General features: G+C 47.4%; 1 protein-coding gene across 1 annotated transcript; it reads right to left on the bottom strand.

Moving 5' to 3' along the window:
- Window positions 1-30,681: 30,681 nt before the first annotated feature.
- On the bottom strand, window positions 30,682-219,487 carry GALNT2 (polypeptide N-acetylgalactosaminyltransferase 2). Its single transcript, XM_070782258.1, has 16 exons — window positions 219,280-219,487; window positions 119,113-119,206; window positions 101,208-101,361; window positions 72,560-72,658; window positions 72,237-72,304; window positions 71,920-71,985; window positions 63,508-63,629; window positions 62,434-62,521; window positions 59,209-59,296; window positions 58,067-58,170; window positions 53,671-53,797; window positions 43,556-43,648; window positions 43,156-43,239; window positions 41,180-41,306; window positions 37,397-37,516; window positions 30,682-33,190 (listed from the first exon to the last, which is right to left on the bottom strand). Exons 1-16 carry the CDS (start codon window positions 219,403-219,405, stop codon window positions 33,035-33,037), a joined length of 1,716 nt encoding a protein of 571 aa, XP_070638359.1. The 5' UTR covers window positions 219,406-219,487; the 3' UTR covers window positions 30,682-33,034.
- Between the last annotated feature and the right edge of the window lie 49,854 nt (window positions 219,488-269,341).

The raw sequence follows: 269,341 nt of genomic DNA, 5'->3' as shown, positions 1-269,341 counted from the left end.
AGGAAAGCCTGCAGGGACCCGACTGCACCCATGGATGGGGTGTGGGGTGACTGGTCAAAAGTCACCCGACTCCATACCTCCCTGGGCCTGAAGGCTGGCAGATCCACACTGGACAGGCTCACTGGGAAGCTGGCCATTGTTCTTGACCAGGAAGGGGCCCAGCTAGAGGTTCTCAGGGGAGAGGCTGCCAGCAGGGCCCTGGCAGAAGCTGGGAGGTAGGTGGCCCCCTTCATTCTGTGGCAAACCAGTCCTGTAGGAGGTCTTTGCTGCAGGGTCTAGAAAGGAAGGGCGGACAGTGAGCTCCCAACCCTGTTGGGAAAGCACCAGCAGGACTTCTAAGCTTCTCCAGAGAACATCTCATAGCTGAATGCAAGGTAAACTGTTGGGTTCCACACAGTTTCTGATGTGTCACATGACCTCAGCTGTCTTTGGAAGTAGGTAACGTAATTCTTGGGCTTCCCTGATGGCTCAGAGGTAAAAAATCCGCTTGCAATGCAGGAGACTGCCTGCAGTGCAGGAGACTCAGGTTTGATCCCTGAATTGGGAAGATCCCCTGGAGGAGGCAATGGCAACCCACTCTAATATTCTTGCCTGTAGAATCCCAAGGACAGAGGAGCCTGACAGGCTATAGTCCATGGGGTCACAAGAGTCGGACACTACCAAGCAACTGAACCACAAACACCACCAGGCAAATTCTTAGGAGAATCTAATTAGGATGATTTTCTGTTTGGATTTGGTACCTTCTTTGGCAGGGTCTGTATTTGTCTTTTCTCCCCACACTCTGCTTCCTTCCCAAAGCCTCAATTTTGAACAATATTTTACTTTGGTCACTGGAACATTACATGAGTATTTCAAAACTCAGGTGAGTGACATAGAAACTTGGCATCTGGACCATTCTGGGCAAAGATGTCCAGTTTATTGACTGCATTAGACAAGACCTGGCTGCCAAAACGGATTAACTCTGAAGCTGTGGCCAAGATAAGATCGCAGATAGACGGGGAGGACCTGGATGCACGGCGGGTGCCACCGCCACCCTGAGGAACCCTGCCTCAGCATCTGCATTGAGAGGGCCCCTAACCAGGGGGTGAGGCAGGCTCGCCACCACCAGTGAGAGATGTCCCCTCCAGCCTGTGGCAAAGGGAAAAGGCACCCCCCACAGCAGGCCCTGAGGTGGAGGAGGACAACTCAGTGACAGGCTGATGGGAGCGGGGAGGAAGGGTTCACTGACCTGTGCCACGGGCAACCACGCACAGACAGACAGGGCCTCGTCCATGGGCCCAGAGAGCTCCCTGTGCCCCAGTTCTCCACCCAGGTGCCCCACAAGGTGGGCCTGGACACCTGCGTCCCCAGCTTGCAGGAAGGCATTGGCAAAGGGGGCGTTTTACTGTTTACCCAGGTGAGCCGGTGGACCTGATGCCGAGACCATGGTCTAAACCGCTGCACAGACTGCTCCCCAGAGTCATCAGTAGGGCTGGCGGCCTTAGCCCCAGTTGATGTAGTGCCTTTATAGGGATTTCCTCCTGTCTGAGGCTTTACAGACACGTGAGACCAAACCTCTCTTCTGATCTGAAATATTGCAGGTGCTCAAGGTGCACACCCTCCCTGCACCATTTTCTCAGGTGCATTCTTTTCTTGCCCTGGATCCAGGTGGGAGTTTTTGAACTCCCACCTGGAGTTCAAAGGCCTGATGCAGCCCAGGTTGACCTGGTGGTAAGCTGAGGTCTGGGCAGTGGTTGGCCGGAAAAGGGCCCTCGGCTGCAGCCAGCCCTGTGCTGAGCCAGCTGACCTCTCACCAGGCGGCACAAGGGGAGCTGAAGGGGAAAGGGTGCCCCTGGAACCTCTCCCCAGGTGCCTGCCAGCTGTCCTGTGGACCAGGGGCTAGAGGCAGAAGCCAGGTCTCCAGAGCGTCATGATCCCTCTCCTCAGGTACTGGCTGCCCACTCACCAGCTAGTGTCTGTGTCTCGTTCTGTCCCCACGATGGGCAAAGGCTCATCAGCAGTCTTGGGTGTAGAAAGCCAAGGGCTCCAAAGGAAAGGGAACCCAGGAAACCGAACACAGTTCCCAGGAAGTGCCTCGGCCCCGCCCAAGGGCTCCTCAGCCCGCTCTGGAAGAGAGCTCTGCGGACGGTCCTGTGGTTCTGTGCCCTTACTGTCACCCTAAACGCCTTCTGTCTTCATTAGGAAGAGTGCTGAGACTCCGTCACCTAAGCCTTTATTCCATGTGGCTTCTCTGCGTGGCTCATTTTTAAAAGGATTTTTAAAGCTCCTTTCTGGGTATGTCCTCTCCCGTTAAAAGTACAAGAGGGTATCAGCACCAGGGGGCACGTGGAGCGTCGCTCGAGGATGTGAGCAGCGAGTGAAGATGTGCCACGTGTGTTGGGGCTGGGTCTTTCCCCCTGCCCAGAGCACGCCCCTTTTCTCCACCGTCCAGGCCCTCCCAGCTGTGGCCACTGCTGGAGACGCTGCCCTTGGGAGTGCACAGCCACGACTGGGTCTCCTTAAAGGAGAGGAGACACTTGGCTGTGTCCCTTCTTCATCAGCTGCTGTGCTGCAGGTGTAGGGCTTTTTCCGACGTTACTTGGAAGCGTGCCCTTCTGTGTCCGTATTTGGAGATGAAGGCTGAGGTGCAGGAGAGGCCCCTGAATTCTGTGGGGACTATGCGGGGAAGGAGGAGGTGGGAGTGGGTGCTGGGCTCATGCGCAGGTGTGAGGGCTCGGGTGTCCGTCAGGTGGGATGGCCTGCGGCAGAGGGTGACAGGTGACACCCGAGACACCGCATCTCCCAGCTGGAGGACCGCAAGGGTAGAGCACCTCCCTGCTCGATCTCTGTCTTTAATCTGTGGCTCATTCTTTTACACATTCCTCAGACAAGGCTATATCAAAGCCAAACTGTGACCCACAGTACTGAGTGTTTATTACACCCAGGCCTGGCTCTCCGCTCTGCCTGAGAGCCAGGACCGTCACTGCCCCTCCTCCTTGAGTGGGGAAAGTGATGCTTCACGCCCGTGGTGGCTCCAGGGGGTGGACCTCAGTCACTCCCACCACCGCCCCCACTGTTGGCGGCTCACTCTTCCGGCAGGGATGGTGCCAAGAGCCAGGCACCCAGCTAGCAAACGGCATGGTCTGTGCCTCGAGGGTGCTGGGCGCACATGTGTGGGCTCCACCCAAAGAAGGTCTCCATAAGGGGCAAGCCCCGTGTGGTGGGGTTGCTGTCGGTACTGCTGCCAGGGCACAGTACACCCCCTCCAAATCGTGGGGCGCTTCACCTGGGCAGGCAGCAGATGCGCCTGCCTGCACACCCCCAGAAAGACGGGATCTGAGCCTCAGGAGGCTGGGACGGGACTGCCTCTGGCCAGGACCAGCTGGTTTATATGTAACTGTCTTTGGAGAGCATGGCAGCATATAGAGCAACAGAGCAAGAAGTGGTCTCAGCTACTCAAGAGGCACAGAGAAAGCTTCTCATCACATCCATACTCATATTAAGTTGTGACACTTCCTTTCACTCCCTCTGAAGCTTGTAGCTGGTTCTGTTTTCCCCTGGGAAGTGAGCCCACCTCTTTCCCCACCTTCCTCCACTAAGAAAGGGCTGCAGTTCAGGCAACAGTGAGTGGTGGAAAAAATAATTAATTGGACAGATGATATTTTAGCTTTGTAATTAGCTCTCCCCCTAGACTTTGCTGTTTAAAAAACATACATCTAGCTTCACAGTTGGGAACTTCTGTAAGTAGTACACAGAGGAGGGAATGGTGCTTCTGTGACTTTAGTAGGTTTAAAAAGGTGGACTCAAAGCAGTTGTACACATTTTTAGGTGTAAATTTTAAAACTGGAGTTGTGGGATTTTTGATTGAGGTATTTTGGGGTAACTTTCATCCATTTCAACGTAAGGGCCCAGTATGATGTGATCCTTCTTGATACTTATCACTGCTTGTCAATAGAAGTACAGTGTCCAAAGTGGGGTGGATGTTCTGCCAGCTCCAGTACCAGTGAAGCCACGTGTCCAGTCCTGGCCCCTCCCTACAGCAGGAGGCATTGACCAGTCGGGGGTCTAGGAGGCAAGGACAGTGGGTCCACATGGAAAGCGAATGATAGAAGGGGCAGCTGGGGAGACGGGTAGTGAGTGTGGCGCCGTGCTGGCCCGGGGCAGGGGCGTGGCAGTGGTCTCTGGTCCTCCTCCCCGCTGCTGGGCACGGTGCAGGTCACCCTCAGGTGCCTCACCTCAGGGGAGGGGATTTCCAGCACCAGAGAGAGCTGCTCAGAGTGGGCACAGGACACCTTCAAAAGCAGGGGACACTGCCTACTGCTAACCGTCTTGGTGGGCAGGGGGCAGCATTGGGCAGGACAGTCTTCGTGCAGCTCTGATCTTGACTAAGGAAGAGCAGAAAATGGCCAGGGATCAAGGCCCTGGTCCCAGGGCCTGGCCCCTGGCAGGTGCTGTAACCAGAATGAAGATGCTGTGTCCAGAGGAGGGCTTACCCTCCCCCCAGCCCCTTCCTCGTGTGCCCGCTTCCACGGAGTTTGTGACAGGGACATCTGTGTCAAAGAATCTGGAAAGATCGCTGTTTGACATTTTGTTGTTGTTGCCACCATTAACATTATCTTGTGTTTTTTCAGTTAAGAATCTTTAGGAGAAAAATCTTTAATCTTCCTGGAAACTGCATCCATAGCCCTTGGTTAACATCACACTTCTTCTCCATCCCTTTTGTGACAGTAAAGCAGATCTTTTTGGTTACTTTAAAAATCAAGATTTTGTTTTACACAAAGCATGCTTGAAACGCCTTTTTTACAAATGAAATGAGCTAATTCTGAGTTCTAAAATATTAAGTATGACCCCCCAAATTATTATTCAATCCAGATATCTAATCATGTGTTTTTTTATTTCTTCAACAAAGTGACTACACTCAGCAGCTTTGAAATATAGTAAGATGCACTGCATTTGCTTCTCTCTGGTGCTTTCTTTGCGGGGGAGGGCTGGTGCAGGAGGGGATGGTAGAACAAAGGAAACCAGGGACTGCGTGTGGGATCTGTTGCCAGAAGTAAATAAGAGCAGAGGTTAGGCAGAGCCTGGGAACCGCCCCAGGGATTCTCCTGAAAGTGAAGAGGGATGGCAGGTAAGGGGACCCCAGGGGCCACAAGCACATTCTACAACCTGAGCCTTCTCAACCGCTGCTGTTCCTGGGGGAGTCAGAGGCTCCTGGGGTCCTCCTTTCTCTCACCTTCCATCTTTTGCCTGTGGGGGCACAGGAGCCCCACTATCAGAGGTTGAACTGTGCAGCCTGCAGGGTCTACTGCTGCCATCGGCACTGCCCTGTCCTCCCCTTCCTCAGAAGGTTCTGGAATCAGGCATACAACTGGGATGAGCATTTACTGCCAGAAGGCAGGTCCCTGGGAGCAAAGTGAGAGATGGGAGGAAAAGTGCCCACAGGTGGAGCAGGCATGTGTGGGGCATCAGCAGGGCGAACGTGGGCTTGAGTGGTACTCTAGGAGGCCAAGGAGTGGGAATTGTTTTCATTAACATAGAAAATCTTTATATTATGAGGTGTTGGATGCCACTTTCCAGGGTTCTTTTTATACTTCATTAGAGGAGGATAAAAGATTTTGAGGAGCATGTGTTTAACCTCAATAACCTAAAATAAGAATGAAAACTTTTTACAGCACATCGTGGTAATGTTTTAAGTTCTTTCATAAGCCAAAACTAACTTTTAAACACAATTTTAAAGTTTCCATGATATCTTTGCTTGCCACATCTTTCATTAAGTGTTGGAATTACCTTTGCTAAATTGTTTTGTTGACCTCTCATGATCATTTTTTATTATCAGTGACTTTCCTCCCCCATCAACTGTATATCTTCCTTCCGATTTTCCTTTCTACATCACGGCCTCTTACTCCTCCCTCTGTATGCATCTCCTCTCCTTTTTCTTCCCCTCCTTTTATCTCCCCACCTCCCTCTCCACTTTCCTTTGGTGAGCCCTGGACTCGCTCCCTGACTGTCCTCTCCAGATTCAGAGGGGCCGGTCTTGTCCCCTGCCTCTTGTGACTATCATCACCACACCGTGGGAATCATTGGGATTCAATAGTAGAAGGGGTGGGAGATGTGAACATTTGTATCGAAGACATCGTGAGGGTAGAGACACCCCAGAAAGAGGTTTGGCTTCAACACAGATGAAACAAAAACCCCTTTATAGTTGAGAATGGATATCAGAATTTAATTGACTAATCCTAGGGGCCCCACCTTCCATGCCGTGTCCCCTGGTGGTGTGGCTTTCTTTGAGGTTCACAGTAATACTTGGAAAGTCAAACAGCCACTCTCTGATTTGAGAGATAGGACAGCAGAGGAAAGTGGACTAAAAGCCATTCATTAAATAAACTTTTATGAACTCTTCTGAACCATTAGACACGGGATGTAAGCAAGGACAGCCTTTCCCATCAGGGACTGTCAAGCTGTGGGAGAGACACACAGAGATCTCGTGTGACCAGAGTAATAGTATGTAAAAAAAGAAAAAAGGAACAGTAAGCATATTTTCTCACTCACAAATAGGCAGAATGTTTTTGAAGGAATGTTAATGGGGGATCAGAGAGAGGTCAGGTGTGGATACTGCTTCACAAAATGAACCGGCTTCCTGCTTGAAACAAACCTGTGTCACACGGGCCCACCTTGGGCCAAAGGCTCTGGGATTTGCCCCTGGGAGAGTCTTGGGGTCAACAGGCAAACGTCCGACAGTTCTGCCTCTGTTTAACCGCCCTGACACTACGGGGCAGGTGAAATGCATCCATGTTCAAGTTTGTGCTCCAAGGAGAGACAGTCCATCTGGAGGAAGTAGCTGCTTCTGAGGAAGCCAGGCAGCTGGACACCGGTCTCCTCCGCACAGATCCTGTCTGGGGGCAGCAGCTGACCCACGAACCCGGGCCCCCTCCCTCCCCATCCCAGGAACTGGAAAAAGGTTGGGTGAGATCTGATCTCTCTCAAGCCAGATGGTAGCAGTGGCTTTCTATCCAGTCACCATCCACGAAGTCAGAATGTCTACAGACCACGAGTAAACAACCCCACAAATGGAGACTCACTGCCAGCCAGATAAGTGTATTCATGAGGATAACAGAATGAAATATTTAAAAACCCAGAAAGATTGTTGTCCTGCTGTAGACTGTGTAAGCGCTGGGAAGGGTAGGCGGCTTTGTCTGTTTCCAAGAGTGTTAGAATGAAAAATTACGACGCGGCCCTCCCACAATCTGCCCACCTCTCTTGAGCCTCTCCGTGTCCGACCAGCAGAGGGCAGCAGAGGACGCCGCGTGCGCTTCTGCCGTCTCAGCACACACAGCACTGGTTCCCCCGCGGTGCAGAGTTAGGGTCGCACAGGGTTCCAGGCCCAGTGGATGCCGCAGCAAGAGAGACACACAAGGTCTCTACTGATACAAGCTAGGAGAGAGAGCAATAAGCAAGTCACACCCACAGATGACTTCCTGGGGGCAGGGATGGAAAAGGAACTCGGGACAGAATTCCACACGTTGCCCCTGCAAACGTGTGCCAGGTGCTTACCAGGCCCAGGCCCTTGGGGCAGGTGACAAGATAAAGACTCCTGCCGTCCTGAAGTCGGGGGAGAGGGTTGGACCCAGTAAACCAAAAAGTGCTTGTACAGTGTTTGTACAGATACTTAGTTCTACAGACAACAGGACAGTTCGGGTTTGATGGGTGCTGAGGCTAGGCTGAGGGGGTTCTGTTTGGAGTAGGTTCCAGGGAAGGGTCGGCGCAGCAGTTCCAGGGGCCCAGCCAGCCCCACCCTCTGCCAGACTGTGCTGAGGTCACGGGGGGCAGCTGCGCCTGGGCCTTTTGGGAAGAGTAGGGGTCTTGGGCGGAACAGGCTGTGGCGGAGGGGACGGGGGCCCAGAGAGGAGGCCAGCCCCGCAGGACAGGGAAGGTGCCCTCTGGGAAAGCTGAGGGTGTTGGAGCAGAACCAGCGGAGTCGTTGTCGGAGTGCTACCAGGCCCCGGAGGGCGGCAAGTGGTTCCCGGCTGTGGGGAAAGGGAGGGGCTAAGACGGAAGGTGGGGCGGGAGAGGGAAGCCGCGCTGTGGGGCCCTCGCAAACAAGCTGCCGTGGTCCCGTAGGTGGTCTCAGCTTCCTCTGGGATTCCCCCAGGGACCAAGGCAAGGCTTGACTTCTGACTGGGACTTCTGAGGATGTGAAAATGAGACTCCTTCTGCTTTCATCTTGGCCACAGCCCCAAGAGGCCAAGGACAGCGAAGCATCCTGACCCTGCGGAGTTGTTGGGCTCAGCAGGGGACCCCAACACCCTGTGGAAGTTTCCAGAGGGTTGCCCAGAGTTCTCAGCGTGTCCCCTATGTGTCCCTGCAGCCTCGGCTGGGCAGCCTGCAGCATCTCAGGAAGCTTCTCCCCACCGCAGTGACCATGGTGGAGCAGGAACAAAAGACAGGATGCTGCAGGGCCTGGCTGTCCAGGCCAGAGACCCGACCACAGGGTGGCCCTGAGGAAGTGAGAAGGAAGGTGTTTCCTGTGAACCCTGGATCCTGCCGGGGGGTCCTGGGGGTCCTGTGCAGAGTGATCCATTGTGACAGCCTCTGCAGGGGGATGTGCTCTGAGGCTGTGGGGCTGCAGGCTGGGCACAGGCTCCACCCTGAATGTGCCTGATCCCTCTGTGGGCCTTGGTTTCTGGGAATAAAGGACCTGCCTGACTTTACAGAGATCACCACGAAGACATCGGGGTGTGACATGCGGGCACTGCTGCCCCTGTTAATGACCCTGGGCTCGGTAGGCGGAGGGACGATTCCAGTAACAGTGGAGGTCAGCCGTCCCAGGCCTCCTGCTCTCAGGCCTGTGGCCTGGTATGCGCCAACCTCCCTGGAAGCAGAAGGCCAGGTAAAGGATGGAACATGCAGGGCGTGTTCCAGGAAGAGGCCAATCTTTCTAGTGTGAAAAGTGAGACCCCTAAAAGATGAGATCCCAGCCATGGGGGATTCCATGTTCCCTCTTTTTGCAAGTCATGCACCCCACCTCCAAGCAGCAGCAGGACCCAGTGGAGACAGAGTCCAGCTCCAAGTGGGGTGAAGGGAACCAAGGGATTACAGGTCCAAGGGATGTGGGGAGGGGGATGACCTCCAGGGGATCCCTATCTTAGGAGCAGAACAGGTGTAGGAAACCAGTCCGGAGCGCCCCACCCCCAGCTCTGCAGGAGCTCCTTTCTTCTAAATCTGTATATTTCACCAGACACCCCTGCTTGTGGGGTACCCCCTTCCTTTTAGTAACAGGGAACACTTGCTGCTAAAAGATTCACTTGTGTGCACATCTCAGGGCACAAGAGAAGGTGCTCAAAACATGGAGATGGATAGAGGATGCCCAGGCGGCTTAAAGCCGACTGTGGATGTGCGGGTGCTTTCAGAAGAGGGACTGCTTCCAAAAGGCTTTCACTCAGTATTAGCACAGTTCTACTCACCAGCTACCACCAGAAGCCACAGTAGAAAACAGGAGGCTCCAGGGTGCGTCCCGGCAGCTGCACCGTTGTGCATCTCACAGAAGATGCCCGAGGGCTCCGGTGTCTCCACATCTTTGACAACACGTGCTGTCTTTGTCTTTTTGATAGTAATTATTCTAACAGGTATGAGGTCTCGTGGTTTTAATTTGCATTTTGCTGATGATTGCAATGTTAGCTTCCTCCCCTTACCCCCATGAATGAATGAAAGAAAGATGCTCAGTCGGTCTGACTCTGCAACCCCATGGTCTGTCCATGGAATTCTCCAGGCAAGAATACTGGAGTGGGTTGCTATTCCCTTCTCCAGAGGATCTTCCCGATCCAGGGATCAAACCTGAGTATCCTGCATTGCAAGCAGATTCTTTACCATCTGAGCTACAGTCGCCTCATACCTGTTGGCTATTTGTATGTCTTCTTTGGAGAAATTAAAAATAGAACTACCACATGATCCAGCAATTTTACTTCTGGGTATTTATCCAAAAAAGTTGAAATTAAGATCTTGAAATGACATTAACACTCCCATGATGACTGTAGCATTGTTTACAACTGCCAAGATGTGGAAACAACCTAATGTCCACTGACAGATGATTGGATAAAGACAATGTGGACTATACATTGTTGATGAAAAATGAATCGATGGTTAATCTAAGAAAGAAATGGAGATTTTTATTCAAACCAACATGAGGATTATAACCCAGGAGACAGTCTTTCAGAGAGCTCTGAGGAGTGTTCCCCCTGTTAGAGGGAAACACAGTTGCACACATTGTTGAGACAAAGGATCACATGTCATGGTAACATATGGACAGTTGACATAGTCCAACCAGGTGAGCGCAGGTCATCGTGACTCCTTACAGGATTGATGTTATCTCCTGAAGACTGACCCTGATGGTGCCAGGAGGAAACTGCTTTTTCTTGGCAAGCAGGCTTCTAAAGGATGTGGTTAATGAATAATGCAGATACACCATGCACGCTAAAGAGGGTAAGGGCCCAGTCTGGAAGAATGAGAATTTTATGTTTAAATTTTTTCTTGTTCTTCTTTCAAAATAATTTTTGTTTCATCAACATAAGATGCAATGTTAGTGTTTGAAAAGAAGGATATTCCGCAACAGTGCAATTGTGGCTGAACTTTGAGGACCTTATGCTTAGTGGAAAAGGTCAGTTTTTATTCCAGTCCCAAAGAAGGGCAATGCCAAAGAATGTTCAAACTACCGTACAACTGGGCTCATCTCATATGCTAGCAAGGTAATGCTCAAAATCCTTCAAGCTAGGCTTCAACAGTACATGAACTGAGAACTTCCAGATGTACAAGCTGGGTTTAGAAAAGGCAGAGGAACCAGAGATCAAATTGCCAACAACCACTAGATCATAGAAAAAGCAAGGGAATTCCAGAAAAACATCTACTTCTACTTCACTGACTATGCTAAAGCCCTTTGAATGTGTGGGTCACAACAAACTATGGAAAATTCTTAAAGAGATGGGAATATCAGACCACCTTACCTGCCTCCAGAGAAATCTGTATTCAGGTCAAGAAGCAACAGTTAGAACTGAACATGGAACGATGGACTGGTTCAAAGTTGGGAAAGTAGTATGACAAGGCTGTGTATTCTCACCCTGCTTATTTAACTTCTATGCAGAGTACATCATGAGAAACGCTGGGCTGGATGAAGCACAAGCTGGAATCATGATTGCCGGGAGAAATATCAATAACCTCAGATATGCAGATGACACCACCCTTATGGCAGAAAGTGAAGAAGAACTAAAGAGCCTCTTAATGAAAGTGAAAGAGGAACGTGAAAAAGTTGGCTTAAAACTCAACATTCAGAAAACTAAGATCATGGCATCTGGTCCCATCACTTCATGGCAAATAGAAGGGGAAAAGTGGAAGCAGTGACAGATTTTCTTTTCTTGGGCTCCAAAATCACTGCAGATGGTGACTGTAGCCATGAAATTAAAAGATGCTTGCTCCTTGGAAGAAAAGCTATGAGCAACCTAGACAGTGTATTAAAAAGCAGAGACATTACTTTGCCAACAAAGGTCCATCTGGTCAAAGCTATGGCTTTTCCAGTAGTCATGTACAGATGTGACAGCTGGACTATAAAGAAGGCTGGGCCCCACAGAATTGATGCTTTTTTAATTTTTTTTATTTTTTTATTTTTATTTTTTTTTAGAATTGATGCTTTTGAATCATGGTGCTGGAGAAGACTCTTGAGAGTTCAGACCAGTCAATCCTAAAGGAAATCAACCCTGAATATTCATTGGAAGGGACTGATGCTGAAGTTGAAGCTCCAGTACTTTAGCCACCTGATGGAAAGAGCCAACTCATTGGAAAAGACCCCGATGCTAGGAAAGATTGAGGAGCAGTAGGAGAAGGGGATGACGGAGGATGAGATGGCTGAATGGCATCACCAACATAATGGACATGAGTTTGAACAAACTCTGGGAGATGGTGAGGAACAGGGAAGCCTGGCATGCTGCAGTCCATGGGGTCACAAAGAGTTGGACATGACTTAGTGACTGAACAATAACAAAAATGCTTAGTGACATAAGTCACACATAGAAAGGCAGACTCCACTTATAGGAGAGCAGTTCCCCACCCTGGGGCAGGGTGGAAGGGTTCAGGGCCAACATGGCAGGGCCCCTAGTACCCTCGTTCCTGATGCCCTGGGACCTGTACACGAGGTTTCTTCACAACATGTGATGCTCTAGCCTGATGCTGAGAAAAAACCCTGCATTTTACTTTTTTTTCTGATTGAAGTTCAGAGGGTGGAAGGGGGGTTTCAATCCCTGAGTCTCCCAGGAGCTCAGCCATGAGGCAGTGGTCCCCCAGCACCTCCCTCTCCCCAGGCTTTCCCCCCACCTCATAGGAAGGAGGGGAGGAGGTTGGCGGGACTTCCCGACCCAGGGAGTGGGGTCTGTTAATACAGACTCAGTTGGCTGGAACTGATGCTTTATTGCGTAGAACAACTAATTTGAGAACATCCTCACCTGCACCCTTTTCAGGCATCTCTTGAACAGGGGGCCCTTGGATCCTCCCTGACCCCAACTTCCCTTACATGGACTGCAAACCTCTCCAAGCCCAGAGGCTGTTCATTTCTCTTTCTAAAGTTGCATTCACTCACTAGCAGCAAGGAGCCCCCTTTCCTGCTGGATCCTTTCAAGACCACATGGATCCTTTCAAGACCACATGGATCCTTTCAAGACAACAATCGAACTGTGGCCAGCACCCCTCTGGGGACCAATGGACTAGCGGGTGTTGTTGGGTCACCCTCCCAGGGAACACCCTCACTTAGTAACAGCCTATTAGACTGGGTCCTCATGGAAGGGGCAGCAGGGAGACTCAGGACCACCCCCCTCAAGGATTTCCTGGAACTTCTGTGTATGTCACCTTTCATGGCAGATAGAAAGTGCAGTGGCAGGTAGAGTTAAGGCTGCTGGTCAGCTGACCTTGAGATGGCAAGACTGTCCTGGGTCATCTGGGTGGGGGGGTGTAATCACAGGAGTCTTTCCCAAGTGCATTCACAGAGGAGTATGTGACTATGGAAGACTGTGATAGGAACCACTGCCGGCTTTGAAGATGGAAGTGACCAAAAGCCATGGAATATAGACAAGCTCCAGGAAGAAGCTGGGGAAGGCATGAAAATGGAATCTTCCCCCAGAGCCTCCAGAAAGGAAACACCCCCCACAGACACCTTGGTTTTAGCTCAGTGAGACCTGTATCAGACTTCTGCACCAGGTCAGGAAGACAGCATGTCTGTATCGTCTAGGCCACCTAGCTGGAGGGAATTTGTTACAGCAACAACAGGAAACTACCAGAGTGGGGACTTGAGGCCCGAGAGTGCTTATGAGGGCAGTTGGGACATTTGGGGTTTTCTCAATAAATATGGGGGGCTTCCCAGGTAGTACTAGTGGTAAAGAGCCTCCTGTCAATGCAGGAGACCTAAGAGACCTGGGTCTGGTTCCTGTGTTGGGAAGATCCCCTGGAGGAGGGCACAGCAACCCACTCTAGTATTCTTGCCTGGAGAATCACATGGACAGAGGAGCCTGTTGGGCTACAGTCCATAGGATCACAAAGAGTCAACCGTGACTGAAGTGACTTAGCATGCATGCATGCAATAAATATGGCTTTGACAGGTGTTCAGCACATTATTTCTGTGGCCTCCCGGAAGAACAGAATGAGCAGGTTTTAATGGAAGAAGCTGGAATCGGGGGATGGGTCACACGAGGGCATCTGGCTTTGTGGTCTCCAAATACACAGAGGTCAGCATGGGTACTGCCTTCTGTGCTTCCAGCTCAGCAACGCGAGCTCCAACTTCTCCTTGTGGTTGGGAGGAGAGTGAGCAAAGTGACGGTTAAACAGAACTGTGCACGTGGTAAAGCTACATGACATGGATATTGTCTCAGGTGAAGCCTTTGGACTTAGCCCATCTGAGTTTATCTGTCACCTAAACAAAGGATGGTGGTACAGGACAGGTGACCTGTGATTTGGTACAGGAAGAGCCCTGACCTTAAAATGCAGCCTGCTGGGACAGAGGCGCATGCCAGGCTGGAGGCACGGATGGCAGTTTGGAAGAGCCTGGAAGACGGATCTCTCTCCAGGTTTTGAACCACCTGGCCCAGGGCCCCTCCAGTCTTTCCAACCCCGCACCATTTTCCCTAGGCTGACCCTGCATTTAGGGAGGTGGAGGCAGGGCCTGGCATTGTGTTGACTGGCCACATGCCTGCAAGACGAAGTGGTTCTCATGGGATAAGAAAAAACTGGGCCTTGGAACCAGGACCTTTGAACTGAAGCCAAGCTCTGTTGTTCACTGAGTTTGCAAATAAATTATGGATTCTCCTTGACCCCTCAGTTCATCGTCTTTTATGGAATGATGAAGAACTACCTCACAGTGTGACTGTAAGGGTCTTGTCACAACACCCAATGGGTAGCTGAGTGTTTCCCAGATGCTAGCACCTGCCAGGCTCTTGATCTGCATTATCAAACAGGAAAGGGTCTAGGGAAATGCTCTGGAAAGTACTGTGTTCTTCTGGGGCTGCTGTAGCGAATTACTAAAATATGGGTGGCTTAAGATGACAGAAATGTATTCAGTCACAATTCTGGAGGCCACTGGTCTGAAGTCAAGATGTTGGCAGAGCCACACTCCCTCCAGGGACTCTGAGGAGAGTCTGTTCTTTGCCCTCTTCTAACTGCAGTTGGTGGCTGGCAGCCCTTGGCCGGCGGTCACAACACTCAGTTTCTGCCTCTGCCTTCATTTTACCTTTTCTTCCATGTGTGGCAACACTCCCCCGCCTCTCTCATATTTAAAAACAATTGTTGACAAAGTCTTTTATATATATGTATATGGGCTTTCCTCATAGCTCAGTTGGTAAAGAATCTGCCTGCAGTGCAGGAGACCGGGGTTCAATTCTTGGGTTGGGAAGATCCCCTGGAGAAGGAAATGGCAATCCACTCCAGTACTCTTGCCTGGAGAATCCCATGGACAAAGGAGCCTGGCAGGCTACAGTCCATGGGGTCGCAAGAGTTGGACACGACTTAGTGACTAAACTACTACTATTTATTTATTTATTTTTGACTGCACTGGGTCTTCATTGCTGTGTGCAGGCTTGCAGCGAGCAGGGGTTACTCTCCGGTTGCAGGGAGTGGCTCCAGAGTACATGCACAGCAGTTGTGGCACACAGGCTTTGTTGCTCTGCAGCATGTGCGATCTACCCAGACCAGGGATCGAACCCGTGTACCCTGCATTGGCAGGTGGATTCTTTACTACTAGGTCACAAGGGAATCAATCTCCTGCTTCTCTTTTATAAGGACATTTGTTATTGGATTTAGGGCCCTCTTGGACAATCTAGGGCCATCTTTCCCTATCATGATCCTTAAGTTAATCACAACTGCAGAGACCACTTTTCTTAATGAGGTAACATTTACAGGCTCCAGAAATTAGGAATTGGGACCTAATATCTTTGGGTGGCCACTATTCAGCCAGCCTATGACAGTCTATCCTCTGGTCCCTAAAGATTCATGTCCATCCCAACTGAAAAATATAGTCACCTTGTTCCAACATCCTCCAAAGTCTCAACCCATTCAGTATCAATTCAAGTTGAAAATCTCAATTAAATCTCATCAGCTCAAAAGTCTTCAATTAAAACATCTAAATCAGATATTGGTAAGACTATGGATGTGAACCATCCTGGGGGAAAATACCTCTCCTCCTCTGGACCTGTGAAACTAGAAAATAAATTATTGATTCTGGCACAGAATAATAGTTATAGAAATTCTCATTCCAAAAGGTGGAAAAGGGGGCCACTGATCCAAAGTCCTTTGGAAACTCAGCAGAGCAGCTTCCATCAGGGTCAAGGTCTGGGAGTAGTCCTCTGGGGCTTGAGGTTCCATCCTCTGGTCCATGGCTCAGACACCAGGGATTAGGATCTATTATCTTTGAAAGAAAGTGAAAGTGTTAGTCGCTCATTCGTGCCCCACTCTTTGCGACCCCATAGACTCTAGCCTGCCAGGCTGCTCTGTCTGTGGGATTCTCCAGGCGAAGAATACTGGAATGGATTGCCATTCCCTTCTCCAGGGGATCTTCCTGACTCAGAGATTGAACCAAAGTCTCCTGCATTGTAGGCAGATTCTTTACTGTCTGAGCCACCAGGGAAGTCTAAAAGCCTACAACACCCAGTATTCCCAGGCAGTCTCCCATCCAAGTACTGACCAGGCTTGGACCCTGCTTAGCTTCTGCGATCAGCTGAGTTTGGGCACGTCCTGGGTGGTTTGGCTGTAGTGGTTATTATTGACTCTGCTGCTAGTACCATGCTGGTGTCAGTTGTCCAAAGTGTATTTTTTATAAGAGTGTGTTAGAACATACTTTAGCACAATTGTATCTTACTAGTAGACAATCCTAGTCTACTAGTCAGATCATCATGCAGGCTGCCTGGGCCTCATTGAACTAAACTTCTTCCTTTTTCCTTTCTGGCCTGGAGGTCAGCTTGGGGACAGTCATTCACGCTGGGTATTTTTTTTTTTTTTTTTCCATCCTGTGCAAAGGCCTCAGCAAATGCAACCACCCCAGCCCTCCTCAGGTCCCCTTGGATTCTGAGGAGCAGGGTGGGGAGGAGGTACTGTCTTCTCAAGCGGCCACCTGTTGGTTCATAGCAACCTGTAAGGCAAATTGGTTTGCACAGGGAAGTGACCGCTGAGCTGGGTGTCCAGCCATGCCGAGCCACCCAGTCTGAGCTCTTTCATCACCTTGGCCCCCAGAGAGGGGGCTATCCCAGGAGGAGTCCCACAGATCCCTCTTGGGAAGTCCTGTCCACAACGTCCCCCTCACCCCCATGGTGCCTTGGAGAGACCGAGATGTTACGTGTTCTGAAGGAGCCACCCAAGTCCCTGCAGAGCAGGAAAGGGGCCTCGTGGTGTGAGCATTCCTGGGAACAGTGGGCCCTCCTCCCAGTCACAGATGCATCTCCTTCTGTTCAGCTACTGGGACACCAGATGTCCAGAGTCCACAGGTGTGACTGGAGCTCTGCCCCACATTAGTGTTCCCCGTCCCCTCTGCTCACCTTCCCTCCTCTCTAGATTTCTCTCCAGGTATCTTTGTGCTACCCAGTGACCCCTTAGCCTCTTCTGGGTGACTCCTCAGAACCCATCTGTCTGTGTCCTCAGAGCCCAGGGCCTAATCTGGATTCAAGCATGGTGTCTGGCTTAGCCCATGTGCAGCATGGTGTCTGGCTTAGCCCATGTGCAATGAAAATCATGTGTTTTCCTAACGGGAAGATGCCTCAATAACAATTGTCTTAGGAAGAAGCCTTCACTAGCCTCCTGGAGGTAAGGGCTCTTCATTTCCACAGTGACGGGTGACTCACAGAAAGAGCCCTGGGCCAGGCGTTGGGGCATAGGCAGAGTCTCTAGGGACTCCCACGGCCCCATCTTGTGATTGAATAGAGGTCTGGCTCCTCTGCAGGAGTCCGCCCACTCTGGCTGCCTATGAGGCTGTCATCTGGTTTTCAAGGGAGCTTGGTGAGTGAGTAGTTGATGCTCAAGTTAAAAAACACTGTGGTCTTCCCTTCTGTAAGATTCTTATATCCATCGAGAGACGGATTTTCATGCTAATACTGCAGGTGGTGTGACAGACTGCTGGGCAGTGATAGTCTGAGGTGAAGGGATCTTTTGAAATCTCAGTCCCATCAGCAGGCAACCTCTCATGTAAGAGCGGACTTTGGACCCTGGCCACCGGAATGCAGACAGACCTTGCCACCTGGTCCTTCATCTACGGTGTGATCACAGGCATATTGGAGACCCTCCCTGCCACCACTGGCTTCTAAATGTAGAGAAGGCCCTCACCATCTGGATCCTCTGTCTCTGGGGCTAACTTAGTTAAAATAAAAGGAAGCAGTGGTGAAAGACCATGTTAGGGAAGAAAAGTCTGAGTTTTATTGAGAGAGATGCAGCTAATAAATTTCAGGTCAGGTATGTGAGACTCAAGCTGCAGGTCTGAGCAGCTCTTTCCCTGTAACTATCATTATGAAAAGTGACTTAACAGACAAGAGCATTTCTCACTGGCAGCTCTGCCCCTTGCCCTCCCTGGATGGGAGCCATCACCCTCTCAGGAGCCCTGCTGTCCCAGGAAGAGGGGGGCAAGGTGGGTGTTTCCTGGAGTGGGGGTCAGGCTGACCAACAAGCCCAGGGCCTCAGCAACCCTCCTCCTCCGCTTCCCCACACACTCCTTGCAGCCTGGAGCACAGGGGTAAAGACGGCCTGTATACAGGGAAAGAGGGACATGTGGGGAGTTCCAGCTGCAGGGCTTGTCAGAGCAGCAAGCATTCCAGTTGTATCCTCTGCTTCACCTAAAGAACTGGCCCGAAACCCATACAGTTCCTTAAGGTGCTGATACCAAAAACCAATTCAGCGATCAGCAGAGACCAAAGGAAGAATCTGCACTCAAGTGCTTTCTTTAAACACATCTCTCAGTTCTAGCCCATCCTCCTTCCAGGAAGGTGGTGGAAGTTAGTTTATTTATCACCGAACTCCCTGATCCAGGAGAGAAAGAGCAAGGCTGGTTAGAGGGTTAGAGTCACATACAGACCTTCTCCCACAGTCCAGGAACCAGTGTTAGCCTCAAGCCAGAGTCCAGGAGCCACCTGGGACTCTATTCTTCAGTCCCTGCTTGGATCAAGCCATTTTCTGCCCCAAAGAAGCTAGCCATTTGAATACTACATGTTTGAATACTTTTTGCAAGTCTTATTCAATTTATCACCTACTTTGATCTTTAGTGTAAGTTCTGTCACTCAAAGCCTCTGACCCTAAGGATTCCAAATTGAAATCACAAAACACAGACCTATGATATGAGTCCCAGATGAGGAAACTGGTTTCCTATGAAGCAGGCTGGAGTAAAGGCACAGCAGTAGAATCACACTGTCCTATCCTCTCCCCATTTTCCTGATGAGAAAACAGAGCAGAGAGACTGAAACACCAAGGTCATATAATCAGTGCTCAAGCTGGAGCCCATGAAGCTGGCCATACAGCAGTCTGGCTCCAGAATGCACAATCTAACCACCACCCTCAACTGCTCCACAAGGCCACCAGAGGATGCAGCGCCAGCATTTACATGAAGTGTGGGACATTCTGCCATCTGACAAGGGCTGCAAGCTAGTCATGGTCTGAACCAAGGGGTGTACTCCTCACAGTGTGGTCCTGAGAACCACTGGGGAGTTTGTTGGAAATGCAGATTCTCACTGAATTAGCAGTTTGGGGCATGGGGGCCCAGGAGATTCCAATGCCCTGAGGTTTGAAAAGCTGGTCTAGTTCACAAGCCAGCCACAATGATCCTTCCTTAGGAAACTCTGCAGACAGAGCAATGCTTGCCCCACTGGTCTTGGACTGGTGTGACATGCATTTTTTGTTTGTTTGTTTTTCAGCTCCCAAAGGAATTGAAATATGCAGCAGGATTTGAGAATTATACATGTTATACAAAGGGCAGGATTTTGAAGTCTGAGAACTGGGCTCAAATGATTGCTCAGCTGATCACTACATGACTCAACTCTTAAACATTCAGTGTTCCACTTTGCTCATCTGCTGTGGGGTGGGTAGAAGTGAGGATTGAAGGGGATCACTCATAAGGCAGTGAGCACGGTTTCCAGCTACCCACAGGCCCCATCTGCCAATCAAGCAGCCTCCCCATGTTCCCCAACGGGTGTCTGAGCACACTGAGAGTGTTGGAAGGAGAGCTGGGATGCTGGGGGTTCATCATGGGTTATGACTTTAAAGAAGTTGTCCAGTGCTGAGGGTTGACCCTGCAGACGTGTGTACTCTAGGACATCTGGTTTGGAACTGGCAGGAGGCCAGTCTGAGCTGTGCACATGGGTTTGGGAATTCATGAGGGCAAAAGCCTGTATTAGTCTTCCAGCGCTGCTATAACAAAGAAGAGTGGTGGGGAAGGCACAGGATAGACATTCCCTTTCCAAAAGGGAGAAACTGGAAAGAAGAAAGGGTAACAGTCCAAAGGAAGTCTGAAACCTTCCATTAGAAAGTCAAATTCCATTAGATTATAAGGGTTAAGAACAATCCTCTTTGATACTACAAAGAAAGAAAATTATAGGCCAATATCTTTGATAAATATAGATGCAAAAATCCTCAACAAAATATTAACAAGTTCAACAATATATAAAAGAGATCATACACAATGATCAAGTGGAATTTATCCTAGAGATGCAAGGATGCTTCAATATATCCTCAGATTAATCACTGTGATACATATACCACATTAATAAAAGCAAGGATAAAAATCACATGATTATCTCAATAGACAGAAAAAACATTTGACAAAATTCAATATCCATTCAAGATAAAAACTCTCATCATAGTTGGTGTAGAGGGAATATCTTGTTGTTTAGTCACTGAGTTGTGTTTGACTCTTTTGCAACCTCATGGACTCCTCTGTCCATGGATTTCCCAGGAAAGAATACTGGAGAGGGGGTTCCCATTCCCTTTTCTGGGGGATCTTTCTGATCCAGGATTGAACCTGGATTTTCTGCATTGGTGGGAGGATTCTTTAGCACTAAGCCACCAGGAGGGCCCCAGAAGGAATACATCTCAACATCATAAAAGTCACCTGTGACAAACCCATAGTTAACATTATACTCAACAGTGAAAAGCTGAAAGCCTTTCCTCTAAAATTAGAAATAAGATAGGATGCCCACTCTTGTCACTTCTTTGATGCATAGCATCAAAAGTCCTAGGCACAGTAACGAGAAAAGACAGAAAAAAAAAAAGGTATCCAAATTGGAAAGGAAGAAGTAAATATGTCACTATTTGCAGATGATCATATCAGATCAGTCGCTCAGTCATGTCCGACTCTTTGCGAACCCATGAACCGCAGCACGCCAGGCCTCCCTGTCCATCACCAACTCCCAGAGTTCACTCAGACTCACGTCCATCGAGTCAGTGATGCCATCCAGCCATCTCATCCTCTGTCATCCCCTTCTCCTCTTGTCCCCAATCCCTCCAGGTATCAGAGTCTTTTCCAATGAGTCAACTCTTCGCATGAGGTGGCCAAAGTACTGGAGTTTCAGCTTTAGCATCATTCCTTCCAAAGAAATCCCAGGGCTGATCTCCTTCAGAATGGACTGGTTGGATTTCCTTGCAGTCCAAGGGACTCTCAAGAGTCTTCTCCAACACCACAGTTCAAAAGCATCAGTTCTTCGGCGCTCAGCCTTCTTCATAGTCCAATTCTCACATTCATACATGACCAACGGAAAAACCACAGCCTTGACTAGACGGACCTTTGTTGGCAAAGTAATATCTCTGCTTTTTAATATGCTATTTAGGTTGGTCATAACTTTCCTTCCAAGGAGTAAGCATCTTTTAATTTCATGGCTGCAATCGCCATTTGCAGTGATTTGGGAGCCCAAAAAAGTAAAGCCTGACACTGTTTCCACTGTTTCCCCATCTATTTCCCATGAAGTGATGGGACCAGATGCCATGATCTTCGTTTTCTGAATGCTGAGCTTTAAGCCAACTTTTTCACTCTTGACTTTCACCTTCATCAAGAGGCTTTTTAGTTCCTCTTCACTTTCTGCCATAGGGTGGTGTCATCTGCATATCTGAGGTTATTGATATTTCTCCCGGCAATCTTGATTCCAGTTTGTGTTTGTTGCAGTCCAGCATTGGAATTCATGATGTACTCTGAATATAAGTTAAAAAAACAGGGTGAGAATATACAGCCTTGACGTACTCCTTTTCCTATTTGGAACCAGTGTGTTGTTCCATGTCCAGTTCTAACTGTTGCTTCCTGACCTGCATACAAATTTCTCAAGAGGCAGATCAGGTGGTCTGGTACTCCCATCTCTTTCAGAATTTTCCACAGTTTATTGTGATCCACACAGTCAAAGGCTTTGGCATAGTCAATAAAGCAGAAATAGATGTTTTTCTGGAACTCTCTTGCTTTTTCCATGATCCAGCGGATGTTGGCAATTTGATCTCTGGTTCCTCTGTCTTTTCTAAAACCACCTTGAACATCAGGAAGTTCACGGTTCACATATTGCTGAAGCCTGGCTTGGAGAATTTTAAGCATTACTTTACTAGCGTGTGAGATGAGTGCAATTGTGCGGTAGTTTGAGCATTCTTTGGTATTGCCTTTCTTTGCGACTGTAATGAAAACTGACCTTTTCCAGTCTTGTGGCCACTGCTGAGTTTTCCAAATTTGCTGGCATATTGAGTGCAGCACTTTCACAGCATCATCTTTCAGGATTTGAAATAGCTCAACTGGAATTCTATCATCTCCACTAGCTTTGTTCATAGTCATGCTTTCTAAGGCCCACTGGACTTCACATTCCAGGATGTCTGGCTCTAGGTGAGTGATCACACCATCGTGATTATCTGGGTCATGAAGATCTTTTTTGTACAGTTCTTCTGTGTATTCTTGCCATCTCTTCTTAATATCTTCTGCTTCTGTTAGGTCCATACCATTTCTGTTCTTTATTGAGCCCATCTTTGCATGAAATGTTCCCTTGGTATCTCTAATTTTCTTGAAGAGATCTCTAGTCTTTCCCATTCTGTTGTTTTCCTCTATTTCTTTGCACTGATCGCTGAAGAAGGCTTTCCTATCTCTTCTTGCTATTCTTTGGAACTCTGCATTCAGATGCTTATATCTTTCCTTTTCTCCTGTGCTTTTCACTTCTCTTCTTTTCACAGCTATTTGTAAGGCCTCCCCAGACAGCCATTTTGCTTTTTTGCATTTCTTTTCCATGGGGATGGTCTTGATCCCTGTCTCCTGTACAATGTCATGAACCTCATTCCATAGCTCATGAGGCACTCTATCAGATCTAGGCCCCTAAATCTATTTCTCACTTCCACTGTATAATCATAATGGGATTTGATTTAGGTCATACCTGAATGGTCTAGTGGTTTTCCCTACTTTCTTCAATTTAAGTCTGAATTTGGCAATAAGAATTTCATGGTCTGAGCCGCAGTCAGCTCCTGGTCTTGTTTTTGCTGACTGTATAGAGCTTCTCCATCCTTGGCTGCAAAGAATATAATCAATCTGATTTTAGTGTTGATCATCTGGTGATGTTCATGTATAGAGTCTTCTCTTGTGTTGTTGGAAGAGGGTGTTTGTTATGACCAGTGCATCTTCTTGGCAAAACTCTATTAGTCTTTGCCCTGCTTCATTCTGTATTCCAAGGCCAAATTTGCCTGTTACTCCAGGTGTTTCTTGACTTCCTACTTTTGCATTCCAGTCCCCTATAATGAAAAGGACATCTTTTTTGGGTGTTAGTTCTAAAAGGTCTTGTAGGTCTTCATAGAACCGTTCAACCTCAGCTTCTTCAGCGTTACTGGTTGGGGCATAGACTTGGATTACTGTGATATTGAATGGTTTGCCTTGGAAACGAACAGAGATCATTCTGTCATTTTTGAGATTGCATCCAAGTACTGCATTTCGGACTCTTCTGTTGACCATGATGGCTACTCCATTTCTTCTGAGGGATTCCTGCCCGCAGTAGTAGATATAATGGTCATCGGAGTTAAATTCACCCATTCCAGTCCATTTCAGTTCGCTGATTCCTAGAATGTCGACATTCACTTTTGCCATCTCTTGTTTGACCACTTCCAATTTGCCTTGATTCATGGACTGGACATTCCAGGTTCCTATGCAATATTGCTCTTTACAGCATCGGACCTTGCTTCTATCACAAGTCACATCCACAGCTGGGTATTGTTTTTGCTTTGGCTCCATCCCTTCATTCTTTCTGAAGTTATTTCTCCACTGATCTCCAGTAGCATATTGGGCACCTACTGACCTGGGGAGTTTCTCTTTCAGTATCCTATCATTTTGCCTTTTCATACTGTTCATGGGGTTCTCAAGGCAAGAATACTGAAGTGGTTTGCCATTCCCTTCTTCAGTGGACTACATTCTGTCAGATCTCTCCACCATGACCCGCCCATCTTGGGTTGTCCTACGGGCATGGCTTAGTTTCATTGAGTTAGACAAGGCTGTGGTCCTAGTGTGATTAGATTGACTAGTTTTCTGTGAGTATGGTTTCAGTGTGTCTGCCCTCTGATGCCCTCTTGCAACACATACCGTCTTACTTGGGTTTCTCTTAGCTTGGGCATGGGTATCTCTTCATGGCTGCTCCAGCAAAGTGCAGCCAATGCTCCTTACCTTGGACGAGGGGTATCTCCTCACCACCGCCCTTCCTGACCTTCAACATGGGATAGCTCCTCTAGGCCCTCCTGTGCCCACACAGCCACGGTGTTGGGTTGGTCCTCCCTGCCGCCGCCCCTGGCCTCCGGCGTGGGGGCGTGGGGTAGCTCCTCCCGCCCGCTGCCCCTGGTCTCAGGCTTAAGGGCGTGGGGTATCTCCTCCCGGCTGCCGCCCCTGACCTCGGACAGGGGGTAACTCCTCTCATCGCCGCCCCTGACCTCGGACGCTGGGGATCTCCTCTCGGCCACCCCCTGGCCTCGGCTGTGGGGTTGCTCCGATATGATACTATATATCAGGTCAGATCAGATTAGTCGCTCAGTCGTGTCCGACTCTTTGCGAACCCATGAATCGCAGCACACTAGGCTTCCCTATCCATTACCAACTCCCGGAGTTCACTCAGATTCACATCCATCGAGTCAGTGATGCCATCCAGCCATCTCATCCTCTGCCATCCCCTTCTCCTTTTGCCCCCAATCCCTCCCAGCATTAGAGTCTTTTCCAATGAGTCAACTCTTCCCATGAGGTGGCCAAAGTACTGGAGTTTCAGCTTTAGCATCATTCCTTCCAAAGAAATCCCAGGGCTGATCTCCTTCAGAATGGACTGGTTGGATCTCCTTGCAGTCCAAGGGACTCTCAAGAGTCTTCTCCAACACCACAGTTCAAAAGCATCAATTCTTCGGTGCTCAGCCTTCTTCACAGTCCAACTCTCACATCCATACATGACCACAGGAAAAACCATAGCCTTGACTAGACGAACCTTTGTTGGCAAAGTAATGTCTCTGGTTTTGAATATGCTATCTAGGTTGGTCATAACTTTCCTTCCAAGGAGTAAGCGTCTTTTAATTTCATGGCTGCAGTCACCATCTGCAGTGATACTATATATAGAAAACACTAAAGCCTTCAACAAAAAAATTTTTGAGCTAATAAATCAACTTAGTAAAGTTGCAGTATACAAGGATTAATATATAGAAATCTGTTGCTTTCCTATACATTAATAATGAACTATCAGAAAAGGAATTCAAGAAAACAATCCCACTTACAATTGCAGCAAAAAGAATAGAATACAAAGGGATAAACTTAACCAAGGAAGTGAAAGACCTACACTCTGAAAAGTATAAAATATTGATGAATGAAATTGACTGATACAAAGAAATGGCAAAAGTATCCTATATTCTTGGATTGGAAGAATTAATATTGTTGAAATGTCCATTGTACCCAAAGCAATCCACAGATGTAATGCAATCAATATCAAAGTACCCATTACATTTTTTACATAAATAGAATGAATAATTCTACAATTTATATGGAAATTTTAAAACCCTGAATAACCAAAGCAAACTTGAGGAAAAAAACAAAGCTGGACTTATCACACGCCCTGACTTCAGACTATACTACAAAGCTACAGCAATCAAAACAGTATGCTGCCAGTGCAAACACAGACACGATCAGTGGAATAGAACAGAGAGCCAGAAACAAACCCATGCACTTACGGCCAGCTAACCTATGACAAAGAAGGCAAGAATATACAATCAAGAAAATAACAGTCTCTTCAATACATGGTGTTGAAAAAACTGGACAGCTACATCTAAAAGAATAAAATTAGAAAAATATTCTCACACCATATACAAAAATAAACTGAAAATGTGCTAAAGACCTATATGTAAGACTGGAAACTATAAAACTCCTAGAAGAAAACATATGCAGAACACTCTTTGACAGAAATTGTGACAATGTTTTTAAGAATCTGTCTCCTTAGGCAAAGGAAACAAAAGCAAAAATAAACAAATGTGACCTAATTAAACTTAAAAATTTTTGCCCAGAAAAGGAAACCATTGACAAAATGAAAAGACAACCTACCAAATGGGAGAAAATATTTGCAAATGATATGATCGACAAGAAATTAATATCCAAAATATAAAAATAGCTCATACAACTCAGTATCAAAAACAAAACAAAACTAACTTGATTAAGCAAATGAGAAAAGGGAACTTTAGTACACTGTTGGTGGGAGTGTAAATTGATGCAATCACTATGGCAAAATAGAATGGAGTTTCCTCAAAAAACAAAAATAGAACTACCGTATAATCTAGCGATCTAGCTCCTGGGTATATGTCTGAAAAAAACAAAAACACTAATTCAAAAAGATACAAGTACCCAGTGTTCATAGCAGAATTATTTATAATTACCAACATATGAACTTGGAGAAGGAAGTGGCAACCAACTAGAGTATTCTTGCCTAGAAAATCCCGTGGACAGAGGAGCCTGGTGGACTACAGTCCATGCGGTCACAAAAATTGGACACGACTTAGCAAATGAGCACACACACACCAAGATATGGAATCAACCTAAGTGTCCATTAACATAAGAATGGACAAAGAAAATGTGGTGTTCTATACAGAATACTACTCAGCCATAAAAAAGAATGAACTTTTACTTCTGCTTCATTGACTATGCTAAAGCCTTTGACTGTGTGGATTACAAAGACCTGTGGAAAATTCTTAAAGAGGTAGGAGTACCAGACTACTTTATCTGTCTCTGAGAAACCTGTATGCAGGTCAAGAAGCAACAGTTAGAACTGGACATAAATCAACGAACTGATTCAAAATTGAGAGGGGAGTTCATCAAAGTTGCTTATTTAACTTATATGTGGAGTACATCATGTGAAATGCTGGGTGAATCACAAGCTGGAATCAAGATTTCCAGGAGAAATATCAACAACCTCAGATATGCAGATGATATCACTTTAATGGCAGAAAGTGAAAAGGAACTAAACAGCTTCTTGATGAGAATGAAAGAGGAGAGTGAAAAAGCTGGCTTAAAACTCAACATTCAAAAAACTTGAATTAAGATCATGACATCCAGTCCCCATCATGGCAAATAGATGGGGAAAAAATGGAAACAGTGAAAGATTTTATTTTCTTGGGTTCCAAAATCACTGTGGATGGCAACTGCAGCCATGACATTAAAAGACATTTGCTCCTCGGAAGAAAAGTGAAAAGTGGAAGTATTCGTAGCTTCAGTCATGTCCAATTCTTTGTGACCCTATGGACTATAGCCCGCGAGGCTCCTCTGTCTATGGACTTTTCCAGGCAAGAATACTGGAGTGGGTTGCCATTTCCCCAACCCAGGGATTGAACCTGGGTTGGGAAGCCCTGCTGGCCTCCTCCCCTCCTTCCTCTGAGGTGGGGGGAAAGCCTGGGGAGAGGGAGGTGCTGGGGGGCCACTGACTGGTGGCTGAGCTCCTGGGAGACTCAGGGATTGAAGCCCCCCTTCCACCCTCTGAATTTCAATCAGAAAAAAAAGTAAAAAGCAGGGTTTTTTTCTCAGCATCAAGCTTTAGCATCACGTGTTGTGAACCTGCTCACTGAAAACTCAGCACCTGTAACAAGCCTTTCCCCAGGCCCTGTTCCAGGTCCCTCCCTGCATGCTCACAAATGCCACTGCCTGCGTGAGGACACCCGGCCAGGGATGTTGTCACATCTCACCTCTCATCATGACCATGACCTTGGGAGGCGAGCAGATTGCCCCGTCTCTCAGACCCGACTTTCCTAAGGTGAGACAGGGCTGGGAGGCAGGAGCCTGCGGCGAGGGCCTATCTGAACTTGCTCTGCGTCCCAGGCCTCCCTCCAGTTTTCTGGGAGTGATTCCCAGCCTGCCTGCCTCTCCCTGCCTCACTCTGTCCGGGGCTCCTTGCCCTCCTGCTGGACGAGAAGGAGGACAGTCTGAGTGTGGGTACACTGGGCAAGAGGTCTGTCCCACTGGACCCTCAGAATCAAGGCTGGAGCCAAGGTCAGGGTCAAGGTTGCTGGGGGTCCTGTGGGGCTCCTGACAGCCCTGAGGTTCTCTGCTTCCTGCTGCCCTGTCTCCAACTGTCCTACAGTGAGAAGACATGGCCGCTGAGGCACAGAGCTGCTTCCAGAGCACAGCTGTGGGTCACAGGTGGCATCTATTCTGAGATGTTTAGCATTTAGGAGGCCCAGAAACTTTGATGGGAAAAAAACGACAACTATTATTTACCCCTAACTGAATGAAGCCAATTAACTGGGTACTTCGTCACACATACACAAACAAATCAGATGTCTTCACATCACATTCATTGTAGATTTTTCACACTACTGTTTATGCTCATCACTACTTTGAATTTACAGCAATTATCAGACATGAGCATGCACTATTTAAGAAATACGTACTATAAAAATATTTTGATAATCGCCTTAGTATCAACAGCTGTCTTGGTGATCTCAAGATATGAGCCTCACTCACTTGGAAACAAAGGGGCCCCACATTGCCAGCAGACACCAGAGGACCAGGGTGAAGCCTCCTCTCATGAAGGATGCAGGAACCTGTGACCATGTGGCCACCCTGCCCATCCAGCTGCTTCCAGAATTCTTTTAGGAATGACAAGTGTGGTGGGCGCTGTGCTTGCCTGGTGACTGCCCCTCCCTGTCCTGGCCAGCAGATCTGCCCAGGAGTGAGGATGGTCGTGCTGGGAGGTGACCGCTGCCCATGGCCCAGGCACCTGAGCACCCAGTTCTGGGTAATGGGGCCTGAGAGGTCTACGCAGGGATTGGGGCGGTCACTGGGAAAGGTGTTTCTGCCCTAGGAGGAGGCGGAAAGGAGAAAGATGCACGGGGGCAGCAGGAAACACTTCCTTTTCACTGAGTGTCTTTCTGCATCTAGATGGGAGCAGGCAGGGGTGGTCAGGCAGGAAGCAGTTTGTTCACAATGAAGTCAAGTCCCAGGATCAAGTTGGGACTCTGTCACCCTTGGCCTTCTTGTTTTACGAGATAATAAATGATTCCTTAATTTACATTGCATTTAGTTAGGATTTCTGACATTCTTAATGGAAAGTGCTTCAATACAGAATTCTGTACAGTTCAAGAGCATCACGGACAGTTAATTTCTGGAAGTTCTTCAGCAACCCTGCACCACTCTGAGTCTCCATGTCTTGGCCCTTGACGGAGGACCCTCCCCCTAAACCACCCCAAAGATTCTCTTCATTACCTTCAGGAGGCCAGGGCCTCCTAAGACTCAATCTGTTTCCCTAACTGTGTTCAGTGTGGTTCAAAATCTGACTGCCCTGGATGTAACCTGGGGCAGGGACCAGTCTTTTCCACAGCCTCCGCCCAGCATCCAGGCTGGGCCCACAAGCGCTCAGGCAGGAGCTGCCGGGCGAGTATTTCTGACTACTTCTTTGGGACCCCACAGATGCAATGACATTTGTAAATAGGATGTTTTTCATATCCAAGTACACATAATACATAAATCAAATACATATATATTGTGTCATCAGTAAGTTGCTCAGGAGTATATAAGAACATCTATGAAGAGAATTTTCTTCTTTTAGGAGAGTCCATGGACAGAAGAGGGCATGTGAACATTTTATTTTTCTGGCTGAATGTTTTTCAGAATGTGAAATATATTACAGAATCTAATTGCTGAGTTGGCATAAGTATTTTTCTCTATTTTTGCAAATCTGATCCTCCCTGCTCCAGTCCATGGCTCATATAGCTCCCCTCTCCACAGAAATGGCCTCCACCACGGACCAGACCTACCCAATCTTGTCTCTAAATACCCTACCTGGAGCCTGCTGGACACTCTGCTCATTCTCTTTTTCTGGCATTTAATGTTTCCGCCCCTCCTAGGTCTTCAGGGTATTAGTGCAATATAGTTTCTCAGAAAATATTTACCGGATGAATGAACTTTTCCCTGCAGCCAAAGCAGGAAACACGTGTACACACACACACACACATACATGATTCCTAAAGGCCCCTAATGTATACTGCATAATTATGCTAAGAGCTCTTTTTGTTTCTCAGATGGCAGGGGAGCAAATTTTGGTTGCCTCAATTAATGGACAAAGATGATGCAGGGCCTTCAGAAAGTTCAAAACACTCACTGGTGAATCTTTTCAGCCTCCCCAATCTCACTGCAAATTGCTAAAGAACTGGCAGTGTTGTGTTTCCCTGACACACCTGTGGGGCTGTTCAAAGGCTGAGGATGAGAGGGAAGAACTCAGCCAGCCTGGGATGGAAGTGGAGAGCCCAGATAACTGGTGAATAGTAGAAGGATTTAAAATCTCTAAAAGCTGTGATGACATCAGCCCCTTACCCCTCCCCTGCCCTAGAGGGCAGGCTCTGGGTCTCAGTGCCCGAGGCTGACCGGTGAGTACTTAGTGGTGTGACCTTGAGCCCATTAGCCTGTGACCTTGAGCAGGCTAACAGCTTCAAGAATCAGCTTCCCAAACCAACTGTAAAATGCAGCCCATAATGCTGTCCCCCAGGTGACTGAAGAGACAATGAGGATGTATTTAAGTGCTCCGCATGGGGCCTGGCTCACAAATGGTAATGGTTATTATTACAAATCAGAATAAATGTCAAAGGTGCAGCAGTAAAAGGTGAATGCATTTTAAGTGTGATAAGAAACGGTAATTGAGCAGCCCCCCATAATCACAGTCCCCAAACATCAGTCACATCCATCCGATAAAGAGAGTGACTACAGACGCCAGCAGGGCGTATCTATAAAGTATCTTCTCTTTATTTAAGTTAAACAATTTTCAAGGATGGTTTCCATCTATAAAATGGACAAAGTACAAGCTCTGTACAGCAGTTCTTTTTAAAAATCAACTGGAAAAAAAATTACCAAACTATATTTTGAATCTGCAAAACATACTCACAGATACCATCATTTTAGCTTTTATGAAGACATAACAAAGACCAGCACAGAGAAGACAACTAATTTTGCCACGCTTTGCTCAAAGGGCTCCTAGGAAAGAAACTTGACTTGTAAAAACAGGAGTGAGAGGGTGGGGCAGTCCCAATGACAAAAAGCAACGCAGCCGCAGTAAGTCACTTTGGCACACTGTGTCATGTAAACATAGCTCACCCAGAGAGCCCTCCAGCCCACCTCTGCTCACAACGCCCACACCACCCAAGGCTACCACCCCCACCAGCTCAGGGATGGGGAGTTGCCCCCCAGGGCCCAGGGGGACCCATCTTGATTTAACCAAGGTTGGTAAGACTTCTGGGTGGGGCGGAGGTGTGTGGGCGAAAGATTTGTCAAGAATCTGATGACAATTTGCTTCACTTGAAAGCCAAATTTAATTTCCACCCATGGGATTTTTTTTTTTTTTTCCCTAACAGTAGTAGTAGCATGACCATGGATCCCAAGGGTTGGGTGACTGCTTCCTGGCCCACCTGCATTCAGCAGCCTTGTACAGGTATCCAGGACTCAACCCAAGAGCTTACTGGTGGTCAAGATCAGCCTCTGAAGATAGAGAGGTGTGCAGAGTTAATCCAACCATGGCCTCCCTGTCTGCTGAAAATACACCTGGCTGGTTGGCAGGGGGCAAAAACGCACAGGACAAAGTCACCCAGCCAGGCCTCCAGGCCTGAGCACACTGTCATGAAGCAAACCCACGTGGGGCTTTTGCAGTGGAGGAAGAAAGACCAACGTCCCCTTTCCTGGAAGAAACAGGCAGGAAAGAGCTGCTCTTGGCAGACTGTCTACCTGGCAGAACGCTTTGGGGCCACTTCTCTGTGACCACCCAGTCCCTCCAGAGGGGCCAGAACATGTGCCCATGTGACACCTCATCAGGTCTGGGCACCTGTGCGCTAAAGCGTTGGGCCAGGGGGCGCAGGAAGACAGGAGGGCAGTAATCCTGGGAGTGACTGGGGCACCCTCCTGTGGGTGCTGCAAGCTGGGCCACCACTGCATGTGAGCCCCTCAGAGGCCAGGAGGGCTCTGCAGGGCCAGGCCAGGGGTCAGGGAGGTGCTCAGGCCTCTTCCTGCTTGATTTTAGTTTACAATTGGCTCGTGTTTTATGCTGACACAAGCCTCCTTCCTAAGCCGCAAAGCTCCTGTTTGTACCTTGAATGCTCAGTGTCAGTGAGCAGGTGTTCACTTTCCCTAATTCTTGACCCAAAGCCCCTGAGGCAGGAGGGTCAGGGCCCAGCACGCCCAGGCCCTCCCACGGCGCCCCATGCTGCCTGTGACAGCTTCCCACCATCACTGGGAGCTGGTAGATTGTTTTTTACTCACTTTATCCTTAGAGAAAAGAAATTTAATTTACAAAGACCCAAAGCAATATCTGTCTAAAGAAGTAACCCATCCAGGGTTTACAGACACCAAGGGCACAAAAAGTGGATTTCAACACACAGCATGACTCCCAGCTGAAGCCAAACCGAGATGCTGGGGTTGGGGCCTCCGAGCAGCGCTAGCCTCCGGGGGGGTGGAGGGGGGACCGCACAGTGGGTACAGCGGCACCCCCTCACCTATAAGGCTCCGGGGGCTATGGGAGCCCCTTCCTCCCGCCGGCCCCTCCTCCTCACGGCTATGATGAGCTTTGTGGAGAATTTACAAGATGAGGACGATTTACAGAAACCATAGGAACTGACCGTACATTCTCTCCTCATATATATCTGGGTTTAGTGTCCCACCGTAGAAAAGTCCATATCCAAAGAGAGCAGGTACACCACGCGGAAGGGGTCTGCGCTGGTAAGACAGTTGGGAGGCAGGGCGGGGAAACGCTGTGGCCGTGACCGGGGTGGACCCTGCACAGGATGTCTGGATCCGCGTGGAGGCTGGAGAGGCCCCCTCGCTGTGCGCAGGGCGCCCTTTCTCTCCCGGTCCGCCCTCCGGGGCGCGGTGCTCCGCAGGGGTGCTGGGCGGCCCAGGCGCAGGGCCGAGGAGGGCGCAGCAGCTCCATCTCCTCGCGGCTCTGGTGCCGCCCTCACCGCGCTGAGGTCTCCCGACCTGCAGACCATGATGGAATACTGAGGTATATAGTTTCTCGGAAAGTTTAAGAAACAGACTTGATGACGTGCTCGTCGCTGGGTGGCCGGGCGCGGGCAGACGCGGGAGGCTCCCCTACGGCTGCAGGTTGAGCGAGAACTTCCACTGCTGCGACAGCGCCGGGCCGCACACCTCCACGCTCAGGCCGCCCGTCTTGGCTGCGCGGCTGTCCAGGCACAGGTTGCTGCCCACATGCCGCAGCTTGGAATTGCCCTCGATCTGCTCCCATTTCTGCAAAAGACAGGAGGACACCTTACAACAGGGGTGCCGACCGGGGAGGACGCAGCGGGTCTGCTCTCCGGGTCTTCTGGCTCCGCTCAAGACAAGGTCCCTGACTACAAGGGACAGGAGGTTACAGCAGCACTGGGACAAAACAGATGTCTCTGAGGGCCAAGAAGAGACCAGCGCTCTCTACTGGGTTTGCAGCTCAAAACCTCTTCTCTGGAGACCACTTTCCTGCCCCATCCTTCCCCCTCTTTGGGAGTCTCCTCATCCAAGCCCTGGGCTCGGGGTCCTTGTTCCTCCTCAGTCTTAACAAGGACCTGACACACAGGAGGATTTCCAGGAGGGACTTTGTGCCCATTCACAAGAAGGGCCTCATCTGAGGGTATTTCCCCCACAGAAGGAGCCACAGGAACCGGGCTGGCTCCAGGAGGGCCCGGGCTGGCTCCAGGAGGGCCCAGGCTGCCCCGGCTGTTGAAGGCAGCTCTGCCCAGCCCAGGGTCAGTCACCTCCGAGTGCCCACTTACACGCAGGGCCTTGTGCTGTACCAGAGGGCTGGGGAGCAGCCAAATGCAAGGGAAGTGGATGCCGGTATGGACGGAACGCTGTGCTGGGGAGCCCACTTCTCCACCATCTGTGGTCTCACCCTTTCCACCTTGGTGGGTGTGAGAAGCCCATCTCAGCCACCCTGAGTCCCCAGGTACAGCCTGTCGAGTTCTGCATGTACTGTCCAGGCTGTAACACCATGCTCCTGTGTGTACCCACCTGTGCCCTACTAAGCCCAGACCAGCCCACCAGGTAAACCAGAAAACAGCTCACAGCCCAGCTGTGGGAAACCCAAGGGCCTCTCACCCTGTTGTTCATCCCCATGTAAAAATCTCTAATGTTTGTTCTTAAAAAAAAAGTAACATGCTTTTTCTTTCAAAAGCTCTCCCTTCATTAATGCAGGCTGTGATTCTAATTAATTCTTTACACGGTGTGCACTGAGGCTCCATTCTGTAGGTAGTTTTGCAAATCCTTTGGACACCATGGAATTCAATTTTCTTACTCTTGCTTTCCTTTCTCCTTCATAACACAAACACACAGATGTGCCTGGAAGCCAAATGTTTCAACTGGCAAGACAGTGCAGCTTCGAGACAAAACTCTCTGAGGAGCCTCCTCTCAAAGGGCAAGTGACTATGGTGGGAAGGAGGCAAAGCACAGTGAGGAGGAGCTCTCCACTGGGACTGGCTACACAGGGCCCTGCATGGATGTGCTTGTGGGGACCTGAGATGCCTGCTGATCCAGCCTGCTGGCCAGGAGTTTTGCCAACAATGAAATGCAGTGCAATCTGATGAGCAGGGGGAAGCGACCGCTACCTGCCCGTCACCTCCCCCTTCACTCCTCTCCCCTTCGCTGTCACTCCTCCTGCTATTTTCCTACTGTCACGTGAAGTGTGTTTGTACTGCCAACATCCGTGTGTCACTCTGAGTGGCCAGGACCCGTTTGACAAAGAATGTGGGATGGATGGACCGTGACTATTCCCTCGGTGAGCTCTGCCTGTGTCACAGCGTCAGCCAGATGGAGGGCTTAAAAAATGCTGAAACCCCAGCTCCATCAGCAGAAGGCGGCCTCAAGCCCTGGACCCAGAGGGCTGTGGTGGGGCGGGCAGACTTCTCAGATGCTGAGGGTCCACTGAAGGGCCACACCTTCTCTAACAGGCAAGCTCTCACTGTAGAAGACTCCTCCAGAGATGGAGCATCTGTATGTAACAGAGGCTTGGAGTTCGGATAAGGTCATCACTTTATCCCTCCTCTATGCACAGACGCCCCTGCCCTGACACCCAGGCAGCACGCCTGGCCTGACTCGTGTTTTCCTAATGCCGACCGGCAGGTCCCAGGAGGTCGGGGCAGGAACAGGGACCTCCTTGTTTAACAGTCCCTCCTTCTCACTTGGGTGCCACAGACATCAAAAAGACAGGCTTTAAGGACCTGAAGGGGTTCCTCAGAGCAGGGCGGGGGCACCCAGAACCAGGCGGGAGGGACAGAGGAGAGACTTTGAGAGTGTTTCCGGACACCTGGGATCCAAGCAAGGGGCCTGGTCTGGGCTGCGGTGTCCCGGGAACGCTTCTATGAAGTGAGTGGTGGGTAGGAAACCCGCGTGGGGTCCTGGCTCCAGCAGGCCCCAGGCCTCAGTTTCCCTAGACCTGCCTGTCTCGTGAGGAGGGACAGAAGAGAATAAGCCCAGGCTCCCTGTGGGCACATGGGAAAGTCATTTAGGGGCAGCACCAGCCACTTCCCCTGGGCTCAAAAAAGGCTTTGCCCCCAAGGCAGCACCAGGGCGCAGATCAGAGAACACCAGCTAAAAAATGTATGTACATTCTGAACGGTTTGAAAAAGGTAACTTGAGTGTGTATGTGTAACATATCTATTTGCACCTTAATCGTTTACAATTTATAAATTTAAAAAAGAAAAATATTTAATGAATAAACAAAAACGTGGAATTTCTCTTCAAAATGTCCAGTGGTGGGGGCCTTCCCCGGTGGTCCAGTGGTTAGGACTGTGCTTCCGCTGCGGGGGGCACGAGTCCATCCCCAGTCGGGGAAGTAAGATCCCGCCTGCAGCCAAGCCAGTGCACCCCACCTGCAATGAGGCCGACTGAACCAGTGGAAGTTCAGCTTTGCTTTAAAAATGAGTTTATGACTTTACTCACGAGTAGTTAGTGAAATACTGACCTACAAACCAGCCTAGAAAAGACAGCAAGGTTTATGATAATGTCTCCAAAGGAGGTGTGTGTGTTTAAATTCAATTTTTATTCCAAAGACTGTAATGGGTAGAAAGAAAATAGCCAAAACTAAAAACAACTGCCTTAACTGGAAATTAGAAGTAGTTGATTTGCAGGTGAGCAAACAGTAGGTGACAGTCTTGGCACTCTGGTAACAGCTATAACCAAGAAGGCATAAAAATAACCAATGTCCTGATACATAATATGGATATACAGCATTTACAGTAAATGACAAGAAGAAAGGAAAAAAGAAAGGAAAGGGAAAAAAAAAACCCCGCCAAGCTCAGAAATTAACAGTAATTTAAGAACATACCATAGTGAAGACTTTTGGTATCAAAATTTTCACAATTCTTAAAATGGGAGTCTTCAAAAGTACTTGAGTTCAAAAGCTAAAAACACTGAAGAGGGAATAGTTATACTGGCTTAGAAGAGCTGCCACCTGTCACAAGGATGACAATCAGCCCTAGTTCCAAACACAGTGATAACTGGTGCAGCCGAAAGCACAACGTCCAGGGCTGTGGGGAGGAGAATAAGCCACATCAGGCCTCTGGCCTCAGAAATAAAGGGCTCTTTATAGATACTGTTTTATGAAATGCAGGTCTTTCCTTTCAGGGTTGGGGGTTCATCAGCAAGGAAGTGAAACACCTCCTCTGAGGTGACGTTATCATGAACTTCACTATCTTTTCTAGGCTGGTTCGTAAGTCACTGTCTCACTAACTTCTCACGAGTGAAGTCACGAACTCTCATCTTTAAAGCAAAACTGAACTCCATTGGTTTGGCCAGCCTGGTTCCTGGCAGGTGCCCTGGGCCGCTCCGGTGCTGCAGAGAAGCCAGCGCCCAGGACTCTGCCAGGTCACTCCCGGCTCTGGGGCCTGGGGTCCATGCCTCCAGGCAGGGTCAGCGGCAGGGAGCTGCAATCCATGCACCCCGGCCACCAGCACCCCCATGCGTCAGGTGCTCCCAGGCACCGCCAGACACAGTCTTCCCTGGCGCAGGAGGCCTGTCTCAGGGAGGGCCCAGCCTGGCTCATCTGGCCCCCAGGGGGAGGGGGAACCACCTCTGGTGCGGGACTCCCACCCCAGTGCCCAGCCCTCGTTGACCCGCACAGGAGTTGAACACGTAGCTGCAAAGCATAGCCCTGCCTCTGCAGCCTATTAAAGGGGACGCTCAACATAAAGAGACGAATCCAGAGGTGACAGGAGAAATAGCTAGGATGGTGAACTCTGGCAGAAGCGGCCCCATAGCAGATGGACTAGCCTGTGTGACACCCATCCCATGCTCCTCACAGTGATCCCAGTGCAGGATTTGCTGGGTGTTCACAGTGTGTCAGGGGCTCCACGTGGGGACACAAGATGGCACAAGTCACAGGTGCCCCCAGTGAACACCCAGCCCCTGGGACCCCAGCACTGGGGCGGGGGGTGCTGGCTCGGGCTCGTCCCTACTGGCACCTACCTGCCTGCTGTCGTTCTCCCGGCAGCCCTGCAGCTTTATGAGGGAGCCAGGTGCCCGGTCCACCACGGTCAGGCACAAGTCCATATGCTTCACCGACTTTTCCTTGGTAAGGGCCCATTCCTGCAATACAAACCCGAGGTCAGGGCTCGGCTCATGGGGCTACGGGGTGAGGAGGCAGCGAGGAAGGGCCCAAGAAGGGAGGTATGCAGGGAACAGGCTTCAGGAGCCCCAACCAGCTCAGGGCCAGCAAGGGACTTTGTGCCCAAGAGCAAGTGTCCAGCAGGAGTGCCAGGAGCTTCGCCTCTGAGCACGAGGCCAATGCCAGTAAGTACTTCAGCCCAAACACAGGCTAGCGCTCCACACCCCATCTTCCATCATTGACTGAGCTGTGAACACTGCAGCCCCAGCTTGTCACCCACGGGTGGACAGTTAGGGCCAACGTTTCCTTGGAATGACTCTGACCTGACACAGGTACAGTTTGGAAACAGCATTTGTGACTGTGGCTGTCCTGTGTGAAATTATAAACCACATACAGCACATTTAGCCTCACCACCAACCACTAAGCCAGGCTACTGATGCTTATGAAGCTCTGTGAGCTCCCTATGAATGGATCTAGGTCTTTGCCCTCACATGGCACAGCCAGCCCTGGGTGCCTAGAATGTGCCTGGCACTGTTCTAAGCCCTTTATACAATAGTCCCACGAGAGGCTATTATTAACTCCATTTTACAGATGAGAAAACTGAGCCAGGAAGTGCTGAAATAACTTGCCTATGATCTTAAAGAATAGACATACATGTGAGCACGCGCACACACACACACACACACACACACCCCCCTTTAAGAGCGGAGAGCAGAACTCTTTATTCTGAACACTAAACAAGAGCATGAGAAAGGGTAGGAGCTGAGAAGGGGACGCGATGGCTGAGTATGACCAGGCAGGAGAGGAGGTAGGAAGCCTGCTCTGGGCGGGGCCACAGTGGAGGCAGGAGGACAAGGCTTCTGACCTTCACTCTAGGACTTGATGCTTGCAAAAGGATAAAACCCACATGAGCCCCCAGGATCTGGAGCCCCTTCTAAGTCAGAATCCCTCAGGAGGGGCCCTTTCTGCTTCTTCTGTACCCCTAGGAAAGCTGCTGTAAGTCAATCTGTCTATTCATCTGTCTACTCATCTACCTAGTGACTGTCCGCTGAGTGCCGCACATTTAGGGCATTCTCTGAGGTCTGGACGCATGGCAGGGAACGCAGAGGCCAGGTCTTGCTCCCCAGAGGCTCTGTCCCTTGCGGGGAGAGTAGGTATCACCCTGGTGCTTGTGTTGTGTAACATGAGGCACAATTAGGCACTATGCAGAGATTGTTTTCCTCTTCTCTGCTCTCAGGGGACAGAGTTAAGGGGAGGATGCAGAATCTTTTAAAGAAGCCTCATTGTTCCTCACCTAAATCACCTCGGAGCAGATGGTCTGTTATCAGGACAGTGTTAACATCTGGGGGCCACACATGCATCCCCAACCCACTCAGCAGTGAGATATGAGTCCAGCTCAGGGGGTGGGTGTGGGGCAGAGGCTTGGGCCACATCCAGGAAAGGGAGGGAGAGCCCCTGGGCCATGGGGGAGCTTCCTTGTCCCCTGACAGGGGTTCAGACTAGGCAGCCCCCTCGAATCCCTCAGCTTCAACTTTCTCACCTCTGATTAGTGTTTCTAAAAGCGAACTCCAGTAGGAATTCTACGAAAAGTTGCTTCCAGGTCAAGTAAATTTAGGAAACACTGAATTTGGACCGTTTGTCACTCTTGCAAATTTACCAGTAGCCTATGAGAGGCTCTGAAAAGTCCCAGAGGAGAAGAACCTGCGTGGCCTGTCTTCCATGGAAGCCCAGAGCCCTGTGCCCACCCGTGCCCACCCAGCCCCGGGGCCCTTGGTTCCAAGCATGCAGCACGTTCTCAGAAGGGCTGCATGCTGGGCTGTGAGGGTGGCTCCAGTCTTACAGGAGGCTGTCCTTCCCAGGAAGGCGGGAGGAGTAGGGAGCCTCAAAGCAGAGCCCAGTGCCACGGAGGCGCCAGGAGGGGCAGGGCCTGCACCGTCCGTTCTTCTAGGTGTGTCCGTGTGCAACAGGGACACGGAGCTCTGCCTCTCCGTTTAGTGAGAGGACTGAGGCGGGAGCCCTCTGTATGCGGAAGGCTTTTCAATTGTTCTTGGAAGCTGCTGGGGGCTTTGCTGATCTCCATGGAAAGCTCACATCTGAATGTTTCTGCAATCTTCCTGCCACCGTATACTTCATCATTTTAAAACAGACTTTACACTGAATCCCAGAAAAACTAATTCAGCTACGCAAACAGCAGAGATAGCTGCCATTTCCTTTTTCTGTTGCATGTTAGTGATCTGAATTTGCAAATAAAGTTCATGAATATTTAAGAAGTACTTTTTCAAGCTGCCACTCTTAAATTTTCCCATTTCCTGTGTGTCTGCTGAAGCCCAGTCAGAAACCAGATGACACATCTTACCCTTTCAAAGCTGGGTCCAATTTTCCATAAGGACGTGCTATTTAATTCACGCATGGCTAGGTGAGTTACAGTGAAATAAAGTGAGAACTTTACACCCTGTTACCCTCACCACATTTCCAGTGCTGGGCATCCACATGTGGCCAGTGGCTGCTGTGCTGTGTGGTGCAGATCTAGAATCTTCTCTTCAGCACACAGAGGACTACAGGGTGGTCTGATCTGGAAAGGGGCTCACTGGGTCCAGGTTGGCCCACGGAGGACGGTGCTCCCTGACTGGGGGTGGAAGTGTCGTGCCGCTTTGCTGTTACCTGCCCTTTTGCATCCTTCCTGCTGGGAAACCCTCCCTGCCCAGCACTCACGGAGGGTCACCCAGCCTGGAGGGCTTCCAAATACCCTGATGCTCTAATCCCAGATTCATGAAATCAGGCTTTCTGTGCGTGGGACCCGGGATCCATGCTTCCCCGTTTCTGGGCTCTTCTGCTGAGAGCTAGGGAGGTAGCCCGCCTTGGGATATGAGCTGGAGCCGGCTGGAGGCTGTCTGCTCCCCACGTCCCGCCTGTCACAGGTCTGGACAACCACAGAGATGATACCACCCGGAGCAGACAGGAGGCCAGGAACCAGAGGCTGCCATCTGTCTAGACATTTTCAAGAGGCTGGGGCACAGCCAACTTCACACAAAGGCAGGCACCCTCTTTTGAAAATGGTTCCATTTAAAGAAGACTCTGGGATACACTGAGCTCAAGTGACTTTTTTTTCCAATGGCAGGCCCCCTAAGAGTAGATGACAGCACCCAGTACTGCCCAGCCATTTTTGTGTCCAAAGCCCTCATTTTACCACATACCTGTTATCAACTCACAGGAAAACCACTTTCCAGAACACTGTCCTCTGGGAGACAGGCCACAGCTGGGCCTGTCAAGTCCTCACTCACCTCCCTCCTTTCCCACGAGGTCAGAGCTGTGAGTGTTCACATCTAAGCTTATCATCTAACGGGCAGCCCTAGCAGCCATGGGTAAGCACCTGCACGCAGAGACCTGGGCAGGCGTAGATGCAGACAGGTGCCCGGGGATGAGCACACGGCCCGGGGCATCAGTGCAGAGAGGAGGACGGGGGGAGGGGAGACCCAGGTCGCCCGCCCTGTGCACCAGAGCCTGCCCAAGGCTGACCACAGCTCCAGGAGAACGTCCCCTCTGACCCCGAGGCCAGCTGTGAGTGGTGGCCATCTCAGGAGGAAGGCGGTGAAAGGAGGTGCGGCCTCAGGCCCCTCACTTCCCCGGCGCCCCCACGCACGTACCTGGTTGCCCCCAGCGTTGTGACACTCGTAAACGCCGACAACACCATCGGCGAAGTGGCCCAATGTGTCCAGGCAGTTGGTCCCCTGCTGCAAGGCCCCAAAAGCTATATCCTGATGGTCAGGAACCCTGGAATCAAGGAGACAGTCACTCACTGCACTCGGGGCTGCTGGCTCCCTGTCTGCGCCGCCCCCAACCTGTGCTCAGAGCCCTCAGAAGGGAGCCAGGCAGTGCGACAGCGAGGGCACCCTCAGGTCAGGCGCCCCCACACAGGCCCAGCTGCACCCTGAGACGGCATGGCTTCGAGATTCTCCATCCCTGACCCTCCAGGGAGAATTTTAGGTTGAAGTAGTCTTTTTGTTTTGTACCAGAGAAATTTTTCTGGAAAGAAAATGCTCCTTTTCTCTTTAGTGTTACTTGTTGAAAGTCACTTAGAAAAGCAATTAATGTGGTCAGATCCTGCTGCTTGGAACTTTCCAGTAGACTGAGGACTAACCTTTTTACCTAAGAGAGGGGAGAACACAGGTGGGTCAGCCACGTGTCCTGGTACAAACACAGCAAGAGAGCACAGTGGCAGGGCGGCCGGCTGCAGGGTCAGAGCTGGCCCCAGGCCTGCCTTGGCTGCGCACCAGCCTTGCACCCTCCTCCTCAGTGGGGTTGCTTCAGGGGCCACAGAGCAGCCCTCAGCATGGCTGGGCCCACAGGCTCATGCAGGGAAGGCAGAGAGTGTCGCTGATGTGGCACAGATATCAGGCTGGTGTCCCCCTTGCTGGGCACGGTCGGGGCAGCCGATCTATCCATGGCTATGGTGTGAATGCTTCACACATGTGATCCCAAGTGGTGCAGTGCCCATTGTTGCCCCAAATCACCGGGGATCTCAGGTCAAAACTACTGTAATGTCACTGCATCTGGTCACCAGGCACAGGCCACAGTGACACAAAAGCACCAGGAGAGGCTGTGGTCCACTGCTGGGAGCCCCTGTTCTGCTGAGGGAGAGGCAATGACCGGGACATTACACTGCCGACGGCCTTCCCAGAGCAGGCAGGGAGAGGACTTCTTCCCCTTTCCATGGGGTGTGGGAGACACGGCAGAGGGACCTCAAGAGTGAGGTAAGTGAACAGCAGCAGAGAGGCCGTGTGGCTTCAGATGAAGCTCTGTGGCCAGGACTCTGAGAGCCCCTCAGCACAGAAGGGGATGGTGGTGGCTCCTCAGTCACAGCCTCTGTGTGGAGACACATTGCTATGCTATGCTATGCTAAGTCACTTCAGTCGTGTCCGACTCTGCGTGACCCCATAGACGGCGGTCCACCAGGCTCCCCCGTCCCTGGGATTCTCCAGGCAAGAACACTGGAGTGGGTTGCCATTTCCTTCTCAAAAGCGTGAAAGTGAAAAGTGAAAGTGAAGTCGCTCAGTCGTGTCCAACTCTTAGTGACCCCATGGACTGCAGCCTACCAGGCTCCTCCATCCATGGGATTTTCCAGGCAAGAGTACTGGAGTGGGGTGCCATTGCCTTCTCCCGCAGAGACACATTACCTGCTGTGAAATGCACTGGGAAAAGTCAGAAAAAGGAATGTGCTCCACTGAGGCAAGACCTGTCTGCTGACTCCTCTAAGAAGATAAAGTCTAAAAGCAGCCTGAAGCCCACAGACCCACAGGTCTCCTGCTGTGCCTCAGAATGCGAGTGGGCAGGCATTAAAACAACAGGCCAGTGTGGTTATTTGAGCCTCTGCTGGGCGCTCTCCCCTGTTGGCCAAGCCTTGGGTCTCAGGGGCAAAGGAGCCTCAAGGGGGAGTCCCAGGCAGGGGGAGCCTGCAGGCTGGGGGCAAGAGCGCCCCCTTGGGGAGCCTGAGGACAGCAGCGGTGCACAGCTCCCGGCCTCTCGCCCTAACACGACCTTCCTTCCACCTCCAGGCCTGCACCTGGTGGGCGCTGGCTGCCTCTGAGTCCTTCTGAAGCAGAACCCGGCCCAGGGACCTCACCTTAGCTCTGGGTAGACATTTTCCAGGTACCATTTGAAAGGCTTGCAGTTAAGTTTCTTCCTGAGCTCCAGTCGGCTCTGAATACTGGAGAAGGAGACAAGATTCTTTAAGATAAATTTAAAAACAGATGGGCTCTACCTCAAACTTGGAAATCTGCCAATGAGAAAAGAGTTGGGGCAGGCAGCGGGGACTGGATCGTCCACACTGCTGTTTGGATTCCTCTGTCCCCTCACGCCTCCCGAGAGGGCCCTCGCTACCCTTGAGCAGAGTCCCCTCTTTGACACCTGATCTGCTTACGGTGTGGGCTGCCCCTGCCCTTGTTGCGCACGCACGCGCGCGCGCACACACACACACAGGATCCCAAGAAGCAAAACAGCAAGAGGCCGTGGGTCACACTTACTTTCCATAAGGGACATTTCTGGCAGAAGGCACTGCTGCATAGTAGAAGTTCTTGTACTCGTCCATCCAGACCTCTGCTGCCCGGCGGGTGTTACTAGAAGCAAAACAAGTCTCCTTGAGCTGTGAGCTGCCTTCTTTCCATTGCTGGTGCTCTGTCTGCACTGAGCAAGTGCTGTGGAGGCTTCAGGGTCAGGCTCCTGGGGCCTGGCAGCCTGATAGGTGCCCACATGGAGCAGAGAGCAGTCTGTCCCCCACCCCTAGGTGTCTGCAGGTGGCTGGCATTCAGCAGCTATCACTGAACAACAAAAACAACCTCCTCATCTTTCTTTGAACACAGATTGTCAAAGCAAAAGTCAAAGTTAGAATCACAGCACAGGGAGGTATTTTAAAACAGGGACTGTGGCTGTACCACCGAGGACCAAAGAGAATCACTCTCAGTAACTCTTACTGTGTAGCCCAGAAGGCTGGTGTCAGGGAGCAAAACCAAGAATCCTTGACCTCTTCTCTCTGGCCTTTCTCATCATGCCTGTGATGCAGAGCTATGACTAAACAGCTCTGGGAAAGTTGACAGCAAATCACGGTTACTATTAATTTGGGCAGAGCTGAGCTGAGAGCATCCTCTTTGGACCAGGAATAGTGAGGGATAGTAGTACACGCCCCACATTTGGGGCTCCTACCACCCTGTGCTGGACGGGTCCAGGCAGAACAGGCTTCTCTAGAAGGCCAGAAGACCCCACATTTACATCTCACAATCATGGGGAGAAATGACCTACGATCAGTAAGGCCAGTGCGACAAGCTACCTTGGAATGTATGAAATGTACTAAAGGCTGCCACACGCACAGCACCAGCATCTTCTCCTGCCAGCATTCTCCTTAGAGCATGTGTGGAGCAGCGCTAAGGCAGTGAACGTCTCTCCTCCAGTATCCCTGGACAAAGGAGACTCACATTTTGGGCCGAGAGCCAGTTCTCTTTAAGAACCCATATAAAGGCATTCCATGATTCGAAGATAAATACATTCAGTCAGTCAGTTCAGTTGCTCACTCATGTCCGACTCTTTGCGACCCCATGAATCGCAGCATGCCCGGCCTCCTTGTCCATTACCAACTTCCCGAGTTCACTCAAATTCACGTCCATCTAGTCAGTGATGCCATCCAGCCATCTATTCCTCTGTCATCCCATTTTCCTCCTGCCCACAATCCCTCCCAGCATCAGAGTCTTTTCCAATGAGTCAACTCTTTGCATGAGATGCCCAAAGTACTGGAGTTTCAGCTTCAGCATCATTCCTTCCAAAGAACACCCAGGACTGATCTCCTTTAGAATGGACTGGTTGGATCTCCTTGTAGTCCAAGGGACACTCAAGAGTCTTCTTCAATACCACAGTTCAAAAGCATCAATTCTTCAGCACTCAGCTTTCTTCACAGTCCAACTCTCACATGACCACTGGAAAGCTATATAACCTTGACTAGACGGACCTTTGTTGGCAAAGTAACGTCTCTGCTTTTGAATATGCTATCTAGGTTGGTCATAACTTTTCTTCCAAGGAGTAAGCGTCTTTTAATTTCATGGCTGCAATCACAATCTGCAGTGATTTTGAAGCCCCCCAAAATAAAGTCTGACACTGTTTCCACTGTTTCCCTATCTATTTGCTATGAAGTGATGGGACCAGATGCCATGATATTAGTTTTCTGAATGTTGAGCTTTAAGCCAACTTTTTCACTCTCCTCTTTCACATTCATCAAGAGGCTTTATAGTTCCTCTTCACTTTCTGCCATAAGGGTGGTATTATCTGCATATCTGAGGTTATTGATATTTCCCTCGGCAATCTTTATTCCAGCTTGTGCTTCTTCCAGCGTTTCTCATGATGTACTCTGCATATACGTTAAATAAGAAGGGTGACAATATGCAGCCTTGACGAACTCCTTTTCCTATTTGGAACCAGTCTGTTCCATGTCCAGTTCCAACTGTTGCTTCCTGACCTGCAAACAGGTTTCTCAAGAGGCAGGTCAGGTGGTCTGGTATGCCCATCTCTTTCAGAATTTTCCACAGTTTATTGTGATCCACACTGTCAAAGGCTTTGGCATAGTCAATAAAGCAGAAATAGATGTTTTTCTGGAACTCTTCCTTTTTCCATGATCCAGTGGATGTTGGCAATATGATCTCTGGTTCCTCTGTCTTTTCTAAAATCAGCTTGAACATCTGGAATTTCACAGTTCACGTATTGCTGAAGCCTGGCTTGGAGAATTTTGAGCATTAATTTACTAGCGTGTGAGATGAGTGCAATTGTGCAGTAGTTTGAGCATTCTTTGAGATTGTCTTTCTTTGGGATTGGAATGAAAACTGACCTTTTCCAGTCCTGTGGCCCCTGCTGAGTTTTCCAAATTTGCTGGCATATTGAGTGTACCACTTTCACAGCATCATCTTTCAGGATTTGAAATAGCTCAACTGGATTTCCATTACCTCCACTAGCTTTGTTCATAGTGATGCTTTCTAAGGCCCACTGGACTTCACATTCCAGGATGTCTGGCTCTAAGTGAGTGATCACACCATTATGATTCACTGGATCATGAAGATCTTTTTTGTACAGTTCTTCTGTGTATTCTTGCCACCTTTTCTTAATATCTTCTGCTTCTGTTAGGTCCATACCATTTCTGTCCTTTATCGAGCCCATCTTTGCATGAAATGTTCCCTTGGTATCTCTAATTTTCTTGAAGAGATCTCTAGCCTTTCACATTCTGTTGTTTTCCTCTATTTCTTTGCATTGATTATGGAGGAAGGCTTTCTTCTCTCTCCTTGCTATTCTTTGGAACTCTGCATTCAGATGCTTATATCTTCCCTTTTCTCCTTTGCTTTTTGCTTCTCTTCTTTTCACAGCTATTTGTAAGGCCTCCCCAGACAGCCATTTTGCTTTTTTGCATTTCTTTTCCATGGGGATGGTCTTGATCCCTGTCTCCTGTACAATGTCATGAACCTCCGTCCATAGTTTATCAGGCACTTTATCTATCAGATCTAGGCCCTTAAATCTATTTCTCACTTCCACTGTATAATCATAAGGGATGTGATTTAGGTCATACCTGAATGGTCTAGTGGTTTTCCCTACTTTCTTCAATTTAAGTCTGAATTTGGCAATAAGGAGTTCATGATCTGAGCCACAGTCAGCTCCCGGTCTTGTTTTTGCTGACTATATAGAGCTTCTCCATCTTTGGCTGCAAAGAATACAATCAATCTGACTTCGGGGTTGATCATCTGGTGATGTCCATGTGTAGAGTCTTCTCTTGTGTTGTTGGAAGAGGCTGTTTGCTATGACCAGTGTGTTCTCTTGGCAAAACTCTATTAGCCTTTGCCCTGCTTCATTCCATATTCCAAGGCCAAATTTGCCTGTTACTCCAGGTGTTTCTTGACTTCCTACTTTTGCATTCCAGTCTCCTATAATGAAAAGGACATCTTTTTTGGGTGTTAGTTCTAAAAGGTCTTGTAGGTCTTCATAGAACCATTCAACCTCAGCATCTTCAGCATTACTGGGTGGGGCATAGACTTGGATTACTTGTGATATTGAATGGTTTGCCTTGGAAACAAACAGAGATCATTCTGTCGTTTTTCAGACTGCATCCAAGTACTGCATTTTGGACTCTTTTGTTGACCATGATGGCTACTCCATTTCTTCTGAGGGATTCCTGCCCGCAGTAGTAGATATAATGGTCATCGGAGTTAAATTCACCCATTCCAGTCCATTCCTAGGATGTTGACGTTCACTCTTGCCATCTCCTGTTTGGCAAGAATACACAGAAGAACTGTACAAAAAAGATCTTCATGACCCAGTGAATCATGACGGTGTTATCACTCACCTAGAGCCAGATATCCTGGAATGTGAAGTCAAGGTGCCTTAGGAAGCATCACTATGAACAAAGCTAGTGGAGGTGAAATCCCAGTTGACCTATTTCAATTCCTAAAAGATGATGCTGTGAAAGTGCTGCACTCAATATGTCAGCAAATTTGGAAAACTCAGCAGGGGCCACAGGACTGGAAAAGGTCCGTTTTCATTCCAATCCCAAAGAAAGGCAATGCCAAAGAATGCTCAAACTAGCGCACAATTGCACTCATCTCACACGCTAGTAAAGTAATGCTCAAAATTCTCCAAGCCAGGCTTCAGCAATACGTGAACCACGAACTTCCAGATGTTCAAGCTGGTTTGAACATCTGGAACCAGAGATCAAATTGCCAATATCCGCTGGATCATCAAAAAAGCAAGAGAGTTCCAAAAAGCATCTATTTCTGCTTTATTGACTATGCCAAAGCCTTTGACTGTGTGGATCACAATAAACAGTGGAAAATTCTGAAAGAGATGGGAATACCAGACCACCTAACCTGCCCCTTGAGAAACCCATATGCAGATCAGAAAGCAACAGTTAGAACTGGACATGGAACAACAGACTGTTTTCAAATAGGAAAAGGAGTACGTCAAGGCTCTCTACTGTCACCCTCCTTATTTAACTTGTATGCAAAGTACATCATGAGAAACACTGGCTGGATGAAGCATAAGCTGGAATCAAGATTGCGGGGAGAAGTATCAATAATCTCAAATATGCATGCAGATGACACCACCCTTATGGCAGAAAGTGAAGAAGAACTAAAGAGCCTCTTGATGAAAGTGAAAGAGGAGAGTGAAAAAGTTGGCTTAAAGCTCAATATTCAGAAAGCTAAGATCATAGCATTCGGTCCCATCATTTCATGGCACATATGGGGAAACAGTGGAAACAGTGTCTGACTTTATTTTTTGGGGCTCCAAAGTCACTGCAGATGGTGACTGCAGCCATGAAATTAAAAGACACTTACTCCTTGGAAGGAAAGTTATAACCAACCTAGACAGCATATTCGAAAGCAGAGACATTACTTTGCCAACAAAAGTCCGTCTAGTGAAGGCTATGGTTTTTCCAGTGGTCATGTATAGATGTGAGAGTTGGACTGTGAAGAAAGCTGAGCACCAGATAATTGATGCTTTTGAAATGTGGTGTTGGAAAAGACTCCTGAGAGTCCCTTGGACTGCAAGGAGATCCAACCAGTCCATCCTAAAGGAGATCAGTCCTGAATAGTCACTGGAAGGACTGATGCTGAAGCTAAAAGTCCAATACGTTGGCCACCTGATGCGAAGACCTGACTCATTTGAAAAGACCCTGATGCTGGGAAAGACTGAGGGCAGGAGGAGAAGGGGACGACAGAGGATGAGATGGTGGGATGACATACTGACTCAATGGACATGAGTTTGGGCGGGCTCCGTGAGTTGGTGATGAACAGAGAGGCCTGGCGTGCTGCAGTTCACGGGGTCACAAAAGTTGGACACGACTAAGTGACTGAACTGAACTGATCCTTTATATCAAGTGATATATGTGTCTAGATGGATTGTTCTTTAGAAGACCCTGTAAGAGGCAGACAAGATAATTTGAATGTAGCTGTCCTCTGATCTAGCAGTTCCCACATCTAGAAATTTACCTCAAGAAAATAACCAACCAGGATGAAAACATGCTCCATTTAGCACTGCTCACAATGGCAGAAGAAAGAACCTATACAACCATCAGCAGTAAGTGGGCAAACACACGGGCTCCTGAGGCCATGAAAGACACAGGTGTACGCTTCACATGTTGCCATGGGAAGGTGTCCCTGTCTTCATGGATGGAAATACAGTAGTAGCAGAAGAGCACATGGTAGATACGTGTGTGGTGGGAGAAAGGAGTGGCGAGAAGGGGAATGGGGGAGAGGGAGATTGACAGATGTTTTCACCAAATTAAAAGGTTTTAGGAAGTGCAGTCACACAGCAGTTTTAAATCACCTAAAAGTCACTAAGTGATTAAGTCATTTCTCAACTCTTAAATGCGAAGCCCCCTTTTCTGCCTACTTAATAAAAAAAGATACATAAGTAGCCGCAAAGAATGAGCCTCATGTGCTGCTCAACACTCGTTTGAATTCCCTGTGCAAATATTTCTCAGGCGCCTCTATGGCAAGCAGTCTTCTAGGAGCTGTAGGTACAGGGCACCTTACCTTTGCTCCCCTCCCCACCCAGCCTTGGTGCAGGTCAAGTAGGGCTGCCAGGAAGCAGGCAGGAGACAGAGGCTGGGACTGGCCAGTCACACACACTAAACAGGAAAATGTTTGGTAAGAGAGTAAGTTTAAACTGCTGCTTTTTGCATTTAATTTAATAGTAGTTACCCTTACCATGAATAAGTCTCACCATTAACTACTAACAGTAAACCCAAATATCTTCTAAGGCACCTGCCCCCCTGTCCCATGGCTATTCTGGCTGGGAGCTCCCTTGGCCTTTTGGTAAAACTCTAATCCACATCCACATGCAAGCACATTAGCAACACTCTCCAGTCTAAAAGGCTTGTAAGAGGCTAACTGGAAACAAAGCTGTAAGAAAAAGAGAAGGAACTGCCAAAGGGTTCTCACTCAACGGGCATCCAGGGACGTGATATGATGTAAGAGCTTGCAGGTGTGGCATCACCATGCTCTCTCTAAAGCAACAGGGCACACATGTGGCAGAATAAGGCAGGAACCCAGGAGCCACTTCTCCATTCATCCCTCCCATCGTCCCTGCCTGTCTGCTTCCTTCCCTTCCTCACACAGTGACCTGCACAAATGAGATGGTTCTCTCCCTGCCACCCTAGACGCTACTTTAGAGTCTGTATCTCAATGCTGAAATCTAGCAGCCTCAACCACTAACTGTACTTAGAGATTTGGATAAAAAATAACATGGACTCCAGAGCCAAGTGGCCAAGATTGAATCCCACTTTCCAGATGCATGAACTTAGACAAAGGAATTGAACCTTTCTGTGCCTCAGTTTCTCTTACCCCTAAAGTTGAAATGGTGGTGATGGTTTAGGTTGCCAAGTTGTGTCTGACTCTTATGACCCCATAGACTGTAGCCCACCGGGCTCCCCTGTCCATAGGATTTTTCCATGGCAAGAATGGCAAGAATCCACGGCAAGAATATTGGAGTGGGTTGCCATTTCTTTCTTCAGGGGATCTTCCCGACCCAGGGATCAAATCTGTGTCTCCTGCATGGCAGGCAGTCTCCAACATGATAGGCAGATTCTTTACCACTGAAGCACCAGGGAAGCCCAGAAATAATAATACTTAATTTATAAGGCTTTATGAGGAGTATGGGATTGGAATAGTAAAGTAATGCTTAAAATTCTCCAAGCCAGGCTTCAACAATACATGAACCGTGAACTTCCAGATGTTCAAGCTGGTTTTAGAAAAGGCAGAGGAATCAGAGATCAAATTGCCAATATCCGCTGGATTATCAAAAAAGCAAGAGAGTTCCAGTTCAGTTCAGTTCAGTTCAGTTGCTCAGTCGTGTTCAACTCTTTGAGACCCCATGAATTGCAGCATGCCAGGCCTCCCTGTCCATCACCAACTCTCAGAGTTCATTCAAACTCATGTCCATCGAGTCGGTGATGCCATCCAGCCATCTCATCCTCTGCCGTGCCCTTCTCCTCCTGCCCTCAATCCCTCCCAGCATCAGAGTCTTTTCCAATGAGTCAGCTCTTCACATGAGGTGGCCAAAGTACTGGAGTTTCAGCTTTAGCTTCAGTCCTTCCAAAGAACACCCAGGACTGATCTCCTTTAGAATGGACTGGTTGGATCTCCTTGCAGTCCAAGGGACTCTCAAGAGTCTTCTCCAACACCACAGTTCAAAAGCATCCATTCTTTGGTGCTCAGCTTTCTTCACAGTCCAACTCTCACATCCAGAAAAACAATTTCTGCTTTATTGACTATGCCAAAGCCTTTGACTGTATGGATCACAATAAACTGTGGAAAATTCTGAAAGAGATGGGCATACCAGACCACCTGACTTGCCTCTTGAGAAACCTGTATGCAGGTCAGAAAGCAACAGTTAGAACTGGACATGGTACAACAAACTGACCCCAAATAGGAAAAGGAGTACGTCAAGCTGTCTATTGTCACCCTGCTTATTTAACTTATATTTAGAGTACATCATGAGAAACGCTGGGCTGGATGAAACATAAGCTGGAATCAAGATTGCCAGGAGAAATATCAATAATCTCAGATATATAGATGACACCACCCTTATGGCAGAAAGTGAAGAAGAACTAAAGAGCCTCTTGATGAAAGTAAAAGAGGAGAGTAAAAAAGTTGGCTTAAAGCTCAACATTCAGAAAACGAAGATCATGGCATCTGGTCCCATCACTTCATGGCAGATAGATGGGGAAACGGCGGATAGTGTCAGACTTTATTTTTCTGGGCTTCAAAATCACTGCAGATGGTGACTGCAGCCATGAAATTAAAAGACGCTTACTCCTTGGAAGTAAAGTTATGACCAACCTAGACAGCATATTCATAAGCAGAGACATTACTTTGCCAACAAAGGTCCGTCTAGTCAAGGCTATGGTTTTTCCAGTAGTCATGCATGGATGTGAGAGTTGGACTATAAAGAAAGCTGAGCGCCGAAGAATTGATGCTTTTGAACTGTGGTGCTGGAGAAGACTCTGGAGAGTCCCTTGGACTGCAAAGAAATCCAACCAGTCCATCCTAAAGGAAATCAGTCTTGGGTGTTCACTGGAAGGACTAATGCTGAAGCTGAAAGTCTAATACTTTTGCCACCTGATGCAAAGAGCTGACTCAGTGGAAAAGACCCTGATGCTGGGAAAGATTGAGGGCAGGAGGAGAAGGGGACGACAGACGATGAGATGGTTGGATGGCATCATTGACTCAAGGGACATGGGTTTGGGTGGACTCCAGAAGCTGGTGATGGACAGGGAGGTCTGGCATGCTGCGGTTCACGGGGTCGCAAAGAGTCGGACACGACTGAGCAACTGAACTGATGAGGAGTATGTACTCCTTATACTCATACACATGGAGAGGATGTGAATATTTATAAAGCATCCAACAGACTAGCACATATGAAACACTTGATAAATATTAGCTATTGTTGTCTAGTTCCAACTTTTAGATGGTAAAATACTTATACCCTGAATGTGACATAATTGAAGAAATTAAAGAGAACTGGACTTCAAAACTAACACATTCCACCTCCCTATCTTTTAGGTGAGTCCGCCAAGAGTGGGCAGCAAGGGCCTTGCTGAAGGCCTGATGATCCATGCGGCCCCCAGTTCTGAACCACGGTTGTTTCCTCCCCATATCTCCAGCGAAAGGACTCCCGGGCTGTAAAATACACTGGCAAAGCTTCCCTTCTAAAAAACAGTGGGGTTTTTCCCTTTAAAAAAGCATACAAAGCAATGTCTTGTGTATTTTAAAAGACTGTTTTCTGAAAGCCCAGGCTTTGCTGGTAGCTATCAGGCTTTGATTTGAAGTGTTTGATCTGTCTCTACAAGAGGTTTCTGAGAAGAGTCTTACAGTGCCCTAGAGGAAAATGTACATAATACTGTTTGATTTTGTAGAGGTTGTCATGTAAGAACATATTTTTGTTTCTAACAAAGAGAAATGAAGTTTAGACAACATCCGGGAAATGATATAGTTTTTGGGAGAAGGCAATTTGGTCAGAAGCATTATATGATATTTGGCTTCTGTTAAAGTTTCCCTGAACGTATATTCTCTATGCTAAGAAATCTAGTTTCTGTACGATACAGAACACTGTGCAATCTGTACTTAATATAGGTTTTAAAATGCCACGTGAAACATAAACTAGTCATCCCCCACCTTAAGCATGCCCACCCTACTCTGAGGCTTCCTGTGTCTGTAGGGGCACCGCGTCAGCCAAGTGTGTGATCGCCAGCGTGGGTGTCACCAAGGAGTCCCCGCTCACTCTCTCCTGTTCATCAGTAAACATGCCTGCCTGGCCCCCGCCCTCTGCCACCCGCACCATCATTTCCTCTTGGTGTCATCCTTGCCATCCTCTGGCCAAGGACCAGAAGAACCCTTCTAAAGTGCAAAACAAAGGAGTCTAGTAGCTGCTTAAAACCCACAGGAGCTCCCTGCTCCCGAATCAGACAGTGCGATGCGCTGTCCTCAGTCCCTACAGCTGCCCCGTCATCCCCGAGGGGCGGCCCCTTGCAGGACATGTTCCCACACAGCCCACAGTCAGGCCTGTGCGGGGCCGGTCAGCAGTGCTCAGGGCCTTGCCGGGCCTCTTGGCCACTTACCGGGCGAAGACAGTGCCGCTGCCTCCCGGGAAGGTGTAGGGGTGCTGCTTCCTGAACACGTGTCCCACGCGGCTGCAGGGGATGATCTCCAGGCTGCCGCCACACTGCCACACGCGGAACGAGATCTCTGAGGTGGGGAAGACATGGTGACCGAGGGCCTGGGCTGCCCACGGGTGCAGATGCCCACCCCACCTCCAGGGCCTGAGGCAATGCCAACAGGGAGGACCCTTTTCCCAGTGGGTCCTTGAATGTCCCCTGGGGGGACATCTGACACTAGTCTCTAGAGTCCAGGGCACAGTCAAGGACGTATGTGTGTGGGGATGCAGGTGCATATCACATCATCCTGCTGTATACCTTAAATATATACAATTTTAAATTGTCAGTGAAACCTCAATAAAGATGGAGAAAAAAGATTGAATGAAATATCCTGAAGATTCAATGAGGGTGTCTGCACAGCAGTGGTATTATACAGACAATATAAAGTAGTGTAGATAAAGTGAATAATTTATGCCCAACAAACTACCCATACTGGGACGTTTACTATCTTAGATTTTACCAATGGGCAGAATTACAGATGCCAGCTCTATCTGTGTCACCAAATTCCTTGTTTTCATGAAAGAAGTCTATTCCAAATTTTAAAGAAAGTAAGAGCACACTTGAAATATTTTTCAGATTCAGACTAGAAGCCCTAGGACAAGACTGATTCCCTGACCCACTGTGAACACAAGACTCCTGGCAGCAGAGCAGGCACCCCTGTAACATCAGCAACACTGTGGGTGAGACTCGGCCCAGAACTCCCCTCTGACTGGTTCTCCACAGTGGAGTACTACTATGCTTCCTAAGGATCCAAGTTAGAAAAGGCAACCAACTGTGCCCGAATGTCCACGATCAAAGGCATGAAATGCCCACATCAGCCCCAGTGTAGATGTAAGAGGCAACTGTGCTCACCACCTTCCTCTAAGACTTAAGTGCCCAGAGCGTCCGCATGCATCTGAACTTCCTCCATCCGGGACAAAAACAATGTCTCCCCTTAAATTGCAAAACTTATCTCATCCCTGTGCACCAGCAGGTGTCCAGCCAGCCGGCCAAGTCCAGTGACCAATGATGCCCGAACAACAACCAGACCGGGCAGCCACCAGGCCAGCAAGGCTGCTCTTCACCCGAGTCAACACGGAGCCTACCCGAGGACTCAGCACCTGGGCAAGCAGGCGCGGGTCATGACACGTGCACACACATGCAGCCCAGAGCACCACGCTTGGGAGCAGCCTGGACGCGGGGAGCCGGCCGGGCTCCCGTCCTGATCGCCACCCACTCTGAGCAGGGACGTGACTGAACTCGAGAAATAGGTTACACAGGAAAATCAAGATATGAAATGATGGAGGGTTAGACTTCGTTTTTCTGAAAGACTTCCTGAGGTTGGTATAAAAGGGTCTTTCCTCAGCATCACTCTGCACCCCTGACAACATGCAGGGGAGTGAGACAGAGCGGCACACGCAGTCACTGCTGCCAGCGCAGACGGCTCAGAGCCAGGTGGGTTCCTGCGGAACACAAGGCCTCGTGTGGCAGCAGGTGCCCAGGCTGTGGCCAAAGGCATGCGACACCCATGCGAGAGCAGGGCAGCAGGAATCTCTACTGGGACCAGTGAGTGGAAGCCCCAAACACCTCCCTGTGTAGCAGTTTGGGGAATTTAATGACCACTTCCCTCATCATATTAGAAATGTGTGGTCATAACCACCAAGCCTACACAGAGTGTTAAACAAAACTTGACTAGGAGGCTCTGTGTATCTAAGGAAATAAAATTCAAAGATATAGTTGCCTATCTGGAAAATACAAAACTCAGGGCCACGAAGACTCCCTGGCTCCTGTATGGGGAGCCTGTTAAACCAGTAAGGGAGCCATTCAGAGACCTGGTGGGAGAGTTTTAAGGCCACAAACAACTACAGTTATGTTCAACTGATTTCACTGGGCTCCGACGAGGGATGACTGATTACTCAGGAAAACATGGTGGTTATAATTAGGCAGTTTGTGTCTGTATCTTAGCTCTACTAACAATAAGCTCGAGACCTCAAGCAAGACCTCAGTCCCTTCCAGAAAGCATGAAACGAGATGATGCACTGGGGGTGGACAGCATCCTTCCTAAGGCTGTGGGGATGGGCTGAAAAGGACAAATAACATTCCTAAGGAGTCTAACCCCCACATCTCACAGGGGCCAGAGGTAGCATTCTTTGTCCTTTTTATTTATTAAAAAAAAATTTTTTTTTCCCCTTTTTGGCCACAATGGAAGGCTGTGCGATCTTAGCTCCCCAACCAGGGACTGAACCTGGTGCCACAGCAATGAAAGTGCTGAGTCCTAACCACCGGGGAATTCCCTCTGTTTTTTTTTAAGTGCTTTAATTAGATTTACACTGTAGGTGAGGAAATCTGGGAGCACTAGTAGATTTGGTGAGGCATCCCAAGAGGGGGTGTTTGGATTTGACTCGGGCATCCCCACTCCCTGACTCTCCTAATAGGTACCCACGTCAGCCCTCAGGCTGGACAACCACAGTGGGTGTGCACGCAGCACCCAGAAAATCAAGTGTGAGCAGTGCCAAGATGCGAGAAAGACTCATTGCAAGCTCCTCCTGCTGAAACCCTGTGCCTGTTTAATCCTGATGGGAGAAGACCCTCCAGAGTGGCCATGTCAGAGCCCGTCACGGGAGGAGGTGCCACAGTGCCAGCAGCACCCAGACCACATTACCCCTGACCTTCTTCCCCATCCACCATGTGTCACCCCACCTGAACCCCTCAAGCCCTTCTAGGGAACCTCGCACACGGCACAGGTACTTAAACATACAAACCAAACCAACAATAAACCAGGTAACGAGAAAGAATATCTCCCCTCCCACTGGTCTCCGAGTGCAAAGTCTCCTTTGACATTTGATTTGGGAGAATGGCATTGAAACATGTATAATATCTTATAAGAAATGAATCACCAGTCCAGGTTTGATGCAGGATACAGGATGCTTGGGGCTGGTGCACTGGGATGACCCAGAGGGATGGTATGGGGAGGGAGGTAGGAGGGGGTTCAGGATGGGGAGCACGTGTACACCTGTAGCAGATTCATGTTGATGTATGGCAAAACCAACACAATATTGTAAAGTAATGAGCCTACAAAAAAATTCAAATTAAAAAAAAAATACTCTTTCTACATTCTGATGCTTTAAAAGGCTGGCTGCCTCCGTCCACCGTAACCTAATGGCACACAGCAAACCCCGCTCTACTTTGCTACCAGGTGGTGATCCTGGCTGGCTGGGCTGCCCCAGGGGTGCCAGCAGGGCAAAGGTGACTCGGAATTCCCTTCGGGAGATTAACAATCCTTCTGAAGACTTCTGTGCTCAGAAGATTTCAATCAAGCCCTGCCTCGCTTGTAATGATACTCGTCAGTGTATCATTAAAAAAATCCAAAAGGCATCTGACTCAGGTCCTTTCTCCGGGTGTAGTCACTGAATCTAAGAAGCTTTCAAAATCTACCAAGGCGATAACCTCTCTCCACAAAGGAGACGCTATCACTCACATTAATATCATAAAATGAGAGAAAAATAACAGGCTTGTCTAACCTAGTCTTTTCTTTTAAACAAACAAAAAAATCAAAGTCTCTGTTATAAGTAAACATGACTGCAAGTGATAGCAGCATCCTTCTTCTCTCCTCCTCCCCAGGGGAGAAAGTAGCTCAGCAGCATTCAAAGGCGAGGACACTCAGCTCAGAAACTCCCAGTGAAACAAACAAAACCCCCTAAACAAAAAAATAACACGAAACAAGAGTCCTTCTATATTTATGCAGTAAATTCGATGCAACTGCCAATAAAGACCAAACTCTATACAATTTAATCGTCCCTAATCACTGGTAAAAATGATTTGCATGCACTACAAACAAAAACAAAACAGAACCGTCCCTGCCCCATGATTATAATTCAGCTAGTCTAACAGGCTTTGCTGGGACTCCTATGTGTCTAAAAATGAGTCTTAGAGCCTCAAGTGTTCCCCCAATTTTTGTCAGTCTGTTTTCCAAACTCCTGAATTAGGATGACATTAACAAGTATGCAATTTCCTTCAAAGACTCTGTATCTAGCATCCTACATTCTTAAGGAAACACATTCTAATGCCCAACCCAAGACACTTTTAAGATTAAAAAGGGTGCTATTTATACTTTATAAGGGGACTAATTACGTCTGTTACATGGTCACTTTAATGTCTCTATAAACCTTTTCCAACTGGCACCTCCATACTACAAACTCTCACTTAATAATTTCTCCAAAACTTCCATTTTTCATTTCTACCCCTTGGTTGGCAAGAAAAGACCATGGTTTCAGCAGAATGGAAACAGTTTGGTGTCCAAAGACACAAGGCTCATACGTACCCAGGTTTTCTCCTCCCCACACATCCATCATCATGTCATACTTCCCCAGCTCTTCAAAATAGAACTTATCCATCACGAACAACCCTCCAGCAATCATAGGGGTTCTACAGAGGCAGAGAGGGTAGGAGAAAAGAGAGGTCGAAGGTCATGGTTAGATCACCAGCATTCTAATGCCAAGGTCAAGCCTGAAAACAAGACTTGAAAACAACAGCACAGCCTGGTCCTTAGCTCAGAGCTCTAGGGGCCCCTCTCAGCTTGACCCCTGCTGGCTTCAGTGCCCTGCTCAGATGCTCCCAAGTGCGAGGGGCTGCACGGAGCCTCCCTACGTGAGAGCAGCTGCTGGGCTGGGACGCTTGCTAGTGTGCCCCAGGCTAGTACTCGGCTTTTCTGTGCCAGGTTCCTTGGAGGATTACAAACAATAACAGGCTTAAAGCACCCAGCGCACACGGGAAACGCTTGATGATACTAGCTACCCTTATTCTTATCCTCATCACTGGACAGCTTCTTCCTCTGTTGGAGGAACCATCATCTTCTCGTTTCCTCTCAGCCTGGGTACAGGTCAACAGCGGAGCCCCAGCCCTGTCTCCATGGAGTCACTGTGAGAAGTCCAGGCCCCATGCTGCTGGAGCTCCCTGCTGACGGGGGACAAACACCACAATGTAGACAGTGACGGTGTCCGCAGGGACCCCCTGAACTAGGTGTTCCCGGACAGGCATCCCCACCACACCTGGGGACCCCACCCAGCTGGCAGTGATACAGGTGCCCCCTCCACACAGAGGGCAGAATCCGGTGAATAAGGGCGCTGACCGGGGGCAGCGGTGGGGCTCACCCTGGCTGCCCACCTCTCTGCCCAGACCCTGAGGGCAGCCTGAGATCCCATCCTGTGTGGAAAATGCTCTACATTATCAGCACAAAGGATGTGGAACTGGCAGATCTGATGTATTTAAGTACAAGAAAATAAATCTCAAAGTACTTTATTCTACAAGCTGTTGGCAGAGACTCTCCCTTGAGTGAAGATGAGGGCAAGTGAGGGTGTGGCTGGAGACAAGAGCGCGACTAGGTCCCGAGGGAACATGAGGCTGGAGCCTGACGTCTCACCTGTGACCTCAGAGAAGGGAACCTGAAGGATGCCTGGCACTTACTTTATGGGAGCGACGGGGTTCCCTTGCCGGGACCGTCTCTGCTCAGGGGTCATGTAATCCCATTTGAACACCAAGTTCCAGTCAAAACCTGCAGGTCACAGAAGAGAAAAGAAACACAGGATGCTGTAAGCACGGGCTGCCTGCTGCTGGTACTTCCGTCCCGGGTATTTGGATGGATTCACTGAAAACCAAAGGAAAAACAGAGACGATGCAGGGGGAAGAGAGAGACTGTGCAGTAGACTGGGACACGGAGACCAGAGGGCTGGGCACACGTTGAAATCCTTCCCCAGGAAGCTTATCCAACACACAAACTGTGGGGCAGGTTTTCCTAAAACCAAAAAGTGTAAGTGTGAAATAAGGAAACTGGAGTCTGTGAGGTAATACCCAAGGGCTGTAAGGAGGTGAGAAAGAAGAGGGATGGATTAAAAAATCTGCCAGGCACCCCCTAACAAGGTCCCAGGGGAGGAGAGAGAGAGAGCAGAGAGGATAGGAGTACGGGTTCCTGGGCCGCAAATTGGGTCCCTTCAGTCTCTCCTGGTTGCAGCTGAGCCACATGGCGTGGGATTTCACCAAATCCTCTCGGAATGCACCTGGCCCAGCCCTGGGGCAGCATGGGGCTGCACCCATGCAGGTCACCTCACCATCCACATCTGCTCCACCACAAACAGCTGCTGCGGGAGGAGAGCCCAGCACAGCTCAGCTCCTGCAAATTCTTGAGGGGTAAGACAAACTGGACAGCCACACCAAGGGGGACAGTGACAGCCGAGGGCCTGAACTGGAAAGCCCCAAACACGCTTACCATTTACTAAGAACCTCCGCAATCTTGTCTCCCAACCTAAGTGCCTCCTCCCAGCATGACTGCCCCCAGGTGAGGCTTTGGGTGGGAGCCTCCCAATCACAGCCCTGGCCTCCTCCAGCCACCCCAAGTGGCTGCACGATGGTCACCCCTTTTCTCAGGCAGGGGTGCTGAGGGGCAGAGGGGACATGGCCTGCCCACGACAACACGGCCTGGAAGAGGCACCAGAGCCCCGGGCTCCCTGGCGGGGCCCAGTGTTCTGCTTTCTAAGGTTCCATCTGATGTCTCAGTTTTACTGTCTTCTTTTTTAACTGTCGCTTGACCCTCAGTTGTGTGTCTGTCTGGAACAGTCCATCTTCTAATCAGTTCAAAATGTTAGAGATGGAAAAGAAGCCCCTCAGCTTACATAAAGAAACTGGGGTGCCTGGCCGTTGGAAGAAGAGTTCACTCATCTGAGGTGTGAAGAATCAAGAGTGAATAAATCGCACACACGGAAGGCAAAGGTTCTGATGTCTCTCTTGTTTCTCTCTTTACAGTAGGCTTTGCTGAGTTCTTGGGTCTTAGCTGAGTTCTGAGAGGACAGGCTGCCAACCAGCTGAGTTTTAGAACTTGAAGCATTTACCACTGGGCCGTGCAGAAGCCTGCATGCCCCAGGTCACCCCACAGACAGTCCTGGGTCACAGGAGAGCCTGCGGGCCCCAGGTCACCCCCACAGACAGTCCTGGGGTCACAGGAGAGCCTGCGGGCCCCAGGTCACCCCCACAGACAGTCCTGGGGTCACAGGAGAGCCTGCGGGCCCCAGGTCACCCCCACAGACAGTCCTGGGGTCACAGGAGAGCCTGCAGGCCCCAGGTCACCCCCACAGACAGTCCTGGGGTCACAGGAGAGCCTGCGGGCCCCAGGTCACCCCCACAGACAGTCCTGGGTCACAGGAGAGCCTGCGGGCCCCAGGTCACCCCCACAGACAGTCCTGGGTCTCAGGAGAGCCTGCGGGTACCAGGTCACCCCCACAGACAGTCCTGGGTCTCAGGAGAGCCTGTGCGTACCAGGTCACCCCCACAGACAGTCCTGGGGTCACAGGAGAGCCTGCGGGCTCCAGGTCACCCCCACAGACAGTCCTGGGTCACAGGAGAGCCTGTGGGCCAGAGGTCACCCCCACAGACAGTCCTGGGTCTCAGGAGAGCCTGTGGGACCCAGGTCACCCCACAGACACACAGTCCTGGGTCACAGGGACAATAGGGCTGGCTCCTCAGGGCCAGCTAGCATGAGTCCTGTGTACCCATCAGCTTTGTGAAGCTCCTCATGAAAACAGCAGCTCTCCAGGTGGAGTCCAGGAGCCCCTGGGGTCCTCAGGTCCTTTCTGGAGGTCTGTGATACTGAAACTCCTTTCATATTTATATTAAGGCTTTACAGGCCCCTTTCGATCTCATTTTCCCAAAGTGCAGGAAGGAGTTTTCTGGAAGCTTCAGGACAGGAGGCGTCAGTGCACACGGGCAGCGCAGGTGTGCCTGCATCACTCCCTGTTCTCACCAGCAGCCTTACTTTCTAACACAGCAAATGCTCATCAGCACAGCCCACGTGAATGAAGTTCTTTGGGGCCTTCGATAGTTTTCAAGATGGTAAGGACTGCCAGTGCAGGAGCCACAGGAGACATGGGTTCGAGCCTTGGGTCGGGAATATCCTTCGGAGGAGGAAATGGCAACCCACTCCAGCATTCTTGCGAGGGTAATCCCACTGACAAAGGAACCTAGAAGGCTGCAGTCCACGGGGTCTTGAAGAGTCAGACATGACTGAGCACAATAAAGACAAGATCAGACACCTCACTATGGCGCTTTGTGGAGGGTGGCTTTTACCGTCACACTCAAGACATAAGGGCCCTTGCGAAACTAGTGGCATCATTCAGACAAAAGGGTCCCCAGAAGGAGGTGGGACGTGGTGGCTAGTGGGGAGGGGTGACAGTCAGGCCACAGGAGGGGTGGGCTGTGAAGGAGGCTGGACGTGGTGGCTAGTGGGGAGGGGCTGACAGTCAGGCCACAGGAGGGGTGGGCCGTGCAGGCCTGGGGGCCCAGAAATCAGGGCAGAGCCAGGTGGATGGGTTTCCAGCAGGAGATGGAGGCTATAAGGAGATGGTGGGGTATAGAGGACACACCCGTCAGCCTGGCATCTCTCCACCAGCTCCCATGGGGATGGCTGTGTACACCAAGCCACACGTCCCTGCAGCCATGTAAGTGCAGCAGATAAGGATGGGAATCGTGGAGGCAGTCTCAGGGAGGCCAGGCTGCTTCTGTCCCCTTACGAGCCCTGTGGCTTGAGCACAGGCGCGTTCTTGGTGGGGACCTGCAGGGCCGCATGCAGGTGTTATCGCTGCGCCTGACCTGAGATGGAGCAGCACTGAGCCGCACACAGGCTGGGCCCCAAGCAGCACCTACCGCCTTTTAAGTCCGCAGACGCGCCCACGTACTGAAAGTTGTCCATGTTGATGACATCAATGATCGGGGACACGACACGGGTCCTGTCCTGAAATGCAGGGGAGGCAAGAGCAGGTGTCAGGACCAACCAGGACCTGCACGGGGGAGGCCTGAGCGTCAGTGCCCAGAGGGAGATCCCTGCCCCCAACACCCGCCGCCCCACACCCTGGGGTTTGCCCCCTGGCTTGGTACCCACAGCCCTGCACTGTGCTGGGGGTCAGGAGCACAGAGCACGCGGCCCCAGAGGAGGTGCCAGGGGGTGGGGGTAGCCCCGTACATGTTCACTGGTGGAGAACAACTACCTCCTGGGACTGTTCTTGGCTTTGTTTTATTTCCCTAACAGCCAAGAACAAATGTCAATTTTTATTAACCCCAAAGAAGAAATTAAGAGTGGCTGATAGCATCTCAGCAAGCATTAGCATGAGACTATGTAGTGAGGATTACAACACGTCATTTGAGTTATTTCATTTGTTATTTCATGTTTCATGATTTGCTGCTTATCTGCATTCCTGACTATGGTACAAAAAGAATGACTTGTTCCTTTAATATTTCTCCAGCACTTTCATTACATTTGCTTTATTGTCCCAAAGAAGCTCTTTCTTAGTAGGAAGAAAAGAAAGTCAATAAAACAAGCAGATGGCAACAGAGATGTCACAAGAGGCCGAACGTAACACTAGAGATAGCATTTCTAGGAGGCAAAGATGAGCAGTCCCCGCTCACCTGCTGGCCTCATGCGTCCCTGTGTGGCTGGGGCTGCCCCTGCCCACGAGCCACAGCCCGGGTCTCAGGGCGGCAAGGCCAGGCTGGGGGCCCTGCGGCCTCTGTCCTCAGCACTCTACCTGCTTTGAGCTCAGAATGGGCGCAAAGCTCCGGGCAGGAAAGGAAGACCCTCCGAGGGGGCGGGCTGTCTTAGACGATCCAGACTCTCAGCAGCCTCTGCTCACCCTCCCCTGTACGTGCCAAGCGGTTTTCCCTACTGACAGATTCCCACAGTGGACGAAATCGCCCAGAGGCCCGTCCCGGCCGCACCCTCACCTCAGCCACCCTCTCCAGGAGGGGCTCCAGCCAGCGCTCGTTGCACTCGCAGTGGCTGTCCAGGAAGGTCAGCACCTTGGCCTGCGCTGCGTCGGCCCCCCGCACCCGCGACCTCATCAGGCCTGTGGAGTGACAGCACAAGCACGTCAGGGGAGAAGCTGAGGGAACCCAGCACCCGCACCCCTCACGCAGCCCTCTCTCTGGCACAGACTTTACCACCCACATTTGCGGAGGGATCAACACCGCCTTGAGGTCACCCAGATAAAGACTTTTTTTTTTAAAGCTCACTGGATGACTGAGAAAACAACTTGAAAAACCGCCTTCTGAGGAAGGCCTTTACATAATTGAAGTCTCTACCAAGCAACTGAAATGTGTAACTTCCGAAACTACTTTCATGGCAACAGAGTTTTCTAATTAACTAGGGTACGAAATGTGTTACCCAGACACTTCAAGTGCTAATGGAGCCAATTTTAATGGCAATAATTTAATGATAATAGTGTTGTGAATGTCTTTGTCTTCAAAGACTTATCACAAGCCAAATTAACATAAAAGATAAAGCCCAGTTGTTTGACTTTTACACAAAATTAGTTATACTATTTGGTCACATTAAAAAATTTATATACTTGTGATCTGCTGATTATATACACCTTTTATTATCACACAAAGTCTTCTCATACATAGTATATTCATCACTAGATGCTGGGAATAAATACATGGAGACGATGAGAATATTCCCAACCAGTGAGGACACTACAGTGTTGTATGTTCTTTACACAGTACAGTAGTCAAAAAGGGTTTTCAGTGATTCTTAAAGACCTGAATGTTAGAGCAGGAAGATCGGGCAAACAATTTCTGGGTTTGGTATTATGAAGTAGCAAACCATGTTCCAGAGAACAAGTATAAACTCTGAGCAAAATGGAAAATCCAATTTTGGAAAGGGCTCGAGTAGCCAAGGGCAGGCAGAAACTAGAGGGCTGCTGCTGCTGCTAAGTCACTTCAGTCGTGTCCGACTCTGTGCAACCCCATAGACGGCAGCCCACCAGGCTCTCCCGTCCCTGGGACTCTCCAGGCAAGAACACTGGAGTGGGTTGCCATTTCCTCCTCCAATGCATGAAAGTGAAAAGTGAAAGTGAAGTCGCTCAGTCGTGTCCGACTCTTAGCGACCCCATGGACTGCACCCTACCAGGCTCCTCCGTCCATGGGATTTGCCAGGCAAGAATACTGGAGTGGGGTACCATTGCCTTCTCCAACTAGAGGGCATTCAACCCCTAAATGAAGAGAATTAGGGATTTCCCTGGTGGTCTAATGGTTAAGAATCCACCTTCCAGGGCAGGGGATCTGGGTTTGATCCCTGGCTGGGGAAGTAAGATCCCACGTAGTGGGGACAACCAGGTCCATGTGCACAGCAGGAGAAGCGCGTGTGCTGAGACTAGAGAGAAGCCCCTGCGGGCCATGCCCAGAGACAGGCCGAGGACCGGAGTGAAGACCAGTGCAGCCAAACAATAATAGTAATAAAATCACATGGACCGAAAATTCTCTTTACATGGGATTTCCCCCTAGTGTTACTCTCCAATCCACTGCAATGCAGCTGTTTGGGGCTGAAGTATCAGAGGGTAGAGTCTGGGGTTTCTAGAGTGGCTGAAACAGAAGGAGGAGATCCTGGGAGGGATCTGGTGATCCCTGAAATCCTTGGCTGACTCCTGACCTGCAGGCACAGAGGAGACCCTAAAGAGTCCATGAAGATAAACAATTAGAAGACAGAAAGGACGGAGATTTCTGCTGGAATCAAGTTCTGGCACTCGAGTTCTGCCAAGCTAGAAGGGTTTGGTAAACACCGCAGTTCTACAGAAACTCCAGCAGGGAAACATTAGGAATACAGACTATGTCTCAGGAATAAGGGTTTCACCTAAGACACACTCATCCTAGTGAAGCATAACGACAAACCTACACAAGTTCAAGGTCATAAGCTGGTTATTTAATTAACCATATATAACAAAGATCTTTCTCTAGACAAAGATAACAGAATCTAGTGTCTCTACACGACGAAGGCAATGGCACCCCACTCCAGTACTCTTGCCTGGAAAACCCCATGGACGGAGGAGCCTGGTGGGCTGCAGTCCATGTGGTTGCTAAGGGTCAGACATGACTGAGCGAATTCACTTTTCACTTTCATGCATTGGAGAAGGAAATGGCAACCTACTCCAGTGTTCTTGCCTGGAGAATCCCAGGGACAGGGGAGCCTGGTGAGCTGCTGTCTATGGGGTCACACAGAGTCGGACACGACTGAAGTGACTTAGCAGCAGCAGCAGCAGTGTCTCTACAACATATCATTCACCATTTCCAACATAAAATAAAAAAAATTAGCAGACATGAGAAGAGAAAAATGTATTCCATATTCAAGAGAAAAAAAGTCAATAGAAACATCCTGAGATGATTCAGATGTTGAAATCAATAGATGAGGGTTTTAAAGATGCTATTATAATAACTTTATCCAAGAACTCCAAGGAAATGATGATTGGAATGAGCAAACATGGGGAATCTCAGCATAGAAATGGAAACTACAAGAATTAAATGGATATTCCTGAACTGAAAACTGCAATTGTCTGAAATAAAAAATTGACTGACTGGGCTGAATAGTAGATTAACCATATCAGTGAATTTGAAAATGGATCAATAAAGACTGATCTATCTGGTGAATAGAGAATAATACTGAAAGATAAAAAAAGCTGAAGCAACCTATGGATAATATCAAGTGGTATAACACATATGTACACCTAGAGGCCAAGAATGAGGCATGAAACAATATATAAAGAAATAGAAGCCCAAAGATTTCCCAAATTCAGTGAAAACTTCAACTTACAAATTCAAAGGGGTCAGCAAATCTGGAGCAGGATAAAGGCAAGGCAAATCAAATATAACCAGGTCACAGTCAAAATGCTAAAACCAAAGATAAAGAGACAGTCTGCAAATCAGCAAGAAGAAATACCCTGCAGCAGACAAGGAGCCAGCAACACGGACGCCTACACATGAGCAGAGAGACAGAGATCAGAGGCAGTGGGGCGGTGTGTTCACAGTGCTGGAAGACAGACGAACGGTCAGCTCAGACACCTACACGTGAACAGAGAGACATAGGCGAGAGACAGTGGGGCAGCATGTTCACAGTGCTGGAAGACAGACGAAGAGTCAGTTCAGACGCCTACACGTGAACAGAGAAACAGAGGCAAGAGACAGTGGGGTGGCGTGTTCACAGTGCTGGAAGACAGACTAACAGTCAGTTCAGACGCCTACACGTGAGACAGAGAGACAGAGATCGGAGACAGTGCGGTGGTGTGTTCACAGTGCTGGAAGACAGACGAGTGGTCAGCTCAGATGCCTGCATGTGGACAGAGAGACAGAGGCCAGAGACAGTGGGGTGGCGTGTTCAGTGCTGGAAGACAGATGAACGGTCAGCTCAGACGCCTGCACGTGGACAGAGAGACAGAGGCCAGAGACAGTGGGGTGGCATGTTCAGTGCTGGAAGACAGATGAACGGTCAGCTCAGACGCCTGCACGTGGACAGAGAGACAGAGGCCAGAGACAGTGGGGTGGCATGTTCAGTGCTGGAAGACAGATGAATGGTCAGCTCAGACGCCTGCACGTGGACAGAGAGACAGAGGCCAGAGACAGTGGGGTGGCATGTTCAGTGCTGGAAGACAGATGAATGGTCAGCTCAGACGCCTGCACGTGGACAGAGAGACAGAGGCCAGAGACAGTGGGGCAGCATGTTCAGTGCTGGAAGACAGATGAATGGTCAGTTCAGAAGCCTACACGTGAGCAGAGAGACAGAGGCCAGAGGCAGTGGGGCGGTGTGTTCACAGTGCTGGAAGACAGACGAATGCTCAGCTCAGACGCCTACACATGAGCAGAGAGACAGAGTCCAGAGGCAGTGGGGCGGCGTGTTCACAGTGCTGGAAGACAGATGAATGGTCAGCTCAGAATTCTACTCAGAGAACACACTCTTCACTAACAAAGGAAAAAGAAAGGCTTTTCAGACAAAGAGAAAGTGAGAGATTTTATTTCCTACAAGAAAAATGAAGTTTTAAAGGTTCTCTGGGCTGGAGGGAAATGACATTAGACAGAAAGCTGAATCTACGGAAAAAAACGAAGATACTAGAAACAAAAAATACAAGGATAAATTTTACAGTCCATTTATATATTCTAATTTCTTTATAAGATAACATTATTTAAATCAAGTGTTTTAACACTGTATTTTGGGGTTTAAACCATATCATAACAACAAATGAAGGAAATATATGACAACAATAATATACAGGACAAGAGATAGAAATGGAATTAATTGTTGCAAGGTTTTACATAAAGTTGTAATTGACTCTAAATAGACTGTTACAAGTTAAAAATGTATGTTGTAACACTCAGAGCAACCAGTATAAGAACTGCATAGCTAAAAAGCTACAAAAAATATGAAAATGGAACACTAAAATAAACAAAAATTACTTTAAACTACATTACCAAGCTATAGCAATCAAAACAGTATGTCCTTGGCATAAAAATAGGTATATAGGTCAATGAGACAGAATGGAGAGCCCAGAAATGAACACACCCACACATATGGCTATTAATTTACAACAAAGGAACTAAGAATACACACGGAGAAAGGATAATCTCTTTAATAAATGGTGTTGGGAAACTGGACAGCCACAAGCAAAAGAAAGAAACTGGACCCCTATCTTACGTTATACACAAAAACCAACTCAAAATGGATTAAGGGTCTGAAAATTAAGGCTTGAAACCATAAAACTTCTAGAAGAAAATATAGGTAAGCTTCTTAACATTCAGTTCAGTTCAGTTGCTCAGTCGTGTCCGACTCTTTGCGACCCCATGAATGGCAGCATGCAGGCCTCCCTGTCCATCACAACTCCCGGAGTTCACTCAGACTCATGCCCACCAAGTGGTGGTAATAATCTTTTTTAAAATTTGACACCAAAGCAAAGGCAGCAAAAGCAAAAACAATGGGAGTACATCAAACTAAAAAGCTTCTGCAGAGCACGCGCACACACACACACGCACACACAGAAACTATTCATAAAATGAGAAGGCAACCTATAGAACGAGAAAAAGTATTTGCAAATCACGCAACTGATAAGAGATTAGTGTCCAAAATATATAAAGAACTCATACAACTCAATAGCAAAAACAAAAACAAAATAATCTGATTAAAAATAGGCAGAGGAATTGAAAAGACGTTTTTCCAATGAAGACATATAAATGGACAACACGTACATGAAAAGGTGCTCAACATAAAGGGTATTATAATTATATAATTATAATCACATTTTATCATATAATTATATAACCATATAACTCATATCATATAATTATATGGTATGTATTTTATGATATCCGTATCATATAATCATAATTTTATTATATATAATCATAATTATAATCATAATCATCAGGGGATTCAAACCAAAACACCTCACACTTCACAGAATGTCTGTCATCAAAAAGACAAGAGATATCAAGTGCTGGTAAGGACGTGGAGAAAAGGGAACCCTTGTACACTGTTTGTAGGAATGTAAATATGTGTATTCACTATGGAAAACAGTATGGACAGTCTTCAAAAATTAAAAGTAGAACTACCGTACGATCTAGCAATTCCAAGGAAATAAAAATCACCAGCATTATTTACAATAGCCAAGACACTGAAGCAAACTAAATGTCCACTGATAGACAAATGGATAAAGAAAATGTCACACACACACACACACTCACACACACACACACTCACACACACACACTGCCATTTGCAGCAACAATATGGATGGATCTTGAGGGCATAATGCTACACGAAAAAAGTCAAACAGAGAAAAAGACAAATACTCAGTGAGCTCACTAATATGGGAATCTAAAAAAATTATCTCAACGATAAAGAGAACAGATTGATGGTTGCTAGAGGGAGGGAGCCCTCAAGAGTACTAGAGTACTCTTGCCTGGAAAATCCCATGGACAGAGGAGCCTGGTAGGCTTCAGTCCATGGGGTCGCTAAGAGTCGGACACGACTGAGCAACTTCAATTTCACTTTTCACTTTCATGCACTGGAGAAGGAAATGGCAACCCACTCTAGTGTTCTTGCCTGGAGAATCCCAGGGACGGCGGAGCCTGATGGGCTGTCGTCTATGGGGTCGCACAGAGTCGACCACGACTGAAGCGACTTAGCAGCAGCAGCAGCAGAAGGAGGGGGATGGGTGAATGTGGTCAAAAAGTACAAATTTCCAGTTAATGAGATAAAAGTTCTGGGATGTGATGTGCAGCGTGGTGACCGTAGTTAATAATACTGTTTTGTATATTTGAAAGTTGCTTTGAGAGTAGATCCTGAAAGTTCTCATCACAAGAAAAAGAACTTGGAGCTGTGTGAGGTGATGGGTGTTAACTAAGCTTACTGTGGTGATCACTTCACAATATATACATACATCAAATCACTATATTGTATACAGCAAATGAATACAATATTTTATGTCAATTATATATATCAATAACCTGGAAAAAATCAATTAACAGGCAGGACAGTAGGAACAAAGGAACAAAAAGCACATGGGACAAATTGAGAACTCGGCTTATGAACATGGTTTTGGCCCCACTACTGTCATTAAATAGCTGGATGATCTTGAAAACGCAACTTAACTTCTTTCAACCTTAATGTTTCCATCTGTACAACAACTAGGTTTTCAAACTTTCAAAGTACATCGGTATTATCAAAATGCAGATGCCCAGGCCCCACCCCTAGACATCTAAAAATTCTAATTCAGTTGTGGGTAGCATCCAGGAATGGTCTTCTTTTAGGTTCCCTAGGTGACTATAATCAAAAGCCAGGTAAGGAACGCTGGCACAATTAACTCCCAGCAGTAAACGACCCCAGGATTGCTCCTTCGCTGTAAGATTTCAAGCAGTTGGCTTGCTCTGTCATCTAGCAGCATTGTTGTGAGCACTTCTGTATATGTTTAACTATATGGGATACACACACACAGGCACACACACATTTGTGTGTGTATTTTTTGACTCAACTATCTCATTCCTCATGTGTTCCACATAGGTCTATCACAATCTGGCTTCCCACAGCTGTTCGTCTTCATTCTTTCCCAAAACAAGGTGGGTTCTCCTCCACATGAACAGCCTAACTTGAAGCAAATGGCAAGTTTCTTTTAGAAACACTGCTTTTGATTTCTAAGCAGGTTAAAGGCACTCTGATACGGCTAGCATGCAGTTTGCCAGTTACAACGGCCAACATGAAAGATAATTTTTCTTTTTTTTTCCTCTTCACCTTTTTTCCCCGTGCCAGACGACACTTTGGTTTTGATTTCAACAAGTTATTATGTAACTTCTTTGGGGGCAAGTACAGTGCAAGATTTTGGTTTAATCAAAGCTTGAGTCCAGCAAACAGTTTGCTTGGCGGCAAGGCTGACCCCATTGTTTATGCATCACGAACATCTGGATTGGTGATCTTTGTTGGTTAAAATATGATGTTGATGACATCGCCCTAACAGGCTCACCCACTTTATTGGCTGATGAGATTCTTGCTAAGAAAGACTGACTCCAGCTGGAGCACACAGGGGACCAGATGAAAGACAGTGTTCACTGATCACAGGCCACAGCCACCACTCCAGGATCAACAGTCATCCTCAAATAGCAAAAACAGCACATAGTTTAAAGCTCTGCCGTTTTCCCTACAGAAAGGTTCTCAGGACCCTGGAAGAGCCAAGAATCCAGCCATTAGCTCTCGACCAGCATGGATGCACTGGGTGTTAATTACACTGTGATTTCAGTTTCCTTTCCAGACACTTCAAAGTAATGCCCTCCCCTCTGGAGTCTCTCTTCCAACTGCCAATAAAGTGGACTGGATGAGCCCAGCTCCAGCAAAGACAAGACTGACAGCAGGTTTCAAGGCTGGCATTTGCAAATCCAGTAAGCATGTAATTACAGTGCTCTTTCCCCTTTTTGGATGGTTCACCTCGGGCAAGCTGTCAAACTTGAATCCCAGTTATTTTATCAGATGCCTGAAGCATGGAGTCATTAAAGTTCTCATTACTAAATCTCAGTTTTTCTTCTTAATTCTAGTACTCAAGGGACTTGATAAGATTTCCTAGGTTGTGGAAGAGAGAAGCCAGTTTTCTAAATACATAAATAACAATGTAATTTGAACTCTAGCCCTCGTGCACAATTTCAATTAGGTAAGCTTTTAATGTCCTTCCTATGTTTGCTGGGAGAGGCTCCCAAGAGGCTGTGCTGGAGGGAGGCAGACAAAAGACCAGACAGTTAATTGTTCCTGTAGCTGAAATGTTTCTTCACATTATTACTGGGTTCAGGAAAAGTCAGAATTCAACTGTTTTAGTATTGAATTAAGAGAAGTCTTACCTTCTCGCCGATCATTTCGAAGTACACGTACTTTCTCAATTTTCCCCAAAAGAGCTCCGTCTTCAGCTGGGAAAAAACAAGAAGCAAAGCTTTTGAACCTCAAGTTTACAAAGGGCTTGGGGGGCAGGGATGGTGATTCTCCATCACCTATGGGCTGATGAGCCCCTTGGGGTTTCAGAGAGGCCCTCTTTCTGCTGCTCCCACTTCTTGAGGCCTTTTCTTCAAACTTGTCCTTAGCATCCACAGCCCAGAAAGGCTGGGGCCCAGGAGAAGGGCCAGAAGGAGGGGGTGGGGGTGGGGGATCGGTCTCTACTTACGGTCATTGCTGTAGTCATCCACCAAGATGATTTCTTTTATCAGGTGGGGCGGGCTTTTCTTAAGGACACTGAGGAAAGGCAGAAAGATAAAGTTGCAGGCCTTTCAGGGGTGTGATGGGGGTGGGAAACTCTCATCCCCTGGCCCCAGTCCTGGATGGAGGAGCTGCCAGCCCCTCCTGTGCTGCACAGTCAGGGGACCTGTCTGCTCCCCCGGACAGCCCTTGCCTGGCTGTGCTGGGCACTTGGCTCTTGCTCTGCATCCCTGCCGGGGAGGCCCCTCTAAGCTTCAGTGGGTGGGAACGGGTGGCAGGTGTGGGCCTCACCTGACCACTGTCCTCAGCAAAGCTGACCTGGCTTCATTGTGAAATGTGATGACCACGCTGGTGGCTGGCAGATCTACCCGCCACTGCTTCCGCTGACACCTGCAGGAAAAGAAAGAGGGACCTGAACCATGAGCTGGGACAAACCCCAGCGAGCCCCGACAGCACGGGCAGCTGGCCCTGCAGGACAGCACTCGGGGTGAACCTGCTGTTTGTAGGAGGCACTGGCCTATTATGAGATGCAGTGACAAGGGTACATCAGGAAACAGGAAAACACAACCAAAGCAACAGTTTAAGAGATGAAAGATTTCAGCAAAAAGTAACATACTGAGAACATCTTTCTAATGTGTTAAAAAAAAAAAGTGTTTCGAAACAGTGAATTCCCATTCAGTCGCACATGCTGATACACCTATATAGATGTGCTTTTCACAATTCACAGCGGTTACTTCTGAGGTGTGGAATCAACTGTGTGATGCTGCTCTTTTCTTCTCTCCTACTTTGCCTGCAGCAAGCATGTGGGTTGCTGGGATTCTTAGCTGAGCTGTATTTGGTATCCGGCTCTACCCTGGTCCTGGATCGCAGGACACACACCCCTCCCCTTGCCAGACTGTGTCGTCCTAGGTGCCAGTCCTGCAGGCTGCTGTGGGAGAGGGGAGGATGGTTGGGCCTTTGAGCCCATCAGCTCCCCTTCTACTTCCAGCAGCACTGAAAGAACCTGGGACCAGGCTGAATAAAGTCCCTGCAAATTGTGGGCAGACTGCAACAGGCACTTCTCGAGTCTGCACTTCTCTGTCTGCATTTCCCTGCAGACAGACACAAGGCTGTGAGGGCCCAGAAAAGCTGTTTCAGAACACAGGACTCTACAGCCCTGGGCTGAAGATGCTGAGCCATCACCCACTAGGCAACAGCAAGGACCAGCAAAGGGAGGTCGGGCTCAGCAGGAACAACATCAGGGGCACTGCAAGTCCCTCGAAAGCTCCGTGACCTCGAAAAACACGCCAGCAGAGAGGTGATGCTCCAGAGACTCCTGAGAGAACAAGACCCCGGGCAGGCTTATAGCTCTTGAGGACTGCTGCGAACAAATTATGGCATGAGGGCATTCAGGAGTCATCAGGCTGGTGGTACTACTGATTCTAGCTGGGAAAAGGGGTGAGGACAGACAGCTAAAGCCTCTTTGGCCTCTGGAAGCAGCTCTTGGCCCGAGGTGGAGACAGCGATGATCTTGCCTGCAGTAGGGTGGGGACCATCAGTCAGCCACCAGGGACGCGGTCCCCTCCACACTGTGCTCACCATCTGGGATCCCTGCACTGGTATCAAAGAAGGTGGAACACTTTCCGTTGGGCCAATATATTTTCAAGAGTTTGTTTTACTCTCGGGACTTTCCTGGTGGTGCAGTGGCTAAGTGCTCTCAATGCAGGGAGTCTGGACTCAACCCCGGGTCAGGGCACTAGATCCCACATGCCACAACTAAGAGTTCTCATGCCACAACAAAGACCCCAGCGCAGTCAAACAAGTATTTTTTGAAGAACTTGTCTTACTCTTTAGCTCTTAATGTAATTGACCACAGCTGCAAATGATCTGCTCCCAGAATTAAAACTATTCATCTTAAAGATGAGAAATGAGTAGGAAAAGGAGAAAGATTAATATATTTGGAGCTCAGCAGTGCCTTAAAGGAAAATGGTTGACACATTATTTTCCCTCAGGATTGGGAAAACTATTTCAGAGACCAAATTTTGAAAATGAGCAAGAAAAGCAGTACAATTAAAAAGCAATTAGGTCAGATCACAAAATGGGCTTCTGTTTATTTTAGTTATATGGATAGCTGGATTTTAATTAACTATGAGAAAATGACATACCAGTCACTGTTGGGGAAAAGAATGCATTCTGGAATTAATGTCAAGTCTTTAATGACAAGTAGATTGATAGGCTAGGGTTTTTTTTTTTTTTTTTTTTTTTTTCAGTTTTAAGAATTTGTTGATTGTTAGATTAAGGAAGTAAGAATCTGCAAGGTTCAACTGTAAACAAATGACCAACAAATGTCATTCCCAAGAACCTAATCGGCAACGCTAATGAAATAAGAACCCCAGGATAGGAGCCAATACTCTCTGCAATCAGACCCCACTCCACACAGTTGAGGGGGGTGCTTTGCTGAGCTGAGCAAATTTACTGAACTCTGTCTGGTGCAGCCACGTGAAAAATCAAAAGGAGAGAAGGGAGCATTTTTCAGGCTCAAATCATAGTAAACTCAGCCGATGCAATCACGTCCTATTTCCTCGTTTTCTGTCTCTCTGCAGGAAGCCTCGTCTTCCACGAGCATTTGGCATTCTCAAGGGGCTTTGAACACATTTTTCAGAACACAGCATTCATACCATTTTATTAAAATTCCTCTCCAGTCATAAGGCACCAAGTTTTGCTAGGAATTGGCAATTAGGAAATTTAAGAGGTATATCCTATTTCTAAGGTAAAGAGGGATGACAAGTAAAAACTGGGAAATAACTCATACCTTGTGAGTTTAAGAGTGTTATATGTATGCATATGAATTCAGATCCTAAGTCTTCACACTGAGCCAAGAAAAAGGAGGGGTTGTTTGAAGAATTTCTTTAAAAAGAAACAGAATAAATCTTGCACGTAAAGAGCTCTGTCGCTGCCAAGCAGTCTTCTCTGCTTCAGAGCTGGTGAAAGAACGCCTGCCTGATATAGAAACCCACTAGGGCGGCTAGCTGTCAGGGGCACCTTCATCCTGGAGCTTCTCTGAGAACTGAGCAGAAGCCGGGGCTTATTTGGCAGCAGCAGCATGGAGAGTCTGCAGTCAGTTCTGTTCTCCCTCCCAGACGATGCAGCTGAGGCAGTGTGATGTGGAGGATAGCTTTGGGTCAAGTTCACTTAAGTTTCCATGGGTCATTCTGGTAATTTCCTGTCAAGTGGGGACTTTAAAAAACTGGACACACAATGATTTTTAAAAATATCTTATTGAGCTTTAAATTTCTGTGAGACCAGACGGCCATCGTATCTGATCTTTCAATCAGCTGATGTCTAGTGCCCTGAGCACCTGAGCCCTCAGGGTGCAGAAGGAACGTGTCTCTGGGGAGGCTTGTCTCTGATGCAAATGTTATACGTAGGTTTGGTCGAGACACTGATGAAATATTCAACCACCACACGTCCTCAGACTGGGAAGTTAGGGGCTCCGTTTAATAACATTGAAGGCTGCCCCATGTTGTGGAAAGGGGTACAGAAATATGCTGTTTACCCCATGCCTTCAACCTACCTCCCAGCCCCACTGATGGTCTGGCCTGTGGTAACCTTGGTAACTGAGTGATCTGAGGCACTGCATCCTTCTTCATCTGTGAAACTGGCCCTTACAATTTTGCATGGTTAATGGGACAATCAAGAAACAAAGAAGGACTCTGAATACTGGAAAGGTTGCTGTCATCCTAATAAGGGTTATCATATGCACTTGGCTGCTGTGTATCAACAGGCATCTACCCAGGCATCTTCTACCAAGCACCTGGGGCTCAATCCCTCTCTGACACCAGCAGGGTCCCCGGAGAGGGCTGTGAAGACCCCACTACCCTAAGCATTCAACACCAGCCCATGGTCTAATCATGCCCTGGGGTCCCACGTAGGGGTAAATTTCCGGCAAATGGGGACCCTGGATGTCAGTCTCCATGGCAGCAGAGTCTTGCTGTGTGTCCAAAGTGGGCCTTCTAGCTGGGTCTCAGCTTCCCATGAAACACCTGGAGGGGAAATACCAGGATCATTCACAGTATTTCAAGGTTCTGGTTGCTGTCATGTGTATTTCTCTTTAGAAATTATTGACCTAAATAAATTTTAGAAATAAATTTTGGATTTATTCTGTGATTTTAACTGGAGTCTGCCCCTGAGAGACAAATCTAGCTTTGATTTGCTGACAACAAAACAAAGCAAAGCATGGGGAGAAAAATAAACAAGCAAAAACAAATTCAGTTCAGTTCAGTCACTCAGTCATGTCCAACTCTTTGCAACCCCTTGGACTGCAGCATGCCAGGCCTCCCTGTCCATCACCAACTCCCGGAGCTTATTCAAACTCACATTCATTGAGTCGGTGATGCCATCCAACCATCTCATCCTCTGTCGTCCCCTTCTCCTCCTACCTTCAATCTTTCCCAGCATCAGGGTCTTTTCCAATGAGTCAGTTCTTTACATCAGGTGGCCAAAATATTGGAGTTTCAGCTTCAGCATCAGTCCTTCCAAAGACTATTCAGGACTGATTTCCTTCAGGATGGACTGGTTGGATCTCTTTGCAGTCCAAGGGACTCTCAAGAGTCTTCTCCAACACCACAGTTCAGAAGCATCAATTCTTCAGCGCTCAGCTTTCTTCATATTCCAATTCTCACATCCATACATGACTACTGGAAAAACCATAGCCTTGACTAGATGGACCTTTGTTGGCAAAGTAATGTCTCTGTTTTTTAATATGCTGTCTAGGTAGGTCATAGCTTTTCTTCCAAGGAGCAAGCATTTTTTAATTCCATGGCTGCAGTCACCATCTGCAGTGATTTGGAGCCCCCAAAAATAAAAGTCGGCCACTGTTTCCCCATCTATTTGCTATGAAGTGATGGAACCGGATGCCATAATCTTCGTTTTCTGAATGTTGAACTTTAAGCCAACTTTTTCACCCTCCTCTTTGACTTTCATCAAGAGGCTCTTTAGTTCTTCTTCACTTTCTGCCATAAAGGTGGTGTCATCTGCATATCTGAGGTTATTGAGATTTCTCCCAGCAATCTTGATTCCAGCTGTGCTTCATCCAACCCAGCATTTCACATGATGTACTCTGCATATAAGTTAAATAAGCAGGGTGACAATATACAGCCTTGACATACTCCTTTTCCTATTTGGAACCAGTCTGTTGTTCCATGTCCAGTTCTAACTGTTGCTTCTTGACCTGCATACAGATTTCTCAGGAGGCACATCAGGTGGTCTGGTATTCCCATCTCTTTAAGAATTTTTTAAAAAGAATTTTCCACAGTTTGTTGTGAAAAACAAATTAGCAAAGCTAAGGATCAAGTCTTGGACCATGATCAACTCAGGCGTGGTAATGAGTATCCTGTGGCCTACTGGGGAGAGAGGCAGCAGGCCTGCTTTTTCCCAGGTCGTCACCACCACCACCATCATGGTTACGTCTGTGAGATATCGTAAACATAAAATCTAGAAGATGTTATACAAGCACCTAAGCACCCTCCACTCCATTTTTTCAAATCTTAATACTCTGCAACACTGGTACCTGATTAAGATTTTTTAAATGAAATAAAACTCGACATGTAATAGTTAAAGACCTGGTACATCTTTCCTACCTCAAATCCCATCATCACCAATGGTAACACTACCCTAAGTTTGGTTCATCAGTATTCCTCAGTATATCTTCAACAAACCACGTGTGTGTGTGTGTGTGTGTGTGTGTGTGTGTGTGTGTGTGTGTGTTGCTCAGCTGTGTCTGACTCTTTGTGACTCCATGGACTGTAGCCCACCAGGCTCCTCTGTGCATGGGATTTTCCAGGCAGGAATACTGGAGTGGGTTGCCATTTCCTTCTCCAGGGGATCTTTCCGACCCAGGGATCAAACCCAGGTCTCCCACATTGCAGGCAGATTCTTTGCAGTCTGAGCCACTTCATAAATAGAATGGAGTACTGTGTTGTGCATGGCTGACACTGCACTGTGGCTTGCTTTCTCCACTTTTGGGAATGTACCTGCTTTGACACACGTGGCTCTGTTTCATTCACACCCACTGCCACACAGCTGTCTCTTGTAGGAACACACCACATCCAATCCCTTTCTGCTGACAGTCAATCTCTCTGTTAGGAATAACGCAGTCGTGAATACTGTCCTTTTGCATGTGTGAGAAAGTTTCTCTGCATCATTTGCCTGCAGACGACTCCTAGTCACAGATTTATGCTATTCAGCAAGCTGATCTTCGAAGGCTGTTCCCAGCTTTACCCCACCCACAAGGGCAGCATTCACAGTGCTCCAAATTCTCACCATCCCGATAGCATCAAATTTTGCCCACCAGATAGATATGAAATAGCTTCTTAGTATTCTAATTTTCTTTTCCCTGTTTACTAGACAGGGCATATATCTTTTCATATGTTTATGAGCTGATTATTAAAAACCCCCTTCTAAAATATTATCCCAGGGCCACAGTTTAAAAAATCAAAATTAAAAAGTATGTTTGATGGAATACATCTTAAACACAATAACAGGATCTGCCACAGACTTGGAGAAGATTTTTGTGGTACTTATGGCTGACAGAGGATATATCTGGAATATATAAATTCCTCTCATCGAATAATAATGAGGTAAAAACCTAACAAGTAATGGACAAAGAATATGAGCAACCATTTAACAGAAGAAACAATCTAATCAGTTCACAGGCCACTGCTGGCCATGGCTGGAGTCCGTGGACTGTGCACTCAGAAACCTAACTGAGCTCTCTTAGTCCTGAGAATCTGTATATTCTCTTGGATTTTCCACCCATTGATTCATCCACATTTTGTCCTTTTCTTTACACCACTTCTACATTTACAGTTCTTGTCTCAATAAGGCACTGTTTATGGCCTGCAATGCAATATGCAATAAAAAAAGGTAGTAGAGAACATCTCATCTTCAAAGTGAATGCAATTCAATTCTCATAAGGCATCATGTTTGCCACAGACATTTTACAGATACCTTTAATCTAGTAAAGTAACGCTCAAAATTCTCCAAGCCAGGCTTCAGCAATACATGAACTGTGAACTTCCAGATGTTCAAGCTGGATTTAGAAAAGGCAGAGGAACCAGATATCAAATTGCCAACATCTGCTGGATCATCAAAAAAACAAGACAGTTCCAGAAAAACATCTATTTATGCTTTATTGACTATGCCAAAGCCTTTGACTGTGTGGATCAGAATAAACTGCAGAAAATTCTGAAAGAGACAGGAATACCAGACCACCTGACCTGCCTCTTGAGAAATCTGTATGCAGGTCAGGAAGCAACAGTTAGAACAGACTGTTTCCAAATAGGAAAAGGAGTACATCAAGGCTGTATATTGTCACCCTGCTTATTTAACTTATATGCAGAGTACATCATGAGAAATGCTGGGCTGGAGAAAGCACAAGCTGGAATCAAGATTGCTGGGAGAAATATCAATAACTTCAGATATGCAGATGACACCACCCTTATGGCAGAAAGTGAAGAGGAACTGAAGAGCCTCTTGATGAAAGTAAAAGAGAAGAGTGAAAAAGTTGGCTTAAAGCTCAACATTCAGAAAACTAAGATCATGGCATCTGGTCCCATCACTTCATGGCAAATAGATGGGGAAACAGTGGAAACAGTGGCTGACTTTATTTTGGGGGCTCCAAAATCACTGCAGACATTGACTACAGCCACAAAATTAAAAGATGCTTACTTCTTAGAAGAAAAGTTATGATCAACCTAGATAGCATATTCAAAAGCAGAGACATTACTTTGCCAACAAAGGTCCGTCTAGTCAAAGGCTATGGTTTTTCCAGTAGTCATGTATGGATGTGAGAGTTGGACTGTGAAGAAAGCTGAGCACTGAAGAATTAAAGCTTTTGAACTGTGGTGTTGGAAAAGACTCCTAAGAGTCCCTTGGACTACAAGGAGATCCATCCTAAAGGAGATCAGTCCTGAGTGTTCATTGGAAGGACTGATGCTGAAGCTGAAACTCCAATACTTTGGGCACCTGATGCGAAGAACTGACTCATTGGAAAAGGCCCTGATGCTGGGAAAGACTGAAGATAGGAGAAGAAGGGGACAACAGAGGATGAGATGGTTGGATGACATCACCGACTCAATGGATGTAAGCTTGGGTTAACTCTGGGAGTTGGTGATGGACAGGGAGGTCTGGCGTGCTGCAGTCCATGGGGTTGCAAAGAGTCGGACATGACTGAGCAACTGAACTGCATTTAACCAGATTAAGGAAAGTCCAAGTGCCAAATAAAGTTTATGATTTTTTCCCTTGCATCTATTAAGAAGATCATATAGCTCTCCTCCTTTAATCCTTTGAGAAGGAATATTATATTAATATATCTCATGTTGTTCTATCATTTTTGTATTCATAAATGAAACTCCACTTGGCTATGATTTTTTTTAATAGAGCAATATTAGATACACTGGTACTTGGTTTCCAATTTTTTGACTCTATAATCATAATAGTAGCTGGTCTACAATGTTCTGTTCTTCTACTTTCTTTTTCCAGTTTCACAAGAAGGTATTCATGCCCTCAAGAAGCAAACAAGGCAGCTTTCCCTCTTTTTCTAGAAATTCTCTAAAATAGTTTGTGTTCTATGCAAACCCACTAGAGTGGGAAGAATTCAGGGAAGATAAACTTCTTACTGTTGAAAAGATCTTTCATGGCTTGTATTCATATTTTTCTATTTCTTGAATAACTCTGGTAATTTCCACATTCCTAGAAAACTAAGCATTCCATTAAATTTTCAAATTTGCATAAAAGTGTACCCACGGTTTTCTTATAATCTTCATAAACTCTACTCTGTCTATAGTTATGTCTGCTCTGCTCTTTTATTCCTAACATTATTTAATCATGGTTTTTACATTTATCAGTATTCTTCGAGATTTCTAATTTTTGAAAATCAAGCTTTATATAATCCTGTTTCTTATTTTTAGAGTTTATTAAATTTTTCTTTCTCCTTCATTATTTCCTTTCTTCTAATTTGAGGTTTACCCCATCATTTGTGTGTGTGTGTTTGCCTTTTTGAGTCACAGATCTGTCTTACAGTTTAAAAGTCCAACCAGACTATCACTGGAGAAGCAAAGGCAGTTCTGTACACAGCCGAGAGGAGGGTGGGGTGAAAGAGGAAGAGGTGCCTGGAGGTGTAATGACTAGCTCTAACGCTGCAAGAGTCATGTGGTGCCTGCCTTGGTCCTGTGCCAAGGTATACACGCAGGTGGTGCCTGGGGAGATGGACAGCAAAGATAGCACTGGGCTGCTCTGAGCGTCGTCTCTCCAGCAGGCAGAGCTCCTGGAAAGGTGCCAGTCTCCACGTGCACTCTTGGTCCAGGTGAGACAAGCCAAGACAGACTGTGTCGGGGTCAAGCCCAGGTGGCAGGGCCAGGGGTTTCAAAAAACAAAAGAACCGATCAAAATATATTGTCAGTTCCCAGGCCCTCTGCCTCTGCTTGTATGTGGAGGTGTGCGTGTGTAGGGTCCTACCACACAGAGCCTGGGATGCAGGCTGTGAATAGCAGGTGACCCAGCTGAGGCCCCGAAAGTATCTTTTGTCCTCTGCCCTCGCCCACAGGGAACACATTTTCTATTCAAAGGAAGGAAGAGGCAGGTCTGCTGTTTGAGTTGACTGCGTCCTGGCAGTGGGCACAGCTGTCCCCACGGGAGCTGGAACTTTCAGTACAAGCTGTGCAGCTGAAGCCACTCGCCCATCCCATCTGGAGCCAACCATGTGCTGGGCATGCTCCTCATCAGGACCTGCTGTGCTCTGGGGCCAGGTAGCTGTCCTGGCATGGTCTCACGGGCATCACTCACAGAAAGTGAGTGCCAGACTCTCCCAGAAGCAGGTCGTCAACATGCAGATGCCTTGGCTCTGCCCACATAAGTAGGTCTGGGTGATGCCTAGGAATCTGAGTTTTAGAAGCTCCCTCCTGGCCGTGAAGCAGTGCACCAAGAGAGCCAGGCCTAAGGCTTCATGGCCCTGGGCCCTGCAGAAGACGGTGGGAGCCACAGCTGGAACCTGGATTCACAGCAAGGCACCCTGAACTCAGACCGGCCCTCCCTCCAGCCCCAGGGCAGGGAGAGACCTTAGAGCCTCAATCCCAGGAATTTTGACTTAAACACATCCTGAACAAGGGGTCAGCTTCACACTGCCATCTCCACAGCGCATTTGCTCCAAGGGGCTAGGGAGGCCAGAGGGTAAAATGGGAGTTGGAAATGGGATTTACAAAAGCAGGAAGGTAAAAAAGAGGGCTAACAGCTGTTGCATAATGTTCATTTCATTAAAATACACTCTTAATAATCCTTCAAGCAGTGATAATGACATGATATTCCACCTAATCAACTAATTTCTGATCAGTCCTAATAGCTAGAGGGCTTATTCTATACAGGTCTTTTAAAATGGAAAAGAATCAAATCCAAAGATATTTTAAAACCTCTGCAGGACCCAGCTGAAATTAAGCTTCTTAAAAATCCAGTTGGCAGGGGATCTGAATTAGCCCTGGATCGTGGCAGGTCTGCCTCACTCTGAAGTTTTCAGTCCAAAGCACCCCAGTGCTTCACCTGAGTGTTCTCATACCTCGCGCTGCGTCTGACCACAGGAGTGTATTCTTATACCAAGAACGAGAAGGTGTCTGAAACCCTTCTCGAGACATCAGAAGCGAGTCTGTTGTGTTTACCACTCTCCCTTTGAAGTCCTCTGATCCCCTGGAAAAGCCAAGCATTCCAGAGGTGAAAGGGTAGCAGACGGTCCATGAGTACAGACTCCTCACTGAAGACGCTGCAGCAGAGCCACGGAGAACACACGCTGCCCAGAACACACAGGGTCCTCTCCCGGCCCCGAGGGAGTGCATGTCAGGCTTCTACTTGCTGCTTTCAGCCAGGGCCTTTAGGAGAAAGCAAACTATTTTCTCATTCAAAGAGTATCACCTGCCCTTTACTGCCTCCAGTTTTACAGATACTAAATTTTAACTGAGAACTTTTTCAAGGGTGAAGAGCTACTGAACGTTGAGAAAATAACAGCCCTGGATGAAGCCCTTTGAGGTTCTTATCCTTCCAAGTGCACTTCAGGCAGGACCTCCTGTTCATGGCTGGGGAAGTCAGAGCAGAGAGAAAGCAAGCTTGAACTTCTTACCCCTTCCGACGCAGGGAGCCACCCTCTCGGGATAAGGGTGCACACCGTTTATCAGAGAGTGAGAGCTGTGGGTCCCCACCTGTTCCACAGACACAGGTCACCTCCACCTTCCTCCCGGACTCAAGTTTCCAAGTTTCTCTTTGCACTGCTCTGTGAAAAGACCTGCTCCCTGCTGTCTTGGTGTTGATCATGTGAGCTCCTCCTGGCTTTAGTCAGACAACCGGCTTTCTTCTCTGTCCTGCATCCTTCTCTTTCAATTCTCCCCCCAAATTCGGGTCAAATAATCGCTGGGACTGGAGGGATGGCAGGTTCAAGTGCACAGACCTTGTTGTGGTTCTGACTTTTAAGGACACTGACGTTGTCACAGAAGATGCTTTTGGGTACTTTTCAAAGACAGTTAACTCTATGTTTTTGCTTGTTGTACAAAGATAATATTTTCACCCACTTCCTCACAAGGATGAAAGGCAAACAGAAGAGTTTTGTAACTGGAAGCAGAACCTTCCTTGCCCCAGCCCATCAGGGTTTCACACAAATAACCAAACGAATACCCAGCACTTGGCTTGAGATGACCTGTTCCCACCCTCTCCAACCAAAGCTAGGGTGGTATCTTGTTTCCTTAGACCTTGCTCATGTCAAGTGTAACAGCATCCTTTTGGAATCTTGGGGGAAAAAATTAATTTCTAATTAATGGCAGAATGATGGTATGTTACGGTAAAGGATGATGAAGTTATCTGATTCCTGCTTCCTGACACTGACAGTTACTGCGTCTATGCTCAGAACTTCTGACTGCAATGTCGTGGAGTCTCTCTTGTGCACACCTGAAAAAGGGCACAACCATCTTGGTAACACAAAAGTCACACCCCTCTTGCTCCCTTCTTATAGAGCTTGTTTTGGGCAAACTGCCAAGCCCTAGAGATGAGTTCTGCTTGGCCAAAGACACACCCCTTTCCCTAGCCTCCACCATGATCACCAATAACCATGACTTAGTTCTGGTTAACGAATAGTAACAGAAAGTCTGCTGGGGGGATTCCAGAAAAGATGTACTTTGCGGATAAAAGCAGACAGTCCCTAAAGAAAAGACTATTTTGGACCCCTTTGCTTCCTGCCTTGAAAGTAATTATGATGCATGGAGCTATGGCAGCTTTCCTGAAACTATACAAGGCAAAAAAGATGAGGCAGAAAAACAAAACAAAACAAAAAGGCAGAGAGACAAATCACTGGTGTTTCTAAACAAGAAAAAGGATTTAAGTGCATATGAATATGATATTATACCAATATACTTGAAAACCAAGTGGCATTTATAATAAGCTATAAGTTATCAAAATTAATTCAAGTGAAGCACAGGAAAATTTACCATGTGTCAATATCCATAAAGGAATTTTAAGTTATCCAAGGATTACACTGATTCAAACAAAAACAGGTCTAGGTTTAGACGACTTTTACAGGTGAATTTCAAGAAACTCCTTTTCCTTTATAAATAAGTTTTTCTTAAGCATCTTTTTTTTTTTTACACATATGTTCTAAATTCATTTTATAAAGTTAGCATAAGTGTAAAGCCAAAGCCAGATGAAGGGAGGAAGAGGGAAGGGAATGGAGGAGACCATGGATAATTTCAATCAGGAATCTTAATTCAAGACCCCAAATAAAATACCAACCAAATTCAGCAATTTACTGATAAAATTCTGGTAGATTCTCAGAACTAAATAATGTACTGACTTTTAAAAATATACTTCCTTTCAAATGAATGGGCAAAGAGGTTACAAAAAAAATACTCACCCCAATACCGTTAGCATTAAAGAAGTAAAGAAACAAACTCCACTCCCATCAGCAGAGAACTAGATAAACAGAAGAGCAAATATACAAAGCCATTTAATATGAACACTAGATTTAAAATGTTTTCTGTGTATCACTGAGTGAAAAAAGTAGACTGCCCAACAGCAACTGCAGTGTTGTGCAGTTTATACCAAATGGTATGCATCTAGCTACTGGAAGACACAGGAGACACGTCAGGAAGGATCCCTTAGCAGCTTTCAAATATCCCACCTGGCAGTGGTAACTATGGTCACCAGGCTGCACAGCACATCCCCAGAACTTATCTATCCTACAACTGGAAGTTTGTAACTTGTGATTACCTTTATCCAATTCCTCCACCTTCTACCTCTGCCTCTGGGAGCCAAATCTGATGAGGTTTTTAGTTCACATGTAAGTGAGATCATATAGTATTTATTTCTCTTCATCTGAATTATCTCACTTAGCAAAATGCCTTCAAGATCCATCCATGTAGTCACAAATGGCAGAATTCCCTTCTTTTTTATGGCTAGATAACTTTCCATTGTACATGCATGTGTGTGCAAGTAGGTAACATCCATTCATCCCTCAGTGGGCACTGAGGTTGCTTACATGTCTTAGAAAGAAAGTGTTAGTCACTCAGTTGTGTCCAATTCTTTGAGACGCCATGGACTGTAGTCCGCCAGGCTCCTCTGTCCGTGGAATCCTCTAGGTAAGAATACTGAAAGTGAAGTGAAGTGAAAAATACTGGAGTGGCTGCCATTTCCTTCTCCAGGGGATCCCCCCAATCCAGGGATCAAACCCGAGAGTCCTGCATTGCAGGCAGATTATTTACTGTCTGAGCCACCAGGGGGCTTTCCATGTCTTGGCTAATATAAACAATGCTGCAGTGAACACGGAAGTGCAGATTATCTCTGAGACAGTGATTTCATTTCCTTTGGAGATATACCCAGGAGTGAAATTGCTGGGTGGCATGGTATCAACAGTTTCATTTTTTATTTTTTGAGGAACCTCCACACATTTTCCACAGTGGCTACACCAATTTACTTTCCCACCAACAGTGCACAAGGGCTCCCTCTCCTCCACATCCTCACCAACACTTGTTATCTGTTATCTTTTTCATGATAGTCAATCTAACAGGTGTGAAGTGATTATCTCACTGTGGCTTGACCGGCATTTCCCTGACGATTACTGATGCTGAGCACATTTTCATGCACCCGTTGGCCATCTTACCAACGGAAACATGAAACAGGTATATTTACCTTCTTTGGAGAAATGTCTCTTCCTGTTGTGGTCCTTTGCTTACCTTTTGATAACCTTTGATTATTACTTTTGCTGTTTATATGAGTTCTTTAAATATGATGTGCTAACGTGTCCTCCCTCCCATTCTGTAGGCTGGCCTTGCACTTTACCAGTTGTTCCTTTTGCTGTATTAACCACCATTTATTACTGAACCCTTGACCTTGATCCCTACACATCTGATCCCCATATTTGTTTTCTCACTATCGCATTTAACACTGTCTTATTCCATATAATCTGATCATTTGTTTCACTCTCTTCTATTTTCACTCCCTTGACATAAGCTCTAAGAAGGCAAAAAAAAATTTTGTATCAGTTTTGTTCATTGCTCTTTCCCTGGCGACCTGTCACAAGGCAAGCACTCAAATCCTTACTGAATGAATGCAGAAATGCAAGAGTCAAAATAAATCAACAATGAATAGTATAAAAATTTGAATCTAAGTACAATATTCCTACTGGAATATCTTCTTCTTTTAATAGGCTTGAATTTTCACAGACATGAATTTTTCTCTTTCTTTCATCATTGTCAGATGGGGAAATCATGGTTGATCCAATGTACTTAAGATGAATATTATTCTAAGTCTGTACTTTTGATTTTATAGATTGGAAGGGAATCTGGGTTCTCACAGATTCCATCACTAGCACTTAACAGCCAGAGTATGTGTGGATGGGCCAGTTCCAAGGGCAAGCAGGCAGATGTTTGGGGGTAAGCGTGTGGGTACACCCGCGGACAACACTGCTGCTTTCAAGCTCATCAGAAAAGTTAAAAGAATCCCTGGAATCTGCAGCCTAAATGACAAACAAAGTTATAACACATTTTATAATATTGGGGTTATTTCCTAAAATATTCAAGACTTCCATTGAAAAGGATTTTTTTCCCCCAATTGTTTCATGGTTCCATGGTGATGGTGAAGCAACTCATTTAAAAGTGTGGCTGAAACAGGATGGGTTTTGTTCAGACCCACTGATTCATCTCATTTACAAAGCAACACTCTGCTGACTCCATTTTAATTGCCCTGATTTCTTCTGAAACAGGTGGGACTGCTGTTTCAAAGTGGTTTCTCCAACTGCTTTTGGTCAATAATGAAACACTCCAATGTTGTGCTACAGCGAGAAGACCCAGGTGCCCCTCAGTGTCACACGTGGGAAGCTGAGCAACTGCCCTCCATGCCACACTCACATCGGGAGCACTCGAAGCCAGCTGCACACACTCACACGCCACTAGGCGCAGACAACAACAACATCATATCCTGTGTTTGTACTGCTGTTTGCAGTTTATGAAATTCTTTCATAGACATCTGAGCCTAAGAAAAATTGTAGCTAAGAAATCCAGGGTTTAAAGAGATTATGTCAACCTTAGTCTGACAGTAACAGAAGCTACACCTCCCAACTTCAAGTCCACTCTATTTTTATGTACTCTCTTTTGGGACAGACATTGCTGCTTAAAACAAAATTTATGAACTGTGAACTTCCCACTGAATTTAGTTCCAAATAGAACACTCAGCTTTTTCTTGCTCTTGGTGATAGTAAAAAGTTGCTTGTTGTAGATCAACCTACCCACTGAAAGCAACTAGAAATTCTGGATGAAACACATCAAAAACATTGATTTGAAGGAACTGGAGATCGAAAAGGCATCTGGGTTCTCGATCTAGCCAGGTGCTGTAGGGCCAGGTTCTCAGAAGGAAGAGGAGTCCTGGGAGTAAGTCCAGCACTCTCTGATCCTCCTCCCCAAGGCAGTGCGGAGCCAAGAGGCTGAACAAGCCAGGAGGAGAGATGGAGCTGCAGGTGGCATGGGGCTGGGGGGCCAGACTGGAGTCAAGTCCATAAGGAAGAGGGCCTCTGACACACAGCCCGGACTCCCAGGGAGAATCCCAGTGGGCTGCTGCGCAGGAGCACAGAGATCTGGATGCTCGCCAGCTCTCTCACAAAAGACCGAACTCCAGCTCTGTTTTAGCTCAATTCCAGACTCAAGGCAATCTGCCCCATTCTAAGTGCCTGCCAGAGAGCAAAACTAGATCCTCTTCAGAGGAAGAAAACCTCAGCTACAGACTGTAAATATCTCCATATCTGTTCATACACAGCAAAATGTAATAACTGAAATTAAAATTAAATGGGTGGGTTTGAAAGCAGAATAGATTTCCAAAGCAGGGAAAAGAATTAGGGGGCTGGAAGGCAGGCCAAGAGAATTATGTCCAGACTGAAGCTCAAGGAATGAAAAAGAACTAAAACATATAGAAAGTAGCATAAGAGGGACACAGGACATGCAGAAATATCTAACAAAGATGTAGTTAGAGCCCAGAGGGAGTGGGGAGAGAAGATGGGGCACAAGAGAAACAGACACAGTACAAAGCTGGAAGATTCAGGGATGAGCAGAAACTCTGGCCATGTTCAACACAATGACAGGGTGGGGAGCAGTCTAATGAGACCGCTGAAGCCAAAGACAAATATCCTCAAGGCAGCTAGAGAACACAGTCAAGATGCCTTCAAAAAGCAACGATAAGACTAACAGCTGATATTCCACCAGGAAGAATGGAGGCCAGAAGACAAGTGAATGGTGAAGTAAAAGTTCAGAAAGTAACTGTCAACCTGGGCATCTCTATTCAGTGAAAACACTCTTCAAAAATGAAAATGAAATAAAGATTTTTTTCAGATAAAATGAAAGGACAGATTTCATTGCCAGCAAATTGGCACAGAAAGAAATACTCACAGAAGCTATGAGAACTGAGGAAACCGTACCAGGTGGGAAAATGAAAAGATAAAAAATGAGGGAAAATGGAAATATCAATATGCAGATAAATCCAAAGGATATTTGCTGTAAAAAACCAATATACGATATCCAGTAGGGTTTGCACGTAAATAAAGAATTAAACCAAATGACAATAATGCATCAAAGGGAGTGAAGAGGAAGTGGTCTGTGCCTTGTCCAGGAGGAAATGAGAGTATTCATTTACATTAGACTCTAATTGCCAAGTTAATGGTGCAGGAAATACTTAGTCCAAAGGAAGCATGAAAGGAGAGGAGAAGAAACACGAAATGGGTGGAAAGAATAGAACCCACCAGAAGAACAGAACCAGACGGTGAAACCATAGTGTTTTGTTTTTTTTTTTAAGTTATAGTTTTGTCCAGATATATGCCCATGAGTGGGATTGGTGGATCATATGGCAACTGTATTTTAGTTTTTTGAGAAAATTCTGTACTACTTTCCATAGGGGCCACACAAACCTACACTCCCACCAACAGTGTAGGAGGGTTCCCTTTTCTGCACACCCTCTCCAGCGTTTGTTATCTGTAGACTTTATATGATGGCAAATTTGACCAGTGTGAGGTGGTACTTCACTGTAGTTTTGATTTGCATTTCTCTAATAATTAGTGAGACTGAGTTTATTTTCATGTATCTGTTGGCCATCTGTATGTCTTTTCTGAAGAAATGGTCTATTCAGGTTTTCTGCCCATTTTTTGACTGGCTCCTTTGTTTTTTGCTGTTGAGTTGTATGAGCTGTTTGCATATTTTGGAAATTAAGCCTTTGTCGGTCACCTTATTTGCAAATATTTTTCTCCTACTCTTTGGTTGTCTTTTTGTTTATGGTTTCTTTTACGGTACAGAAGCTTCTAAGTTTGATTAGGTCCCATTTGTTTATTTTTGCTTTTGTTTCTATTGCCTTGGGAAACTGACCTAAGAAAACACTGGTACAATTTATGTCAGAGAATGTTTTCGCTGCGTCTTCATCCAGGAGTGTTACGGTGTCATGGCTTAAGACATTTTGAGTTTCTTCTTGTGTATGGTGTGAGGGTGTGTTAAAACTTCATTGATTTACATGTGGCTGTCCAGCTTTCCTAACACCACTTGCTGAAGAGACTGTATTTTCCCACTGTATATTCTTACCTCCTCTTGCCAAAGATTGACTGACTGCAGCTGTGTGGGTTTATTTCTGGGGTCTCTATTCTGTCCCACTGATCCACGTTTGTTTTTGTGCCAATACCACGTTGTTTTAATTCCTGTGGCTTTATAGTTATGCCTGAAGTCTGGGAGGTTTATGCCTCCTGCTTTGTTTTTTCTAGGATTGCTCTGGCAATTCTGGGTCTTTTATGGTTCCATACACATTTTAGAATTATTTGTTCTTGTTTTATGAAAAATGTCATAGGTAATTTGGTTTGGAGAACATTAAATCTGTAGATTGCTTTGTGTAGGAAAGTCATTTTATTAGTAACAATATTCTTTCAATCAAAGAGCATGGGATACCTTCCCATTTCTTTGAATCAGCTTCCATTTCCTTTAATAATGTTTTGCGGTTCTCAACATATGTCTTTTAGGTCCGGTTTATTGCTAGGTATTTTATTTTTTTGGATGTGATTTTAAAGGGGGTTTCTTTCTTTCTTTCTTTTTTTTACATTTCCTTTCTGATAGAACACTGTTAGTGTAAAGAAATGCAACTCACTTCCAAATGTTAACCTTGTATCCTGCTACTCTGTTGTGTTTCTCAGTTCCAGTAGTTTAATGTGGAGTCTTTAGGATTTCCTATATATAGTACCATGTTATCTGAATGTAAATGACAATTTTACCTCTTCCCTTCCAATGTGGATAGCTTTTATTTCTTTTTCTTGTCTGATTGCTGTGGCTAGGACTTCCAATACTATGTTGATTAGAAGTGATGAGAGTGGGCATCCTAGTCTTGTTCCAGATTTCAGCAAGAAGGCTTTCTCAGCTTTTCATAGGTGAATATTATATTGGTTGTGGCATGTTTGTCATAAATGGCTTTTATTATGTTGAGAAATGTTTCCTCAGGCCCAGAGTATTCTTTACTTGAGATACACATAAGGCCTGAAATGATCCTAAAGGAAGAACATATAAAGGGCAAAAGACAGTGGTCCTGGTGCTAAAAACTTGGAGTTAGTTTCATGAAAACACTAAAAATAAAAGCAAACGAACAGAAAGCAAAGGGACAGGTGAGGGGCAATGGTATGGCTTTGGTTTGAATATGGTGCTCAAGGTGCAAGTCAGGCCACATGAGGAGTTGGGGGTGGGGGTTGAAGCAAAGCACCTTGCAGCTGGCCTCCTCCGGCTGCCCGGCTGCTCGGCATCCGCACCTGCCTGCCTCCCATGCTGGGGCAGGGGGGTCACACTGACGGCACACAGGCAGCAGCCTCACCACCCCCAGTGTGCAAGAACATTTCAGGGGAACGGAAACAGTGCGTTCTGCAATTACACTGCCCTGAGAACCCGAAGCTGGATAAAGGGGACAAAAACCTTGGTTTTTCTCAATTTCTCAGGATTCTGTCAGTATGTGTCCAGCTAGGAAAACGATGTCTCAAGCTACCAACACCCAGCTCTTCCTGCATTCAGCCCTCATGCCTGAAAACTGGCAGCAGAAAAGACAGCTGTGCAGGGCAGATGGTGAGGCACCGAGTCTAGAACATGGGACTGTGTGCAGGAACCTGGGCACCCAGAGCTCTGTCCCTTCCCCTCACTGCCTGCCCCCTGCCCACCATGTATGATGCCAGGCAGGTGATCCTGCCCCACAGCAGTGGCCAGCTCTCCCACCTGCTGCATGGACTGGAATAAACCACACAACACAATAATTGTTAACATCTAGGACTTGTGGGGGAAGGGCTCTAGACAGGGGGGTGCCTGGACAGAGGTCTCAGGGACTTGCATATGATGTCACCTGGAGAAGGTGACATTTGCTGACTCAGACGAAGTAAGATGTAGCATGTAAAAGGCTGGGCACAGGCCAGGACGCCCTCACAATGCCCAAAAATGTGTTGTGGTTACTGTCGGACAGGCTTTTAAGTCCCACTGTCACACTACACCCAGCCCTGCCAGTCATAAATGCCAATGAGGCCGCTGAAACCCAGAGCATGCAATGGGCCCAACTCTGAGAAGCCAGCCCTATCCACTAAGACCCTGCCCACAGGGACCCACAGGGTCAGAGGGGTCCACTGGGCCCCTGGCTGACCCTTTGAATAGACAGCAGCTGGGGCAGCAGGCATGCCAGAGGCTTGGTTGTGTATGCTTATAAAATGCCACTTTTATAAGAAAAATGTGATATGAAAGAAAGCCTTGGGCCCCGGAAATGAGAGACCCTCCCATACCCACTGATGAGCAGAAATGCCCTTCGGAGCTGGGCTTCCTCTTGTTTCTCCAGATCTCTTGCCTCCTAAAAATAAGACTGAATCTCACAATAACTGCCTTCAGAGATTCATGCCAAGCTGCTGAGTTTACCCTGAGAACCCTTCCTTGGCTTCAGCAATGTTTACTCTTTCCAAGTAACAATGAGAAGTCTGGAGGGTATCCCTCCCACAGCCCTTAATCCTGATTAGCCACTCTCCTAAGACAACCGAATGCAACCCTGACATGCCACCAGAGCAATGAACACAGCCCATTACTGTAGTGCTAGCCTGCTGGTTGAAACTTACTTAAAAAAAAAGAAAAAATAGCCTCTCAGGAGCTCTGATCTCTGTTTGGGCTGCATTAAAGCCAGACATTTTAAGAGTGGTCAAAACAAAGTTCTTTAAAAACAGAAAAACCAAGTCCTTTAGTGATTCTTAAACAAAGCAAAAGCTTACAACTGTAATTTATAAACTGAGTCAACACACTTTGTCCTTGATGGAAAGGCTGCCAGAAAACCCATCAGGTGTGTGACGTGGATGAAATTCTCTCCCATAGAAGGACCCTCATGGGGTCATGGTTGGGCTGCTCTAGTCTCAGGAGCAATACTTCAGTTTTAAATTTTAAAAAATGCCTTAAAACCCTTCATTTTTAATTTAATGATAAAAGGGAAAGGTGTCAACACAGAAGGAAGTCTCTCATGATTTAAACTTTTGAAACCTGAAGGAATCTGCTCCTCAACTAAGTGGTTTTCCCTAGACCACTTTCTAACACCATACACAAAAATAAACTCAAAATGGATTAAAGATCTAAACGTAAGACCAGAAACTATAAAACTCCTAGAGGAGAACATAGGCAAAACACTCTCTGACATACATCACAGCAGGATCCTCTATGACCCACCTCCCAGAATATTGGAAATAAAAGCAAAAATAAACAAATGGGACCTAATTAACCTTAAAAGCTTCTGCACATCAAAGGAAACTATTAGCAAGGTGAAAAGACAGCCTTCAGAATGGGAGAAAATAATAGCAAATGAAGCAACCGACAAACAACTAATCTCAAAAATATACAAGCAACTCCTACAGCTCAACTCCAGAAAAATAAATGACCCAATCAAAAAATGGGCCAAAGAACTAAACAGACATTTCTCCAAAGAAGACATACAGATGGCTAACAAACACATGAAAAGATGCTCAACATCACTCATTATCAGAGAAATGCAAATCAAAACCACTATGAGGTACCATTTCATGCCAGTCAGAATGGCTGTGATCCAAAAGTCTACAAATAATAAATGCTGGAGAGGGTGTGGAGAAAAGGGACCCTTCTTACACTGTTGGTGGGAATTCAAACTAGTACAGCCACTATGGAGAACAGTGTGGAGATTCCTTAAAAAACTGGAAATAGAACTGCCTTATGATCCAGCAATCCCACTGCTGGGTATACACACTGAGAAAACCAGAAGGGAAAGAGACACGTGTACCCCAATGTTCATCGCAGCACTGTCTATAATAGCCAGGACATGGAAGCAACCTAGATGTCCATCAGCAGATGAATGGATAAGAAAGCTGTGGTACATATACACAATGGAGTATTACTCAGCCATTAAAAAGAAAACATTTGAATCAGTTCTAATGAGGTGGATGAAACTGGAGCCTATTATACAGAGTGAAGTAAGCCAGAAGGAAAAACATAAGTACAGTATACTAACGCATATATATGGAATTTAGAAAGATGGTAACAATAACCCGGTGTACGAGACAGCAAAAGAGACACTGATGTATAGAACAGTCTTATGGACTCTGTGGGAGAGGGAGAGGGTGGGAAGATTTGGGAGAATGACATTGAAACATGTAAAATATCATGTAAGAAACAAGTTGCCAGTCCAGGTTCGATGCACGATACTGGATGCTTGGGGCTAGTGCACTGGGACGACCCAGAGGGATGGTATGGGGAGGGAGGAGGGAGGAGGGTTTAGGATGGGGAACACATGTATACCTGTGGCGGATTCATTTTGATATTTTGCAAAACTAATACAATTATGTAAAGTTTAAAAATAAAATAAAAAAGAAAAAAGAGACTTACTGCTGCTGCTGCTGCTGCTAAGTCACTTCAGTCATGTCCTACATAAATAAATAAAAGGCACAGTACTGGCTGACGTGGGAGAGAAGAAAACAAAATAATGTTTCTCCCCAAAGGGTTTATTTGATTTCACTTATATAAACAATTTTAAAGTAAACCATCTAGAGCTCTCCCCAGCAGACAGAATGATGTTCCATACACGTCCCAGGCTCCAGTCCACTTGTATACCTCACTTCCCCATCATATGCAGCTCTGGACAAACACCAGAAAAGAGAACACAACACAAAGCCTTTCTGAGCCAGATTCTGGAAAGGCTTCCGCAGGGACAACCCTCTCCTCACAATAGCTCTGTTCTAAAGAAGGTAGCAGAGCATCTCTGCTGGGGTCCTGGCACTGCGTGAGGTTTGAGCCCCTACAGTGCTTGGACTGGACTCCGGTCAGCCTGGGTTTTAAATTTGCTCTCAGTGTTAGATCATCCAGAGAGGGCCCTGGGCCTCTCTCCTCCTTGTGCATGTTCACTGTCTGGGGGATGATGCCCCAGCTAATGGTTTAAAATATCACCTGTGCACTCAACATTCCCAAACCGACATTCCCGCTAAGACCTTTCTCCCACACATTTCCAAACACTAACAGAACAAGTCTGTCTGCCTTGGATGCCCAATGCATCTTGGACTTAACCTGTCTGAATTTTACCTGCTGACGTGTCCCCTAGACCTACCACTCACAGTTCTTCCATCTCATGAGGGGCTTCAGCCTGAGCCACCTTGCCTGGCCATCCTGTTGACCCTGTTGACCCTGCCTTCAGAATATGCCCGAATCTGACCGCCTCTCACCACCTTCAATGCTGCTTCCCATGATCTTTCGTCAAGAGAGGAAAAACAGCTTCCAAAGGTAAAGGGGGGGAGAAACAAGTCATCTGAAAAGGCATCTAAAAAATCCCCATTGGTTTAATTTGCTAAGTCTTCATAATTTATTTGAAATTTCAAATAACATTAATTGAGGTAGAAAATCTTTATTTTCAACTGAGAAACTGTTCAAGACTGGGATGGGCTACCACTTTTCTAATTTCTAAGTGACTCTAAGAGTTCCAGTATGTCATATCCAGTACTTCACTCAGAGCAGGCTTTTCTACACTTCTTCCTTCATATAAATATTTTTTCTTGGCACAGTATTTGTTACACACTTAAAAAGGTAAATAAAACCTAACCCCAAAGTACAGATTTTTGTTTGTTTGGAAGGTTCTGAACTTGATTTCTTGGCTCTGCCCCAGAAAACAGTGAGTAAGGGGTAGGTTATAAGTGCATCACTTTCCAGTCCTGTGAGAACCTACCACACAAGCATCATCAGCAGTTCAGCAGCTCTTACTTATTGTTTAAAAATCTCCCTTTCATCTACCTTTGTTCTTTTATAACTCTTCATATTAAATTTACTGGGTACTCACCATATGCCTGCCACTGAGCCAGGCAATTCACTCACTCAACAAATACTAAGTTTAACGAGTGCCATGAGATGTCTGAATAATAACCCCAGACACAGTCAAGTGGGCCTTAGGAAGCATCACTATGAACAAATCTAGTGGAGGTGATGGAATTCCAGTTCAGCTATTTCAAACCCTAAAAGATAATGCTGTTAAAGTGCTGCACTCAGTATGCCAGCAAATTTGGAAAACTCAGCAGTGGCCACAGGAATGGAAAAGGTCAGTTTTCATTCCAATCCCAAAGAACATCAATGCCAAAGAATATTCAAACTGTTGCACAATTGCCTCATCTCATACGCTTTATTTTTCTGGGCTCCAAAATCACTGCAGATGGTGACTGCAGCCATGAAATTAAAAGACGCTTACTCCTTGGAAGGAAAGTTATGACCAACCCAGATAGCATATTCAAAAGCAGAGACATTACTTTGCCAACAAAGGTCCGTCTAGTCAAGGTTGTGGTTTTTCCTGTGGTCTTGTGTGGATGGGACAGTTGGACTGTGAAGAAGGCTGAGCACCAAAGAATTGATGATTTTGAACTGTGGTGTTGGAGAAGACTCTTGAGAGTCCCTTGGACTGCAAGGAGATCCAACCAGTCCATTCTGAAGGAGATCAGCCCTGGGATTTCTTTGGAAGGAATGATGCTGAAGCTGAAACTCCAGTACTTTGGCCACCTCATGCGAAGAGTTGACTTATTGGAAAAGACTCTGATGCTGGGAGGGATTGGGGGCAGGAGGAGAAGGGGACGACAGAGGATGAGATGGCTAGATGGCATCACTGACTCGATGTACGTGAGTCTGAGTGAACTCCGGGAGTTGATGCTAGACAGGGAGGCCTGGCATGCTGCGATTCATGGGGTCACAAAGAGTCGGACATGACTGAGCGACTGATCTGATGATCTGATACGCTAGCAAAAGAATGCTCAAAATTCTACAAGCCAGGCTTTAAGAGTACATGAACTATGAACTTCCAGATGTTCAAGCTGGTTTTAGAAAAGACAGAGGAACCAGAGATCAAATTGCCAACATCTGTTGGATCATATAAAAAGCAAGAAAGTTCCAGAAAAACAGCTCCTTCTTCTTAAAGAGATGGGAATACCACATCACCTGATCTGCCTCCTGAGAAATCTGTGTGCAGGAAGAAGCAACAGTTAGAACAGGACATGAAACAATGGACTGGTTCCAAACAGGGAAAGGAGTATGTCAAAGTTGTATATTGTCACCCTGCTTATTTAACTTATATGAAAAGTATATCATGTGAAATGCCAGGCTGGATGGAGCACAAGCTGGAATCAAGATTGCTGGGAGAAATATCAATAACCTCAGATACACTGATGGCACCACCCTTATGGCAGAAAGCGAAGAAGAACTAAAGAGCCTCTTGATGAAAGTGAAAGAGGAGAGTGAAAAACTTGGCTTAAAGCTCAACATTCAGAAAACAAAGATCATGGCATCCGGTCCCATCACTCCATGGCAAATAGATGGGGAAACAACGGAAACTTTATTTTCTTGGGCTCCCAAATCATTGCAGATGGTGACTGCAGCCATGAAATTAAAAGATGCTTATTCCTTGGAAGAAAAGCTATGACAAACCTAGACAGCATATTAAAAAGCAGAGACATTACTTTGCCAACAAAGGTCCATCTAGTCAAAGCTATGTTTTTTCCAGTAGTCATGTATGGATGTGAGAGTTGGACTATAAATAAAGTTGAGTGCTGAAGAACTGATGCTTTTGAACTGTGGTGTTGGAGAAGACTCTTGAGAGCCCCTTGGACTGCAAGGAGATCCAACCAGTCAATCCTAAAGGAAATCAGTCCTGAATATTCACTAGAAGGACTGATGCTGAAACTCCAATATTTTGGCCACTTGATGTGAAGAACTGACTCATTGGAAAAGACCCTGATGCTGGGAAAGATTGAAGGCAGGAGGAGAAGGGGACAACAGAGGATGAGACGGTTGGATGGCATCACTGATTCAACGGACATGAGTTTGAGCAAACTCCGGGAGTTGGTGATGGATAGGGAAGCCTGGCGTGCTGCAGTTTATGGGGTCACAAAGAGTCAGACATGACTGAGTGACTGAACTGAATTAAACTGAATAGCCCACGACCTTAATGAGTACATTCAGATCAACATATAAATAGGTGAGACACATGGTGTGTAGGTGGTGATGAAGATCGTGGAGAAAAATCAACCAGAGAAGTGGGTGGGGATGCTGCAGGGAGAGGCTGGGACCTCACTCCCAGGGCAGGAGGTCAAAGGAGGCGGGTCTGGAACAGAATCTTAGGGGAGGAGGAGCCAGCCTTTGGGAGTATTTCCTTTAACCCTCACAGTAACCAGATCGTAACGTCATAATGTCACAGTATTTCATAAATGACAAAGGCCACAGGATTAGGAATTGGAGAAACGGGATTTCAAACAAGGTCTTTATGACTCCCAAACCTTTGTTCTTAACCTCTACCTGCACTGCTTACAGATTTATCATAAGTAAAGACTGAATTCCACAGGCAACCATTTCCATCAGTCTACACAAAGGGAGATGCTGCAGAGTCAAAAATGTGGTATTTATACAGGAATGTCAAATGCTTTAACAGCCCTCTATTAGATATGGGTTAGGGGTGGGATTCAAATCAGTAACTTAATCTCCTTAGCCTGACATTCAATAATACTGGCTGTTCTAAAGCTGAGTCTTTGCAGACAGGACGTTGGCTCAATTCCAGGCATCAAATTGACTTTGGGGAGATTTTAATTTAGCCCAAATCCAACAAACGTGGCAGGCATCCCAGCTGCTCCTTTCGCACATGCAGATGAACATGACACAGTAGCTGGAACTAAAATTAAAGCCACCTAAAACACAGCCCACTGCAGGATGAATATTCAAACATCTGTCTGGACAAACTCATATCTCAAAAACTGAAAAAATATATATAGTTTTGGGAATATTTAAGAGACTTGAGGTGGAGACAGAACTCCAGTCTGCACACTGCTGAGCATCAGAAAGAACATCATTTTCTCTCAGCTGTGAGGAAAGGTCACGCAGGAAAACAGCTCTTAAACCAAAAAGTAAAAGAAAACTCACACCATCTCATGGATATGTCATTCTAAGTGGTCTAAGTGGTGGATTCCAGTCACCAGGAACAATTTTTGAGCTAGATTCTGCTAGAACTTGAACCTGTCTCCTGAGCTTAGGCCAAATCCCAGACTGTCTCCTAAGTAGAAGCGATGCTAACTCCTTCTGGCCTCAGCCACTGCTCCCAGCACAGGGCACGTTATAAACATTGCTCTCTATACAGTGAGGACAAGCTTCATGTCCCGAGCCATGAGCTACGGGAGTGACTGGCACAGGACGGGTCCAGAGGGCTCAGTGAGCCGAGCAGTGAGAGTGGTGGGGGCGCAGGCCCCTGCGACCCTCCCCAGACATGCAGGCAGCACCACATACGGCTGTGTACCAGCTTCGGGGCCTCGCACCCAGAGGCCACGGGTCCTTGAAGCCTAGCTCAGGAACTTCTATTCTAGCCAGGGTGCTTACCAGTTACCCATACTGACTCCAACCAGCAGCCCATCACAGGGGCTTAGTAAAGCTGCCTTAAACATAAATTAATAGGTTATAACAAATACTAAGCAAAGACAATCTTCTAGGCTAAATTTAGAAAAATGATGAGATTCTTAGTATCATGTACAATATATATGTTTATATACTGATCATATGTTTCATATATTATCTCTCTCACACACACAAACACACACACAACTTCCTGAGCCTGAAAGAACTGTAACTGTACACACTTGTGAGCTGCTCTGGGTATACAGAGTTGACTACAACCCAAACCCCCCTGAAATCAGGAAAGAAGAGGAAAAGCGTTAACATGTGTTCATGTGGAGCCTGGTGGCTCTTGTTTCTCTCCAGCTCACTGGCCCTTCAGTACCCAGAACTGGCAGCCAGAGGCACGGAACCCCAGCTGGCACTCTGCAGGCCGAGAGCTGCCTGTCAGAGCTGGTCACTGGCCTCCTGCCTGGATGCCTACAGTTCAAGACTCTCCTAGATGTTCATTGCCTGAGTGTCCTAAATGCACTGGTCTGGAGCAGACTGTCCAAGGGCACACTGCCACGCACCTCCTCCTGCCGCCCACCTCCTGTCCTCTCCACCAGGCAGAGCAGGAGAGGTTTCTCTGCTGGGACCCCAGGATCCAAGCACGGTGTCTGCATCACAGTGGATGTGGCAGCCACGTACCTTTACATAATGGATGGACAACTCTAAAAGAAGCCTGGTGAGCAGGAAGGCCTAGCAGCATCCAGGGAAAACAGCTACCCTCCAAAAGCAGCTCCTTATTTTATAATAAAACCAGATTAACCATCTAAGGCCCCCAATGTGAACAGTGTTCCAATGAGAGACGGTTGCCAGCAAGGCTCAAAGGCACAGAGTAGCCATGAGGGTCATGTTACCACCTCCGTGGTCAGTGTGACAAACACATGTTCAGGGATCTGGAGGCCTCCCATGCTGTGCCTGAGAACCCCTCGTTCCCCGAGAATCAAGGGATGGATGCAGAGCACAGCCTGTGCCCCGAGCACTTGGAGTGGGGAGACAGCCCCAGGACCCTGTTCCAAGTTTATTCTCAATTTAACTTTAACCCTGAGGTGCTGTTTCGTTCTCTTTACTGGTCTCTAGAACATTCCCAACTTTAAACTTCCCAGTAAGCAAGACTCCTTTTTCCCAGTAAGGTTGTGAACAACAGAAAATTGTTTTGTGAATGGATTTTAAAAACGAGGGACCAGTGCACACGAGGGGAGTAACACATTTCTCCTGGTGACTCTCATGCTCTGACCAGGGGGGTCAGGAGGACTGGAACTTGACCTCAAGCAGCGCTTTCCCTCCTTGCAGGTGAAGTGTCACTGCAACATGCCTCAAACTTTTCCTAGTTTTCCGACCCTGTGAAGACAGGCACACACTGTTTTGAAGAGTTAACAGAAGAAACAAGCATCCCAACAGAAGTTACTCACTGTCAGACAGGAAGTGGTCAAGCTGGCGCCCAGCCGTGGACTGACACTTACTGGTCATGCCTAGTGTCGGGAACTGCTCTGTCCATCCGCAGCTTATCGCTCTCCACTTGGTTGAACTTGTTGCGGGCATAGGGGTCCTGCCCGGAGCGGACCATTGTCCCGCCAACGTAAGCCTCCTGGTTAAAGTCCCGCCATCGCACTTTCCCTGCAAGGAGCAGAGCAGAGAGTGTGGGATGTGGGCATGAGGGACCAAAGAGCTTGGCACATGGGCCGCGCATCAGCGTGACTTCAAGGAGCAGTGCCAGGGCTGCAGCTGATGGCAATTTGAACCAACAGGCTACCCGAGAATGGCCCGAACAAGCAGCAGTAACTGAAATGTTATAGTTTGCAATGTGAAAGTTAAAACCCAGATTTCAAGCATTTGTCCAGTGAACAGAATTCTATGCCCAAATATCCAGGAGAATGGCACCACTTACACTTCATACAAAAAGAAATACTATGCTTGTTCCACCTTCCCAGGGATTACGGTAACACCAAAAAGCACCTCAGACACGGTGACAAAGTTTCTGAACAAATGAAAGTAAGGTATCCCATCATGTGACAACACGTGTCCTCCAAACACCATCAAAAGAATGCCGTGTTCCTTTCTCTATTGCAGAGATGAGGAAACTGAGATGCAGTTATATGTGACTTGTTCCAGGTTGTAGAGTAAATTTTCTATATAAAAGCCCATCCGCTTCCTGTTACAATTGTCCTGCAAGGTCAAAAGCCCCATCTCATCTCAGCTGGTTGCCATGGAAATGATGCTGGGGGGTCACAAAGGTCTGGCCTCTCAAACGGGAAAGCAATTCTAAAACCCATGAGACCCCAGACCGTGAGCAATTCTCAGTCTCTGATAAACACTGGGTTACAGGAGCCAGCCCCCTGCCTGCATTCTCTTCAGCCTAAGCTAAGATGTTTCCAGCACACGTTTTCCATGCTGACAGCCCTAGAAGTACCTGTGGATCCTCCACTCTCCCCACTTTTGCCTTCACCCTGGGCTCCAGCACTCCAGCCCGTCCTCCTCACCACGTGAGCTCACCTCTCCCCGGCTACACGAATCAGAAGCCCTGCCAAAACCTACCCCAGCAGCACTGACCCAGAATGCAAATAGGCTGGTTCCCATTAAACTAACTTGTTTAATGGCCTGTAAACTCTTCACTGCAACAAGGAACTTGGAAGTATAGTGCCCCATCCCAAGCCAGAGAAAGGACCATCGCCCAGGAGATGCTGTCTCTAGCTCTGCTTCTTGCCTGGAGAACTAGGCTCAGCAGGAAGTGGCCTGGTTGGTGGGGGGTGGAAGGGGGTGTCCTGTGTATAGGGGTTGGGATCAAGGCCCCTGCTGAGTTCCTGGTCCTTCAATCCCCCTGTGCCATGAGACCCCCGAACCCCTTCTGCAATAAGGCAGCAGAGGGCTTTAGGGATGACTCACGTGGATCAGCTCTGGGGCTGGGGGTGTCCCTGTCTTGGCCTCACCAGATGTTGACTATGTGCTAGGGATTTCATTGGCTCCTGCAGGTACATCAACAAAAACAGAGCTGATGCCTGCCTGTGAAAGTCATGCTCTGGGAGACTGGTGGTGGGGTGGCGGGTACAAACAAGAATATAATGACCATGCTAGCAACTGTAGCATTGAAACCTGAGCTAAGTACTCAGATAGTGAGGACTGTGGTTCTATGGAGGCATCTAACAGAGGAGCCTGGTCTAGATGTGAAGAGGGGCCAGGAGAGGCCCCCTGGGGAAGGAGCATCTGAGCTGAGATCTGAGGGACCACGGAGCAGTGGAAGAGAAGCTGTCACAAGATCCTACTGTTCTTTAGCCTCCCAAGATGGTATGACACACTCAGGAGCTCTCCTCAGTGACCCCTGCCCTCTGACACGACAGCCTTTACAGCACTCCTGGGGGCCCTGCCTGGCCTGGTTTCCCAAGGCACACACCATTTTACTGGAGACAAGTGATAAATGACCTTTCTTTTATAAAAGCTTAGCAATATATCAGAGACTGCAGGGACTTTCAAATGTATTTGACTATGACACACAGCTCACATCGTGGCCTGGACATCATGCTGTAAACACACAGAGGTGAAATGAAGGTTTCCTTCCTCGCTACCTGTGAACACATACATTCTATTGTTTCATGTGGGTGTGACTCACAAAACTGCCTCCACACTCTATCTATTGTTGTTCAGTTGCTAAGTCATGTCTGACTCTTCACAACCCCATAGATTGCAGCATGCCAGGCTTCCCTGTCTTTCACTATCTTCCAGAATTTGCTCAGATTCATGTCCATTGAGTTGGTGATGCTATCTAATCATCTTATCCTCTGTCACCCTCTTCTCCTTTTGCATTCAACCTTTCCCAGCATCGGGGTTTTTCCCGATGAGTCAGTGGGTAAAGAATCCACCTGCAATGCAGGAGACACAGGAGATGTGGGTTTGATCCCAGAGTTGGGAAGATCCCGTGGACAAGAGAATGGCAACCCACTCCAGTATTCTTGCCTGGAGAATCCCACAGCAGAGAAGCCTGGTGGGCTACAGTCCCTGGGGTCGCAAAGCAACTCAGCACACATGGCTCCACCCTCTAAGAATGTGGGTTACAGGACCAGTGATTTCTGCACTACAGAGCTGCCAGGGCTGGAGCAGGAAAAGGCAGCCAAAGCAGCGTTCTCAGAGGGAACATGCGCCCGGGAGCAACCCCAGGCAGTAAGGCAAGAAGCAGACGTGGAGGTAACCTGGGACTGGGCAGCTAAGGCAGAGGCTGGAGAGAGTCGAAACTATAGACACCGTGTCTGAATATACTGACATAAAAAACTACACTTATAAATCACCTTGTATTTTTATCACATTTTAAAATCTTAGAGCTTTAGAATAAGAGTTTCAAAAAATTACATGAAAATTTAGTGAAATGGACCTGGCTAAGCAGAAGCAGTGGATGGAAAATACCCCACAGATATGAAACTTTTCATGAGAAAGCAGAAGACGCCAGCTTCAACACTGAGACAACAGGAAAACAGAAGAGGCACTGAAACAGCAGGAGGGGAGAAAAGGACCCTTACCCCGAGAAGGGCTGTGGAAACTGCTCGCTTGTTACAAGGGCTTCTAAAGATCTTGATGAGGAGATTCATTTCTAGCAGACAGACCTTCAAAGCTAAAGGAGGAACGGTGTGACCCCGAGCGTTGACACCTCTGGTTCCACACAAGGTGAGGCTTCCTGACGGTTCCACCAGGCTTCCCCCGCTCCCAGCCCTCGAGCAGCCCCCCAGCCCCCTTTTGTGGACGCACGCAGCCACTCAAGTCCTCCCCACTCTTCAAGGCCAAGCTCGTCTCCTGGGTCCCTGCTACACCATTTCTCCCAGGGTGAGGAACAGGCTCCTGGGGGGCATGGACAAGCCCTCTACCTTGACCCCAGCCCAGGATGGCAGTGGGGAGCGCCAAGCGAGACCTGAGTCACTCGGAAGAAGGCCTGGCCCCGCAGGCGGTCTCCCGCTGACCCCGGGCCTGAGGACTGCTCTCACACACACTGGACGCTGGCTTGAGACCTCCTTCCACTGGCTTGCAGCCATTTTCTAAACGGCGCCCTCTCAAGCCATTTTTCCATCCCCTCAACAAGGAGTCACAGAAGCCAGGCTTCAGGGGCAGCATCTCTGCCTCTGCCAACATTAATTACCATATCCCCACTCTGGTCAGCCTTGTTCCGAGGCCCTCCATGGTGACCTGTAAACTCTTACTGAACCACAGACCACCCCCCACTGGCCACAAAGAGCCCAAGCCGAATATGCTCACACACGAGAAAATGTGATACTAGAAGGCAGGGCTGTTCTAATTCATTTACTCCAGCCTGCCGGCTGCCTAGCTGCCTCCCAGGGTGGCCACCTCCTCCAGGAAGCCTCTCTGGAATCCTCAGCTGCAGTTCCTCCCCAGGGCCTTCCTCACTCACAGCTCCATCCTGAAAAGGGTTTTCTCACACACCTATTGTCAGAGGGCCTCACAGTTTTTACCACTCCTTCATCTAATAACTAACTCAAAATTGTGCCAAGGCACAGCTCAAGTCTGCCCACTCCTAACTGCTGTTTGCCCTGCTCTGCTGGCACCTTGCTGGCTCAGGGTCCCCAGGAACCCTGTGCCCTGTCTCCATATGGTCTGGACTCAGAGACACGCTCATTTAAAGCATTCAGTATCCTCCTAACAGCATCTTTGTACCTCTTTCCAGTCTGGTCATCAAGATCCAGGTGAAGACAGGAATAAGTGGTCCTAAGGTGAGGACCTCCTGCCTCTCCTACCACCGGGCCACTCTGCCAGACACACCATCCACTGTTGTTACACACACTGCTCCCTGGCCCAGCAATTCCTTCTCTTCTTCCTTTCCCATCTCTGACTTACTAGGCAAACCTGCCACTAACATTCTTCCTGTTACATCTGCTGTCCCTCACAAGGCTTTGCAGTTGATACATCCTGGAATCCAGAGTTTCTTCTCTCTTCTCCTTATCCACCCATCGGCCTTAAGTTACATTGTCTTTCCAGAATCTTTTTCTTCCTAGTTGAGTTTTGGGATTTACCCTCCTATCCATCTTATCTAGACTGGAGAACAGCACAGCATCTTTGGAGCAGAGGCTAGCTGGGGATTATAACATGCATGATCCAGTGCCTGCATGGGATGCGGAGGTCAGGGGGGTCCCAGGTCTGTGCCCTGTGGGGTCTGGGCAAGGCTGGTTCAGACACGGTCTCAAGTGCCTCTCAGGACACCACTGTCATAGGAATGCACATTCTAAGCTCCAAATAACCAATCCTCAAATTACCATTTAGAGAAGACGCTTTTATATTCAGGAAATCGCTTGCCTTTGGATGATGTGTTCGATTAACTTTTAAAATATTACTACACTTCCAAACACTGTCATTTTTTCTCAAAATTTTTATTTTTACTAAACCTCACATTTAAAGAAAACAATGATGTAAATCTATGAAAATGAGCGCTCAAAGGATTAATACCACAAAACATTTGGCAACACCAAAACATACACGGTCTTCAGCTGAGAGCCCTCTCAGGCGTTTCAGCCCTGTGGTAGATCAGGACCCTCTGACGCACACCCTGGGGCAGCCTCGCCGTCTGCATCAGCAGATTCAAGAGGGGAGGTGACAGGCCCTGCTGGCACAGCCCTGCCCGCCAGGGGGCGGGGGTGGCGCGAGATGTCTGGACTCTGCTCTGGCAACACAGCCACACAGCAAATCTTCACTCAATTCTCCCCGGGAAGGACAGCTTAAACAAACTGAAAGCCTGCCTGTGTGAAACAGCGAGCCTCTTCTGGGAAAGCAGCCAAGAAGGGAAATAGAATGAATTTTAAATCAAAGGACAAAGCTCTCCAATTTATTTTAACCTCTCACTTGATCTCAGATTGAATGTAATTTTACTATGCTTAAAAGGAAACAATTCCTCATATTCTTCCTCTAGAAGGTCATAATGTTGCGCCAGGAAAGAGAAGACCAGGGAAAGCCCAGAATGACAAACAAATGTGTCCATTTAAATGACAAAGATAAGTAAATGATACTATTATTTGTCTTTATTATTTGTGTGACAGGCTTTTCCACCTATGAGACACTGTCTCCTGAAATAAGGGATCCTACGCAATTCATTTTTAAGGATGAAAAAATAGAAAATTCCAAGAGTGATTAAAAGCTAGTTAGAAGACAATATAAGAAAAAAAATCAGATGCTATAGGGTAAATACTCTAAATTTATTTACAATTCTTTGGACTGCCAAAATAACTAAAACCCACTGTGAAACACTATGGTTTGCATTACGAGGTCTATACCTGGCTTGAAATCAAGGAATCTTCATATACATATTTCTTTTCCAAACGGTAAATAGAAATTCCTCCTCCTCCCTCTATGAGTAACAGTGTCTAAACACAATAAATTTAGTTCACTGTGTATGGTTTTTCATCCCGAATATTAGTAAAAGTATCAAAGCGAACCTCCTGCTCAGAATTGGGGCTGATACTTGAACGACAGGAGGAGAAAGAAGGGCCCACCCACCAGCGCCCCCAGGACAGCAGCCCCGCACGGCCCTGCCCAACGCACAGCACCCTGCAGAGCATGTGCCGCCACCACAGCCTGCGTGTTGTTTAGTCGCTCAGTCGTGTCCAGCTCTTGGCAATCCCATGAACTGTAGACCGCCAGGCTCCTCTGTCCATGGGGATTTCCAGGCAAGATTACTGGAGCAGGTTGCCATTTTCTCCTCCAGGGGATATTCTTAGTCCAGGGACTGAACTCTGTCTCCAGCAAGTCTCTTGCACTGCAGGCATATTCTTTATCCCTGAGCCACCAGGGACGTCACTACAGTTTCCACTGTGCTAACTGGGCAACTGAGATGCGGAAGTTAAACCACAAAATGGAACCACAACTCAAACCTGGGTCTCTCTCTTCTCAAAGTTGTGTTCCTTCCATTGTGGCTGACAACTCACTTTGAAGTGGGTGGAACTGTAACCAAGCACCAAAAAGCATCCCCGCAGTGCAGGCCCCATTCCTTCCTTCCAGAGGGCACCAGCCTCCCCCGCCCCATCCTGGCACACTGAGTGGAGGAGGTGGGGCCTCTCCTAAAGGCTGATGTCATGTGTTGAAGTCAGAAGGCACCAGGGATGTGGATGTGAAGAGCTCTTCGTTAAACCCCCAACATGCAGCCAGCCAGAGCTGCCAGCCTGCACTTCCTTCTACAATACTGCTTCCCTGCAACTTCCACTCTCTGGAGTCTCAAATAAAAAGAAAAAAAAAATAGCCTCAGCCTCTTCTCTGTGGCACCTTTTCAAATATTTGGGCATCATGATCCCATTTTGCCCTTCTCACCCCTCTGTAAAAACATCCATTTAAGTGCTCTTCATCAGATGTTGTTCCAGCCTCCTCCCCATCTGAGTCATCATCATCTGGACCTACTTGAATTTATAAGCACCTCTGAACACCCTGTGCCCAGACAGAATGAAATATGTGAGGGGTGGGCGACAGCACAGAGGACACTGGATGCTGTTGGAATTGTTCTGGGCGTTACGTTTCTACTAACACAGCTCAGAGTCATGTTGCTTTAGGAGCTCCACCCCTACTCTGGCTACTGACCTGAACTAAGTCCTTTGTTTTGCTTTCTTACTCATTGGAAGGGGGGACAACAGAAGATTTGTTTTTAATGTTGGCTAGGGGGCAAGGTATAGGTACCCTCTAGAAGACAACTTGGCCATTAATATTAAAAAAAAAAATCCTTAAACGCATGTGTTGCTACTGATCCTGCAATTTCACTTTAGGGAATTCATTTCAAGAAAATAGTTAGGTATACATGTGTTCCACATGTATACCTGTGGTGGATTCATTATGATATTTGGCAAAACTAATGCAATTATGTAAGGTTTAAAAATAAAATAAAATTTAAAAAAGTTAAAAAGAAAATGATTAGGGACACACAGATTTATAAGACTTACATATGAAGATACTGGCTGGAAACCTTGTGTGTCCTATAACATAGGAAAAACTCAATATAGCTTATAGTAAGTGATGCATGTTGTTATTTAACACGCAGGAGTTATTTAAGGACACAAGAAGGTATTTATGACATATTACCTTAGTAAGAAATAGGCAAGAACAGTGTAGTACCGTATCTGTAATAATCTGGATGTAAGCAGATAGTAGGGGCTGCCTGTCACTCATCCTGAGCTATTTCAGGAGGAAGGTGGAGGAGGGGGCCCCTCTCAGACACCTGGCGAGAACCTCAAGGTGCTGTTGCTGGGAGAGAGGCGTATGTGTGGGCAGACTGCCAAGTTAATCCTCAAGATCTTGGGCAGTGTTATCCATCTAGTAGATGACTTGGAACGTGGCACAGTGGCGATGTGTGGACAGAGGGGCCCAAAGGCCCAGGAGATAGTGTTGGACTCAAGAGATCGAGGTGTCTGGGCTCAGGCCTCCATGCTGGGCTTGGAGCACCTGAGAGGCTGCAGAGACCGCTCACCGCAGCCATGGGGGTGAGTGCGCCCAGGTGTCCGCCCAGTGGAAGACTGGGGAACACGCGGTGGGAGAGCCGCAGTCATTAAGAGGTGGTAGAATTATATGTCGGAGAAGGCAATGGCACCCCACGCCAGTACTCTTGCCTGGAGAATCCCATGGACGGAGGAGCCTGGTAGGCTGCAGTCCACGGTGTCGCTAAGAGTCGGACACGACTGAGCAACTTCACTTTCACTTTTCACTTTCATGCACTGGAGAAGGAAATGGCAACCCACTCCAGTGTTCTTGCCTGGAGAATCCCAGGGACGGGGGAGCCTGGTGGGCTGCCGTCTATGGGGTCACATAGAGTCAGACACGACTGAAGTGACTTAGCATAGCATAGCATAGCATAGAATTATATGTGAATACAATGCTCTTATTTTTGCTTGTCTGAATTTCTTAAATTTTCTCTGAATTTCTTAAAATTTCTAAGAGGAAACATCATTGTTGTTTAGTTGCTAAGTCATGTCCAACTAGCTCTGTGACCCCATGCTCCTGGCAGCCTGGCAGGCTCCTCTGTCCATGGAATTTTCCAGGCAAGAATATTGGAGTGGGGTGGCATTTCCATCTCCAGGGAATCTTCCTGACCCAGAGATCGAACTCACATCTCCTGCATTACAGGCAGATTATTTACCGTTGAGCCACTGAGGTTATTTGCTTTTAAAATGCTTCTCTAGGGATACTCAGAGCTGCTTCCTTTCCTGACGAGGACACTGGGCAGACCCCGGGGCCTCAGGCCTGGGTCGCAGGAGGCACGTGGTGTTAGCTGTCCCTTGGCTGCTGCACATGCTACCAGAGGACGTGGCTCGTGGCGTCCGGGTGCCGAGGGGCAGTGGAGGACTGTGCAGCCTTGAGAAGGAGGGAGACGCTGACACACGCTGTCTGCCACGGGGATGCTGCGGCAAGCGAAACAAACCTGTCACAGGAGAGAGAATACCACGTGACCCCACATGGGCGGGGCCTGGAAGAGAGGGGCGGCTGCAGGGGCTGGAGAGGGGATGGGGAGTCCGTGTTTAATGGGGGACAGAGTCTCCGTTTGAGAAGATGAGAAAGCTCTGGAGGTGGATGGAAATGGCCGTGGCAGACAAGGTGAATGTACTTAATTGCCACTGACCTCTGTACTTCAAAATGGTTAAAATGGTAAATTTTATGTTATATATATTTGAACATGATTTTTTTTAAAAAGCACAATGCTGGAACCCATGAAATCCCTCAGGAGGAGGAGAGGTCAGGGGAGCAGTCCTCCTGACCCTGAAACATAGCATTGGAAAAGCTGTTTGAGAAAATGTACACAAGACATTCCGGCCAATTCTATTCAAGGTCATCTAACCAATCTGAAAAATCCCAGTTCAAGTCGAGTTTATCGTATGTGCCAAGTACACACACAGCTGGTTTACCTCACTGCTCTTCCCTGGGAGGCAGAACCGCTAAACATGTGAGCATCAGTGGCAACTCAGACCCAGGATTTAAGGCCTGCTACACACTTCGCCATTCCCATTTCATTCATCTTTACATGAACGTAATTTCTGCTTTTTGACATCAAGTGTCTCCGGTGATGAACCAGCAGCGGGTGAGAGGGGTGGGGTGAAGATCCAGCCAAGGATGGGAAGGACCTCCTAGATTCCCCAAAACCTAACCAGGACTCTCCTTTCCACACTCTCTATACCCACTCTCCAAGGTTCACCCCCTCACACGAGGTTTCCAATGAACACAAGAGTAACACTGAGGTCTTGTAAAATCAAGAAGAAAATCTGCTCTCAGAGGGCATGTCTTCTAAGGATGGGAGCTCCTGGGCAAGAACCTCCACCAACAGCTATCCTCAAAGCCGATGCCGGCCGTTCAGATGCAACTGGCCTGTTCCTCCTGTGTCACCTGCTACCCTGCCAACCAGTCTCACCAATCAGATCAGAGATGCTGAGGAGACAAGAGAAGGAGATACAGGAGGGAGAATTACAAAGAGAAACTGATTTTTCAAACCCAAAAGCTTTTTCTGCACCCAGGGAAAAAAGATAAAACTTATCTCCATTAGACAGATTTTCAAAAAAACAAAAAACTGGTGAATAAATACTCTGTTTGAAACACTTTGGAAATCAGTATTTGAAAAAAAAGAAATCCAGTGCTTCCAGCTGGAAAACATGATGAAGTAGAAATGATGGGCACAGAATCTAAGGGCAAAAGTTCTCCATCCTGGACTTGAAATGCTTTTGCCTACAGGGTGTGTGGTTAAAGAACACTGGAGGCTGTTGCCTTGAGGCATCACTGCTATCTTACATCTGGCTCCTGCATCTCTCAGTGGGCCAGGCTGAGTCACCAGGTTGTGGGCCACCACCTTCTTCCCATCTGCCAGACATCCAACACCTAGAACACAGGAAGCCACGGCATTCCCAAACAACCTACTCAGAGTGCAAAGCGCTGTGACCAGTGGTTCCTTGCAGACCACAGAATTCTGTCCATGCCCATCATTCTCGGAGAAAATATACTTCTTAACCATAACAAAATAGTTTCTAAAGGAAAAAAATCACACATATGATGGATGAGTAAGAAAAAACATTTTAAACAAGAAAAGAAGATAAAGTCCTTTAAAGGCAAAATAAAAGGATTTGGTGCATTCATCAAAAGTTATTAGTAGTATTTCAAACAAGAGGAAAATCAGTACATTCCTATCTCTTTAAAGATAAAGAAATCAACTGTATAACAGTTAAGAACATGAAACCCGGGTCAGTGCCACATCGATTTTAACTACTGGGTCAGACTATAGCAAGTAGTTACATGTAGGACATGTCCTGAAGACAGCTTCTCCCTCTCTCTGCAATATGCCTGAAAGTCCAAGAGAACACTTGGTTTTATTAATATAAGACAACCCACCGAAAATCTCTCATTAATCCACATAGCAGAAGTACATCCTATTATTATAATAAAGAAACACTTATTAGCTAACTGTTCCATTCAGATGCTCCCCACTACACAGGTAAAGCCTGTCTCACGTAGGAAGGAGCTGTGTTTGGGGCTTCCGACTCAGTGGGGAGAGAGGGGGCAGATCTAATGCAGATGTCTAACACACACACACGCTCCCAAGTCGAGAGCAGCTGGAACCTGTGCTGGGTGTTACACAGGCCTGGACTCCCTGGACTGACAGTGTCCCAGAAAGAAACACTAATAATCAAACTCTCTGTCACTATTAAAGCAAAATTTCATGCACTAACTTCCTGTTTTCAGGAGTTTGTAAGTTATTACTCTAACCCAACAGATAAACAAGCTGAAAAGCCAACAAGTCCTCTCAGATTGCTCAGAGAAGTGAGGTTACAGGGCAAACTGCTGCTCCCAAAACTGGGGAGACCAGCTGGTGAATACAGAGAATCACAAACTTCCCAGAGCAGCAACCGGGGGGGAGGCAGAGCCTGAGGAGGAAACCTGAGCTGCAGGATGAACGACTGGAGGCTCGCTGTGGATGAGCCCGAGTGCTAAGGTCAGGGGCCCCCACACTCCCGTGAGTTTTACCTCCAGGAGCTTAACCAGGTTTCCCAGAGTGACTACTGGAGATAGAACCCCTCATGCCTCCAGTGGAGGAGGGGAAGGAGCTGTTCTGAAAGAGAAGGCGCACTCTGGTGGCTCAGCAGTAAAGAATCCACCGGCAATGCAGAAGATGTGGTTTCGTTCCCTTAGTCAGGAAGATCCCCTGGAGTGGGAAATGGCAACCCACTCCAGTATTCTTGCCAGGAAAATCCATGGACAGAGGAGCCAGATGGGCTTCAATCCATTTGGGCTGGAAGAGCGGGACATGACTTAACTAAACCACCATCTGTTGTTAGGAAGGCTTGCCCTCGAGAACCTGACCAACTGGGCTGTTATCAGAGCGTAATCAATCTGAAGGAAGGGAAATACCCAACTCCAGGGACTCTGACTATCCTGTCCCACCTGAGTGGGAGGAAAGCTGAGCTGCGTTTGTGAAGTAGATGCCAGGGGTGCAGGCTCACTAGGAGACTGAGCCCTGCCCACTATGGCACCAAAGGCTGGGTTATGGGAGCTCCTCTTACCCAGGACATCGTATCTGGCTTTTAAGAAAAAACTACAAGATACACTGAAAAGGAAAAGGAATGCTTGAAGAGAAGCACCCAGATCAGACTCACATACGGCAGGATGTCGGAATTATCAGGCCAGGAATTTAAAGCAGCTATAATCAATATGCTAAGAGTGCTAACAAAAAGAGTAGACGAAACGAAGGAAAAAATGAATACCATAGGCAAAAGAGATAAAAATTCTAAGGAAGAATTATAAAATAATGGTAGAGATCAAAACCACTAACAGAAATGAAGAATGACTTTGAGGGGACTGGACATGGCTGATGAGACGACCTCAGGGCTTGAGGATATGACAACAGAAACTTCCAAAATAAAAACTGAAGATAAAAAACAAGACTAGGGGAAAAAAAGAACTGTTGAATAACTACAAAAAGTGTAAGAGGTATAAGTGGTTCCACTTACAGAAAAAAGAGAGAAAGGAATATAAGAAATATTTGCAGCAATAATGACTGAAAATGTCCTCATGTTAACTACAACAGCAAACCACAGATTCAGCAAGCTCAGAGAACACCACACAGGATAAATACAAATAACTCCACCCAAGCATACTCAAACTGTAGAAATTAATCATAAAGAAAAAACCTTGAAAGAAGACACAGGGGGAAAAATAGCTTTACAGAAACAAAGATATGAATTACATCCAGCTTCTCCTCAGAAACCACGAAAGCAAGAAGAGAGTACAATGAACTATTTAAAGGGTTGAGAGAAAAAAAATCATCAACCTAGAATTCTGGACCCTGTGAAATCTCCAAAAGTGAAAGGGAAATAAAGACTTTCTCAAATTACAAAAACTGAGGGAATATGTTGCCAGTAGACCTGCCTCGCATGAACTGTTAGAAGAAGCTCTTCAGAGAGAAGGAAAATGATTTATGTCAGAAATGCAGATCACTATAAAGAAAGGAAGAGCATCAGAGAAGGGATAACTGAAGGTAAATTTACAACTTTAATGTTTCTTCTCTTCTTCTTAATTGATCTAATGGATACATTTGGTCAAAAATAATAATAGCCATCATATATTTGATTCTGTATGCTTATATATGCATTAATGTATATGACTGACATGTGTGAAATGAGTGACAGTAATGATACAAAGAATGGGGGGAGAGATTCATAACATTTTACTGTTAGATACCTGTGCTGTAAAGCAGGATATTGTTGTCTGAAATTAAACTTGGATTATCTGTAATAAAATGTAAAAAAGGGAGAAAGTGGGATCATGTAAAATGCTTAATTAAAACTACAAAAGGCAGACAAAGAGTGGAAGAGAAAAGGACACAGAACAAAGAACAAGAGCAAGGAACAGACAAGAATAACAAACACGGCAGACATTGGTACAATGTCTATAATAATTACTTTACATTGTCAGGATCTAAAAACACCAGTTAAAAGACAGACTGTCAGAATGATTAAAAAAAACAAGCCCCAACTACCTACATGTTGTGTACAAGAAATCTACTTTAAAGACACATATAGATGAAAAGTAAAGGGATGGAAAAAAATACTAGTCAAAAGATGGCAGGAGGAGCTGTATTAGCTCAAACAGAACAAACTTCACCCCAAGAAAAGTTACCAGGAATAAAGAAGGGAAATACATAAGATGACATAATAATCCTTAATGTGTGTGTGCCTAACAAGAGCATTAAAACACATGATACAGAAACTAAGAAACCTGCAAGGAGGAACAGAATACATAGGTCAAAGAACAAATCTTAGTGAAATTAAAAAATATTCCGAATCAAATAAGAATGAAAATACAAGTTACCAAAATTTGTGCAATGCAGTGAAATCAGTGCATGACAAGAAAATGACAGCACTGAATACAATCTGGAAAAGAAGAATGATTTGAAATTAATCATCTAAGCTTCTACCTCAGAAAACTAGAAAAGGAGAATAAATCCTAAGTAAACAAAAGAAAATAAATAATAAAAATTACAAAGCTAAGAAATGGGAAAGAATTCTAAAAACTGGTTCTTTGAAAAGAGCAATAAAATCTATAATCCTCTAGTCAGGCTACCTATGAACAAATGAGAAAAGACACAAATTAGAATGTCAGAAATGAAAGAGGGTACATCAGTATACAGATCCTGTGGACGTTAAAAGGAGAATAAAGGAATACTACGAACACCTCTATGCCTGCAAATTTGATAACCTAGATGAATGGACCAATTTCTTGAAAGACATAATCTCCAAAACTAAGACAAGAAAAAATAGGCAATTTCAACAGGCCTGTATCTATCTTAAAAATTGAATCAATAGTTACTAACCTCCTATAACAAATGGCACTAGACCCAGCTGCATTCATTGGTGAATTCTGCCAAACATTTAAGGAAGAAACTATACTAATTCTCTACAGTCTCTTCCAGAAGATAGAGGCAGAGTGAATACTTTATTTTACGAGGCCAGTGTTAACCCTAATAACAAAACCAGACAAACACATTACAAGAAAAAAAAAATCAAACCAATACTTCTTATGAATAAGTTGAATCCAACAATGTGTAAAAAAGAACTGTACACAATGACCAAATATGATTTATCCCAGGTATGCAAGTCTGGTTCAATATATGAAAATCAGTTAATGTAATCTACCACACTAAGAAGTTAAAGAAGGAAAATCCCATGATCATAGTTACAAATGCAGAAAAAGCATGTGATCAAATTCAACACTTGTTCATGATAAAACTTTTCAGCAAACTAAGAACAGAGGGGAAACTTCCTCAACTTGATAAAGAATATCTAAAAAAACCTTCATCTAACATCATATTTAATGGTGAGAAACAAAAAGCTTTCCTTCTAAGATCAGGAACAGGGCAGGAATGTCTTCTCTCATCACTCCCTTTTAATATCATACTAGAAGTCCCACCTAATGCAGTAAGACAAGAAAACAGAACAAAAGATATAATACAGATTGAGAAGGAAGAAATAAAACTGTCTTTGTTTGCAGGTGACATGATTGTCTATGTAGAAAAATCAAAAGAATCAACAACAAAAAAAATCCCTGGAACTGTTAAGTAATTGCAACAATCCTTGCTATAATTGCAGGATATACAATAAATACACAAAAGTCAATCACTTGCCTATAGTAAATGAACAAGCGGAATTTAAAATTAAAAGAACAATACCATTTACATTGGTGCTAAGTCGCGTCAGCTGTGTCTGATTCTGTGCGACCCCATAGATGGCAGCCCACCAGGCTCCCCCGTCCCTGGGATTCTCCAGGCAAGAACACTGGAGTGGGCTGCCATTTCCTTCTCCAATGCATGAAAGTGAAAAGTGAAAGTGAAGTCGCTCAGTCGTGTCCGACTCTTAGCGACCCCATGGACTGCAGCTACCAGGCTCCTCCGTCCATGGGATTCTCCAGGCAAGAGTACTGGAGTGGGGTGCCATTGCCTTCTCCCACCATTTACATTAGCACTCTCAAAATAGAGATACTTTGGTACAAGTTTAACAAAATAGACACAAAAATTTATATGACCACAACCAAAAAACTCTAATAAAAAAATTTAAAAAGAACTAAATAAATGGATAGCTACTCCATGTTCATGGATTGTCAAAATGTCAATTCTTACTAACTTGATCTGTAGACTCAACACAAACCAAATCAAAATCCCAGCAAGTTATTTTGTGAGTACCAACAAATTCTAAAGTTTATATGAAAAGGCAAAACAAAAAACCAGAAAGCCCAACACAAGATTAAAGGGAAAGAACAAAATCGGAAGACTAACATTATCCAACTTCAAGATTAAATCTAAAGGGAAAGTAGTATCGGAAAGAATAAACAGATAGATCTTTGGAACAGAGAAGACAGCCCAGAAACAGACCCACATAAATACAGTCAACTGATTTTTGACAAAGGAATAAAGGCCACAACAAAACAACGATGGCCTATTCAGTAACTAATACTGGAACTACTGGACATCCGTATGAAAGGAATAAAAATCTAGGCACAGACCCTACAACCGTAAACTCTTCTCAAAAATTAACTCAAAATGGATCACAGGCCTAAATATGGAACACAAAATAATAAAAATCCTAGAAGATAACACAGGAAAAAAAATCTAGGTAACCTTGAATATGGCAATGACTTTTTAGTTATATTGAAGGTATACTCTGTGAAGGAACTGATAAAGCTAAACCTCATTAACTTAAAACTTTCTGCTCTGAGAAAGACACTGTCAAGAGACTAAGAAGACAAGCCACAGACAGAGAAAGTGTTTGCATATTATATATCCAACAAAGGACAATTATCCAAAATACACAGAGAACTCTTAAAAGTTAACATTAAGAAAATGAACAACCCAGTTACAATGTGGGAAGAAGACCTAAACAGACATTTCCGCAATGAAATTGTACATGTGACAAATAAACATATCGTGGCTCTCGTGGCAAAGAACCCACCTGCCAATAAGCTATCACTTCCAACCTATTAGAAGGGCCAGACTAAAAACCGGGGACAATACCAATCGCTGGTGAGGGTGTGGAGTGACAGGAGCTCTCACCCACTGCTGGCGGGAGTGCAAAATGGTACAGACACTTTGGAAGACAGTTTGGTAGTTTCTTGTAAGTGTATTCCTGCCATATGATCCTTGTATTTACCCAAATGAATTGAAAACTTATGTCCACACAAAAAAAATTGAACACAGATGTTTACAGCAGCTTTATTCATAACTGCCAAACTTGGAAGCAACCACGATCTCCTTCTGAATGTCCTTCCTAGCTGAATGGATAAATAAATTGATACATCCAGACAACAGAATACTATTCACAATAAAAACAAAAGGGTTATCAAGCCATGAAAAGACATAGATAAACGCTCAGTGCATGTTACTAAGTGAAAGAAGTCAATGTGAAAAGGTTACATACTATTTGATTCCAAGTATGACATTCTGGAAAAGGCAAAAATCATGGAGACAGTAAAAGGACCAGTGGTTGCCAGGGCTTGGGGGAAGGAAGGATGACTAGGCAGAGCAGAGAGGATTGGTAGGGCAGTGAAACTACTCTATATGATCCTGTAGTGCTGCATGCATGGCGCTGAATATAGAACACCATGCTGCTGCTGCTGCTGCTGCTGCTGCTAAGTTGCTTCAGTCGTGTCTGACTCTGTGCGACCCCATAGACGGCAGCCCACCAGGCTCCCCCGTCCCTGGGATTCTCCAGGCAAGAACACTGGAGTGGGTTGCCATTTCCTTCTCCAATGCATGAAAGTGAAAAGGCAAAGTGAAGTCGCTCAGTCGTGTCTGACTCTTAGCGAGCCCATGGACTGCACCCTACCAGGCTCCTCCGTCCATGGGATTTTCCAGGCAAGAGTACTGGAAGTCCTAAAATAAACTACGGACTTTGGGTGATTCTGATGTATCAGTGTTGGTTCATTGATTTTAACAAATGTCCCATTGTCGGGGGGGCGGTGCCGATAGTGGGAGTGCCTGTGAATGGGGGCGAGGAGTATATGGAAACGTCTGTACATTCTGCTCAGTTTTGCTGAGAACCTAAAACTGCTCTAAAAAAAATAAAGTTTGTTTAAAAATAATCAGTGAACTGATACATACCATCGTTTCTTTTTTTTAATTCTATTTTTTTCTTTTAAGAAATTTTGGTCACCTCCCAGTAAAGTCATTTCACAAGGCACTTGGGGCTTGAAGGAAGGCAGGAGAGTGCTGCTCTAGGGTAGTGTCTCCACTGCCTTGCGAAATCCATTCTCTACCCGACAGGAGACTTGCTCCAAATGCCACCACATCCAGCTCATTCACTAGGGGCAAGACAGGTCCGCACCCCACCCCCCAGCCCCCACCAGCAGCCCAGGCTGGCCTGGCCCTGGAGGCAGCTGCAGTACCTGGAGGGAGGGTCTCCATGCTGTGTGCCTTCTCATCCCCGTTGCTGTGATGAAGGTCTTTCTTTTTAATTGGGTCAATGTCATTCCAGTCCTCCTGGGAGAGAAAAGATACCAAATGAGTTGACAGGTTCCTGGAGCACACTTCCATTCATCAGGTCAATAAACAGTGAATCTTTCTAGGCAAGTGGACGGTGGGGACACAGCAAGGTGACATCTCCCATCTACAGGATCGCACCCCAGACCTGCTCAGTGGTGGAGACCCAAGGACAGAAGTGTGGGACCTGCTTTTCTTTCTCCATTTGCTATGTATAACACTTATGTATTGAAAGAAATACTCTGGAGACTTCGGGAGGGTGGAGAAGGGAGACAGGGAAACTAGATTAAATAAGAGAATTCAATAGTGGCTAAATCAAAGCCATTAAAATCAGGGTAGCTCTCAGGATGCTTTCTACAGCTTAAGGGTACCATAGGATCAGAGTCTCCCTTGGGCAACTGAACCAGGCTCAGAGGTTATTAAATGATTTCTGTAATTCTACTGAATAATAGTGGAGGGAGGGGAAAGGATGGCCGGGCTTTCCTTTTGGCTAATAGGGCTACAAATTAAGGGCTTAATGTAAAACCAGATGATAGAAGCTCTGGCAGAATTTATTCAACTCATCTGCGCAAACAATTTACTCTAATCTATCAATATTAATCAAGCTAAATAACAACCTCATGACCACAGAGCTAAATTTATTTTTCAACCACTTGGGACCTGATTTCTGTGAATACCATAAGGTTTCTGTATACACCCCCAAATCAGCAATACCCCATGGCTCGTAATCCTCCCACACAGACAGACATCTGTGGGCCAAGCCATCATCAACTGGCCATTTCCCCAGCAGATGCTATGAGGATGCCGTCTCCCTCAGGGGAAACCCAGCCTGTCTTGCTTGGATTTGTTCAGCCAGCATTCCTCCAGCCAGCGAGGACTGTGTGACCGCTAGACACATTTTGGCTCTAAACAATGTAAAGTGAGATCTGCAGAAAGAGTAATTCTCAGGGGCTGGGCCAAATCAGACATGTTTCCCTAAATGCAACTGGCTCTGCCAGTAAGCTGCATTTTTACTCAAAAGGTAGAATAGAGTAATTGAGCCTAAGCCTCCTCCTCTAGAGGCCAGCTTGTCCTTCAGTTGCTTTTGAGGTTTAATGAAGCTGGTTTATCCCAGCAAAGGAGGGATCGTGGGGGAGGAACGTACCACCCACTTATCACAAGGCCTTCTCAGGCCTCCAAGTGCTATGACTTTTGAAGATCCTAGCTTCCCTTGTGGCTCAGCTGGTAAAGAATCTGCCGGCAATGAGGGAAACCTGGGTTCGATCCCTGGGTTGGGAAGATCTCCTGGAGAAGGGAAAGGCTAACCACTCCAGTATTCTGGCCTGGGGAGTTCCAAAGACTGTATAGTCCGTGGGGTCTCAAAGAGTCGGACACGACTGAGTGACTTTCACTTCACTTCACTTCAGCCCACTCTGTAACAAATGAATGAAAATGCATCCGGACCCCGTCTGAGCTTCCCAGGTGGCGCTAGTGGTAAAGAACGCGCCTGCCAACGCAGGAGACGTAAGAGACTAAGAGACGGAGGACTGATCCTTAGGTCAGGAAGATCCCCCGGAGGAGGGCATGGCAATCCACTCTAGTATTCTTGCCTGGGGAATCCCATGTGACAGAGGAGCCTGGCAGGCTACAGTCCATAGGGCTGCAAAGAGTTGGACACGACTGAAGCAATTTAGCACGCACAGCATGTACTCCATTTAAATACTTTTTGCTGCAAAAAAATTTTTGAAGGATATTTATATTTTGACTTTTGAGATTACTTGGTTATAAATAAACTTTCAATTTACTATTGGCAAAGATTTCAAGACAATCTTGGCAACTGCCAGGGAGAGAGAGAATCTGACCTCTCTCTGCCTTCACAATATAAAGAGACATGTGAATACCAAATCCATCAAGTAATGAAGCTACCAGAATCATACTGTGTAGACTTTTAATTAATTAAGCTTTATTAATTTTTGTTCTGTAGCTTGCTGGTAGCATTTTGTGGCTAATAACTTTTTCCACAGGCATCTGGCCTACTACACACACTGGCTAACCACTCACACCATTTAACCTTGCACTTGAATAAAATCAAACGTAAACAACAACAACAACTGAATTGCTGCTGGCGGGGCCCCCATGCTGTGATGTTCACCAAACCAACATCTGTAAGTCAACCATCGATGTTTTCTTAGAAAATAAACGTCATCTTCTTCACACTGACGAGATTGACTAGTCCGTATGTAAAACTCCCTGACCTGTATCTACTCTTCCCCGCTTCATCCCAGCCAGGTGGCAACGAACCAAGCCCACCGAAGAACTGAGGCCAAAGATGAGGGCCGACTATATAACGAGGGCACCGCAAATCCCAGCAGGTGACGGGATGCTGAGCACCACGGATGAGCACCTACGCGCCAGGCACTGCACGAGGATACTTTGTCATCCTGGCAACAAGTCTGCCGTTTCATTAGTCCTATCCAACAACAGGGCACAGAAGATCAGAGAGGTTAAGCACACTGTCCAGGTTACACAGCGGGCAAGCAGCTCAAGTCGGCCCTTCAGAAAGCGGGAGGGGACGGCCGGCCAGGGCCCAGTTGGAACCAAGTTACAAGAGCCCGATTCTCACAGTATCACAAAAATCCAAGAATACGTTTCTAGGGAGTCATCCACAAAGGACTGTTCAGTCCTGCTGCTGCTGCTGCTGCTAAGTCACTTCAGTCGTGTCCGACTCTGTGCGACCCCATAGACGGCGGCCCACCAGGCTCCCCCGTCCCTGGGATTCTCCAGGCAAGAACACTGGAGTGGGTTGCCATTTCCTTCTCCAGTGCATGAAAGTGAAAAGTGAAAGTGAAGTCGCTTAGTCATGACCAACTCTTCGCAACCCCATGAACTGCAGCCCACCAGGCTCCTCCGTCCATGGGATTTTCCAGGTAAGAGTACTGGAGTGGGGTGCCATCGCCTTCTCTGGTTTAGTCCTGCACTCAAAGTCAAAAAGTACAAATCACCACATTGACTACCTGCTCCTAGAGGAGGGTAGGGAGGGGGAGGAGGGGACAGAGAGGAGGGAGAGGGGAAGGGAAGAGGAGCACTTTGGCCGCTGACACTCACAGGGCACTTGCTGGGGGCTGAAGCCCATCCTAGACCCTGCCCACGTGTCCATCCTCAGTCTCAGTCTACTGATGAGAAAGAAGGCTGAGGCACCAATCATGGAGTCAGAGCACACTGCAAGGCTGGAGTCTAGCCCAGAGCTCAGTCTCAAACCTCTCCGTGCCCCACCCTTAGAGAAGACAGCTCCCCTCTACCACCACAACAGTCAAAACTAGAGAAAAACAGTGCATTTCCTATTCCCCTCAGGACATGACAGGGCACTGAAAATTCCTCTCGGTCGGGCTGGCCCATCAGAGCCACTGGCTGCGATGACGCCCACACGACCGTCTACCGCAGGGCTGCCCATTCACGGCCTGTCGCCACCCCGTGTTGTTGCTGGACATTTGGGAAGGGCTGAGGGCACCCCACTCCAGTACTCTTGCCTGGAGAATCCCACGGACAGAGAAGCCTGGTGGCCTACAGTCTATGGGCTCGCAGAGAGTTGGACACGACTGAAGCGACTTAGCGCACACAGCACGAGGGTGCAGGGACACCCACCCTGGGCCATCATGACCCGTGCCTGGGGCCGCTGCCCCTCAGCAGAGTCCAGACCAGACCCCACAAGAAAAACGAGGAAACAGAATGACAGGGAGGAGATTTGAGACTTATGTTGTGGAAATGTCACTCTGGCTGTGGTGAGGGAGGAACTGGAGGGGGTGGGAGACGGGCCCGGAGGCCAGAAGGTGAGGCGGCTGGGGTGGGGGCACTGCTGGGGGGCCGCAGGTGGGAGGGAAGTGGCACAGGGGACAGTCATCCACAAGACACGTGGGGAAGTCATTAGGGCAGGGCAGGGGTGGCACTAGGAAGGAAGAGGAGGCTGTCCTGGAGATGCTGGGTTACCCCAAGACACCACAAGCAGGAAACAAGATGGGAGGAAGGCGACCAGAGTGAGGACACAGTCCAGGGTGGCAGGAGAGGCTGGCATGCCAGGGACAGGCCAAGACACATGGCGTGCTGAGATGAGGCCTGGCCTGCGAGCCAGAGCCCCGGGTTCTGGCCACGGTTTTGCTTTGCTGCTGGTGGGGTCTGAGTAAGAAGCCTGCCTCCTCGAAGATGGGGATGTGGGGCTAAGGCACTGGAGGGCCCCTGGGAGTCCCAGGGAACAGACCCAGGTATGAGCACTTGATCACATGTCCTGCCTATAATCCACTAAGGGTCAATACCTAAAAGCAACACAGGCCCTTTCAAGGCAAAGGATGGAGGTGGTCTCCGGCACATTTCATTGTACCCATAGCACCCAGCATGGTGGTGGTCTTAGGGTAACTGCTCAATAATAAATGCAATCGAAAAAAACCCTCACTCTATTTACTCAGATTAATTTTACTGGCTTTGCTCACTTTCCAGAGGAAACCTTTCATTACAACCATCCCCCTCATACGTTTACACATATTGTAAGACATACACACATCAGTGGAGGCTCTATTTAAAAACAGAAACACACTGAATATAATCAGAGTGGCTCCTTCACCCAGGAGCTGCTGGTATCCAGGATGTGTCACCGGTGATCTCTTTTCTGTGTTAAGAGAAAATGACGCACGGACAGACAGATCCTCTTTGCAGTGACAAGCATAAACTGCTCAGGTTAGTGGAGTAATGATGTGGTTTGATGCTGGCTGGGTCAAAAGTTGCAGAGAATCCAAAGCCTGTGATCCGACCCATAAGTCTGCTTTTATTTCCCAGGATGCAGCTTCATCTCTACTGTGCTCCTCCTGCCTGAAGAGGGATGCTGACATTGACTATGTAATGACTCATCCACACACGGAAGATGCTGCAGATACATGCACACCAGGCGAGCTTGGTGGTTCTAAATGAAAGCGACATTCTGTCAGGAAATGTGACCCAAGGACCAGGATTCTCTGCTGACCCGACTGAGGGGATGCCACTGGCCCCGCATGACTTCATCGTTTGGATGAAGCCTTGGATACACTCACATGCAGCCCCAGAAAGATGCAGAAAGCATTGACCAGGGCACTGAGACTCTCTCCCTTTTCAGATGGCATTTGGCCAGATACTGCATACACTAACTCCTGCCCTCCTCACTGACTTACCTGGCAGGTAGTTATTACTATTAGATACTTGAATTTGGTTAGTTTTCAGTCCAAAAGCTCAAGGTATGCATTACCTTGAGAAGCAGTCTATTGCCTGAAACACAAGTGGAATTAAATCAGGCCAGGAGTGAGATCAAATGAAAATAAACAACTGAAAAATGTCTATTTATCTACCATAATTAAAGAGTATGGCAGCCAAAATCCATCCTATTTCTAAGTAGATAAAGGAGCAATGACTTTTAACAAAATGACATTAGTTTCAGAAACAGTAAATCCAATAGGTTGGTTTGTTGAATAGTTATGAAAATTAAGGATAAATAGGCTTAGCTATTAAAATAACTTTCTGCACTTTATTTCCAATGTGATCTGTCTCTGTTTCAAAATAAGAGGAAATAAATAAAACGTGGGCTTGGTGTTTGCCTGAGACAAAGTGTCAGTCTTGGTGGTGGGGGGCTGGGCCAAGGGGGAGCAGGGACGGGGGCTTGGACAGAGGTGGGAAGCAACCGTCGGTGTCGGGGCACAGCCAGAGTCAGGCGACCCCTGAGGCTCAGCAGACAGCCATCACCTTGCTAAGGGCCCTAGGCCAGCCCTCATGTTCCAGGTGAGGGGACAGCCAGAAGGGTGGGGTGACTTCTTGTTGTTACCAGCCACTGCCAAACAGATCCCCTCAAAACTTAGTAACTTAGGAAAAAAACACTTAATACCTCACACACCGTCAGAAGGCCAAGGATCTGTCTGCTTCTGGCCCACAGTCTCTAACGAACCAACACGGCAGCCGGGGCTGTGGCCATCTGAAGGTCAGACGGGGCCCAGCGCTGCATCCAGGGAGCGAGCTGGGCGGGGAGAGGGGCGGGACAGGGGACCCCGGCCCAGCCCGGGGAACCGCATGCGGTCACAGCTCCTGGTCGTCCAGGAGAGGTGAGTCAGCAGTTCAATCTGCACTCCAGAGGGGGGCCCAGACCCCTTCTGAGCAGAGGCAGGCACAGACGAGGCCACTTCCCACGGATGACAGCACACTGCAGCACCGCAGTGGCCATGCGCACGTGCAAGGCTGTGCCTCGAACTGTCACTCCACCGCACGCTGACCTCTTCACCACCACCCAACACACAGACTATTCCCCCATGGTAACACATGTGAATTATGAACCGCCACCAAAACAAACACGCCTATACATACAAGACCAGATAACAAAGAATAAACGTATATGGCTAAACCATCAAAGGCTGCCTTCGTAAAGTTTAAATGCCTAATGCAATATTTGTTACAAACGTAAAAGTATCACTGGGGAGGAAAAAGAGAAAATAAACAGGTTGTTTTCACTCCCTCCTTACTGAAATACATTTTGTCACCATTAAATTCCTTCAGCTGCCTAGACCGTATGCTCAGAGGCAGATCAAGTTACCAAAAATACCACCTGAAGGACTTCTTGAGCCTTTTCTCATCAAATGTCTACTTTTCACTGTTATTTAATGACTGTTCAGTAATTGCCACTACCAGGAACACCATTCTAGTTTGGGGGGAAAAAAAGCTAGGTTACCAGATGTGTTAAAAAGATGTTCTATTTCCACAGCCCATTTCTTTCTTTCTTTTTTTTTAAATTTTATTTTTAAACTTTACAATATTGTATTGGTTTTGCCAAATATTGAAATGAATCTGCCACAGGTATGCATGTGTTTCCCATCCTGAACCCTCCTCCCTCCTCCCTCCCCATACCCTCCCTCTGGGTCGTCCCACTGCACCAGCCCCAAGCATCCAGTATCGTGCATCGAACCTGGACTGGTGACTCATTTCATACATGATATTATACATGTTTCAATGTCACTCTCCCAAATCCTCCCACCCTCTCCCTCTCCCACAGAGTCCAAAAGACTGTTCTATACATCAGTGTCTCTTTTGCTGTCTCGTATACAGGGTTATTGTTACCATCTTTCTAAATTCCATATATATGCGTTAGTATACTGTATTGGTGTTTTTCTTTCTGGCTTACTTCACTCTATATAATAGGCTCCAGTTTCATCCACCTCATTAGAACTGATTCAAATATATTCTTTTTAATGGCTGAGTAATACTCCATTGTGTATATGTACCACAGCTTTCTTATCCATTCATCTGCTGATGGACATCTAGATTGCTTCCATGTCCTGGGTATTATAGATAGTGCTGCGATGAACATTGGGGTACACGTGTCTCTTTCCCTTCTGGTTTCCTCAGTGTGTATGCCCAGCAGTGGGATTGCTGGATCATAAGGCAGTTCTATTTCCAGTTTTTTAAGGAATATCCACACTGTTCTCCATAGTGGCTGTACTAGTTTGCATTCCCACCAACAGTGTAAGAGAGTTCCCTTTTCTCCACACCCTCTCCAGCATTTATTATTTGTAGACTTTTGGATCACAGCCATTCTGACTGGTGTGAAATGGCACCTCATAGTGGTTTTGATTTGCATTTCTCTGATGAGTGATGTTGAGCATCTTTTCATGTGTTTGTTAGCCATCTGTATGTCTTCTTTGGAGAAATGTCTATTTAGTTCTTTGGCCCATTTTTTGATTGGGTCATTTATTTTTCTGGAGTTGAGCTGTAGGAGTTGCTTGTATATTTTTGAGATTAGTTGTTTGTCGGTTGCTTCATTTGCTATTATTTTCTCCCATTCTGAAGGCTGTCTTTTCACCTTGCTAATAGTTTCCTTTGATGTGCAGAAGCTTTTAAGTTTAATTAGGTCCCATTTGTTTATTTTTGCTTTTATTTCCAATATTCTGGGAGGTGGGTCATAGAGGATCCTGCTGTGATGTATGTTGGAGAGGGTTTTGCCTATGTTCTCCTCTAGGAGTTTTATAGTTTCTGGTCTTACGTTGAGATCTTTAATCCATTTTGAGTTTATTTTTGTATATGGTGTTAGAAAGTGTTCTAGTTTCATTCTTTTACAAGTGGTTGACCAGTTTTCCCAGCACCACTTGTTAAAGAGATTGTCTTTAATCCATTGTATATTCTTGCCTCCTTTGTCAAAGATAAGGTGTCTATAAGTGTGTGGGTTTATCTCTGGGCTTTCTATTTTGTTCCATTGATCTATATTTCTGTCTTTGTGCCAGTACCATGTCTTGATGACTTGTGGCTTTGTAGTAGAGCCTGAAGTCAGGCAGGTTGATTCCTCCAGTTCCATTCTTCTTTCTCAAGAAAGCTTTCACAGCCCATTTCTTAAGAGCACACTGCCAAGCTAAGAACAGAAAACTGCTAAGCAGTTTGCTTGAAAGCAAATTTTAAAGAGTGGATGTAGTTTTCTGTTGAAGACCTAGATCCCTACCCCCAGAACTCTCCCTCCAAAGTGATCACAGCATAACTGCAGAGTCCTTTAACTCTTCAGGTGGTAGCCCACCAGGTGGTGCAGGGAGCAGCCAGGCCTTCTCACTAGAGGATGAGGAAGCCGCTGATACAAGGAAATGTATCTATACCTTCTACCTCAGACCCAACATGCAACATGGAAACACCTCTATCCAAGCCCCTGAAAGGACATAACTGGCAGGGCCCCCGCGAATTGTTACATCATCTAAACTCTGAGTCCATGTTCACTGACAACATTTAACCTCCTTCTCCCACTATGAAGACCCAGTCTTTACTCCTCTTTTAATTATCCTACTCCAACCACTAAACTTCCTCCTTTCTGCCCATAACGAGCTCATTCTTGGACTTGGCAAAATATATTCATATGTTATTCATATGTTATCTCGTATGTTATACTCCCAAACCTGTGGTTGATGTTTAGTCTCTAAGTCATGTCTGACTCTTTTGCGACCCCACGAACTATACAGCCCACCAGGCTCCTCTATCTCATGGGATTTCCCAGGCAAGAACACTGGAGTGGGTTGCCATTTCCTCCTCCAGGGGAATCTTCCTGACCCAGGGATTGAACCCTCGTTTCCTGCATTGGCAGGTGAATTCTTTACCACTGAGCCACCAGGGAACCCGCCTTAAACATGTAACTTCAGCTTAATCATGAGAAAAACATCAGACAAACCCCAAATGAGGGATAGTCTACAAAATCTCTGACCAGGCCTCCTCAGAACTATCAAAGTCATCAAAACAAGGAAGGCAGGAAACCATTACAGCCCAGAAGAGCCTAAGGAGATACAATGACTAAGTGAAATTGGTACCCAGACAGGCTGTTGGAAGAGAAAGAGGACATTAAGGAGAAACTCAGGAAATCTGAGTAAAGTAGTTAATAACAACATTATCAATACTGGTTCTTTAATAATAAGGGAAACTGGTTATAGTTGGCATGGGAATTCTGTACTATGTTCCCATTTTTTCTGTAAATCTAAAATTGCTCTATAAGTGTGCACATAGATCTTACACCTACATAAAAGGAAAATAATCACATTAAACACTCCTGTATTTATCAGTCATGTATTTCTAGGGTATCTGTCCATTTTAAATGGCTATGTTAAGCCCTCTCCACATCCTTCAGGGAACTAAGGTGTGAGTCAGCACTTCCTGATTTTAAAGCCAATTTTGTAACAAGACACACACCTAGGAGCAATCTATTTCACACCACAATCCTCTTCCAAATCCTCACACCACTCCCCTCCCCCAACCAAAGCACCAGGTGGCCCAGGGCAGAGGAAGCACAAGTAGGACTATTAACATTCCTTATTCCTCGAAGGAGTTTATGATGCAGGACAGCTCCTGGGCCAGGTCCTAAACATCCACGGAGTGGATGATGGAGCAGAGCCTACAGGTGAGCTGAGTGCCTGCCATTTACGGCCTCATTCTCTATCACGTGGGCTGAGCCCACCTCTTTCTTCTGTAAGCAGAGAGACAAACGGCTTCTCCTGTTAGGAGTCTGCACACAGCCCCTTCTTAACTGCTGCTTCTCTTCCTGTTCTTAACATTAGCTGAAGCAGAAAACTTGACTCAAAAATGTCTTTTTACAAAAAAAAAAAAAACAATGAGTTTTAAAAAGATTTTCCCCCATGACTTATGTATAAGTCAAATTTTTTTTTAATGTTAAAAATAATTCCCAACAGATGAGGAAAAAAGTGGCAGGAGAGAAGTTACAGAAGCAACTGCCTGGCCAGCACCGAGCGGCACTGCAGTGAGCAGGGACACCCTCACAGGCCTCAGATCACTGCGCGCTCCCCTCCACCTCCAGGAGCCACACCATGCCACCACCCTTCTGTATGCTCACCTCCCGCACTGCGGCACCCAACCTCAGGGTCAATGCTCTAGAGGCAAAGGGGCTTCCCCACTTGTTTGGGCTCCCAGCTGGATGAGGGCGCATAGAACTGGCTGCAATACCACCTTGTAACCAGTAGGTGTCACCAGCCCGCACTTCATCCCCACCACTGGTCCTCACCCCAGGGGTCCCGGTCCGCTCAGTTCCAGGGAACCACCTGAGTCAGAACTGGCTCCAGGGAGGGATGACGGAGACCCTCCATGGACTCAAAATCTCGGGTCTGTTTTGAAGAGCGTCTGCAGGGGAAAATGTTATGTGAAGGACTCCAAAGGAACCCAGGGTTAGAAACTTAAATGGAAATTTTGTAATTAATTTTTCCCCCTTCTATAATCACAAATCATCGCGGAGTCAGAAATTCCTGGCAGTGAGCATGCGGGCACCGACTCTCTGGGTATCATTCATGGACGACCACCCCACAGGAACACGCAAATGCCCGCCAAGGTGGATACGGGGACTTGGGGGAGAGTCCTAGTTCAAGGACAATGTGCATGCTGACCCACTTCTCTTCTGTGATAATGAGAGTCAGAGACCTAGATGTGGAGAAAAGGGCAAGTGTGGGACAGTCAGGGGAGGGGAGGGAGCCTTCCCAGAGCTGCCCTGGGAGAGGAGAGGGAGGGGCGCCCAACACACGCCCACGGCCAGGCCAGGGCCAGCAACCTGAAGGCGGGAGGAGTAGGTGTTTGAAGAATATTTGAAAATTCATATCAAGGTCGGCAGGTAAAATGAAGGTGACCACATGGATTTAAAAAAAAATAAAACTAGTGGATGTGGCTAGAGGACCAGAAATACCATGTAGGATGCACATCTCAAAAGATGTATGTCAAATGCAACCAAGAAATAAACTCGTGAGCATCTCAGTGAGATGTGGGGAGACACTTGCTAAAGTTTCTAGCAAATGAGCAACAGTAAATGGAAACTGTATAGCATTTTTATTAATTTAAAATTTACATGTTCTCATTAACCTTCTCTCAATTTATAGTTCAATGGCTAACTGCCATGTGAGTATCACCCAAAGAGTTGGACACAACTGAGCGACTGAACTGATTACCCAAAACCTCCAGAAGGGCTGTGTCCTGTATCTATTTTTCTCAAAAGGTCTTTATTCATTTCAAATTCCTCTTTCAGAATGAATTTGTGCCAACAGCACACTCATGCCCCGTTAGCCCACTTCACAGACAAGTGACCCCTGGGAAAGGGGGTTCATGTGGTACTCTGGAGTCTGGATTCCATTTGAACCCGTTGTAAAATGTTGGTTTTGCCACAGCTCCAAGTTTTTTTCTACAAGAAGATTGAGACCACATTACAGAATCCAGATGGAGCACCCCTAATGTGAACAAGCTGTGGCAGGACTCTGCACAGAGAGACCCACCCCCAAGAGAAGCAGGGAAGCCAGCCTACTGGGCAGCTTCCAGGGGTGCTTGCTGTGTGCCTCTCCCGCTTATGTTCTGCATGGGGCAAGGTGCACAGCCCCTGCCAGGGACAGAGAGCTGGATTCTTTATCTCTGGCACACTTGTTTACACGTCCATTCTCTGCCTGGGATGTCTTCCGCAAGATTCCAGTATGTGTTATTACAACATGGGCTACAAATGTCTCACTATCTTATTTAAAAGGAAAAGGATTGGGTGTAAATTAGTTGAACTTGACTGGAAAGTAATTTGGCGCCATACATCAAGACAGGTTCTGGAAAGACACAGAACCGTTAAGCTGAGAAATCTCATTTCTGTGAATTTATACTCATGAACTAACCCAAAATAAGGAACAAATTTTATACATGCATGTTACAGCATTGTTCATAAAAGAAAAAAAGAAGAAACTTAAAATATTCACTGACAGGTTGGTTAAATTATGTCACAGCCCTTCAGAAGAATATTAGGCAACCATTAAGAATTATAAAGACCACCCAGTTATATGCAAAATGCATATAATACATTAAATGAAAACGCAGGAGACAAAATTTTACATATACAATGAAACAAACTATAAAAAAAAGTATCCATATAGATAAGCCTGGAATGAAATGCACTGAAAGAAACATGGTTGTGTTGAGAGTGGAGAATGATGAGTGTTGTCTCCATGTCTTAAACTTTCTGTCATATTATTAAATTACTTTCATGAATAATAAATTTTAATACAGGCATGTTTAGGTTGGAACTTGAAACCTACCCAATATTTCATATCAATAACGCATCAGGCCCACACCTGGCCTGAGGCCACAAAAGCTGCCCAAAATAGCACAGGAGCTGCTTCCAGAAACAGGTGTGCGCCTGGCCCTGCGTTCACGGTGTGTGGCTGAGGCACTACTCCAGAGCCCACGCAGGCCGCCCCTGCCCTGGAGTTGCGGAGGACGGAGAGGGCGTGCTGGCCTGGGCAGGGCTCGGCGCTGCCAGACTCTGCTCCTGCAGGCCTGCTGAGGGCCCAGCTCCTCGGGGTCCAGCCCTTTCCCTCTGAGTGTTTTTTCCCAAGAAACTGGTCAACAAAAGGCTGAACTGATCCTGTGTGCTTGCAGCCACAGCTGGCACTCATCTGTCACACAAAGGGGTAGCTGGACCTTCTCGTGAGTTCCCTGGCAACTACATGCAGAGACCACAGCCCATTGTTCTTCCAGGCCCGTCAGTGACTGTCCTGACAGAGGACACGGGGGTGGGAATCACAATGACAGCGACGCCGCCCCCACAGAGCTGACGCTCACTGAGAGATCCCAGTTCACGGGTCCTAGGGCAGCCGTGTGCATGTGTCCCAGCCACTCTTCACACGCCCTTGAGGAGCAGAGTTAACGTCCACGGTGAAAAGCAAGAACACCTGAGAACCAAAGAGACTGAATCAAGAGCATGGAGCCAACGGGTAGTGAAGGCACGAGAGTTCACACTCTGTCCACAAGGCCAGGCCAGCCCTGGGTGGTCTGACCATCCCCTGCCCTTCGGGGGCAGGCCTGGTTCAGCGGCCTGACTGACTGGCCTGGCCTGAGACGGGATCCACAATAACTCAGGGCAACCCACCCTTGTCTTCCCTTATTCAACTTCAAAAAAATTATCATTTTAAACTAATTTTTTTTTCCAAGGCTGCTTTTCGTGCCCACACATTTTATCTTGCTTAATTATAAGGAGAAAGATGGCATGAAGGTGATTTGCTGCATGGAACTCAGGCTTCACAGGCAAATTCAGATTCCTGCTCTGGAGTTCATTCAGTAGGAATCACGACTGCTACCCACGGGGACACTGCAGGAATGAAGGGAGACACGTGCAGTAGACGCTAAAGCCTGACATACTATAGGCTCTCAATACGAGAGCCCCCATTCCACATCACAGGCCTAGACCAACAAGGCACTTCATTTTACAGCAGAGAAAAGTGAAGCACACACACACGGAAGTTATCCAAGATCCCACAGTTAAAAAAGTCATGAGACTTCTATCCATTGCAGACCCATAGAGTCTATAGAATTCAAGAATCACCACCAGGATATGCCAACTGCATGGAATTTGTTTAAGCAGTGCTTGCCTCTCATCACTAATGTATGTTAAAGTCTGAGAATTTAACCACCTCTTCTGATATAGTTTCCAAAGAATAGCAAGAAGAGATAAGAAAGCCTTCTTCAGCGATCAGTGCAAAGAAACAGAGGAAAACAACAGAATGGGAAAGACTAGGGATCTCTTCAAGAAAATCAGAGATACCAAAGGAACATTTCATGCAAAGATGAGCTCGATAAAGGACAGAAATGGTATGGACCTAACAGAAGCAGAAGATATTAAGAAGAGATGGCAAGAATACACAGAAAAACTGGACAAAAAAGATCTTCATGACCCAGATAATCATGATGGTGTGATCACTGACCTAGAGCCAGACATCCTGGAATGTGAATTCAAGTGGGCCTTAGAAAGCATCACTACGAACAAAGCTAGTGGAGGTGATGGAATTCCAGTTGAGCTATTCCAAATCCTGAAATATGATGCTGTGAAAGTGCTGCACTCAATATGCCAGCAAATTTGGAAAACTCAGCTGTGGCCACAGGACTGGAAAAGGTCAGTTTTCATTCCAATCCCAAAGAAAGGCAATGCCAAAGAATGCTCAAACTACCACACAATTGCACTCATCTCACAAGCTAGTAAAGTAATGCTCAAAATTCTCCAAGCCAGGCTTCAGCAATATGTGAACCGTGAACTTCCTGATGTTCAAGCTGGTTTTAGAAAAGGCAGAGGAACCAGAGATCAAATTGCCAACATCCGCTGGATCATGGAAAAAGCAAGAGAGTTCCAGAAAAACATCTATTTCTGCTTTATTGACTATGCCAAAGCCTTTGACTGTGTGGATCACATTAAACTGTGGAAAATTCTGAAAGAGATGGGAATACAAGACCACCTGATCTGCCTCTTGAGAAATTTGTATGCAGGTCAGGAAGCAACAGTTAGAACTGGACATGGAACAACACACTGGTTCCAAATAGGAAAAGGAGTACATCAAGGCTGTATATTGTCACCCTGCTTATTTAACTTATATGCAGAGTACATCATGAGAAATGCTGGACTGGAAGAAACACAAGCTGGAATCAAGATTGCCGGGAGAAATATCAATAACCTCAGATATGCAGATGATACCACCCTTATGGCAGAAAGTGAAGAGGAACTAAAAAGCCTCTTGATGAAAGTAAAAGAGGAGAGTGAAAAAGTTGGCTTAAAGCTCAACATTCAGAAAACGAAGATCATGGCATCCGGTCCTACCACTTCATGGGAAATAGATGGGGAAACAGTGGAAACAGTGTCAGACTTTATTTTTCTGGGCTCCAAAATCACTATAGATGGTGACTGCAGCCATGAAATTAAAAGACGCTTACTCCTTGGAAGGAAAGTTATGACCAACCTAGACAGCATATTCAAAAGCAGAGACATTACTTTGCCAACAAAGTTTTGTCTAGTCAAGGCTATGGTTTTTCCTGTGGTCATGTATGGATGTGACAGTTGGACTGTGAAGAAGGCTGAGCACCGAAGAATTGATGCTTTTGAACTGTGGTGTTGGAGAAGACTCCTGAGAGTCCCTTGGACTGCAAGGAGATCCAACCAGTCCATTCTGAAGGAGATCAGCCCTGGGATTTCTTTGGAAGGAATGATGCTGAAGCTGAAACTCCAGTACTTTGGCCACCTCATGCGAAGAGTTGACTCACTGGAAAAGACTCTGATGCTGGGAGGGATTGAGGGCCGGAGGAGAAGGGGATGACAGAGGATGAGATGGCTGGATGGCATCACTGACTAGATGGACGTGAGTCTCAGTGAACTCTGGGAGTTGGTGCTAGACAGGGAGGCCTGGCGTGCTGCGATTCATGGGGTCACAAAGAGTTGGACATGACTGAGCGACTGATCTGATCTGATATAGTTATTTCTAATTAAGATTTTAATTTAATGTTGAGTTTCAAAGAGCCAGTTTATGTCTTAATTTACTCTCTACACCCCAAAGATTCACGTATCCATTGGCTTTGAAACTAGAAAAACTAGATTTAAATCCATGTTCCAGAACTTTACAAATTATCAATCTTTCTAATTCTCAGTTGCATATATCCAGAATGCTGGACGTTGAGAGGTTTAAAGAAGGTAAATGTGAAATACTTTGAATACAGTAGAGCTAACACCTTGAGGATGTTTTGCTGCTGCTTCTTCTACTGCTGCTAAGTCCCTTCAGTCGTGTCCGACTCTGTGGGACCCCACAGACAGCGGTCCACCAGGCTTCCCCATCCCTGGGATTCTCCAGGCAAGAACACTGGAGTGAGTTGCCATTTCCTTCTCCAATGCATGAAAGTGAAAAGTGAAAGTGAAGTCGCTCAGTCGTGTCTGAATCTTAGCGACCCCATGGACTGCAGCCCACCAGGCTCCTCCGTCCATGGGACAAGAGAACCGGAGTGGGGTGCCATTGCCTTCTCCAGTGAGGATGCGTTGGACCAGATGAATTAAGCGCCAGAAAGAACTCATTAGAAGTCAGTGGGCCTTACATGGGTGTGAAACACAGAAGAGTTTACTTGAAGCAGATCAAGCAGAACATGCGAACACACTCTGACTCATGTGCACAGAGGCCTAGGGAACAGCCCTATAATCCCGGATCCCGCCAGCAACACCCATGACTGGGGAGTGCCAGGGTTTGTTTTTAAAGAAATTCTGCTGGTGAGCATCTCCAAAAGTTTATACCTCGTATCTTTCAAAAGGGAGTGGGTGGCTTAAAATAAAAAATCTAAATAGGAACACCAAAGAAATGGAGCATCAAGACTGAGGAAATGAGGAAGCACATCTGAATTCTTATCTTGAGCTTTCCAAAGACAAAAGTAAACAAAGTAACATAAAGAAGAATTACGACGTGATGAGAAGTCGTCAAAGGTGAGCAACCTGCCCAAGGTGCACAGGACACGATCAGGTAAGAGCCCTTTCAGATCAGAGACTCCTATCCCTCGTGAAGCCCTAAGTACCTTAACACAGACTGCATTTCTGGTGGCAAATCCTAAAATCTGTCATGAAAGGAATGGATTTGGAGTCACGGGTGGTGGTAGATTAAAGTGTCTGCGTTTCTCTGCTGCTCCTCTCCAGGTGCTGGAGTGCGTGGCCCCAGGCCGCCTGGACCCCGGCCCTGGGACTCACTGTAGCTCACTGGGCGGCAGCAACTCAGAGTCCAAGATAGGCTCGTCGTCCTGTTCTCTGGCCGCCTCTCCGAACTCGTCCCTATGACCCGCACGCGTAAGGAAGCAGGCCCGGGTCCTGGAAAGCCCAGGCACCCCAGAAAGCAACCAGCAAGGCCTGGGGCAGGCAGGTGGGGCCAGCTTGGCCAGCCGGCAGCCCAGCTGTCACTTGACGGAATGAACACATACAACCCGCAGGGAGCCCAGTCGACCCGAGGGCTGCAGGAAGTGAGAAACCACCCCTGTTTCAGGGTGGTGGGCTCGGCAGCAGCCGATAAGGGAAACACGGATGCAGAACGGACCCCCACAAGACATTTCCAACAGCAGCTCCATGGCATCAGGAAGCTGCTGCTGTATGGCAGCTGCCCACAACACCTCGGGGTAAGACATACGAGGACAGTTCAGGCAAAGGGTTCCAAAGAAGCAAAACCAGTGTCAGCCACACAGCTGGAGCAATAGCCTGCATTGTGAATATTATATCCCCCTCAGAAAGTATAAAAGGATCTGAGGGAGCCTGTACAAAAAAAAAAAAAAAAAGAGAGAGGAGATAAAAGTGAGAGACCTTTTGAGTTTTAGAAGCCATTCCTGATATAACCGATTTATTCATTTAACAGGTATTTGTTTGAATGTTTACTTTTAGGCCAGGTCCTTTCCCAGGAGGTAGAGATGAAGAGATAATTGTACACCATCAGGTCCCACCCTCAAGAGTGTTGTGCGGGGAGCGAGCTCCGCCTCTGGCAAAGGTCATGAGGAAGGAGGCTCGGCATACGCAAAGGCAGGATCAAGCCTCAGGAGTCTCCCTGGAAATTCTCGAGCAATCTACCCCCAAAACCAGAGTCTGCCTACTTTCTGCTTTGTGCTTTCACCTACACCTCTGACTTTACGGGGGGCTGTCCCCCACTACCTCTCTCTGAAAAAACAGTTAGCTTACAGCTCCAGTTAATAATTCCTGGGTGTGACAGTGTTTAACCTACAAAACTCCTTTGGAAATCCTCTAGCCTGCCTGAATAGGTTTTTCCGGCCACATGTGATTGTTCAGAGCCTCCCAACTGTGAGAGGCAGGAGATGTTCTAAACTGTCTAAACACAGATTCTTCTGAGTAGTTAAAAGATTGATTAGAAATTGTATTGGTGAAGGGATTTTCACTTGTTGAGTCAATGTTTGCTGCTAAGTTTCCATATCCCTTACCTGCTGTGTCCCTGGCAGTGTATTGATTAATATAATTGGTGTAAGTAGTAGCTTTAATGTTTGTAACCTGGGACCCTTGAGTTAATTCTTTTTCTTGTTATAGCCCACCACACCTTTGCTCTGTAGGAATGCAACTTTATCTAATGCTTTTGGAGGGTGGCTCCTGACCAATCACCTTTAGAGAAAAATAAGTTTTCTGAAGAAAAGGTCTTAAAATGTTAACAGGCCTCCGGGCCAGAAGATGATGCAAATCACCTAAGCTTTTGCATATGATAAGTTTGCAGGAAGAAAGCCTGGTTTGCTGCAAGACTCCACCCCTTCCCCCATTATCCTCTATGCATAACTTAAGGTATAAAAACTACTTTGGAAAATAAAGTGCGGGCCTTGTTCACCGAAACTTGGTCTCATGTAAGAGAAAGAACGACAGTGTTGGACACATGCTGTGTGATCCCTGGCACGTCTGTGCCCTCCCTGGGGACAGTGGTTAATGGTCACTGCACAGAATCTCTGTGGGCTCCTGGTACAGTGTCTGACACATGCTACATGATCATTAACACTAGCACTGATACTAAGGTAGGTACCACCATTAGTATCAAGTACAATCAATACTAATGGTGTTATCACTGTGCTGTGGCTCAAAGATGGGCTGCAGAAGTCGCAGGAGGGAGGACACGGGGAGAGGGAGTGTGAGACAGGGCTGTTAGGGGAGGACTGTAGTCCTCCTGGGGAGACAGAGGGGAAGGTCTGAAGAGGGCACAGAGACTAGAACCCTGGCCCATGAACTAGACAGGGAGCAACTGGGTGGGACAGCTCCTGGATTGAGAACACAGTCTCCTTGCCCACCTGCCCCCTCAAAACTCCCAGCATCATTTCAGGTCAAAAGACAAGGATGGTAAGCCCACCCACCAAGTCCTCCAGGCTGGGAGCACACTCTGGCAAGCAGGGCCAGGGCCCTGGGAAAGCTGGTGGGGCCCCAGGACTGCAGTTCCCCAGCAGGGTCTCAGTCCTGCAGGTCCCCAGTGAGAGAGGGATTGAGAACCAGCAAGCCCACCGTGGCTAGAGGCGGCAGTCTGGAGGAGGGGGGTGGGCTGTGTCCCTCTACGCTGACCAGGGCTCAGCTGGCCCGTCCACGACAGACAGCCTTCCCCCTACCCAGGCCTCACCACAGGTCAGGGGGGCCGCCCACCCAGTCACAACCAAGAGGGTCTGGGCGACCTGGCACCCGGAGGCCAGGTACACCCAAGGGTCCTTGAAGACTCCATGTGGGGTTCTGGGCGGCGTGCAGCCCTGGGGCCAAACTTGAGTGAAGAACCTTTCCCTCCCCACTGAGAAAAGTCGGGCACACCTGCTGCCCAACAAGACTAGTTTTCAGTGTCTTCTTCAGACCAGGGCGAAATGCAAAGCAGGGATCCAAATAAAGACTGGGAATTAGGTGAAATTCTCCAGCTGACCTCACATTGAGGGTTTTGAGACCCTTCTTAAACTGAAGGGAACACTGAACATTTTGAGAGAAAAGCAATCAAGGGACTTAGCATCATGGGCACATTTAAGGAAACTTATGTGACATCATGGGCTTCCCTGGTGGCTCAGCTGGTAAAGAATCTGCCTGAAGTGCTGGAGACCTGGGTTCGATCCCTGGGTTAGAAAGATCCCCTGGAGAAAGGAAAGGCTACCCTTCCCCAGTATTCTGACTTGGAGAATTCCATGGACTACAGTTCATGTGATTGCAGAGTCAGACACAACTGAGCAACATTATGTGACACACGTTCCTGTGGAGGAAGTAAGAGAAAAGAAGGTTCCTGTGGTAAATAATAGAGCACATCCATAGTGACCAACTGCAGGGCGGACGGTGCGCTCCCAGGGCTGGGCCCCCACAAACCAGAGGTGACCGACTGCGGGTCAGAAAGGGTGCTTCATGCGGAGCTCTATTTCAACTGTTCCTCCTCGGCTCTGCTAAAAGCAGTGTCGGAGCCTCACCAGATACAAAGGCTGCCCCTTCACCCACTTCAAACATCTGACGTCAGAGCAAACAAACCCCCGTCTGGCTGTGCAGTCGTGAACAGCTGGGGCTGGGATGCTGTTCAGAAAGACTCTGTCACCAGGGGCTCACAGCATGGTGCAGACATATGGACAAGCCCTCCAGACAGCATTTGCCCAACTAACTTGGAGGCTAATAGTCCAAGACCTTTACCTGGGAAGATGAAAGAAAACACAAGAGCTCCTGAGGAAGAGAAGCGAATGGGCACCACAAGTCTGTCCACTCGCAATCTGACGTGATGTTTGCAAAGGGAGGAGTGACAGGAACCTCTGCAGGAGGCCAGGCTGCCCGCCCATTGGGAGTTAAGGCTCTGCAGCCCCAGCTGACCACTTCTGCTCTTTGGTGTCTTTAAGGAAGGGAGCTTACATCAGCGACAGTGTCAAGCCTCCCTCCGGCTCCCTCCTACAAACACTGGGTTCAGGCCTTGTCCACGTGCTGGGGAAATGTGCTGACCCCAGGCTGGGCCTTATCCATCCTCTCACAACACAAAATGCTACCCTTATCCTGCCCGCCACTGCCCAGGCGGTCCCGAGGGCTCACCGTTTCCCAGCCCATCAGGCAGGCAACAACACTCCTTCAATGCCAATGCAGCTAGACCCCACCCCACACACTCACACTGGTCTCTTACCGAACCCTCAGCGCTCATTCAGGTCTGCTCCCTCAGGTTCCCATACACACCATGATCATTCTCACTTCCTTGGCTAGGCTCAAGATTTGTTTTTTTTTTTCATTTTTAAAGTAAGGTATAAAATAGATAACAATAAAATTCACTCCAGTCTACAGCTCTGAGTTCTGACAGTTGTTCATAGCCATGCAACCATCAACACAAGCAAGACACAGCAGCTCACCATCCAGAAAACTCCCCCATGCACCTTCACCCGCACTCCCAGGGAACCCTGATCTGTGTTCTGTTTGCAATGCTGCCTTTTCTAGAAGGTCATATAGACTGAAGCAGGCAGTATGTGACCTTTGACTCTGGCTTCCTCCTCTCACCTGACTGCCTGGGATCCACCGTGTGGACTGCTCCCTCGTGCAGGGGAGCCGTCCCCACTGCCAGCTGCCACATCCCACATACAGGCGCCTACGCCTAGGTCATCCACTCCCCAGAGGAGGGCCAGTGAAGGAGTTTCCAGTTTAGGGCAAATACAAATAAAAGGTTCTGAATTCTGGGAGCACAGAGATTTCCATTTCCCTCCGATAAATATCTAAGGGGTTACAGGGTGGCCTGGGAGCATGTCTAACTCTAAGAACTGCCAGCTGTCCTCCAAACCCTGTGCTGGTTTGCATTCCCACAGCAGGCGTGAGCTCTGGTCACTCTGCGTCCTCACCGTAGTGCCGTTACCATTTTGGGTTTTATTAAGTCATCCTAACAAGTGTTTGTGCCATAATGCCGTTTCCTTATCTGCTGTAAGTACGCTCAGTACACACTAGGCATCACGCTCAACGGCTCACACACTCAATTAAGGCTGACTTCAGCTCTTCCCCTGGAGAAGGAAATGGCAACCCACTCCAGTATTCTTGCCTGGAGAATCCCATGGACAGAGGAGCCTGGTGGGCTACAGTCCACGGGGTCGCAATGAGTCGGACACGACTGAACGACTTCACTCACTTCACTCACTCAGCTCTATACCATCAGTGCTTTCAAATGAGGACACTGAAGTGACCCTGATCCAGGGTCAAAAGACCACAAAATCCATGGCTTCCAATCAGATCTCTCCCACCGAGACTTTTCCTACCCCTTCATGGGGTCTCCATGTTCCTTCAGGCCCTGGGTCATACATGACCTCCTGTGTAATAGTTTCTCCAAATCATAACATAATACAGCCCAGCCTGGCCTTTCTTGCATTTCATCAATTCCTTAACTATTTTATTGATCTCTAGATAGAGAATCAAAGTATTCTCAAAATAGCTCATGCTTCTTATCTCCCAAGCAAGATGCTTCTTCTTGGGGCCAGAGCCTCTCTCTCTCCACCATTACCTTTTCACCTTGTGCGTTTCAGGCATGGACAGAAATGCATCAGAATATGTAGGTGTGTGGGAACCAGGGGCGAAGGTGTGCTCTAGAGAATGCCACCTACCTGCACCCCAGGGCCCCACAACCTACAGGCTCATCTGCCCTGCCAGCTGAGCTGCAGAAAAGGCGGTCGGTTTGGGGTCAAGGTAAAGCCCTGCCCCACCCATGAGAAACCTCAGCAACTGATCCATGACAAATGGGAATACAATCTCCAGTGTCTAGGAAGCAGGGTAAAACACTGTTGGCAACACATGGAAAGAATCAAGAGTTTTAGCAACTAATGTTAAACTCAAAAGACACGTAAGCCTCTTAGAGTTAACCAACCAATCACCATCCTCCCAGGGATGAGGAGACGTCCCAGGGTGACAGTGGAAAGCAAGGCTAAAGTCAGAACCAGTGCTGACCACACAGCTGACCTCAGCCTCGTCCCTGGAGATCTGGAAAGCAGCCCCACTGGGAGCCCCGTCGTGCGTGCAGTGACTCCTCCCGTGCTGGCCCCACAGCTCACTCCTCCCCCAGGATGCAGGGCACAGGGCTGCACTCCACATCCGCTCCTCTAGACTCTGCCTCTCACCTTCTCCAAGCCCAGCCCCACGCTGCCACATCTCCAAAGCAAAGCCTACTCACTGTTCCCATCGGCATTTGAGAGCAGGGACCCCAAACACATGCCCCACCCCACAACTGGAAAAAACAAAAGCCTCATCCTTTCTCTCCGTCATCACCCATGGAAGCCCTGTCTCCCTTACCTCCGCCCTCCCCTCTTGTGTCACAGGGGCCACCACGGGCTCTCCCATGGCCCTCTGGCCACCCCCACAGTCCACTGCTCCGCAGTCCTAACCAGTCTCAGTCGTTCCCTCTTCTCTCCAGCGCGCCACCAGGGAACCCGACCCTTTCAAGGAACACTCTCAGCCCTGCTTGGACCCTACAGCCAAATTTCCTCACAGAGACATCATTTCTCTGTAACCTTCGAGGCCTCCTCCTGACCAGCCCCATCTCTAATCTCTCTCCTCTGATCAGGCTGGGGGATTCCTCATCTTTGAGTTCCTTTATCTGACTGCTCACTTTATCTCACTGCTCACAGTGGGTTTATAACCACACTCTCTCAGGAACAGTCTTTAGATGCCGTGTGCTGTGGCCCCCACAGCCTGGCTCTGAGTGTGTGTGTGTTGGGGTGCTGAGTCGAGAGTCCTATGCTGCCCACCCCCAGCCCCAGGATTGAGACCCTATTTGGTCATCAGCTCCTTCACCTATCCTAAGGCTTGGAGGGAAAGGACTAAATGATCTTTCCCAACATATCCCAACTCCTGACCTGTTTTTGAAGGTCCCAGAATAAATTAAATTTTATTTTAGATTTCTGAGTTAGTGGCTGCCCTAAAGAAAGCTCCTGGTGGAGTTGTATCCAATTACTGGCCCATGGACAGCCTGCCCAGAGCACTGTTTGGGAGCCAGAGGTGAGCTGTGACAGGCACGGTGGCAGTGGCCGCTCTCCTGGAGGTCAGAGGCGGCAGGAGAGCCTGACTTCTCACCACAGCTCCCCCGAGCCTCAGGCTGAGCCCTGGGGGCACTGCCCTCTGCTTCCTGCTCTGTACATGTGGTGACACTCTTAGGCAGAAACTCAGGGAGAAGGGGAAATGCTTCTGCCGAAAACCAAATGGAGGACAGCAGAGGCTGCACACCCAAGCTGAAGTAGGTACTCAGAACAGAGAGAGGCCCAGCCCTATCTGGGGGGCCCTGATGTGTGGGAAGCCAAGCCCCGAATCAAGGCCCTTCCTGGCAAAGACCCTGCGAGGTCACAGCAAGTCTTTTAAGTACAAGTGTTGAAATACCGTAATTGCAAGGATCTTGGGCCAGCACGCCCAATGGGAAAACCTCCTATAAAGCTGATTTATGATAAACTGACAAACCCTACCTGATTGAGTTTGCTGGGGCTGCCATAACAACGCACCACAGACTGGGGGACCTAAACACAGACATTCATTACCTCAATTCTGGAAGTCACAAGTGCAGAGTCAAGGTGCGGGCGGTGCCCTGCTCCCTACACAGACATTCGTTATCTCAATTCTGGAAGTCACAAGTGCAGAGTCAAGGTGCGGGCAGTGCCCTGCTCCCTCTGAAGGCCAAGGAGAGGGCTGCTGCGGGCCTCACTCCCTGGCATGCCAATGGTCGTCTTCTTCTCCCTGCATCTTCACGTGGTCTTCCCTCTGTGTTTCTGCATGTCCGCCTTTTATAAGGACACCAGTCCTAATGGAGCAGGGTCCTCCCTAATGACCTCACTGTAACTTGATTATCTCTGTAAAGACCTCCCTACAAAAAAGTCACATTCTGAGGTCCTGGGGCTAGGACCCCATATCTTTGTTTTTGTGGGGGGACACATACTGTCTCTCAGACAGTTCACAGAAGCAGAGCATGTGAAAGAAGGGCTATTCCCCTCGCATTCAACCCTTGGCTTCACCACTGACCTGGGCCATTTGTTCAAGGACCATCTGACTCAAGACTGTTCCTTAAAAAGACAGGTGTCAAGGGCTCTGAAACTTCCGGGGAAGTGGGAGTGGCCAGTGTGTGCATGGGCTTGTGGTCTCTCTCTATTAAGGAAGTATCCCACCTGGAGGAAAACTTCATCACCTGCCTCTGTGACTTGGGCCCGTAGCTTAGTACCAAGCATGGGATGTGCAACTGCGTGATTTCTAATGGGAAGGAACAGTCAAAAACTTACAACATGCAAAATATACATTCTTATCGCACAAGAGGGATAAGTTCTGGGTAGCAGCTCAGCAGACACTCTGATTATGCAAGCTCTTTTCAGAAAGCTTCCAGCCTCCAAGAAGCTAATCTGACAGAGACTTATTATTCTCTCCAAATAATGGGTGAAAAAAGAAACCATTGCTGAGTCTTCATGAGACCGACCCCGAGGCAGACAGGCCTGCACAATCAATCTGCATAAAAGTTGGTGAGAGGGCTGGGCACCAGCACTTTGTATGAAAGTATCAATTCCACCAGCCCCTGATGAAGGGAAGTGAGGGAGTGATAGGAGGCCCCAGCTCTGCAGCCCCCCTCGCAGCGGCTGGCCTGACAGGAGGGCTGGGCCCAGGACAAAGGCGGCAATCCATCTCACAGAGTGAGGAGCAGGGCGCAGGAGACGGCTGAGCTCACTGTGTCTGACAAAAGGCACTTTTCACAACTGAGACCTTTGGGCTACAATTATGAAAAGACAGCGGGGGTGGGAGCCGGGAGGGTGCGGGAGGGGCTGATGACCGAAGGCTTAGAGGTGTCCTCAGACAAAACTGGATATTCTCTACGAATTATTTTTTTGAAAGGCCTGGGTAAATTACACCAAGGTCACTGTAATGCTTGTTTCTATGCAGAAAGTATTACGGGTACTTTTTCCCTAACAGAGAATTAAAGTGTACTGGCCATGATTTAAAAAAACACAGACAGAAAAATCTCTAAGTTGTTCAAGGACGAGCCTCATAAATTACTGTCTCAGGATATTTGTCAAATCTGAATACAGAAATACTCTTTACAGAAAGACTGTAAGAAGAACAGTCTAGACCATCAGTGAGTATCTGCAGTTTGAGGCATGGCACCAGGCATGTGTAGTTCAATCAGTTCATTTAAATTTATCTCATTTAAATATATTTAGAAGGACTGAATACATTTAGTCAAGTATTAAGTTTTACTGATAGCAATAGACAAAAACCCTTAAGGCAAGGGAAGACAGGAGTGACTTTCCAGAAGCCAGAAGTCAGAAGACGGCAACAGAACAGGTAACAGGAAGGAAACGGAGCCTGAGACCTTAAGGCAGATGGGGAGGTGTCCTCCTCCAAGTGTACCTGGGAGCCGGGGACCAAGAGGCAGACCCTGCCCCGAGAAGACAGGCAGGTCGTGGGGTCATCTGTGTGTGGACAGAGGCTGGGAAGGAGCGTGACACTCACCACATGCAACTAACAACAGGATGCGCTGGTTCCCTCACGTTCCAGCAGCCCAGCGGCTGTCAAGCTTTTTTGCCAAAACCCACAGTAAGAGATATATTTGATGCAGACAGGCAGCATACAATTCATATAATACATATACATAATGCATATATGTGGAGAAGGCAATGGCACCCCATGCCAGTACTCTTGCCTGGAAAATCCCATGGACAGAGGAGCCCAGTAGGCTGCAGTCCATGGGGTCACTAGGACACAACTGAGTGACTTCACTTTCACTTTTCACTTTCAAGCATTGGAGAAGGAAATGGCAACCCACTCCAGTGTTCTTGCCTGGAGAATCCCAGGGATGGGGGAGCCTGGCGGGCTGCCGTCTATGGGGTCGCACAGAGTCAGACACAACTGAAGCGACTTAGCAGCAGCAGCAGCAGCAATACATATATGCACACATAAAGTTTCATAAAATACTATCTACATTCACTATGTGTTACGTGCTAGTATTTTCTATCTTTTTAAAAAAATACCTTTACGTTAGTTTCATTATCTACTTAGTGGTTGAGATTTAAAACTGGGGACTTGCCCTCGTCTTTGGAAGAGTCATGTTCAAGGTTCCAGCCTGTCCACTTACACACCAGGAGTCCACACGCAAGGCAAAGAGGCAGAAGCTGTCACTGGTCTGAGCTGTGGGGAGGTGTCTTTTTGCTCCTTGGAGCTGAGACCTTTGATGAGCTCCAGGAGCCGTGCAGCCCGTCCTCGGGTCTGCCCACGAGGACCCTGGCTGAGCAGAGAGGATGTGCCGGGGAGGAAGTCTGAGCTCATCAGAGAACAGGAAGTCCTCCTCCTGGGGGCGTTGCGGAGAACAGGGGTCAGGGTCTTAGTACTTTCACTAAGGAAACATGAACCTCGAATTACCTCCGCTATGGCATCCTGTGCTCTGAAGGCAGTTTACATGTCTGGCAGGGCCGTCGTTCCTGGCCTCATGGAAGTACCTGGATGGACGATTAGACCGTTTATCACCTTTATTATCTTTGACCTGGATCTGGGCTGCCTGGTGGCTCAGGTGGTAAAGAATTCACCTGCCAATTCAGGAGACACAAGAGACGTTGGTTCAATCCCTGGGTCAGGAAGATCCCCTGGAAAAGGAAATGGCAACCCACTCCAGTATTCTTGCCTGGAGAATCCATGGACAGAGCAACCTGGCGGGTTGCAAAGAGTCAGACATGAGTGACTGCACACGCATGCACACACACACAGCCTGGATCTTAACGTGCACCCCGTGTTTGAATGAAAACAGCCGTCAGAACAGGACATGCAGGAGTGAGGTTCTACTGACACAGCCCTCAGTGCCTGTTCCTGTGGGGGGACATCCTGGAGCCCTGCGAGCTCCAGCGATGGGAGGAGCAGAGAGAGAAGGCAGGGGTGGTCACCAACTGCCCTGTAATCATTATGCTGACAGAGAGCAAAGTCCAGGCCAGGAGGCTACACAAAATCCTGAACATATTTGCGCAAGAAAACAATATACTGTTTCCAGAAGCAACTCGGACAGTGTAACTTAACCAGAGGAAAGCTGAGTACAAGCACACAGAGGCATACAGCACTGCCGCGGCGTCAGCCTGTACTCAGAGCTGCAAGCAGCAGCCCCGCCTGGGGGTTCTGTGAGTCCCTTTGAGGCCATGAGGACAGAGTCCCCGGGGAAGGAAAAGCAAAGATGGTTTCCTCTGTGCTCAGGGGAGAGCAGGCTTCCATCCCAAGCGGCACAGTCAGAGGCGAGCTGCAGAGCCCCAGTTCAGGAGGCTGACCGCCTGGATGGGAGAGAGGCTGCTCTGTGCCTCCTGCCACCTAGAAAGGGCAAGCAGGGGGCTGCATGTCCCAGAACCTTCTCTCTTGTATGGCCAGACACCACAGCAGCTCTACAGAGGCACCCTGGAAAGACGGTCAGTGGAGTTTAAAGTCTCAAAACAAGAGAAAACTCCAGAAGAACTCTGAAACTACTGTAAAGGGGAAAGAGAATCTATAAGAAGATTCATCCACAGAGGAGAGGAGACTTTACTTCCAAAATAAAATAAGACGCACATGCCTTCCCAACCCCAAATTCAAACTCCAGTGGAGACGTTCACTTCTGAGAAGGCTGCTGACAAAAACAAAGCATCAGGACAGAGAAAACTGAGGCTGTTTTTGTGTATCTTCTTAAAACAGCTTTCAGAAATAGGTTCAAAATTTAAAAACAAAAAAAAAAAAAAAAAAAAAAAGGATTTCTGATTGTTTTAACCAAAGGCAAATTTCTGGAAGCAAACCTGCCCTCTGGGAGATGTATGAAATATGCCTGCAAGGTCACTTCTGGGTGTCCTCTCGTGGGCCTCCGCGTGAGATCAAGAGGAAAGAAAAATGGAGGCATAGAGAGGTGGGCAGCTATCCATGTGGCAGATAACCAAATGCACGGCCAGCTCCCCGAGTCCAGAGCCCAGGATGGAGCAGCCTGCAGGGTCTGGGGGGACCCTCACCTGGGGCTGTCACATGTGCACTGTCACTCCACTTGGGGACACAGTCAGGGAGGACACTGGTGGGATACAAATTGCCTCTACAGATTAAATCAAGGGTGGGAGGCCCGAACAGGCCCCGGCACCTCAGGATCAACAGCCCCGAAGGCCCCAGAGAAGCTCTTCTGAGCTCTGTGCCAGCAGCCGCTGATCCGGAAAGAAGTCCTCAGGAGCGCGCACGGCTGAAGGCGGAGTCCGGGGGGCTCCACGGGGGCTCCATCCCACTGCGCTATTCTGAGTGAAGGGTGTGTAGCTGCAACTTCCTGCCCAGGGCACAGAATTATTCAATGTATCTGTCTATTTATATTTATATGGCTGGGACATAAAACAACCAAACAATAACAAAGCCCACTGCCTACCTCACTAAGCTGACTCAGGCATGCACTGTGCAGGACACACACACACACACACACACACACACACACGCGCATGGTTTCCTCACTCTTCTTAATACAAGGGTCCTCAACCTTCTGCAGGTTCCCAAGCACCAAAGGAGTCCAGGACCACAGGGAGGAGGAGGAACCTCCCTCCCCGAGACCCAAATTGCACACGCTGCAGGCAGCCAATGAAATAGCACCTTGAAGCTGGTGATTTGGTGGCCACGGCCAACTGATGCTCCTGTACCCTAGGAGGTCTTGCACTGTTCCCCCCGGGAGAGATGAGGTCTAGTTAAAGAGCAGCAGCCTTTGCATTCAGGTGGCTGAGAATCAGAGGAGCCCCAGTAAGAGGCTGAGCACTGAACGCTGACTTGGAGGGAGGCGGCATCTTCAGGATGAGGCCTCTGCAGCAAGGAGGGTGGGGTTGGGGTGGGCAGCAAAGTCTGCTAGACAAGGGCCTGGCCAGTCCTGTGGGGCCTTAGGACCCGCTACCCTGCTCACAGACTTAAAATAGGATTCCACAGTCACAGAGACTGTGCTGAAATGTCTGGGGCTGAAGAACGCCCCTGTGGCATCCAGAAGAAAGGCCCACAACAGCATCTGGCTCCCCCAGAGCATGAGGGGCACCCAGCTTCCCCGTGATCTCTCTCCTGGTGGGTGGCCTTCATGCCGTCCAACAACCCATCTCTGTTGGGCAGCATCTCTGTCTTTGAAGCTTGAAGCCATGGACTTCCTTAGGGGTCCAGGGGTTACACATACACCTTGCAATGCAGGGTACGTAGGTTTGTCAATCGTCAGTCAGGGAGCTAAGATCCTGAAGGCCTCGGGGCAACTAAACCTGTGTGCTCCAACTACTGAGCCTGTGCTCGAGAGCCTGTGCTCTGCAATGAGAAGCCCCTGTGCCACAACGAAGACCCAGAGCAGCCAAATAGAAGAGCTGAAGTCAAAACACGGAGAGAGAGGGAGGCCTGTGTCTGCCGGGCTGGGCATATTATCCAGGTGTCTAAGAGGTCGTACCTGTATTTATTACTGTCAACCTTATCCTGGGGTCCGTGAGTGCAGACACTCGGGAGCACCGGGGCAGGGCGGGGATGGGGTGGTGCTTGCCACTAAGACTCCTGAGCACCTGTTTGGGGGCCACCGTGAGGCGCAACGGAACCTCAGAACATGGCTGTCTGTCAGCTCCCCAATGGTGCACACCCAGCAGGAGAGGTTGAGACATCTGCCAGGAGACAGAACCCCACCAAGGACAGGAGGAAGGCATCAGAGCAGGGAGAGGACGGCAGCCTCAACCCCCTAACAGAAGCCAGGTCAGCAACCCCCAAGATCCGCCTGAGACTTTAAAAGGGAATGGAAGTGGGGAGCGGAGAGAGGGGATGTGGTCTGGCAGGGCCAAGTAAGGAGATACACGCTGCCAAAGCAGCCCATGATCTCTCCCTCCCTTGGGGGAGAGGCACTCACCAGCCTCAGACCACAGCCATCCCCACTTGACCAGCTCTCCCGTCATTTCCGCCAGAAGTCAAGGACCCGCAAAGTGAGCACACAGGCAAAACCACACCTTCACCTTGAAGTGGGTGGTGCCCTGTGAAATTCACCGTAATGAATGTTTAATAAAATGAGATATAACTCATGGTCAGTTAAACTAGGAAACAAAATGCCAGAGGAAAGGTTTTAGGGGTGTTCGCTTTAATTGCTGTATTAATCATCCAGGGATGACATCCTGCAAGGAGCACAAAAGCAATTCCTCCAAACTGAGGATGGTGTCAAATCTCAGAACATCAAGTGGGATCACCTCTACCCCACCCCCTCCTCCGTGACACCCCCACCCACCCCAGGCCCAGACCCCGGGCCTTACAACCTGTCCAGCTCTATGCACTCTGCTTCCTATTTCTGCCCCCAGGCTGGCTTCCCTGACACCCCGCTTCAGTGCATCAGGGGGAACACTGCACAGCACCACCCACACTCAGGGCCCCCACCATTCTCACCTCCACCTTCCCACCGGTTCTGTTTCCAAGCACCCCCGCTACACACACCTCCAGCATCTGCCAGCTTATAAATGACTTGCCAATAGCCATGTATGACCCCTCCCTTCCTGCCTCTCCCAGGGAATGGACCACCCCTCTGGCTTAGCCCTGGTCCCACTGCTCTGTAATCACTTGTTTTCTTGCCTTTCCTTCTGAAAAGATCAGCCCCGGCAGAGCATGGGCTCCCTGCACCGCTGTGCAGGGCAAGCACAGCAGAGACATAACACGCAAGGTGCACACAGGTTCTCCCACAGAGGCCTTCCTCTTCTGGGATCTGACAGCTTCTCTCCAACCTGGGAGGAAAGGAGGGGTCCCAACCACACTTCAAAGAAAAGGTTTTCTCAGAGAAAGTAAAGAATCAGAAACATGATTTAGTTATTAACAAAAAGTACTGGAAAAGGAGGGGTGGTGGCTCAGGGCCCTGGCCTGGCAGGGTGGAGAGGGGACTCGGGACTCCCAGTCCTGCCCAGGGGGTGGGGGCCCCCCCACGTGCACCAAAGGGGAATCGCTGGTCAGTCTTCAGTTTCCAGGCTTCCCCTACCCCATTCCAGACAGCGGAAGCACACAACTGGCTTTTCCATTCCGAGCCCAGAAGGAGGAAGGAAAAGAGAGCTTATTTTAGCCAGGCCTCCACAGCTCAGTGAGGGCCAAGGAGGAGAAAGGACCCACTACAGGTCAGGGCCGCAGCAAACTGCGGCACACAGCACTGGGAATGTGGCCTGCAGGAGTGGAACAGGTAGGGCACTGGCTCTCAGCTCAGCTCATCCCTGAATCGCACGAGCTACAGGAGTCTCTGGGAAACATGCCCTGCTCAGAGGGGTGGGTGGTGTGGGCGGCTTTCCCTGTGATTAAGTTTCTCACACACCCCACTCTTGTTTCAAATGGTGCCTTTCCACGTCCGGACGGACTCGCCGCCACCAGGATGACAGCTAACGCTCTTGTGGGGCATCTTGCCTGGGTCTGGAGACACCACCCACTCCATCAGGGCCAAGCAGCAAAGCCCCACCAGCTGTGGATCAGAATCCACTTGCCAACGCCCCAGCCCCAGCCCTGCCGTGGAACAGCTGGGTCCAAGGGCCCCCAGTGGATTCTGCTTGGCTGGCGTTTCTCACCCAGCACCAAAGTGTTCCAAACACAAGACAAAGCAGGAGCTGGAGACCAGCTTCAAACACCAGACACACAGGGGACCACACGGTGCAGAAGAAAAGACCAGATTCCCAGACAAACCACCTTGGAAGGCCTGGGCCTAAGCCGGACTCAGCTTTGGGTGCACAGGGAGGGCTCCAAATGCAGGTTTCTGCTCCCATCTCCAGGATTCTGATCCCCAGAGCCTAGATTGGGATCTGCCTGTTCTAAAGCAACACAGGGGGCACACTCTGTGGAACAGTGGGCCCAGGACACTCTCGATGCCCACAGGGATGGAGGAGGATGACCAGCGAGTCTGTGCACATCACCAAGCAGCCGCCTGGCGCTGGGGGGCTGCCAGGAGTTGCTGGCAGAAGTTAGACAGAAGTTGAGGCAGAAGATAGACAGGCCCCAGGCTGAACAGCTGGAGTCTGTTCCCTGCGGACAGATACTCCAAGACGAAGAGGCGGCGGAGCTGAGCCCTGCTGGTTAGATAGAATCACTGACTCAATGGACATGAATGTGAGCAAACTCCAGGAGACAGTGAAGGACAGAGAAGCCTGGCGTGCTTGGACAGAACTTAGCGACTGAACAACAACACGTAAAGAGACCTATACTCCTCATTCTCGAGATCACGGAGACCTTTTTAACTATACATGTGCAGAAAAGCTCCATGGGTCAAAAGGGAGGGCACGTCAGGCCACAATAAGTGATGTCAACCTACCCACAGGCCCCTGTGCTGGAGTCCATGTTGGCTAACAGATGGGCATGCACACGTGGGAGGACCCTGAGACAAACCCTTACAGACTCAGAATCCTTCAAAGCAGGTGACCGGCCAAAGGAAAGCCAGAAGAAATCCCCGTAAAAGTGTTCAACTGCCATGAGCCCACCTGTGTTCTCTCTCCACATATATCCTTTTCCTCCTAATATTACTTGTTTCACTACCTTCTATCTCTATGTGGAAATTTACTTCTACACAGCTGAGGGGTCAGGGCCTTGTCACTAGCCACTGGTCTAGCAGCCAATATTCAGCGTTCTCGCTGCTGCGGCCCAACCTCGGGAACCAAAATCTGCTTCCAGTCACTGCAGCCCAAGGCCACGGAGATCCCTGGATCTCAGCCCCTTTTCTCCTTGATTTCATAGGTTACCAAACAAGAGGAGCCTGACTTAACTACAGGGTCTTTCCCAAAGGCCTGCCAGCAGGTATCTGAAAACTGTGGAAGATTAACTCAGAGTCACATTGTCTCCACAATCAGTTTGGAAGCCACCATTTCAGAAACGCTCACCATACCCTTTGCACCAAACCGGCCACCTCTTCTCACAGGTTTCTGGTACCTTACAGAGCTCTGTCCTCTCACTAATCCCTCTGCTCTTCTTGCCCCACACAAGACTCAGACACAGGTTCGTGATGCAGGAGCATCACAGAAGAAAAACAATGCTTAGGATCTGCTTGAAAATATACCAGCCATTTCACGCCAGTCAGAATGGCTGCTATCCAAAAGTCTACAAGCAATAAATGCTGGAGAAGGTGCAGAGAAAAGGGAACCCTCTTACACTGTCAGTGGGAATGCAAACTAGTACAGCCACTATGGAGAACAGTATGGAGATTCCTTAAAAAACTGGAAATAGAACTGCCATACGACCCAGCAATCCCACTGCTGGGCATACACACGGAGGAAACCAGAATTGAAAGAGATACGTGTACCCCAATGTTCATCGCAGCACTGTTTATAATAGCCAGGACATGGAAGCAATCTAGATGTCCATCAGCAGACAAATGGATAAGAAAGCTGTGGTACATATAGACAATGGAGTGTTATTCAGCCATTAAAAAGAATCCATTTGCATCAGTTCTAATGAGGTGGATGAAACTGGAGCCTATTATACAGAGTGAAGTAAGCCAGAAAGAAAAACACCAATACAGTATACTAATGCATATATATGGAATTTAGAAAGATGATAATGATAACCCTGTATGCAAGAGAGCAAAAGAGACACAGATGTATAGAACAGTCTTTTGGACTCTGTGGGAGAGGGCGAGGGTGGGATGATTTGGGAGAATTGCGCTGAAATATGTATACTATCATATGTGAAATGAATCGCCAGTCCAGGTTCAATGCATGATACAGGATGCTCTGGGCTGGTGCACTGGGATGACCCAGAGGGATGGGATGGGGAGGGACTTGGGAGGGGGGTTCAGGCTGGGGGACACATGTACACCCGTGGCAGATTCATGTTGCTGTATGGCAGAACCAATGCAGTGTTGTAGGGTGGTTAGCCCCCAATTAAAATGGATAAATTTATATTTTAAAAAATTTAATAATTAAAAAAGAAAATATACCAGCCAAAGAGGGGTAAAAGCAAATACAAGAAAAGGCAAACCAAGCACAGAAAAATCCTGATGGCCACTGAAGCGGGGGTGGTAGGAATACAGGGGATGATAGCATCTACGCCTATGGATTTTCCATAATAAAAAACTTTTTAAGATAAAATGCTAGGAGTCTGTGTATTTCTTACAATCATAATTATAACACTAGGCAGGGAGTAGGGGCCACTGGATCTGTGGTCATCTGGTCACAGGCCAGTGACCCCCACTGTCCCAGGCTCCAGCTGCCCTCCTCAGGTAATTATCAGCCCTTGGCCTCCACATTCAGAAGCACTTGGCTGGACATTGAATCACGGTCACTCAGTCAGGGAACAACCAGGGTCATTTTTGAAATGTGGCCCCAAAGCAGTACGGTGACCGCCTCACCTCTGACCTGCTCTACATCGTGATCCAGGTTAAAATGCCGGCCCAGCTCTGCGCTCACACAGGGCTCCCCACAGGCGTCAGGTCGCAAAGCACTGTCCAGTTACGCTTTTGTAAACTGAATACATCCCGACAGCTTTCGGAGCACTCAGATTTCTGAAGGTTTTAAAAAGCACCACCTCTGTTCAGAAGGATGCTGCTTTTAATATGATGAAGATGTAAAGGTTAGCAATTAAAGCCACTAAAAACAAAACTCTCAGTAACTGACAAATGCCTAATGACGGGAAGACCACCACCACCTGGGAAAAAGAAAATGAGCTAGGTACTGCCGAACTCGGTGCCAGGCAAGCAGCACCTGAACAGACAGACACGAACAGTCACAGCTGGAAAGTCTGGGTGTCCCTTGGACACCCTCCATGCAGTGTCACAGGTGAGGCAGGCGCGACACCCTCTGAAGGATGAGGGCGCACCTGAGGCTGAGGACCAGAGCTGCAGCCAGGCAAAGGGCGGCGGGAGGAGACAGCGAGCGCAGCTGCCGGATGACGCTTCCTCCCGGGTCCCCCTGCATCTGTCACACCCTGGACAAAGCAACATTGGCATGGGCCCCACGCAGGGCTTCTGGGGGTCGCCTGAAGGGTGGGAACCACTCTCCTCGCGTACCCACACATCCTGAACTCCGTTCTGTGCATTTCGTCCTCACTCCCCACACCCCACTGCCACCTCCAGGCAGGGGGCCCCTCAAATTCATCACCAACCAGGAGGTAACTACAGAGCCTGTAGGTGGTCTCTCCCCTGGAGTTTTCAGCCGCAGAAACCAAGAGCTGGAGTGGGGACCTTACCCAGGTGACAAGGCTCCCTGGTGACACAGCAGAGTGGCCTGGCCACCCCTTTCCCAGTCCCCGACCCCCGGCGCCCACTGCTCGGAGAGCCCTGGGGGTCCTGCCTCCGGACCCGGTTCCAGGAGCACTGGAGCCATGCAACCACTACACTCAGGCCTCTGTGAGCCCGTATCTCCGGCTGTGCCTCTGCCAGGGCAGAGCACCTCCTCGGTGCACGCTCAGGCTGACCCCACTGCAGACACTGAAAGGATAAGTGGTAAATGAGTACTCTGGAAAACCCAAGAAGACCAGTGTACACAGGCCCCCAGGTAAGGCAGAGGGAAGAGAAATCTTTGAGCAGTAAGTACCCGGAGAGCATTCAGCAAATAAGCGAATGTATTTTATTCAGGAAGTGAATAGAGTAGGCCATGCTCTGCTTAAGAAGTTAAATTTCAGACTCCTAGACACACCAGAAGTCAGACCATCTTCACCCACAGCATGGTCCCTGCTCACGTGGTACACCCTGTGCTAAACCCACTCAGGTGGGCCTCAACACCCGCACGGGCAGGACGCGCCAGTCCTTTCACTCAGCAAGACAGAGGCACAGAGAGGTGACACCTCCTGCCCGGGGGTGGACTGCAAACTCACCTCTGGCTCCAGACCCTGGCCGTGAACGCTGGCCACGAGGCTCCCCTGCAGGACTGCTGGGGTGCTAAGTGCTGCCTTTGGAAACACCTGGCACTTCCACAGCTGTGGGAAAGAGACGGACCGGCCTCACGCTGCCTGGCGGAGAGTGGGGAAGGCTCCCGGCCACAGCCGGCTTGTCTGCAGTCTCCCCTCACCCCACAGGCCTCTGCCTCCCCAGCTCTGGTCTCTGTTAGGCTTCCCGGTCCTGAAACACAGTCCCATCTCTCGCTAAGCAGTGCGTGGCTTTTCTGGGTGGACCAATTGATACCAACACCCTGAACAATGATTCTCCAAGTTCTAAACAAGTAACTCACAGAGAAGTGAAAACCCTTTACAGACCCTGTGAAATCACTTGCCAAAAACAGGGAGAGAGAGCCCATCACCCCATGGGGAAACGTGAGACAGAGAAGATGTATTCCACCCACCATCAGGACATGGCCCTGGAGTGACGGCAGTGCTGCCATGGGCCCTCAGTGGGCAGCCCCGAGGGGGGACATCAGGTGTGGCCAGGGTCTCTGCTTGGCATCCCTGGCCACAAGCTGAAACTTGACACAAACTGCTCAGCAAGGCTTTGGAGTGCTGACCAGGCTTTGAGCCCTTTACATGTGTTGACATTTAATTCCCTCCACAACCCAAGGTCAAAAAGCAAAGTAAGCCTACCAAAACCCCCAGAAAACAGCAAGCGCTGGTGATGATGTGGAGAAATCGGGATCCCTGCACACCGTCGGTGGGAATGTAAACGGTGCAGCTGCTGTGGAAAACAGTATGGATGTTCCTCAAAAAGTTAAAAGCAGAATTGCCATATGACCCAGTAACCCCTCTCCTTGGAATATACTCAAAAGAACTGAAAGCAGAGGTCTGCATACTCCAGTTCACAGCAGTATTAGTCACAACACCCTAAAGACAGAAGCAACAAGTGTCCTCTGATGGAGGAATGAGAAAACAACATGTGATATAGCCACACAATGCAATGTTATTCAGCATTTACAACGGGAGGAAATTCTGACACCTGCTAAAACACGCATAGACCTGACATGACAATCAGTGAAAGAAGCCAGTCACGGAAGGACCAATGTTATAAGGTGCCCTTAACGTGAGGCACCCATACTGTACGATCCCACTAATACGAGGCACCAAACCGGCCAAATTCATAGAGACAGAGAGCAGAAGGGCAGTCGTCAGGGCTGCGGGGCAGGGGGAATGCTTAATGGAGACTAAGTTATAATTTGGAAAGGAGAAAATGTTCTGGAGATGGATGTTGGTGCTGGTTGGACAAAAATGTGAATGTTTTTAATGTTAATGGTACACTTAGAAAAGGTCAAGATGGTAAATTTTGTTATAAATATTTGATCAAAAAAAAAAAAAATGTTTTAAAGAAAAATAAAGGGCACAACCAGGGTCTGCTGAACCTCGTACGTAGCCCCGGAGCAGAGGCTATCTTAAATGACCGGCAGGTCTTTTCTTTCAGCTGTAACACCAAGACTCCACGACACACTGTTTCCAAAATCAATCAGCTCCAACTATCTTCTTGTCAGACCTAATTCACACCACTAACAACCCCTTTAAAAAACAGATTACCTAGAATGTTGGAAAGACATTCTACCAACATATGTTGGTATCCACATAGCTATACACGCCTGCTTAGTTTGTGGTTTGCTCCAAAACATACCCATTTGCAAGGAATGAATGCTGAGATTTTTCCATGATGACACAAAACCAGAGAAATAAGGATACAGCTCGTTTACAACCCAGGAAAGCAGATATCTTCATTTTTCTTTCTTTTAACACCACCATTTGTTAAACAGATAGGAGATCCTTTGGGTAAATTTAAATACTGTGTAAGTGGGTTGTACAAAGACACATACCTCTGAGAGCCACCTCACTCACTGTACACTACACTAAATGACTTAGACAATTCACTCACCACAAGGCGTACACAAGCCTCTCCTGGAAGAACAGACAGGGCAGGGGGGCACTGAGGGGAGGTTCCTAAACAAGAGGGTATCTAAACACCTCAGACAGGATTAGGTGTAGGAGGGGGAAGAATGAATCCGTAATACATTTGCAAAAAAAAGCCTCCTGCAGCAGGACCAGGAGCGAGCCAGCCCAGGAAATGCAGCCTGCAGAAATGACAAGCTTCCTAGCACCACTGCAACACTCCCAGCTAGGATTCTGAATTTCCATAGCAACAGGCAGTAGGCTTCAAAGGGACCTTACAAGCCACAGTGTCCTCCGAGCCCTGCCCTCCGTGGGTTCCCAGAGACCATGGTACATCCACCCAGGCACTGCAGGACACAAACTATGGTGGCGGGGAGGGGAACTGGGCCTGGGCGGCCAAGACAGGGAGCTGCAGGGGCAGAAACTGAACACAAGTTCTCTGCCAAACATCCCTGGCAGGGACCGTGGTGCAGTTAACTCTTTATCTCTTCCCAAATATAAGGCACAGGCAAGGCTAGGACAAACCATTTCATGCGCCCAAACCCACAGCCTGGCCATGGGAGAAGGAGGCCTGGCGTGGAGGGCACCCTGGCACAGGCTCTAGGCTGGCTGCGGAGGGACACAGACACCTGGGCAAGCACAGCCTCTCTGAGAAGGCTGGACCAATTCACCTTTGCTCTCCCTCCCAATGCTGCGCAACCGAGTCTGTGAACACAACCTAACGACCAGCCCACCGCACAGTGAAAGGCGTCCTGCAGCTTAAGGAGCTCCACACCCAGTTATAACCACAAAGCAAAATGATTCTCCAGGAAGCTGGGCAATCTTCACAGGCAGTAACAAGCCCAGATTTCCTTCAACAGCAAACGGAATCCCAGCTTTACCCCCTAGTCCATGCACTGGCAAATTACTGAGCTCAGGGCTTTGCTTTTTCTTCCCTAGAACTGTATTTTAAAAAACAAAAAAACAGAACTCCTGTTTACTGCTCTTTTTGTTGGTGGCCGTTTTCTCATGATCCTATTAGCTCTGGGCTGACTGGTAGGTTAGAGAGGTCCCAGCTTATCAGAAAGCAAAGGACAGCATGCAGGTAGAATCATCCACTCAGGGCAGCACAAGCACTGCCTGGTGGTCAGGTGTTCACACACCTGTCCCACGGCAGGGAAAATGGTCTGCAAGTGTAGCACACACCTGTCTCACAGTATCAGTGATGTCAGCAGGTGTGCAGCACACTTGTCTCCCAGCAGCAATGTCACCAGTGTGCAGCACGGTCTCACGGCCGCAGTGATGAGCAGCTGGGAAGCATACCTGTTCCACAGTACCAATGACTGCTTTCCTCTGAGGAAAGGGAGGAGCCTCTGCAGCCAATCCACCAAGAGCAGGGCTTCTTACTCTCTTTCCTGTAGAGACTGCAGAGGAGGGGGCGAGATCCCTCCGTGTAACCCAGCAGTGCACCCACCAGCAATTCAGGGGTGGAGGATCAGCCACTCGCACCCTCCACACCACCTCACAGCCCAAAGTACACGCTGCAAATCCTCCTGTTTTGGTGAAAAGGGAAGCCCACTGTACACATGGTCCTTTTGTTTGTCTAGTTCTCTCTGATGCTAATGAATCGTCACACCTGCTTCCAGGCCACCCAGGGAGTGGGGCTAGGGCATGAGTCTCGTCCGTGTACAGAATCCACTATCCTCCCCTCACAGGCCAGGAGGTGAGCACTGCTGGGGTGGGGCGGGATCTCCATAGACCAGGCGTCTCTCTGTAGGGCCGTACAGCTCAGAGGCCAGCACAGTGGACACAGACGGACACACCTCGCATCACGAGTCAGATGCACAGGAGACAGTGCTCGGGTTCCAATGCTAACTCACAACTCTTCAGGAGCAGCAGAGACCTCAGTGTTCTCACCTAAATTCCTTCTTTATATGGAGATGGGGATGAATCCCCGTCTCACAGTGAGGAAAGGGACCAGGGAAGTAAGATGATTGTCAGCAGTCCATGGTGAGAGAAAACTAGAAGCTGGAGGCCCCGAGCTGGTCTCATTTGACCACAGTCCCTGGAGACAGGATGCCAGGAGACATCCCTCAGGATCCCCACCACTGACATCTGATGGAACCATGGGGGTGGGGCGGGGGGCCTGTAGCCAGAGGACTTAGGAAAGGTGTCAGCAGTGACAAGCAAGGGATTTCAATCAAGCCATCACTGAACAAAGATCAAGGAAAAAAAGGTAAAAGGGATGAATGAAGGACTAGGATAAGCTACAACCACCAGTAAAACAAATCACAATTAAAATACCAGAGGACAACGACGAAGGTGTGTTTAAAGACTTGGAGGGAATCTTCATCTCCATAAAATCAACGGATATCAAAGGAGAAAGTGTTCCATTTTCACTCATGAAACAAAATAAAATTTGAACCCTGTACAACATCAATCCTGAGTCAATCCTATTTTTTTCTCTCCTTTCAGTGTGTCTAGTTAAACGGCTGCAATCCAAGCTGCACACCTCAAGGAGGGTTGGCAAATCCCCTTGGCTGTGTCAGGACACGGGGTCTGAAGCAGTGGGCTCCTGACACTCCGGCCAGGGAGAGCCCCAGAGTCAGGAGAATTTAATTAGAAAGCAATGGCCTTTCTTCAAAAAATTAAGTAATTCACATATACCCCTCAGCCTTGGGAGAGGCAATGACTCATTCCTGATTGTTGGAACGGTGGTGGTGGGCTGCCCAGCTGAGGGTCAGCAGGAAGCACCCCCTCCGGCAGCAGCAGGTGAAGAGGTGCAAGGCCCGCATCCCAGCCTCAGCACCTAAGTGCACCTTCCGGGTGACAGTGTGCGGTGACACCCGCCTGACCACAGCACGAGTCATAACTAGGCCGACTCCAGGGAAATCCTTCTTCTATGCTGGCCACCCCTGCATGGCAGGGACCCAGCTACACCGCCCTCCAGCAGGCCCGGAGCAGCGAGACAGACAGCAGCTCCTCTGTACAAGCGTTTGGCCTCACTGCTCACAGTAGGAGCACTGGGGCGGCCCGCATCCCGGGGAGCTCTACCCTAGGAGAGAAGTGGGGAAGCAGAAGCCCTGGTGGCAGCACAGATTTCCACCGGGAGGAAAGAATCTCAACTCAGAAAGGACCCACAACCCCCCAGCTGCTGCTCCTGCCACCCTGGGGACTGGTGAGAAGCCAGGGAAGGTAGTCGGGGGGTGGGCGACTGAGTAGGGGAGAAGCGCTTGGTCTCAAGGTGGTTTCCATACGTTCTTGCGGGATGACCTTGGACCAGACACTGACATTCTCGCTTTCTGTAAAGGGCATGACCAGGAACCTCCTCCCACTCTTCCACTCCAAGCCCTGGGACGATCCACAACAGTGGTGCCTGGAAGAGCCTAAGAGCATCAGTGCAGAACACTGGCCCGTCATCTGCAAGGGACTCTTGTGCCCAGGCCTCCAGGAGGAGAAGGGCCCCAAGTCTGTGACACGAAGCCCCCTCTTTGGGGTGGACATACTCCCCCAGGGAGGGGGAGCTGTGGCTCTGGGCCAGGGGGCGGTCAGGAGGCCACACCATACACTGGAAATCACGCCAGGCAGGCACCTGGCACACACAGGCCATAGGGACACGGCACGTCTGAGACGCTGGGCTAAATGGGAAGAGGGTGACTTGACAGCTCCCCAACAAGGTGTGGACCCCACCTCCCTGAGAGCTCAATGGCAGGGTCACCTGCAGACAGCGGATGGCCAGACACACGTGGACAGTAAGACAAGGAGCAAATGTATCAGGCATGTTCTGATCCGGGGTCTGATAACCCGTTAAAAGAGTGGGACTTACATCTCCTGCTCTCCCCAGTGTCGCCCCAAATGCTTGAGACAAGTGAGAAGGAAAGTGATGTGTGTTTAGTGTCCACAGCACACTCAGGGCTTCACACACTTAGCTCACTTCACTATGCTGACAAGGCTCCTGAGGAAATCTTTTATCCTCATTTTACAGTAAACTGAGGGTCAGAAACACGGCACTCGTCTCAGACCCCTCGAGCAACAAAAGGCAGAGACAAATTTCACATTCACACCCAAGCTCACCAGGCTCAAGAGGCTCCTCACATCCCCACCCCGCTCTCTGCAGGGGCAGGGTGAAGGCTAAGTCACCAAGGTCACCAAGAGACACCACCTTCCGACACCACCTCTCAGGGTAGGGCAGTCTGATGTGGCTGTCGACGCCTGACGATTCCAAGAAAGAAAGGTGGAAGGCACCTGGGCTGAATTCACAGGTTCTGTCAGCACAATGGAAGTGAGGTAAAGAAAAGCAGAGAATGGATTCTTCTCTCAAACAAGCGTCACCAAGTAGAATCACCAAGAGAAAGGAGCCTCAGGAATCTGCACAAACATGAAGATTCCTGTTGGAGACTAAAGCCTGGGCTCACCAGGGACCGTCCTCCTCAGCAGTCCTCCATGAGCACCCACACCACGCCTGCGGCCGGACGGCACCTCCTCGGGGCTCTGTCAGCAGAGGCAGGTCCACACACCCAGCGAACCTGCTCCTGGATGCAGGACTGTCCCCATGTCGACCCCTCTGAGAGGGAGGCGAGCCTGAAGATGGACCGTGGGACAGCCTATCCTGGTCTTTCTCTTAGAGATAGCAAAACGACAGTACATCTTACACGCCTCACACCTCAGACTGGAATTTATACTTTATAATGCTTTGAAATTATATAACATTTCTAGATGGTTCAAAATACTCTCAAATATCCTGTCTCATAGGAACTTCACCTGTCTCAGACGCAAGTCAAATAGGGTTTTAAATTCCCACTGTTCTTAAATAAAAGCAGAGAAACGGAGGCACGTTGCTCGGGGATTTTTTAAACAAGTGGCAACACCAACAATGGGCTGGAACTTCTCGAGCTGGGCCCACGGGGAGGCGCCTAAAGTTCAGGTAGAAGCAGCAGGCAAATGCAGGGGGCCTGGCCCCACCTGCACTGGGCTCCAGGACTTGGCGCCCATCTCAAGATCAAAGCCTCAAGATGAGCTGACTCGGGGGGAAGACCTCTGTAAATACAGAGCATCACCGGCTTTAAAAGAGGCTGAGTCAAGGAAACCAGTCCTCCCCACTGAGAGCCCGGGGTGCCCCCCACCTGGCCCCAGACCAGCAGGGGAGGATCGGGGAGGAAAGATTAGAAAAAGGCCCTGAAATAGAGCAACTGGCTGCTGTGTGTGGACAACGGGGCAGCTATTGGAGGGGGGTCACTTAGAGCTCCCTTTCCCATAGTATCAAACAAATTCAGGTGGATGAAGAGTTAAATGTGGAAACCAAGCAAACAAACCAAACATCAGAACACTGTGTAAGTAAATATTAGTTATATCTGATTTCTAGGTGAGAAAGGCATTTCTGAGCTTAAAAGCAATGGAAGACACCACAAATGAAGAGAATGAGAATTTAACTACACAAACTTAAGTCTCCTTAACTTAAAAAGAAAAAAAGAGAAAAAACAAAAAAACTCTGCTGAACTATTGCTGCTGCTGCTGCTAAGTTGCTTCGGTCGTGTCTGACTCTGTGTGACCCCAGAGACGGCAGCCCACTAGGCTTCCCCGTCCCTGGGATTCTCCAGGCAAGAACACTGGAGTGGGTTGCCATTTCCTTCTCCAATGCATGAAAGTGAAAAGTGAAAGTGAAGTGGCTCAGTCCTGTCCGACTCTTCGAGACCCCATGGACTGCAGCCTACCAGGCTCCTCCATCCATGGGATTTTCTAGGCAAGAGTACTGGAGTGGGGTGCCGTTGCTTAACCTCCCAGAAATAGACAAACAATTGTCATTTGTAATATTTAGTAAACAGCAAATACAAAGTCATGGGAAAAACAGTTAATCTAAGTGGGAAGCTGTTCCATTCAGCAGAATTAAGGAACTGAAAACGGCAATGTCAACTACCACCGACACAATGAACAGAGATTTTATTTGCAAATATTAATGTCTATTGTGGCAAAGGCACAAAAGAGTCTTCTGGTCCGAGTATGAACTGATACAACCTTTCTGAAAAGAAGGTGACAACATCTATCTCAGAAATGTTCAAACTCTCTGACCCTGTAATTCTGCTCATAGGAATTTATTCTTAAGGAAACGGTAAAAAAGGCAGCCAAGGTTTGTGTACAAAGTTATTCATTGTAAATTAAATGACCGACAGAGAATTATTAACAGCTAAGTAGATAGGGACACCGGAGAAGGCGATGGCACCCCACTCCAGTACTCTTGCCTGGAAAATCCCATGGACGGAGGAGCCTGGTGGGCTGCAGTCCATGGGATCTCGAAGAGTCGGACAGGACTGAGCCACTTCACTTTCCCTTTTCACTTTCATGCATTGGAGAAGAAAATGGCAACCCACTCCAGTGTTCTTGCCTGGAGAATCCTAGGGATGGGGGAGCCTGGTGGGCTGCCGTCTCTGGGGTCACACAGAGTCGGACACGACTGAAGCGACTCAGCAGCAGCAGCAGATAGGGACACAACTTCACGTTGTTACTAAAAGCTTTCAGATCATGAAAATTTACTTATGATGCAGTGTTTAAACTTTCAAAGCAGGGAAAAAAACTACATGTTTTTATCTCAAGGATATTAAAAAAATAAAGAAAATAAAGCTCAGAAGGAACCACAGCAGTGCTGCTTTTGAAGTATGGATTATATGTTAGTTCTTCCTGCTTCTTATGATGTTCTTCTATATTTTTATATTTAATATGCATTCGTTCTATAAGGCAGGAGGGTAACAGGTGACTACCCTTACCCTCTCATCCAAGGCAAAAGGAGGCCATCACAAAACACACTAGAATACTTTTAGTGACATTCAGAAAGAAAAGAAAATCTAACAGTAGTTCTTTACTCTGCAGCAAACTACTCAAAACATTTTCTAATCACTGCTCTAATTCTTCCAACCACTGGCTCCACCTGCGTCAGGAAATGCAGAGATCGCCCCTTTTCATCAAAGTGCTGCCATCCATCCCTTCTTTCCCCCAAGTAAGCACCAACAACTCGCAAGTCACCAGGCTTGCCCAGTCCCTTCTTTAAGTCTCCTATTTTCACACTTATCAGCAAGACCCAGCCTTGCAGCAAAACCAGAGGTGGGGGCAGGGCCAGCTGGCAGGCAACATTCCAGTCCACCAGGAGTGAGCTGGAGAGTCTTCCCCTGGGTTCCAGGAGCTTCAGTGCACACCAGGGAGCCCACCCCAGTATCAGCCAGAGAGATGGCCACTGGGCGCCTTGAGGGAGAGGAGTCAGTATGTTCATTCCCCAGAAGCCCCCGGTTCTTGGGTTGGAAGACCTGGCGTCCCCCATTTCTGTCCCCTTTGGGGCTATCTGCACCTGGCCCAGCCAAGCTCCCCCTTATCTCTCTGGGACTCACCCTCTAGCTTTCTGCTCCCCCGAGAAACAGAGCAGTCAGGTGGCAGGGGTCCGGGGGTGGGGGGCGAGGGACCAGCCCCTCCGCTGCTTTAGCACCATCCTGACAGCTTCCACCCTGGCCCAGGGTGCTGCTCCACTGGTGGCCCACAAACTTGTCAAAGTGGGTCGGCCACTGTCAGCCAAGCTCAGCTAAACACAGACAGCTCAGACCTCCAAACCCAGCTACGTGGAAATTCCAGACAGTCCGTCTGCAGAGGTCCCCCAGGGACAGGCAGACGGGAGCACCCACAGGAGGAAGGAGCCAGAGCCAGGGAGGCCCGTCTGCTCCAGACCCTGAAGCTGGCTGCCTCCCCAGCAGACCCCAAGCTTTCTGGCCTGTGTCCCACGGGTACTCCTTGAGGCCCCCCCTCCCCAGTCACGGGAGTCCACACGAAGTGTCCAGACCTGTTTCAGTCGGGCATGCAGCACAGCGCATCCTTCGCTCAGCTCATACACAGTAGCAGCCGTAAACAAGCATTTAATGAGTGCTTTCTGGCTGCCAGAGCCTGTGGTGAGTGCTTCTCTGAGGCCACTGAATTTACTCCACAAGCAAGGCCGTTGTGCCTGAGCTGTGCGTGGACGCTCGGCTCACATCCAAAAGGCTACGGCGCCAGCTCAGAAGCTGCAAGGAGTGCACGCACAGGGGGCTGTGGGGCAGGTGCTGAAGAACTCCCCAAAACCCGAAGATGTGGAGGGATTAGAGGCTGAGCGTACATCAGGAAGACCTGCATGGCAGAAGGTGGTGTGAGAGTGCTTTTCAGATATTCAGGAGACTTGCACACGCAGCAGGCATTAAGACCAGAAAGTCGCACAGTGGTGGATGTCAGCCAACCAGGAGCTTCAGAGACACCAGGGCTGTCGAGCGAACTCTGCACATTTCCAGCGAGGAGACCGAGGCCACACAGATCTTCCACACAACCTGGATGACACCAGCTGTGTCTGTCCACTCAGAATGTTCCAGCAGGAGAGTCCGAGGGGGCTGAGGGGGAAACACCTGCACTGGGGCCCAGTTGTGGAAGCTTCTAGAGCTAATGCTCTGACACTGACTGAACATGTACCGAGGGAGGAGCCAGGCGTGTGGTCACTCCTGAGACACTTGGGAGACACTGTCCCCTCCGAAAGATTTAGATTTGTGGGTTTTCTCCTCAAATAGCACATAGGCTATAGGAGAGAAAAGAAGAATTAAGAAATAGAAAAATTCACAGCGTATCTGCAGTCAGAACTTGGCTTTAAACCCTAGTAACATAATCTATTTTGAACACCAGACAAGTTAGCTAATTCCCGAGGAGGCAGATTAAAAAGACTACAAACGAATAGCAAACTCATCACAAATTACAAGAGTGCCCAAAATACGCCCGTCACTTATGAGCTGCTAACAGTGCCACATGGCCACTGAGAGGCTGGTGTCCTGGGGCCCAGGAGAAGGAGGGCAGAAGTAGTGCTGTCATCTGCAGAATTCCTCCCGAATCACTGAGCCCGGAGGCCCCAGACGACAGGGCTGAGCCACCCTGACGGGCTCAGGGAGCCGGGCGAGCACGGGGCGCCCTGGACCACCTCCAGAAGGCTGTCCTGGGTGGGGCCCGTCAGGGAGCACTCCAGCGGAGGGAAAAGGGGGTCCAGAGGAAGGGAGACTCGGACTTGAGCACGGAGGAGTCTGGAAGGGGCTTCCTGGCCGAAGCTCAGGTACTCTGACCAGTCAAGGAGACACACCCAGAAACATCCCTGGCAAACTGCCCTCTCTGCTCCCAGTTTCTGCTTTGCTGTCCATCCTCCCACCCAAGAAATAGTGACCTTCTGGAGACAAACTGGAACCCAGTGGTTCCAACCCCAGGACACAAGAACCAACTGGGCGCCTTTTTTCCGTAGTCAGGGGCACTGGGCTCCATATCCTCAGTGGAGGGACCCTCTGGGCAGCGAGGCACTGACCTCCAGTGTCCGGGGCCGGTGAGGAGCCCCAGCCCCATTATCCCTGGAATGATGGAAGGCCCTGTGGAGACCCCACATGGGTACCACGGCACATGGAACCCTGTCTGTGCTGAGTGCGGGTGACAGCCCCGCCCCCGCAGCCCTGGAGAACTTGCTGACCATCCCTGCAAAGATGAGACACTCTGGGGAAGGTGGAAAAAATCATATCTGAGGTGGATGCTGGGTTCCATTTGTTCTCCAGCTCCCAGCACAGCCGCAGAAGCTGTCAGGGGTCAGGGGCCCCACAGGGGCACTGAGGTCATGGCAATGTTTTCAGAGCAGGACCCCGGGGACATCCTGTCTTCATCTGTGAAGATGCGCCATGCTGCACACCTCGGAGGCAGCACCCATGGCGGCCACGAGGACCCCCGCCTCCAGCCAGCTGGGGGCGCTGACGAGCAGCACCCATGGCGGCCACGAGGACCCCCGCCTCCAGCCAGCTGGGGGCGCTGACGAGCAGCACCCATGGCAGCCACAAGGACCCCTGCCTCCAGCCAGCTGGGGGCGCTGACGAGCAGCACCCATGGCAGCCACGAGGACCCCTGCCTCCAGCCAGCTGGGGGCGCTGACGAGCAGCACCCATGGCGGCCACGAGGACCCCCGCCTCCAGCCAGCTGGGGGCGCTGACGAGCAGCACCCATGGCGGCCACGAGGACCCCTGCCTCCAGCCAGCTGGGGGCGCTGATGGGCAGATGGTGTGGGCAGCTACGGTGAGGAGCGCACATAGCAAAGGTGACCATGACCCATTCTCTTCATACACGACTTTCAAAATGAAGTTTAAATCAAGCACTAAGATAGGCCTCCAAAGCAGGTGCCTGGGCGAGCCACAAAGAGGACTCTGGGGCAGCTTCCACCTGGCCCTTTTCCCAAATGAGGTGTTGCCAGCCCACAGGGAGGGGTGTATGTTTTCTGGGTCTTGTGCTGTGCAAACATCAACATCCGTCTTGAGAGCCGGAGACACTCTGGGCACACCCACAGCCAGCCACCAGGAATAGGGGAGCCCCAGGAGCGGAGGCTGTGCGCCCACAGGAATGAAGGGCTCGGAGCTGAGGTCTCCCTCCCGACGCCGAGGGAGGGGTGTCCTGGGCACTGTTCACCCCCTGCTGGGTGTCGTCATCCCTTAGCTCCTTTTCTGGCCTCAGCAGAGGGCACCAAGAAGCTACTTGTGGCCGTGAGCTGACAGGGTAGCCCACCTGAGGGTGCTCGTTCAGGGGGACCAGCAGATTTCTCCCTATCGTGGGGTGGGATGGGGGGTCTCATCCTCACCCCAATCTTCTCAAAGCATCAGCTCCATTCATCCTCCACCGCAGCCCCCTTTTCATCCAACAGTCACGCAGCTCCCACAGCACCCCAGGGGGCCCCAAAGCCACTGGACAGCTGACCCCTCTGGACCACACTCTTCACCAGGTCCATCCGTGCACCACGCACAGCACGGGGTACCTGCCTCCCCCATGTGGCTCTCACTGTGACCCCGGCGCCCTCTCTGCCCCAGGCACCTTGTCCAGGGAGGTTCTCCATCTCAGGGTCTCGCCTGGGCTGCCGATGGCCCAGAACCATCTTGTCTCCACCTGCCGTCTGGGTGACGCACCTCATCAGGGGAGTCTCCTCTCCAAGGGGCCCCTCCATCGGTCCCTTTGTTTGTGTGCGGCCTCCACCAGGCTCCGGGCACTTGGGGAAGCCCACCCTCCCCACTGTCCAACAAGTTCTGGTCATGGAAACGTGGAATTGAGACAGGAGGGGAAATCAGAACTCAGACAAAAATCCCTTCTGGAAGGGCTGGGCACGTGTACTTCAATTCTAAAGAAAAGATGATATGAACCATGACAAGAAGGTTTAAAATGAGCTTAGTTTTTCACTGAAAAGGAAACGGGAGTATCAGTGTTGAAAACCCTCAGAACTTGCTCACCTAATACAAACTGGCCTGTTATCCTCTGCACCCCAGTGTAATTTCTCAGTGCCCAACCCTTCAGGCACAGCTCTCCTGCCACCAAAATCTGTGACCCCCACTCTCTGCTACACAACTTACAACGCTTCAATACTACTGATATTTCCATATGTGCAATAGACACAAAATTTAAGACATAATCTTGGCTGAAAGGCTTATAATCCAAACACAGCAAGTCAACCTTTCATCTCCCATTATTCAGTCTGCTTTTAATTTAAAACTCATGATGCTCTCAAACTCCAGCCCAGTCTGGACCGACACTCCAGTGACACTCCTCAGGGTGGGGTTTGGCGGCATCCAGCAAATCCGAAAAACACAGGGACCTTCCCACAGCTGTTCTCTCTTCCTCCACGCCCCCTCCCCACCCTGTACAGGTTCCTTAGCCCCATCTCAGTTCATCTGACTTGGAACAGCGAGCCTACACTGTGATTCTGAAATGGGGCATCACTCCTTCAGAAGCTTGGTTATCTTCTCTTGACGTCTATTGACTTGAAACCAGGTTCAAGAAGCCTTCACATTGGACAAGAAAAGAAAGGAAGGACTTGGTAGAGATCAGATTACGTGATGACTCAAGTTTTTTCAGATTCTTCAACAAATAAAGCCAAATCTGAAGGGAGAAGGTGGTCTGCCTGGTAAAGAAGGAGACAGAGGTGGCACAGACAAGCCGCGATCTTCCAGCAATCAGACCACTGAGTGCGGTAACCTGGACTTCACAGCCACACAGGTGGGTTCTGGAGGGAAAGACCATATTCCCAGACCAAACGGACCCTTACCTGCCATGAGGGGACCTGGGCAGGGCTATGAGCATTGGTCTCGCCTGTCTCTGCGGGCCCCCATTTTTGTTGCTGGATTCATGGGAAGGGCTCCAACCAAAGACAAGTAGAAGTTCCAAGGCCCTGAGTTTTATTTCTCTGAGGACCTGAATGAATCCAGTGTGTTCAGGAATACTACAAGCACCTTCCAGTCTCTTTAACGAGAACTGCCACCCGCCCTCACGAAGCACCCAGAGACCTGAAATTAAACCCCCATATGTGACACCTCAGCTACTTCCGGACACAGTGCAAACAGGAAGATTTTTCATCCTGTGGGCAGATTTGAGGAGAATTCCTAATTATATTTTCTTTGTTCTTTAATGACACTCAATAACACTGTTGATAAGGGGACACGCCAGCTTGGCTCAGAAAGGCTCTTCCAGTGGTCGAACAGCCCTTTCAGCAATGACCACCAGCACAGCATCACACTGTGTTCTTCAGAGCTGGCATTGTTCCCTCTCCCGCCCTCCAAGTTTGCAGCAAAATTAAAGAGAAGAAAATAATCAAATCAATTCCAAGAAAGTACCTGTCAGTACTATGGCTTAAACTAATCCCATCTAACGTATGCTGGCTAATACTGTTCACCCTGGATAGATCTGATGACACCATCTTCCTTGCTTTTCAGATTTGAGCCGGGTACAGGGTTGGTTCAGGTGCTGCTGAAGTCCGGAAGGCAGGGACCAGCCTCTCAGATCACCCATAAGCCACCGTCTGCACATTTTAATTACATGGCAGAAGCTGCACTTCGGGGTCTCCAAAGCTCACCAAGTGAACAGAAGTCTAAGAAACCAACACTGTGGTGTTCTCACACGTTCAGAGTGCTCACACAGAGGTTTTGGGGTTTGGTTTCTATATCACATTTGCTAAGGTCATTTTAAAACTGCAGATGCTGAGAAACAAACAAAGGTTATGATCATTGGGCTAAAGGAGACAAAAGAAGGCAATTAGAACATCCTATTTCTCACAACATAAGCACACTTGCTGCCTTCTAGATGGTATACATCCCCCCACCTTCCATGTCATTAGAAAGCGAGGAAGCAAAGAAGACCTCCAAAACACGAGGTCAAGATCTGTCCCAACATGGTCTCAGACAGGACGCTCCCAGATGGGCACAGAGTGAAACACTAGACGGGGGAGCCTGCAGGGCCAGGGAGGCGCCGGGCTTGACTTTACCTGGGGGGGCAGCACACGCACGCCTCAGAGTCTGCACAGCTGGGCTGTGTTCGGATCCTGGTAGTCTAATGCCTGTGGCATGAGGTGCCTCCACACAGCCCCGGGGCAAACCCTGGGCCCCCCCCCCACAGCCCCGGGGCAGACCCTGGGCCCCCCACACAGCCCCGAGGCAGACCCTGGTTCCCCCACACAGCCCCGGGGCAGACCCTGGGCCCCCCACACAGCCCCGGGGCAGACCCTGGGCCCCCCACACAGCCCCGGGGCAGACCCTGGGCACATCCACGATGCTGCCATGACGCAAAACATTTCTGGAACACTTCCCATGGATGGCGCCCTCAGAGCCCACAGCATAATTTTCATCCTTTAAGGCTTACTTGTTTTTTGGAAATAGCTAACAACCACTCAGAGCCAAGAGTCATGAATAGGGTGGGTGACTAAGCTTGGTAATTTCATTCATGGTCAGAAACTCACAGTGGGCTGAGAACAACCAGTGCATATTCTCAGATGGCTTGTAACCCAGCTGCGGTGGTGATGATGAGGGCAGCCCTCCAACTGTGCTCTGTGCAGGGATATGAGGGGGGCCCCCACCCCAAACAGGATCTAGGAAGATCGCCCCTTCTCTGCACACACACATTCCGACGAGTCTGTGAAATCCAGCCCTCTGGTTTACAGTCATTCATGATAATCACTCCTGCGCATCCCGAACTCGATGCAGCCCCTAACAAGTTGTTATTACTGAGAGGACACTGCACACTTTATCTGTAATGCAAACCAGGAAGCATAGCCCTGCAGAGATGCCAGCAACGCATGGGTACGGCCAAGCCCCAGCAGCGAGTGTAAGCACAACGTGCATTCCACTCAGGGGGCAGATAAACATACACACACTGCACAGACTTACAACTCATCCCAATCATCTTTAGTGGGTTTATCCTAAACATAGACAATAAATTCAGTGTTAATAATAGCTGAGACCTTTAAAATCCTCTGAAGGGAAACACACACCACTCCACCTTTCACATCCCTCCACAATGACTGACTAGCTGTGGTTTTCTGGTTTCTCTACAATGGGAAGAAAAAATTTGCATTAAAAAGGTGCAACTAAAAAACATGAGATAAAATACAAACACAAACACTAATGCAGGACCTCCCTGGAACACATGCTTCTCAACATGAAACTGTGGATTTCACTGGGTGGCGAGGAGTCGCTGATCTGGGAGCCTCGAGGCTTGGGTCTCAGATTCGCTAAACCTGGATCTAACGGACAGTGGATTTTCTCAAGGGAAGGTTATGCCACTTTCTTTTCCAAGAAAAGAAACAGCTGGGATACAGCCAGCTAATCTTTCTTATAATCATGTTGCAAGTCTCTCCAGCGTGGCCCTCCTCCCAGGAGACACACAGCACTAGTGATTCCGAGGTCAGATCACCCATCTCTGAGAGGATCAACAGAGGATCTCCGCCCAGAACTAAGACAGACGCCGGTACTCCCCTGCAACACACACACACAAGCTTCACAAACCACCTAACCGCACGTCTGTCTAAGCCTGTTTCTTCAACCCCTACCTTAGGATTTAGGAACAGTGCTAAAACTCTCCTTGGCAGCAATGCAGCCAATAGGAAAACTGATGCACAAAAGAAGGAGAGATCTAGAGAGTGAAGTCTGTCTTGCAGCAGAAGCAGAAGAGGAGGGAGAATCAGGAAAATGAAGAGGAGAGGACAGAAAGCAAAACAGAGTTGCCCAAGTGTGAAAGCCCTGCTGTGCTTCTCCCAGCACTGGGTGCCTCCCCGGCTGGGGCAGAGACAGCGCTCCTCCAGGGGGATCTGGTTCCCCTCACATCCTCACACAGAGGACCACAGCCCCAGCAGACAAAAGGGATGAGCCAGAGTGGATGCTCAGATCCTGGGGTAGACAGGGAAGCAGCTCCATCTCATGGGACACCAGTTGCAGCTGCTGTAAGGTCGCCTCTAGATGGGGACTGAGTGGCCAGCACAATGCAGTGTCATGGAGAGGCACCTGCTCTGCACCCATCCTAGGGAACTTCTGATAGATGTGGAGAAAGGTGAGACATCGTAAACCAAGGTTAATCAACATCTAGCCTGGTGCCTACATCAAGGTTTGCTGATGAGGCACTCAACCTGCCAAAAAGTAAGGAAATAACTGGAAATTTTATTTCAACCATAGTGAAAAAGATGTGCCGCTACAGCCTCGCCATGTCTGATCACGTGTGATGATCAGGGGCACGGTCACTGGGAAGAAACACACCGGAGGGTGTGCGAGTGTATACCAGAGAAAAAAGGAAGGGAGGAAGGCTGAGTACACAGTCCTGTGTAGGGAAGGGCTGAAGGAGCAGCTCTGGGTCTGGCTCTGAGCCACAAGGGCCTAATTGGTGTGTCCAGCTGGCCTGGTGATGCCAGAGAGGAGAGGTGTACAGGCTGCATTTAACACAGAACCTAGTGCACCACACAGCAAAGATGTGGGGGGTCACACAGATGGGCCTGACATTCCAAAGAACAAAGACTCAGGGAGACACACGGATGGGGCTCAGGCACCAGGAGGATTTGCAGCCTGAGACACACCCTCTGCAGGAACCACATCCTTCTCAGGAAGATGAGAAGGCCTGGCAGGCCTGATATGGGTGCAGGCGTCCACAAGGAGAGCTGAGACCCAACAACCTCACAGGCTGCTCATGAGCAGTTCCCAGGACAGTGGATGGGACTGTGGGAAGAGATGGGGAGACCCCAATAGAACACAGGCTAGGGGGCAGGCCTGGAGAAGCTCCGATGTTCTGTGTGACGGCACCAAAATGGCCAAGAACCCAAAGGTGGACCAACCTGATGCTGAGTCTGGACACGTACGTCTCAGGAAAGGACACGAGGGTAAGAGGTTGTCACGGTTATACCGACAGTACCCACAAGTTTCAGCCGGGGCAGACAGCACGGTGAGAAAACCCAGACACACCACTTGCTAATAGAAGGAACCAGGCTCTCTGGGAAAAAAGCCAGTTCTAGGTCTGGGCAGGACATAAACAATGTGACCCTGGAAATCTTATCAGGCAAGCTAGCAAGCCAGGAGGATCACACCAAAGGACCCAGGAGCCACTAAAGACTCTCCCACTGACCAAAGCTGGGACAAGTTTAACATTAATAAGAACAGTAACAGCAATACACCAAAACACAAACATTTAAATCCCTGAGTTCACAACAATCTAAATCCAAAGCAAACACAACTCCCGCTTGGTCACCAGTGACCGAAAACTGAGAAACAGAAGAGAAAGAACCTGGAAGTGTGTGATCTTTCCCACACGGACAGAACCCCAAGGTGAGCAGACAGTCGGGCAAGGCAGAGCTGTCCTTTCCAAAAGTCTTCAAACTAGGAAGTAAAAGCAGTTGATGAATGGGGTGTTGTAAGCCAGGTATAAGAGGATGCAGGCACAGATACCAAAAGCTGCTCAACTGGAGATTCCAGCCTGAAGAACAAAACTCCTCCCATGAGGGCGGCTAGCCCACCTCTCCAAAAATCAAAATAAAACCCAAACCTGAATCTCACTGTACTTCACATTCAACCTCCAATTCGCAGACATAGAGGAGCACCAAGGAACTGGATAAACTCCACCCTGGGGATGGATGCACCTGCCTAATTCAGACTGTGGAAAACTGTAGGCAAAGCCCAGCCCCCTGAACAAACACATTATAAAAACAAACCAAGAAATAAGATCAAAACACAAGAAAGATAAAAGAGGAAACTGTGACTTACAAAAACAGACAATTAAATCATAAAGAGTGACTCTATCTGAATTCTGAATTAAGGGAAAACTATAAAATAAGTTTATGACATTTATGAACTAACTGGAAATGTGAATAATAATTAAATATTTGATGTTATTAAGCAATTTGTTCATTTGGGGGCATGATCCACACCTTATTAGGTTTGTTTAAAAGTTCTTATATTTGAGAGATATATAGTAAAATATTTACAAATGAAAAAAGAAACATGTCTGGGCTCTGCTTGGAGGGGACCAGGGCGGGGGCAGGATGGACCTCAGGCTGCTGGTGCCTGCAGTAGGGCAATGGGTGTGTGGGGTTCATAATACCATTCTGTCTAATGTGTATTTGAACTCCTCCATAATACCTTTTTTTTAAAAAAAAAAAGGCAGGCTGGGCTAAGAGCTAGGTCCTCCCAGAGAAGGTGAGATCTGGACCAAGCTCTGCAGGCTGGGGTGACATCCTTACAGAGGTGGTGGGAGCACAGGGCAGGAGGCAATGACACAAGAGGAGAACCGCCAGCCTGCACGCTGCGGTCTGCACACTGGCATTCCCAAATTCACAGGTGGAAAGCCTAACGCTGAGTGTGTTAGGAGGTGGGCCTTTGGGAGGTGATCACATCACGAGGGGGGAGCCAGCGTGAATGGGACCTTATAAAGGAGGGACCCCATTTCCCTCTGCCCTGCGAGGACACAGAAGTCTGAATCTCGCAAGAGGACCTCACAGAAACCATCCCCTGCCCCTGGGCCTGGTGTCAGCCCTCCAGCCCCCAGAACCCTCAGAAATCAGTGTGTGCTGTTCACCTGGTCTGCAGTGCTGTGTCACAGCAACCTGAACAGACTGAGACACGTTCCTCACAGGAGGAAGGAGGTGCCAACACCGAGGCTGGGGGCGGGTGGGAGAAGACATGGTCACGGAGGGTCCTTCCTTTTACGTCGTCAAGCTGGGACTCCACAACAGGCAGACTGGCCATATTTATGATTCAAATGTGCCAGGTCAGCAGACAGAGGCCTGGTCACTTATGTGCAACTAACGCCCCTCGTCAACTGCTGGCCTGCACATTGGAGACGGTGACCCGTTCTTACTGCTGTTTAACTCCACACCACACGTACGCAGAGACTCAGAGCACAATCCTGGCTTCTAGACCAGACAGAAAAGTGAGCTGAGGACATGTATCCCAGATCAGGCACACACTCCACCTCAGTAGGCCAGCTCACCGCCCGATCCAGGACCACCAGCTCGGGAGATCCCTGCCCATGGGGGTGGCCTAAGCCCACCACCAGTGTCCAGGTCGTCACGCTGCCTCATGAACCCACTCCCCATCCTCTGGCTAAGTGAGAGGAGAGGGAGTGGCTTACCTTCACCTCACTACCACTCAAAAATAATTGTTTTGCAGAGGTGATAACATGGAAAATGTCCATCAATTTACTAACCTCACATGCCTTCCTGAATTTCACCAACAAACCATTCACCTGGAAAATCTCTTCACAAGTAAGAGTTTGAGGCTACCAGATAAAGGCAGAGAAAGGGCAAGAAGGACTAAATCTCTCACTGGAATGAGATATGAAAACATCAGGAAACTCAACTGAAAACCCGATATTCAATATGGTAAAGAAGGAATCACTGTGGCCCATTTCAAACTCCTCGGATTACCAGGGATACAGCTCAGTGTGTGGGGACCTCCAACTCCAGCTGAAGCCAGCTCTGAACTTAAAGGAGACAGAGGACAAAACCAGCTTCCCTCAGAAGGACACTGACGCTGGGCCGTCACACTGAGTGCTGCACAGACAGCCAGTCCTCCACCGACTGCCTCCCCTGGGTGCCAGCTACACAGCGCACGTCAACATTACTCTGCAAAAAAGAAACTCAGTGACCAGCCCTGCACCATGGTGAAGAGTCCCAGCGGCATGGGGAAGAGGGGCCCCAGCTCCCAAATCAGCCCCACATCTGCAAGCTCAGCACACCGGCCCCTCCCGCAGAAGCTCCTTGGAGAAGGTAGACGCCTGCCTCATCAGGCACAAAGACTCGGACAGCACTTACCGCCTCTGAAGGGAGCTGGAGGGGCGCCTGAAACCCACCACTGTCTGTGCTGGGCAAAGTCCCATGGGCACCTCAGCTCCCAAACCGCGTGGTGATGGCCCTCCTCAGACCTTCCGCACTTAGCAAAGGATGCTGCCCATCTTCACAAGTGCTCAGCTCTTGCCTGGAGATGGTCTCCAGCTGCTCTGCACAGGCTTCTGTCTTGGAGGGAGGGGATCCACACCCGCTCCCAGTGCTCCTGGTCAGAAGGGCTGCACCCTTTGCCTTCAAGTATAGACTGGACACAGAGGAAGGCAGACTGGATGTTGGATGAGGGGGGAGGGGGGAGGAGAGAGAGAGGAAGAAGCTGCACAGAGACAGCTGAGGCCCACAGGAGGGCAGGGCCCATGCTCCCAGGACCCCCAGCTGGACCATCGAAGCCCCAGGCAGAGGCCCTGGTGTCCAGTGAGGGGCCTGGGTCAGGCCATTCTGCAGCTCTCAGGCTGCCTCCCACCAGAGGCCAGGCCCCATGCAGTGACCTCCTCAGTTCAATTCAGTTACTCAGTCATGTCCGAATATTTGCAATTCCATGGACTGCAGCACGCCAGGCTTCCCTGTCCATCACCGACTCCCAGAGCCTGCTCAAACTCATGTCCATTGAGTCAGTGACCTCCTCACACTCAGCTTTCAAACCCAGCAGGGAAAGGGCTGTGTGGCCATCTGTCCAGCCTGAACTATGTGGGTGCAGAGCTCCTCACAAGGCCAGCAGCACTGGAGGGAAGCCCCTCACTTGGGAACACACACACACACTCACACAGTCTCCTGAGGCCGTGTCTCACTTCAAGTCATTGGGAAGGCCTCAACAACAAAAGTCCCTGGGTGGACCACGGTGACTGCGGCCCTCGTGAGTGCGTGAAGGCACTGTCACCTGGGAGAGACGCCTGTCTGCTGGAAGCTCCTGCCCTGGCAACACTCCAGCCCGGTGCTGCCCGGCGTGATCCTCGAGCGCGGCCTGCACCTCGGGGAGTCGGATGGAGCCTCCTCCCAGCCCGCCCACCCCACCTCTCATCCCTGCACTGCCCTCATACCCACGGACAGAAGCAAAGGACTTCAGACACTGCAGACACTGCTTCAAGCACGGAGAGAGAGTAGCAAGGTTGGAAGAGTGGAGCTGGGACCCAACAAGGTCACCACGGTCCAGGTTGTAGCCTAGTCCGTGGTCTGTCTGCACTGTTCCCATGCCCTAGTGCTCACATGGCTTTCTGAGGCCAGACAGCCTTCCTGCTCTCAGGACCATGAGATGTCACCACATCCCCAGGGTAAACTCCCTGTTCTGCCTAGCCTTCAATCGTCTGCTTTAAAAAAAAAAAAAAAAATTATTTATTTGGCTGCACCAGGTCTGCAGAATCTTTAGCCGAGGTGTGTGGGATCGAGTTCCCTAACCAGGGATCAAACCTGGGCCGCCTTCAATGGGAGAGTGGAGTCTTAGCCACTGGACCACTAGGGAAGTCCTTCAATAGGCTGTTTTTACTTGTAACCAATAAGATCTTTTAAAAGAAAATACATTAAAAATCAAAGAACAAAAAAGAGGCTACGGTGTGTGAATCTGGTGACCACCACTCAGGTGATATAGGACAGGGGCAATCAACATTTTGCTCCCAGATTTCAAGTCCTAAACTCCAGACTCTAGACACACACATAGGTACATATACACACATACATCCCCTCCCCGCCCCCATATTCTGACAAGTCAGGGATGACCAACACCCTCAACTCATCCTTTTCAGCTTCTGCCGGCTAGTGTGCTTCCAGCACTTGGGAGAGGAGAGCGCGAATTCCCCTGAGGTCGCAGGGTCTCCCTGCTCTGTGCAGAGCTCGCCTGGAGGGGCAGGTCCTGTGCATGTGGTCCTATTCTGCATCTCTGCTACCCGATCCACTGCAGCCCCCCACACCCGTTCTCCAGAAAGGTGGGCTAACGCCCAAACCCTCTGAGCTCACACTCACACACCCGCATTCTCAGTTTCAGCTCAACCAGGAGAGTACCTGGACAAATATGTTGGAGAAAAAATAAAATCCAGGAAAGCACAGCTGAAATGGACCCTCAGAGCTCAGGCAAAGAAGCCAGAAACCAGCAGATACTGCAGAGGCACAGCAAGGAACCTGTACGGTGTCACTCGGCGCCCCGCTGCCCCCTCGCCCAGCCTCTATGCGCCGCGGAAGCTCCCTCCTCGGGAGTGGGGGCCAGAACCGAGGTGACAGCGTCACGCCCTCATGGCCGGGCTGGGCTCCCCCAAGGAGCCACACTCCAGCCACTGCAACTCCTGGCCTGTGAGACTTCGGGGAACCCGGCCCCAGAATCTGTGACTCAGACAAGGACAGCCGAGAACATTATCTGTCCCTTCTTCCCTGAAACGTGCCTCCCACACAGGAAGATGCACAAGACGGGTGAAGGAGGCCGCCACAAAACTGAAGACCCACAGTAGGGGCAACGAACTGCAAGCCGGACCGGGGCGGACCGGGGCGGGGCAGGGCGGGGCAGGGCGGGGCCCCTCCCCCGAGACCGCGGTTTATCTTCAGTCGGGATGTAACGGCTGCCAGCATGAGGGTGCAGGTGGAAGGACATGGGTCCCCTGGCGCTCGGCCCACAAGGCGACCACCCAGCACTACACGTGACACACGGTTCTGCTCCACACCAGCTACCCCACCGCAGGAGCCAGAAACAAGCCTGGCACACGGACACCAACCATGTCCAAAGACCCAGAGGGTACAAACTTGTGAGATGTGCTGGGCCTGCTCCTCCGTAACTGCCCCTCTCCCACCACTCCTCGCTGCTGTGGGCCCTGTCTTCCTGTTTCACAGACTGACCCCTCTCAGGGACTCCTCCCCACTGCTCCCACCTCTCCATCAGCCCTGCAGCCTCCACAGCCTCTCCTGCTGCATCCGAGGCCCCCTCCCGTGAGAGCCAGGCGCTCCACCCCTTCCGGCCACCAGCCCCTGTGAACAGCACAGCTCCACCACCTGCCATTTTGTGCCCAGGGAGGTGCTCTTGATTGCTATTCCGAGAAATGATTGAACTGGTCATCAAATCTCTACCAGGGCCAGACTGGGCCTGGGAGCCAAGAAGCAAAGTTTCACGGTGTAACCCTCACTGGATTCCCAAAGACATCAAATGTCATCAGTGGACAACAGCACGAGCAGCCTGTGGAGGCATTTGGGACAGAATTTTCAGCATCCACACCCCAGGACAATTGGGCCAGAGCTGTGGCTGGCAGAACTCTCTGCTGCCCCGTCCAAAGCTAGCTCCTGGTCTCAACACCGCCTTCCCTTTCCTGCTGCTCCAGCAGCCCCCCTTCGACCCCCACTCTGGCCACATCCAGTGGGGGCACTCACAGGCCTCTCATCACCTTCGCACACGAAGCAGTAAGATTCTCTAGCAGTGAGAGCACTCACTGGGCCACCTCCCCGTGCTGGCTGTGGGAGCTCTGTGGAGAACAGGAGAGCCCCATGCCTGTCACTGCACCTCTGCTGGGGGTGGGGTCATCCGGGGGAAATGAGTCATCAGGAAGATAGGACAGGGACATGGGGAGCCAGCATCCTTCTGCCTGTCCTCAGGCTCTGCAGGGTCTAGGACTCGGGGGTCTTGGAGGCCTTCAGGGGGCATCAAGAGAAACAAGAGACACACCCTGCACTGGGTCAGTGTCCACACGAGTGATGCCTCTGTGAGCAGTACAAGTGGCAGGTGTGTATTTCCCTCCCTTCACAAGGAAGAGAATGAAGGCTCAGAGAGACGAACAGCCACTGTGAGCAGCACGGCCGCACAGCGTGGAGGCGGCTCGGTGGAGGCAGGTCTCCATGTGAGAAGTGGGAAGATCTAGACAGGCTGCCCAGCTCATCTCACCACGCAGCTCTCCATCCAAATACCCAGGTGGGCCTGGTTATGCTTCAAGACTTCAGAGTGCAAGATGCGTGCTGATGCCTGTGCAGAATTCAAGGCGAGCCCCGTGGCCCGCAGGTCAGGGGAGGGGGCCACACGGGGGCGGGAACCTGGGTCACTTGGGGCCTCCCGCCCCGCTGTCCACGCCCAAGTGGAAGGTGCCCCTCGCCACCATCCTTCAAGGCTGGGGTCTCGTTTGTTGACAGTGTGTCCTCAACTTACAAACTCCTGGGGTGGAAAATAAATGGGTCAGTGACTATGGCAGGGAAAATAACTAGGTATCATAAGAGATGCAGGAAGCAGGCCTGGCTGCAGCAAAGGGGTGATCTGTTTAGGACAATGGTTCTTAACCTTGGCTGCTGATGGCTACCCTCTGCCTCCAAGAGACTGAGCCTGAGCGGGGGCTGCCCTCGCCCAGGTATCAGCCGTGCACAGAACAAGCCTCCAGGTGACTCCCTGCTCCTCACAGTGGACATGGGCTCGGCATGGCTTACAGTTCTGCACCTCCCACAGAGCACAGCACAGACTCTGAATAAACACTGATTGGTTTCTGATGATTCCAGATGAATGATCTCATCAAATGCACATACCTAAAAGAAAGAGCAGCCTTCATAAGCAGAGTCCATTTATAGTTCTATCATTAACCATTTAGTGTCAGAGCTGGGTGGCTTCCACCTGCCCCATTTCACCAGGGTCTCCAATTATCTGCAGATGTAACCTTGATAGATGTTGGGACTTCATAATGTTGCAGCCTGAGTCTTACCTAAATAGTAACCGTGCCATAATACACACACCAGAGCCAGTCCTGGCTGGGCCAGAGAATCCAAGAGCTGTTGGTGATCCCAGACACAGACAGATGTCAGAGCGACTGACCATACAAACCTGTGCACGTGGCAGGGCTGCCGTCCATGGGCCTGGTGGTCCTACAGGACGCTCAGGGCCCTGTCCCACTCCCCAAGGGAGCACAGCACCCACCTGCTCCTCCTTCCCCACTGCCTATCAGTTCACAGCAGTGAGAACATCAAAGTATACTCAGCAATAGTCAGCTTGCCCACTGCTCTGCTCAAACATCTGATGAAACATCTCGCCAAAATTCACCCAAAACCTCCTTAAGCATCAGGTCCTCTTATAGGTCTTCTGTCCTCACCTCTCAGGGAAACAGGCATCTCAGGGAAGTCCCATCTGCAGGGTTAGAGATCAATGCAGTGGGGTGAATCTGCATATTTTTCATGAGATAGCATAAAAGAAAAAAGGATATTCAGCAGGATGGGTGGATGGATGGATAGATTTCACCTTCAAAACAATTAGAAAACCTCTTCCTAGATCATCTTATTTTGAGCTCACTGATAAACGTTTGACCAGAACTGCTCTTTCAGGATCATCCACATTGCTTCACGGGTGGACAATCTCTCGTGGCCTTGAGTGGGAGCTCTTGGGTGCAGTGAACCCACCTCTTCATGCTGCCTCCACGCTAACCCAGCGCCCTGTCCTATGCAGTCTGCTGGACTTATGCGTGAGCTTGTCCAAACCTCAGCACCTCTCACAGCACTCTACAGTTTATACAGACGACATCTGTCCACACCTGCATGAGGAATGGGAGGAAACACACAGGGAGCCGAGTCCAGGACCCCAGGTTCCCACACAACCACCTCCAAGAGGCAGCCTCAGCCCCAGGAACTACTGGGTGCTACTTCCCTCTTCCTCAAGCTCTGATTCTGATTTTTAATGTCTCAAGTCTAATGAACATCTTTTAGGAAGATTTTTTTGTTTTACTCACGTAAACCACCCTCCAAAACTCCTGCTCCCACAGAGATACATAAACCACTTTTAGTCATCAAAAACCTACTTGGAGTTGAAAGAGCCCCATTACTCGCTTTTCTTTAATCAAGAGATTAAACCACACACACACACACGGTCTGTGAGAAGAAACTACGACTCACATTTCCTCGAATGAGTCCCTCTCCACCTGTCAAGGGCAGCTGGTCCCCCAACAAGGAGAAGGCAACTCACTGCATCCGTCAGTCAGCCTCTGAGCCACAGCCATTTCTCACCATCACCCATGAGTGACCTCCCTGTGCATTTGAGATCTTACATCCTGCTGACAGGATGCCACCTTCCAGAGGAACGCTGGGCAGCCTGCCTTCCGGGTTCTACAGTCAAGTTTCTGGAACTGGCTCCTTGGGTTCAGCTGTGAGCATGGGGCCTGGGGCTCAGATGACCTACTCGTCAGGATGACACTTGCACGACTGTGATGTGCCCACCACATGCCTCAAGACTACCTCTGCTTTGTCACTGAAAATACTGCCTCTTCAAGGTGTTATGGAACCCCTGTGAGGGTGAAAGGGAGCGTGTGACCCCCTAGGGCTGTCCCGGGACACCAGTGTATACGGCCCACCTGCTGACCGAGGACTTGGCACAGTGCTTGGCAAGAGCAACTACTCAGTGAGGACTGAGGACCAAAGAAACCAGCAACAGGAGTATGAGTGAATGCACAGGAAATGCTCTCCAATCACTCATTCCGATCACATCATCCTGTCCCACCTCAACCCCATGAATCTTTGATGTCAAGTGAAATGAACAGGCGCTAAAGCCAAACACAAAACAAAACAACTGAAGCATCTCCAGGAGTGGGTGGGTTTACAAGCAGTGGCCAAATGACACGTGGTTTCAGCAAACTGCGGGGGCAGAGAGCCTCAGGTGTCCAGGGTCCCCCCCCCAGGGGTGCTCCAGCTCCCAGAGGCAGCCTCCCTGCTGTCTTCTCCTGCTGGCGCCCCTTCTCACACTCAACTCTCTGGGCGATAAAATGCCCCTCCCTGCAAGGCACGGCCAGGCTCACAGAGGAATACACTCACTGCCCAGAGACCCATGGTTTATTCACGTGGAGAACACAGAACTGTGCTATCATCAAGTGTCCAGGAGACAAAGGACAATGCCTGCTCACTGTGCAGACTTGAGCAAAAAGATCTGACATAGACTTGTCACGTAGTTAATATGCAACTATTGCACAAGACCAGCCTCTGAGACGTCAGAGCCTAAAGAAATGAATCATCTTTACTGCATCCACCATGATGGCCTCTGAAACACCAACAGGGCTGAGAATAAAGGTGAGTGGGAGAGGCTCGAAAGATAAAGGGTGTGCCGACAGGGGCAGGGCCTGGACCTCGGAGCCTGGTCACTTACTGGCTGTGTCACAAACAAGCCTGGTGCCTGCAGGCCAGTGTGTAAAAGGGGAGTGATCATCCTCATGAGCCCACAGGTCGCTAACACCAGAGCAGATGTCAGTGTCCTGAGGAGCCAGGCTGCAAAGACACCCACAGGAGTCCTTGCATTTGTACGCTGCTCTCTGTGTACCGGCCACCCTTCATCCACACCAACCAGCATGTGGATGAGGTGGGTCAGAGAGAACACGTCCCCTGAGCACAGGCAAGAGCCACAGAGGTCATCAAATTCAAGACCCGGCAACTGCAAGGCCATTAACTCCACTGAACACTCAAAGAGGAAAAGTGTTATCAATGAAACCATGGAACACCATCCATTACAAGATGCAACCTCATTTTAGAGATGTTAAAATGTGAGGGGAAAAATGTGCATTTTAGAATCAAGGAGACACAGTGTGAGAAGAACCCTGGGGCCCTGGAGCTCAGGGTCTGGTCCTGACTGGACAATGTCCAAGGCCAGTCTGAGCCCACAGAGGAGTGATGTCCAGTGGGGGCTGCTCTTCAATAACCCTTGGGACCTTGTTTGAATTCCAGGCTCCTTGTTCTGATTCAGTAGATCTAGGCAGGGAACACGACACACTCTGGAAGGGGAAGATGGTAGAGGATTCCTGCCACCCACCAGTCAGCCCTTGCACGCCCTGCCCACTGCCATGCCCTGGGCTAAGAAAGTGTAAAGATGTGTGTGTCAGTCACAGCACAGAGACTGGTGAGGCCAACAGAAAGAATCTGCCCTCCCCAAGGTGCCCCTTCCCCCCGGCCTCTGGCATCAGGACACCCCTGAGGGGAGGAAAGGCCCAGGAGCACAGAGGTGTGGGCCTGACCCAGCACTGTTTGTGATTCTCCCACACCTCGTTCCTGGTACGTCTCCTGCACACTCTCCCCGACTCTGATTCATCTGGAGTGTGCGGCTGCAGACTTCCAATCAGAAAGGGGGCTGGAGGCGTCCTGGGCGGCATTTCCCCAAATCATCTGTGACTCAGCCTGGCAAAGCCCCAGGGGCCTTTACAGCGGCCTCCTTCTGCCCTTTGATTGGCTTAGTAAGCAGCAAGAATCAGTCATCACAGGCGATCACTGCTCACTGCACATTTGCCAGCACCTCCTGGGACTCAGAGGAAGAACAGGCACACAGCTCCTTCTTCCCAGCGTGGGGACACAGGTGGAGCTCTGTGGCTGGTGAATTACACATTCCAGGATTTCTAAAGCCTATTAAGAAAGGTCAGCCTACATGAGGATATAGCTCCAGCCACCTGTCTCCCTTCTCCTGCCCCCACTCAGCGTTTCACATCTACTTTATGACTCAAGGCATCCAACGAGGCAGGGGTTTTAAAGCTTCCCATTTCTGATGCTAGAGAGCTGGGGGCAGAATGCAGACAAGCAGGTCACAGTGACAGCCCCCGCTCTCTGAAGCCCACCAGCTGCTTCTGATGACTGATTTTACCATGATCGGAAAGGATTCCCTGGCCATCTATGCCCAAATCCCTGGAAGACAGGATGTCAGCCTTTTTAGATAGTGGTTCTATTAAGTTTTAGAGAAGGGAGTGGGGGAGACCCTGGGAGAGAGAGCCCCCCTCCCCCACCAACTCTGGCAGCACCTCCCAGGCCCAGAGCCACCGGCCCATGCAGGTCCAACATCCTACATCTTGAAAGAACTTAAGGAGCTTATAAGGATGCCTGGGAGTCAGAGGGACAGGCTGCTGGTTAGTGAGCAGGGACAGGGCGCATGTCCAGCATGGGACTGCATAGCAAGCAGTGCGTGAAGCAATTCGTTACCACCACCAAATCTGTGACGTCGGGGAAAAGCACCTCCGCGCTGAGCAGGGAATTCTGCTGCAGGAAGAAATCATCACTGGGGGATATCAAGTGGAAGCAGCTCTCTCCAAGTAAACGACTAGGGGAAGGGAAGGAATAAATAACTAACCATTACCTAATAAGGGGTTTGTCTACATCGGCTGACTTATTCCAGAATTGACACCAAAATCAAGGTTAACTGAACAGGGCTGACATGATAATTGTGCCTTTTTTTTTTTCTTTTCATTTTTGGTGTTTTTAAAGTGACAACTCCTTTCCTTAGAGCCACACACAGGATCCTGCGGACGCACTTTCCTGGAAGCAGAAATGCATCCTCGGATAGTCCGGCTGATGCAGGCAGCCTGCAGCCCACCGACACCTGCCCCAAACCGAACAGGAGCGCTGACCAGCACTTCTTCCCAACCCTGAGGCTGAGGGTGGAAATGTGTCCATGGCCATGGATGTTTGTCTTGATGAAAAGACAGCAGCTGCGGGAAAGCATCTCCACGCTCATCCCTGCGTCAATCCTTGCTGAATAAAAATAGTCACCTTTGCACAAAAGCAGTGGTCGTTCATGGATGCAAAGTGAACCACAGGAAAGAGAGTAAAAGCCACACTAAAAGTCTCTGCAGCACAAACCGAGATTCCACGAATGTCATCAAAATCTATTAAAGGGATTTTGGCCTCTGTGAAATCTAAGGAAAGACTATTGAAGGACCACAACTCTCTCTCTACCTCTGTAAATAGCTCTTTCTAGCAACTGTTTTTCTGGATAGCATCACCTAGGAGGAAGTTGAGGCTGTTATAAATGCTGCCAGGCAATGACTAGGATTATAAGAAGCCCTAACGTCAAGACTTCCCTGGTGGTCCAGTAGTTGAGAATCCACCTGCCGATGCAGGGGACGTGGATTTGATCCCTGGTCAGGGAAGATTCCACATGCTGCAGGACAATTAAGCCCACATACCGTAACGACTGAAGACCCTCGGGCCTGTGCTCTGCAACGAGAGAGGCCACTGCAGTAAGTCCACATGAAGCAGCTAGAGAAAGCCCTTGTGCAGCAACGAAGACCTGGCACAGCCAAAAATTAACTAATTTTTTAAAATTATATTTTAAATGTTTTTTAAAAAATAAGAATCCTTAATATAAAGTGCTGTGTTCTAAACACTGTCTCAGAAAGACCAACATACACAGGTCTCAGCCCCAGTAAGATGCATCAATGCAAAACGTCACTTCTCCCAGCTCCAGAGGGAGTCCTCGATGACACCTTGTCCACACTCTTCCTGTGGCCACCTGTCCCCAGACCGGCACAGTCACAGTACCGGAAGGCTTCCAACCTCTCCACTACCCGAGACCCTCTTTGTCGTTTCCCCTATGGACTCTTTCCATCAACACCTAGGAAAGAAGCAGGGAGTGACTTAGTTTGCTCTCTCGATGGGGAAAAAAAGCCACAAGGTGCCCTGAGTCATCACACTTAGTGAGTGTCATTCCAACCAGACGCAGAGGCGGTTGTCACAAAGCCCATATAGCCTTATGTCAGATCAATAAGCAACCTCCACCTGGCTTTGACAAGTAGTAATACCTCAAAGACCGCAAACTGGGAACCCGTGAGGTATAAACTTTCCCCACAGAACCACATCTGCTGCAAACTCCTTCAGAAAATAAACTGGGGTTTCTAAATCAGAAAACCAGCTGTTTGGGCTTATAATTTCTGAAAGACACAACTTCACTTTAAGACCAACACTGCAGCATGTATTGTGAAGCTGCAGTCACTGTCTCATGCAGGAGCTCCCCTCCTGCATTTATAGCATGGGAAATCTGACCTCCAGTCAAGGGCTGGGGTGCCCAGTGTTCCAAGGACCTGCTGGGCTCCAGAGACTCAACACAAAACACAACATACCTGTCCCCAAGGGGTTTCTCCCCTTTCCTTACTTTAAAAGAAAGAGTTGAGCTTGTTTTTTCAGGATAAAGAGATTCTTTCAAAAGAATAAAAAACTGTGAGCCCTGTAAGCCCTTAAAGTGTTCAGTTCAGTTCAGTTCAGTGGCTCAGTCGTGTCCGACTCTTTGTGACCCCATGAAACCCAGCACGCCAGGCCTCCCTGTCCATCACCAACTTCCGGAGTTCATTCAAACTCATGTCCATCGAGTCGGTGATGCCATCCAGCCATCTCATCCTCAGTCGTCCTCTTCACCTCCTGCCCCCAATCCCTCCCAGAGTCTTTTCCAATGAGTCAACTCTTCACATGAGGTGGCCAAGGTTAAATAAGCAGGGTGATAATAGACAGCCTTGATGTACTCCTTTTCCTATTTGGAACTAGTCTATTGTTCCATGTCCAGTTCGCATCAGCTTCAGCACCAGTCCTTCCAATGAACACTCAGGACTGATCTCCTTTAGGATGGACTGGCTGGATCTCCTTGCAGTCCAAGGGACTCTCAAGAGTCTTCTCCAACACCACAGTTCAAAAGCATCAATTCTTCGGCACTCAGCCTTCTTCACAGTCCAATTCTCACATTCATACATGACCAACGGAAAAACCACAGCCTTGACTAGACGGACCTTTGTTGGCAAAGTAATCTCTCTGTTTTTTAATATGCTATCTAGGTTGGTCATAACTTTCCTTCCAAGGAGTAAGCACCTTTTAATTTCATGGCTGCAATCGCCATCTGCAGTGATTTGGGAGCCCAAAAAAATAAATCCTGACACTGTTTCCACTGTTTCCCATTCTATTTCCGATGAAGTGAGGGGACCAGATGCCATGATCTTAGTTTTCTGAATGTTGAGCTTTAAGCCAACTTTTTCACTCTCCTCTTTCACTTTCATCAAGAGGCTTTTTAGTTCTTCACTTTCTGCCATAAGGGTGGTGTCATCTGCATATCTGTGGTTATTGATATTTCCTCCCAGCAATCTTGATTCCAGCTTCTGCTTCCTCCATCCCAGCGTTTCTCATGATGTACTCTGCATATAAGTTAAATAACAGGGTGACAATATACAGCCTTGGTGTACTCCTTTTCCTATTTGGAACCAGTCTGTTGTTCCATGTCCAGTTCTAACTGTTCTTTCTGATCTGCATATAGGTTTCTCAAGAGGCAGGTCAGGTGTTCTGGTATTCCCATCTCTTTCAGAATTTTCTACAGTTTATTGTGATCCACACAGTCAAAGGCTTTGGCATAGTCAATAAAGCAGAAATAGATGTTTTTCTGGAACTCTCTTGCTTTTTCCATGATCCAGCGGATGTTGGCAATTTGATCTCTGGTTCCTCTGCCGTTTCTAAAACCAGCTTGAACATCTGGAAGTTCACAGTTCATGTATTGCTGAAGCCTGGCTTGGAGAATTTTGAGCATTACTTTACTAGCATGTGAGATGAGTGCAACTGTGCGGTGGTTGGAGCATTCTTTGGCATTGCCTTTCTTTGGGATTGGAATGAAAACTGACCTTTTCCAGTCTTGTAGCCACTGCTGAGTTTTCCAAATTTTCTGGCATATTGAGTGCAGCACTTTCACAGCATCATCTTTCAGGATTTGAAATAGCTCAACTGGAATTCCATCACCTCCACCAGTTTTGTTCCTAGTGATGCTTTCTAAGGTCCACTTGACTTCACATTCCAGGATGTCTGGCTCTAGGTGAGTGATCACACCATCATGATTACCTTGGTCTTGAAGATCTTTTTTTGTACAGTTCTTCTGTGTATTCTTGCCACCTCTTCTTAATATCTTCTGCTTCTCTTAGGTCCATACCATTTCTGTCCTTTATCGAGCCCATCTTTGCATGAAATGTTCCCTTGGTATCTTTAATTTTCTTGAAGAGATCTCTAGTCTTTCCCACTCTGTTGTTTTCCTCTATTTCTTTGCATTGATCGCTGACAAAGGTTTTCTTATCTCTTCTTACTATTCTTAGGAACTCTGCATTCAGATGCTTATATCTTTCCTTTTCTCCTTTGCTTTTTGCTTCTCTTCTTTTCACAGCTATTTGTAAGGCCTTCCCAGACAGCCATTTTGCCTTTTTGCATTTCTTTTCCATGGGGATGATCTTGATCCCTGTCTTCTGTACAATGTCACGAACCTCAGTCCATAGTTCATCAGGCACTCTATCTATTAGATCTAGGTCCTTAAATCTATTTCTCACTTCCACTGTATAACCATAAGGGATTTGATTTAGGTCGTACCTGAATGGTCTAGTGGTTTTCCCTACTTTCTTCAATTTCAGCCTGAATTTGGCAATAAGGAGTTCATGATCTGAGCCACAGTCAGATCCTGGTCTTGTTTTTGCTGACTGTATAGAGCTTCTCCATCTATGGCTGCAAAGAATATAATCAATCTGATTTCAGTGTTGACCATCTGGTGATGTCCATGTGTAGAGTCTTCTCTTGTGTTGTTGGAAGAGGGTGTTTGCTACGACCAGTGCATTCTCTTGGCAAAACTCTATTAGCCTTTGCCCTGCTTCATTCCATATTCCAAGGCCAAATTTGCCTGTTACTCCAGGTGTTTCTTGACTTCCTACTTTTGCATTCCAATCCCCTATAATGAAAAGGACATCTTTTTTGGGTGTTAGTTCTAAAAGGTCTTGTAGATCTTCATAGAACTGTTCAGCTTCTTCAGTATTACTGGCTGGGGCATAAGCTTGGATTACCATGATATTGAATGGTTTGCCTTGGAAACAAACAGAGATCATTCTGTCATTTTTGAGATTGCATCCAAGTACTGCATTTCGGGCTCTTTTGTTGACCATGATGGCTACTCCATTTCTTCTAAGGGATTCCTGCCCATAGTAGTAGATATAATGGTCATCTGAGTTAAATTCACCCATTCTAGTCCATTTGAGTTCACTGATTCCTAGAATGTCCATGTTCACTCTTGCCATCTCCTGTTTGACCACTTCCAATTTGCCTTGATTCATGGACCTAACACGGAGAAAGCAATGGCACCCCACTCCAGTACTCTTGCCTGGAAAATCCCATGGATGGAGGAGCCTGGTAGGCTGTAGTCCATGAGGTCGCTAAGAGTCAGACACGACTAAGTGACTTCACTTTCACTTTTCACTTTCATGCACTGGAGAAGGAAATGGCAACTCACTCCAGCGTTCTTGTCTGGAGAATCCCAGGGACAGGGGAGCCTGGTGGGCTGCCACCTACGGGGTCACATAGAGTCAGACATGACTGAAGTGACTTAGCAGCAGCAGCAGCATGGACCTAACATTCCAGGTTCCTATGCAATATTGCTCTTTACAGCATCGGACCTTGCTTCTATCACCAGTCACATCCACAACTGGGTATTGTTTTTGGTTTTGCTCCATCCCTTCATTCTTTCTGGAGTTATTTCTCCACTGATCTCCAGTAGCATATTGGGCACTTACCGACCTGGGGAGTTCCTCTTTCAGTATCTTGTCATTTTGCCTTTTCACACTGTTCATGGGGTTCTCATGGCAAGAATACTGAAGTGGTTTGCCATTCTCTTCTCCAGTGGACCACATTCTGTCAGACCTCTCCACCATGACCTATCCATCTTGGGTTTCCCCACACAGCATGGCTTAGTTTCATTGAGTTAGACAAGGCCGTGGTCCATGTGATCAGATTGGCTGGTTTTCTGTGATTATGATTTCAGTGTGTCTGCCCTCTGATGCCCTCTCACAACACCTACCATCTTACTTGGGTTTCTCTTACCTTGGACGTGGGGTATCTCTTCACGGCTACTCCAGCAAAGCACAACCCCACGTCAAAGGAGCAGCAGTTGCATGGGCACAGGAGGGCTGAGAGGAGCTATTCCACGTTCAAGGTCAGGAGGGGCAGCAGCAAGGAGATACCCCTCATCCAAGGCAAGGAGCAGCGGCTGCGCTTAGCTGAAGCAGCCGTGAAGAGATACCCTTAAAGTGTACTAGCACCTAAAATCAGCCCCTCAGAGGATTTGTCTTTGCACTTTACACAATGCATACGGCTCGCAGGAAGGGGGAACTGTGCCTGCCAAGCAAGCATGCAGGCGGAGAGCAACAAGGAAGGTGCATTTTAGGAGCAGTGTCTCATTCCATCCACTGTGTACTTCTGTCTGGCAAAGGGGCAGAACAGGAGATGAGGAAGCTGACCCTAAATCTCTTCTACAGGCTTCGATCCTTAGTTCCAGCAGACTCCACTCCAAAGGACCAGGAAAGGTGTCCACATTACAGAGTTACATGAGGGAGGAGATGAGAATTCTCAGGAGCAACTGGAATCATCACACACAAAACAGCAGGAATGATAACCCATCACAGATTTACAGAACCCACAGTTCCACTTACGACACATTTTTCTTCCATTGCCCTTATGTTGTTTATTAAACTTTCATTCCTGGTCCTGAGCTTTGCTAACCAGGACCTGAACACTTGTTAAAACACCACCAGGATGTCAAGGATCCTTTAAGTAGTCTAAGAAAGGCATGTTGCATATGTCTTGACAAACTGAGAGTATATTCTGCAGGCTTAAAATTTTCTGCTCAACAAACACATTGGCATCTGATATATCAAGAGTGGGGAGGTGCATGTGAGAGCGGCCAGCCTCCAGGGAGCTCTGATGGAACTGACCAAGCATCCCAGCCTCTCCAAGGAAGCAAAAGACAGGGAGGATGCTCATTCAACATTTACTGCAAAAGTCAGAATTGCAATGAGGCACCCCTGGTGTGTGACACATTTAGCAAGTGGGAGATGGGTTATATATACACACATATACACATGTGGGTTTCCCTTGTGGCGGAGCTGGTAAAGAATCCGCCTGCAATGCAGGAGACCTGGGTTCGACCCGTGGGTTGGAAAGATCCCCTGGAGAAGGGAAAGGCTACTCACTCCAGTATTCTGGCCTGGAGAATTCCATGGACTGTATAGTCTATGGGATCGCAAAGAGTCAGACACAACTGAGCGACTTTCACAACATACACATATGTACATACATACATGCACATATATATACACATACACACATACATATTTTATGTATTGCATATTTAAGAAGTGTCAGGGAAACATACGTATATACACACATACACATACATATATATGTGTACATACGTACACACATGCATACACTGTACCTGTATACTTCTCCCCCTACACTTCCTAAACGTGTCACACACCAGGTGGGGTGTGTGTAGGTTTGTGTATACATGCATACTTCCCCAGACACTTTCTGAATGTGTACATACACATGCCTATGGATATGTGTATATACACACAGGTTGTGAAGTGAGGCAGCCTTGCACTTTAATCACACTTCTCTGACTTAGGAATGTCTGACCCTGAGAAAGTTATTCAGCATTTGTACCTGCTCATTTGCAGAATCAGGTCAGTAATACCTACACCTCACAGGATGGTTAATGGTGAAAAGAAATGCTAGGTGGCGCCAGCATTTGTAGGAATAGCTGGAGGAGGTGTGTCAGTAGGAGGCACACAGTAGGTGCAGAACAAGGAAGCTTCTTGGATGTTCTGTGAAACCATCTGAGGTATATTAACTAAACCTTAGAATTTAGCATACAGTGATGGAGTCCCTGGAATCTTAGCAACTTAAAACTACTTCTAGGACTTGAGCCTTCATTTTTTAAATCGTTCATTGAACAAACAAGATGTGGAACCCCTGCTCTTCTCCAAAGACCATGTGGGCAGCTGGGATGTGTCAACAGATAAATCACAGGCTCTGCCCTTGAGGCGCTGCGGGCCTGGTGGGGTAGGGACAATGCTAAGTACTCATTCCAGCTTCAGCGATGCTAGGGGTGAAGCAGCTCCTTGGAATCCGATGCCTTAAACCCAAGAACAGACAGAAGCTGAGCACACCAGGAACCACACTGCCCTCCTGTAGGCACCAGGCCTGAGAGAAAGGCCAGGGTGTGCAGAGCCATCTGCAGGGCCCCACAGGGGGATTCCGGGACATGACCCTGGGGAAGCTTACCTGACAGCCATCAAAACGTAGAGAGGAAAAAGTTTCCTTCCAGAAACAAAGGACAGAATATTCAGCCTCGCACCCTCTGCTGAGCCCCAGCCTGCTTCCAGCTGGCACCTCCCGGGCATCAGAGCTCGGAGAGCAGAGAAAAGTCCTCCTGGTCTTTTAATCACACTTCTCTGACTTAGGAACACGTGACCCTGAGGAAGTTATTCAGCATTTGTACCTGCTCATTTGCAGAATCAGGTCAGTAACACCTATACCTCACAGGATGGTTAACGGTGAAAAATGCCGGGTGGCCCCAGCAACAGAGCTGTGTGGACTCGCTGGACGCTCCAGAAACACAATGGAATGTTACTGATCTCGAGAAACTCTCAGCAATGAACGTACTAGGCTCCTGACTGCCTGAGAAAACCAGGGACAGTGGCCACCACCTGCTGGGCCCCAGACACACATCCCCGCCCACCCGGGCTCCGCTCCAGGTCACCAGGGCTGGCTTCTGGGGATCACAGCCAGCCTGGGCACCTGCCTGCTCACAGGGATGAGAACTGGGTGAGCAGGTCAGGGGCGCGAGACTGCAGCAGTCCACAGTAGCCCCTACTCCCCAGCACACGGTGCCCGCCTGTGCTCTGCGGAAGAGCCAGCATCAAAGCACACCGGTGGATCTGATGCACCAGGAGTGCAGCTCTCCCAAGAAAGCAAGCAAGCATGCGGTCAGAGGAAATCACAGACTCCTCTCCTCCCCGGGGAGGCGACTCTACAGTCTGGGAGCATCTAAGCCAGGGTATGGCGGGCAGAGTCACTGAACGACTGGGTGTAGACACCACTTCAGTTAGCATTCCAGCCGCCCCCCCAAGACCCATCTCTGGAGTGAATGTCTCCCCCACCACCACATCTCAGGCCACCCCCAGCACACAGTCAGTGCTCAGTAAGTACATCCTGAAAATGGACACAGCAAATCCACAAGGTACACAGTTCATGTGCATACAAGTCTAAAGAGATGCTGTCCCATAGCGGAGACCCCACACCTGGGAGGAGCAGACAGACCAAGAGACAGGGAAGAAAGAAGGCCATTCCCAATGGGACATAGATTCTGTGGGAGCACACTGACCCCAGAGAAGCTAGATATGCCTGCAAATCCCCAATCCCACAAACTACCCCAAACAGTTCAAGTTTGTGCTAAAAAGAGTATAAAATTTCCCAAACAATGCTGCTGCTGCTGCTGCTGCTGCTCCTAAGTCGCTTCAGTCGTGTCCGACTCTGTGCGACCCCACAGACGGCAGCCCACCAGGCTCCCCCGTCCCTGGGATTCTCCAGGCAAGAACACTGGAGTGGGTTGCCATGTCCTTCTCCAATGCAGGAAAGTGAAAAGTGAAAGTGAAGTCACTCAGTCGTGTCTGACTCTTAGCGACCCCATGGACTGCAGCCTACCAGGCTCCTCCGTCCATGGGATTTTTCCAGGCAAGAGTACTGGAGTGGGGTGCCATCGCCTTCTCTGTCCAGAAGAATGAAGTTATGCCAAATCTCTACTAAAAATATCTACTTACCAGAATGCAAAGAAGAAAATTCAGAAGTTATTCTGGTATTAACTACTAAGAATTACATACTCTTTTTTATAATATACACTCATACATATTAACTCATTTTTGATCCCTGAAACCTAAGATGAATTAGTATTGTTATCTATTTTATTGATGCCAAAGCTAAAGACTCAGAAATGAAAAAGTTGCCCTAAACTGCCAACCAGTTAAGTATTAATGATTCAATGTATATTTGGTACATGTGATGTTTTACATTTTGCTGATATCAAGGATAGATTAAATTATGTTTCATCTTCATGTTAAATATAAGAAATAGCAGCATTCACGATAGCCAGAAGGTAGAGTTAATACAATTATCCATCAATAGATGATGAATGTATATACAATGAAATATTATTCAGTCTTAAAAAGGAAATTCTAACACACTACATCACAAACCTTGAAGATGTTGTGCTAAATGAAGTAAATCGATCACAAAAGGACAAATATTCTATGATTCCACTCATATGAGGTCCCTTTAATAGTCAAATTCATAGATACAGAAAGTACAGTGGTGGTTGCCAGGGACCAGGTTGGGGTGGAGTTAGTATTTAAAGGGGATGGAGTTTCAGTTTTACAAAATGAAGTTCTGGAGATGGATGATGGTGATGTTTGCAAGACAATGTGAATGTACTTAATGCCACTGAACTGGACACTTAAAAATAGTTAAGATGGAATATTTTATGTTAGGTGTATTTTACCACAATTTAAAATTTTTTAAATAATTTTTAAAAGAAAATATAAAAAGTAAGGAAATTTACTTGGTTCACTGAAAAGTGATAATGTCAATATGATAAAAAATTATACCTACCGAGTAAAATACACAGTGTTTTAACAATTTGGATTAATGGTTCATTAAATTAAGAGTTTAATGTACACTAGTCTCCCGTGACCCTGGGTCTGAGTTGTGAAATGCCAGACAAGCCCTTTCATTTTTGGTTCCTTTCCTTCCCTGTTCCCAGCCACAGCTTTGGACAGTAACTTAGTATGATTCTGATGTTCTCACAAGTTTAATAGGAAGTGGGAATCATTTTGTTTGCTTCTAAACAAACCATTCAGACAGAAATGAAGGAATTACTCATTCTGCAGAATCTGTTTACCATCTGCTGCTAAAGGAACGTCTTTACTGAACTGGAGGACCTCTGCGTGAATTAAAACCCAAAAGAAAAGATGTCTTCGAGCTTTCAAGTCTCTCTGATTCTGTGACTGCACATACTTCAGACCAAATCGATTCTATCTTTGAGAAGAAATAAATGAAGGGGCATTAAGGAGACTCAGCATGGACAGTAATTCTCAACCAGGCACCCCCAGGGCTAGAAAACCGGAGTTAATTGGGAATTAATAAGGACTAATTTGCCTAATGGAAAAAAAATTCAAGTAAGCTGAGGGTCAAATGCAGAAACATTAAAGAGGTCCCAGCAAGAGGAGGGAGGGAGGGAGAGGACTAGAGGCCTGGGTGCCACCTTCTGCCCTGGGCATCACCTTCTGCCCTGAGCAATAAGCAGCCATTACCTGCTCCTCTGAATCCTCCAGTGACAAGATTCACATATTAACAAACACCACATAGAAATCACTTAAGCAAATGACTGATCTGCAATGAACAGGAGTTCTTTAGTCATAATTATCACACATAGTACATCTTTAACCCGTTTGGTTCAGTAATTAAAATCCTCTTAAAAGGGAAAAATTTCTGCCATGGATCAACCTAACCTGGCACATCCTAGGGGCTTCCCTGGTGGCTGAGCAGTAAAGAATCTGTCTGCAAAGCAGGAGACACAGGTTCGATCCCTAGTTGGGGGGAGACCCCCAGAGAAGGAAATGGCAACCCACTCAGTATTCTTGCTGGGAAAATCCATGAACAGAGGAGCCTGGTGGGCTACAGTCCATGGGGACACAAAAGAACCAGACACGATTTAGCAACAGCACTATTTTCCACAGTGAGAAGACACCACACATGCAGACTGGCATATAGTCTTAAGATGGAAAGCAAGCTGGGCAAGAGCTGGCTCAGCTCAGTGACACGAGGGACTAAGGCAAATACCTTTCAACACGTGGCCTCGCCAGCTACCTTCCTGCAAGAAGCCAGTGGCTAACACAGCAGTGGTTTAGTGCCTCTCAGGGCACCAGAGTGGGCACCTGGCAGGCACAGGGCCCTTTTTTTGCCCAGTCTCCCATACCACAGCCTGCCTGTCCCCCCCGCGGCAGCTCCAAGCCTCCCTTTTCTAGCAGAGTGACCTAGACATCTCACAGCCCAGCAGCTTGGCTCCAAGGAGAATGAAGGGCAGCTGCCAGGCCTCTCAGGGCAGGGCCGCACCAGCCTGGGGTCACACCCCCAAGGCCACTGGGCAAGGACACCTCCAGAAGGCTGATGGATGTGGGCACCCCTGACGCAGGGCAGGCTGTGTGTGTCTCAGCCTGTTCCTATCTATAAAGGGGGAAGCAGCAGCCCCAAGCAGACCCGTGGAAACAAGAGCCAGACACCTGTACCCACATTCAGGGTCAGCCTCACAGCCCCCTCTCATCTCCCCTCCCTAAGCTGTCTGGCTCTGACTACTCCTCTTCTGATAGCTTTAGTTCACCATATAAACTCCTTTAAGCCAAACTCTCTAGATGTTCTGAGGGAAGCACACGTATTCCATCCTAAGTACAGTAAGGCTGAGACTGCTCCCATTTAATAAGTGGAGAAGCTAAGGTTAGAGAGTTTAAGTATCTCACATGGCCAGAAATGGTGCAGGGCAGATTCAAATCCACTTCTCAAAAGCCTGACCTCTTAGCAACACATCATGCTGTCCCTGCTGAGTGAGGTGACTGGAGGCTGAGGGACACAGCCCATGCGCCCTTGATCAGGTCAGAGCTGCAGGTCTGGCCATGGAGGGGGCATCGCGTCCTCTGCTCAGACATGCCTTCACACAGCGCAACCTGGGGTTCCCACCTCCGCTTCAGGAACTGATCAAAATAAAAGGCCACATCTGCATCCCAGCACCTAGTATTCAATAACTTTTCCCACAACGGACACTATCCATTATGATGCTCAATGATCTTTGAAGTCTCAGTTCAGTTCAGTCACTCAGTCGTGTCCAGCTCTTTACAATCCCATGGACTGCAGCACGCCAGGCCTCCCTGTCCATTACCAACTCCCAGAGCTTGCTCAAACTCATGTCCATCAAGTCAGTGATGCCATCCAACCATCTCATCCTCTGTCATCACCTTCTCCTCCTGCCTTCAATCTTTCCCAGCATCAGGGTCTTTTCCATGAGTCTATTCTCATTGGAAAGTCTTTGAGATTAGAAGTCTTTGAGTCTTTTGAAGTCTATGAGAGTCTTATCAAGTCTGTGTGCTAAGAACATGTCAATTTTCACAAGAAATGCTTCATTGTATTAGAAAATTAGAGCTATGCAACCCACCACAGTTTCCATTTGCTTCAGCTACCAAGACTCAGACCTGCCGAGAAGCACGCACACTGGAGCTCTACTTGGCAATTCTTCGGGGCTGGGGCTCTGCTGTCAATGGGGATGACAATCCCCACTGGGATTACATAGGGTTACACTGAAGAGCGGATTCACACAGATGGGAACAACCCCAGGACTTACTGGGGGATGAAACTCGGAGCTGGCACCCTTCACACTTCCTTCTTCATCCTCTTCTCCTCCTTCTCCCTGTCCTCCCCCCATCATATGGCCTCAAATTTTTAAACTCTTTAACAAATCTATTTACACATAATATGCTTTTTCAGATAAGGTACCTCGAATCTTTTCAAAAGTATACATAGCTTAAGTACACAACAGCCATCATCTAAAAGTGGAAGGAAATTTCAGAGCTCTTGTGTAATGGACACAGAATTTGGAGGTAAGGTTGTAAAATGTCACCCTCCCAAAATAAAGCTAAAAAGAACCAAAAGAATGAATGACATGAGCCATCTGTGGCAATCTTTCTAGGAAATCGCTCACTCTAGCTGGCAACGATCTACAAATGTAGCTGATGAGAAGACAGAGTCGCAGATTCGCTGAGAAACTGAAGCAAAAAATCCAAGGAGTGTAAGATAGGTTATGATATAATTCAGCAAAATACATTTTGGGGGGAAACAGTTCTGTTGACGGATTACTGAAGAATGTTGAGAAGAAAGTCAGGTGCAACAGTCAGGATCCAACTTCTAGAATTCAGAAAATGGACAAGCTTTTAAATAGAGGCTTTATCAGGTTGTTGAGCAGGTAACTGACAGGGCACAAAGAAAACTCCAAGGCATCAGTCAGGTGGCAAGTGCAGAAAGCAGCCACCACCCCGGGATGGAGGGAACCCGGGAAGAAGCGGAATTAGCGAGCCCTACAAACTCACGAGGAAGGGGCCTGAGGCCACCCCTGAGCAAGGAGGCTGCTCAGCTGGTGACAGGTATCTAGGATGGGTGGGGAGCAGTGAGGCTGTTTCTGTCCATGCTGGGAAAGGACACACCAGAGTCTTCATGGCAGCAGAAACAGAGATGGGTTCATGGGGCTGCAGGGAGCCACAGGAAGGACCAATCTCTGCCTCCCACTCTGCTGTCCCCTGGACCACACCTCCCCCAGGGCACAAATGTGCAGTGCAGAGTCCTAGCTCTGGTGGCACAGAGCAGAGTCTCCAAGGACTTGGAGCTGAGACAACAGTTTAATACACTGCACACTGAGTTTTTTGAAAAATGAATCTCTTCAGCACCCTAGGGAAAGGGTATTGATTCATGCACAGAAATATCCCCAGAAGGGTGAAGGCCGATTCCTCAAACTTCCACAGAGGGAGGGAAGCTCACCTATGAGAACACAGTTGTCACCCAGCACATGTGCCTTCTCACCCAGGCTCAGCTCCATTAGTAATTTATGAATGCTGTCCTTATTTACCAACTGTTTACAGCTGTGGTTTATGGAAACCCCAGACTTTGGTGGATAACCTCCTAGGTGAACTAATAACATTGAGTTTCCAAACCTATGAAATCCTGAGACCCAGGGTGATTCTCTGTCAAAATTCTACCTGAAATAGCTCACTGGCCTCTCTTTACACACTGAAAAACTGACCAGGGCTTTTGAAGAAAATAATCATATAAGCCTCAAAGGTTTCCACAAATGTGTTAGATAAACATAATTGTACAGAAGTAAAGAAAACAGACACAAAACATCAACTTCCTCCTGGAGAACCCACTTCCAGCATCTGTAAACTCTATGTAGTTTATTATTCCCCAACAGAGGAATCAGCCTAAGTCCAGGAACCTCAGAAGCATGGGCACGCCCCAACTCCTATGTCCCAGCCTGCACCACCTGATGCTCCCCGAGGGTCTCGGCTCCTAGGCAAGGGTCCCTGATGGAGAGCCTCTGCCCTCACTCAAATGGGCACGTGCAGGGCTGTGGGGAAACAGTCAGGGTGTTGCGCAGGGCACTGAGCATCACCCACCAATTCCACAGCAGACTGGAAGGCATGGCTTTGTTCATTTCCCCCGAGTGGCTGACAATCTGTGTCCTCTAATCATGAAAAAGTTCCTGATGCTTTCGATTAGCTGGTACTTGATCAGTTTTCCTTGAGAATTACATCCCCATGGTCACTGACCCTCACACATAGAATCATACCTCCTCCCTCAAAACTACAGTGAAAACAAACCAACCCCACCTAGATTAAAGTAAGATAGCAAAATGAAATCCAAGACTGCTCAACTACTGAAAACCTCAGGCCACTCCTGATATTCATTCAGTCCCGAAGGAGGTTGCATTTCCTTTAAGCTCCAAACAATTGCCATATATGCTGATCATTACTTTTACTGTAAACAACAATCCTTGAGATTTCCCTTTAATGCAGCAAGTCAAGAGCAATCTACAAGCAAACCCCTTCACTCTGCAAATACTTCATTTGTGAGATTCAGTAGTTAGCATTGGTCATGAGATTAGACAGTTTTTAAAATATGAACACTAAGCATGCTCCAACTGGTGGGTCCCTGCTCCCCAGGGCTGGGTGTGCTGGGTTCAAAACGGCCTGCTCAGGGCCCAGGTGTAACCCCACCTCCACCTCCGCCAGCACCTTCACAGGTGAAACACCTTGCTCCCTGAGATGGAAGGAAATGTGCTGAGCTCCACAAAACAACTTCACATTTCTAATGAAGTGTGCCAGGTACACCTTTTTTGGCCAGGAAGAAGGAAAGATGCATGCATGTGTTTGCGTGTGTGTGCACAAGTCTGTGTGTGTGTAGCTGCAGACATAAAATTACTTTCCAGCAGTTGAGTTAAGGGGCAAGCATGCACACACATGTACATCCACAGCCCCCACCCAATGTACAGAACACTTTCTACTGATGGGCACAGGGTTGATAAGTGCCTGAGAGGCAACACCTCATCTAACCCTTGTAACGGCCCCAAAAGCCTTCTGTCTCCACCTCACAGATGAGGTGACAGAGCCTTGAAAAGACAGCTGTGTGCAGACACAGCAGGAAGGAGGGCTGAGACAGGATTCAGGGAACCAGGCTCCAGCTCCACCAGGCACTGCAGGGGCAGACACTTAGCTGGGAAGACAGCTGTGTGCCAAACAGCCTTTACTAATGACAACCCCTGAACCTCTCCTAGAGATCCTGCCCAGTAAGCCAGGCTGCAACTGAGTCTTCATTTCTGCAAAAGTCTGTTCTGTGCAGGGGTGAAACGAAGGAGGCGGAGCAAGGGTGAAAGGAAAAGAAATCTCTGAGCACACAAAGAAACTTGCTCATTTCACAACTCTTTCCTCCCTGACCAACAAGAAAACCCCCAAAAATGTAAGACACAGAAAGCCCAGTGTGCATCGTGTGAGTTGTCCTGCCGCAGAAAGTCTTCCCCTCCTATGCTCCTCTGCTGCCCACCCTACCTTCCCCTTGATTTGTGCCTTCCGCCCTGCCCCCCGCCACTACCACCACCAACACACTAGGAGAATAACCACTGCTGAACTAACCACAGCTGAACACAGGGTAGTGATATGCATCCACTCTCACTGAATTCTTGTTCCAATGACTCCAGATGCCATCAGGGCCTCCAAACTCCCCAAATAATTGAGGACATAATTTTGTCTTCTGTCACATCCTCAGAACACCAAGCCCTGCAATAAATCCTATCAATGGTTCTCTACAACTCACAAAGGTGGACAAACCTCAGCAGTCACTCAGCACGTATCTGGGGCACCCAAGCTCCTCCCTGAACTTAGAGGTCAACTTCAAACCCTTCACAGGTCGCATCATGCGTTTCAACAGACGTTACCAAAGAGCAAGCTTTCACTTGCATGAAAGTGGCACAGTGACTTGCCAACGCCAGGCTGGGTCAGTCCCCGAGAAGAAGCCAAGTCCAGGGAGAGGGAAGCAGGGGCCAGGCTACCTCACAAGGGCAGCAGACCCTTCACTGAGCCCAGGCTCAAGGCCCTTGTCATCACCAGGACTCCACTCATTTCAGTCTCATCTTAAAGCTGACAAAATACCAACCACAGCCTCTACAGTGTGCTGGGTGCCAGGCCACATGCAGGGAATACGGTGACTGGCACAGATAAATCCCTGAATGCAACCATGCCCTGAGCACTCTCTGACCTTGTGGGGCCCTTGTCCACCACACTTTCATTTGCTGACCCTTTTGCTTTACACTGTACAAGCACATCAAGTTCACCTGGCCCCAGCACCTTTGCACATGACGTTCTCCACGCCTGGACAGTCTTCCAGCATACCCTTCTAGACATTAGTTCTCCCTCAAATATGCCCTCTTCAGTCCTTTCTGATGAGCTTCTGTGGAGCTCCCCGTAGAGCTGTCTGACACTGCCTTGGTGGCCCCTAACCCTAGTCCCACTCAGAATGCATGTTCCCAGACCCTCATCTGCCTCACCCACTGTGGCCTCCCTTGGGCTGGTACACCTTGGCTACTGATGAATCTCTGGAAGGAAGGAGGGCTGGAAGGGGAGGAGCTGGGCAGGTGCTGGCCCTCAAGATGCTCAATCCACCACAGGCATCCTCAGACCCCAGGACACAGACCAGCACCGGTCCCTGGTCTGTGAGGAACTGAGCCACACAGCAATGAGAAAATGAGAGAAGCTTCACCTGTGTTTACAGCTGCTCCCCACTGCTAGCATCCCCCTGGTCTGTGGAAAAGCTGTCTTCCACAAAACTGGTCCTTGGTGTCATAAAGTTTGGTGACCGCTGGTCTACTGGATGCAAGTGTGCAGCTGGCTGGGGAGTTTTGGTGTCAACAGTGGCACTTGGTGAGGGACATGGGAAGGTGCGGGGCTGTAAGCCCCATTCTCTGCTGGATCAGCAGGATCTGGAGATACAGACCCTCCACTCCACACGCACGTGGCCCAATATTCAAGGGCTGGTCGAGCAGAGATCAGGCCCAGCCACGGCTCCGGCTCCTCTCCCTGTTTGTCTCAGGCACTGTTCCCCTCTGTCACAGACAGATCAGAGGATGGGGCAGCGGGGCCCTGCACAGGGGAAGGGCTGAGAGATGCCATGGGGATCTTCAAGCACATGCAGTTATAGCTGCTCCCAATCATCCCAGAGACACCAAGCAAACACGCAGCATGCCCCCAGCCAGCAGTCAGAAGAAACCACATGCTGAATGCCGACCACCTTCGTCTATGTTCTCTGGGTATCACTTAACAGCTAAGACAGCTTTTTCAAGGAAAGACCAGTGTCTTAAAATGGGATTTTAAATCTCACAACATTTTAATGTGCTGCAAGCGTGAGGGTTGCCAGTGACCTTTAGTCACCTCGTAGCCTGGCTCCCGGCTCCCTCATCCTGGCTCCCTAATTAGTACTTTAAATGTGATTTGTGTATGTGGTTTCCCGGCTGTCAGCTTGGGCAATGGCTAGGTTTCTAGGTTTCGTCCACTGTATCTACGTGTACAGACCTAAAACTACACCTTCCTTCTTACAGCTCCAACACTCCATTCCTGGAGTAATTAAGTAACACAGGAAATACAGAAGATATTAGAGCCAGACCATCCCCCAGCTCACACTGAAGGGTGGGGCATGGAGCAAGGGGACCCCACAAGGAGGGTCAGCTCCACAGCCTCAGGAGAAGCTGGCAGCCAGAACGTCTATGGACTGAAAAGGCAGGACTTGAAGCCAGACACCCATGAAATGACCATCCCATCAGCTCCTCCATCACGCCCATTAATCCATTAGGTCTGCTTTGCTCTTGGTGCCCCTGGGAACGTATACTACACTTTGGCCAATTACAATATCTATCTTCAAATGTAATCCAAATGTGACATATCTAGCCCCACTCAGCACCAAAACTTCAACTTGGGCAAAAATAAAGCATGCCAGGTCCACAGCGATTCCACAGGCCCGAGAGAGGGAGACAGAACACAGAAGGCAGAGAGCGTCTTCCCGGGGGTTCCGTCCTGATTCATATCCTAGTCACCAATTCACACCATGAAGTTACCCTCCACCTGGATGTCTGCTCCCAGCAAGGCCCCCCCGCCCCTCAGAGGAGCCCAGAGTGGCCCCCGAAGCATCTGTGAAAAAGAACAGTGAGTACACATGCCAGTGAAATTAAAGGAACCCTCATTAATCTGCACCAGCATCGTCCCCACCAACTCACTCATTTCTATCAGCTCCCTCCCCACAGACAAACACAGCGAGGGTAATAGGCAGTACCAGCAGGATTCGAACCCAGGTCTGACGTCAGAGCCAGCCTCCTTCGATTACCATAACCGAAGTTCACGTTTCCAGGTGGATCACTCGTCTTGAAATCATCACACAGCATGTCTATTAATCTGCAGTCTAGTTCTAAGGTACCTTAATTAGAGGCATCAGAGAAACCACATGTACACTGTTCTAATCAACAGAACTAGTCCTGCCCTCACAGGGGTGTCTGCTGCGATTATTGACTCGTCGCCACTTGTCACTCACCTAGTTTCAAAAGCAAGTCAGAAACTGAACTAATGAGACTACAGGAATGCTTACTAATTAAAATCTTGTGGGAAAGTTTTCAAATAACATGCTGTATTCAGATAATAACAGCTCAAGATATAGAAAAAAACAGTTGCCAATTAGGAGTTTTTAAAACTTAATTACACAGTCACGTAGTTAAAAACCACATCCTTGTATGATTTTTAAAGACATGAGACTAAGGGATAAATTGGGAAACAATGTCCTGGTGGGGGCGGGGGGTGGCAAAGTTCTGGCCCACAGCTTGCTGCCTCTCCCTCCGTAGACTCGGGGCCCGCCAGGCACTCAGCCACCCTCTCCGGGGCTGTTTCCTCACTAGAGGGGCAAGGGCTGCAGACCCCTGTCCGCACCTCCCTTCCAGGGAGAAGGCCCTAGACAAGGTCCATGCAGGCGGAGGTGCTTCCTGGAAAGGAGGCTCTTGGCTGAAACAGTTGGGGGGGGGGGGGGCAGAGGCGGGGCGGCAGGGGGAGGAGGTGGTCGGCAGCCTGGCTCAGTGGGCACAGATGTCTGGGACGGATGATGCCAATGACAGGATGGCCCAGCCAGCCAAGGGCACGAGCCCCTCCCACCCTGACACCATGAGACTACATCCACGTTTACGATGTGGCTACCAGGCTACCAGGGTCTAATTGAACAAGGAAAGATGGCACATGCAGAAACCGAGGTACAGAGGGGCTGAGTATCTTGCCTGAGTTTACAGAACCAACTAGAGAAGCCAGAATTCAAACCCAGGCAGTGGCCCCTGGGCAACACATCCTGTGGGTCCTGTCAGCATTACAGCTCAGGTCAGCCACCCATCCAGCCAAGAGCTTGATGGCAGCATCGCCCTGGGCTCTTCCCTGCAGACTCCCCCCAAACCCATGCCCTGAGCCAGGATGAGCTGGATGCTCTCCATCTGCCCAGTGTAGGTGTGTCAAGCTGCCCAGCTACCCATAGAGACCTGGACACTGGCACAGGAACTCGGCCAGCCAAGTGGGCAGAACCACCCCCTCCAACCCAACACGTGGGGGCCTGGGGCACCAGATTCATCCCACAGGCAGTCCAGACTCCCACACACAGCAGCCCCCCTCCCCGCAGAAGCCTCAGCTAAACTCTCCCAGGACTAGGAAAGCTTGGCTTTCAAACACCCCTGGGATAGCAGGAAGGAGTATCAGGCCAACAGGGATCAGAAAATCCCTCTGGGGCAATATGCCACCATGCATTCCCCACGGGTAAGGCAGAAAAACTCTTTAAGCTGAAAACTCTATCTTAAGTATAAACACTTACATGCCAAGTCAGAGTCATGCCCATGGAGGGGATACTTTACCTACATTCCGCTTCTTTGGAAAACAAGAGAGACCCAAATAACAGCTTCTTAATGCAGACTGATGGGGGGCCTCCTAAGTCAGCAAGCACAGACAGAAGACAAGCCTCAACAGCCTCTGCACAGGGAGGCCTCATGGGGCCTCATCTGCCTCTGCGGGCTTGTCCGTGAGGTCTGGACAGCCAAGCTATGCCCTCTTCCTGATGCCCAGCCTTAGGCCCGGAACTCAGACCACCCAAGAACAGCCTGGGCTGGCTCCTGACATCAGCACTTTGCGATGTAAAGGTTAAGGAGTGATCACCAGCCTAGGCAATCAGCACCTTCCAGGCTGAAGCAGCAGCTTTGCAGCAGCGAGACAGAAACCTGCCATTTGTAACCTACTGGCGACTCGGGACTGCGGTTCTGAGACCAGCATGACTGCAGTCGACCTTCCCTAGAGCCAAATCTTGGGCAGCTTTGGGAATATTAACATTCCAGCCCTAGCCATGCTGCGTCACAGCTACATCCACAGAACACTGCCTGTGTGAGGGCAGGAGGCATGCAAACAGGCAGGGAGGGAAGACTGATGACCCCCGGCTCAAAATGCTTCAGGCTTCTCGGCCACAGCCCTGATACTAATGTGCAGCACCAGGAATTATACTCCACAGAAAATATGCAACATCATATATTTGTCAAAAATCTCTCATATACAAGTACAATGAAAAGCATGAGGCTTTCACAATAATATCCTGTGGGGGAAACAAAAAGGAATACTATATATTTATTAAACGTCTCCCACCGTGGCTTCCCAAACCAACCACAGCTCAAGTGGATCACCTGTGACAGCAGGCAAGCTGCCTGCGATAAGTGAACGCATAGGCATGTGTTCCGCCCTCCGGTGCCTGTCGCACAAGAAGGGGTCGGCAGCGTCGTAAGACATCCACGCCAGACGCTGCTGAGCGACAGCATCTCTGGGCCACTGAGCAACCTGGCCAAAAGTAAGCAGTCTCCCAAACTACCTAAACTGCTACTCTACCATCAAAAGGTTCACAAAAAACTAGCAATTTCCAGAGAATTCTTAGAGAAGAAACGATACCAAGCATAAGAATAGTTTCCTGGTGATACAGGTAGACAATTCAGGATCTGAGGCGACCTCTGAAGCATCCTTTTAAAAAGAACCATCACTGGATATTCCTAAATTACAGAAAGATATAGAGGCTTATGTGTGTTTTAACTATGTTTTTGTAATTGATGAGAAATATACTTTGGTCATTCATATGACAAACATATATTTCTCATATATATTTTGTCCTGGGCCTTATTTCTGACTCACAGCTCTCCAAACCCTTGGATTTTCTGAGCAGTAAGAGCCACAGAAACATCTTTTGTTCTGCTTGGTATCTTGTCCTCTGATCCACAAGGTGAAATGGCTGTCCTGTTACTCACGACAAGCTCCTTTCCACCACTGCTGGGCTAAGGAGGCCTTTGGAAGTGCCTGCAGATCGGGGCTGGTTGCAAGGGAATCAACCATGAATAGAGGAGTGCAACCTTCAATCCCATCCCGTGATTTCCTCGAGGGAGAGGGGCTGGAGTTTGACTCAATCACCAATGGCCAATGACTTGATCAACAGTGTCTATGGAGTGAAGCCTCCAGAAACCCAAAAGGACGGAGTCTGCAGAGCTTCCAGGTTGGGGAACTGGAAAACGTCCATGTGCCACCAGGCTGGGCCCCAAGCACCAGGAGGAGAAGCACCTTTGTTTGGGACCTTCCAGCTGCTGCTACGTGTCTCTTCACCTGACTTAACTTGTATCCTTGAATATCGTTTGTAACAATTCAGTAATCTAGTAAATAGATGGGTTTTCTACTCTAGCTAATTAACTGAACCCAAGAAGGGGTTCGTGGGAACCTCTGATGTATAGCATGTTGGTCAGAAACACAGGTGACAGTCTGGGCTTGCAACTGGCACCTGAAGGGGGGAGTGGGGCGTGGGGAGTCTGCGGGACTGCGGCCTTGCCTACAGGGCCTGATGCATTTCCAGGTGGGCAGTGTCAGAACTAGGCTGAATGGCAGGACATGCAGCTGGGGTCTGGGCACTGACTGGTTGTGGAGGGGAAACTCACCCCGCCACCCACACACACACACCCCCCCACACAGCTACTGGAAACTGGGAGTAGAAACCTTCACTGACTGTATTACAAAGTCTTAATTTCCTTTTTTTAAATTACTAGTTTTCTGCTGGTTTGCTAATTTAAGTTATATATACCTATAAAAATTTTAAACTTTTTAAATAAAATTTTCTAAGTAGGCAAAAATAAAGTAGTATTATGAACCCCGGGTGCCCATCAGTCATTCAATGGCACACTCAGTCAATCTTGTTCCCTCACAATTTTTCAACAGTGGTAGTGTCACTGTGTCCGTAAATACTTCAGTTTATATCTAGAAAAGGTAAGAATTTTCAAAAAACATAACCACATGGCCATTACTGCCACTAATTAAAATTAATAATGATGCCTTAAATTCCATCTACTATCCAGTCCCTATTCAACTTACCCCTAATTATTATTTCTTAGGTCTTTCTCTAGTTATTTTGGTGGCAACTGTGAACTTAAAGGGTGGCAGAACACCATGTTCACATCCACAGACCCCAGCACTCAACAGGGTACCTCGCAGCCAGAAATGCTCAAAAACCTTTCGAAGGTGCTCATCAACTGTGCATCTCTCAAAAAATAAAAAGCAGGAAGTCCTTCAGTTTACAAGGATTCTGGGGACTAGGAGTGAACAGATGTAAATGCACACATTTTGATGAGGCTACCATTTCCCCTCATTAAGGCCAGGGCCTGGAGCTGGGATCTCACAGAAGAAGGTAACTGACACATGAGAAAAAGAAAGGCTCTAATCATGAATTCTTAGATGCCCTTTATTTCCATAGTCTGACATGAGATTGAGGTGTACCTCACAGTGACCAACATCTTATGTCTGCCTCTATAGCCTTCTACCTCTTTCTGCTTAATGACCATTACTAACATACCAAACCTCCCTGACCCTCAGTTTCCTCATCTTTAGAATAGGGATAGTTCTATCCCTGGGCCGTAACACACCATCATGCCCAGCACTTGCTCCAACACAAGACCCACCCACAGCAGAGTCTGCAGGATGCAGGCCAGTGCCTTGGAAGAAAATTTCAGAAGCAATACTAAAGCAATGTAATCTCCAGACACAAAATCAAGTGGGACAGAAGTGGAGGGTGAATTGGGAAGTTAGATAAAATTCCCAGAAGAGTCAAAAGTTGGCCAACTCTACGTGATGCCAAGCGACGGTGAGAGCCCAGGGCCCTCAGGAAGCACTGCGTCCACCAGAGCTTGGAGGTACAGAGGAAGAAGACTCTTGTCTCAGATAAACAGACACAAACATCTTTGAGGCAAAAAGCAGACACTGGAAGATGTATTTCACATATATTTTCCTTTTTATCTATGCACAAGAGTGATAAATGGAAAAATCGATATCTAAGTCTAAAAGAGCTCTTTAAATAAGTAGAAAATAAAAATGTTAACTGATAAGAAACCACCATGTCACAGTTCAACGGAAACTGTTTTTCTTTCCAGGTGGTACATAAGATAGTGGTTTTACAAATAAGAGCATCTTAGATTTGACAAAAAATGGTATATTCCAGACACAGGGACACATCAGTAGTCACCAGAAGTGAGACAGGAAGGAAAACAGGTGCATCACTTACTGTGCAGGGGGATGGGAGTGGGAGAGTGGGAGTAGGGAATGGAGAAAGGGGACAAGCCTTGAAGGTCACAGAGCAAGAGCTCACAATCTAGGTCAGTGGGGTAGCCCCTGAGGTAGGAAGGACCAGGGCAATGACTCCAAGGCCTCCCACACCAGGCCAACCAGCTCAGCATCCAGGATGGTCACACATCTTCGCACACAGGAGTCAGCATTCATTTACGGGTGTCGCTAAAGCACAGGCCTTTACTTCTAAAGTTCCCACAGGGTGACTCGTCTGAAGTGTGTCCCCATTCTGGAGCAGCACCCTTCAGGAGGAGACATGCTTCCTTTCTGGACGAGCCCTTGATGCAGAGATGAAGAAACCTTGAATGGTGGCTCCTGAGTCAGAAGTCTTTAAAATGACCTTTCCTCTGCAGCCATGTCCATGTTCTGGTTTTTTATCCAGAAACATGTTGGCAGCACAGCACACACCATACCCCAACAAGGCATTCAAGACCCCATTCAAGACCCCTCATGAATGCCAATAACTACTATGAAAAGCGGCTGATGCTCTTGCTTGAGAACTCCCTAAAGGAGCTGCAGGCAATGAAATCACATGTCCACTTAATTCCCTACAAATGTCACAGATTACAGTGCTTCAACACAACCCCACTGCCAAGAACAACCTCTCCAAAACCCGGGGACAGGCAGGCCCCTAACCTCCTATTTCCTGCAGATGAGAAAACCACAAGCCTCCCCACCCACAGCAACTCACAGAGACTATATCCCAGTGGAAACTCCGTACAGGAGCAGGTGCACAGGGCCCAGCGGGACTTCTCATTAAATGGTGATGTGTGTGGAGACCACTCTACAAAGGAGCCACTAATTGAGTGGTGAGCCTGACAGTGGACGGGGATGTTCACCCAGTTCAGCCAGCCCTGCAGACGAGCTCAGAAATCACACCACGAAGGCTGTGGCATGAGCACAGGCCACAAAGTCAAGCAACAAATTAACCTGCAACACCTAGCGTGGTCCCCAGCCCGAGGCGGGAGAGGGTGAACTGGGAGCGTGCATTCTGTGTTAACCAGGAGAAGAACACTCCTCACCCAGGACTCCTTGAGGAACAAGAACAAAAGGCCCGAGAAAGAGAAAAACAATTATCAAATACCAACACATATACATGGAACCTAGAAAGATGGTACTGATATTTGCAGAGCAGAGACATAGACATCGGAACAGACTTGTGGGCACAGCTGGGGGGAAGAAGGAGAGAGTGGGAGGTATGGAGAGAGTAACCTGGAAACATACATTACCATATGTAAAATAGATAGCCAATGGGAATTTGCTGAATGACTCAGGAAACTCAAACCAGCTCCCTAACAACCTAGAGGGGTGTGATGGGGAGAGAGGTGGAGGGATGTTCAAGCAGGAGGGGACATGGGTAAACAAACCTAAGGTTGATTCATGTTGCTGTTCAGTAGAAACCAATGCAATACTGTAAAGCAATTATCCTTCAATTAAATAAAATTTTTAAAAAAGAACGAAAGACCTGACCTTGCCACAGGATAGAGGAAACTCCACCACTGACAAACCAGAGGCCACAGACTCCCAGAAAGAAAACAGGCTCAATATTTAGCAAAGGAAATCAAGGCACAGAGAGTGCACCCAACAGGTCAGACACTGAAGCTAGAGTTGCTCCTGCTCTGGGTCTTGGCTCAAACGTGCTCAACCTGCAGCTTGCAGGCACCAGCCCCTCTGTTTCCTGCAACTGGCCCTCCCTGGCCCCTGACCCCTCGGGGCGCCCCTCTCTCCTCTGCACTCAGCCCCTTCTCACACTACGTCTTTTCACTACCTATCACCGTGTTTGGTCCCACTGCCCCCAAGGTGAAAGTTTCCCAGGGGTTGAGATGATGTCTCCGTTCTATTCACTGCTGCTGCTAAGTCACTTCAGTCGTGTCCGACTTTGTGCCACTCCATAGATGGCAGCCCACCAGGCTCCCCTGTCCCTGGGATTCTCCAGGCAAGAACACTGGAGTGGCTTGCCATTTCCTTCTCCAATGCATGAAAATGAAAAGTGAAAGTGAAGTCGCTCAGTCGTGTCCGACCCTCAGAGACCCCATGGACTGCAGCCTTCCAGGCTCCTCTGTCCATGGGATTTTCCAGGCAAGAATACTGGAGTGGGGTGCCATTGCCTTCTCCGGTTCTATTCACTGCTATAGCCCAAACACCGAGGAGTGCCTGGCACACAGCAAGTCTCAAGCAATACTCATCAGAAGAATCGATGAGAGGGCCCACAGGCTGTTTTCGTGTCTGCTCCTGCCAACAGGCAGCAGAGACTTCAGGACCGACAGAAGCCTGAGGACAAGAACACGGGAAACATTTCACACAGCAAATGGTAAGGACGGAGAAAGGAGCTAAACGGAATGGCCTCCTGTGGAGTATTGCTGGGGGTGCATCCTCTCTAGAGCACCTTCCAGGAACTTCCCACCATCAGAGGATCTGGGCACTGGCAGTGCATGAAGGAAGCCTGGAAAGCAAGGGCCCCACCCCGCAGGGAGGAAAAAAAATCAAGTTCATACTGACCACAGTTCTTAAGTGAGGGCGAACCTGTCCCCGGGAATGCCTGGTAAGGCCTGTCGACATGGTCACAGCTGAGAAGGGTGGTACCACGAGCATCCAGCAGAAGCTGTTAAATATCGACAGTGCACAGGAGAGCCCCCTGCCCCCAACAAACGTCATCTGGTTCAAAATGCCAACTGTGCCAAGGCTGAGGGGCCCTGCATTAGAGTGACCACTGCCCCCAGGCGTCCCCATCCCTGCCAAAATGCTGGTCCTCGTTTGGGCTCTGGAAATTCAGCAACTCTCTCCCTGGTGCCCAGGCCACTCCTCCTCTCAGAGAGTCACTAGGCAGGACCAGGTAGTCAGTGGGAGGCGCTGGGAGGCCAGGTGGGCAGACCAAGGGCAGGCTGAGTCACAAGTGACCAGGTAGCCCCTGTAAGAGTGGGGGCAGGGGCGCAGGACTCCCAGAGCCGAGAAAAGCTATTGGAATGTAAGGCCAGGAGTGAGATTCCATGTGACGGTTTTGTTTTTTCAAATCCAGCCACAATGAATCATTGCCATCTTTGTCCCGGCATGCTAAGAAACCCAATCTGTACAAAATGACACTTGCTTCCTGGGCCTATAATACTGGTCATGACTAAATGCAGAAATGCCCAGTGCCTCAGTCTGCCCTGTAGGAGGCAGATGCAAGCAGGAGCCTGGGCTCGGGGGGTGGAGAGGGCGGTGCTCCTCAGGGAACGACTTGTTGGCTCTTTATGCCTGTGGGAGAGGCTCTCCTTCCTGACTGGACAGATAAACTGGACAAATTTTACTAGAACCTCCATACTGGGGGTTCATCCTTCAGGTCAAGTGCGTGGCCAAGGTCAGAGCATCCTCACAAAGTTAGGAAAACAAGGTCAACTCAACTTGGAGTGCAGGAGTGTCTGTAGGAGGCTGGCACCAACATGTTCGACATAACTCTCCCCATGGAGGAGGGCTCCCCGTCTGTGCCGGGTCCCACCAAGGAGGCGCCAGAGGAGGTGTTGGGAGGTCCTCCCAAAGGAACCACACCATAAGGCAGCGTGGTGGTAAGGATGTAAGGCCACAGTGGTGGGACAGGCATCCCCAGTAGCAACCTGGAATCAAAGGCTTCCTCAAGGGGAGGCCACCCTTCAGGTCAGGGCAGTAAAGGCTGGGCCAACACTTGCTCTGATTGAAGCAGTGTCTCTCCAGGAGCCATGCTCAGCGTATCTAAGGACAACCATGGCAAGGGCACAGAGGCTGGGTCCAGGAGGCCCTGCACTGGGGGTGGATTAGGGAGCAGGGGTCCCAAGGGAAGAGCGGGGCAGGTGGGGGCAGAGGGGCTCCAGAGAGGGGCGCTCATTTAACATCCATATGGAAGGCTCCCACCATCATGAGCTATGTGACATGGCCATGGGTGTGCTTCCACCTTGACATCCGTCTGGCTCGTAGGACAGGGGTCATGGGGAGAAAAGAGGAAGAACAAACAGGGGGCGTGAGCTTGGCCAGTTTGGGCTGTTTTCTCACCCCATGATTTCTGCTGGGTCACTAGGAGAGTTCACAGATTTCTCCCAGAACACCTTGCCTTCTCCACAGGATCTTGGCCAGAACCTGGCAGTCAGCCTCTGTGTGTGCCTGGTCTCTGCCCCAGGCAGCCTACCACCTCCCTCCACTAAGCCAAATGCCACTGGATTTGCTAGAGGTTTAGGCAGCAGGGCACTGCCTGTCTTGAAATCAGCATCTTCCCAAAGTGACTTCTCAATCCCTAGAGATGTCAGAAACATGAGTGGCAGCAACAATAAATTGTGAGTGTGAACGTGTGTGTGTGTATATAAAATCACGTAATTATAAACAATATATAGTTTCATATACATAATTATATACGTCTCCCCTTGCCCCACCCCAATTGTTTTTCTGCTGCTGCTGCTGCTGCTCTGCTGCTAAGCCACTTCAGTCGTGTCCGACTCTGTGTGGCCCCATAGATGGCAGCCCACCAGGCTCCACCGCCCCTGGGATTCACCAGGCAAGAACGCTGGAGTGGGCTGGCATTTCCTTCTGACCTCTTCTCAAATACCCCTTCCCCTGATCCAAACAGGAGACCCACCTCTCATCAGAAGTTGGGATGGGAGACTCAAAAGGGGCCTGAAGCCTCCACACAACACTAACAGCTCCCCAGGCGCCCCGAGCCCACCCTGGGGTCCGGATGGAGCCCAGGCAAGCCAGCCTGCTCCATGCTGGGGACAGTGGGCTCTCTTACTCTCACCAGGGGGCTGGGGAAAGAGCCCCTCAGCTCTCGCCATCGGTCACAGCCTGCTCCTGTCATGTGTGAGCCCCAAGGCGCTCCAGAGGAGTGACACTAATATTTTCTTTAGAAAAAAGTTTCCCTAGAGAAACTTTGTCAGATTTGCCATTTGTCAGATTCTCTCGCTGTACAGTGGCTTTTCCCAACTCCTGCATGCTGGATCTCAACTCCAAACCTTCCTTTCAAGTGGAATTTAGCTGACTAGCTGGCAGGGTGTGGCCTGGGTCTCCTTCTCAACCCCTCATGGACATGCTCACAGATCTGCTGATGTCCATGAAAGCACGCGGCAGCCACTGTGTTCCGCCTCACCTCCCACATGTGGGTGATGACAGCCACCTTCCCTCCTGCCAGGAGGAGCAAGCCTGCAGGCGGAGGGTGAAAGGGGCACCTAGAGCCTGGTTGTGGGGGGGACCGGCGTCCTCACCACAGGAACCCCACTTAGGGACACAATCAGCGGCACTCCACTGGTTTAAACAACCACCAAAGAAAGACATGTCCTGCACCCACTCTCCTGGTGGCTTCCCACAGACAGGAGCCCCACTCTGACACCACAGCTGCAGACAAGAGAGCTGGCATGTTGCCCAGACCACTTCTCAAAAAGGTACTCTTTGATGTCACTCAGGGTCATGGTACCGGCCCAAATGAACCAACCAAATCAACCTGGGAGGAATGGATGAAGGACTAAAAAAAAAAAAAAAAACCTCTAAAGAACAAGATGACAGTTCAATATATTTTCAAGAAGATCCTAAGCTTTTTCCCTCCCCGCACCCAACCCTAGACACCATCTACTCAGCACCTACTATTTGCCAACAGCTACTAAGGGCCTCTAGTCTTTAGCAATAAGAACTATCCCTATTCTAAAGATGAGGAAACTGAGGGTCAGAGAAGTTTGGTAAATTAGTAAAGGTCACTAAGCAGAAAGAGGTACAAAGCTAGTCTAGTCTTAGTACCAATAAATGGATCCATGCCATTCTCCTTAAATGTCTACCGGCCAACTCAAAAAACACCAGTGGTTCCCTATGGACAATCAAACAATGAACCAACAAGTCAGCTCAGCTTGGCATTCAAGGCCCTTTACGATTCAGTCCCAAACTCTTTCAATTGTACATTCTCATATTCCCCTACAAACGTACCCACTCCAGCCAAGTGAGGCCCCTCCGTACTCTTAAGAAGAGGTCAACCCCTCTCCTAGAAACCCCCTCCATACCTGACCCAAAGGCGCCCAGCTTGGACCTCAGGGCAGGGACTGCAGCACCCGCTCACAGAGGAAAGGCAAGGGGAAGTGACCAGGACAGGCCCTGGTCAGGCCCTACGAGAATGCCTTCCCTGCCTCCCAAGGGTGTGGGAGCACACACAATGGGTCCTGGGCTACACACTCTGTCTCTCAGGAGAGACCATTCTTCACATACTAGAAAACCCTTCCCTCGCCAACCAAAAGAGACACACTTCACCCAGAGGTACATTCATTCCAACAGAAATCCCTTCCTTTCTCTGCAGCTCCATCATGCCAAGATACCAAAGCCCAGAGGAGGCTTAACATGATTAAAATTTTAAAGTATTTAATATGCTCAAAGGCAAGGCATCCTTGAAGTGCAAATCATCAATTTGGGGGAAAGAGAGAAATATGGGGGGAGGGAAGGCTCTATGCAAAAGTAAATAAAATATAATTTCAAGCAATATTACACACAAAGGTCAGGTTTGTGCATATGGTCAGGTTGTATTGACCATACAAACTGAACTTCAGCATTGAGTCCTGATTAGGGCAGTCTCTGCTCCTACTGAGTTGATTAAACCTGCATTGTGAGGTGAGTGGGTTCTCTGGGTTTCACCTGATGGAGAATAACCATCCTCAGAGGGGTTGTTCAACAGGCAGGGCACACAGTGACAAGCCTGGGCCGGGTGCTAAAGCAGCAGAAACTCTAGTCAGGCTCCCATCAGACAAACAACCCCCCCCGAGGCTAATTCTGAAGCCTGGTACCCTGTGGAAAATGTCAAGGTGAAGAGAAATTGACTAATTAGAGCCTTGACTTGAATGGTACAAAATGAGAGAAGAAATGTAAGTCCACTTACACCTAAAAAACTATAGCTAGTATTTAAGTTCTGCCTATACATGCATACTACCTTAGCAGTTTTATGCCCATATTTTACAAGCCAGAAAATCTATACATTTCCTTTTATCGCAAGGATGAACTAAATTTGAAGAGACTTTCTAGTCTCTGAATCCATGGAAACAACTCAGGAGGGAGAAAAGACCGTGCAGATTTAGATTCTAGACTAAGAAATTCAGGACACAGGTTCTATTGACTCCTCCAGAAACGGTCTTAGGGTGTTCTCTTTAATATACAAGTCCAAGCTATGTTAACGAGTCTTCTCCAACTTCAAAAACTATTCCATGTACACAACTCTTCTTCAACTGACGAACTGCCAAACCATTCTAAGGGCCAGGATTAAATTTTATGGTTCATTGACAAAAAGAATAGAATCCCAAAATCATCAATCCATGTACAATTGTTCATTTCCCACATTTTTTTCTATGTGGTCTCTGAAGCTTCCTACTGCCGCCTGGCCACAAGGAGTTCTAGGACTATTACTTTTTTTTTTTAAGGATCAACTGGAAGACCCTTCAAAAACCATCCACCAGCTGAAGCCCACCAGGGAGAAGTCAACCTCTCCAGATGCTAATGCCACCCTGTTGCTGTTTCCAATCGCATGTGCTAATGAAAGCTGCAGACCAAGGAAAGGGGATCACAAAGCAAGACTTGTGTATTTGGTTTTCTCTCACATGAAAGGCAGGGAGCTTTGCCAGGTCTCACCAGCACACCAGGCTACATGAACCTGCAAAAGCACCGTTTGCTGGGAAGCAAAGTTTTTGAAATAATTCCAGTTTAATATGACCACAATTTTCAAGGGTGCACCGCTCTTTACCATTCAAGGATGAACAAACTCCATTAGCTAAATAACAGTTCCTTGGATTAAAATAGGGAAAAGATAGGGCTAAGAGAACCTGTCAGCTCAGAAACAAGCTAGGCCAATTCTGCACATGAGAAGACTTTTCCTTTTTGCCCCTCTAGATATAGCCTAAGAAATTTACCATGAATCAAATAAGACACCTGTTTCCATCTAATACCTTCAGCTGAGAATGAAGGAAAGAAGGACGGACAGAAGGAAACCTCTGAAGTAGCCAGGCCTCAGAGTTGACATTTACGGTCTGACTTTAGGGCTACAGTCTCTTCATCCAGTTACTAGCGTCTTGCTTGTTCCCGGATACCATTCTCTGGTTCCAGTTCAACCCATGGTCCACCTTCATTAACTCAGAATTTCCTGGATTTCCGCTGACACTAAACGTCACACTATAGGGGTTACACGGTGTGGGGTCACTTTCAAAGCCCGGTAGTTGCCAAACACGACAAACCCCGCTGGCGGCATGCGCACCGCCCAGAGCCCCGCTCTCCCAGCAGGATCGCAAGGCCAGGCGCCCTAGGCGGTCCATTTCCTTCCTAGAGCGGCTGGCTGTGCAGAGCGGCTCACGCGGTCCCCACGGCCCAACCCCTCGGCCCTTGGAACCCATCTAGAACACACTCAGCAGAAGGACCACCCCACTGAACAGGAGCGAGGGGCTGGGAAATGCGGGCGCCGGGGGCCGCGCTGAAGGGCCGGCCGAGCCGGTCAAGGCGAGCACCGGGGCAGGGAGGGGACCGTCGGGGGTGTGGGCGGCCGGCCTCACCCGGGCGCGGGGGCCTTCCGCCTGCACCGCCAGGGCGGTCTGTTCCGTCGGGCGCGGGGCTGGCTGCGCCCCCGCCCCCAGGGGAAGAGGGCCGAGACCCAGAACTGCCCCCTCCCCGCGGCGTGGCGAAGAGGGGGAGGTAGGGGGGCTGCAGTGGCTGGTTTCAAAGGGCTGAAAAGAAACTTGGACTCCTCTCTCCCAAGGTACGTGACACGTTGGAAAGGCAGCCGCCTCTCTCCCTTCCCCCCACCCCCTTTTGTGCTTCCCAATACTCTCACCCCCAAACTTCTCACCGCAGGGGACTGGGCTCCCGGCGGCCGGACGACACTCAAATTAAGAGGAGCAGAGAGCGGGGACAGGGGGCGACTAGAGGCGTCAGCGACCCCAGCCCCTGGAGCTGCGCGGGGTCGCCCCCTCCCGAGCCCGGAGAGCACCGAGCGGCCGGCGGCGCCCCCAGCCCGAGGGACTCGGTCGCGAGGCCCAAGGCGGGGGCGGATGGCCAGAGCCGAGATCCGGGCGGAGAAGGGCAGGAGGGACCAGGAAACCCCTCGGTCCCCGGCGGTGCGTCCGAGCGAGGGGCCTCGGCGGCGGGGCCCGGGCGCATGGGCGCCGGGGGTTCCGGGGGCCGGGCCGCGGGCAGGCACCCCACTCACCTTCCTGCCGGCGCCGCCGCCCGCGCCCGCGGCCAGTGCGGAGCCGCCCCCCGAGTACATGTAGTAGGCGATGCCCAGCACCCACAGGAAGGCGAAACAGAGCAGCATCCGCGAGCGCCGCCGCATCCTCCCGACTCGGCCGCCGGCCGCGGCCGCTGCTCGCGAGTCTGCCTGGGGCCGCGGCGGGCGCGGGCCGGGGAGGAGCGGAGGAAGGGGAAGGGCGCGGCGGCTCCTCCTCCGGCGCGGCTGGCGGCGAAGGCGGCGCGCGCCCAGCGCCCGAGCTCCGCCCCGGCCGGGAGCGCCGCGCGGCGCCCGAGCAGGAAGCAGCAGCCGCGGAGGCGGCCAGGGGGTCAGGGAGCAAAGGGCGACCAATCGGCGGCGGCTGCGGGGGCCCGGCGGGGGCAGAGGAGGGGATTACCGCGTCTCCACGGCGGCGGCTCGGGTGCCCCACCCGGAGTGCCTCTGCCGGCCGCCGCCCGGCCACCCCTGTGAGTGACAGGTGGTCGCCGGGGCCCCGGAGAAGGCGCGCACACGTGCGCACACACACAGGCTCCCACACCGGGGACAGCGGGTCACCGCTTCCTCGCGCTGCCTGGCCGAAAGCACAACCTCCTCGGTCCTCAGTCTTTGGGACCACCCCAGACCCCTGGCAGGCTCCCTCTTATTGGCCGACCGACCAGAGTTTTTTGGTGCAGATCCCCTCTCCAGGACCCGACTAGGTTGCTGCTCACTGCAGTTTTTTTTTTTTTTTTTTTACCAATCTTGCAGCAAAAACACCCCTAATCCCCAGGTGTCTATTTTATTTATTTCTTTACGCAGAGGTGGGGGCCTAGCGGCAGAAACCGAGAGGTGTTTTTTCAAGGGAATATGTTTCTGGGGATGAACAGAGCGCTTAATAGCAGGGTTTACTTTTTCGTTTTTAAGTAAACACGAAATGAGGAAAAAGGAAGGCAACACGTATTTTTAAAATCGTTTCTTTACGGTTGTTTCGGTATTAGAAGAAAGAAGAGGCAGCACACGTAACAGCTTTAAAGATGCAAGAAGACCAGATCTGTCTTGTAATGCAAGAAGACCAGATCTGTCTTGTAACAGAATCTGAGTAACCTTGACAATGCCCTTGCAACACCAAAGTTTCCAGTGTTCCTAGGAAAGAAAGAATGTTACTTAGCGCTTAATATTTGAAAAGGGATTCCAGGAGCTGCCCAGTTCAGAGGATAAAGGCAGCTGTCTGCATCTGAATCTCTACTCACATCCTCAATAAAACACAAACACAAACAAGCCTTCAGCTCTACTGTGACAGTGAATGCCATGAACTGACCTTCAAAGTACTTCTTAAATAAAGAAGTAATAAAGAAAAGACTAAAGAAAAGACATAAAATTCCAACAGAGCTCCCTCCACTGTTGCCAAGGATTTAAGTGTAACCCAGGCTTAAATCCTTCTATGAAGAGCAAGTCCAACCGCAAGAACTAAACACTGAACACAGGTTGGGTACTTGACTGGACAAGGGAAGAGGTCTGAAAGAGAATGGGACAGGATGTGGCAGGCTTGAGGAAGCCTTGGTTTTGGGAAGTGTCAGATAAATAGAGAAATGGCAGTGCCCTTTGGAGATCTGGTAGTGAAGGAAAAAAAGGATCTGAAAAAGGAAAATTAAGGATCCCACAGAAATAAATGACAACTAATCCCTCCCTCAGAGTGGTTATCTATTAAAAACTGCACTTCAGTATGCAGAGGAAAGAGGCTTCCCAAGTGACTCAGTGGTAAAGAAACCTCCTGCCAATGCAAGAGACACAGGTTCTATCCCTGGGTCAGGAAGATCCCCTGGAGAAGGCACTGGCAACCCACTCCAGTACTCTTGCCTGAGGAATCCCGTGGACTGAGGAGCCAGTCCATGGAGTTGCCAAAGAATCAGGCATGACTTAGCGACTAAACAACAGTCTAGAGAAGAGGGCATTCTAGAATCATGAACCCTGTATCAGGATGCCTAGTAACACTAAAACATCAAAATAACTGCATAAAAAGCTACTGCAAAGAAGAAAATATATTTCTTATAAGATGAATCATAACATTTTAGATGATGAAAATCCTCCATCAATAAAACCACAAAGCAGAGAAAAATTGTTAATACCGTATGTCAAACTCTCAAGCTGAACAAAGTTTTGTATATTTGGATACACAGAGACACACACACATACACACACACACACGTTTACATACCACTAGAATCAGAAATTCAAAACCTAAGAATATATTATATAAAAATTAGGATGAATTACAGTAGAAGTTGATCAGATTCAGGAAAGAAATTAAAAATAAAGACAAAACTATCCCAGAAACAAGTAATTGTAAAACACACAAGAGAGAATATATCAAATACAATTATGTAAAAGAATAGTGAATAATGGCAAGGAAATCATCAAGAAACTGAGAATAAGATAAAGAAGTAAAAAAGCTTTCAGAGATAAGTTGTTGAGATGAAAGTCAGGAAAGAAGAACCAAAATACATATCACTGGAGCCTCTAAAGTTGAAACACCAAACAGTGAAGCAGAATTAATATTAACACAATCATTTCAGATGTAATCTACAGCATGCTGACTATCGTTACCACTACTATGAGGTATTTTTAAAGATTGTTAAGAGTGCCTCCCAAGAGTTCTCATCACAAGGGAAAAAACACTTTTTCTTTCTTTCCTTTTTTTTTTGTATCTAAATGAGATGATGGATATTAACCAAACATTGTAGGACTCAGAATATATGTTAGTCAAACCATTATTCTGTGCACAATGCTATATGTCAATCATATCTCAATAAAACTTGGAGGAAAACTATAATCCCAGAAAACAATCCAGAAATAAGAGAAAAAATTTATATCAACTTCCATATACCGTGGAAGGGGCTTCCTGGTGGCTTAGCAGTAAAGAATCCATCTGCAGTGCAGCAAACACAGGTTTAATCCCTGAGTCGGGAAGATCCCCTGGAGAAGGAAATGGCAACCCACTCCAGTATTCTTGCCTGGGAAATTCCATGGACAGAGGAGCTTGGCGGCTACAGTCAGTGGGATCACAAACAAGTCAGACATGAAACTAAATACAACGATATACCTTGGAGAACTGAGTGGAATAATCAACTCCAAAACATACTTTATTAAAACTATTAGATTTTAAAGGCAAAAAGATCAAGTTACTTATAGAAATAAATATTTAGGCAAGGCAGCAGTAGAAGAGTATTTACAAGACACTCAAGGAAAGAAAGTACCAGCCAAGGATTTCTGTGTCCAGCTTTCAAGCATCCAGGCTACAGGCAAAGAGATGAGAACTGAGTACAAAAAGTATGCCTTTCTTGGAAATGAGCTTCCCCCAAACAAGAGAGAACTCAGTGTTAGTTTCTCAGTCGTGTCCAGCTCTTTTTATATGGCTAAAGCTTCAACTCCACTGTGCATGGCAGCGGGTCTGAAGGCACTGTAGTTTGTAGATATGAAGTCAGAACAAAGGCTGGATGTGATGTGGGGAAGTCTAAAGACAAAGAAACTGCAAAGATGAAATAGACCCTGTGACAACAACTAAAATCCACGAGGGCAAATTGGAATCTACCTCCAACACCGATTATGCAAAAAACAAAACAAGCTCCAGAATGAGATATCACTTCACATCCATTAGTATGGCTATTCTTTTAAACAACAACAAAAGTCCCAAAACATAACAAACATTGAAAAGGATGTGGAGAAATTGGAACTCCTATTCCTTAAAAAGAAGAAACCTAGAATTACCATATGATTCAGCAATTCCACTTCTGGGTACATACCTAAAAGAAGTGAGAGCAAGGACTTGGACAGTGCTCCTGTGTTCATGGCACCATTACTCACAATAGCCAGAACACGGAAGCAACCCAGTCTCCATTAACGAATGTATGAGCGAAATGTGACATACGGTGGAATATTATTTGACTTTTAAAAGAAAGGAAATTTTGACATAAGTTACAACATGATCAGTTCAGTTCACTCAGTTGTGTCCAACTCTTTGCAACCCCATGGACTGCAGCACACCAGGCTTCCCTGTCCATCACCAACTCCTGGAGTTTACTCAAGCTCATGTCCATTGAGTCAGTAATGCCATCCAACCATCTCATCCTCTGTTGCCCCCTTCTCCTCCTGCCTTCAATCTTTCCCAGCATCAGGTCTTTTCCAATGAGTCAGTTCTTTGCATCACGTGGCCAAAGTACTGGAGTTTCAGCTTCAACATGAGGCCTTCCAATGAACACCCAGGACTGATCTCCTTTAGCATGAACTGGTTGGATCTCCAAGGGACTCTCAAGAGTCTTGAGAGTCTCCAACACCACAGTTCAAAAGCATCAATTCTTTGGTGATCAGCTTTCTTTATGGTCCAACTCTCACATCCATACATGACTACTGGAAAAACCATAGCTTTGACTAGAAAGACCTTTGTCAGCAAAGTAATGTCTCTGCATTTTAATATGCTGTCTAGGTTGGTCATAGGTTTTCCTCCAAGGAGCAAGTGTCTTTTAATTTCATGGCTGCATTCACCATCTGCAGTGATTTTGGAGCCCAAGAAAATAAAGTCTCGTCACTGTTTCCCCATCTATTTGCCATGAAATAATGGGACTGGATCCCATGATCTTAGTTTTTTGAATGATACTAAGTTTCTGAATGATACAGCATGATACTAAGTGAAATAAACCAGGCATAAGAAGACAAATACTATGAACCCACTTCTATGAAGTACCTAGAGGAGTCAAATGCACAGGAAGAGAAAGACGGGTAGTTACTTGGGACTGGGAGAGGGGAGATGGGGAAACGGGTTCGGAGTTCCAGTTTGGGGAAATGACCAAGTTCTGGGGATGGATGGCGGTCCAGAACAATGTGCATATGTTTAATGTCCCTGAAATGTACACTTGAAACTGATTCAAATGGTAAATTTTGTGTTCTGTACATTTTATCACAATAAAAAGACGTGACAAATGGGAAGAAATTATTTCCGCACCTATCATAGATAAAGGGGCAAAGTAATATCCTTAATATATAAAGAACTTAAATATTAAGAAGGGCAAAACACATAGACAATTCAAAGAGCTTATGAGTTTGTAAACATGTGAAAAGATGTTCCACTTTACTTGTAAAAGAGCTGCAAATTAAAACTACAGAGATACTATTTATTCCCCCAACAAACTGGCAAAAATTGGAAAGCATGACAAGATACTCTGTTGGTTCAGTTCAGTTCAGTTCAGTTCAGTCGCTCAGTCGTGTCCGACTCTTTGCAACCCCATGAATTGCAGCACGCCAGACCTCCCTGTCCATCACCAACTTCTGGAGTTCACTCAGACTCACGTCCATCGAGTCAGTGATGCCATCCAGCCATCTCATCCTCTGTCATCCCCTTCTCTTCCTGCCCCCAATCCCTCCCAGCATTAGAGTCTTTTCCAATGAGTCAACTCTTCTCATGAGGTGGCCAAAGTACTGGAGTTTCAGCTTCAGCATCATTCCTTCCAAAGAAATCCCAGGGCTGGTGTCCTTCAGAATGGACTGGTTGGATCTCCTTGCAGGCCAAGGGACTCTCAAGAGTCTTCTCCAACACCACAGTTCAAAAGCATCAATTCTTTGGCGCTCAGCCTTCTTCACAGTCCAACTCTCACACCCATACATGACCACAGGAAAAACCATAGCCTTGACTAGATGGACCTTTGTTGGCAAAGTAATGTCTCTGCTTTTGAATATGCTATCTAGGTTGGTCATAACTTTCCTTCCAAGGAGTAAGCGTCTTTTAATTTCATGACTGCAGTCACCATCTGCAGTGATTTTGGAGCCCAGAAAAATAAAGTCTGACACTGTTTCCACTGTTTCCCCATCTATTTCCCATGAAGTGATGGGACCAGATGCCATGATCTTCATTTTCTGAATGTTGAGCTTTAAGCCAACTTTTTCACTCTCCACTTTCACTTTCATCAAGAGGCTTTTTAGTTCCTCTTCACTTTCTGTCATAAGGGTGGTGTCATCTGCATATCTGAGGTTATTGATATTTCTCCCAGCAATCTTGATTCCAGCTTGTGCTTCTTCCAGCCCAGCGTTTCTCATGATGTACTCTGCATAGAAGTTAAATAAGCAGGGTGACAGTATACAGCCTTGACGAACTCCTTTTCCTATTTGGAACCAGTCTGTTGTTCCATGTCCAGTTCTAACTGTTGCTTCCTGACCTGCATACAGATTTCTCAAGAGGCAGGTCAGGTGGTCTGGTATTCCCATCTCTTTCAGAATTTTCCACAGTTTAGGGCTATAAAAAAGAATAAGGAAGCCTTCTATGAACAGATATAGAATGACTTCTGGGATATGTTATTAAACATTAAATGAAATATTAAATGCAAAATACAATAGCTTATATATTACATGCTACTTTTATGTAAGAAAGAAGGGAAAATAAGAAAACATACAAATATCTGTTTATTTTGGCAACTGACACATCAATGATAAACCAGAAAATAATGAAATGGGTTACCTGTAAGGAGTGGGAGGAAGAGAAAGAGGAACAGGAAGAGTGTGACACCTGTTAGGTTTGATCCTGGAAGCATGTTTTTTGTGTTAGTCACTCAGTCGTGTCTGACTCTTTGTGACGCCATGGACTATAGCCTGCTGGGTTCCTCCATCCATGGGATTTTCCAGGCAAGAATAATGGAGTGGATTGCCATTTCCTTCTCCAGGGAATCTTTCTGACCCAGGGATTGAACCCAGGTATCGCGCATTGCAAGCAGACTCTTTGCTGTCTGAGCCACCAGGGAAGTCCTGGAAACATGTTAATGTCCTGCATATTCAAAAGTAAAATAAAATCAATAAAACTATGAGGGGAACACTAGAAACTGAATCCAAACAGAAATGCCTGAACCCAACTATACTGTGAATAGATAACATAATCAGATTGAAAGGGGATAAAGGGATTAATATGTATAACTTTTTTTTTTTATGTGTATAACTTTTAAACAAAGTACTTGGGCTATACACCCTCAGCCTAGAAAACAAAAGAACTCCAGACATTTTTTGAATTCTTCTTCATAGTGTTATGGTTGTCGCAATCGAAGTATTTTATGCATATTGTGCAATTGAGCAAATCCGGAAATGTATTGTTTCAGGGATCTAGGGTTTTCATTATGGAAGAAGGGAGATACAGTGTGGAATGAGGGAAGGCAAAGATTACTTGAAGTAGACTTGGAATTAGAACAGTGTGAACTCATTATTTTATACAGGAAATGGCAACCCACCCCAGTGTTCTTGCCTGGAGAATCCCAGGGACGGGGGAGCCTGGTGGGCTGCCGTCTCTGGGGTTGCATAGAGTCAGACATGACTGAAGTGACTTAGCAGCATACATGCACATACATACACTTATCTATGCTCATCTTTATGTCCACATATAAGTAAACATTTCTACATATACCATATTCACGTATGTACATATTTCCTAGGTCTGTCCATTGAAAGGACCAGAGCAACAATATCTTGGCATAAATAAGTACATCTTGCAACTAGATCTTGGTTTCTAAATCCCATTTTCCATCCCAAGAAAGTTTCCTTTGAGCAGCGATTGATCCATGACTGTAGCCTCAGTTCAGTTTGTCGTGTCCGACTCTTTCTCTTTGCAACTCCATGGACTGCAGCACGCCAGGCTTCCTGGTCCATCACCAACTCCTGGAGCTTACTCAAGCTCATGTCCATTGAGGCGGTAATGCCATCCAACCAACTCATCCTCTGTCGCCCCCTTCTCCTCCTGCCTTTAATCTTTCCCAGCATCAGGATCTTTTCCGATGAGTCAGTTCTTCACATCAAGTGACCAAAGTTTGGAGCTTCAGTTTCAGCATCAGGTCCTTCCAATGAATATTCAGGACTGACTTCCTTTAGGATGAACTGGTTGGATCTCCTTGCAGCCCAAGGGACTCTCAAGAGTCTCCTCCAACACCACAGTTCAAAAGCATCAATTCTTTGGCAATCAGCTTTCTTTATAGTCCAACTCTCACATCCATACATGACTACTAGAAAAACCATAGCTTTGACTAGGCAGATATTTGTTGGCAGAATAATGTCTCTGCTTTTTAATACGCTGTCTAGGTTGGTCATAGCTTTTCTTCCAAGGAGCAAGCATCCTTTAATTTCATGGCTGCAGACACCATCTGCAGTGATTTTGTAGCCCCCCCCCAAAATAAAGTCTGTCACTGTTTTCACTGTTTCCCCATATATTTGCCATTGAAGTGATGGGACCAGATGGGATTTTCGTTTTCTGAAAGTTGAGTTTTAAGCCAACTATTTCACTTTCCTCTTTCACTTTCATTAAGAGGCTCTTTAGTTCTTCACTTTCTGCCATAAGGATGGTGTCATCTGCATATCTGAGGCTATTCCTCTTTCTCCCAGCAGTCTTGAATCCAGCTTGTGCTTCATCCAGCCTGGCACTTCGCAAAATGTACTCTGTTGCTGCTGCTAAGTCGCTTCAGTTGTGTCCGACTCTCTGTGACCCCATAGACGGCAGCCCACCAGGCTCCCCTGTTCCTGGGATTCTCCAGGCAAGAACACTGGAGTGGGTTGCCATTTCCTTCTCCAATGCATAAAAGTGAAAAGTGAAAGTGAAGTGGCTCAGTCCGACTCTTAGCAACCCCATGGACTGCAGCCTACCAGGCTCCTCCGCCCATGGGATTTTCCAGGCAAGAGTACTGAGCAGGATGATAATATACAGCTTTGACATACTCCTTTCCCAGTTTGGAACCAGTCTATTGTTCCATGTCCAGTTTTAACTCTTGCTTCTTGACCTGCATACAAATTTCTTGGGAGGCAGATAAGGTGGTCTGGTATTCCCATCTCTTGAAGAATTTTCCACATCTAGACTAGAGCCTAGATGGTACTAGATGAGCCTAGAACATCTGGTAATAGAAAGTAAGGTACAGAGTTTCAGTTTGGGGAGATGGGGGTAAAAGGTCGTAGGAGCCATCTTAAAAGGTCCATTGTCTAAATCTAGGACACATATGTGTCAGAATAAATACTGAATAAAATGGAAATGTAAGAGTACATGCTGGTAATTAATAGATAAACAAATGGAGGAGATGGGAGGGCTCTCTCTTTCCATAGAATGTCAGCTGATAAAAGTGAAGGGGAGGTGACATTAAAAGTCACTGTTTTGCAACCATCATAGTAATGGTTGGTTGGAGAAGACTCATTAGTAGATATTCAAGTGTGTGTGGTGGGGGCAGGAGGAACAGGAAAGTTGGATGAGAAGGAGGATGTTTATAATGTCTTCTGTCAGAATACTTGTTAGTTACAGAGGAAGACTAGTAACTGTACAATGGAGAGATTGAGCAACACCTTGGCCAGGTGATCAGATGACTCACTCATGAGGGTCAAGTGGATATCCTGCATCTGCACAAACACCCTGAGAAAGACCCAAAACGCATCTTAGTGTTCTGGCCAAGGATACACAACCTGAATCTCAGAGTGAATAAATATTGAAAGAAACAAAAGTGAAGAACAGTCTGTAAAATAATTGACTTGTGTTCTTCAGAAATGTCACTATTATGCAAGACAAGGACAGGGCAAGGAGCTGGTCCAGACTAGTGGACCTAAGGAGACAGACAGGATGACTACTTGAGCTCATGATCCTCTATGAGGGGCTGAGAATGTGACAAGAGCAATTAATGAAAATGGATGAGGGGTGCAGGATAGGTAGCAACATAGCTCAACCATACAACACTGCCCGCATGTGTGGAGGGTGAGATTTTCTGGTTGTGGGAGCTATAGTATGACTACATAGGAAAGTCTTGTTCTCAGGAAGTAGCAACTGAAGTATCAGAGGTTAAAGTGGCCTGATAAACACAAGCTACCCTCGAGAGTTCAGGAAAAGTATAGATGCAGAATAATAAAACAGCTGTAGCAAAAAATTCAGTATTTGGAGGTGATAAGTCTAGGTAAAGAGCATATGAGAATTATTTTGCCAACTTTCCTGTAAGCTTGATTTGTTTCCTTTAAGAAACGATTTAACTGACAGTGTGATAGAGCCTGATGATCTGCTGCGTTTTGCGAATGAAGAAAGATGCAGAACCCTGAAACCATTTGAGTAAAGCTACCCAGCTCAGGCCTCTAAATTTCACTGTATCTTGGTTCCCGAGGCAGCTTGCGCAGGCAGAACTCTCCTTTCCCTTCCTTTCATCTGTGTCTACCTTCCTGCCACACCTGCACCCACAGGGTAATGAGCCGAGTGCAAGCTCTCCTTAAGTGCTGACTTGTCCTTGGCTCAGCCTAGGCAGCTCTGCGGTAGTCATTCTTCCGGGTCATCTTCTCCTGCCGAAAGCCCTTAGGGCGCTTTTCTTGAGTGTTCAGTACAGCAGGAACAGTGCCTACTTACAGCAACACATCAATGAAACGGAGGTATTTCTGCAGCCGTTCACTGTCCCAGTTGCTGTTGGCAGAGATGTCAGGAACCCTGGACAATTCGCTGAAATATGTGTCTTTATGCAACAGAACCTTTTTTTTTTTTTATAATCTGATTGTTCAGTTTTCCTTTTCCTAAACTGTTTTTGTTGCTGTGTTGCTTCAGTCGTGTCCGACTCTGTGCGACCCCATGGACTGCAGCCTACCAGGCTTCTCCGTCCATGGGATTCTCCAGGCAAGAACACTGGAGTGGGTTGCCATTTCCTTCTCCAATGCATGAAAGTGGAAAGTGAAAGTGAAGTCGCTCAGTCGTGTCTGACTCGTAGTGACCCCATGGACTGCAGCCTACCAGGCTCTTCTGTCCATGGGATTTTCCAGGCAAGAGTACTGGAGTAGGTTGCCATTGCCTTCTCCCTAAACTATTTTAGCAGGGGAAAACATCCAATTAGGAAAGAATAGAAAAACAAAATTTTAACTTCTTAAATGGGACCAGAATATTATACACTGAAATTGAATAACAAGAGCTCTTTACCCCTAAAATTTGAAGTGCGTTTATACAGTGTGTGCTAAGTCACTTCAGTCATGTCCCACTGTGTACGAACCTATGGACTGCAGCATCCAGGGATGTTGAGGCTCCTATAAAAATTCTTCCCTGTAGCTCAAATGGTACAGAATCTGCCTGCAATGCAGGAGACCAGGGTTCGATCCCTGGGTTGGGAAGATCCTCTGGAGAAGGGAATAGCAATCCACTCCAATATTCTTGCCTGGAGAATCCCATAGACAGAGGAGCCTGGCAGACTACAGTCTGTGGGGTTACAAAAAGTTGGACACGACTGACTAACACACATTGTAAAAAGCAGGCATTAAAGCCTGCTGCCCATGTCCTACCATGAGCTGGCTTTAATGGGAGGGGACACTTGGAAGTATAACAGTCCCATCCACGGTGAGTCCAGGACTACTGTCCCTCCCATACCCAGTGGATACGTACGTTGACCACCTCCCATAATCTTCCCAGAAATTTCTTGACTTGAATTGAGACTGAGAAATTATTCATCATTGTGATTTAGGTTAAAGAATTCGATTGCCCTGTAAATATAGACATTAATGATGTGCTTATTACACACCAGGCGTTGTTCCAAGTGCTATTTGTATATTATTTTCCATGATTATTATTAATCTTCAGAACAGCCTGATGAAGTAAATGCTATGATTATTCCAGTTTTACGATGAGGCCCAGTGCTGTTGTGTTACCTGCCCAAGGCAGCTCAGCAAACAGTCTTTGGGGAAATTGAGGACCTTTTGGCTTTGGATCTGGGTGCTAGCTACGGGAGGCATTGAGTTTCTGAAAAAGTCCGATGGACTGGAAAGCTATGATAGATGCATTTTCCATATGCAAGTTATGCTTCAGTTAAACAATCAGAAAGGAGGAGGGATCACTGACTCTTTTTTGGCATCTAAAGCCTCAGTGAAACTCAGCCTGGCTCATCAGCCTCTGTCCAGAACCCCCTCAGCACTGCTGTCTTCCCTTCCTTGCTGGCCCCGGCAATCCACCCAGCAGAGAACAGAGCAGCCCAGAAGTGTCTTCACAGCCTTCTTGCCCCACACTAGGGGAATGGCAGGCCATGGGGGATGAAGGGCCAGCTGCCCAGGGGCTCGCACACCTCCTTCCTGCTCTTCATTGTCCATCATTGTGCTGGAGCCCACCCCCAGCCTCTCCTGGACAGGAGCTCCAGGCTAGAGCTGGGAGATGGCACAATAGTTCCTTTCATTCTGGATGGTTCTTTCCCCATGAGTGCCTGGGACAAGGAGGACATCCCCATGACCGACCGTGCTGACGTCAACTAAGCATGTGCTTGTGACTTGCCTCCTGCCTGTGCGAATCCTTTCACCCAGGAGTATCAGGAAACCCATTCTAGGGGAGGGGTGCCCCCAGGGCAATCTCTGCTGTTGCCAGCATGGGGCAAGCTGCCCCAGAGCTGCTAAGGACCTTTGTCTTGTCCACACTCCTCAGAGATGATAATCGTTGTTGTCCACTCTTGTATTGCACAAGCTGGGTGGGGAGGAGAACCTTCTGAAGATCAGTAGCTGCTTCCCTAAGCTCAGAAGGCCTCTTCTGTCCTCTCCTCCAGTCCATGGTGGCTGCCCTGTTTTACAATGGGCTTCTCCCGGGAGACCCCTCAGTTCCCAAGATATATAAACTCCTGGTGCACTTGCCCCGGCGGCCCCTTACATAGACCTGGACTCTGGGTGAACAGACTTCCAACTCAGAGGGACTCCTGCTGCAATCCTACACAGGCGCAGCTCACTAAGCACTCACGAGTTATCACTCTGCTCATCTCAGAGGACTGCCTGAGGCTCAGAGAACTCAGGTAAGTTTTCTAAGCCATCCATGCAACTAGGATATAGCAGGGCCAAGTGAAGACCCAGGCCATTCACACTAGGCTCACAGCGACACCCCTTCTTCCCTTAGCTGCAGAGTCCCGAGATGGGAACATGTGCATGGGTGTGCTGGGGAAGTCGCTCATTTATTTATGGTTTATACAACACTCACATTTGAAGATAATTGGAATCATCTTACAAAACCCACAAACACATACACATAAGATATAGAGAGAAGTGTTGTGTGGGCAGACAGTGTCATGGGGGATTTTCCATTCCTCCCTCCCCCTGCCAGATTTCTAATCCTGGAGAACTTTGTAAAAATACAATTTCCTGAGATTCCCACCCCACACCTACTGAATCAGAATTGGCAAGAGGGGAGCTGGCTCGTTTACTGTGTTTAAATTCGGTAAGACAAGTATGTAAAGGACACTAGAAGCAGACTGAAGCGAGAACAGGTTCTACACTGCACAGCTGTAGGGCTCAGAGTCTCTGACAGCCCCGTGGGCCTGGGCAGCCTTCAGAGGCCCAAAGCAACCCTTCCCCAGATCCTGCTTAAGGACCGATGTGGCCTGTTCTGGACACAACTCACCTTTTGAGCCTGACTATCACTTTATCATCCCAGAACCAGAGACTTCAGTGGTTTTCTGTGAACTATAGGTCTTTCCTATCCCTATAAAATCTAGTGGACTTGTAGGGAAAAAGAATTGAAATTGAATTTATGAAAACAAGTCATTATGTAATCAAAAGGCAAACATCTCCAATTTAAGAATAAATGAAGGAATATTAGATTATATTTTGACATGATTATTAATTTTTAGTTCTGATAATGCTGTTGTACTTATGTAGACAAATGTTCTCATTCTTAGCAGAGGCAGCCTGAAATACTTAAGGGGTGAAGTGTCGTGATGTCTGCAACTTACTTTCAAATGGGCCAGCAAAGAAGTATTTGTATTTATAGACAGAGTTATTTTATAGAGAGAGGTATAAATATGTATCTTCCCCCAGTGGCTCAGTGGTAAAGAATCTGCCTGCCATGCAGAAGCCACAGAAAAGTACGGGTTCGATCCGTCTGTTAGGAAGATCCTCTGGAGATGGGCATGGCAACTCACTCCAGTATTCTTGCCTGGAGAATTTCATGGACAGAGAAGAGTCAGACACAGCTGAAGTGACTGAGCAGGCCACAGGCATAAATATATAGAGAGAAACCACATATGGAAAAATATTAATTATTGAATCCAGGTGGAGACCATAATGAGATTGCTCTCCTATTCTTTCAACTTTGTCTATATTTAAAATTTTTCAAGCTGAAAAGTTGGGAGAAAAAAACAAAAGGAAAAATGAGGGAAATTTGCAGGATAATTGCAGTGAAAATAATCACAATTTTTCCTAAAAAAAAAAAACCAAAAAACCCAGACCTTGTAGCCAGACAGAAACATCCGGCATTCTCATCTGGCTGTCAGTCAATCAGTTATTCAACATGTGTTCATTACAGGTCTCTGTTGGGTTTAGAACTTCTCTAAAAAGTGAAAGGGCACATTTCTCTAAAAAGTGAAATGTGCTGTATGGGGTGTCTGTTCTCAAAACTGCTAAGGATTAAGCTCAGCTCCACAGAATGTTTTTTTGCTCTGGATCTAATCTCTTGGGAAGTTCTAAAAAAGCACCTAAATTATCCATACCTCTGTTAGCAAAGATGCTTAATCCTCAGACAGAATGTCTTTTTAGAAACTGCTTAACCAGAAAGAGAATCCAGGATGTTCTAGGATGTCAGAAAAGAGAGATTATACTAAGAAAAATTCCTACATCTGATACCAAGGGGGCCAATGTGCTGGACACAAGATGCACTGTGTCTGGAGGTCCTAGGAAGGAAATGAGTGCAGAGCTGGGGCAATGTTAAGCATGAAAGAACAGAAGAAAAGTTTGACCTCTGTAGGGATGACAGATGGAAAGCCCTGGAGAAAAAAGGGCTTGAGACCGAGGGTCTGATGAGCCTGATGAAGTTGGTGAAGAGAAGGAGACACAGTCGCAGCTTGTCCTGCTTCGAGGATGGGGCAGTGAGCTGGGCAGGTGACTGTGAGGAAGTATCTGGGAATCAGCCCCCTTAGGCCAGCTGCAGGATCAGGTGAACAGGCCTAGGGGTAATTTCTGAGCTATTTTTGCATAAGGAGGTAATGGGAGGGAGAACATTTCCCCCCATGAAGATAACTGACCATTCCTGAGCATTCATTGAGTAAGTGGGGATAAAGGGTTCAAAGTATAAATCTCCAGTAAGCTGAGTCACCCATTTGGCAAAGACTTTTTTGAGTATATACTTTTTTCAAGCTCTATTATAGGTTACAGGAAACACTGATGAAGAACACAGAGAAAAACCTCTGCTTTCAGAAAAAAAAAATCACACTTTTTAGTATAGTGTATACAAGGCTGAGGAAATGGGTTTCAATTCATTTGGGTCATCTGCTCCAGACTTGGTTGTGGGGTGGGGAGCTGAAGGTGGGTCCCAGAGGTTAGCCCGAGAGGTGCTGCAGAGGCTGAGGATGAGCACCAAGAGGCTCCAGGTGTCTACAGGAACCTCCCAGACCCCCACACCCACTAAGTGAGCCGAGCTGACTCCAGAATGGGTAGAGAGAAGCAGAAAGCCCACTGACGTATTTCTGACATGCAGCTGTAACCAGGAAGCTCTGCTTAGAATGATTTATGAAGATGTTTTGTTTTTATTTTTGAACATAGTTGACTTTGAATAAATGAACCATGCTCCTAAGGAATTTCTAATCAAGGTGTTGCTCTATGAAACAGCCTTTACCCTCAAGAAACGTATTGCCTTATTTGAAACAAAGAATAGACAGGAAGGCAATAAATAAAGTGTCAAAATGCTGGGGTGGACAATTAAGAGGTCAACAGAAAATTTAAAATGCAATATATGTGGTAGAGAGCAAGCCAGGATTCTATTTATTTGGGTTTCCAAACAAAAAAAGGTTAACTGTCCTTAATCTCCCACTGTATTGATCTGGCTTTAAATCAGAAGCAGCTCTCAATTGTAGTTGTGCTAAGCTGTGCTCAGTCGCTCAGTCGTGTCTGACTCTTTGTAACCTCATGGACTGCAACCCACCAGGCTCCTCTGTCCATGGAGATTCTCCAGGCAAGAATACTGGAGTGGTTGCCATGCCCTCCTCCTGGGTTGGGATCAAACCCAAGTCTCCCGCATTGCAGGCGAATTCTTTACTGACAGAGCCACCAGGGAAGCCCCCAGTTGTAATTACGACAGTTCAAAAAAAAAAGGTAGGTACATGTGAACCAGAGTGCTGGAAGGGTTGTGGGGGAGGGTTTGAGTTAGGCATTCAAGGATGAATATAGTTTAGTCTGAAGTGTGATCATTCTGGGAGGAGGGATGGATGAGGGGACGGAAGTGGGACAGGTGACAGGCAGAGAGATGGCAGCAATGGAGGTGTGCAGACAGCTGTGGTCCAGGCGGTGCCCTGCTGGAAGTGGGCTCACAGACCTGTACATCTGAACTTGATCCAACAGGCGTGGGGGCAGGCGGAATGAAATAAACAAAAAGCAGTGTTGTAGGGTTTTTCAAAAAATTAGCAGATGACTCAGGATGTACTGCAGTTACAAGCCTGTTAGTGCCATCAGTGTGGGGCTGGGGTGGATCTGAACTTGGGTAGGCACTCCCAGGCAGGGATGTCAAGGCAGACTGTAAACAGCACCTGGTCCCCTTGGGTGAGGAACTCCTCCCCTGAGGATCTCCACAGGGCAGGAGGCTCAGGCTCCAGGAAGCAGGGGACAGTGGCAGGTGGGCTCAGTGAGGAGCTCTGCTCACTTATTCAACCAGTATTACTGGGCACATGCTTGGTGCTGGGCACTGCCCTGGGAACTTGGGTAGCATCAGGGAACAAAGGGTCCTTCTGGGGCTTGCATTCCAGCACAGGGGTGAGACAAGTGATGAGATTACACATAACAAGCGAGGAGAGTGAAGAGTGCGTTTGGAGGCAGAAGGTGCGCTGGACGGAAGGGGCGGGGCACAGTGGGGTGGTCAGGCTACAGCGTTAAAGGGGAGACCTGGCCAGGCCCCATGGAGCTCAGACTGCTGGGGGTGAGAGGGTTTGCCAACAAGTCCCTAGGGAAGGGCTTCCAGGCAAGAGCCAGAGTAGCCAGGGCATGTTCTGAGGCAGAAGCTTGTCTGGCCTGTGGGGTCAACAGGGGAGGGCAGTGTTGGTGGATCAGAAGGAGAGTGAAGGGAAGGAGATTAGAGATGGGTCAAAGGTCGAAGCCAGCTGGGGACGTGGGGCCCCATGGGTGCCATAGGACTTGGCTTCTGCTCTGAGTGAGACGAACGCCTTGGGGGATTTGGGGGCAGAGGAGATGTGGTGGATGCCGGCTGCTGTGTTGGCAGCGCGCATGGAGAGCAGCAGCAGGAAGATCTTCAGAAAGGAAATGCGATCCCTGAGATGGGGTGGTGGCTCAGACGGGGGTACAGCGGGGCAGGCAAGAAGGGTCTGTCTCTTCATTCTTGATGGTAGAACCGACGAGACTTCCTGCAGGTGGTAAGTTGGGTCTGGGAGAGAGAAAGAAGTTAAGGTTGATGTAGCTTAAGGGGACTCTGCCCAGAGCTGCTGTCAGCAAAGGCAGCAAGACAGGAGATAGGGCTGGTTCCTGGGGGAGGAACAGGGGGCGGGGGAGGGGGTGTTGAGTGAGAGGTGTCCTACAGACTCTCTGAGACATGGCAAAGCTGTGGACAGGAGTGTTTGGAGTTTGGGAGGGAGGTAAGGGCTGAGATGGATGTGGCGGCCCCTGGCCATGGAGGGGTGACTCAGGACACCAAGGGTGCAGGGAGGTTGGAAACAGGTGCTGCGAACTGAGCTCTGGGAGCTAAAGTTCCTTGAAAGTTAAATACAGTAAAATACAACTGAAAGTCTAATATCGAATAAAAATAGGGAGAAGGAGGAGGGGAAGTGAGGGAGAGAATTCAATAAACTCTGGGATTATGTTGCAAAGAAGAGCAAGGAAATGGGGTGATGGGCGAGTTAGGGATCCAAACACACTGTTTGATGCGGGGTGTTTGTAAGGGGAGTGGGGGATGTCCTCTCAGTGGGTATGTCAGTCAAGGGCAGCAGTGTTGTGCCCCACTCAGGAGAACACTGTACCACTGAGGCCACTGGTGGGGCCTGTAAGGCAGGAGGAGGTGGAAGCCACACCCAGTAGCCACGCAGCTACTATTTCATAGTTCTGGAGGTTGAAAGTCCAAGATTAAAGTGTCTGCAGGACCAGTTTCTCTGGAGGCCTCTCTCCTTGGTGTGTAGGGTCTGCCTACACACAGACAGACCTTGTGTAGGGCTCTCCTTGTCCCTGTGTCTCCCCTGTGTCTTACTATGTTCCTCCCATGATCCTTCCTCTGTGCTTGTCTTGATCTCTTCTTCTTAAAGGACACCAGTCACATTGGATTAGGGCCCAACCTATGACCTCATTTTAACACAATTACTTCTTTAAAGGTCCTGTTTCCAAATATAGTTACATTCTGAGGAACCAATTCAATATATGAATTTGGGGAACATAATTTAACCCTTAACACTACAGAACAAATTAGATCAGATTTCTTCCTGAGGTGGCAAAACTGGAGTCAGAATAAAGCTCTGGTTAAGATGGGGGTAGATGCTGTCTGCTAAATCCTCCCACCAAATTAAATGTGCAGTGGAGAGCAGCAAGGGTTAGGGTACGAGACATAGATATCCCCCAGTGTAAGCAGACCAGGGCAAAGCCAGGACCTGTGGCCAGGCTGATCTCAGGAGGGAGTTCCCGCGAGCCTGGCTTTCTGCCACCTGTCAGAGCCTCCCAGGTCTGCTCTGTGCTTCACGCTTCTCTAAGTACCTGCTTCCTCTACCTCTGGGCTCACGGGCCATCTGTGGCCCTCCCAGGCCCCATCCTGCCGCCTAGCAGATTTGAGGGATGATCTGGTGGCTCTAGTGGTAAAGAATCTGTGTGCCAATGCAGGAGATGCAAGAGATGCAAGTTTGATCCCTGGGTTGGGAAGATTCCCTGGAGAAGCAAATGGCAGTTCTCTCTGGTATTCTTGCCTGGAAAATTCCATGGACAGACAAGCCTGGTGGGCTATGGTCTACTGAGTGACTGAACACACACACACACACACACACACACACACACACACACACACACACATATTGAGGCTCAATTCCAGATTCCTAAGAACTAAAAGTCCAATTGGCTGGACTGAGTAAAATTCATCCCCTTTCCCAAACAGTGAGAAAAGGGAACACACTGTTGGTAGGAATGCAAACTAATACAGCCACTATGGGGAACAGTGTGGAGATTCCTTAAAAAACTGGAAATAGAACTGCCATATGACCCAGAAATCCGGCTACTGGGCATACACACCGAGGAAACCAGAATTGAAAGAGACACATGTACCCCAATGTTCATCGCAGCACTGTTTATAATAGCCAGGACATGGAAGCAACCTAGATGTCCATCAGCAGACAAATGGATAAGAAAGCTGTGGTACATATACACAATGGAATATTACTCAGCCATTAAAAAGAATACATTTGAATCAGTTCTAATGAGGTGGATGAAAGCGGAGCCTATTATACAGAGTGAAGTAAGCCAGAAAGAAAAACACCAATACAGTATACTAACACATATATATGGAATTTAGAAAGATGGTAATGATAACCCTGTATATGAGACAGCAAAAGAGACACAGATGTATAGAACAGTCTTTTGGACTCTGTGGGAGACGGTGAGGGTGGGATGATTTGGGAGAATGGCATTGAAACATGTAAATTATCATATGTGTAATGAATCACCAGTCCAGGTTCGATGCATGAGACAGGATGCTCGTGGCTGGTGCACTGGGATGACCCAGAGGGATGGGATGGGGAAGGAGGTGGGAGATGGGCTCAGGATGGGGGACACATGTACACCCATGGCTGATTCATGTCAATGTATGGCAAAAACCGCTACAATATTGTAAAATAATTATCCTCCAATTAAATAAATTTATATTAAAAAAAAAAAAGCACAGAATACAAGTATGGCTGAAGGGTCCACCCTGGGATGCCCTCAGTAAGGAGCATGCCAGGGAGGGTAAGGGGTGGGTGAGGCGAGCTGAGAGGAGTCAGAACTAAGTGCTGGAAGGGAGCCAGGAAGAGCCCCTGTGCAGAGCAGACAGGAGTCAATAAGAGGTGAGGGAAGCAAAGATAGGTCTGAATGGCTTCGGGAGGGTGAGATCCAGAAATATGCAAAAAAGACAGTGACAAGACAGTTTAGGCCAGGTAACGTTCCAGGGAATGTGAGTGCACATCATGAGGCAGAATGACAGGGAATGAGGGGCCCCAGACACTTACAAGGAACTGATTCAAGCGAGTAGCTCAGGTGTTGTTCCTTTTCTGTGCTTAGAATACATGGGGCAACTTCAGGGAACATTCTATGTGGAATATAAGACAAAAATGCCACAGAGTATGGGTTATCAAGTAGATTGCCCCTAAAGCAGAAATCAATTCACTATGTGAATTGAATCTGCCAAATGAAAGGGAATATTTGGAAATATTCAAACATTTAAGAATGATTAACTTTGCTTTTGGGCTTCCGTGGTGGCTCAGTGGTAAAAGAATCTGCCCACAATGCAGGAGACCCAGGTTCGATCCCTGGGTTGGGAAGAGCCTCTGGAGAAGGTAATGGCAACACACTCCTATTCTTGCCTGGAAAATCCCCATGGACAGAGGAGCCTGTGGCCACAGGGCCACAAAAAGTCGGACACGACTGAGTGACAAAACACAACTTTGCTTTTGATGATTTAATTTTAACAAATAAGTTTCGCCTCTTTTCTTTGCCTCTAACCTGCGAAAGGGAGTCCCTCGTGGTTCAGTTAATAAAGAATCTGCCTGCAATGCAGGAGACCTGGGTTCAATTCCTGGGTCAGGAAGATCCTCTGGAGAAGGAAATGGCAGTCCACTCCAGTATTCTTGCCTGAGAAATCCCATGGACAGAGGAGCCTGGAGGGATACAGTCCATAAGGTCGCAAAGAGTCGGACATGACTTAGTGACTAAAACAGAGAGTCACCGTGATAAATCTTTTCTCACTGGGCCTTGTCTTACTTGCTGTAGGATGATGCTGAGTGAGTCACATTCCTTGGAACCTTAGTTTATCTATCTCTAAAATGGATATCATACTACTGATTGTGCTGCCTCACCAGGCTACCAGAGACTCACCTGGGCTCACTGGAGAGTGTGTGGAAGAATTTTGCACAGAGTTCATCTGTGCCTCAGCCTGTCTGTTCCTGAGGGTGGGGGGGTGACATTCCCCAGTGGCTTGTGCCGTAACCATGGCTTGGGAGGTGGTAGCAGGTGGTGGGGAGCAGGCCTGCTGTTGTCCCCAAAGGGGGTTTCATGTCAAGTGCCACTGCACTGCAGGCTGGCCAGCTGCCTGCCCAGACCTGCAGGGGACTTGTCCTGTCAAGTATATTTCAGCAGCAACTGTAAGTGATGCCGACAGGCCTGCTTCACATGATCAATGCACAGTGAGACCCCGCCTCCTGTGCCCCTCCTCCACTCACCCATTGGTTCATGTAGATTTGTGTTTAGGGTCATCTAGTTTATTTCTTCTTCATTCGGACCTTGGTGCCAGAGTCAGAGCATCATGTTCACAGAAAACTGGCACAGCTCATTCTCATCGAGGGCTAAGACTTTAAACATTTTCTCATGTAATAAATAAATTGTGTCACTCTCCCTTTCCATCAGTTCAAGTATTTTTCAATCTTTTGTCCCAGCTCCCCAAGGTACAAGATGTTAGATGTGCAGTCTCATGAGAAAAGCCCTGTGACCCACCCCCTGGTGAATATTACTGGGATGATGGCTCCCACATCAGCCCAAGCTGCTAGAAAGCATCCTGGCTCAGGTGGGATGCTTGGGAGTCACCACCTGACTCTGGCTGTGAGCACGTTTAGAAGTGGTGAAGGATGCTGAAATCTGCAATGGCGGTTTATTTTACTTTTGTCCTTCTTAGCTGCCCAACACACTCAAACATCCTCCCCACATTTAAAAAAAATAATTTATTTTTTATTGAGGATAATTGCTTTACAGAATTTTGCTGTTTTCTGTCAAACCTCAACACAAATCACTGATAGATATACATACACCCCTATGTTTTGAAACTCACTCCCATCTCCTGCCCTTTCCCAGCCCTCTAGGTTGATACAGAGCCCCTGTTTGAGTTTCCTGAGCCATCCAGCAAATTCCCATTTGCTATCTATTTTACACATGGTAATGTAAGTTTCCATGTTACTCTTTCCATACATCTCACCCCCTCCTCCCCTCTCCCCATGTCCATAAGTCTATTTTCTATGTCTGTTTCTCCAGTTTTGCCCAGTAAATAAATTCTTCAGTACCATTTTTCTAGATTCCATATATATGTGTTAGAATATGGTATTTATCTTTCTTTTTCTGACTCACTTAACTCTGTATAATAAGCTCTAGGTTCATCCACCTCATTAGAATTGACTCAAATGCACTCCTTTTTATGGCTGAGTAATATTCCATTGTCTATATATACCACAACTTCTTTATCCATTCATCTGTTGGTGGACATCTGCATTGCTTCCATGTTCTAGCTATTGTAAATAGTTCCTCAATGAACAATGGGATACATGTGTCTTTTTAAATTTTGGTTTCCTCAGGGTATATAATGAGGAATAGGATTGATGGGTCATATGGTGGTTTTATTCTTAGTTTTTTAAGGAATCTCCATACCATCTTCCATAGTGGCTGTATCAATTTACATTCCCACAAACAGTGCGAGAGTGTTCCCTTTTTCCACACCATCTCTGGCATATATTGTTGGTAGACTTTTTAATGAGGGCCATTCTGACTGGTGTGATGTGATATCTCATTGCAGTTTTGATTTGCATTTCTCTACTAATAAGCAATGTTGAGCATCTTTTCATGTGTTTATTAGCCATCTATGTCTTCTTTGGAGAAATGTCTGTTTAGGACTTTTTCCCACTTTTGATTGGGTTGTTTGTTTTTCTGGTATTGTGTTGTATGAGCTGCTTGTATATTGCGGAAATTAATCCTTTGTCAGTGGTTTCATTTGCTATTATTTTCTCCCATTCCGAGGGTTTTCTTTTCACCTTGCTTATAGTTTCCTTTGCTGTACAAAAGCTTAGTCAGGTCCCACTTGTTTACTTTTTTTAAAAATTTCTCTTACTTTAGGAGGTGGGTCATAGAAGGATCTTGCTTTGATTTATGTCATCGAGTGTTCTGTGTATGTTTTCCTCTAAGAGTTTTATAGTTCCTGGTCTTACATTTAGCTCTTTAATCCATCTTGAGTTTATCTTTGTGTATGGTGTTAGGAAGCGTTCTAATTTCATTCTGTTACATATAGCTGTCCATTTTTCCCAGCCCCATTTATTGAAGAGGCTGTCTTTGCCCTATTGTATATTCTTGCCTCCTTTGTCAAAAATAAGGTACCCATAGGTGCATGGGTGTATTTCTGGGCTTTCTATCTTGTTCCATTGGTCTATAGTTCCGTTTTTGTGCCAGTACCATACTGTCTTGATGACTGTAGCTTTGTAGTATAACCTGAAGTCAAGAAGCTTGATTCCTCCAGCTTCATTCTTCTTTCTCAAGACTGCTTTGGCTATTCGGGGTAGTTTGTGTTGCCATATGAATTGTGAAATGATTTTGTTCTAGTTCTGTGAAAAATGCCATTGGTAATTTGATAGGGATCACATTTAATCTGTAGATTACATTTGGTAGTATAGTCATTTTCACAATATTGACTCTTCCTACCCAGGAACATAGAATATCTCTCCATCTATTTATGTCATCTTTGATTTCTTTCATTAGTTTCTTCTAATTTTCTGTGTACAGTTCTTTCATATCCTCAGGTAAGTTTATTCCTAGATATTTGATTCTTTTTGTTGCAATAGTGAATGGGATTGATTTCTTAATTGCTCTGATTTTTCATTGTTAATATATAGAAATGCAAGTGATTTCTGTGTATTTATTTTATATCCTGGAACTTTGCTAAATTCACTGATTAGCTCTAGTAATTTCTAGATACTGTCTTTAGGGTTTTCTATGTACAGTATCATGTCACCTGCAAACAGTGAGAGCTTTACTTCTTCTTTTCTGATCTGGATTTCTTTTATTTCTTTTTCTTCTCTGATTGCTGTAGCTAGGACTTCCAGAACTATGTTGAATAATGGTGAAACAAGACACCCTTGTCTTGTTCCTGATCTTAGGGGGAATGCGTTCCATTTTTCACCATTGAGAATAAAATTTGCTGTAGGCTTATCATATATGGGCTTACTATGTTGAGGTAGGTTCCTTCTATGCCCATTTTTTGGAGTTTTAATCATAAATTGGTGCTGAATATTGTCAAAGGCTTTTTCTGCATCTATTGAGATGATCATATGGTTTTTATCTTTCAGTTTGTTAATATGGTGTATCACATTGACTGATTTGTACATATTAAAGAATCCTTGCATCCCTAGAATAAACCCAACTTGATCATGGTTCGTGAACTTTTTGATATGTTGCTGAATTCTGTTTGCTAAAATTTTGTTGAGGATTTTTGCATCTATGTTCATCAGTGATATTGGCCTGTAGTTTTCTTTTTTGTGTGTGTGTTGTCTTTGTCTGGTTTTGGTATCAGGGTGATGGTGGCCTCATACAATGAATTTGGAAGTGTTCCTTTCTCTGCAATTTTTTTGAAAGAGTTTTAGAAGGATAGGCATTAGCTCCTTTCTAAATGTTTGATAGAATTCTCCTGTGAAGCCATCTGGTCCTGGGCTTTTGTTTTTGGGAGATTTTTGATCACAGCTTCAATTTCAGTGCTTGTAATTGGATTGTTCATAGTTTCTATTTCTTCTTGGTTCAGTCTTGGAAGATTGAACTTTTCTAAGAATCTGTCCATTTTTTACAGATTATCTATTTTATTGCCATATAGTTGTTCATAATAGTCTCCTATAATCCTTTGTATTTCTGTGTTGTCTGTTGTAACCTCTCCTTTATCATTTCTACTTTTGTTGATTCTTCTCTCTTTTTTTCTTGATGAGTCTGGCTATGGGTTTGTCAATTTTGTTTTTATTCTCAAAAACCAGCTTTTAGTTTTATTATTCTTTACTACTGTTTCTTTCATTTCTTTTTCATTTATTTCTGCTCGGATCTTTATGATTTCTTACCTTCTACTAATTATGGTTTTTTTTTTTTTCTCTTCTTTTTCCGTTGCTTTAGGTGTAAAGTTAGGTTGTCTATTCAATGTTTTTCTTGTTTCTTGAGGTAGGATTGTATTGCTATAAACTTCCCTCTTAGAACTGCTTTTGCTTCATCCCATAGGTTTTGAGTTGTTGTGTTCTCATTGTTATTTGTTTCTAGAAATTTTTTGATTTCCCTTTTGATTTCTTCAGTAACCTGTTGGTTATATAGAAACGTGTTGTTTAATCTGCATGTTTGTGTTGCTTACAGTTTTTGATATCTAGTCTTATAGCATGGTCAGAGAAGATGCTTGATATGATTTCAGTTTTCTGAAATTTACTGAGGTTTGACCTGTGACTCAAGATGTGGTCTATTCTGGAGAATGTTCCATGTGCACTTGAAAAGATGGTGTATGATTTTGCATTTGGATGGAATGTCCTGAAGGTATCAATGAGATCTATCTCGTGTAATATATCATTTAAGACTTGTGTTTCCTTATTTTCTGTTTTGATGATCTGTCCATTGGTGTGAGTGTGGTGTTAAAGTCTCCTACTACTATTGTGTTGCTGTCAATTTCTCCTTTTATGTCTGTTAGTGTTTGTCTTAGGTATTAAGATGCTCCTATGGTGGGTGCATGCTGCTGCTGCTGCTGCCAAGTCGCTTCAGTCGTGTCCAACTCTGTGCAACCCCATAGACGGCAGCCCACCAGGCTCCCCCATCCCTGGGATTCTCCAGGCAAGAGTACTGGAGTGGGTTGCCATTTCCTTCTCCAATGTGTGAAAGTGAAAAGTGAAAGTGAAGTCACTCAGTTGTGTCCGACTCTGAGCGACCCCATGGACTGCAGCCTACCAGGCTCCGCCGTCCACGGGATTTTCCAGGCAAGAGTACTGGAGTGGGGTGCCATTGCCTTCTCCATAGATATTTACAATTGTTATGTCTTCCTCTTGGATTGATCCCTTGATCATTCTATAGTGTCCTTCCTTATCTCTTGTAATCTTCTTTACTTTAAGGTCTATTTTGTCTGATATGAGGATTGCTACTCCAGATTTCTTTTGCTTCCTATATGCATGGAATATATTTTTCCATCCTCTCACTTTCCATCTATGTGTCTTGAGGTTTGAAGAGGGTTTCTTGCAGACAGCATATATATGGGTCTTGTTTTTGTATCCATTCAACCAGTCTGTGTCTTTTGGTTGGAGCATTTAATCCATGTACATTTAAAGTAATTGTTGATATATATGTTCCTATTGCCATTTTCTAATTGTTTGGGCTGATTTTGTAGATCTTTTTTCTTCCGTTGTATTTCTTTGCTTTACAAATCCATTTAACATTTGTTGTAAAGCTCATTTGGTGCTGCTGAATTCTCTTAACTTTTGCTTGTCTGTAAGTCTTTTTATTTCTCCATCAACTTTGAATGAGATCCTTGCTGGGTACAGTAATCTTGGTTGTAGATTTTTCCCTTTCAGTGTTTTAAATATATCCTGCCATTCCCTTCTGGCCTTCAGAGTTTCTGCTGAAAGATCAGCTGGTAAGCATATGGGGTTTCCCTTGTATGTTACTTGTTGCTTCTCCCTTGCTGCTTTTAATATTCTTCTTTGTGTTTAGCTTTTGTTAGTCTGATTAGTATGTGTCTTGGTGTGTTTCTCCTTGGATTTATCCTGTTTGAGACTCTTTGTGCCCCTTGAACTTGATTGACTATTTCCTTTTCCATGTTGGGGAAAATGTCAACTATTATCTCAAAAATGTTCTCATACCCTTTCTTTTTCTCTTCTTCTTCTGGGACCCCTATAATTTGAATGTTGATACATTTGATATGGTCCCAGAGGTTTCTGAGACTGTTTTCAACTCTTTTCATTCTTTTTACTTCATTCTGCTCTTCAGAAGTTATTTCCACAATTTCATCTTCCAGCTCACTGATTTGTTCTTCTACTTCAGATATTCTGGTATTGATTCCTTCTAGAGTATTTTTAATTTCAGTAGTTTGTGTTGTTTGTCTCTGTATGCTTATTCTTTAATTCTTCTAGGTCTTTGTTAATTGATTCTTGCATTTTCTCCATTTTGTTTTCAAGGTTTTTGATCATATTTACTATCATTATTCTGAATTCTTTTTCAGGTAATTTCCCCATTTCCTCTTCATTTATTTGAACTTCTGTGTTTCTCGTTTGTTCCTTCATTTGTGCAGTACTTCTCTGCCTTTTCATTTTTCTTTTTTTAAAGTTATTGTGTTTGAGGTTTCCTTTCCCCAGGCTTCAAGGAAAGTTGAATTCTTTCCTTTAAAATAGTTGAATTCTTTCTTCATTTTGGTTTCTGCCCTCCTAAGGTTGGTCCAGTGGTTTATGTGAGCTTTGTATAGGGTGAGATTTGTGCCGAGTTTTTGTTTGTTTGTTTGTTTTTCCTCTGATGAGCAAGGCTGGGTGAGGTGGTACTGCTGTTTGCTGATAATTGGGTTTGTATTTTTGTTTTGTTTGTTAGTTAGATGAGGCGTCCCACATGGGGTGCTACTCCTGGTTGGGTGATGCCAGGTCTTGTATTCAAGTGGTTTCATTTGTGTGAGTTCTCACCATTTGATACTCCCTAGGGTTAGTTCTCTGGTAATCTAGGGTCTTGAAGTCAGTGCTCCCACTCCAAATGCTCAGGGTTTGATCTCTGGTCAGGAATGAAGATTCCACAAGTGGTTTGTTATGGCTTTAAGGGAGAGTAAAGCAAATATTCAAAAATGAGAAACCAAAGATGAACCCTAGATCAATGGCAGTTACAAAATCAGGCAAATAATAACTAAAATAATGGAATATATACATATACATATACACCCATGAGCAAAGTGAAAATAGTCCAACAAAAATAAAGTACAGTAGACTGACCCGGTGAACAAAGGAAATCAAAAATTATATTTACCAGTTAAGAACAAAACTAACTAAAGCACAAACTGGAAAACAAAACTAAAGCAAGGTGCCAATTGGGGAATAAAGCAATGAAAATAAAACTAAAATATGCTGAGAGGAAAGAAGAGAAAAAAAAGAAAGAATACCTATGCAAAGTTAAATAGAGGTAGATGAAGAAGATTTACATACATTAAATATTAACTGCAAAGGGAAAAGTACAGTAGGAAAAGCAAACAAAGGAATAAATATAGAAAAAATAATAATAGGTTTAAAAAATTAAGAGAAAAGAAAAAAAAGAAAAAGAGGAAAATGCCACAGAACTGCAAAAGCCCAACATAGAGGCAGAGGTTTATGACAACAATAAAAGATGTGACTGAGGAAAAAGAAAAAGAAAAAAGCTCAAAAGCTTAATTGGATTTCTTAGTGCCAATAAAATCAATGACTACAACAGAGTGGGGAAAAAAAGAAAAGAAAAAAAATGCAAAAGAACCTACAGAACAAGTCAAAAAATAAGAATGATAAATGTTTTTCTTGAGTCACTACTGTCAGAGTCCTTCCCCTCGCTGGGAATCACAGTCCACCTTACCTCCCTAGGATGCCTTCCAGCACTGTACTGGTCTGTGGACCTGCTGTGGGGGCAGCTCAGATTCTAGTCTGGTCCTACTCCTGTGTGTTCTTGCCTCCAATGTCCACAGCTATCAGAGCTAGTGCGTTTTCTTTTGTGGGAACTCTCAATATCCTTTTATATATTCCATAGACACAGAGTCTGCCTAGTTGATCGTGTGGATTTAATCTGCAGCTTGTGCAGCTGGTGGGAAGGTTTTCAGTCTTCTTCCTTAGCCACACTGCCCCTGGGTTTCAATTGTGGTTTTATTTCCACCTCTACATGTGGGTCGTCCACTGGGGTTTAGCTCCTAGGCTGCCCTGGAGGGCTTGGGTTTGCCCCTGTGAGGGCCAGGTGTGGAGGTGGTGCAGCTGCTTGAGTTGCAGGGGTTCTGGCAGCACCAGGTACTCAGGGGAGTTGGCAGCTAGGGTAGCAGGAAATATAGTGCTCTGGAAGACTATGGCAACCAGTATTGGCCAAGATGCTCCAGTATTCTTGCCTGGAGAATCCCCTCTCTGACAGAGAAGCCTGGCAGGCCACAGTCTACAGGGTCGCAAAGAGCTGGACACTACCGAAGCAACCCTGCGTGCATAGATGTATGACTTTTTCTGCCTGTGGCAGCTCTGCCCCAGTGAGAGTTGAGCATGAAGGTGGTGTAGCTGCTTCGCTTGTGGGGACCCTGGTGGTGCCAAGTGTGCAGGGACACAGACTGCCTCTGCCGCAGGAGTTATGACCCTATCAATCAGAATATTTTTTCAAGCCTCTTGTAGCTGGTGATCAGAAGGCCTCTTTGGCCGGTCTTTCTCCATAACTCCACCTGTTCAGGCACTTAGAGGGCTCCCTTGCCTGGGGTCCTTCTCTGTTGTTTGGTGTGTCAGGCACATAGAGGGTCCCCCCTGGCTGGGATCCTACATCGTAGATCAGCGCATCAGTCACTGAAAGGGGCACGCTGGGTAGGGTCCTACTCTGTAGTTCAGTGTGTCAGGCGTTTGACGGGCCAGCCTCTCTATTGTTCACCTTCCGATGCTGGCGTGTGAGGAGAGAGAGACTATGGTGATGGCCCCACCCCCTGCGCGTGACTCAGCAGTATTGCCTTGCTTTCATTGTGCCTGGTTTTCCTCCACTGGCATTTCCCACCACAATCTCCTCCCTCACATCCCCTCCATCCATCTCTCTGCAGTCAACAGCAGCCCTCACCCTGGGATTGCTCCACAATCCCTAAACTCCAGCTCCCAGCTGCTGCCCCTTCCAGGAGACCCATGTTCCTGTCAGGCATATGTATGGGTACCCCAAGAACTGTCTGATTCTCATTCCATTTAGGCTGCCACAGATCAGCTGTTTCACTCTCAGTCTTAAATGTTTCTCCTCTGACTGAGACAATTGCCCTGCTGTGGGGATCGGACCCCTGCTTCAGTTCTCCCACCCACTGAGGGTTAGTACTACTAACGCTCCTGTTTCCCCCCTGAGTTCCTTTGTTCTACCGAGTTTTGCATGGTTCTATATATTATTTTCCACTGGTCAGGTACTCCTGTCCGCTCTCAGCAGGTGTTCTGAATGCACTTCTGTGTCTGAAGGTGTATTCCTGATATATCTGTGGAGAGAGATGTACTCCATGTCCACCTAGTCCTCCGCCATCTTGTTCTCCCATCCTCCCCACATTCTGATGGTTGGTCCTGCAGTGATTCCCACCTTTGCAACCCAAAGGCCCCACCCCTGTGCTGCTGGGTGGCTTGGGTTCTGCCAGTCAGCTGTGCTCTCCTGAAGATTCTATTGGATGGTAGATGACCAGCTGTTCTGTTTTCCCTGTCACTGATTGTATGTGAGGCTTTCAGTGCTGAAATCAGTGAAGTCCCCAGCAACCGGACTGATCTGGTCCCTATGTATAGCTTCCTGTGTGAGGAGCACGCTGGGCTGGGCACCCACTTTGCTGGCCTGGGTAGAGGTGACCTGGGTTGATGGTAGTAGCAGCCACCTTTCAACCCAGTGCTGGCAGAGGAGTGAGTGCTGGAGTTGTGTCTGTAAATTTCCCAACATTTTCTGGGCTTCTGAATATTCTCTAAGGTATCACTTCCTGTATACTAGCTAGAGGGAGCTCTGTCCAGACAGAGGGGCTTCAGGTTCATCAGAGGCTCAGGAGTGGCCTTGGAGACTATTTCTATTTCTCCAATTAGCCCTCCAGCTTAGGGGGCTCCCCTGTGGCTGCTGGATGGCTCACAAGTGCAGAAAGACTGCAGAATTTTCTCACTTGTGTCCAGAGGGAGAAGCAGTGCTTCTGCCCCAGAAGCCCAAGCAATCTAGAAATTTAGCCTGATTGGACCTACGTAGACCATACTCCCCACCAGATGATGATATGGCCAGAGGAATGGAAGGTGCTCATTGGCTTAAGAAGAGTCAGACTTTCCCCAAAGCACATGGGCTGTGTTGGCAAGAGGCAGATGTCAGAATTAAGTTGGTTTTCTGTTAGGGAGTGTAAATGTGAAGAAATGGGGCAGGGGAGGCGACAAGAAGTATCTTGACATGTGGCCTTTGCCTTTGCTGCTCATGACACCTGAAATTCAGCTCAAACGTGGCCTGCAGCATAAGCTGTGCTGCAGACCCAACCCAGGGAGCCCTCTCTTTCTTTCTTTTTGCTTTTTAATTGAAGTATAGTTATTTCACAATGTTGTGTTCATTTCTGCTGTACAGCCAAGTGACTCAGTTATACAAGTATATACATTCTTTTTTCATATGCTTTTCCATTATGGTTTAATCACAGGATATTGCATATAGTTCCTTATGTTATACAGTAAGACCTTGCTGTTTATCTCTTCTCTATATAATACCTTGTATCTGTTAATCCCAAACTCCCACTCCAGCCTTCTCCCAGCCCCCCTGCCCCTTGGCAGCTACCAATCTATCTATCCTCTATGTCTCCATGGAGCTCTTTCTCCTCTGAGATCTATTCTGCCTACTGGGTATAGCATGCTCACATATAGCCTATACATTGCTCTATGTACCTATGCCTGGACCTAGTCATCTCCCTGGTTGAACTGTTGGAAGAGGCCAGGGCCCCACCTTACATGTTTCTGCAGCTCTGTCCTGCAGACCACAGAGCACTGACAGCAGAGGGGTCTACTAAACACTCAGCCCCTCCAAGTTCCTGATTGCAGCCCCACCTGGGTGTCTGAAGCCTGGTCTACTAGGAACTCTGTTTTGTGAGGACTTACACTATGAAAATGGAGAAGGCAATGGCACCCCACTCCAGTACTCTTGCCTGGAAAATCCCATGGATGGAGGAGCCTGGTGGGCTGCAGTCCATGGGGTCGCTAGGAGTAGGACACGACTAAGTGATTTCACTTTCACTTTTCACTTTCATGCATTGGAGAAGGAAATGGCAACCCACTCCAGTGTTCTTGCCTGGAGAATCCCAGGGACAGGGGAGCCTGGTGGGCTGCCGTCTATGGGGTCGCATAGAGTTGGATACGACTGAAGCAACTTAGCAGCAGCAGCAGCACACTATGAAAATACACACATCTCAACTTTTTGTTTGTTTCTTTTTTAAGTCTATTGCATGGTGCTGAGGACTCGGGCCTCCAATTTCTGCAAATACTCTTCTGAGAGGTCAGTCACATGGAGCATCTTCATCCCAGGAGGCAAAGCCCTCCCCTGCTTATTACATATGGAGTGACACAGGGCAGGGGGCCTGTTCTGCTGTGAAAGCAGCCTCCACTGGGATCAGCTGAGCACATGGTCTGGCGTGGAAGTGATGACTTAGTATTTAAAAGCTCCTCCCCAACGTGTTCTTTCACTGGTAGTTGGGGATGAGAACTGAGAAGAGGACTTATTTTAAAGACACCTTTAATCAAAGTGCTCAGTAAAAGGGCTGAAAGAGAAAACCCATCATTTTGAAATGAGTAGGCTGGTTGTTTCAAAGGGAAGTATTAGCATATTTCAAGAACACTGTTACAGTAGGTTTGAGAAGGTACAGTAGGTTTGAGAAGGTAGTATTTGACCAGATGGATTCTTTTTTTATCTGTAAAATGCCCTGTGGAACCTGTGTTTCATAGGACTAACAAAGTAAAATTCATATATTATGATAGGACAAGAAAAATCTGAGTGTAGAATTTTAATTTAAGCACTGAATTTTTCTCTGCCTGTTTGGGTCTCCTCTCTCCCCTTTAGTGTATATTAACCAGACCTCCTTAGGATATGATCTTCTTTCTTAATCCTGGAGGGGCACACGATGTCCTGCTACTCATTTTATGTGCAGATATGGATCATATAAACTGTCAATATATCATTTGATGTACAAACCTTTGTCTCAAAAACTACAACTGTACTTTGACCCCTAGCAGGCAGAATAGACCTCCGAACTTCTGAAAGACTGTCTCCCAGGTTATAATCCTCAGGTTGGCTCGAATAAAATTAAAATTGTCTTATTTCTTTCTTAGATTGACTACTTATTAACTTTCTCATCAACAGGACATTGCTGAGAAATATTGCCTTGTCCCATTCCCAGGCCTCATTTTTGACAGTCAGCTTCAGACTCTTTTCCTACCAACACTTTCTCAAAGAACCACAGCAGGTTCTCAGGTGGCTCTGAGGAGCAGAGGAGGATCCCAAAGTATACAGTAGGGTCAGGAGATGCCCAGACTCCACCTGCCATGAAGTCCTCCCACAGAGACCCTGAAGGGCAGGCTCAGGGTCAGAGGAGGTCTGACAGCATCTGGAGAGGGGTCAGAACAAGGCCTGCTGACCAGTGTATGTGTGAAGGGCATGGCTCAGGCCCTTTTGGAGAAGGAAGTGACTAGTAGGCACACTGAAGGGTGGAAGGCTGGCTGGTTGTATGGATTGACAGCCTGTGGTGGGGTGAGTGGGGAAGTAGAAGCCCAGTTCCTGTAAGGGGTCCCAGGAACTCAGGTCATCTCAAACAACCTGGATGGCAGACACTGCCAGACACTAGATTCATACTTCTAGTAGAGAGGAGGTTTCTCCTAAGGTAATCCCTGTCCTGACCATCACTGGTTCAAGGATTAGCAATACAAAACAGATAGACTGCAGGTATCATTTGCACACCTGGGTGGGGTTGGGGCCAACCTAGGGGGTCAGCTATACTGATTTACAACCAGCAAATTAAGAGGCCAGGGTCTGCCTCATAAGGCAAAGCCACTGTTAATTGTTAATAGCAAGAAAGAAGTCAGGAGAACAAGGTAAGAAGATCACAGGCACGTAGCAGCTGTGTACAGGTGTGTGGGTCATACACTGTGCCAGGGTGGCCGGCCACAGAGGCGGGCAGGGACTGCAGCCTAGCCTAAGTTCCACTTGTGAAGATAGAGGCCCTCATAGAGGGGCTGTGCACACTTATGAAAAGGGGCGCCTTTTACTAACTCATGGAAAATCTGGAAGAGGCTCTGATGGGACAGCAGACCTTAGCTTGTGAAGGGAAGAATGGGGACCTGCTGGGGACATTCAGACACTTTTCATATGAAATTTGGGCAAATCTTGTGTAAAAGCTGGGAATATAGGCAAATCCAAAGAGAGAGCTGGTGGGGACTGCCAGGCGAACAAGGCCAGAGGCAAGGCCTCATGCCATCCAGGTGAAGCCACCAGGCTCCCCACGTGGTGCCTCTCTGAAAGCTTCACACCCCCCCTCCCAGTGGGGGCTCTTTCCCATGGGTTAAAGACGTGGTTCTGACCTCAACGGCTGACCATGTATGAATTCTTTTCTATTTTTAATTGAGTAACAGGAGCCAAGAGTCTTGAGAAAGCTTTACCGCCGGACCTGGGAGTGGGGCCGGGAATGCAGCCCTTCCACAGACGGCGCACTGGCCTTGCTTGGACGTCTGGTGGCCGAGGCGGTCCTGAGAAGCTTCCTCTGGTGCTCCCTGTGGACTTCGTACCACTTGCATCTCCCAGCTGCTCTTTCAACCTTACATCTTACATCGTTTTTACTGGATTACTGTACACCCCATATCACAGAGAAAATAAATGTCACCAGAAATGGGCATCTTGAAACTTTCTGCCCAGTATTGCTGTGATATTGTGATATAATAAGAAATGTATATTTTGGTCTTTGCCCCTGGCTCCTGGCCAGAGCTCCTAAAACCCTTATAATCTCCTAAGTGAAAAAATGTTCTCGCATCTTTTGTTGTAATATTTGGAGGGGAGTGATAAAAGTGAAAGGAGCCCCTTTCAACCACGCCTGAGTTTATGCTAATGAGGTGACTTTTGGCTGGTCTCTGAGGATGGGGGACTATTTGCAACTAGCATATGATTAGAGGGTTGGAACTTTCAGCCCCACCTGAAAGGGAGGGGAGAGGGGCTGGAGGTTGAGTTGATTGATCCCCGATAGCCAATGATTTAATCAGTTGTGTTACATCATGAAGCCTCATAAAAGCCTAACTGAAGGGGTTCAGGGAGTTGCTTCCAGGTTCCTGACCTGGAGAGCGGTGCACCTGGAGATGGTGTGCAAGCTCTGTGCATCGCAACTCCCAGACTTGCCCTATGCGTCTCATCCATTGACTGTTCCCAAGTTGTAGCCTTTATAATATGTAAAATACATACATAAGTAAATGTCTCCCTGAGTTCTGTGAGCTTTTCTAGCAAATTATTGAACCCAAGGAAAGAATTGTGGAAGCTCTGATTAATAGCTGCTTGGCCAGAAGTGCAGGTCACAACCTAAGCCTCACATTGGTGTCTAATGTGGGAGCAGCTTTGTGGGATTGAGCCCTTAACCTGTGAGGTATGCTAACCCAGACAGGTAGTTAGTGTAAGAATTGTCTAATATAAGGAAATGTTCCCCTCTCTCCCCACACACATGGTGTCAGAAGTACTGTGGGAGTAGAGAAAAATGTTTTTTTTTTTTTTTCTTTTCCTTGCAGACGTTTGCTCTAATGGTGTTTATCCTTTGTTCATTCTCTCTTGCCTGCAGAAGGAAATATGTTATTCAACAGAAAGAGAAATTTTCTCTTGCTTCAGTCGAAATTTTAAGCTCCTATTTCTCCTTCTCTCTCTCTCAGCACAGAATTTCTTAAAAGAATATCATAGACTTCTGCTTCATCCCACGATAGAATACAGGGACTGGATTTACTCTTAAGTCTTAAGCAAAATGTCATAGAAAATTGTACAAAATTATTTTTTAATGTTTTTTAGACTTTAGACAACAAGCAATACATGATTGATATTGCTGGGAGAAGGGAATCAAACCAGATATTGCTCCAACGTAGTGCCTGGAGACAATTTCCAGGCTGTTTTGCAGGGAAGGGGTCCCAAACAGTCTGATGATCATCCTGAGTTCAGGATAAAGAGGTCAAAATTGGGGGAGAGGGGGCAAGATGACTAGAATTTGTGGGACAGAATACTGACGGGGAAAAATAAGAGCTCAACAGAAAAAGAGTTCAGGATATCTGTAGAAGGAACCACTCAAGTGTCTAGATGAATACTGATCTGCTTCTGTATGAAAAGGGAGTTACCTGAATCTGAGAAAAGAATCCTGCAAACAGAAGGCTAAAAACATTCTTAGAATTCACATGTGGGTAAGAATGTTATGTTTCCAACACTGAGACTGGAAATACTTTGTAATATGCGGAATATCAGGTACAATCCTTAGGAAGTTACACCTTAGTAGTTGGGATAAATTAGATATAGACTAAAGACTGCTTGAGACCAGCCCTAAGAAAACTTAGCAGCAAGCATGAAAGGAGCAAAGACATCCCAGGGAACTTAACAGCCTTTTATAACTAAACCCTACAATTTTTAAAGCAACACAAAAAAATCTAGCACTCTCAAAATGTAAAAATCACAATATCCACTATTTAACCAAAAATTACTAGGCATGCAACAATGGGAAAAATGTGAACCATTATTAGAAGGAAAAATAATCAGTAGAAACCTACCTAGAAATGATAGATATGACACGAATAGCAGACAAGGATATTAAGAATTATAGTTATACTTCATTGTTTAATAAAATACAGGAAAAGACAAATGTGATGAGGAAATAAATGGAAGGTATAAGAATATCTGAATGGAACATCTAAAGATGAGGAATACAATATCCAAAATTTAGAAACACAGTAGAATTAACAGGAGATTAGCTATATCAGGAAGAAATGTTAATGAATGTTAATAAAGACATAGCAACAGAAACCCTTCAAAATCAAGTACACAGAGAAAAAAAAAGGTTTGGGAAAAAAGTCAGAATATCAATAATGTGTGAGAAAACATCTATCTGGGGGTCCTAGAAATTGTGGAAAAGAGAGGGAGAGAGAAAAATAAAGAAATAATGGTCAAAGTTTTTCCAATCTTGATGAAATCCATAAACCAGAGATTCAAGAATCTCAACAAAACTCAAACAGAAGAAACAAAATTACATAAAAGGTTATAACCAAATTGCCGAAATCCAGAAATAGAGGGGATTTTTTTTCAAACAATTAAAAGAAAAAGACACAGAGAACGAAAAATAAGAATGTCAGAAGAATTTTTGGTAGAAACTACGTCAGCCAGATGACACTGGAATGACATTTAAAACACTGAAAAAAGAAAACTGTTAATCTGGAATATCATATGCAGAAAAAATAGCTTCAGAAGTGAAATAGAAATAAACACTTTTTCACATAAACAAACTCTGAACTATTTATCACTATCAAACCTGCACACTAAGAGATATTCAGTTCAGTTCAGTTGCTCAGTTGTGTCCAACTCTTTGCAACCCCACGGACTGCAGCATGCCAGGCTTCCCTGTCCAACTCCTGGAGCTTGCTCAAACTCATGTCCATCGAGTCAGTGATGCCATCCAACCATCTCATTCTCCTCCTGCCTTCAGTCTTTCCCAGCAACAGGGTCTTTTCCAATGAGTCAGTTCTTTGCATTAGGTGGCCAAAGTATTGGAGTTTCAGTTTTAGCATCAGCCCTTCCAATGAATATCCGGGGTTGATTTCCTTTAAGATTAACTGATTTGATTTCCTTGCAGTCCAAGGGACTCTCAAGAGTCTTCTCCAACACCACAATTCAAAAGCATCAATTCTTTGGCACTCAGCTTTCTTTATAGTCCAACTCTCACATCCATACATGACTACTGGAAAACTATAGTTTTGGCTAGTATCAATAGTGATAATTTACATTAATAGCATGTGCCCTTAGTATAATGAGATGAAAATAATAATTTTAACTCTGTGATCTTCCTCCCCAAAACTCATCATCCAGATCTAATCATGAAAAAAACATAAAACAAGCCCCAATTTTGGGACATTCAATAAAATACCTTGACCAGTACTCCTCAAAACCTTCAAGATGATCAAAAGAAGGAAGATCTTAGAAACTGTCTTAGCCAACAAGATTTTTTTTAATTTATTCAAATAGAAGGGTAATTGGTTTACAGAATTTTGTTGTTTTTTGTCAAACCTCAAGATGAATCAACCATAGGTATACATATATCCTCTCCCTTTTGAGACTCCCTCCGATCTCCCTCCCCACCCCACCCCTCTAGGTTGATACAGAGCTCCTGTTTGAGTTTCCTGAGACATACAGCAAATCCAACAAGATTTTAAAGTGACAGGAAAACAGCAGTATCATGGTGCCCTATGTGATCTTGGAACCAAAAAAGGATATTAAGAAAAAAATTTAAATATGAATAGATTATGAACTTTAGTTAATAATAGTGTATCCGTATCAGCTAATAATTATGATAAATGTACCATATTAATGCAAACTGTTAATAAGATAAATTTGATGTGGAATATATGGAAACTCTCTGTACTATCTTCATAGCGTTTCTGTAAATCTAAAACTGTTCTAAAATAAAAAAGGTGTTTTAAAAAAACACACAAGGAAAACTCCAGGCCCGGAGGCCTTCACTGATAAATTCTAGTAACCATTTAGAAAGGGAATAACACCAATTTACAATCTCTTCAAGAAAACAAAAGAGGAAGGAACATTTTCTAAATCATTTTATGAAGCCAATGTTGTCCTGATAACAAAACAATACAAAGACATTACAAGAAAAGCAATTGCAGATTAATATCTTTCAGGAACACAGGAAAAATTCTTAGCAAAAGTTTAGCAAAAGCATAGTCCAGAATACATCATTACCAAGTAGGGTTTATGCTAGGAATACAAAGCTTAGTTATCATGTAAAAATCAATGGAATTCACCATGTTAACAGATTTAAAAAGAAAAATCATACGATCATCTCAATAGATGCTGAGAAAGCATTTGACAAAAATTTAGTATTCATTTATGGTTTGGAAAAGAGTCAGACATGACTTAGTGACTGAACAACAGCATGGTTTAGAAAAACAGCAACAAATGAAGTGGAATGGAAAGCATGAAAGGAAGACAATTTCCTCAACCTGATACATCTAACTATTATACTTGGTGATGAAAAACTGAATACATCACCCCTAATTTTACCCCTAATATTTAGAGCAGAACAGGATTATCTGCTCTTGCTTTCTCCATTTTACTTTGTACTGGAAGTGCTCATTGGTTCAGTAAAAATGAACCAATGAGCACTTCTTTTCTCCAGAAAACACAAGTCAAATGTGTAGACATCAAAAGCAAAAAAAAAAAAAAGATTATATTCATGGATGATGTGACATGATTGACCATGTATAAATACTACTGAATTTACAAAAGTGATAGCTAACCTTTTAGGTGAACTTAGCAATATTAGTATTAAAAAAACAATTGTATTTATGTATACTAGCAATGAACAATTAAATTTAAAGTATAATGTCATTTACAATTACATCAATATTTAGTGACATATTTCAGAAAATACATGCAAGATCTGTACACTGAAGACTACAAAATATTGTTGAGAAAAATTAAAGAAGATCTAAATAAATGGAGAGAACATCATGCTCATTAATTGGAGACTCAATATTTTTTAATGTCACTTCTGCCAAAATTTATTTATAGATTTAGAGAATCCTAATCAAATTTGTAGCTGGCTCATTGGGTAAACACTGGCAAGTCACATCTAATATTTATATGTAAATGTAAATGACCTAAAATAGCCAAAACAATTTTGAAAAGTAAGAACCAAACTGAAATACCCACACTGATTTTAAGATTTACTGTAAAGATACAGTATTCAAGAGATTGTGACCTTTCTATTTAGATAAATGTATAGATCACAGCAGAGAAGGCAATGGCACCCCACTCCAGTACTCTTGCCTGGAAAATCCCATGGACGGAGGAGCCTGGTAGGCTGCAGTCCATGGGGTTGCTAAGAGTCAGACATGACTCAGCAACTTCACTTTCACTTTTCACTTTCATGCATTGGAGAAGGAAATGGCAACCCACTCCAGTATTCTTGCCTGGAGAATCCCAGGGATGGGGGAGCCTGGTGGGCTGCCGTCTATGGGGTCGCACAGAGTCAGACACGACTGAAGCGACTTAGCAGCAGTAGCAGCATAGATCACAGAGACACAATGTAAGCAAGAATGGCAGAGAAAGAACCTCCAAAACTCTTCTTTAAGGGCAATGAGACAACTGAGAAAATTGTCAGATTCATCTTTTTCTCTGGAAATCATCCAAAGACTTGCAGCAAATTGAGGAGTCTATTCAAGAAAAATAGCTGAATCTTTGTAAGAACATATTACCCAATTTCCACCCCATTTCCCCAATTCTGAAGTAGCTTTGAAAACAAACAGCCCACATTTACAGGGAAAACCAGCAGCCTGGCAGTGATCAGAGAGGGCAGACTGGAGATGGAACTCATCTGAAACCTCATTCCCAGAGAATTGTCATTATTTGACCCATTTGGTGGTTCTCCAAGAGACCAGTCACAAAATTCTTCATTTGACCTGACTAGGAGCTTGCCTAGTGCAAAAAACCTTTGCCCAGGAATGTTTGTTTGAGACAGTCTGAGACAATTGTCTACTATTGCAACTATCTGAAGAACTGGTTTAGCATTTAGGGTAAAGAATGTGTTCTCCAAAAGCATTAAAGTAAAAACTGGATAATAAGATGTCTATGGGAGGCTTTGAAAAGCTCTGGCACGTTTCTGGGAATCTATAAAGTCACATGTCCATGTAGGGCTGTATGCCTGTTCAGAGCTATGTGCATCCTCAGGAAAAACTTGAGGAGGCTCTGTTCTGGTTGACCTTGAGGCTGTGTGAAAATAGCAAATGAAGGCCAAAGCAGAAATGTAGACTGCCTGGCTAAGTGTTGAATGTATTCCCTAACATACACATAGAGCCCCATAACAAAGACTGGGAGACATTGGTTCCAGACATTTACATTTAAGGAAATTTCTGATGAGTTGACCTCAAGCTCACCCAGCAAAAACTTCAGAGGCACACATGATCAAAAAATACAGACTCAAAAAAAAAAAAAAATACAGACTCAACAGAATTAGTTCAGAAAACTAACAATCATAAATCTTAGAGGGAGGGAGATTCTGACTTCCAGAATTGCCACACTGTATTATTTAAACAAAAAGTTTTGAGAGATGAAAAGAAAAAAGAAAGCACAGCCCATGCACAGGAAAGAAAAACCAGTTAATAGAATACTATCTCTGATGGAGCCCAGATTTTGGATTTACTAGACAAGATTCTAGCTCAGATATTTTGAATATGTTCAAAGCGCTAATGGAAATCATGTACAAGGAACTAAAGGAAAGTATGAGAACAATGGTTCAGCGAAGAGAATGTAATAAAGACATACAACAGTGTATGCATGTATCTAATATATTTATATATGTATATATACACAAACAGAAGTTAGAAATTCTAGGATCAAAGAGCACAACACTTAAAATGAAGGGCTGGATGGACTCAACAGCAAATATGAGCAGGAAAAGAATCAGCAAACTTGAAAATAGGTCCACTGAGATTATTTATCTGAGGAAGAGAAAGAAAAATGAGTGAAGAAAAATGAACAGAGCCTTAGAGATCTGTGGTTTACTGTCAAACATATGTCAGCATGTGAACAATGGGAGTTCTGAAAAGAGAAGCTGCCCAAGAAGAGCAGCAAGACTATTTAAAGAAGTAGTGGCTGAAAACTTTCTAAATGTGATGCAAAACATTACATATCAATAAGCTCAATAAACTTCAAGTAGAATAAATTAAAGAGGTCAACACCTAGGCACATCACAGTCACATTGCTGAAAGTCAAAGATAGAACCACAAAAGCAGCAAAAATTAAAAAAACAGCTCATCAGTATGGAGCTACATGAAGATCAACAATATCTCATGAAAAACTATGGAGATCAGAGGCGGTGGGATTGAACAAAGTCCTGAAAGCAAAAGGTTTTTAATCAAGAATTCTACAACTGGCAAGGCAATTCTTCAAAAATAAAGGGAAAATAAGACATAGTCATACAACAAAACTTGAGGGAATTTGTTTCTAGCCAACCTACCCTCCAAGAGCTACTGAAGGGAGCCTTTCAAGCTGAAATAAAGGACACTTAACAGTGAGTCAAACCAACATGAAGAAACAAAGAGCTCCAGTAATGGTAGATATAAAAGACTATATAAATGTATTTTTAATTAATTTTTTCCTCAATTGATTTAAAGTACAACTGAAGAACTCAATAATTAGATCAAATGGAAAAAATTAAGACCAGAAATGTAACCACTGGAATATGCTGAATCGTGTTTTAGCAAAGATATCAGTTCAATGGGGGAGTAGATTGTCTCTTTAACAAATACTAGATCATCATACAAAAATGACTCTTAGATCATATTCAAAATTAATTCAAGTTGGATAATAAACCTAAACTTAAGATGTAAAATTATAGGGACTTCCCTGGCGGTCCAGTGGTTAAGAATCCACCTTCCAATGCAGGGGACACTGTTTTCATCACTGGTCAGGGAACTAAGATCCCACACGCTGGGGAGCAACGAAGTCCATGCATGGCAAACACTGAGCCTGAGCACCAAACTAGAGTCTATGCACTGCAGTGAAAGTTCTCATGTGCTGAAACTAAGACTCGACCAGCCAAATAAACAAAAAATAAAACTATAGAGGAATCTCCTAGAAGGGAAAAAGCATGAACCATGAAAGAATAAATGGTTATGCTGAGCATCATAAATATTAAAAATGCTCATAAGAAAATGAAAAGGCAAATCACAGCCTGGGAAAGAATATTTGTAAGCATATATTTGATAAGGAGTTTGAATCTAGAATATACAAAGAACTTTTACAACTCAACGAAAAAGTGGGTGAAATTTTTACTGACACATTACCAAATTAGATATATAATAAGCTTATGGAAAAATGTTCAAATTATCTATCATTCAGTTCAGTTCAGTTCAGTCGCTCAGTCGTGTCCGACTCTTTGCGACCCCATGAATTGCAGCATGCCAGCCCTCCCTGTCCATCACCAACTCCCGGAGTTCACCCAGACTCACATCCATTGAGTCAGTGATGCCATCCAGCCATCTCATGCTCTGTCGTCCCCTTCTCCTCCTGCCCCCAGTCCCTCCCAGCATCAGGGTCTTTTCCAATGAGTCAACTCTTCGCATGAGGTGACCAAAGTACTGGAGTTTCATCTTTAGCATCAGTCCTTCCAAAGAAATCCCATGGCTGATCTCCTTCAGAATGGACTGGTTGGATCTCCTTGCAGTCCAAGGGACTCTCAAGAGTCTTCTTCAACACCACAGTTCAAAAGCATCAATTCTTCTGTGCTCAGCCTTCTTCACAGTCCAACTCTCACATCCATACATGACCACTCGAAAAACCATAGCCTTGACTAGACAAACCTTTGTTGATGTAAATTAAAATCCCAGTGATAGTCAACTACATATCCCATTTGAAGAGCTAAATTAAAGAGATTGTCAATGTCAATTTTTAGCAAAGATGTGTGGCAACTTTGTCAAAACTTGGTGTTTTTGGTGGAACTCTCACCCACTGCTGCTGAGTATGTAAAATGCTGCAGTCACTTCGGTGAATACAGTTGGGCAACTTCTTATAAAGTTTTATGTAACCCTGCTTTATTTCTAGAAATCTTTTTACTAAATGGTTAAGAGAAATGAAAAGAATATGTCCACATTTTCTCATTTATGTCTAGCAGTTTTATTCGTAATTGCCTCAAACTGGTAACAGCAAAAGGTCCATCAACTGTTGAAAGGGTTAACACTTTCTAGTATATTCATGCTAAGGAATACTATTCAGCAAGAAAAAGGAGCAGACTGCTGAAACACAACAACAGGGATGTATCTCTACAGCATTATGCTAAGTGGAGAAAACCAGGAAAACAAAGAAAACATGATTCCACTTACATGAAATTCTAGAAAGGCCCAAGCTATAGTGACAGAAAGTAGATCAGTTGCTAGGGCCCTGGGATGGAAGCAGAGGTTTGACTGAAAAGAGCACAGGGGAACTTTTTGGAAAAATAAAGTTGTTCTATAACATGATTATAGTGGCAGTTATACAACTACAGTCAACCCTTCATATCCACAGGTTCTGCATCCTTGGATTCTAATCAACTGTGGATCCAAAATATTTGGAAAGAAAAATTCCAGAAACTTCTAGAAAGTTAAACTTTGCCTCACACTAATTACATGTTGTTTACATTGTATTAGGTATTAAAAGTAATCTAGAAATGATTTAAGGTATGCAAAGTTTGTGGCGGTTATGTGCCATTCTACATCATTTTATTTAAGGGACTTGAGAATCTGTGAAGGGAAGGATCAGGGTGTGGGGTGGAGGACGGGCTGGAATCAATTCTCCGAGGATCCTGAGGGATGATTGTATATATACATTTTCCAAAAGTCATGAACATGTACATGTAAAATTAGTGGGTTTAATTAGTTTTAAAATTATATCTCAACAAGGCAGACTTAAAAACACACAACATACACACAACAAGGCTGACTTAAAAACACACACAACAGAAATCCCTTCTTGGGGCCTTCGAACTTAAAGTTCACTCTGGACCTTCTCACAGAAATCTGTGTGGCCCACTCCCTCACTGCAGGCAACTCCCTGCACAAGCTTCACCTGTCCTGGGGGCCTTCTCTGTGCCCTCTCTTAAAAACAGAACCCCTAGGACTTCCCAGGTGGCCCAGTGGTGAGGACTCTGCACTGCCACTGCATCAGATGTGGGATTCCTCTTGGGGGAACTAAGATCCCGCATGCTGCATGGAGTGGCCAAATACGTACAGATAGATAGATGGCACCCCTACTTGATCAGTGTCTATCCTTTGTTGCTGTTTTGTTGTTGAGTCGCTATGTCATGTCTGACTCTTTTGCGACCCCAGGGACTGTAACCTTCCAGGCTCCTCTGTCCATGGGATTTCTCAGGCAAGAGTACTAGAGTGGGTTGCCATTCCTTTCAGGGGATCTTCCTGACCCAGGGATCCAACCCAGGGATAGAACAACATTTCCTCCATTGCAGGTATATTCTTCTACTGCTGAGCTACCAGCGAAGCCTAATTTTTACCCTGTGTTATTTTCTTTGTGGCAATTATCACTACAAAAGTTAAACAGATGAAATAAACACACAGCAAGAAACACGACCCCTGTTTCTCCTCCCTGCCCCACAGTTCGGCACAAACAGCTGTTTGTTTTGCTCCACATTTCTATGAGACTCCTGCGGCGGTCTCTAGCTTCAGTCTTGGTCAGGTTCACCTTGCCATACATTTCACATTTTCAATCTCTTCCTTCTTCTTGGCATGTGCTCTTTGCTGGCTCACATAATCTCCCTCTCTTCTGAACTGCTCTCACCTGCTTGGCTTCTCCCTTTTGGTTCTCTTTTCAAGCCTCTCCTCCTTCACCCCTTAGAGGCGGGCCTCCACCAGGATGTTTCTTGCTTTGGTTCTGCCCTTAGTGAGCACTGGGCATGTTATCCTACCCTCTACAGAATCTCACTCATCACTTCCAAATATAACAATCCAGGCCCAACCTAGTCTTGGCAGCCCAGGGGGTCTTACATTGTCAAGGGCTATACGAAAACAGTAAGAGAAAGGAGTTTAAATTTGCTTTAATTTAAACCAGTCTATATCACACAACTAGAAGGGATGTGTGAGAAATACATGGTTAGAGTAAAAATCAAATGAACACTAGTGTTGCAACTTCAACGGAAGTTTATAATCACCATCTCCCAATCTAATCCAGCCCAAGCTTTACAGCCACACAGAGGAGACCTCCCCACCTTCCATCATATGACAGCATTAACGTTCCTGGCAACCACTGCCCTGTCCCCATCACAGCTCCATCCCTTTTTCAGCTCAGCCCTTGGCAAGTGTGCAGAGCTGATCATGAGGCAACCTGCCCACTGAGACATTTTCCCAGACAAGCAAGCCTCCCTTTACTATTCATTCTCCTTTTGGATCCAGGATGCTTTGCAGGCCCGGGAACTCCCTCATAAAGCAATGTGCCTGCTACCCTATGTGAGTCAAAGGATCATGTCACTATGAATTTAAGAAAATACAATCTGTCCACAGTAAAATGGATTTAGTGGTCATGGTGGTATTCATAAAACACCTCTACTCAGCTTCTGAAGCACAGGCTTTAATAATTTAATGTTTTTTCTGCTGTGACAGAAACAGAAAGTCCACAGTAAGATGAAGCCTACACCTACCCCATTTTTGTGGCAGCAGATCTATTGTCTCTTCTGCCACCTTTAAATACTTCTCTGTGTAAAGTCTCTTCATACCAGGGCACTGATTTGGGATGCCCGTCTCCTCCAGGCTGATCAGGATGAAAAGCCCAGTTCTTGAAAGGTTTAGCAAAGAAAAAGGATTTCAGTATTTGCATTTGACCTAACTTAGTTTTTTTTTTTTTTTTCACATTCTGAATCCTTAACCTAACTACAAAAGTAACAAGATAAAAGCAAAACTAAACACCCAGTATCCTGCCACACCGACCAGATAGATGCTCCACAATTACTTTCCCTCTTGTGGGTTTATTATTGTTACTAAAATTTTCCCAATTAAAGCAATATATTCAAGGATTTTGTTGTTGTTTGGGTGTGGGGCAGCTGTGCAGCACCAGAGACTGAGCCTGTGCCCCCTGCAGTGGAATCACAGAGTCTTAGCCACTGGACTCCCAGGGAAGTCCCATATCTAAGATTTTAATACATTAAAAATACATAAACATTTTTAAAATATAAAAAGTAATAAATATTCCCTCTGAAAATTTGGAAAATAGAAAATATACAAAGAAGAAAACTGCAATACCTATAATTACACTGGTGAAGAATCACTGCAAATATATTTTATAGCTATTCAGTTTTTTTAATGGACATGCACACAGATTTGCAAGTTTATGAGGTCATATAATATATACTGTTCTATAATCTATTTCATTTAATAATTCACTGTGAGCATTTAGTGATCATATAGTATTTTTATGTCTTTATAGCATTCCATTATATGCCTGTATTATTTATATAACACAGATCTTATTTTTTTAAAAATGTTTCAGTTGTTTCTATTTATTTGCTTATAAATAATACATGCTTGTATATTTATTTTAGTACATCTCTATTTCCATAGGATGAATTCTTGGATGATATACTACAATTTTTGGTAAGATAAACCTAGGATTCTGAAATGCCCCTGAAGATCTAGGACTTGCCAAGGACCCTGCATTTAATAAACTCTCCAGTGATTCTTCTTAGAGCCCAGTCGCAATCCCATTGTTTCCAAAAGTCTTAAGAACATGTAATGAATTAGATGTTTATTCTCAAAGCGGGCATTCTAGGACCTGCCTTCTAGTTCTGTATCGAACTCTCTACCAGTCCTTACAGAGGACCAAGGGAGATGCTATTGTTTTCAAGTTATAAGTATGGAAATTGAGAGAGATTCAATCCCTTACCCAAGGTCATAAACACTAATAGATGGGACTTTGGACCCAGGTCAGTGCTCTTCTCCAACACGACTCTCAAGAAGGCCCCGCCCACCCTCCAGAAGAGGGCATGCATTCTGCTGCAGGGGCCGGCCTGTCGAGGTTGGAGCCCAACTTTAAGTCTAGCCCTGTGACTTCGTACAAATACTGTCCTTGTTGGCATTTGCTTCTTCATTTCCAAAATACAAACGAGAACAGTACCCATAGGGATGTGCAGTGAGCTAGATTAGTTAATGCTTAGACCTGTGCCTGGGGCATTGGAGATATTAATTACATTTGTCATCATTGTCATCGTTTCTGCTGTTACATTCCAGGCAAACCAGCAGTACTGGCCATTTTCCAAACACAGGTTGGTCATTGATTTGTTCTGCTCACACTGTTTTCTACACTTGGCATGCTACCGCATCTTCATACAGTTGACTTTACGGCTAATATTTATTGGTGATGCTGGTGAAATAAATCCTCCTTATCCTCCCAAAGCCATTCTCTTGCTTATTGTTCATGATCTCTTCCTTTCTATTACACTACCTGTAACTCTTTTATATTTTTCATCCTGTCTGTCTTGTTTCAGAGTTTGTGTATACTTATTTACTTCCTTACTCAACCAGAAGCTTGCTGAGGGAAGAGACTGTCCTGGGAACTGTCACACACACAGTGTGAAGGACACTGCAAAGACAATGCCAGAGAGCCCGTGTTTAATCCCAGGCCTGCCCCTTTGTGTAAGTTCTCTGTAAGCTGGTTTTACATCGTAAAGTGGCCGTGGTAATAAGACCTATTTGTAGATTTGTTGGGGGATCAAATGCATCAGTATATGTGATGTGTTCGGAATTGTGTCTGGAGCAAAGCAAATGCTCAAAAAATGCTAGTTTTTCTAATTTTACATAGTAGTCACTGAGCGTTACTTAAGTGAATGCCAACACTTATGAATCACAATTAGTCACTAGACATTTGCCTAAACTGTCCCCTCCTTGATATCTGAGTGAAAAGCTGTGTGGACTCTCTCTATTATTTGGTACAATCAGGAATAATTTCATAAGATTAGTCTTCTCACTGGTGGTGCTAATGGGTGAGGGTAGTAGTAGTAGTGATTATTGAGCTCTAAGCTCTGGGTCAAAAAGAACAGATATAGGTAAATCTTATAAAAATAAAGGAGAAAATAACTCCTGGAAAATGACCCTTTAAAATTTCTCCAAAAGTCAAACTGTTTGTGAGAAACACTGAGGCCAACAGCAAACACCTTACTGAAGGCATCTTGGGGCCACAAGAATAGATGTGTTTGGCTGTTAGTGTTACATCCAGAGGGGTGGCCAGGTATAAGTAGAACCAGGGAATCTGCTGCTGTCCAGTTACACTTCTTGTTTCCCTAGAACTTCTGTTCCCATCCCAAAGAGCAATATGGCTGCCATCCATCCCATCAGTTCAGTTCAGTTCAGTTCAGTCGCTCAGTCATGTCTGACTCTTTGCAACCCCATGGACTGCAGCACGCCAGGCCTCCCTGTCCATCACCAATTCACAGAGCTTACTCAAACTCATGTCCATTGAGTCAGTGGTGCCATCCAACCATTTCATCCTCTGTTGTCCCTTTCTTCTCCCGCCTTCAATCTTTCCCAGCATCAGGGTCTTTTCCAATGAGTCAGCTCTTCACAGCAGGTGGCCAAAGTATTGGAGTTTCAGCTTCAGCATCAGCCCTTCCAATGAACATTCAGGACTGATTTCTTTCAGGATGGACTGGCTGGTTCTCTTTGAAGTCCAGGGACTCTCAAGAGTCTTCTCCAACACCACAGTTCAAAAGCATCAATTCTTTGGCACTCAGCTTTCTTTATAGTCCAACTCTTACATCCATACATGACTACTGGAAAAACTATAGTTTTGGCTAGATGGACCTGAAAGCTAGACTGAGCTCAAATTTAATAAGAGGTCAGAACATCAGCAATTTGTTCTGACTTTTGATTTCTGACCTCTTATTAAATTTGAGCTCAGTTGCCAGCTCTCAGGCTTTCACAATTGTCTTCTTAGTTGGGGTGTTATGCAGTCTGTTTTTATTCTTTTAGTGGTTACCCTTGGAATCATAATGTATGTTCTCAATTTATCATAAGTTAATGTTAATCTTGGGGCTTCCCTGGCAGCTCAGCAGTAAAGAATCCATATGCAGTGCATATGAGTCCTTCTCATTATTAAAGAGCTTATTTAAAAGAAGGAAAACAGGTTTCAGTATGTCCACATCGGTTAGTAATAGCCAGAGCTCTGAGGGAATGCTTAGGTGCAGAGGGGAAAATGAGCCTTGAGGTCTTTTAGGAGCCAAGTAGAAATCAGAGATTAGATCCGAGAGTAATCAGAGATATCTGCTAGAAACATATAACCTACCAAGACTGAATGACGAAGAAATAGAAAATCTAAAAAGACTAATTTGTAAGGAGATTGAATCAGAAACAAAAAACCTTCCAACAAACAAAAGTCCAGGATGAGATGGACAAACATTTAAAGAAAAATTAATACTGTCTCAAGCTCTTCCAAAAGATAGAATAGGAGAGAACACTTCCAAACTCAATTTATGATGTCAGCATTACCCTGATACAAAACCAGACAAGAACATGACAAAGAAATGAAAGTTATAGGCCAATATACCTGATGAACATAGATGCAAAAATCTTCAATGAAATATTAGAAAATCAAATTCAACAATATATTAAGAAGATGATGTACCATGATCAAGTGGGGTTTATTCCAGGGATGCAAGGATGGTTCAATACCTTCAAATCAATCAGAGCGATACACCACATTAACCAAATGAAGGATAAAA

This window comes from Bos indicus, chromosome 28 (genome assembly GCF_029378745.1).
Source record: "Bos indicus isolate NIAB-ARS_2022 breed Sahiwal x Tharparkar chromosome 28, NIAB-ARS_B.indTharparkar_mat_pri_1.0, whole genome shotgun sequence".
Taxonomy (NCBI): Eukaryota; Metazoa; Chordata; class Mammalia; order Artiodactyla; family Bovidae; genus Bos; species Bos indicus.
Note: the sequence above shows the minus strand (reverse complement) of the source record. Positions and strands in the feature narration are given on the sequence as shown.

Coding starts and splice junctions, on each gene's coding strand:
- GALNT2 (XM_070782258.1), bottom strand. CDS start 219,405: ATGCGGCGGCGCTCGCGGATGCTGCTCTGTTTCGCCTTCCTGTGGGTG. Junction 72,659..101,207: donor CCCGACACTAGGCATGACCA/GTAAGTGTCAGT, acceptor CTTTTCCTGCAG/GTGTCAGCGGAAGCAGTGGC. Junction 62,522..63,507: donor TCCTGGAGAGGGTGGCTGAG/GTGAGGGTGCGG, acceptor CCTGCATTTCAG/GACAGGACCCGTGTCGTGTC.